This window comes from Rhinichthys klamathensis, unplaced genomic scaffold (assembly GCF_029890125.1).
Source record: "Rhinichthys klamathensis goyatoka isolate OS25496 unplaced genomic scaffold, OSU_Roscu_1.1 h1tg000110l_1, whole genome shotgun sequence".
Lineage (NCBI taxonomy): Eukaryota > Metazoa > Chordata > Actinopteri > Cypriniformes > Leuciscidae > Rhinichthys > Rhinichthys klamathensis.
Window position 1 is genome coordinate 2,421,930 of NW_026606648.1, and position 288,358 is coordinate 2,710,287.

The window sequence follows — 288,358 nt, forward strand, 5'->3', positions numbered from 1 at the left end:
AACTTTTTACTGCTGAAATATCAGGTATTTCTGAGTAAAACAGAATATAAAAAAAAAAGTGGGGCAACGGTTAAAAAAATAAGGGGACCTGGTGATGTCAACCAAAAAATGAAAGTCGTTTCAGAAGCAGAGCAAGTTATTACATTTTGATGAAAGAAGACATCCTTTTTTCTTTAGAATAAAATGAATCCCTCATAATACGACCAAGAATGTGTCTTAATAATGTAAATAGATAAATTATGAAAGAAAGAAAGAAAAGTCACAACCACCTATACCTGAGAAAAAGATGCTAAATCAACTGTAAAAGGTTTCATATGTTTAATAGTGGACATATTGATGTCACCTGATATCAAAGTCATTCTTTGAACTGGACTTTTGAACTGTTCTATTGAGCAAACCCTCAAAACTCTTGCCAAATCTGGGCCTTTTGATTTGTGGATTTGGCTGTGTTTAGGTTTGGCTTGGGCACCGTCTCCATTCTCAGATTCATGAAGATAGAGGAGGACACTGTCTACTCTCTGTGAGTGAACTTACTGGAGTATATCATTACCATTAACCTGACTGGGTCGCATTCCTTCCCAGTGCACAGAAACCTCATGTCACTGGGGTTTGTGGTCATTTTATGGATCACAAAAGCCAAATATCTACACTAAAGAGGCACATGAATACTTCTCATCATTTCACAGGTCCTCATTCGAATTCAAATCTTTATAACGATTATCACTTTATCAAGTATTTAAAGATATAGGCATTAAGTTTTAAACTACTTGTAAGACGAGAAACAGGGCTATACAATAGCTCTGAACTGTAGTCAGGCTGATTTGGAGTGAGTTAAAAGGAGCTGAACTGAAATGATAATGTGCTTGTGGGAAGGTCTACGGCAGCCTTTTATTAAAGGACTCTTTGTTTACTGTTTGTTCCGGGTCATTTTGATTGACTAAAGCCAGGACTCGCTGAAAAAAACAAAAAACAAAACAAGTCATTGAGAGTGCTTGAGCAGCTTGATCACTTTGGATTACAGCAAATGTCTGAAACACTTTTCATGTCTTCAGACAGACATGTGGCTAAGTAAATCAATCATTTCATTGTTAGTAATAATAATAATAATAATAAACAACCCTCTAGAAATCATTAGCATTTTAAACAAATAATAATTGAATCAATTTAATGATTAATAATATTAATAGTAATAAAACCCTCTATACATCTTACAATTAAGCAAATAATAAAGAAATTAATATATTGCTTAATAATAATAAATAACCCTCTATAGATCATTACCGTTTTAAACAAACAGATAATGTAATCATTTATTGATTAATAATAATAATAAACAACTCTATCATTACTATTTAAAAATATATAAATAATAGAATTTATTTCTTGAATAATAATAATAATGAAACAACCCTCTATAAATCATTACCATTTTAAACAAATAAATGATGTAATTCATTTGTTGACTAATAATAACAATAAACAACTCTCTATAAATCATTACCATTAAAAGAAATAACAAAAATTGCATTATTTATTTATTGAATAATAATAAGAAGAATGAATCAACCCTCTATAAATCATTACCATTTTACACTAATAATTTAAACAATTAATTAATAATAAACAACCCTCTACAAATCATTACCATTTTAAACAAATAAATATTGTAATTAATTTACTGAATAATAATAATAATAATAATAATAATAATCAACCCTCTAAAAATCATTACAATTTAAACAAATTATTTATTTATTTATTCATAATAATAATAATAATAATAATCAACCCTCTGGAAATCATTACCATTAAAAATGTATTTATTGATTAATAATAATAATAATGATGATGCTTCTCATTGCAGGTATAATAATAATAATCAATCCTCTAAAAATCATTACAATTTAAACAAATAATTTATTTATTTATTCATAATATAATCAACCCTCTGGAAATCATTACCATTCAAATTGTATACAATTACATTTATTGATTGATTAATAATAATGATAATGATCTGCTTCTCATTGCAGGTGGCTCCTGTAATAAAGTCTTGAAGCCAAAAGACATTATCTCTCTTCTCTCTGCCCAGAATGTGCCAACCTAGTCTTGAACCGAATCAACCTGGCCCTTTTCCTTCTGACAAAAGACACTCTCACGCTCTCTAAGACACAGCCTGCACCTGCATTCAACTACATGTACTGCTGCATCTGTAATGAACACTGTTATCAGCTAACACATACAGCAGCCAACTGTCTGGTATATAAGACTATCGAAAATATGAATCAAAAATATGATTTACAGTTTCAGAATGTTTAATAGTGCAGTTCCAAGAGCCACTAATAAAATTACTTTTTGAAGATGTTGAAGCAACTTGCTTCTTTGACAAATAAATGTTTGTTGGATATGATCATAATTACACTTAAAAAGTTCAAGTGATTACTCAAGGCAGTACACACAACACATTTTTTCCATAAGTGCAACATGACATAGACAACATATAAGGGCTGTAGTTTAAGGCAATGTTAAGGCAGTTATTCTTGGCGAATACAAAATACACTTTCAAGTGAATTTGATTTTAAAATTCAACAATCCCTGATAGTTTTACACCAAAAATGTAATGGGTCTCTACAAACACCATTTTAATTTTATAATTACAGTGGATATAAAAAGTCTACACACCCCTATTTAATCAGCTGTGATGTAAAAATTGAAACAAAGATAAATCATAGCCCAGGCAGATGGAGAATACAGTTGTAACATGGAGGGAGTAACCAGTACTTGCCAGAAGACTCTTTTAATGTTGCCTCTTGACAGCCTCTCTGACAAGTTTTCTCTTTGTCCTCTCATCAATTTTGGAGGGACACACTGTTCTTGATAATGTTGTGCCATACTTTCTGTACTTCTTGATGACTGTCTTCACTGTATTCCATGGTATATCTAATCCCTTGGAAATGTTTTTATAAGCCATTTGTTTAATCAGCCTGTTCTCACGTAAATGCGTCTCTATAGCAAGCATTGTGTATTATCGTGCAATTTATACGCGAAAATGAGTTTTTACGTGCATATGATACGCAGTTTTCGCGTGCATTTGATACGCAGTTCATTTGCGTGTAATACACACACACCCCACACCACTAATTCTACCCAAACGTATAATACACACGCACCCCACACCACTACTAAACCTACCCTAACCAACTCATGCGTATCCTATGGACGTAAAAACTCATTTTCGCGTATAAATTACACGATAAACACACTGCGTGCTATAGAGACGCATTTAGTGTGATCGGGTTGGTTTAATGCATGGCATACATTGTATAATTGTGTGCTGTCCCAGGCGAAAGATGACCAATCGTGTCAAATTCTGTGGCCGTGGCTCCTAAACGGTGATCCTACGTCGTACAGTGATAGAGGTTCAAAGATGGCCGTTGTCACAGTCGTGTGACCATAAATGGCCATGCCAAGCAGTATGTTTTAGCTGATAACAGTGTTCATTACAGATGCAGCAGTAGTTGAATGCAGGTGCAGGCTGTGTCTTTGTGCCAAGTTGGCATAACCACGTCCATATTCTCCTCTTTCGCTTCTTCCTCTGTTTGTGCATGTACTATTTGATGCTGCATCCGAATATGCCTACTTCCATACTATACAGTATGTTAGCCGAGTAGTATGTCCGAAAAAACAGTAGGAGAAAAGTCTTTGGGTGACATACTACTTCCGAACTGCACATTCGATGGACACTTTACTATCCCATGAGGTCACGGGAGAGGATTTGTCCATTTTGAACACAGCCACATACCCAGTTTTAAAAGGGTGTGCACACTTATGCAGTTACTGTAGGTTCTTTTAAGTTTTTAGATTAGTAATTTTTCTCTGAAATATGTCACTTTGGTTTTCAGTGGTATTGCATAGGTTGTCGTTTTTACATGCAAGGTGCAAAAGTTCTGGAATGATTTATCTTTGTTTCAATTTGTACATCACAAAAACCAGCTGTTTTAACAGGGGTGTGTAGACTTTTTACATTCATAGCTATAATAAAGTATTGTGATCAGTTATAATAAAGTGTCTGCACTCGGTACCTCTCAGTTTTTTTCCCCATGACTTTATTTGCTCAGTCTTTGGCACAGTTGTGATTTCAGGCGTCATGTGTTTCCTCTTTGGCTAATGAACTCCTATTAAGAGTCCTGCCTATTGATCTTTCTGAGTCTCTTCATTTTCTCCTGCCGGACTGTTTCTGCTTCCAGACAGGAAATCTCAGTGAGCCTCTGAACAAAAGACGCTGAGGCACCCAAGTGTGGATCAGGGTACGACTGGCCTGAAAAACAATTACCGGCCCACAGGCTGGTTAGACAAAAGCACAGTTTGCTTATTCAGGTTTACACAGGTAACACTCTCCTCACCTCATACAAAAGACTGGGGATTTCAATAATGGCCTAGTGTCTGGCAAGGAGGACGAGAGGTGTGTGTGTACTTGAGTGTTACTGTTAAGTAATGTTTGTGAGCTCATGAAAACACGTGCACATGTGATATTCATCAGTGAATCTGTAACAGGAGTGAAGCGAGAGATCTCACCTGAGAAAACATCTAAATAACACATACGATGTGCTAAGTTTACCAGCACCAACTGACATAAATAAACTTAAAACAATAGTCTACTTAGAAGTGTTATCTATGGAAACTTGTTTCCGCCACAGAATAAAAATAAAAACTTTTTATCTCACAATTCTGACTTTTTTTTCTTACTCAGAATTGTGAGTTGCAATTTGGACTACAAATTTATATCTATATGACTTTATGTTATTTTTTTTTTCAGAATTCAGACTTTATAACTTGCAACTGTGAGTTTATATCTCACAATTCTAACTTTTTTTCTCAATTGCAAGTTATAAAGTCAGAATTGTGAGAGATGAAAAGTTGCAATTACCTGTTTTATGTTTTATTCATGTTTTTATTCCATTGTGTTTTATTCCATAGTTATCACATGGTAAATTACAATAAATCAGTTAATCACTGCTAACTTGTTAAAGATGAAATGCTCACTTTTGTTGTTAGCACCAACAGGGAAGAGACTGCGGACTCTGTTTGTTACCCTTGGCCTGAAAAAAAAATGCAAGGAATAAGACAAGAGAGAGTGAAATATACAATAAACAGTACACATATGCATAGCCAGATACAAAGAATAAATGTTATTTACCTTATTATTAAATGGTATTACCTGTTTTTATAGTTTTGAGATAAACAGAGTCTTCCACTGACAGATGGAGTGGTGGCTGGTAACAGAACAGATGGAAATGAGGTCAGATAATCAGACCTGGAATTGATGCAAAGAATATTAGTAAATGAAGAAAATCATAATATGGCAGTATTTTAGCAGTCTTGAAGAACTCACCCGCAAATATGTGGTCTTGGGTCGCGCGGGGAAAGTTCTTTGCGGTGGGCAAATTTGGTTAAATTGTGAGAATGATAAACATGGAACTCCTGAGAAAGTGGACTTGTGGGGTTGTGGTTAATCAGAACTCTGTCTGCTTGGAAAAAGAAACATTTTGATGTTACAAACCTTTAAAGTTTCCTGAGAAAGTGGCAATTTAACCACTTTTATCTAAAATAATTGCAAAAGCATTTCCTGCCCAGATTTACTTAGATCTATAGAGACTGTTTTATGCCAATACAGACTAAAAATGTAACAGCTGCAAACAAAATATTAATGTGAATGTTGTGAGCGCCATCTACTGGTTACCCCACTGAAACTACCAATTACACATTTGTTCCATCTCATCAAATAATGATGTGACAGACAGTATCATCAATCTGAATAATACACATAGTAGGCTACTAAGACAGTTTCTCTTGACATTTTTCCAATTTGTACACTAACAATAATGATACATTAAGTGTCTCTTCAGCATGATTCATATATTATGAATGGAAAGAGCAAAGAGGGATACCTCTTATATCATTAGTGACGCACGTTCCATTTCTCCATCGTTTATCAAATAATAAATGACGTCCAGAAATATTACTTTCACGGTCTTTGGCTAACAATGGAAGAAGAGACCTAAAAAGAAAGTAGAATTTGGTTTAATTCATTCTGCCATTATTAAGTGTTTGGTTTGACCCCAAACCATCTCGATATTTGCATCTCTGGAAGTTTCATATGAGGTAAAAACCTGACAAAAAATGACAGAATGATTGCCATTTTAAAGAGATATGAAATACAATATGAAAATTCTGTCATCATTTACTCACCCTCAAGTTGTTCCAAACCGGTATGAGTTTCTTTCCTCTGATGAACACAAAATAATATATTTTGAAGAATGCTGGTAACCAAACATTGACTTCCATACATAGGGGGGAAAATACTATGAAAGTCAATGGCTACCGTCAACTGTCTGGTTACCGACATTCTTCAAAATAGGCCTTTTGTGTTCAACAGAAGAAAGAAACTCATACTGGTTCGGAACAACTTAAGAGTGAGTAAATGATGACAAAATTTTCATTTTTGGGTGACCTGTCCCTTTAATTTACGATGATTCAAAGAACGCACACAAAAACAATAACAACATTATCAGCATATCCTAAAATCATATGGTTTTGTTAGTGTAGCCTACTCACCCATCAGTAATAGAGCTGTGAGGCTCAAGATCCCTGGAATCTACAATTTCATATTAAACATTAAATGTACATGTTAATAAAACACCAGATACAGTTCATTATCTGCAGACTTTTCAGCATTAAACGTTATAAATACATCAAGAGAATATTACTGAATATTGTTGAAGAGCATCTCATCATGACTGCATTCAGACAGTAGCCTGTAAATGACTCACAGCTCGGACTGCATGGATATTTCTCCCTCGCCGAGAAAACATTCATCCTGGATTCCGCAGACGTGTAGCATCCAGAAACTGGAGGACTGGAGATGTAGTTGGAAGAACACCTGGGTCGCGCGTCTGTAATGTCCTTTATTATCAGACGAGATTCAGTTGGCAGTGATATCAGTTTGGGTCTAACGAGGCTAGGCTTCATCTCCACTTTTGGATGTCAGACAGACTATAACGTTATTTTAGTCAATTTAAGTAGGTTTACACTAATAATTACGGCCATTATTTCAATAATATGGGCCTATCGGTCAATGAAAGTAAAAAAGAAAAAAAAAAAGAAAAGGAAAAAGGAAACGGATAGTCCATTGCGTCGACGTTGCCACAGTTACTACTACCAAAACCACGTGACACAAGAATTTAGTGACAAGGTAAACTCAAAATGTTATTCGATTTTACAAATAATCGCACACGTGTATAAATAAACCACATGGTTGGTTTGAATTAGTTTGCATGTGTATGAACAATAGAACAAATAGCTTGGATTTATGTGTGAATGTAAAAATGCTGAAAACAGCATTTTATTTTATTTTATTTTATGAACTTATATTTATTACTGTATTGAAAATAAAACTAATGTTGTGAATGTTTAAAATTCGAATTTAACCAGCACTTCTATATCGAAACGCCTCCCCAAAATACATGTGTAATTACAGTGCCAGTCCAACAGGTGGCGGCTTTGTAAAGGCATTTTTGTTGAAATGCACCAGACAGTTCCCTTCATGTCTTGGAAGAAGGAACAGATGTGCTACGGTTCATTCATTAGCTATTCATATAACATGTGGCTGAAAACTAAGATATTAAAGGCATTAGCTAATAGCACACTAATAGATATGGCAAGTTTAAGGATGACTGATCCCATTAATTGGGAATTAAAACGTGCATAAAAAGATCAATTAGCCTAAAAGTAATCTGTTTATATTTGTAATCTTTTAAAGATAGCTGTCCAAAACTGAATCTGGAAATATAGAGTTTAATTATGGATGACACATCCATTTACACCTAAAAAGTACAGAGGGTTCCAATTACTTGCAAATAAGATTAATTTTGGTACACTGAAGTGCAAATGCTTCATTGATTAATTTACATTGTTCATGGGTTAAAACCTGTGTCAGCTGGTCGGCTGTTTGGGTGCATAATTCATTTGTCACAGATGCAATGATTATATAAAAAGTCACAGAGAAGCCTTTACATATAATAATAGGCTACTGTTCGTTCCCCTAGACTATGAGACTGATGAGTGTCCTCCCCCAGCAACACTTGTGTTTGTTCTCTTTCTGGTAGTTTTGAAAAATATGGAATGATTCAAGTGAGGTTGAAGCACTAGCACTTATGTGCCAAGAAAATAACTTCTCCCAGAACATTAGCAAGACCAAGAAGAAGATAGTGAACGAGGGACCACAGTGAGCACACATCCATTCACATCAATTGAACTGCTGTTGAGCAGTTGTAAGTTTCTGGATGTTTCTCTAGGCTGGTATCACCATGCATGTGGTCTAGACTCTAGAGAGCACATCAAACTATAGAAAGCCTTAGTTTGGCCTTACTCTGACTTAGGCTACACAAACTTACAGATGCGCCATTGAAAGTGTTCCTTCTGGCTGCTACAGAAACTGCTAATTCTGAATGCAAAGAACTGTAGAGGGCAGTGAAGACATGAGCTACCCACAGGGGCGGATCTAGAAAAATATTTATGGGGTGGCAAGAGGGGGGCAGGAATTTTTGAGGGGTGGCAACATGGCAGACGTATATGTACTTAATTTAATTTGTGAGTACAGGGCTGGACTGGGACAAAAAATCGGCCCGGGCATTTTGGCCCAGACTGGCCCACTACATATAATCATAAACACAACCGAATGTATACCAACTCCTATAAAAACCACTGAGTTAGAGTTAATAGATGAAATAACTACTAAGTTGAACTATACTCCACAGTGATGAATCCTAAAACAAGCTATAAGCTGCATTGGGATAGCAATACCGTTTTTTCCCATAGGATTTTGGTAAATCTGTGGTGAGTGCAGAGTGCACCTCTGTCCCTCTAGGGGGGTTCGGGGGCATGCTCCCCCGTAAGAAAATTTTGTGCTTTTTAATGTTAAATTCATCAATCTGGTGCACTTTGAGAGTTCAAAATAAAGAGCTCCAACCCATATGCAGTGTGCAAATTGAACAAAGAAAAACTCAAAACTCTTTTTAGTTGTGATAGTGTCTGTCTACATTACACTACTATATAATAATAGTTATAATATTATGGCCAGTCCAGCCCTGTGCTGTGTGAGTATAAAGGCAGGGGTGCGTTTAACTTTTGGAGCCAAGGTGTGCCGACCTTTTTCCCTTTTTTATATATAATTTATAGAATCAATTATATCATTTAAATACTTCTAAGATCCATATTACTATCACACGAGCCAATGGCAATTAAATGCACGGATGCATAACGTTAGTCAGATTAATGAATGAAAAACAACTGTTCACGAACAGAAGATTGTATTGGACTCATGCTGCATACATACGCAATGACAATTATGCCTACTGTAAATATAGAGTTACAACTACGATTAGAGTTGTTAAATAAAATACCCTGTGAACATTCACACGTTTTCTTTATGATAGGCTAAAATTTATCTCCATAAATATTAAATAATATTTTCTTAATTCTGCGCATGTATTTTTACTTACTTACATCAATTGCTCGATCAATATTATTATCACATATTTTACATTTATATTTTTAACTGTACACAAACAACTTAATATAGCTAAGTTTGTGTATATTTTACACGTAGTAAAATACTGTAGGCTACTGCTTATAAACACCAGACAGATAATGATATATGAAACTGATGTTCTTTACTCATCTCACTTGCACAAAATAAATGCAGTAATATAAAGCATAGAAACGCACAGGTGAAATACACTGAAAATGATATGCATTTAAAAATTTGGTCGGGTTGAAAACTTATCTCTCTGGTAATGGAACTCGGTCGCTGTTGTCTCTTGCTCTCGCTGTCTCCCGCTCTCGCGGTCAGATCACCGCGGACGTTTTCGCCGGAAGTATTTGCCCACACAATAAAGTACGAACGTCAACGGTCGTCATATTATGCACGGAGCGAATTCACTGCAGTCGGACATTGGAGATTCGCGTTCGTAAATTGTCAAATTGGCCATAACTTTTAATTCGTTGCTGCCAACTGGGGTGGCAGCAGGGGTGGCAAGGCTTTCTTTTAGGGTGGCATTTGCCACCCTATGCCACCCCGGTAGATCCGCCCCTGGCTACCCAGCATCTATAGATGTCTTAGAAAGTCCAGATCCATTCTTAAAGCCATCCAGTGACTGACTGTTTAAATAAATACTGAAACAAATGTATCACTCATTGTTAGCTAAAAAAGGATAGTTTACCCAAATATGTTGTCATCATTTGCCCTCATGTTGTTCCAAACCTGTTTTAAAGAATGTTGATAACCAGACAGTGATAACCAGTCATTTTTGGGTGAACTATCCCTTTAATGTTAGCTAATGCATTAACCAATGTTATATAATGGAAACTTATTGTAAAGTTGTGGCCTACTCTTTTAAGAACTATCTTTTCAGTGAAGGTGGGCTCATAACACATTTCATTGTCACAAATATACACCTGTTGCTGTATTTTTGCATATTTGATACATTTTACTTGTACTTGCTCCAAGTAAAAAACACACAAATCGCACAATATCCATTAATATGCATTAAATATATGAATTAAAACATCCGTCTATACGCATTGAAAATACAACCACCGTCAGACACTGTTATTACACATCCATTCTGTTTCCCAAACGTCGACAGCTGAGCTGACCTAAGTAGATGCAAATTTTAATCAGGCATCTGGGCCAATCACTCTGTGGGGTCCTGTGGAGAGGGGCTGGTTTAAATAGAGCGCGAGGAGCATCAGCGGTTCTGAACTGAAGAGATCAGCCTGGAGTCTGTCTCAGTTTCTCTCACTGGCAGCCGTCGCGCGCATCCGTGCCGGGATACGATAGCTTTCTTACGGGCATTCGCTGGCGGGAGACTCGGCTCTATTTATCCACACTTGAAGCTTTAAAATTGTGCTTTTATGTGTGATGCTTATATTCTGACGTTTTAATGCGTTATCTTATATTATTTTATATATGTATATTAGTAGTTGTTTGACAGTTGGGGTTAATTGGATGTTCACCCCGTTGCCTTTTTAAATAGGCGGATGGTTAAAGAATACATTAAGTGCTAATGGTAGCAGCACAACAGCAAAACTCAGGTTGTTTAGTCTTTTAGGTGTAATTACGTTAATTTTTATTTAAAACAAAGTCCTAACGGCATTAGACATGATGATGAACATTGTCGTGGAGTTTTTCGTGGTCATTCTGAAAGTTCTCTGGGCCATCGTGATGGCCGGACTCAAGTGGCTCATACGGCCGAAGGAGAAGAGCGTAGCGGGACAGGTGTGCTTGATCACCGGGGCGGGCGGCGAACTTGGGCGGCTCTTCGCGAAGGAGTTCGCCCGGCGCCGGGCTACACTGGTGCTGTGGGACATCAACAGCCACAGCAATGAGGAGACTGCGGAGATGGTGCGACAGATCTACAGAGAGGAAGACAACCCGATGTCCAAAGAGGGTAAATTGGAGGATTTAACATTTTATGTTTATCTAATTAGTATAAGTATCCCAGGCAGCCTGTAAGGTTTATGTCTTCGTATTGGCATAATAGCTAAAAAATCATCATATGACTACTACAAACATATGTAAGAATTTTCTATATTGAGTAACGTTATTCTAATATAAATTATATTTCATATTTATTATATATTAAAGTATAAAAATGTTTTCATTTATTTTTTTTATTATTGACATTAAAGGGATAGTTCACACAATTTTAATTATGTACTCACCCTCAAATTGTTCTAAACATGTATGAATTTCTTTCTTCTGCTGAACACAAAAGAAGATATTTTGAAGAATGTTGGTAACCAGACAGTCATTGACTTCTGTGGTAATTTTTTTTTCCTGCTATGGCAGTCAATGGCTACCGTCAACTGTTTAGTTACCAACACTCTTTAAAATATCTTCTTGTGTGTTCATCAGAAGAAAGAAACTCATACAGGTTTAGAGTAACTGGAGGGGGAGTAAACGATGACATAATTGTCATTTTTGGGTGAACTATTCCTTTAAGTTGTTGTATTCTGGGTTATCAATTTTTTAAAAACTTTTTTTTATTGTTAATATTAAAATGCTACATGAATGAATGGCTCTAAACGTTGTGTAATTATGCAAACAATCTAATCAAATAAGTTTGTTTAATGTTTACCTATGAACACCATTGTCTTCTGTTGAACACAGTGGTGCAATGGTGTTTTTGTGTGATATTCATTAGAGACCCACCAGTTGGTGCCTGATATTAAACAACCAGTTATCGGTCTATCTCTAAAAATTAGGCTGTAGTCTTACCCATCAATGCAATTATCTTGGTTAAATAATCATTAAAAATAGCTACTTGGTGAATATTGTCCCCCAAATGCTATCAGACTCTGAATCAATGAAATTGTTGCAATCAAATGAAGCTTGAGAAAGTTGCGGTTTTTTACATCTCTGATGATGATGATGATCTAATGCGTTTCTCCTAAGGAGCTGTCGATGGTGTGGAAGAGGTCCCTCCGTTTCAGCCGCAGGTGTATACGTACGTGGTTGATGTGGGCAAGAGGGAGAACGTGTACTCCACAGCAGAGAAAGTGCGCAGGGAGGTCGGTGAAGTGAACTTGTTGATCAACAACGCTGGTGTTGTGTCCGGCCACCACCTGCTGGAATGCCCCGATGAGCTGATCGAGAGGACCATGGTGGTGAACTGCCATGCACACTTCTGGGTGAGTCTAGTTTTACTTTGCCACTGCTCAACTGTATAGGCTACTGCAATATCCAATAGCTGATCTAACAGTGTAACCAGACATTTAAAAGTCAATGTGCATCAACCGTATAGCTCTTTTTAAGTGGGGAAAACAGAGGAATGTCCTCTTTTAGTGATATTGGTATATCACATGATGACACTGTTCATGCACCCATCTGTTCAGCACATACTCATTTCTCTGTTCTGGTATTTGAGCTTGAGCCAAGTTGGAAAGCAAACATCTTTTGCTTGCATCATGCACGTTCATAATAAGTTTGAAATTTTGACTTGTATGCTAAAAAAGCACTGTTTATTCTTTCAAAATCAGTTACATCAACCACTTAGAAGCTCAGTCGTTTAATCCGTCTGGTGTTGAGTGCAAACAAATGTCTGTCATCTGAGATGGGCCACCCCCCTTAAAACACTCCAATAATTTTAGCATATTCCTCATGTAATCACCCCTGTCCTGTCTGGCCCTTTCTCTTTTAGGCCCCGTCCACACTACTGCGTTTTCGTTTAAAAACGGAGACCTTTTGCTACGTTTGCACCTCCCGTCCACACTAAAACGGCAAAAACGGAGAGCCAAAACGGAGAAGTTTAGAAACGCTGCCGATCCGTTTTTCGTTTTGAATCTCCGGAGGGCGTTTTAGTGTAGACGGGTCAAAACGGAGGACTTTAGAAACGTTGACATATAAGAGGCTCACGCTCGGCTCTATGATTGGGTGTCATCAGTCATGCCGTATATCTTTGCTAGCAGCTGTTGTACAAGTAAATTCTGCATTTTACAACGCTATAACTGCCGACATGCGCCGGAGTCAAGCTATTATTCCAGCGATCTGTGACAATTCCCGTGTGCAGCGGCGCCGTTGACCGTACATGAGCGTCGGTTTGGGGTTAACCCAGAGCATGGTGGGATAATTTTATCAATGAAGTTGTGTTTACACCGGCACGCGCATGCCCAGTGTTGGTGAATGGTCACGTGATCCGCGTTTTCAGTCGTTTTAATGTGGACGGAGATCAATTCAAATACGCAGCTAAAACGCTGGTGTGGACGGAGATCGTATTCGTTTTAATTCTCCGTTTCTAAACTAAAACGCAGTAGTGTGGATGGGGCCTTAGTCTGTCATCCATTTGTTTCCATTCATTCCTTTGTTTGTGGCAGCCAATATTAATATTTACGGCTCAGTCTGGATGTACTGCTAAAGTAGACATCCACAGGCTGTGAGATTATGTGGATCTGGCACGCGTTCAGGAAGAATATCAGTATGGGAGCTGATCTAGGATCAGATTACCCTCCCTGACTTCATCAATTTCAGTCCCTGTGAGTTATAACATCAGAACTGATCTTAAAACCATACTTCCACTCGGAGAGGTTTTATTAACATGCCCCCTGTCGTTTGAACATTGTCCCCTCCAAAGCTCCCTGATCTGTGGATATAAACAAGCTCTGAGCAAGACAACTCCAGCAGGGGGTTTTAGTAAGATCACCAGGAACAATCTGCTCTCCCTTGGTTTGTTAATTTAAAGCCCATTGAAGAGCACATCCTGCCTGGGGAAGTACCATTTGGACGAGTCCATTCTCACTTGGCCTCGCTAATTAACCTCTTGCCAGTAAATGCGTAAAAGGCCTGTCTGTAGTTTGCATTGTTTTATTGAGACCACCTTGTGGGGCGAGCTGTAGTAGGGCAGTTTGTTTTAAATCATGCTGCTAAAGTCACATTGTGGAGAATTGTGAATTTTTTTTATTTTTTTTTTATTTTTTTTTGCATGTGACTGTTGGGGAAATTAATATTTTAATGATAAGCACGGCAGGGCGGTTAAAGGGATAGTTCACCCAAAAATAAAAATGATAATTTACTCACCCTCAAGCTGAACATAAAAGAAGATATTTTGAAGAATATGGGTAACCAAACAGTTGATGGACCCCATTGACTTCCATAGTATGGAAAAACTGTTTGGTTACCCATATTCTTCAAAACAGCTGCTTTTGTGTTCAGTCGAATAAGGAAATTCATACAGATTTGAAAGAACTTGATGGTGAGTAAATTTTGAAAAAAATGATAATAATTTGGGTGAACTATCCCTTTATTTATTTTTTTAGAGAAGTGAGGGTTTACATCACCCCAGACCCCCTGGAAAACAAATATATTAATAAATATTGATGGGCTTTTTACACTGACTAAATGTTTTTTGATGGCCTTGGGGTGTTAAGATGTCACATTACAATATCACGCTTCGTTTTAGAAGGGAAGAATTTTCTTAAATTGGCAAATGTGAATGAGCACATCCTAAACACTGATGTCCTTTAATGAAGCATGAAAATGCCTGGACACAAACTGAGCTTAAGTGTAACAGCATGTTGTTTGCCATCTATATTTTTCTATTCTTTTCTCTTTTTTTTACTTGGAAGTTGTTCAGTGTAAGCCGCAGTGGTGCTGTAGCATATGCACTTGTTAGTGGTAGAGTTGGGATTCTCATTAAGGTTTTTGGTTGTTTGCTTAAGCTTTATGCAATGCATGGTTTCTTGTGGGGGTTTAAGATGAAAGCAGAGCTTAATCATTAAGGACAGCCAAGGAATACCAAGTGGAGGATGTGGTCATTAAAGCCACAAGCCAGCTGAATAGAAATGCACCAACACTGCTTTTCCTCTTTCTCTTTCACACAAACATGTTCTCTTAATTGGTTGCTGCTTGCATGTGGTTTGTAACATTGCAAGACTTTTTTTCCCCCTTCTCTTTTGTCTCCCTATTTTCAATTCATTTTGTGTTGCCATTTTTTGTACAGAAAGGAGGATGTTTTAAATATGTATGCTTAATGTGATACCTAGCGCTGACACTTAAATTTATACGTCTGGGATAAACCGTTTTTACATTTCAGTAGTTACGTTATACTTTCTCATTGTCCGTAACTTTGACGGACAGGGTCCCACTGTTTTTTCCCCACAGTGACAGTGGAGGCCACTAAAACACCACCTTTGTGCTGGCAAATATGAACAATGCAATATTACAAAATACAATTACTATTAAAATATGAACAAAACATTACATTACAAATGAACTGAACTAAACTCAATCAACTTTTTGTATCTGCCTGAACTCAAACCTTCCTCCCGGTCCACATGGACTTGAGGGGATAGTTCACCCAAAAATGAAAATTGTCATTTACTTAGATACTCACCCTCAAGTTATTCCAAACCTGTATGAATTTATTTCTTCTGTTGAACACAAAATAATATATTTTGAAGAATGTCAGTAACCAAACCATTGATGGTTTCATTGACTTCCATAGTATGTAAAAAAAAATACTATGGAAGTCAATTGAGCTACCGTCGACTGTTTGACTAACCATATTCTTCAAAATATCATCTTTTGTGTTCAGCAGACGAAATAAATTCATACAAGTTTGGAACAACTTGAGGGTGAGATGAAAGAATTTCCATTTTTGGGTGAACTATCCATTTGTGGTCGCCTGAAAAAATGATAAATGTTGTCTGTTTGTCCTTCATCCTCCACCGCATCAGTCCCTCTTTTGTCACCTCTTTTATTAACGACATCATAACTATTTGGCCGTGTGAAGAAACTTTTCACACTCTGCTGCCGTGACATCTTTGCAATTGTATGCACGCTCGTCACCAACAAGACATGGGTGGGAATATCACCATCAGTGTAATCTGTCAAAATGACAGACAGCATTCAGATTTTTCCATCACTGCTAAAAAAAAAAGTAAATGATGGAAAATAACTAACTTTAATATTGAAATTTTCATAATTAAAATATAATCTTTCTCCCCAGTAACACCTAATTGATATGTCCAGCCCAATGTATTTTAATCGGAAATGCGTCAACATGGACAAGAAAACTCTGGTCAAGCCATTTCATGGGGTCTTTAAGCTGTCCATAATGTGCTAATATGGCTTCCAGGTGTGTCCATTTCTTTGTCCATACTGGACAGAGAATAAATCGCAAACGCTGTTGCATTTGTTTAGTTTTTTTGCTTGAATGCATTTCAGATATTTGTTTGATCCGTTAAGCATTTTTCAGAGAGTTGTAGCCACTGCCTTCCATATCTTTTTACTTTTATATAAATCCTTTCTTCTGGTCATAGTGAAGTTAAGCCTGTCTTCACAACAGGTCCATGTCATCCTCTTAAAGAGTCTTAAACATGACTTGGCAGTCGGTTCAGCGCCTTCATTTCAACGGTCTGCTGTGTTTCGAAACTCTTCAGGCGGGAAGGGCAAACTCCAGATGGACATCATCTTTATTTTGTTGGATAGCATGGTGGGAATGTAACAAAACTGGTGGAGCCAACAGGAAGTGTGGCCATTATCTCTTCCAGGCTGTCTGTGGGCCCTTCACTCTTTCCGTACTTACAGCTGTGTTTGAGTCCCAGGACCAGTGAGTTCTCTTCAGACCGACTTGAGAATAGCCGGTAGGAGTGGCACTGTGGCAGACTGACTGGTACTTGGCGAAGTAAAAGTTTAAGTGATGCAAATGATCAGATTTAGTGTCTAGTCAGATTTGGAGAGCTGATCGGAGGAAGCTTCTCTTTTTCCTCTCTGACGTTGACCCAATAATAGGCGATATGTGAGCAGTGCATTCCACACCTGGGCGCAATGGTGTCCGTGAAAGCCTCCTAGTTGCTAAGTGAGCGTGGTTGAAGCAAAAGACTCAGGGCTGTCCCTAGAGAAAAGCATCAAGGGATAGAGAGTCTTGTACACAAGCTTGCTGGTAATGGGGAGCTGCTGCCTGACCCACTTATATGACAATTGCTTTCTTGTCTAGGGATCAGCTTGACAAGATGCCAACCGACAGGAGCCAAGTTCTCCAGCCTGCATTCCTGCTAGACCAGGAGAAAGGGTGCAGCCAGGCAGAAGGGTCTTACTTGAGTAGTTTTAGATGGTCTTGCTCAAGATCAATGCACCTGTACCTGTTATTTGATTTGGGGCTGCTTATATTTAAAGAGCTCCCAGCCAACAAGATTCACCTATGGCTTTATTTGGCTTATTTAAATAAGGTTAAACCGCTCCATATTGTGGTTTTCAAACTGATTCCATAGATCCGGACCCCCCATTTTAATGAGACATTAGCGATACAGTAGCAGCGTATGAGTTAGCCCCCGCTTCATTTTCTGAGGGCTATACATCAATCTGGCCAATGCTATGCTACATTTCTCTGGTCGGTCCACTTTCTTCTAATTAACGGCCATCTGGGCTATTATGTGTGACAATATTTGTGCATATTCCTATTGGTCAAACATAAGCACTAATCCAGGCTGACACGGCAGCTGTGAAGAGCTTTGTGATGAGCGATGCACTTGCGCTTGTATCAATTAGAGAGCACAACAGGCATAGAACCACTGCAAGGGCCAAGGAAGCTCTCTGCTGTTGGAAGTTAATTTAGCGTAAACTCAGGCGCTGAGAAGCAATTACGGAAGCTATGAATTAAGACATGAACTTCTGTTCGGTTTCACACATTTTGTGTCTGAGAGGTCAGCAAGGCCATGCCCACATCAGTGCCGGCCCCCTCATTCCATAGCGGATTGAGTTTTTACAAAGACTCTAAGCCATTTTTGCTCATTTGTGCAAGTTCAGGGGTTATGGGGTGATGGACTAATGGTCAAGGGGGTGAGCTGGTAATGTTCGGTTTGATTTGGCCAAGCCTAGCTATTTGATCAAATCATTGGGTTGATTACAATACCAACCCAGTTGTTTGACCAAATCAAACCCAACATTACCAGCCTAGTTTCTTAGCCAATCAAACTCAAAATTACCAGCACAGTTACTTTGCCAGTCCAGTTCCTTGACTAATGTTGAGTTTGGTAACATTGGGTTGATTTACCAGCCTATTTACTTGACCAAAATCAAACCCAACATTACCAGCCCAGCTACATGTAACATTGAGTTTGATTGATCAATGAGGTTGTAATGTTGCTGGTTTGGTAGATTCCACCCTTGAACTGCCTAATTGTTGGGATCCAAGGTGGTCCATCTACAGTAAGTTTTTGATCAAGTGTTTAATAAGACAAAATAAATGTAGATTGAATTAACTTATATGTTGTCCTTATCCAACGACTCCATGAAACGCTCTCCCATGTTAATGAACGTTTGTCTCTCTTTCTCCACATCACATTTCCAAACATAGCTTTTATTCCAGTGTGCAAGTTGTAATGGCTTCAAGTTCTGCAGCAAGAGTAATTTAATGTATTTCCCCATTAGATGCAAGAGAGACTTTCGATTGCCTGAATCTTGACTTTCTGTCTCGTATCATGCTTGTCTAATCTGTCTTATTGGCAGCAGAACATGGTCCAAATCACATTTTAATACTGTAGATTGCAGCGTTTGGAGGATGTTGGCATTTGTGCTCTACAGGCCCAATTTATCCTAATGTTTCATTTGCACGCATACTTACCATCAGTTTGGCATGCAAGGCACAAGTACAGATTCAAACCGGTCCAAGTCTGCTCCCTTGAAGGAACCCCCAACACAATGAGATGAATATTAAGAGCAATTTTACATTTAATGCACTGGAAAAATACACTGTTTACTCTTAACGTCAGGGATTAAATGCGTAGCATGTGGACCGCAGCGCTCCATTGCACGAGTGGATTGCCTCATGAGAGTGAAGTCAGTGGAAGTAAATTTGAGAGATTCCAGTTCCATATTTCAACAACACGTCAAGATGAGGTGTTGAGACGGCTGGCAGAGGTGTGAAATGCCCACAGAGCCGTGCAAGATAGTACCATTCTCAAGCGTGGCCAAGGTCCTTTTCTACTGGGCATGTTTATAAATGGTGATATCATTGAAGGCCTCTGGAAAGGGCTCTGTTGTTCTTGGCACTCACACGTTTTTCTTTTTCATAGCATGCTTCGTGTTCCATTGAGGATTGACTATAAAGCCACAGGCGGTTCTGTGAGGCTTGTACGGCAAATCCTTTCTAAGAGAGCAGTAAATGGATGACGCCGGTCATGTTTTTCATCATTATTGTGTCCACCCCCTCACTTCCTCTGGGTCTGAAGAGAATGGAAGATGAGGCACGATTGTGTGTGTGTGTGGTTTTATTTTATTCACTCTGTCTTTTGTCCAGCCGGGATCGGCGAAAGTGGAAGATGACATTGATTCATTGCATGAAAGAAACTGTCAATAACAGCCAGGCAAGATGTCAGAGAAGCTGAAAAACAGTAACAAATCTAGTCCAGAAGTATTCAGTTAGTACAAGCTAACTTTTTCTACATTTTAAACCAAGCTTAAAAAACAAGAAATTTACTTTTTATGGATTAATTGTTGTTTTGAGTAGGATCTTTTCAGTATGGTTTACAAAACCTAAAAGATTACAGTTCAACTCCTTGACTCTGTGATTGTGACAGTGGTTAAAAAACTTTTAAATTTTTATCGGGTGGACTTCCTTTAATCGTTCCAATGCTAATGCGTAATCCAGGCTAAAAGGTGGTGTTTGTTTCCCATCTTTGTTGACCTACAGCGGTGGTGTTGTGGTCTTGAGCCGTATTGTGGTGACAGTGGTGAGTGAGTACGCCGCTCTGGCTTTGTGCTCTTGATACTGAGATGCCACTCTTGGGACCAACTCGTTGTGAGAAAAGGAAACCACAGACAAACCACTTGTTGTGAACTTGCAAGTGGTCTTTTCACCTTTTTAATAAGCCATTTCAGACCAATACGAAACCAGACCAAAGTCTGGTGCAATACTTCATCCATTAAAGTAGTTTGCTTCCCATCCAAGTTAAACCTCCATGTCGGAAATGAAAACTTTCTCAAAAACTAGTACTACCAAAACAAATTGAGCTGTACATAAATTAATCTCTTAAGTGCATGTGGAAAGCAAGCTCCCTGTAAATGGCCTTTAAGACTGTAATGGAATTGTGTTTCTAAACTCCCCCAGCAGGATGAGGGAGATGAGTGTTTAGTCTCAGTGAATTATTAGTCAGGGAGGAGGAAAAAAAAAACGGATCAAAGGGCTTTGGCAGAGACGAACAGCAACAGCAAAATAACTGTCTTTGTCTCTCCCTCCCCCCTCCTCTCTTCTCTCTCTCTTCCTCTTCCAGACCACCAAGGCATTTCTTCCCAAGATGCTAGAGATGAACCATGGCCACATTGTGACAGTTGCCAGTTCACTGGGCCTTTTCAGCACAGCTGGTGTGGAGGTTAGTACATTGGATCCATCACATAAATCTATTGGCAGACAGAAATAAAAAGAGAGCGTGTTTGGAGAGTCTCAGCACGTTGGCTCGCCGTGGCATGGAAATTCAACGCGGCGCACAGCACGCCTAGCACTCCGCGCCAATTAAGGAGCATGCTAACGCTGAGAGATTCTCAGAGGTTTCTCTGGGCCTTACCTGCTGCAGAGACTAAATTCACATGATCCACTGGGGGTTCACACACACTGTGAATATTGTGCACTTACTCCATTAACTCCAGTAGGTACGGAGATGTCTGTACTTTTTAAAATGTGTTTTTGAAGTAATAGTCAATTGATATTATGTATTTTATGTAGCTTTGAGCCCAAGACAAATTTCCTGAAAAAAAGTACAAAGTTTACAAACAAACAATATATCAGCCCCTGAATTACAGATGTCAGTTAAAATATTTAATATGTGCGTGTATATATTTAATTCACACTGCACCGTCACTAGACATTCCAAGACCCAACAAATGTCGACTGAACATGTTCAATCGGCGAAAACAAGCATAGACCGAAGGCAATAGTGGTAATGCACTGATCCGACAAAAAAGTCGCCATCTATTGGTTCAGTGTGAGCTCTTTACATGTTGCTAGACAGTATTGCTAAACACTTTTCCAAAATGATATCTCTCATTGGTGCTGGTGTGGCATTAGAGTCACTTTTAATCTGTTAAACCAGCCTGTGTATAAGAGGGATCTCTTAGAGTTCGGAGTCTAGCACATGTACAATCCTCTTCTTTCACTGCTGTCCAAACTGGTGTCATTTTTCCCAGCAGCCTTTTGGGGAAACATTACTTTTTTCTTTTTTTTTTGTTAGCTGTACGTGCACTCCTATTTTACAAGCCCTCATATTTACTCTCACTTCAAAGGGTCCCAGAAGCCCAATCACACTGTCTGACCTATTATGTTTCCTTGAATGTGACTTTTTATGGTTTGCATTATTGGAGTGACTCAATCCGCTGTGAGCCCCTTTATTCCAGAGTGTTTATCTACACGCATCTGTGTTTGCCCACTCTGTTCTGAAGATCCCGTCCACCGCGAACCACATCAAAACCCTCCCATGCGGCTCTACCTATACTCCATACACAACAAAAGAATGCTAATGAAACCGTAGATCCCAGCGCTCCCATGCTATTACAGGGAAAACTGCCTCGGGAAGCTTGATAATGTTCACCGAACTCTGTTTCCTCTTGGTTTCAGGATTACTGCGCTAGCAAGTTTGGTGCCATCGGCTTCCACGAGTCCCTGAGCCACGAAATCAAGGCTTCGGAGAAGGACGGTATCAAGATGACGTTGGTGTGTCCTTACCTGGTGGACACGGGCATGTTCAGAGGATGCAGAATAAGGTAAAAGAAAGGAGCCGTCCAAATGTTAAGATTGGGTTTCGGATGGACACTAAAGGAGCGAACGACACAATGCGTATCTAGTTCGAGTAGACATTGCTTAACAACAGTCAGGGTAGCTTTGCTTGTGGCCTCTCATGTCACTGTCAGCTTGGGTTTTCATGCGCACAATAGGGGCTTCCACTTGAATAAGGTGCATGCTGGATCTGTTTCCACTCAATAATGACTTGCTCTGACTGGCTAAGCACTTTGGGCTGACTTTATTAAACAAAGACGACTCTTAATCATCATGTTTGCTTTCTTTTTTTCCGCCTGGGTTGGTCAGGAAAGAGATCGAGCCATTTCTCCCTCCATTGAGACCAGAGTTCTGTGTGACACAGTCCATGAGGGCCATCCTGACAGACCAGCCCATGATCTGCACGCCTCGCATTGTATACATGGTCAACTTTATGAAAAGGTGGGTACGGGTGGTCTCAAAACTGGAGTTTGAAATTCTTCCAGATTGTCGGCACAGTCAGTAGTAACACATTCCCATTTGTTTTTGTGTTTTTCATAGCATTTTGCCCTTCGAAGCAATCGTGTGCATGTACCGGTTCCTGGGTGCAGATAAGTGCATGTACCCCTTCCTTGCTCAGAGGAAAGAGGCGATGAACAACAACGAGGCAAAGAATGGGATCTAGAGGGCGCCGTTTCCAACCCACAAGGGTTCTAACCCGCATGAGGATAAGACCACTGAGAGGGCAGAAGGAAGTGAAAAGACTGCGTTTAGACTGGTGCACTTGCATTTGGCAGATGCAAAGGTTTACCATATTGTTCCTCTGGAACAAAGAAAGCTGTGTACTACACTAAGGATTTATTTGTTGATTTATGTGTTGTCTTTTTTAAAAGTTTGTTCCATCTATATACTGTGTCAATAGTTTTGAAATCATACATGAGCTATTCAGTAATTAACTATTTACGTAATGTAGTCACCAGCATTATCTAGCGTCTTTGTGAAACTATACAGTATGTTACTGTACGAACAGTAAATTCTTGTCACTTTTTTTTGTTTTGTTTGTGTGTAGACATGCACTGTATTTACTTTCCTCTACACTGCCAACATTATCTACACCGTTCAATGTGGCACCACGCCACTGTTCCCCCTATTCAATACATTTAAAGGCAGCAGCAGGAGATCATGTGTCCGATAGGGCCCAGTTATGAACCATGTGATGTTATAGATAAAATATTTTGCATTCCCCCTCCCTCATTTCTTTTTGTTGACATCATGAGAAGTGGGTAAAACGCTGGATCCAGCTGTGGTGGGAAGGAAGTGTATTTTTTTACTCTTTAATCTACAGAGGCATATGGTATTTTGTATATGTAAATGTCAATCTAAAGGGATGGCCTGATTTTCTTGTCATTGAATATCATATTTAGTACGTTGCCCATTTTGAACTTGTGCATCAACTGAAAAATACTGTTTTGGTTACATACCTTTAATTTGTTTAAATAATTGATTCATTATGCAATTTCTAAAATGAATTTGAGATGGGATTGAGTAACCTGAGGATGTTGTCATCATCTGAATATGATGCATTTTCACATTTGTTAATTTAATGCTTTTCCTTTTTGTTTATGCAAACCTGAACCATTGAGTTTCCACAGATATTTTGTATGTTTAGGCAAAAAAAATGACAAAACACATGAGTTTAAACTACATTCCAATAGGCATGTGATGAGCCTAAAATCTCTACCTCTTCATTTTTGCCATTTGTTAACAGTATGACATAAATACTCTTTGTAACTTTCCTAAAGAGTGCTCTATATAGGAGCGCACAACATGGTTCCAATGTTTAGTGTCTCTACCTAACTTAAATTAATAAAATGATTTAGATTATTTGTTGTTGGTTTTTGTGTATTAGTCAAAACCGCCATGTCTTTTCATAAGCTTGACTCTCAGCAACCGCAAAATATCAGCAAATGCCAGAAATTCCTAAGGAACTTGGCACAGAAAGCGAAGGTTTTAGTGGTTGCAAGTAAATTCCTGAGTGCATCCCTATAATAACTTCTACAGGCGCAAGAAACATGACATACTGCAAATAAAAGCTCACAGAAGGAAACTACACTTTTAGGCAGCAGCAATATTGTCCATCATACAGCATATCTATGGGTGGGACTTTGGGGTTCAATTGTTTGACTCAGATGTTCCATTTAAGTCAAAATGCCTGTTATTCTTAGATGTGAAAGGGATTACGAAATGAATTTGCCTCAAGAGAAAATGCATCACAGGAAGTAAGGAGATCTTTCCTCTTTTGCTAAGCTTGTGAATGACCATGCTTCATATTTACACTTCTACTACTACTTCAGTGTTTCATAAGTGATGAATCCGTGTCACAAAAAAAGTGAATTGCATATACAAGGAGTTATTTTAAAATATGACAGATCTATTGCATGTTGAGTGGGTGTGGTGAATCAGAAAACAAGTCATAGTAAATGCTAGTTAAGGATTTGGACATTGACTGATGTTATTTTATATTTTAATGACTTTAATTAGGCGCGTTTACAAGCCCATTCATCTGCGCACAATTTCAAGATAATTTGCGATTTATAGGCCTGGTTTCACAGACAGGGTTTAGATTAAGCCAGGATTAGGCCTTAGTTTAATTGAGACATTTCAGTAGCTTTTATAAAAGTGCCTTAGAATAAACATTACTGGTGTGCATCTTGAGACAAAACTATGGATCTGACATATTTTAAGATGTGTCAGTGCAAGTTGCTTTCAGATAAAACAGATCAAACGTGAATTTTAGTCTGGGACTATTTTAAGCCTTGTCTGTGTAATCGGGAGATAGATTTGACATCTTTAAGCGAGGCAAAAAAAAAACATGCGTATGTTCGTTCTGTGAATCACACATACGCACATTTGAAAAAGAATCGTTAGATCAAATGTAGGATGGTTTTTAAGCAAAATTTTATAAATGAGGCTCCAGGTCTAAGAATTTTTGTACTATTCATTGGGTCTATTCAAACAATGCGTTTTGGGGAGTTTTGTGCGTAAACCTGATAGACTGACGTTTATGCGTTGCGTTTTGTGCAAGAGCATTGTGTTTTTAAAACGCTGTAAAGTTAAGGCTTATTAATATTTGAACATCGATAATAATTGATAATTGAGCACCAGCATATCAGAATGATTTCTGAAGGATCATGTGACAATGAAGACTGGAGTAATGATGCTGAAAATTCAGCTTTGCCATCACAGGAATAAAGCATTTCAAAATACATTAACATGTAATCATATTCCAGTTTTTACTGTATTTTTGATCAAATCAATTCAGCCTTGGTGACGATAAGAGACTTCTTTCAAAAACACAAAAATTTGAATGATTTTTTACTGGTAATACCTATACTCTAAATTACTAAATACTAAATAAACTACTAAATAATTCAAACGATGCAGTTAAAGATTCTAGTTCCTTGTGTGAATATCATTAGCATGCTTCCATATCAGACATTTTTTTCAAGCTAATGGGCGAGGGTAACCAGACGTCCCCTTTTTCAGTTTTTTTTTGGTGTATCGTCTCTGGAAATGTCCACGTTTTACTTAAAAAAAACACCCTGCAAATGCATGCCCTCTGAAAGCACAAACTAAATACCATTGGAAAAATTTAGTTATTACTGTATAAAGTATATTCAGAAAATGGTAGGGGTGTAACGATACCCTCATCATGTCACGATTTGATACATAACACGACACTGAACTCATGATACGATATTATTGTGATACTCCAAGACATATGGTAAAAGTTTAACAAAAAATGTACTGTTGATTAAAATGCTAAATTGGATACATTGTGTGTTACATTGTGGGTGTCAATGAATAGGCTTGGACTTGGTGCTGGAAACCCAATGCACAGGACAATAGTGACACCAGAATAAAAATATTCATTATTCTGAAGCTGTTATGCTTGCACGAATATGCTTGCACTCTGTCACTGACTAGATAAATTTAAAATAATGTAGGCCACTTTTTACACAAATATTCCCCCATTGCATTATTATACATAATATTCAACATAATATATAGTAGTTTAATGTAGTACTGACACTAAAACTCTGAAAACTTGAATTCTACCTCTCACAGTATTTTTTATTTTGGATGAACTCTCCACGATACATAATTTTGTTGCAATTTGTATTGAGATATATTGTCACACAATATATTGTTACACCCCTAGAAAATGGTCAAATATTTGTCAAATAGTTTTATTTATATGTTCTTTTAGTTACACTTTACTTCGATAGTCCACTTTAGACATTCTACTAACTATAAGTAACTTTCCAACTACATGTCAACTAACTCTCATTAAAGTATTAGTAGGCTCAGCTGTATAGACTGTTAGGTTAGGGTTAGGTGTTAGGGTTCGGGTTAGGAGAATAAGTTGACTTGTAGTTGCAATGTTACTCATAGTCAGTAGAATATCTGTTGGGGGACCAACAAAATAAAGTGTTAGAAGATATTAAGCAGACAGTCTGCTAATCTCTAATGAGACTTAGTTGACATGTAGCTGCAAAGTTACTTATAGTTAGTAGAATGTCTAAAGTGGACTATCGAAATAAAGTGTTACCTTATTTTGCAATGTGATTTTGTTAATTTTATTGCAATTTAATACTGTGTGGACAGTGAATTGTATTAAAACAGTCCGGGTCATTTTGACCCGCAAATATCATACTAACCATTAATTATGGAACCCACAATTAAAAAGCAAAAACAGGATGCATTATCCCCATTTTCATAGATAATACCAAGTGAGATTTCAATTACATACTGACCTAGGAAATGTTTCCATTTAAGAGTAAGTCTAGTAAGTAAATTGCAAGAAATCTGGTCACCTTATAATGGGTCACATTCATTCACAAACGCATAGCAACGGGCCTTGCAGACATCTCGTTCTTTGGGCAGCCAATGGTCTTCAAGTGTTGAAAAGCACTGATCTTAAGGCAACAGACGTCAGTAGCCTGCAGCGGAGGCGTTTGAGTCGGGTAATTGGCCTGACTGATGGTCCGTACTAAGAGATTACTGTTAATACAAAGACAGAGAAATATTGGCACATCAAAACTCCCACAGCTGCAGTAATTGTCAGATAGGATCAGTCTACTGATGCAGCTCCCCACTAAGAAAATAATTAAGCTTTACCGTGCCAGAAATTCAAATCACAAGATGAGATGCTTCCCTAGCACATACTGAGGGATTTCTTTTTCCTTTCACTCAGTAGAGTAACATAAGCACTAATTAAGCTTTAAAAGGGTCGATAACACTTAATTCTGGTGGAAAAATCAATAAACTTTGTTTCCCCATAGCAAAAAAAAAGCCAGTTAACAGCTTTATATGGGTCAAACTGGACAGATCAATTCTCATTGGCGATGATTGTTATAGCTTTCCACAGCATAACATTTGAATGACGACATTTTTAATTTCAATGGCAGTTATTCATAAAGATACAAAATGATCTTGCTGCATATGAGGCATATCGGGGATATTGGTACATAAAACTACAAGCAACATGCTAAATGAACAAGCAAACTACAAGCAACATGCTAAATCCATATCAGTACGTTAAGAGATAACATTAAAGATAAAGAGGTCATTTAAAGGAAACTACAATCAATCCATCAGCCTTCGTTTTGAGTTTCTTCTTCCCAAACTGAATGTGGTTGTTAAAGATTAGCTTCCACATTAATGGAGCTACTGTAATTGATAAAGACCCGCTCATTTCTGTACGAGACAGTGAGATTGATCCGTTTCTTCATTGCCCAGAGGACACATACAGTCTCTCATCACAGGAACCAGCCAATGTAATGAAAACAAAGACATTTTTTTTATTCAAAGCAAAACTCACTACCACAATGCTAGTGTTGTGGGTGTTACCAAGGCGTTGCAATACATTTGCTAAGGTGTTCTGAGTGGTTTTTAGCACATCATTATTGTTTTGCTATGGTGTTCTTAGTGTTTTTAACACATTGCTATAGTGTTACTAGTTTAGCATATTGCTATGCATTTGCTAAGGTGTTCTGAGGTGTTTTAGGGGGTTGATAAACATTTGCTAGGTGCTCAGAGTTTTTTTAGCATGTTGCTATATTTGATAAGTGCTAAGGTGTTCTGAGTGTTTTTAGTACCTTACTATATATTCGCTATGTCCTGGGTGTTTTTAACACCTTGCTATAAATTTGCTGAGATATTCTGAGTGTTTTTAATGCATTGCTAATGTTGTTTTTTAACATGTTGCTATTCTTTTGCCAAGGTGTTCTGAGTGTTTTGAGGGAATTGCTAAACATTTGCTAAGAATCTGAGTGGAATGTTGCTATACATGTATGGTGCTCAGAATGTTTTTAGCGTGTTGCTATATTTGATAAGTGCTAAGGTGTTCTGAATGTTTTTAGCATGTTGCTATATTTGATAAGTGCTAAGGTGTTATGAGTGTTTTTAGCATGTTGCTATATTTGATAAGTGCTAAGGTGTTCTGAGTGTTTTTAGCATGTTGCTATATTTGATAAGTGCTAAGGTGTTATGAGTGTTTTTAGCATGTTGCTATATTTGATAAGTGCTAAGTTGTTCTGAATGTTTTTAGCATGTTGCTATATTTGATAAGTGCTAAGGTGTTCTGAATGTTTTTAGCATGTTGCTATATTTGATAAGTGCTAAGGTGTTCTGAGTGTTTTTAGCATGTTGCTATATTTGATAAGTGCTAAGGTGTTCTGAGTGTTTTTAGCATGTTGCTATATTTGATAAGTGCTAAGGTGTTCTGAGTGTTTTTAGCATGTTGCTATATTTGACAAGTGCTAAGGTGTTCTGAGTGTTTTTAGCATGTTGCTATATTTGATAAGTGCTAAGGTGTTCTGAGTGTTTTTAGCATGTTGCTATATTTGATAAGTGCTAAGGTGTTCTGAGTGTTTTTAGCATGTTGCTATATATTTGATAAGTGAATGTTGCTATACATGTATAAAGGTGCTCAGAATGTTTTTAGTGTGTTGCTATATTTGATAAGTGCTAAGGTGTTCTGAATGTTTTTAGCATGTTGCTATATTTGACAAGTGCTAAGGTGTTCTGAGTGTTTTTAGCATGTTGCTATATTTGACAAGTGCTAAGGTGTTCTGAGTGTTTTTAGCATGTTGCTATATTTGATAAGTGCTAAGGCGAAAGATTTCCCCATTCAGATTTCGCAATGGGTTCAAGTTGGTCACGGATTTGCCACATTTGGTTTGATGATATCTGTGTGAGTGGTACTTCATACATCACTACACTATTAATTAACAATAGAGCATTTGTTGCCTGAAAAATGGCACTGAAATGTCAATAATATGACCACACATTTGCTAATAGATTTGGTATTCCATCTGCTGAAGAATATGAGCTTGGACTTATATGGCTATGATATAGAGAAGGAATCCTCCTCTAGCTATGAATGAATGACTGTTTCCTTGGTGATACTGAATGGACTTATAGTATGGATTTATTTTTAGGCCGCTGTCGCAATGCCTGAAACACTCATGGATGACCGTTCATGTGTTACTGAGCCTTAAAGTCCCTTTAGGTATGATGACACAGCACTATGCCATATGCTTGAGCAAATCGCCTGTGGTTTTTAATTCACACCCATGTGTTGGCTGGAAAATATGAATCCGGTTGTGTAGCTACAAAGAATATGATCATTCGGAACTTACCAAGATGTGTTAAGATACGAATTTTTTGGGGTTCATAAAGTCTTTTGGACATAAAATCTGGGATAAAATCTGGGATTTTCTTTTACCATTTAAACCTGGAAATATATAGAAACTATTTGAAACATGGCATAAAATGTAAAATCGATTGGAAAAGAAGACAACAGACAACAATGGTTTCAACATGAACTGATGTGATTTTACTGCATTTTAAGTAACTGACAAGTCTGTTATGAAACTGTATATCTTCAGGGAGAGAAAAACACTCTTCCAGTGAGTTACCAGTTTCAGATAATTCTATGACTCTTTCGTTTGGAAAAGACAGCCTGTCTATAGCCTCTCTTTTCTCCAGAATGCAGTCCTTAAAAGCACTCAGTTGATGTATCGAGTCAATACAACACACAACATAGGTGTAGATGTGCTGGACAAAACCGAAGGAAGAAGAGAACAATCATCAAACAGGACTTTGCTAAAGAGGCACGGATCACTATGCAGGGCCTCTTGTGTTTCTGTCAAGAATCTTGAATGAAATTCTAATTTCAAGGAACTTTATAGAAGGCAAGAGGCAAGTTTGTTCAACTGGATGCCGTGATCCTGTGCTGTTCACCTCTAGCATCAGCTTTATCCATTGGTTTACACTCGTAGTATATGTTTTTCTTTTCCTCTGCGTATGATTTTCTACAAGTCATATACATCCATATAGATAGATGAATGCTTTATGTCAGCATACACGGTAAGCTGGGTGACTATATATGAAGACAACAACTACGACTTCACAGCACTGGCATTGGTTAATACTTAAATACTCAAGCATTATTATTCATAGATTAAAGAGAAAAGGAAAATAATATAACCCCCCCAACTAAGATACACAACTTTGTTTTCCCCAATAATGTTTTGTTTATACTAATGGCATGACATAAGCCTGTTTAAATCCATATCACTTCGAGGCAAGGTGAAAATAATATTCAAACATCTATCAAATGGGGAAATTTCCCTTGATTTTCAAACATTACCATGCATTACATTTTTATCAATTTTTTTTTAAGTTCACTTGCTTGCTCTTTTTAGTTAACTCGAGAGTAAATAAATGTTGTGTTAAGATAGTGTTGTCTTCACATAGACTCAAAGAATGCATTTTTTTTTTGTCATTTCGTATTCATGGGACACATCCACCATATTGCATGTTGACACGTGTAGAAGGATGCAGCGGCGGTCGTGGGGGCTTTCGGGGCAGAAGGGTGGGATCAGCTCCTAGACGACGGCCTTTGAATCCTTGCTGTCCTGAGCAGTGGTGCCTGAGTTAGTCGGTTTGTTGTCTGTCCTCTCGGCCAGACGTTTCGCTTGGCTGCAAATGAAGATTATGATTAACCACCAATGCTGTTAGATGATAACAATAATAATAACAAAGTGCTGTCAAATCGATTAATCGCATTTAACATAAAAGTTTGTAAATATATATTATGTGTGTACATAACATATATTTACAAACTTTTATTTTAAATGCGATTAATCGATTTGACAGCACTATTATTATGCTGTTAGATGATAATAATAGTGCTGTCAAATCGAATAATCAATTTAACATAATTTATCGCATCTAACATAAAAGTTTGTAAATATATATTATGTGTGTATGTATATATATATATATATATATATACACACACACACACACATATTTACAAACTTTTATGTTACACATCTAACATAAAAGTTTGTAAATATATATTATGTGTGTATGTATGTATATATATATGTATATATATATATATATATATATATATATATATATATATATATATATATATATATATATATATATATATATATATATATATATATATATATATACAGTACCGTTCAAAAGTTTGGGGTCAGTGAGAATTTTATTTTTATTTTTTGGAGGAAAGAAATCAATACTTTTATTTATCAAGGAATAATTCATTTGATCGAAAGTGACAGTAAAGACATTTATAATGTTACAAAAGTCTTTTGAACTTCCTATTCATCAAAGAATCCTAAAAAAAAAAAAAAACTGTACAACTGACAGACCAACAACTGTTTCAACATTGATAATAATAATAAATGTTTCTTGAGCATCAAATCCTCATATTATACTGATTTGTGAAGGATCATTTGACACTGAAGACACTGACACTGGTGATGCTGAAAATTCAGCTTTGATCACAGGAATAAATTACACTTTACTATATATTCACACAGAAAACAGCTGATTTACACTGGAATAATATTTAATACTATAACCGATTTTTGTTGTATTTTTAATCAAATAAGCGCAGCCATGGTTAGCAGAAGAGAATTCTTTTAAAAGTATTTAAAATCGTACCGACCCCAAACTTTTGAACGGTAGTGTATATACACACACATATTTACAAACTTTTATGTTAGATGCGATTAATCATGATTAATTGATTTGACAGCACTAATAATAATACAATACAATAATATAAATACATAATACAATAATACAAAACCTAAAAACAGTAAAAAAATAAATACAATTAATGTAAAATATACAAAATACAGAATTATATATAAAATCTGTAATAAATATAAAGGCAAATGATTAAACAATTAAGTAGTATAAAATAAATACTAAACATTATGAATTCATACTTCATATTGCGCACTACCATTCAAAAGTATGGTCCAATTTTAATTCATCAAGCACACATTAAATTGATCAAAAGTGACTAAAGGCTTTTTTAATGTTGAAAAAGATATATTTTAGAATGCATCACAGTTTCCACAAAAATATTACACCACACCAAATCAGTTACTTTGGAAGCAAATCAGCATATTAGAATGATTTCTGAAGGATCATGTGACACTGAAGACTGGAATGATGATGCTGAAAATTCAGCTGTCACCACAGGAATAAATTACATTTGACATACATTCAAATAGAAAACCATTATTTTGTAATGTAATAATACTTCACATATTTTTTGATCAAATAAATTGTCAAAAATCTTAAACACTTTTTGAACGGTAGTGTTGAATGCAGTGAGGAGCAGCAGAATGGATCTTAATGATTCTTACTGAAGCATTTCCCTCCCATCAGCCCCTCTCATTGTGACCTATATGGGCTGCTGAACTGGGTAATTTTTCCTCTTTGTTCTGTTCTAGCTCACGGCTGCACTGAGAAGCTGAAGCCACTGTAAATAAACATTTCTTTAACCTTTTCCTAGGCACACCTACTATGAAAATATTCTTGAACGGGTTGGTGTGATTTCCGTTCTGGTGTGTCTATCATTTCCATTCTCATATTTCATTCTCCAGCGCCCTGTTCATCACGGATATGACAAAGATTCATTTTTCCCACAGCAATCCCTCTGATTACAGGAGGATAAAGATCATGCAAAGACACGAAGTTGAAGGGTGTGAGGGTTTCCACAGCAGCTGGACAGATTGGGGAAGTGGGCAACACCACAGAAGGAAAATGCATATTGTGTGCGTGACCATCAAGCACTCTGTGAATGTGATAAGCTCAGCCAGTGTACAGTATGTGTGTGTGTGTATGCGTGTCTATAATCCTTTTAGTGATTAAGTGAAATGAGCTCCCAGGTTTCAGACGTTGACATTTAAAGGACAAATCATGTCCGTCTCTGCAGCTCAAAATCAGAAAGGAGCTCCACCTGCCACTGATATTTACTATACTGTGTGTGTACTAACTAAATACCACATAAAATGGGTTGACGAGTAGTTCTCTTTCCTGCGCTGACATGTTTCCTACTGAAACAGGAAGTTTAAGGACTCCTTCCGATAGCCAAAATCTTATAATCACAATATGAGTAATTTTATTTCACGATAATGATATATATCATGATATACCGTAGTTATTTTTGCTTTAAAAAAGATATTTATGATTTTTGATACCATTGAAATTTCAGAATTCTTGTCACCAATTTCAATAATCACAAAAAAACTAATACTAACCTAAGAAGAAAAAAAAAGAGACAAGTAAACAGTGATAATAGAACAACAAATGAAATAAACCTACCTGAAAAACAAGTGCTTGAAATAATAATACTACATAAATTGTATAAAGTAATCAAACATATAAAAGTCACTGCATAGTTTTCACTGTGTAAATTAAATATAGGCTTACATTTACTCTAATTAAAGTTACAAAAGTGAATCAGTAAAGAGCATTGAGAGATATTTTCTTTTTTGTTGTTTGATTATCATTAATGACACAACGGCAGCAGGTATATTAGGCTGCTGTCACTTTAAGACCGAATACACAGATCCAATATACTTAATCAACGGCGTTTTTTCTCTCAACCCTTTACATTCACTCAAGACATAAATGACTGTGTTTACAAGGATACTTGCAAAAAGGGAAGTTCTGTTCTCACGAGCTTTATGAGCAGCGGCTTATGTGCGTTCGTCTCTCAGACAGGACACGCATATACCGGAATGAGTTCTCTTTCGCTGCTTATTGCGCTTCAACGGTTTAAAATCACTTGTTTTTAAACCGCAATGCTAACAAAACACATGCGAATGAAAAGCTTTCGTAACAGCGCTGCACAGCAACGTCATGTGAGCGTAGCCACAATAGAGACTTTAGTCCAAAATCTCTACGGGTTGAGTATATCGCCCGCCCCTACTTGCTACTTTTTCTTTGCTAATCAAAGGTGGAGGGATGCTTTCATTCTAAAGAGAATATTATATTAGAATAATATAATAATCATATTATGATTGTCCAAAAATATGGATAGACCTCTCGTGCAAGATGAGTCAGCACTATTTTTGGTTTGTTTTCCTGGCAGTGAAATGCAGTACATTTTTATCTAAGTTAATTTTGTCAGGTGAAAAGCGACCATTATAACCGGAGCGCCATATCTGTATAGATTCTCCTCCACTTTTTGGGGTAGGAAATCATATTTTGAGAATTTTGTTTTGCTTGACCGAAGAACAGAGAAAAAACACTGCAGCCGGTTACATAAAACAACTAATTAATGAAACAGACGCATAAGATCTTCCATTATGCAAATCAATTAGGACTGTCAAATCGCAAAATTAATATTCAAGAGCAAAGATGATGCATTTTATTTTGTGTCCCCACCCTTATTACACAACTTATAATTAATCATTCAAACAGTGCTGTATACTTACACTGTGACAGTTGTGACAATAAATAAACTTATATTTACTTATGAAATAAACTGTTCTTACATCATGAATTTCAGAACAGCATTCAAAACTCTCAAAACACTGATTTGATTAAATTAAGCTAACTCTGCTTGGAACAACACATGGGAAGCATTTCAAGGCTGCTAACATGAAGATCTGTAAATATTTAAAAAGGAAAAAGGTATAAATCATGTCCGTTTCGTTAAATCATCTCAAGAATCTCCTAACAGTTTATATAAAAAGCAATGGCTACCCAGACTGCCTCTGAGCACTTTTGTCATTTATATAACGTCATCGAGACTGTTTTGGAGTCATTTACATATGTGATCCTTGCTGAAATGGAGGTGTTGGTGGAGGTGCGGGTGAAGAGGCGTACTTACGGCTCTGTGTGTACGTACATGTCACATGATCCATTTTCCACCTCGATTGGTCCATCCACTGGGTCCAGTCCTTGTTCTGACAGCTGTTTCAAGGCACTAAGAGCAGCCTGTGTGAGGTAAGGAAACAGATGGCTTTGAGTAAGACAACATAACACACATCAGCTGCTTTTTAAATAACACTTACTATCAGAAACCTGAGACTGACAGGACGCTTTCTGCTCCCTCTGTTTTGTTTGGCTCTTTCCAGATCTCTGTTTATCTAACGTTTATCTAATGTTATTAGGTCAACGTTTTCTGGCTTGCATGTCCTCCAGCCAATGAGAGGGATTCACGTTGCCGATCAGCCACGCTGTGGGCCGATATGCAAAAAATTAGCAATAAATCAAGTGTGCAGACAAAGTGTGCTGAAATAATAACATCTGATAACACAGGTGTAACTAATATCCTGTTTTGCTCCAGAAAGTCAATGCGTCCAAAGCCAGTTTGTCCATAAGTTTAAAACTGGTAAAGTAACATAAAAGGACTTAACTGAAGTAGAATAAAAATGGATTGAAATATATTTGTTGTGAAATTGCACTTACAGACATTTGTATTTCATATATGAAGAACAATACATTTTCCAGAACTCTAAAAAAACTGAAATCTGATGTCAATATTTATTTTTTAAAATGTATAATATTAAAACGTTAATTATAATGTGGTTGAAATTGTGTGCTGATATATGGCTAAATTAAAATACATTTGAATTTTAATGGCTGTATTAGATATATATTTTTTTATATATATTTATATTTTGCCTTCATTTATATTTAAGTTTTAGTTTTTGTAATTGAAGTACTTCAATTTATTTATTTCAGTTAGTTGCCTAGGAAGATTTTCTAAGTTTAAGTTTTTCATCTAATATTTCTTTTATTTCAGCTTTATTTAGTTAACAATAAAAACCCTGGAAATCTAATAAGTTAAAAAGGAACCATAAAAAGCACCAATCTGTGTAATTTTAGTTAATATTATTAATGTAATTTCCCAATGTCCTAAAACTTGTTAGACTAATGAAATTCTTTTGTTGTGACATAGTGTTTGTATTGCAATTCAACAAATTCCTCTTCCTGTCACTTCCATTCAACATGTATATCTGTATGAGGTGGAAAACTGAATCCAAGTTCCAAAATAAATGTTTGGTTTTACCAAGCCCTATCAAATGCACATAGGCCATAATAGCCTTAAATGCATCATTTATAAAAAGGAAGTGTATCCCTGCGGGACTGAATGCGAGTTGGCCATCAGAGATTACAGGCAGATGCTTCTCTTCTCAAGTGGACGTTCAGAAATCTTACAGAACATGATAGTCGGCATGTCTGTCACAATCCCTAAAGCCTCGTTCAGCAGGTCAAAATAAAATGAGTGTGACTGAGAATCATGGCTCAAGAGGGACAGAGTGCGAGAAAAGCGTGCAGTTGCTGAGGGGAGACCCTCGCAGTGACAGAAGCGGGTTGAGAATTGGCAGATCCACCTGGTTGTCGGGGCTGATGCTCTCTCCAGCATCCTGCCAATGAGCACCAGATGTGCTGTTTGGGACGCAACAACCATGACATATTTCTCACAGCTGACAGCCTATTCCCTCTGAACCCAAACCCCCCCCCCCCCAGCACCCCAACCCACTCATGAGGCGTGGACACCACACACGCACAGATGTGTGTGCATTCCTCACCCTGATTAATCAGGATTTGGCCGGATCAAATAATGGCGGCTAATTGTGTCAGGCACCCTGTTGCATCTATATGTGTGTGTCTATATCAGATAGAACAGACTTTGATGAGAATTATGTATCATATATCACATGATCTTAGATCAATCGTATTTATACTATGAAGGATCTAGTACAAAGTGGTCCGAAAAAGTATTTAGATGTTTCATTTACACTTAAACATGTCTAAAATGCTATTGATTTAGATGTAAAACATCAAGCCAAATGGCATCTGCAAACAACCCACTAACGTTTGCTAACCGAGAAGTGTCCAATTTTTTGTCTTTAAAAACACATAGATATAAATAAAAATTATACAAAACTTAGTTTGGGGTCGATAATAATTTTTTAATGTTTCTTATAAACCCCAATGCCAATTATTTAATCAAAAATACTGTTAAAAAACTTAAAATACATAAAATAACTGTTTTCTATTTCAATATATTTTAATGTAGAATTTATTCCTGAGATGACAAAGCTGAATTTTCAACATTACTCCAGTCTTCAGTGTCACATGATCCCTCAGAAATCATTATAATATGCTGATTTTCTGCTCAAGAAACATTTCTCATTATTATTAATGTTGAAAACAGTTTTGCTGCTTAATATTTTTGTGGAAAACCCTCATTTCTTTTCTCAGGATTTTATTTTGATGAATATAAAGTTTAAAAGAATGTCATTTATTAAAAATCTCTTGTATTATACACATCTTTTGACCAGTTTAATGCATCTTCAAACTTTATACAGTAGTGTGTATATATATATAAATCAAATATGTTTTTTTGCAAAATGATTTGTTTGAAAAGTGTGCTTTTCTGCAGTGATGTTCATATATTTTTAAGCGTGGCTTAAATGGTTGCTTTTCAAGGCCAGTTCTAACAGTCGGAAAGCCTCACAGTCAACAAATAGGACAGGCCTGAAACAAATCCAATCCTACTTACAGAATCTTGACAAAAGCCCAGACTCTGACTTAACATCTCAAAGAATGGTTCATCATGTGCTAATGTGAAAATTTGAGTTGAGCTGGCCGAAGCACAGGAAATGAGTGCAGTCCATGACAATGAGCCACATTAGTGAGTTTATGCCATCACATCTGCAGGGACGACAGTCAAATCACTGTGAACGCTGAAAAGTCATTCTATCACGGCACATATATTTATCCATTTAAGGAGCCCTTTTGGGGGGGGTTTATGTGTGGAATGTCTTATCAAGTTGTGAAATCTTTGGAAAACGAGCCCTTATCTATAATGGGACATATTGTACGGCTGCAGTCTGTTACCTAGTGCATGCATGTAAATTCCCAGCGGCGTTTGGACCAGTAATAAATCAGGTTTAAATGAAATTTGTTCTGGTGATTGATGACAAGTGTGTAGAAGGCTCAATAAGGAGGACATTTTTCAGCCAGGAAATTGTTCAATATTCCGGACGATAATTTAAAGGCATTCTGAGCTTTCCCGGTAAATGAACAGTTCTCAGGACTGCTATGAAAGCGAGAGCACCAAATTGACTGCCTGAATGCTGTATAAATCATCTGTAGGCCAACTTCATACTCTGCTGTTTGACTTCAATATGCATTTCATTTACTTCAGGGAACATATGCACGATATGGAAACATGGAGAGGGAATGAAAACAACACCATTCCAAGACATCAATTCAATTTGCCTGATAAATAATTACAAAAAAGTTTCTAAATTCAGTCAAAACCTCCTTTGACTCTGACATCTAAGGTATGTTTAAACAGCCTTGCGTCCTAAGCCATGCATGCTGGCTAAAAATTAGGCTTGAGACGTGAGTGTAAGCTTAGCCTTTTGATGGATTCAGATGCAGATTCCTCTACGGTACAAAGCGTATAACTCATCCTCTCCTGTGGCCAATAAATTGCAATCAAAAGGGTAATTACCGGTGTGTGGGTGTGTGTGTGTGTGTGTGTGTGTGTGCCATTAGAGTCTCTGAGTAAATAAGCAGCATCTGCTTTTGCACTGCCAGACAAAGACCATGAATCAAGCGGCAGAAGACAGGCTTGTGATAAAGGCCCGGCAGCCCATCACCAAACAGCGGGCTCAAAGATAAATATCCGACTATCTATTGTAACAACAGTCAATTACATCATTATTTTTCTAATGAGATAGAGTGAGCTGGCCGAATCACTGATGGGCTGAAACATGTTTAGTCTAGCCCTCCAAACCTGGAAGTGGTCAATCTCTGTCGTTGAGAACATCAGATCAGAAGTAGCGCTGTCCCGGGACCCCAGGTGACACCCCCACATCTCCCCCCCTGCTTTAGATAACACACCACCACTCAGCGAAGGCATTAGTGAGCTCAATCGATAAATCTTGACGTGCGCTACTTTGCGGGACGCATTCATCAGCTCACCGTTGGATTCAAACGAAGGGAAAAAAGGCGGAATGTGGAATGTGTCAAAGCTAAATATCTCGGTGCGGACTAAAAGGCGGGTGGAGGAAGACGAAAGGAGGACTTTGTCAAAGGACAGTGAGGAGTCATTTTTCTAAGCCGCTTTAATGGTTTCACTGATTGCATTTTCATTTCCTTCACTGCCTTGGCTAAACAGTGGCGCTTTCCCCAAGAGATGAGCTCTATGCCTTTGAGGCCAATTTACGGACAGGGAGGGAGGTGATGGATCGACAGGGCCAAGCACCTCTATCGACCTGGCTCTCACAGGGGGGGCATCCAACAAGGATAACATGGAAGCCTTCAAGCTGAAGTGGAGAGAATCTGACAGCCTATCAGTCACGGACATGGAGCGTAGAAAGCAAGCATTAACTACATTCACTTGGTCCCTGTAGTAAAGACATCGCGGGAGGGATTCACTAAAAATGAATTGCGCCAACTTATACCGTTGTTTATTTGCATGCACTGTTGTTTTAGCACCCAATTCACTTAAGGATTCTTAGTTGATTCACTAAAGAGTTTATTATTATCAGTTGTTTGGTAACACTTTACAATAAGGTTCATTAGTTAACATTAGTTAACTACCTTAGTTAACATGAACATTAACATGAGCATTTATTAATCTTAGTTAATATTAATTTCAACATTTACTAATACATTATTAAAATCAAAGGTTGTATTTGTTAACATTAGGTAATGCACTGTGAACTAACATGGACATACAATGAACAGCTATATTTGTATTCCCTAATATTCACAAATTAATAAATACTGTAACAAATCTATTGCCCATTGTTAGTTCATGTTAGTTAATATATTGACTAATGTTAACTAATGAACCTTACTGTAAAGTGTTACCAGTGGTTTTATAATAAAATGCTGGTTATCATTATTTGTGCATCTGATAAATGACTAAATATAGGTTTATTTTTAATAAAATGTCATCTTATCTCTGTAAAGCCTGACAAATAAAATAAAAAAATCGATTTTTTTGAAAACAGAACAGGTTCAGTTCAACGAATCTTTAGACAAAACATTTCAAAATATACTAAAAAAGGCTTCTTTTTTTTTAGTATCATATTTGATACATCAGGCTTTTATGAGCCATCTAGTATGATATAGTGAGAATATGCAGCTCATATACGAGGAAGAAAACATGCAATTTAGTGCAGTTGCTGACATTTATATGGCCAAAGAGTAAGATGAAATTCAGATAAACATACAAAACCTCAAATGCAATACAATCATGATTGAAAGATGTACAAATAAACGGCCATTCCTCCATACAGAATCCCTCGCATGTTCAGATTCAGAGGTCCATGCATGTGGACTCTTTTCTTCAGCTCATCCCACAGGTTTTTTATGATGGCAAAACCTTCATTCTGTGGTCAGTGAACTATTCTGTTGTTTATTTTGAGATGAGCTTTAGATCATTGTCGTGTTGGAAGATCCAAACCACAGCCCAGTTTAAGCCTCCTGGCAGGGTCAGTCATGTGTTGATTTATTATCCGTGTTTCCTAACAAGTTGTTCAGGGTCTTTGGAAGAAAATTAGCCCCACAGCATTAAAGATCCACCAGCATACTTCACAATGGGAATGAGGTCATTTTCTACATGGCTATGTTTCTGTTTGTGCCAAATCCACCTCTGGTGTTTTTCTAAAAACCTTTATTTTGGTCTAATCTGACCATAAAACCCAGTCCCACTGAAAGCTCCAGTAACGCCTCTAGGTGCAGAGTGCTGTTAGATGTCACCAAAGGCTTCCCAAACCAGATGTGGTTATATAGGTACGGTCTGATCATAATTTTGGAAACTTTCTGATCCCAAGACCCAACTAGCAGCAATTCTCCAACTTTGATCCTTACAGTTTGGTGACTCGAACCATCCTCCTCATGGTGTGTAGGGCCAATATAGACACACGTCCTCTTCCAGGAAGATTGTTACCATCTCCAGATGATTTAAACTTCTTAATTATTGCCCAGATAGTGGAAGAAGAGTATTCCAACAATTAAACTATTATCTTATAGCCATTTTATGATTTGTAAATCTCAACAAACTTTTGTCACACATCATTACTGTATGTTCAGGTCTTGATGGATGACTATAGGAATTTGGCCTGTATGTCACATCATATTTAGAGCCCAGTGAAATGGGAAGTCTTAAGACTTATCACTTAAGTGTTCCTGATCACTAAGGCGAACTTTGGAATTTGTAGGTTAGATTTTTGTGAATATTTTGAATGAAAGACTAAGAGGAGGAATTTTTACAGTCGGTTTTGCTCATATTTACCAAGAGTGCTGATATTTGTGGAGCCCACTGTATGAATGTCTGGTTAAGTTGGACTGCATGTTAAGTTGTAAGCATGAAATATTGCACAATATTGGTACAAATCACTGGTGAATTAGCCCCAGAGAGCCTTTTTATCTTTTTTTATTGCTAGAAGAGGACAGGATTCAGGACAGGATAGCATTTCCCACATAAGCACCAAGGCTCAATCTATCTTTGCTTAATCTAAGGGGGGGGGGGGGGGGGGGGGTGGTTGTAGACTAAGGGATAGTGTACAGTCAGCAGATTGTTATGCAAAATAAACATTTTCAGGGTGATACAAGACCCTACTGCGAAATTATCAGCTACCTGCCACATAAGTCAATTATTGAACACAAAATATTAATTTGACATTTTATCAGTTGCAGTGGTTGTTGTTGTGGAATAACAGACCACTATATGGCACGATTGAAGAATCAGGATTGACTATTGCAGGGAGCTGTGCAAAAATATAAATGAATGATGCAAGATTCTGCACTAAGTATATGGACAAGTTTGTGAATGGACTGCGAGTGCCAGGGAAATGTAAAGCAGACGATGAATCTACTTCAAACATCACAACTACCAATACACTAGACGTGAGCTGTGATGACAAAAGCAAATAGAACCCATTATAATAAGTGATGCTGTCTACATCGGAGGCGGTGCAACAACAATTTCCCGACAGTAAACTGATTCCCATTCTATATCTGACTTGAGTACGGATCGGGCCGCATTTTTCTGTCCGAGCCCGGCCCGCGTCCGACAGGGCAGTAACCGAACCCGACAGGCATTAAGATATTTATGTCCGAGCCCGACACAGTTAAAAATCTCATTTTTTTTCTCATACTAATGACACGTACGTTTGTTTGTGTAGAAAGCCCGCTTTTATTTAGCAACTGGAAGGCATTCGGCAGCGTACGCCGCACATGGCCAACATAGCGCATGTTAACACAGGCGCGCACAAGAGGCCCAAACAAATAGCCAATTGAAATTAAATGAACAAAGCTAGGTCTACCAAAAATTGCCAAAGCTAACAGAACAAAACATTAACGTAACACAAATGCAGCTTATTGAAATGGAAATCACTCTTACCATTTTTCTCGAAAACTGTGTGGCTAATAAAACTGTAACATGGGATCTATTCACATAATCCATCCATCAATGTTTAGGCTGGTTTTAAAATCTCCTGAGGCCAACTTCTTTTTAACGTCTTCCATCGTTGCGCTGCCAGCCACATGTAGCCAAATATGCAATATTATGCACGCACGTGTTGCGCGTTGTCACAGCAACATAAACAAATTTCCACACACATGAAGTTGGATGTTAGGGTGATATTTTAAATTTATTTTAATCACAAAAACAAACATTTGCATCCAGTTAAACATTATAATAAGCTGTTTTAAATTTCAAATGTGCAATGCCTTATTGCGCCGACGTGACCGAGCCCGACCCGAACCCGAACGTCATTTTAAAATATGTGTCCGAACCCGAACCCGAACCCGGCCCCGGCCCGTCGGGCTCGGTTCGGGTATCCATCCTCTATATCTGACGGACGTCAAGCACTCACGCAACTTCTTACACAAAGAACAATTGGATTTGCAATGTCCGCTTGGACGCGTCCAGCGCGGACACCATCAAGTGAGGCATATCTCTCCCTCGGATTCACCAGTACAATGGTAGGTAATGAAGAGAGGCCACAGGGTGTTGTGTAAAAAAGTTGTAGTACTGAATTAATTACAAATTCAAATAAATCCTATAGGGTTTTGAAAAGCAAGGTCATGGCTGAGAGTGGAGGGGGGTGCTTGAAAATCTACAAAAGGGGGGCTGGAAGAAAAAAGTTTGGGAACCACTGCACTAGGCCATGGCTCCAATGAGCATAAGTGTCTTTGATTCTGAGAACATTCAGTCCAACTTCTTTGTATAGACTAGAGGGAACATTTGCAAGATGGGCGTAGTAGTGTATGTTATTAGACCTGATCATCTCCTGTTTTTACTGGGGAGAGATGAAGCCCAGGCTTTAGCTCTCATCTGGTGGACCGGTGGGTTTTTCCCATGGTCCGGCACAGCTTCCCACCAAAGCTCATCCACGGCCCACTCCAAGAGCATCAGTCCTGGTCCCCTGCTGGCCTTTGATCGGCATTTCATCATTTGTTTTCTCTGCCACCTCATCTCTATGAGACATGCTGCTGAAGACACAGCCCATTTAGTCCTCCATTAACCACTGACGACGAGGAACCGCTCGCTGCGTCTTTGGCAGCACTATAAACAGGCCCACAATCTGAAACGCAATCAAACACTCTGCAGGTGTACACACAGACACAATCTCTTTTGCTCGGGCTCACCCTCCAACACCGGTGGGCTTTTTCTCCACTGTCCAACAGATGGGTTTCTGAGCCGTCCAAAGCTCGCGTGAGTGAATGGAAACACAAATCCTGCTCTTTGTTTTATTTATTACACAACTTTACAGGCTGTTGACATCAAAAGAGTCAGAGCTGCTTTCTCGTCAAATCGCTAATGCCAAAGGATCAGAGTTAAATGGAAGAATTACAATTTATGGATGACTCACAGCGGTGAAGTTGTGACATATCTCATCCTAGACTAAACAATTATTACAGCCGCTAAGGAGGGAAGACGAAAGAAAATCTCTTTACTGTGGTTTAAAGGGGCCGTTCACCAAAATATGAAAATTCTGTCATGATTAAACACCAAGAACTATTACTTTAAAGATAACTATAACGAGAACTACATTGGTGCCCACACCAACACATGAAAACTTTCTGTGCACTGCCACTTGAAATGATCAAGCGTTTTAAAGTTGGATAGATTCTTATTGGCTGTCAGTGTTTTTATCGTTCATCGGCAATTAAAAAAGAAAATCGCTCTGTAAGTTATTTAACAATATCGTTACTTCAAAATTGCTGTGGTGTGGACTTAACTATTCTCACAGAAGACTGATTATTAAAACTTTATAGTTTTCATTATAGTCGTCTTTGGTGTGAACAGGTCTTTACTCACTGGATACTACACAATAAATCTGCATGACTTAAAATCTCAATGAATAAAATCCGTTACTTTCTTTCTTTTGTGGGAAACAAATAAAAAATGTAAGAATGTGGTGGTCGTTCTTTTCCATGCAATTACAATGAAGATTCAAAATGAACCCAAAAGCACCAAAAACGTGTCATAAAAGTAGACTATATTATGTTTTAATTATGAAACTTTATTGCGCTATTGACTGAAAATCTACCTTAGCTCTTCTTCTGAGACGTAGCAATGTTGAATTCATATATGAATCATTCTTTAGAGTGAAATGAATCATTTGATTCTGAATGATTTGCTATTACTTTCCTTTGGACTGTTTTATGGACCACTTTTGTGTTGCTTTCCTGACATAAAGGTTTCTCACAAAAAAAAAAAGTGTATGGTTTGTAACAACATGAATGTGAGTAAATGATGACAGAATCATCATTTTTGTGTGTACTATCCCTTTTGCTAAATCACTTTATGAATGATCAGCTGCATGTGCAGGTTATTGTACAGTGGGAAAAAAAAACAGTTGTTCCCATTTTTAAAAGGGGCATATAAATCCATTCTGCCAGCGGCCCTCCGGAGCGCAGCAGTAATGTGAGAGGCCGATGGAAAGAAGATCCCACAGAAAGCCCACCGTTCTCCAGACATCAAAGCTCTGGAGACAACTCACAGTAACATTCCTGCCTCTCGTTTGGAAACTTGCCGCCCTGCGCCCAAAGCGGGAGGAGAGGCTCCCCATCCTACACCACCTATATTTCACATCCATAAAGTCTGGAACAGGCCGGATATCAGACGAGGAGCAGATGAGCACCATTCCGAATGAGCCACTCTGGAAGCAGGACATACCAGAGCCCTCGGCTCAATGGGCTGTGAAATCACACATAAAGAAGAAACCAATAGGAGGGAGATGTGGAATTTCAGCCGCTTATCAAATCCAGCTTCCAGACTATTTCGACACTTCTGTAGGAGCATCAGAGAGACGAGTACACAACCCCTCTTCAGACAAGAACAAAGAGACCCTCTTTCTGTCTGTTGTTGAAGCGATAATGGTGAAAATGGCGAGTGATAAATGCTCCGCACATTCGCACGTAATTTATTGCCGCTCATCAACACGTTCTAAACTCGCGTCTGCTGGGCTCCTAGCTAATTGTAAAAATGTCAGTTGCACTCCGCACAGGGTGGAAGCGTTACATTTTTTTCAGTGCTTGAAGAGATAAAACCCGCTCCCTGTTATGCGAACAAGGTTAAAATAAAAAGCCCCCCTGCCCCCTAAGCGTTTCACATTGTCTTTCACATGAACACATGCTCTGAACACCAATCTAATCAGACAGGTGAGAAAAGAACACGAGGGTTAGGCGTGAAGAACCGTTAGGAACAAGTGTTACTGTTAACAAGAACTACATTTATTTTATTTATTTTTAAAGTAAAATTAATATAAAAAAAAAATGGAAAATGAAACCAAAATGTGGTTTCATGAACTAAAACAACATTCATTTTGAACTAAAATGAGGTGAAACTTAACTAAATTACACCTAATAAAATAAAAACTAAATTATACAGATACCTACTTTTTTGAGAATAAATCTTGAATGTTTTTAAAAAATGATACTACACCTACGAATCTAGAATATCACATTAATTTGCATGAGCAAGTGGACATTAAACAATGCAGAATGTGGATTACACATGCTGAACAAACAGCACAAAACAATAATAAATAAAAAAAAAGATTTTTTTTTTTTAAATCTGTCATCCGTCATAGTAATTTGGAATAAAATAAATAAATTGGCTGATCATTTGGAAAATATTCTGAGAAATATGATACCTGAAGTGAGATTCATGTAGAGCTCTAAAATCAATGTCCAAAATGGAAGTGGTCCAAGCTGCTCCATTACAGTTAAAGTGCATGAATTCTTTTGTAGCATGTGTAAACAATCCCTAAAAGTTGTTCTTTATTGATAAAATCTATCTAAATTATGTTTCACAACATACAGGCCTATGCTACAAATTACACAACATCAAAATGAACCGTTTCCAGATTGGAGATTCGAATGCATTTCTTCTTAGAAAAAGAAATAATACGCTTTTAAACACCTGCCCGTCATTGGACGTAAGTGAACTGTGTTTAAAACAAGTCTGAGACATCTGCATTCACACAGGCCCGGAGAACCGTAATCAAAATTCCAGATTCTGCCTTCTCATGGAACGTGTCCAGAATGCAGGGTCAATAATTGCCTGAACCTCCCTGGAGGGAAGGGCTCTGCTGACATAGGAAGCCATAAATTAGGACCCAAAAAGCAGCAGCATGTCATGCGTCATTAGGGCCGGAGAGGGCTGCTTTATCTGTTCGTCGTTCGGACACCGTGGATGGCACCTCCCATGTCAAAACACAAACCACATGGGAGAGGTGCAGGGTACCGCATACCTCAATATCTTGAAACAGTCACTCCCTGTATTTAATACATACATTCATACTATTAATCAGAGAATGCTTACACTAACCTGCTCCGCCATAAATCAGAGAGTATTAAAACATGAAATAAAAAAAAATCATCAATCTAGTGTATGTCTTCAATATGGCATCATATAAATAAGTTAGGCTTATAGTGACTTAGAGAAAATGTTTCAGTAAAACAAAAGTTTGTTTCTTGCTTCTGGGAAAATACATCAAATTTTGAAAATGTTGTAGTTTTCAAATCTTATTTGCACTTTTGCATTTTGCAAACTATAAAGAAACATGCATGAAAACCAATGCTGTTTGGCAGAAAGGAAATCAAACTTTGCAAAATTCATCTTTTATATAAGTGGAACCGGATTTTCAAATAACATCAAATTTTCTCAAAATTAAATAACAGGATTTACTTTTTGTTTGAACTCTTACTTTACATTTTTCATGCTAAAAGAAAGAAAGAAAATGAACAAGAGATCCAAGAATCAGATAAGCAAGGTACCAAAGCACCTTCAAATTTAAACGTCAAAGATAAAAATAAAAATAAATAAAAAAACTATATATTTAACGAGAATTTAATTAAATCAATGAAGAATTAAATCAATGTTGTGCCCACATCTAAACTGACCACTTTGTCAGTCATCTTGAGAACAGTAAACTCTGATCCTCAAATGATTCACAGTGGGAAATGATGCAGTTTTAACAAATGAATCATGAAACTATAGTCTTCCACTGACATCATACAGTTAAACTTTCTATGATACAGGGATGCCACCATGGAAATAGGATTCCCTTCCTCTCTGCCCGGAGCATCTTTTATCACCTCTCTCCCTCATATTATAATCCGGTCCGCACAGGTTGCCTAAAGCAAAATGGAAAACTGTGGGCGGACACGAGGACCCGGCCTATCAGACACCTGTATATGGTGGGCTTCCCTCCACAACCATTTCTTTTCCTTACCATCTATAGATTTCATCATAGCACATATATGCAGACCGGAAAAAAAGCATAACAAATGCAAATGGAGGTTTGCTTATCAGCAGGCAGCTGTCATGTCACTGCATACCTAGTGGAAAAGACCTTTATTTCATAAGCTCAACGGTGAGGAAACCGTGGTTTGGTGTGGGCGTGTAATCACTTCCTGTCATTTGCATAAATAATAAACTGACCACTGAGATTGCAGCCCCCATGTCCACTGTAGGCCATTCATTGTTTGCTTGGGGTATATTAGCACCAAAACCAAGTGAGCTGCTTTACCTTAATAAGGCTAATTTGACTACTCAAAAAAAATCTATAAAAGGTGCGAACTCCACCTGCCACATAAACAGCGCTCCTCCCGTGAGGCATACAAGAGACTAGGCTTCCATTAGAATTTGACATTATCTAACAACACTGTCATTGCCAAAGAGAAGAACTCTTTGGAGCTTGATGTAAGCATGTTACAAAGATAACAACGTAATGCTCAGAGCGCAACAGTGCCCGCCCACTTTGTCAGCAGCCTTGGTTATGAAAGTATTTTTCCCATTGGGATTTTTTTTAAAAAGAAGTAATTTTTAGATGTGCAAAAAAAAGCATGAATCAAAACAACCAGCTACGAGATACATCACAACATTACAAACTTTTATTTGAAGCTATAAAAAGTGGAAAAACAACAAAGACTGTGTACTTAACGGCTTGAGGGGAAAAAAACTACAACCTAAAGAAGCATTGCGAATGACAATCAAATTAAAAACAATGGAGAAATATACAAATTTGAGAGCGAAGGGAGACTGATTACGCCATTTTCAGTGCTTAAATAGTTCTTTTGGCATGATTTCCTTGTTTCAATTCCATTATCGGTGGAATTTTCTGGTAAACACCTTTGTACTACCATTGGTCCATTAAATAATAGGTTTGTGTGCGGAGGCTCCGCCTTCTTTCACGTGAAAATCTTTCCCAGACAGTTAATTTCTCCTGTTCAGTCCGTCGAGGTCAGACATCCGTGAGTGAAAACATGAACAACACTGAAGAGCTGCTTTATAGTAGAAAATTAAGTTGTACTTCTGATAAAATGAGACACTGACACTGTTTTCCATGTTTAATACGGCAAAGCTGCTTGATTTGAAGCAATCTATTGTATTAAGAGCTATGTAACTGACACAGAAGTCAGTTTTATATTTCATGTTTATTTAATTATTTTATAAATATTTAGTTAAGGACTTTTAATTTGAAACTGCTTCGTAAAGCGCTTTTGTGAGTGGAGACTTTTATTATGAAAAGCACAGAGTGACTCGAGGAAGAAAGTTGTCTACACCGCATGGCAAGCTGAAGCTATATTCCACATTTCTAAAGTGTACTAAAGTTAATTTACTCATCTGAAGTAACAGAAGATATTACAAGATGCAAGATTAAGTTCTCCTTTGGTAATAAGCAGCCAATGAATTCTCACTATAGCTCCCCCCCAGTAATTTCACGAGCACAAGGATTCTCTGATGACAGGCATCTTGAGTTGGATGGTTATCCTCATCAATCAATAAATCGCCTGTCATCAGAGAATCCTTGTGCTCGTGAAATTACTGGGGGGAGCTATAAGCTATATAAATAAATGTGACCGAATTGCAGAGCTTATGCAAACATAAACATATCCACGTTTTACACGTGTTTGGCACTCCCTATTGTTGCGGGTGTATTATTGACATGTAAAAGTATAGACCCTGAACATAAGAACAATACGGTATATTTATAGAGGTGAAATGATACCCTCATGTCACGATTCGATACATATCACGATACTGAACTCACGATACAATATTATTGCGATACTCCATGACATATGATAAAAGATTAACAAGAAAATGTACTGTTGATTAAAATGCTAAATTTGGTACATTGGGGGTGTCAATGAATAGGCTTGGACTTGGTGCTGGAAACCCAATGCACAGGACAATGCTGACGCCAGAATAAAAATATTCATGATTCTGAAGCTGAAGCTAAACAAATATGCTTGCACTCTGTCACCGACTCGATATATTTAAAATAATTTAGGCCATTTTTTACTGGTAACATAAGACATTTGGCATTAAACGACCCACAAATATTCCCCCATTGCATTATTATACATTATATTCAACTTTATATAGTTTAATGTAGTACTGACACAAAACTTGAAATCTTTCACGGCAGTAATTTTAATTTTGGGTGAGCTATGCACAATACGGATTGTCACTATCCACGATACATATCCACGATATATTGTTAGACCCCTATATATTTTCTCACATTGACAGACAGTCTGGACAGGATCAAAGGTGTGCATATGTGTGTGTATGATTGTAACCAAAACCTGTAACTAGAGAGTGTCTGCAGTCAGACAGCGTTTTACACCCCTCGGTCCCGATCCGCAATTCCACACCCCCCATAGCGGCCTCAGAGGAAGGACTAGCCACTCCATATCCAAACGGGACGCACCAATAAAACGCTCGAATGCACGGTGTAATGAGCAGGGCCCATCCCTGATGGCGTGCAAGATTCCCCATTACTCAAACATGCAGAGTACGGACGCCCCTCTCCATCTGCGTTTCCCACCAAACATGCCACTCGATGCTGATTACAAAAACCTCCCTCTCCACCCCCAAAACACTGGCCAATTTGTAGGGGAAAAACTTGACCTTGTTGCCAGGAGAACGTGCGGCACAATCAGTGGACGTTTCATCATCATTGAGATGTGTTTACAAAAAAACAATACATTGTGGATTGCTTGTATCAAAGAGGCTGGCCACTCGAGGGATCTGACGTATAGTTGGAATCCTGGCACTTTTGGACCCATGTGCCTTGGACTTGATGAATGTATAACATGTGCCTGATTGGACTATTAGTTTAAGTGACGCGTATGTATTTCAGAGCATTCGCATGTTGTTCGAGGAAACCGAGTCGTGTTTTCGTAATGGTGATGTCAGAGGCTCTGATTACATAAGAGGAGGTGTGCAAATAATGGAGTTTCATAGGAAATCCTTAAATGCGGCATGCTGAGTTAATTACAGAAATGTCAGTGTGTTTCCCTGGGAAACAAAGAGAAAGTATGTCTGTGAGAGACTGTCCTATATCTGGAATAAAATAGGACTCATTTTGAAGTTAATTTTGTTTAATAAATTAATGTTCGGGAAAATTCAGTAAGGCATTAAGTTGATCAAAAGTGAAAGCAAAGTCATTTATAATGTTACAACGGATTTTCATTAAAAATAAATGCTGTTCGTTAATAAATAAACATTTTATTCATCAAAGAATCATTGGGGGGGAGTGGGGAAATCACAGTTTCCACAAAAATGTAAAGCAGCTGTTGATGTTTTCAACAATGATAATAATAAATAAATAATAATAATTTGAGCACCAAATCAGCATATAAGAATGATTTCTGAAGGATCATGTGACACTGAAAGACTGGAGTCATATTGCCGTTTTAAACTTTTTAATAAAAAAACGGTAACGCTTTACAATACAGTCCATTAGTTCACATTAGTTAACTACCTTAGCTATTAACTAAGAAGGAACAATACTTCTACAGCATTTATTAATCTTAGGTAATATTAATTTCAACATTTACTAATACATTGTTAAAATCAAAGGTTGTATTTGTTAACATTAGTTAATGCACTGTGAACTAATAACATGAACAAACAATGAACAACTGTATTTTTATTAACTAACATTAACAAAGATTAATGAATACTGTAACAAATGTATTGCTCATTGTTAGTTAATTCATTAACTATTATCAAATGAATCTTATTATAAAGTGTTACCTCAAAAAATATTACAGACCCCAATCTTTCATTCGTTCGCAGATAAAGTTTGCAGTATATATTTTTTTTTCAATCCGGTTACCAAACTTTTGTAACTGGGTTGCATGTCAAATACAGTTTATACTGTAGGAAGTTAGCAGTGGACAAACACATATTTCCTATAATTTATTTGTTTTTTTATTATAAAGTAACAAGGTTGATCTAGCAAATGCAGATACTAAAAAATTGAAAGAGAATGGAATAAGATTATTTAATAAATACATCAAAATAATGTTGCTTCTTGGGTGTCACATATTATTGAATTGTTACATTTTTTCTAACATGGGAAAAATCATGTTGAAACCAGACTGGGTGATTTTTTTTTTATAAATTACATTTTTGGTAATCATATTATTGTTTTTGGGTAATTAAAAGATTATCTAAAAATGGTCCAATTGTATGATTTTACTTTCTGGCTACAGTCCAATAAAATCATTGCACTGACAGTAAAAAAAAAAAAAAAAAATGAAGCAGATAATAAATTCCCAGAATTCTCTGTGCAGGACATGATTCTTTAAATACCACGCTCTGCAGGTTACATGTCTTCCTGAAGCCCCGCGACTCCCGTACCAGAAGCTCTTTAAAAGGAGGGGAAAGTCATCAAATTCATTGCGATCTGAGTTTACAGGCACCCTCACACGTTTTTACAACCTAGCAAACAGACAGTAAACACCAGGTAATGCAATTTAACACATGATTAGGACGGAGCTAATTAGATCGTAGACAGTAAAACTAAGAGGGGAGTCGTAAAAGAGTGGAGCGCAAGACGAACAAAGCGCCTCAAACAAAAGAGCCGAAGATTCCTGCAGCTGAGCCCATCATGCAACAGAGCAGACAAGGTCTTCTCTCCCTATCCTCTTTCGCCTGTCGTTCTTTCTTCTTTTCTCCTATCAGAGGTCAGGGGATTAATGGAGGACCTTGTGGCCTTCTGCAGCCTCTGAAAACATTTTCTTGCCCACTGGCTTCTTATAAATCAATGCACTTGTCTTTTCATCCCGCAAATCTCATTTCAAAGTCACATCCCGTTATCCTCGCAAGGCTACACGTCTAGACTCTTAAGTTATGGGGACTGCATGAAAAAGAGGGAGTTTCAAGATCTTTGAGAAGAATATTTTTACAATGCGCCCACTTTGAATAGGAAACCTTGACGTTATGCAGAGCTGTTTCATTCAAGGTTGGCATCCTGGTTCCAGGCATTGAGTACTTGTCGTTATGGAGATTGTCTGGATAATGCTGCAGCATTATCAGACGCAGTGCAAAAATTGCAATGACACATGATTTAGTTAAATTAATACAACTTCATGCATTTCTAAATATCATCTACTTGTGTTGATTGCGGCTCTTTTCTCGATGAATGGAGACTAGGGCCGTTGGTCCATACAATTTATGCACGATATTCCAAGACCTCTGAAGCCATTGCGACAGCTTTGTGTGATGATCAGTCACAAATTTAATTAAAATGTAAAGTAAATAAAATTAAAATGTCAAATATAATTACATCTTGTAATGTGTAGCCAAATGTGGCTCTTATAATGAGCCAAATGTGGCTCTTATAATATAGTTCAAGTTTTACAGACAATGTTTATGATTTTTTTTTTTGTTGCTTTACTTTACTTTACTTTATTGTTTATTTTTACAGGGACAATGCACAATTAAAAGTAATTGCACCAGAGTTAGCTAAAAGCTCATTTACATCTGTTGTCCCTTTATTTGTCATTTGAGACTAAACAAAATTGTGACAGCCTAGATGCTGATAAACTTTTATTATGTGGCTAGTACATGAATCATCATTCTTGAATGACTAGGAATGTCAAAAGAACCGCATTTATCTGAAATAAAATTTTTGGTCACACTTTAGTTTAGGGTCCAATTCTCACTAGTATTAACTAGTTGCTTATTAGCATGCATGCATATTACTAGGATATTGGCTGTTTATTAGTACTTATAAAGCACATATTAATGCCTTATTCTGCATGACCATATTCAACATCCCTTACCCAATACCTAAACTTAACAACTGACTTGCTAACTATAATAAGCAGTAATTAGGAGTTTATTGAAGCAAAAGTCATAGTTAATAGTTAGTTAATAGTGAGAATTGGACCCTAAAAAGTGTGGCCAAAATGTTTTGTTTACAAGTGTTCCTGTCACTTTTAATCAATTTAAAGCATCCTCCCTGAATGAAGGTATAAATTTCTTTAAAAAAAAAAACGTACCCCAAACTTTTGAAGGGTAGTGCATTACAATTTTTAACACACTAACAGATCAAATGTCACTATCTACCAGCAATCTGTGTTTATCACACAACTGCACATAATCAACCTTCACTTTCAGTTTCTAAACCTGAAAAACAAATGTCATATTATGACATTAACAGTGCCATCGTCAATTTTGCTATATGATTTGTCCGTGTGTTCCTTCTGTCTAATCTATGCACATGAGAGTAGAGGAAGATGTGATAGGACCACGCAGGCAGAGTTTCCTTTTCCAATCAGAAAATGCAAAGGGTATATTAATCTGACATATAGAACCTGTCATGCATTTCTGAACACTTCCTCTGGCACGTACATCTCCGAAATACCAGCGACAAAAGGCAGCCCACATCTGTAATAATAATAATCTCTCTGAAAAAAAAGAAATACTGAAATAAAAGGAAAGCGTTGTCTTAATAACTATATGGATCCTGACAACATTGGGGCAACTCATCAAGCTCCTTGTCCTAAGACATACCAGACACACACACACACACACACACAAAAAAGCCTGTTGTTTGCTTTAGCAGCAGGAGTGTGTGACACCTCGGTCGTAATCCGCATTAACCCCTGGTGCACTCGTTGTTCACGGGAATTTCATGATGTCTGAAAGATGAGAGGGGGTTCCAGACAGACAGAAAAACACTCTCAAATTGCTCCTCTCATTTCCATTAGATAAGTCTGATTAAGGTGCTTATAATTGATTGGGCAACTAATGAACCCCTGCTAAGAAATCCACAATCCTCATCGTGAGGTCTGCAGGACAAAAGAACATGTTCGCTCACTCGTCCGTCAGTGGCTCGCTAAAAGCAAACGTATCCTCTCGTTCTGAGGCTTTAAACAAGACTGTCACTTAAGACACTGAGCGTAAGTAATAGTCCATAATTTGGGCAAAGACATCCCTTAATTACAGGTTGTCAAAAAAGATTTTTTTAAATGAATAAATCAACACATCTCGGGATAGTGTTTCCTACTACTCGCGGTTAATTGCGCAACAATGAGTTTCATTGTCTAGTATATGCTTACAATTCCCCTCTGAAAGTTTGTTCTCAGGAGAAGCGCTCTGCGATGATTAATGTAGAACAGCTCTTAACCGCAAGACGCGTGTCACATATCAAGTTAAGGGAGGATCTCAGTCCCTGGGTTTTGCACTAAAGCGTAACTAAGAAAGCAGACAAAGGATAGGGTTTGTTTCAGGGAAGGAATCTCTAAATGTCAGTGGTAGTTTGCTTCTGACTCAGTCTTTCAGTGCCGCTGTGACAGCGATCGAGAAAACTGGAATCAAGAGACTATTTCAGGTCTGCAGATTGGGTTGTGCGTGAAACCCAGTCGTTCCCATGCGCTTGTAAATGTAGTTTTATAAAGCTCTCCTTCCTTTCACCTTGAGAATACAGAAGAGCGATGACTACTGCGGTTATACAAGGAACCCTGAGAAAAGGATTCATAAAGGAAAAATATGTACAAAAGACGTGTGGGCGTAAGTCACAAAACATGTCCTGTTGTAGTTATATATATTTTTGTTTTGTAACAGTATTTTAGTGCTAATTAAGCACACTTTATCCATACATTCACTATTGAGCATTGTTAATACCATTACTCTTAATATTCTTTTTCGCTCATAAAATATAGATTTTTTTTCAAATAAAAGGCTGTACAGCAAATACTTTTACATATTCTTTACACTACGGTAATAAGGATGTTTTATTTATTTACATTTTTTATTTTATTCTGCAAGGATGCATTAAATTGATCAAAACTGACAGTCAAGACATTTACAAAGTTACAAAAGAGTTCCGCATCAAATACTGTATAAGCTGTTCTATTTATCAAAGAATCCTAAAACAAATGTTTAGGTTTCCACAAAAATATTAAGCGGCACAACTGTTTTCAAAACTGATAATAGAAAGAAATATTTCTTGATCACCAAATCAGCATATAAGAATGATTTTTGAAGGATCATGTGACACTGAAGAGTAATGGAGTAATGATGCTGAAAATTCAGATTTGCCATCATAGGAATAAATTGCTTATTTAAAAAGAAATATTGTACTGTTATTTTGACCATATAAATGTAGCATTGGAGAGCATAAGAGACTTTCAAAAACAGAAAAAAATACCCCAAAATTTCAAACGCACCTGTATATTTATACAAACATATATTTATATATTGGATATTATTGCAAATATATTCAATAATGTACACTTCATTTTCTTCCAAAATATCATCTCTTATTTTTTCCTTTTAATTTTGCGGTAAAATCTCACATCGGCATGTTCTTAATAGGTTTCATGAGATTCACTCGTCTATTCATTTCAAAGGGACCAAACAGAATGAATTGATGAACTGATAATCACAGCCCACTTTGCAGTTTGGGCAAACAATAAATTCACACACACCTCCCCAAATAACACTAATCAATAGCCATTGGCAAAACACTGTGCTCTGTTGGCACCAAGGTGCTAATGAATGTAGCACTTAGCAAGGGTGCGAAAAAACAGCAGCTTCGTGTCAGAAGAACTCAATAGAGGTGTTGTGGTCTGAAATAATCATTTTACCACTAACACCCACATATGCAATGAACTTGCAGATAAGGCAAGCATATGTTCTCACTCTGCTACTAAGCCTTTGTTTTGTTTTGCTCCTTGAAGAATAAACAAAAGCTTTTTAACAAAGATTAACAAACGGAAAACGAAAACCAGTTTTGACGTGAGCTGACAAAATCCACCAAGCTCAAGTCAACAAACATTCCTCACAACTTTGGTCTATGGGTATGACGAACAGATTTTTTTATAGGCTAACTCAACAAATAGATTAGATAAAATGGGTTAATTCAATAAAAACGTCTTTTTTTTTTTTTTTTTTAAAGGAGCCCTTCAGTATTTGGTGCGTGGGATCGCTTGGAATCAAGGCTGCATAAATGTTTAAAATGAGCTCTATTTAAATGGTAATACTTGTAAAACATGACACAAATATGGTCATTTCATCTTGGTGAATCAGAGCCAAACCGACTGAATTATACTCATTGCACAACTCAACACCAGAGCAAACTTGTGTGCGAAAGAAATCTCAGAGGGATTAAAATCTTGTGGCTTTGAAAAATCGAGTGGGAAGCACGACTCTGGCACCGTAGTTAACTCCAATGAGTCTGGCACTTAAGAGTCCATCAAGGTGCTAATGCCCTATTATCAAACCCTTTGTGTTTGGAGAGGCCTCTTTAGGTATCAACAAGTTGCCCTTAATGTGCAAGTTCATGTTTAGATTAGTGGCCCGACAATCGTATCCTCTGGCAGGCCGATTCAAAGCTTGTTGAGGGATGGGCATTTGAGGGGGGTCAGCGAGGGGAAAAGAAAAGACGTTTCCCTCCCCTTCACCCTATCATCTCTTGACGCTTCGTTTGAGGTCCCCCGCATTCTAATACGCCCAACTTTGAAAGTCGTTTCCTAAGAAAAACAGATGACAGACACGCAAGGGTGAGTGATGGTGCAATGGAAGGGCTTTGTTTTCTCACCAAAGCCCGCGGCTGCTGGTGCGACGGGCCGTCAGGGGGGTCTCGATGGGACGGTTTGAGACAGCGACGTTCAAAGACAGGCTAATGGGGTCTCGCCGCAGTGTGGGACCGCTTGACAAATGGGTGCTGATCAACCCGCTACCTCCTGCTGAAAGCAGGGGCTGCAAAAAAGGGTAAAAGTCGCCTCTAGGATGGTGGGCTTTGGGGGATGTAGAGAGAAAAGGGACTGGTATCACTAAACCGCGACCCCACGTTATCATTATTCGTTTTCACCCCGACACGTTGCAAGCAGTGATGATAAGAGCTGACATTCGACCCGGACGACTTATGAATGTCCAAAAGCAGAAGAGATGAATGAGCAACGTTTAATGACCCTAAAAATCTTAAACTCTTCATTAAAAGGAGGGATTGACTATAATAAAAGTGGAGAAACCCATTGAAGTCCTATTTGATTCACTACTCAGTGGATTAACCTATAGAAAATTGAGTCATTTATCTCAAAAATGCACCCGTCCCAATATAACAACCTCATGTGATTCCACACACAAGTCTTTCAGTGTGACCAGTCTAAGGTCAGTGAAAATCCAGCTGCTTCTATTAGGCAAGAAACTGCAGGAAACGTTCTGGGGGAAACCACATGACAGGCTCCAACACAATACCAACTTTAAGAACTTTTTGTGTGTGTGTGTGTGTGTACATATGTAGATGCCCATTTAAAAATATCTGCATAAATAGACAGAACAGCTCTTATTATTAGACATGTATGCACTTTCTTGTTATTCTTATCATTAACATGTATGGAATAGTTAGCTCTTTTTAGTGTTTAAACTTCAAAAGTTAGATTTTTTAAATAAATTATTTTATTCAGCATGGATGCATTACATTGATAAAAGACATTTATAATGTTACAAAAGATTTCTATTAAAAAAAACTTTTGATTCACCAAAGAACCCTGAAAACATAAATGTATCAAGGTTTCCACAAAATATTAAGCGGCACACCTGTTTTCATAAGCACAAAATATTTCTTAAGCACAAAATCATCATATTAGAATGATTTCTGAAGGATCATGTGACACTGAAGACTGGAGTAATGACGCTGAGAATTCAACTTACCCATTGCAAGAATAAATCACATTTTAAACTATATGAAAATAGAAAGCAGTTTTTAAAAATATTATAATATTGTACAATATTACTGTTTTACCGTATTTCTGATCAAATAAATGCACCCTTAAAACAATAAAACATCCTTCTGACCACAAACATTTGAATGGTAGTGTATAATTTTAGAAAGCCACAGCTTCAGTTGATTTGTGCTAAAGAAATCTTAAAGATAAAAATATTATTAATTTGTTGTAGTGTAGCGCAATAGCGGAGCAAAAATTCCACAATACGTCTATATTAGAATGTGTTGGATAACCCTTCCCAAACCATGTCTGTTATAATTTAGAATTGAATTTTCCCAAAGCCTTTATAATATTGAACGGGTTGAGCCCATTTTTAACATACCCAAAGATCAGCTAAAAACATCATACTATTTTACTACTATATTTTGTCAATTATTTTTCAAACCTATAAATGAACTTCTCTCATCATGCCATTCATTTAACAGGCTTATGCTTGGTGGAAAAAATAATCCTCTTCAAAAAAATAATCCTCCTCCAAACAATGAAGATTAGGCAAGGCCCTTTTGGTTGTGTTTTTACGTAAACGGATTTCCTACAGGTGCCGTTGTAGGAGACACAGACATTATGCAAGGCTTAGTCCGTGTCAAAGGGAGAAGTCGAGAACAGCTGCCGAGTTGAGTAACATGCCGAGACCCCTGACAGAGGCGGCCTGCTGTACTAACGTCTCCAGCCCTGGGCCGGAGAAGACTTCAAACGGCCCAGCACCCGGCGGGAGATCTTCTGAAGATGTACACAGCAGCCTCTCGCCCATGAATCAGGCCTGTCAATAGCTGCCCATCCTCTCAACAGGTGTCCGAATTGTCGCACAATCACTTTCTCCTCGCCTGACATAATGAAAGAGCCGTTTTCCAACAAGAGGAAAGCGTTCTCACCATGAACGAGTTTTCTGTTGCAAACAAACAAGCACATAATGAAAGATACAAGATCCAAGGGCTACAATTAATTGCTCGAGAACAATGTCTCAGCTCTGTTAGGAAGTGAAGATGCCAGGAGAAATGTCTCAGAGTCTTTCCAGTTATGTGGGGGGGAAAAGCAACAACAACTAGCCTTTAAGAACTTTACATGGTTTTTATGCTTCCCCGCAGACTGAACTGAAACGATCTGGCTGAAGCTTTAAATGGAGAGTTCACCCAAAAATTAAAACTTGAAAAACTCTGTGCAACACAAAAGATAGAAAAAAAATATTTGTCCATACAATAAAAATGTTTTGGACATCACTGACTTTCATTGTATGGACAAAAAACAGTATCTTTGGGTTTAGAACGACATGAGAGTGAGTAAATGATGACGAAAATGTCATTTTGGGAGAACTAACCCTTTCATCTAAGCCAACTCTAGTGCTCTTGCTCTAGTCTAAATGTTAGGGTGTTCAGGCAATTTTTAGTTTTATAACCTTTTGTCAGAATGCGTCTTTTCTAAATGTCTTTGAAATAAATGTCACTTTGTTTGTTTGATATTTTGTTAAAAAGACCAACAAGTATAAAAATAGACGATCGATAGATAGATAGATAGATAGATAGATAGATAGATAGATAGATAGATAGATAGATAGATAGATAGATAGATAGATAGATAGATAGATAGATAGATAGATAGATAGATAGATAGATAGATAGATAGATAGATAGATAGATAGATAGATAGATAGATAGATAGATAGATAGATAGATAGATAGATAGGATCTTCTGGTCTCGGACAGTCAGCCCTTAGTCTTCATTTTAGAGCTTCAGAATCTGCCAACTTCAGATCTCCTCTGATGTATGAGGTTGCACTATTCCCAGGACTCAGCTTGAAGGCTGGATGCAAAGGCTCTTGGGAAAAGAGCAGCCAGCTGAGCACAGCGTGCACACGCAGCAGCAGCCAAATTCGCCCTGTCACATTCGATTTCAGGGCCTCCATGTTGTATAAGCAACACCTCGTGCAGGGGCTCTGTGAGCTCCCCGCTTTGACATGTTTGTTGCCGCTGTGGGCTGACACTTATGTTACTTCAGCTCTGTAGAACATGGACAATTTAAAGGCCTTAACAAGCCAAAAATGGACACGGTGTTCCTGGAATCAAACACTCTGGGATCAACATGCTGGACCAGTTCAAGCAACTTTTCAAGTACTATTGGCACTAATGGCAACATTAAAATCGACTCGCAGAATCAAAACCTACAAAAAAAGACATTCAGAGCCAAGAGAGATGTGCATCTTAGTATGTATTTTGGGCTCCAGTGAGTTCGGAGTGAATGCTAACATATGTTGGGCAGATGGCATTACGTGGCTGGCACAGGGTCGGCGGGGGCGCTCAGCTGTATATCTAAGACGCCCAGGCCCTCCAGGAATGCACATGGATGGCCAAGGATCAAGGCAGGAGGGGTGTCAGGCTATAGGGGCTCGAGGCCTTCTCTGGCAGTGAGAAAGAGCAGGGCCCTGGGCCCTGTGAACTGACAGGCTCTGCAGGAGCTAGGAAAGTGCAGGAGCAACTCTACACGCTTCTCCGCAGGACTCTGTCAATTCTACCAATGAGTTAGTGTCAAAAAGTGACTATGGGGAAACATCAAGTAGATTACAGCCACTCTATGTTCAACATCCTAATGCTGTCTGTGAAATATATGATACAAAACAAAGTGTGGTTGGTTTAAAGGGGTCATATAATGCCATTTTTGTACAAGCTAATATGATTCTTTAGGGTCTAAATTAAAAGTTTGTAATATACTTTAATTAAAAATTCTCATTAGTGTTGAAAGAAAACAGTTATTTTACCTGGTCAAAAACAGCTCTGTTTTCAGCACGCCGTTTCAGTGTATATGACTTTAAATGATCATGAGCTTTGCTCACCCTGCCCCTCTGTTCTGTGCGTACACCGTTTGTAACACAATAACACAATAACCATAACGCGTTGTTCATTATAAAGTGGGATTATGAATTATATTGAGAACGTCGTACATAGAAAACATGCCGTAATGTACCCTGAGTGTAAACCTTAGACTCATTCATCGTGAAGCGTGCAAGCGATTTGCAAAGATATAAATATTAATATAACTATTAATATAAAGGTTAATAAAACGTTACACTCACTTCAGTTGTTCTAGAGGTTCAGCAGGAACACGAATAGCTGGTACCGATTCTGATTCAGGAGTAGCTTCTTAGCAAAACCAGCTTTATACTGATCCTCGTTTATAAAGCAGTCTGCTGAGAAATGATTCGCGCAAACATGAGACCATTGACGTTGCTCGTGGGGAATATTCCCTTCGAAAACAAAACTCAGCCACTGCGTCTTCAGCGGTTCGGATTTGGGAACATTAAAATGACTGCTGTGTTCGTTATTACACCCAAGAACAGAACACCACAATCGCTTAGACACCATTCTGCTCATAGACAGTGCTCCAGCATATCAACAATGACCGCGCCGGTCCGCGCAGACTATGATTGACAGCTCGCTCACGAGCGAGGGCGGGTCTGTGTTGAAACCCGGCTGTCAATCAACAATCGCGGGAGGGGCGTGCAACCGTGTGACGTCACACGGTCGAACGGCTCGATTTGAGGCAGGGGAAAACATATAAGGAGATTAAAACAAAAACACTGGATGGATTTTTATCATTATATGATGGTTGTGTACAGACACTGCCAACACACATTTCAGTACAATCAACTTGAGAAAGTGCATGTACCATTATATGACCCCTTTAAGAAGCTAAATCAAGAAGACAAATCAATTATGATGGATTAATAAAATGTAACGCACTGATAGACTCTTCTCTTGTGCACTGATAATCTTATACTGTAATCTCCAGGAAAGAGTTATCAATGGACCCCATGACATTCCCACTGGCTACATACAGTAGGCTAGTTAGTGAGATAAGAGAGTCCATCTGAACAACCCCCAGCACACGTGCCTCAACCCACATGCATCACAAACCCCATCCGTATACATGTGAGGTTGATTTCTCAACCTTGATCACGCATATCCGTTCATATTGAAGTTATAACTGACAGCACTGAACTTTCCCTGAAATAATTTAAGGTAAACCGGGGCTAGTTGTCACATCTCAGTTGCTATAAGGTTTAAAAGTCAAAATTACACAAATGTGTTTTCTACAGCAGTGATTTAGCATGTTGGTTAGAAATCTCTAGTTTAAAACCCTCTAAAATCAGAAAAACTTTTGTTGTGAATTGTCCTGCAAACAAAAATGTAATATAATTATTAAAAAACATAATAATAATAATAATAAATCAAAATAGCATTCATTATTATTATTATTATTATTTAGTAGTAGTATATACATTTTCTACAATTGGCAAATGCAAATATACTAGTTATATTTCAATTATATATTATAATTCTATACATTTATTATTATTATATAATATAATTAGTGCTGTTAAATCAATAATCGCGATTAAGCGCATCTAACATAAAAGTTTGTGTGTGTACTGTGTATATATGTATATACGAGTGTGTGTATAAAATATATTATACATGATGATGATGATTATTATTAAGTAATAGTAGTAGTATAGATATACATTATCCATTAATACACAAATTATATTTTATACAATTGTATACATTTATATTATTTGTAGGGCGAAATTCGGCGAACCAATCCTGAACTATGGAAGAAAAGCATAACTATTCCAACAGTAAATGAAATGAAAAAGAAGACTTCAAAGACTTTAAACTGGTTTTTGATTGATTTGATACACATTTTCAAAATCTCAGCATAGTTGAGACCAACTCGTCTGTTACAAATAAAGATCAGTGTGTAAGTCCATTGTAATTTCGGTCGGAAGTCCATTTAGACAAAATTACTATGTTTTGCTGGTTTAGTACTTTGAACATTACAAATTCCCCCATTACAAGTGACAACACCTCCCGCTATTGGGGCATGTTGTCACAGAAAGTCACCATTTGTTTCCTATAAAGAAATCTTTCAAAAAATAACCCTGAGAAATATTCAATGCAGTAAAAATTGTTAAAACTAAACCCACTCTACCACAAACTCCACAGTGACAATGAAAGAGCCCTGTTCTTATTCTAGCTGAAGTGGACTATCGTTAGAAGCAATGACTGCAAACTGTGGGGCAGTGGAGCAACTTGGGCCAAAAAGTGTCACAATCCAGAACCACCCTGGGTTCATTGTTCTGACTCCTTTTGTGGCTGGACGCCACTGTACTAAGGAATCTGGAAAAGAAAGACTCCCTAACAGTCGGTCATGCACCAGTGCTTTTGGCAACAACAAGTCCATGGCCTATATTGCCTTCATTTTGCTCTGGCGGCTGTGTCCCCACAACAGAAATCCCTATTACTGGTTATAGAACGGGCTTTATTAGAGAGTGGAGCTTTGAAGGGCAGAACAAAAGAGTGTCCTATGTTTAGATTAGATAATGTAAGCAACCGCTTTTCTGCATGGATGACACTACACAATAAGCCACCTCATGAATACTAGCCAGTCCAGATCCTGGGGCTCTTTTTGTTTCATAATTACAGCAAGAAAAATGAAATAAGAAAACCTAATCAAATGCGGTCTGGTCTGTCACTAAATCACGCTTATCATTAACAATGGGAATAATGGCTGTGCGAGTTCTGATTGCCTGATCGTTGGCGGTGATAAAATCTTGAAGAGTGAGATTGCGCTGGTAAGTAACTGGCTGCGTATAGTAGGATATATCCAAGGAAACTCTGCAAACAAACAATGCAATAAAATATCTGTGCACAACATGTTCTCCCCAATGAATCTTCATAATGAACACCTCTTATTGACAGCACACTCCGTGATGCTTTCAGACCTGTCAGCACAAGGCTGACAATCGGTTTGCCATTTTCCCAATATTAGTTTTAATTTAATTAATTTTGTATTCCAACGCAATCAATGAATCGGCATGGAATACAGTCAACTGGCTAGAAAACCTGTGGGAAAATACCAGGCTGTTTAATAAATAGTTTCTCTAAAATCCTCTGTATCTGAAACTCATTTAACATTAATTTAGTTCACACGGACCATGTCTCAATGTCACTGTATCAGACCTAAAATATCAGTGGCATCTGCAAACAAAATGCTGCTAAAGTTTTTCAGAACATGCTTTCGCAATTTTTTTTATGACTTTCCTCCAAATGGCGTTAAAGTTGTCAAGAAATCAAAATGGACACTATTTAATTAGAGCAAATTATTAGTCTTGTGGTGAACCTAATCTTTAATCAAAATCTGAAACTTTGCTTCCGCTCTGGAATGGCGTTCCTTCTCTAATGATGTCAGTTTGATGGCTTGTGTAGATTATCCTAAACCACTCCCGTTCAAAATTCTGTTTAACTTGGAATTACGTAACAACACTGAAGTAAAGTCGGTTGCAACTTCTGGTTCACGGAGACTTTAAGGTGATTAGTGTAAACTTTTTTTAGTGGTCTGTGTCAGTCAGTCAATCAGACGAAGTCAGTCAGTCAGTCAGTCAGTCAGTCAGTCAGTCAGTCAGTCAGTCGACTGTATTCATCAGTCAGTCAACGAATACAGTCAGTCAGAGGAGATCCACACAGAAGGGGTCGAGCGCGGCAATGCAACGTCATTTGCTAACCGCCACAACAGGAAAAAGAGCAGCGCATGTGCGAATAACTTGAGCGCTTGAAAACAAAGTCCAGTGGACGCTGGATGTCTTTCTGTGCTCCTGGACAAAGGAGTATACTTTGAAAGGGTGTGCATGAAACTGAGGGGAATGTGGAATATTAAGTATAGGAGGGTTGGGCTTAAGCTTTGAAAGTTCAAATATAGTTTAAGTGGAGCAAATTGTAACACTACTAACGCGCAAGTTTTATTTTTCATTATTCTATTTATTTTGTACTTTTATAACACAAGATGCTTTTCAGTGCTGTAGCTGATTGTGACCGAAATACCTTTTGTTTTTTATCAGCCCTGCAAAAAAATATGACCTATGCAAGAGTGCATTCTGTTTACTGCTTAATACACTAAAGGAGGCTGTACTGTACCAACTACCTCAGTGGAGACTAAACGCTATTTGGAACAAACTGTAATTTGCACTACTGTCTGTACAAATTAAATGAAAAGAAACCCAGCTTTGGGCATCTGTTGCTTTTTCCATTAACACTTCAGTGTATGGTCCAATTCTCACGATTAACTAGTTGCTTATTAGCATGCAGTTTGCATTGCTGTTTATTAGTATGTATAAAGCACATATTAATGGCTTATTCTGCTTGAACATAGCCTGGGAAAACCCAGACAACTTCCGGCAAATTTAGATTTGCTCTGAAAGTTAGTCTGGCAAAGAGCTCATTCAAGCCCATTTCCAATCCGTCTAAATCGAGGCACTAAACAGAAACGTTGGGGTGGGCTTTACACGATGACGACAGCGCTGGGATTTTGAAGCAGATTTTGTAGCTTACATTACAAAGATGGATGCCGCCGTCGAACATCACTCGTTTGAATCAGCTATCGCGTCTGTTTTAAGCGATTTGAACGTTTCCTTTTTGTTAAAAACCGAGCAAAGAACAACACTCTGAGATGTTTCTCCGCCGCTCTGCATACGTCATCTCCTTCATCGCTCTGATTGGTTTTAGGGGTGTATTTACACCTGCCTTGTTTGGTTCGATTGAATCGAACTCTAGTTCGTTTCCCCCCTTGGTGCGGACCTTTTAGGCAGGTGTGAATACAGCAATCGAACTCGGGTGCGGACCAAACAACCGAACCGAGACCCAGCTGAAGAGGTGGTCTCGGTACGGTTCCAAACGAACTCTAGTACGGTTCGTTTACGGTGTGAACATGAACCGACCCAATTGCAAGAAAGCACTGCGCCTTTGAGTTAACAGGCTTCCGTAGTTGGAGATTTTGGCATAATGGTTTGTGTTATTGTTGTTCAAGTGCGAAAAAGAATTCCATTCCGGCGCGCTGTCTGGCCACACGATACTGTTGCGCGTCTTTCTGCGCGTCGTATGTGCATCATTGGAATGGAATGAATGAATGAGTGTGTGCATCAGGACATTCACATACAGAGCGTTCTCTTTAGTCTAATCGCGCATAGATGCAAAAAAAAGCTTATGCAGTTCATATAATGTAACGATAGTTACAATACAAGGATGATGCTGCGTTAAACTGGACAAACTTAATCGCAAGCGTTAACACTGACAGCACTTGTTAGCAGTATATACAATAAGAATCTCATTATTTGAATGTGTGAACATAGCCCCTCTCTATGAATGAAAACTTTATACCTTATCCGTCTTCTGCGCAGTTTCTTCATATTGCGTTTGTACAGAATAACACAAAATTAGTAAAATAACAAATATTGCAGTACGAAATATCTCCATGCTGAGCCTTTTTTGCACTTCCTGATTTCCCTACTTGAGAATCCTTGTCCAATGAATGGACGACCTTAGCACACGTGTGGTTTTGTTTACAAATTTTGGTTCACTTGCAAAAAGAGCAGTGTGAAAGCGAACCGTACCAAAAAAAAAATAGAAAAAAAATATTTGGTCCGGACCAAAGCAAGTGAACTATCGGACTTTCCTGGTGTGAATACACTGTAGGTCTATCCGCGACGTCCGTTGGTGACGCCCCTCTGGAAATGATTGGTCTATGACGCTTTGCCAGACCATAACTCAGTTACAACTGAGAATGGTCTGGTTTTAACCAGGCTAGCTTGAACATATTCTACATCCCTAAATCCTACCCAATACCTAAACTTAACAACTACCTTACTAGCTATTAATAAGCAGTAATTAGGTGACAGAAGTCATAGTAATAGTTAATAGAGAGAATTGGACCTTAATCTAAAGTGTGACCATTTTTAGAACAAACAATTAAACGACAGACAGACATTGCAGTTATATTACCTGGTCATGGCTAGCTGGAATGGAGCTCCCAATGCCGTGGAAAGTCATCTGCACAGGTGAGAGGGTCAGGTAGGTCATGAACTCTTTGTCAGTTTGCCGATCTGAGTATTGCACCTGCATGACACAAGAGAAGGCAAGGGAGTATTAAATATTACATGATGCAATTTACAGCATGTAATGCACTGCGGTTCTGACCTTGGAAAACATTTTGTGGGAAAAGTATGAACTGGATCCTCGGTCTTGGCTGTTGGTTTGTGCTCAGTTTTACTCAATAACCGCAGTGGTTTTAGATTTTAATCTTCATCCTTGTGAATGGCTCGCAATCTAGCTTTCTCAAGTGCGCTGATGGCAAGCGATATAGTGATTTAGAGCCGAGCTCTGGCCCCGTTTGGGGTTTCTGAGAACACCTCTGCATGTCAAACTCCACTCAGCAACACCCAAAGGATTTGTGTGTGTGTGTGTGTGTGTGTGTGTGTGTGTGTGTGTGTGTGTGTGTGTGTGTGTGTGTATGTAAGGATTTTGGACACTATACTGGGCCACTTTGATCATGTTATGCCTGACCTATATACATATCCAGGCCATTCTAAAGACTTTTTTACATGCAGAACGCACTGAACTAAAAAATAAATGGCTTTTTCAAGTTATTACTTGGATTTGGTAGATGCCTCAATGCCTCAATTTTGTTTTTGGGTGAACTATTGCTAAAAAAGCAATCTTATGTGGTCTTATTGTACAGGTTTTTTAAAAGTTTCAGTCGCTCTATGGGAAAACTGCATATGGCTGTCTGGATGACTGGATACAATGTGTGACTGACTGCTTCTGGAGAGCTCCTTAGCACAAGAAATATCTTGGACTAATTCTCATACATTTAAAGAAAAAAACCACAGAACATCTCGTCTGTCCTATCCTGTCCTGTTTAGAGTGATCTACTTTTAAATTATACACATGCAAATCTCCTCTGATGCATAGTTACAGACAAAAACAAACACAGTTGACAGTTGCAAAGCCCAAATGATGATCAGGCTAGTTGGTTTTTAACAGAGAACAGAGATACAAGTAGGGGAGAGTTGCTGTCATGTAGCCATATATTTAAACAGCACCCACTACATACTACTGAATACAAGGTCAATGCATAAAACTGAGAATCCTCAGGAGAAGAAAAACAGATCAATGACTGCAATTGCAGACTGAAGGAATCTCTCACTCCATGAACATGTGTTTATGTTTAGTCTTCAAGTGGTTTGATGGGCCAGATCCACGGGGCATTCCGCTGTGAAGTGTGTTTTAAAGACAATGTTAACAACACGGTTTGCAAAAAGCACAATGTGTGATTGGCGTTCACAGCTCCGGGAAACAGGAACTCCTGACATATACAAACATCTCGTGTCTGCTGAAGAGAAGAAACGATTGGCCACAGTGAGTTGGTTAATATTTCTGTTGTATTCTACACGAACAGATCGTTCTCGTCATCTTATTAGGGCTGTCATTTTAAAACAGCAATTTATTATTACGATTTTTCAAATCATGTTTCTCAGAAAATAATGTTAAATGCACAACATTGTAATTTAGTTGATTAATTAATCATCACATAATTAGTAACTGATTTGATTAAAATGTTTAACCAATAAACAACAATATTTTATTATATACTGTTTTATTATATAAAAATATAATCCTAATTATAACCATATTAATCTAATACAATATAGTGACACTATCAATTGTTTAATATAAGAATATAGATCTTTAAATATATATTTAAAATATTTGTATAAATTACCAAAACTTTGAACTTTGGAGAGCAAAATATATAGTTATATATATATATATATATTATATATGAACCATTTCGGAGAGCTAATATAGCTATTTCTTTATATATTTTACATCACCATTATGGAGCACAACACAACACCTGGACCAAATGAAATCCATTTCAACTTAATCTAATATGTTTGAGCTATAGAGCAAACATACACTGACTGTGTATCCGTTAGTGGTGCTGGGTTTGATTTAAAACTTTTCCAAATGCACTTAATTTTGGTGGAGTATCGTCACTTTGAGCAAATAACTGCGGGCCACCATCAAGCTCAAGACACCAAGATCAGTGCCAGCTTCCTGTCAGCCCCAAGATTCATCTCCCTGACAAACTGTGTTTTCAAAGATCGCTCCTCGCTCAAATACGCCACAGTCATACAGCTGGGCCCCATCAGAACGAAGCAAAAATAAGACCATAAGGGATTAGCACGTCTAGCATGTGTTTGCTAATGAAAATCCCAGCATAAGCACCAGCTCCAGGAACAGGGAAAGGGCAAGAGGGACAGAAACAAACCGTCCCGCACTTTGATGCTTGGACAGGAGATGCGTTTGATGTCGACTGTGTATAAGACGGAGACGTGCAGTGGAATAGGAGCCAAGCCAAGCGTAGGACGCTGCCAGTGCTATGTGAAGTGCTTTTCACACACACACAACAGAGCAGAGTATGGGGGGTAAGAAAAACAAAAAAGAAGAAACCGCGTCACAAGGCGGATCTTTTGGCGCAGATGTTCAAAACATACATCATCCCATAGTTTTTATTTTCATTAAAGTGGGATTTGCTACATAGCGAGGAAGAGAAAATTAAAACAAAATGGAGCAACATCTTGCCTTTGACTTAAGCGCATGGACCAGTGATCTTTATCAGGATGATATTGCTGGTGGATTTAACACATGAGTACGTCTGATAACATCATTGCAGTTACACATACGCTAAACCAGCAGTTCAAGTCATAACAAGACTCTGTTTATGATACGTCTAGCTTCAGCATATTTAATGCTCTCTTGGAAAACTGGAGTGAACATTTCTATATGGAAAAGGAGGGAAAAGTTTAAAAAAAATTAACTGGACAAATAATTTGCTAACAATGACCAATATTTAAACAGCATTTATTAATTTGGGATAATATTAATTAATATATATATATAAAACACATTTCAAGTAAACACAATAAATTAACATTAGATATGAACGAACATGATTGAGCAATTTAAAAATTTGTCTTATTAAATATGCATATATAGGCATAAATATAAATTAATAAATGCAGGAAAATTTTAAAAATTTTAACAGGTTAATTTTCCATTAACCAAAGTTATCTAATTTAATTTGACTGAAAATAATTACCAAAAAATGTATATACATGTTGAAGTAAAAGACTGATATAGTATTTTCGTGTGAAATGTAGACCAATAATCTTTGTTTCATTTTATTATTTTTATAGTCCATATCATCTGAAGTGGGTTAGATAAAGCTTCACTTTTCCTTACCAAATATGGCTCCTTTTACCACTAAAGCAAACACTGCACATCAACAAATTTGATACATGCCGGATTTTACAGTTATAACATAAATATATCTTTAATTGCCTCATAATTCATCCAAAAAACAATTATTCACCTATTATTGGATCAAATAGGAGGCATACCAGTGCCAAAAACATCTTGTGAATCATATACAGTACTTCGCCATAAATGGAGCGAGTCACCTTCAAAAGCCCACATCAATCCACTTCTATAATTGAAATTATGAACCTGAAGCTACTGCTGAGTTATACAACTCCAGATGTTCTCGGATCAAATTAAATCACTTTCATATCATCAGTCAGTGCTTTGCCATTAAGGGCAGGACGGTGGGTTACAGGTTATAAAGATTCTGCAGGTGGTCAGCACGGAAATTAAAGTGTGATTAAAACTTATGAATGGTCGGTCATTACATTGACTTGAAGGCCGGTTTTCATGTTTGGGCTTAGCTTTGTAATTAATGAAAAAGTATTAGGGATTCACTGATAATACAATTCGCCCTCTTAGTTACTGTTGCTACGTCAGACAAACAAACTTCATCTGGGCTCTGGTATCAACATGGCTAGTGACAACAGACAGTATAAGAAGTGGACAGAGCCATCTCATTGGAACTCAGTTGAGACAGTTGAAGCCCATTTTTAGCGATTTTTGAGCACTTCCGTTCCTGACGCGCAGACTCAAACCGACTCAAACTAAGCTTGATGACGTGAGCAACCTGTCTGACAGACGTAAATCTTCTAGTAGCTGTGCGTGAAAATTGCCAACGTTAATCTTGCAGAGACGGGGAACTTGCAAAGAGTTCTTTGGCGTGAGTGAGCAGGAGTAAGTATTCAGTTGCTTTTATGGACTCATTATCTATGGGCTTCTCCCTTGACGGGACGTCCCCCCGATTGCCTGCGAGCTTCTCCTCCTGTCTGTACGGTAATTTCTGTACAGCGTGACAGAGAGTCGAGTGGTTATGACGCAATCGTTAGCCTATTTTTACAAAAACTGTTTCTACGGGGCCATAATGTAACATAGAAGGTAATGGAGCCCTTTATACATTGTCGTGTTTCTTTAGAAATAAATAATGGACAAATGGAGTCTTTAAACGCCTCAGATGTAAAGTTACTCGCTGTCAAAGTGACCCAAAAATGAATGGGAGTCAATGGAAATGCTAACGCAAGTGAAGTTCTGCTACAAGATGGCGGCACCCGGCCGGCTTCAACTTCCGGTCGATGGATTACCCCCTTGTGTGACAGCTCTTCCTGCTGAAATTTTATCAAACTTTTATAAAGCAGCAAATAAAGTGTCCGATAGAAGTAGGCAAAAGGGGCTGCAATATACGTTCGAAGGCTATATTCACGACATACAGGTGAAACGCAAGGAACAACAAGGCATCCAAATAGAGGCAAAAGCATACCGGTCACAGTCAAAAAATGACCCACCGCATATCCTACTAATCGAGACGGAGGCTGGGACTAACCATATCAAGGAGCAACACTGTTCATGCAAAGCTGGGTAGGTCTCTATTCACTTCTATAATCGTTATTACAAAGCAAATGTACTACGGGAGTATAACGTTGTATTTTTTTAGCAGCGTGTGCTAGACGACACTTGTCAGGATTTGACTTCGGTTTGGGAAGGGAAAAAAAGCGGACACCCCCCTCCAACCTCTCTGGGAAATGCGTATCTGTGTTACAAAAGCCCCAGACACAACGTTTAACCATATTTTTGATAAAACTATGACGGTAATAGCCGGCAGAGACCAAAAATATGAGACGCCTGTGTTAAAGTCAATGGAGCGCTGTAAAAAAGTGTCGGACCACTGTGGGAGCTCGTTCTTGGCTGCGCTGTGATTGGTCAATCTACATTCTAGGGTGTGGCTTAGCCAAAGGCGAATTCTGTCTGATAACGTCACCATGTTATGGCAGATAACTGATATGCCGATAATACAATTACTGTACTATTTTGTTTAAATAAATAAAAAATAGAACTGTACAAATGGGGAAATTAGCATGCACAATTAAATATCCAATATCTGACAATATATATTGAATTGGCAGGTATTCATAAATGATATATCTTTTTTATTTATTATTATTTTAATATTCTGCTCAAGTCACTAGAGCTTTATCATAATCCCCATGCAGACTTTCAGTTGGAAGCAAGGTCCCGCACTGATATAAAAGATCAAACGGTTGCATCACAGACGCTTCCACCAGCTGAATATGAAGTGATTTATGAAGTGATTAATAGCATGACTACACGGCAGTTGGCATATAGATGCTGAACGCTGACGCCCGCGATCAAAGCCGCCAGCACCTCACAGAGATGCATGTGTTCCCAGAGCTGGCAGGATGAGAAATATAAGCACGGGTTCTTCTATCAGCTCGTCTCCATTCATCTCAAAACGAAGCCGCGATTCACTAGAAGGTCAGAAAACATCAATGGGCGCTATTTGAAAAAATAACTGAAGAGCCTTTGCTCTGAATCTAGGTATGCTGGTATTTCTAGCCAAGGTTAGAAACTTTGTGAGAAACAGACAAACAGAAAGAGAAACAGACGGGTAGTGAGCAGAGGGACTCAGAGGGTGGGAGGGAACAGAAAGAGCGAGATTAAAAAAGGGAGAGGGAAAGCTGAAATGAGCGGGGGGGGGGGGGCGATAAGGTGAGATTCTATAAGTTTACAGTCTGAAACTTTAATTTTTGTTTCAAAGTACAAAAAAAGTTTCCTTTTTGCTTGGTTCGAACAAATGATCTGTGAAAAGAGATGCTTAACTTCTAGAAAAGTTTGATCGTCAACTACGTTACATGATAAGTGATATTTTCTATTCATTATCTCATAAAAAATAGAAATAAAAAATAAATAGTGCAGTCAAAATTAACGCATTAACGCATGCGATTAATTTTTTCAGTATAACGCGTTTAAAATAATTTAACGCAATTAACGCAGTATTTTTTTCCCCGTCATCCTTTGACTAGCGTTACATTATATGATGACACTAATTCATGCAAATGCTTTTAAACCATTCAAGTGCGATAAGACACAAAAGAGAACGCAGTGCAGTACTGGGGCACACTGTCTTTGAATCTCTCGTCTGTGACACACACAAGACTCGTGCGCACAGAAAGCCGCTTCAGACAGGACAAAAACACAAAATTATGCCAAAATGCCCAATATGAGTATCCTCGCAAGCACAGTCTTAAATGAGTTAAATGAAATGTAAAGAGTGATAAAATGGGATGTGTGTTAGATCCGCGTCATGTGCGGAAGGTCTTAAAGTGACAGAAGCATAATAAACCTTCTGTCATTAAGGATAATCAAAGAACAAAAGAAAAAGAGAAAATCACTCACTGCTCTTGACTGAATAACATTTTTAGCTTTAATAAGGATTCATCTATATTTAATTTATAATTTATGCAGTGAAGACTGTGAAATGTTTGAAAACTTAATTCAATTTCTGTATATATCCTACCTGTTAGACCTACCTGAAAATCTTAAAGCACTGTTTACATGGGTCAAAAACAACGAAAACAATAACTTTTTGCGCATTTTGACAGGGTAGGTAAAAATATGAACCAGTCAGACTGAGCCAATATAAAAAAATTAGCCCTGATATATTGAAGATCACAGGTAAATGTGACATTTATTATACTGGGGTTGTGTGAAGATTGTTTTGAGTTCACTTAAATTATTAATAACAGAAAAATGTGCGTTTTTTTTAAATGGATTGACAGTTCTAAAAATAACACATATCAACATTTAATGCAACTGCATTCTTAAAAAGTGTGATCCTACTGGTTTAATTAAGTTTTTTTTTTTTTTTTAATGCTTTGTTTTTAATTTAATAAAACATTTTTTTTTTTTTTATGTGGCCTAAATTAAGTTCTCTCTCATTTAGTTTGGGAACAAATGTCGGTTTGAAGATACTGAAAAACATATTAAATATATTATACTTTTGGTAATGAAGAGCACAGCAATATTTGTAAAAATCGAGGAGAAAAAAGATAAGAGATTATTTACTACAAAAAAGGTCATAACATCTGAAGATGCTTTTGATGCTGGGTTAATTTTGTGTTAGTTTATCAAACATCTCAAAAAGATGTGAGACACCAAAATATACCGCATTGATGGAAGTGCCAAACTATACTGTAGAGTGCAGGACTGTGGAACAGTATGTTTCACGCAGCCTCATTTGGCGTGATAAGATGAATGGGGTTCATAAAATGGAGGTTCATAAAAGGCGTTGGGACTCATCCCTAACATGAGCTCTACCTACTGCTCTCCGCTCTCCCAGACTGCTTTGCAGCTCACAGGCTCAGCACAAAAGGCCCTTTATGATGTGCACCTGACATGCGGCGAAGAGCAGCGTTCCCACAGAGATTGGCTTCACTGCTCCACCTCTCCTCTCGCTTTCGTCCTCTCCGAATCTCTGTGTCCCCAGTCTGGGGAATGAGCGTTAGCTGGCAGGGCTCCGGTTGCTCGACCAAAGGGAGATTTGGGGAAAGATCCATCTCTAGGTCTGTCTAAAGCTGGTGCTACTTGCACCAAAAAAGTCACCCAGTTCACCAAAAGAGGCTCAAGAGTTTAACCAGACCACTGAAGGTTACTAAATAATCGGAAGCATGTCAGATTAGTCAAGGGGACTTGATACAGAAAAAATATGTTTTGTGCTTTAGCTGTGCACTCTATAAAAGCAAAGCCTCAGTTCACCCAAAAAGTTATGACATACGTACCCTCACATCATTACAAACACATATGCTTTTCTTTCTTATGTGGAACATAAAAGGAGAAATTCTGACTGGTCGCTCTTTTCAATGCTACTACAATGAAAGGTGACTGATGTTTCAAGCTTCAAATGAATGTGAACAAATCATTCTTTCGAGGTGGATGTTTTCAATTAATTGATCCAGTTCACAAAAGTGGTAAGAATGATTTGTTCTCAAAATAGACTAATCTGGATCTCAATGATCCAGAAATCAAAATGGGTAATAGGGTTGTAACGGTTGACTAAATTAAAGTTCTCATTTAGTTAGTTTGGGACCAAATGTTGATTTTTATATATCCCTCCGAAACATTGAATCGTCGAATGAATCAATTGTTCTTTTGAGGATCTTTTCAATGAATCAATTGATCCGGTTCACAAAAGTGCTAGTTCTGTTCCTCATACAAGCCATGACTGGCAGTTTCTATGCAACAATTGGAAGTTTGGGTACAAATATTTTTACTGGGTTAAATGTAATAAGCCCTTTACATGTTGGTTAAATGGCCTCTTCCTGTCTAAATTAGTGATTCTTGACCAGAATAAGCTGGACCAGACTTTATGCCAATAAATATTTGGTAAGATCCCAATGTGAAGGTTAGCTAGAGCGTGGGCACAAACTCAGATGTGAAGCTCATCAACAGAACAATAACATAGATATACAACAGAGATAAAGAGAACGAAAAAGAAAGAGAGAGCACATGTTGTGCATTACTCAAACGACTCCATTATTTCTGCCCTACTTCCATAACATGTGGCCTGAGACAACAGGGAAATTAACAGCAAAGGAGTTTTCTCCAACTCTCTCCGCACCAGCATTGCTTCCAAAAAGCCAATATGCTGATGCCCCTATCTAATTTTCAACCTCTGGCTAAATTCCATCAATCAAATCTCTTTACTCTATGAGGCCCCATGTGTCTAACAAGAGCGAAAGACCTGAATGAACCAATCTCAACTGAAAGTAAATTCCAAGAACGCCAAAGACAGCCTGTGCTAGGTCCTTATTTTTACAAGGCACGGCCGTATTTGTCAATTAACTTCTCCGTTAAGAGTTTTCGAGATCAGAATCTGGCTTTAGAGGAAACAGACGCACAAATAACCGCACGGCAATGAGTACCACATCTGTGTAGCACAACTGCTTTAGGAAACTGATTGAACATCGGTTCTCGTTGTGGCTTTTCCAAACTGTTGCAGGTGTTTCTGTTGCTCCAATGCCAACAAAAAGGGCCTCATAGGGGCTTCCATAACAGCTCTGTCAAGACCAAATTGAATCACTGAGCGGACAGACCTGGTCTGATTTAAACATGTCCTTTGGCACTGTGGATAGCATGTCTGCAGCTCTGATTAGAAACAGTTAGCCAATAAGCGCACACTATTTTGCACATGAGCATCTGCCAACAAACATATAAAAGTCTGGAATCTGCCTCTCAGCGCTAAAGTTGCAGCTCGCCGGTTTTGTTTTGCTTTTGGTACGTTCAGGTTTTCATTGCCAACCCACATCGCTCGGTGTATCGTCTCAACGAAACAAAAATTTCCTGCTTTCCTCTATTACACACTCAAACCCCTCCTGATAGAAGACACCAAGGAATGGGGGGATAAAGCGTTCTGGGTATTGGAGGGGGGAAAGGGTTTAAACATGGAGTGATTCACACAGGCAGGTCGGCTCATCCCTCGCAGCTGGCCCTTTAAATGAAACCTGCTGTTTCCCCCCCCGTGTTTATGTTTGGCTGCCTCACTCTTCTTCATCGGGTTTCAGACTACAGGAAAGCTCTGAGCAAAAACAAAGGCTTTTTCAAAGGTAACCTCAGCAGGTTAAGATAAAATGTTTTTACTGTCCAATATGAAAAGCACCTGCTGCTAAATTAAGAGGGCCGGCTCAGGTACTGGAGGCCACTTTACAGTCACAAAAAGCTGTGGAAGAGATTGAGGACATAATGTACACATGGGGGACCGAGAAGGGTACAATTAATCGGATAATCGAGATTACAAATATTAAAAGTGCTGATTAAAGCAGTCCATTTAGATCTACTTCTGTTTCTCTTTACAACACATTTCAACAGTGATTAAAAAGAGTCACACAAAATTGTCTAAATTTAGGATTATTCTATTATTGCCACATCTAAATAACATTTTTGTTTTTCATGCTATAAGAGAACCATTAAAGTATATTTTATTTGATTTAATTAACTAATTAATCACACATTTCTGTAATTAATCGCGATTAATCGCATATTAATATAATAGTTTTATATTGTAATGTCACATTGAATCCCCAAATTAATGTAGAAACAAAGATGGTATGTTTAATGGCATCTTTTACTAAGCTCTACAAATAAAACCCAGTATCACTGATACCCAGTGGTTAAATTGGGCCGGGGCTCTCCGGGGCTCAGCCCCGGCACATAAGCCTGCTCGTTTGCAGTCAGTTGCCTACTGGAAATTATGTCACATACAATTTGATGAAAGTGATGCTTTTGAAAACATATTTCTGACAATAAATGAAAGATTTTTGAAATGGCATGTCTATTTTGTCTCGGCGGAGCTGAGATGAGAACAATCGGAACACGGCCGTATTTTTGTTCAGCTGCTTAATCTCGTTGTCAGTCGACCATGATCGCGCACCGCTCGCGCATGCGCATCTGACACGGATAAATGTACGCAGCAATAATGAATGTTCCTGGAAGACCGTGGTTGCGCGGGATGTGGATGTTCCAGAAATGTCAAAAAAGTGCCCTGGCCTTGAATGACAAGTTAGGAAAATAAGACTAAATCAAAATTAAATAACCAGGACTAGGTTGACCATGTGATTTTTCTCAGGAGATGTTTTGAGCATTTTACTTCAGACACCGGATTATCAGCAAACTGCCAAGAGAACTGCTAATTTAACGTTAGCTGGCTACTTAAAATAAACTAGCAATCTATTCAGTCAGCATATTTGTATTTGCAATTGCAGTTATTCGCGGAATTATCAACTTTACGTGGGTTGTGTAATGAGGCAACCACTGGAGCCAGAAATCAAAACTTTGCCTTTTTATGTGTGTGTGTGTGTGTGTTGTCGTAGTAAAGAGAGAGAATGGGAGAAGGAAGTTTGTATGAGGTGGACCTGGTCACCACAGACCCAAATCTTCTCAGTTGTTGCTACTGTCATATGCTGCACTGTCTCTCCATGTGGCACATTATGTTTGGCACATTGTATGGGTCACTATATCATAACAAGGTAATACAACGTGTAATCAAGTGATGACTGATTAACAGTAATGTAAATGCTAAATGTCCTAATACCTGTTGCAAAGTAAATGCTCTTAACCTTGCAGTTTTTCACATATCATGTAATACTCAATTTCTCCATTTCTTTGCACAAAACTCTCCAGAAAGTGCTATTTAATGGTTTATTTTTCAAAAAAAAATTCCCGGGGGTGCATGCCCCCGGACCCCCCTAGGGAGAGCACCCCCACATAATAAATGACAATTTAACCCCTGCTGATACCAATTCGGAAGTCGGAAAAAATTTGATTTTAGCCATTAAATATAGCCATTCAACATTACAGTACAATTGAAAATTTTAACATTCAATGGGTTTTACAAAAATAAAAACTTTTAATTCAAGTGAACTTAAAACAATCTTCACATAAACTAAATTGTACACGCATAAACTATACATTTAATATACAAGTTATATACATGTTTCTTAAGCAAGTTTCTATCTAGAGGATAATGTGACACTGAAGACTGGAATAATGGCTGCTAATTTAGCTTTCCCATCACAGGAATAAATTACATTTTATATTAATGTATTACAAATATATTAAAGTAGAAAACAGTTATCATAAATTGTAATAATATTTCACAATTATTTTGATCAAATAATTGCAGCCTTGGTGATTTCTTTCAAAAACATTTAAAAAAAATTACTGACCACAAACTTTTGAACAGTAGTACGTATAAAAAGTTTCCAAAGAATAATACAAAATAATTAACGTACATAATTAAAAAAATAATAAGATATGGTGTGGGCCATCCTTTTTGTTGAGCCCTGTGTAGCCTGCATATCGAATATAAAGTGCAGCTGCTCCACGCAAAGTAACCATTTTAATGTAAACTCGATAGATTAAAAAATATATATTCACCAACAATAAAGTGTCATAATTATGCAGCCCTAGGACAAACGGAGCAGTGGAAGACGAATCAGCTAAAGACAGGTTGTTATCCTTTGCCTGCAACGGAAAAGGGAAATGTAACTATGAGAAATGACTTCCCTGGCCTGTAGGAACATCAATGACAGAAGCAGGCACTTCCACATTTCCACAGTTTCATCCAGATGGATGAACAGTGCAAGCCAAGCAGATCGAGTTTAGGCTCCGCAAGAGATGTTATGAAATTTGAAGTCTGGTTCTCTGGGTAGAGCTAGCAGTGGAGAGCGAGAAAGAGAGATAAACAAATCTGCAAAATCACTTCATTTATTCCATACCTGGAAGCCTTGAATATGGGCTAAATACTCCAGCTGCTGGGAAGGCTGGATGGAGCCACAGGCCAAAGCAGGTGCTTTCCCCTTCAGGACCAGGGCCTCAGCGGTGGGTGACGTCCCGCTCAGCAGCAGCTCTCTCGCAATGGCTGCGGTGTTGCCCACCGATGGGGTGTAGAATGGCCCCGCGGAACCTTGGCCAATGTCTTTGGGTGTCAGATAGTTTCCAGGGGAACCAGGGACTCCCTTATTCCTGCTTGCTTCCATTTCTTGATACACATCCGGGGAGAGGTGAAGAATTCCTTTTTGTGCTATATAGGGATGGAGTAAGACACATTGTTAAAAGTGTCATAAATATGTATACATTTTCATAATACATTTTTAAAGAAACTAATACTTTTATTCAGCAAGGAAATATTAAATTGACAGTAAATACTTTGAACAAACACTGTTCTTTTGATCTTTACAAGCATCAGAGAGTCCAGAATTTTATTTTACCACGGTTTCCACCAAAATATTAAACGGCACAACATACAGACATATTTCTTGAGCAGCAAATCAGCATATTACAATGATTCCTGAAGGATCATGTGACTGAAGGCATTATTTTAATATAACAAAAAAATATAATAAAAAAATATTTTAAACCTTTAAATTATATCTATATATATATATATATATATATATATATGTATATAGTGTACACACACACACACATATGTATGTGTGTGTGTGTGTGTGTATATATGCATATATACACTGTATAAATACACACACACACACACATACATATATATATACAGTATATGTCTATATATATATATATATATACTGTATATGTTTAAAAAAAAAAAAAAGAAATTGTGTCCTTAACACCATTTCTGTGTTTCAGACATGAAGGATATCTCAAATCATAAGGCTTTTTCAGGTGTGCTGTACTATTACTTTTGATCTGACTCATGATTTTCACTTATATATGATAACAGGGGCTTCTTTCCCCAAACGGGTCAATTTTAAACATCTGTTAAAAATTACGTTTTGTCATCTTTTATGAGAACACTACAGCATATAAATAACCTCAAATCTGACAGACAAGGACTAAAAGCCACAAAACTCTAATTTTGGGGTTCTTACAGAAGCCAGTACAGAGTGAAAAGGAAAAAAGATGAGAGAAACAGAGCAGCTGCAGCAAATGTTCTCATCTGTGCACAGATTCTGCTTCCTGTTTGCGCTTTCTGTCCCGAACGAAGTCTCTAAAAGCAGCCGGCTGGTCTCCACAATTTCTGACAACTCAGAACAAGCAACAACTGATTTAACTAGTGTTCGGACCATAAAACTGGTAAATATTATCCCAGAAAATTGTGAGAAATGTAAATAGGCAGTTTCTCCAAACGCTGCAATTCATGGAGTGAGAATGCAAATGAAAACCAGCAGTTTGGAGTTCCCGTCGGCCATTTCAACAAGGCTGATTGGCAAAGAGGCAACTGACATTGAATACTTAAAATGTCACACAACAACATGCATTTAGTATTACACAAATCAGCATCCCAAGCCCGCATGAGAAAAATGCATACTTAAAATGGTATAAAACAATAGATGTGAGCCAGAATGACATCAATTGGGAATTGCGACAAAAAGCACATAAACGCTGAGAAAAAACAATACCACCACCCCATCGGCACCATCATTTCTCTTTCTTTTTTCATTCTCTCTCTCTTTCCCCCGTTCCAACAGGTTCCACCCAGTATAATGGGCTGAATTTGAGAATGGTGGGCTGGAGATTGGCCAGCTCATGGCCCAAGCTGTGATTTAAAACAGATAACACACAAGGCCCAACTGTAAATCAACACAATGAAGCAATGCTCCAAGACACTAAACACCAACACACTGACATATTCACACACACACACACACACACACACACACACACACACACACACACACACACACACACACACACACACACACACACACACACACACACACACACACACACACACACGCGCATATCATAGTGCTGTCTTACTCATACATTCAGTTTTCGTGGAATCCTGCTCTACTTTTTTCCCTTTATACACACAAACAGACACTTTCTCACACGCACACTCCAGCAACCAGAAACATACACCAGGAAATAAATTATGGCCACTTTGCAGACCAAAAGCTGCTGAAATGCTAGATTGGGGTTCTCATCTTATTGATTTTTTTGGCTTCTCATAGCTGTGGATGATTGTATAGGAAAAAAAAAATTCAATTAAGAAGATGTGTTCTGGGACACAACGCAACACTAAGACCTCCCATGCGTCCCTTAATCCGTCCCTCCCACTCCATTTCCTTCATCCGCTCATTACGCCACACACAAAAATATAACACATTTGCCATGCATTTCTGTGGGTTTGAACAATTCAAAAGAATGCATCACGGGATTAAAGCTCAAACCTTCAAGTGCAGGATACCAGTGCAGGAAGTTTATTAATAATGCCTGACACACTGTCTTGTTGTTTTAAATACACCATGTTCCACAAGTCCTAAGACCATATGGCTGTGGCGGCCGTGACTCAATGTGCAATTTTGACAAAATTCCTTTTTTGTTTCATAGTCTTCCCTCATCTTGTACCATTACACACATACGAGAGTGAGATCCAAATGTGGGCATTTAGCTCATTTGTCACATTAGCTATGTTCCCATGACTTTGCGAGATGGGACGACATAACCTAACCAGCAGACTGATCTTTTTGCACAGCATCTGAAAGGCAGTTTTAGTTGTTCTGAAATGCCAGGGCAAAGTCTGTCATCAAAGTGGTTTGGTATAATTACCTTCCAAAACGGTCTTACACGACTGCGTTCCCAAACAGCAGGCATACGCTTCCGAACGCAAGATAACACGGTTATTGTGTTTCGTCTGTGCGCTCTGAGACGCAAGTCATTTATTATATACGAAAATTATTATATACAGTGGCTTCTCCTACTTTTCTTAGTGATATTTAACACCAGTGACGAAGTTTGTTCTCTTCGACTCACTAGATGGAAACGCGGCTTTATTCGCAAATGTTTTATGCGATATTCCAATTTTGTGCAGAAGTTAAATTCACTAATTTGGATGGAAACATAACTATTAAAGACATTTGGGTGACGTTGGTTTGGACCCCATTGACATCAATTGTAAAAATAACCATTACATAAAAAATGGTAATATAAACAGAGTGAAATAAACCCTGTTAATAGGTATTATGTGAAAATTATCATCAATTTGTATGTTGTGTAATTTTCATTAAAACCAACAAGTTTGATTCTAAGTCAGTTATCAAACAGTGTACTTGTTTGTCAAAGAGACAACAGTGTTAGTAAAGAGCTTGAGATGAAAAATGAAGAAAAGAATGACAAATCAAGGAAAACTAGTAAGGAGAATATTACTATTGTGCATTATTTCCGTGCTGTAACTTTGTCAAATGATGCAAAAAGCGTGAAACTATTATTTATTATTATTATTATTTAATTGTATTTAGGATACATAAAATGCTAGCTAAGAAATGAATGGCTGGTCTTATTTAAAGGTTCTCTAAGCGATCCTGGGTGACGTCACTTCTTGTTGACGTTCGAACTATTGTCAAACAAAACGGAGGCTAGCTAGACCCTCCCTCCTCCTCATCCGCACACTAACCCCCCAAACCACACCCCCAAACCCTTCTTGTCGGTCATTGGCTGGAACAGTTTGTTATGTTTTGGGGAGCGGGTCGCTGCAGTTTGTTTTTGGTGCTGTTTGTGAAGCATGGGCTGTCTACAGAGATCGCGTTTCTTTACAGTGTGTTCAGGGGACAGGCAGCCAGCGGATAGTGAGGAGATGTTTGCTGTATGTGACAAAAAATGTTTTGGCCTAAAAAACACATGACATCGCTTAGAGCACCTTTAAATAAATAAAAAATTAAATGTCATATCCACCAACATTATTTCCACTAAAGAATGCCATTAAACCCATACTTTGATGTGGTGGAAATGACACTGTAGAGGAAATAATTATAGAAAAAAATTACAGAATTGACAGAATTATCCTGTGATACAATGTTGGACAACTAGTGAGAGTGTGAAAACTGTTTTCGGAGAGTCCACAGGGCCAAAAAATGTGCATAGTTGAAGAAACACCCAAGAATGCAGAGCTAAGGATCAAAATCATTGCTCTTGCATAATCAAAATGCAGATAAATCTGCACATTTAGCAGCGATGGACAAGGTGCCATAAATCTGAACCTGGTTCTGTGTTCACAAGGGTGGAAAGGAAAAACTCAGTTCGCAGGTCACTGACACGTACATCTGCTCTGAATTGAGTTTACGCCCCTTAGAGACGTTGATTCTCTCCCTGGCAGATCTCAGGAACCGTAAATTAACTAGCATTATTCTGACATTAAAGACTCTACGGTTGAGAAAGTCTGTGAAGTCAATTAGGAGATAGATGGAGTCTAACAACATCAGTGTGACAAAGTCAAGCTGGAGAATGGATCCTCTCCAAAACAGAGCAAAGGCCAAAAGATAAAAAGAGAGATGAAGAAATTTTTTTGGGGATACATGCAGCTTCAGATGCAGAACTTGTGTAATCTGTAAAGACCAATTTAATACTGAAACAGAAGTCAACAAAAATAGAAGCTTACAAGAATATTCTGGATTTTAAACAAGAAGAACAATTAACATTTGTGGCATATGCTGATTAGCACAAAAAAATATTTCAACCTTTCCCTCGTTTTCTTTACAAAAAGCAAATATCAAGGTTATGGTGAGGTTTACAATGGAAGTGAAGAGGGACAATTTTTGGGGGATTCAAAAGCAAAAATGAAAAGCTTGTAATTTTACATACCGCACAAATTCTCATGTTAAAAGTGAAATATTAGGGCTACATACGGGCGAATTATTTGGGCTGAACAGCTGTTTAAATAAAAAAATGTTTTTAAGTTGTTTAATGGTGTTATGTGTTGTAAAATTAGATAAAAATGAGAAAAAGTTAGTAAGGATACATCTTTTGGCTATACTATACTATAGAGTTCACCCAAAAATTAATATTTTGTCATCATTGCCTCAAGTTGTTCCAAACTTGTATGAGTTTCATTCTTCTGTTGAACACAAAAGAAGATCTTTTAAAGAATGTCGGTAACCAGACAGTTGACAATAGCCGTTGACTTTCATAGAATTTTTTTTTTCCATACCATGGATGTCAATGGCTATCGTCAACTGTCTGGTTACCGACATTCTTTAAAATATCTTTGTGTTCAGCGGGAGAAATGCAAATGATGAAAGTCAAGAGGAGATTTTCTTTCTTTATTTAACCTTACATTTCTTAAAAACGTTTAAGGATAATAAAGATGAAAAACAGGCAGCACACCTAAAGCTGAAGTTTGAATGCAGCATGTTAAGCAGTTCAAGCTAAATGAACTGTATAAAATTGCGGGGAAGAAAACGAAATGCTTGCCGCAAGCACTATAATAAAGGTTTTCCCATTAGCCAAGAGCTTTCGTCAGCATGTGTGCAAGTTCCAGGAATGCCACTACATAGTTGGGTCAAATATGCTCCAACATTAGACCACGAGTGACCTGATTTAGAGAAGCTGTTGTTTTCATCGATTCATCCAAAACAGTTGTCAAACACTGCTTCAAATCAAGTAAGCAACAAAAATGCAGGCTTAATTACACAATGCACTCATTTCCGATTCACCAAAGAAGGGTTGTATATACAAAGATGTTGTTCATATCGCTCTGCATTAACGTTCCTGCAACCTGCATTTCTCCGACGCCTGCTGTTAAGGAGGTTTTCAAATTTGACAATGATTTTTACTAAAGAAAATTGTTTGTTATCATGCAATTTCATTTCATTTTCAACTCAAGTGTTATCTAGTGCCAGATAGAAAAAAAAGTAGAAAAAAAAAAAGACAGTTCTGGCCAGGAAATATTGAACCAGGAAACAATAACGGCAGAGGCCAGGGGTGCAATAATGTCCGCAAGTTCAAAACAACAAAACAAAACTAGATCCCTGCCATTATAATCATGAAACTGTTTACAGAGATGTTCAAACTGACAGACACTCTGTGTGTATATCCTAATTCTGTTTGTTTCTCCATCTGTCAAAATTGATTTTATTTATAAATATCATACGTGTGAAATGACTGCTATGATTTTTACTCATTACACTTCTAACCGCATCAAAAGCAGCTTGTGATTACATGAGACAGTGATTGGAATTACTTTGGATGATAAAATGTATTCTTAATGCTCATAAACAAAGACAGTGATGTGCTATGTTTGTTTGTTGGCAGGTTATAGTAACATAGTCAGTTACGTCATTACTCGTCTCTCAAAGTCAGTGGAAACGTGGGCTCCCAGCCCAGCACAGCTCAAAAACCAGCACCATTTTGTTGGAAAATGGATGTGTGTGTGTGTGTGTGTGTGAACCCATCTGGAAGACCACGGTTGTACCCTGAAAAACTGTTTGGGTGGTTGATGTGTGTGTGAGTGTTTAATACAGTGGTCTCACAGACCCCCTGGGAAAGCACATAAGTCTACGTGAAAAGGAAGAATTCACAGGCTCTCCATAGAAGCGAGTTTGTGATTGAGCCGACTGGGTTCCTTATTAATCAGTCAGATAGATTAAACGGCCTGGCATCACCTACACTGAGGAACACAGACGGAGAGAAAAACACTTACTGTTGGTTGTTGTTTCAGGAAAAGCAGCCCTTTGTCCATTCCAGCCTTTGTTGTCCATCTGTAGCCAATGTTAAGATAATAGAGGAGCGGAAAGATATTGGAAAGAGAGAGAGAGAGAGGGCCGGTTTAGCAAACCCTTTTTCATGCATGTCAGACAAGTCGCTTTCCCTTGTTTCCATTAGAAAGGGAGAATCCCTACCAAAATGAGACATCACGGCATAAGTGTCACTAACTTGCAAAGACTAAGTAGATGGAAGTTTTAAAGATTAGGGTTGTGCGCACTGAAACAAGAAGCAACGTGATGAAACAAACGTATACATCCTCTCTCACTGATGCCTCCGCCATGCTGTTTATGCTGAATGTAGCAACCAAATGGGATAATTAACTAAATGAGAGAGACATCTAATAGAATTGTTACCTTAATGTAAAACACTGATTAAAAGCTGATGTGCTACAAAAGGACCGTATACATTTTTTTTACTGAAAAAAAGTAAAAAATGTTTGCCCCCCCCCCCCCCCCCAGGTGGTTCATCTGCAACAGCCAGTTCAAAAATGACAAATTAATTTAATTTCTATCATTATTGTCATCCCAATAAATAATTTTACGAAAGGTAAAATTAATAATTAAATATAAATATTTAATTTAACAATTAGAATTTTATTTATTCATTTTATTATATATTTATTAAATAATTTATTTACTTCATTTGGGACAACAAATGAGAGACATCTAACAGAATTGTTAGATAAAAAAAAACTGAATTAAAAGTTGATGTGCTGCAATTATTAATGACACCGTAAACATTTTTTTGGATGGTTCGTTTCAAAGATTCAGTTAAAAAACAAAAAAATAATTGCCGTCATCAGCGTCATCACAATAATATTCACTTTTTAGTAGTGAAATAAGTAATTAAACATAAATATTTGAGTAATGATGTTTTTTATTTATTATATAATTGATTTACTTTTGAAAAGTTGTTTTGTTTTATTATTGGATTTTAGTGTGAAATGTCTTTCAAAATTATGAACACTTGATTAATATCATGTTTTTGAGATAAATACTGCTTTTATTTTGAAAGTATGTGAAAAATAGCCTAAAAGTAGGTTGTATGTTAATAGCTACTAGCTGTAAACGTTTCAAAGTATCTTCCCAAGCACTGATTGAAACTGACCTTTTCCGGTGTGTTCTGTAATGGTGTAGAAGCCTTGTAGCCCAGTTGAAGAAGCATGGCCTCCGCTGCATTACGCTTGGCCACTTTCTTATTGGGTCCAGTTCCTGTAGTGACCTCGGTACCTACTTTCACCTGCCAACAAACAGTGGTAGATGTTTATTGCTGTCTGGATGTCCGCCACTACTGTAAAATTGTCGTTAAAAAAGTCGTTAAAAATTAGTAGTGCTGATGACTAAACGGCAGTTGGATTAGGCTACGTTAAATGGAACTTTTTGCTCTTCATACAGATACAAAATCAGGATTGATAAAAAACAAAAACAATAATACATCAAATGCGGTCTGAAGAGTTGAAAAAATGCTATATTGCCTTTATTAATAATGAAAAAAGAGACGAGCAAATTATAAGTAGACCAGAATCTGATGGAAAACACAACCAACAACCAATCGGTATAGTACTATATTCTCTAATAGTTATAAAAGATAAATCCATTTTGTTGTCAATCTGTCTCTAAACCCAGACAACCATCTTTTCATATTTATAAGGAGCAAAGCAGCAGGAGGGGAGAGATGGTGTGGCCCTGAAAACAGACACGTATTGATGCCCACAGACCAGAGGGGGAACAATGTGGAAATTTTAGAAGCGACTGGGCAACACAAAAGAAACACACACAAGCAGAGTCTAATGCGACAGTGAAAGGAGCATGGAGAATCAGTTAGAGGCTGCGTTACCACACGCTCAGAGATGCACGGAGTGCTTTAAAGCGAGGGATTATCGGACAGGAGACAGGGAAGATAAACTTCTCCAACTTGGATGTTGCTTGATACTTGTTTACGTGTGGTAGTGCTGGATGAGACTGACAGATCATTCAGAATGACACTCAACATGATGTTGTTTCATTAACTGTAGTGTTCATTGTACCACTTCTGCTTCTGAAATACCACAGCTTCCCTCCCTGCGGGAAAGTAAGTTTTTTCTGTACTCAACTCTACTTCATTCTATTTCACTCCACCACACTGACCTATGTAATTTATTCTGCACTACTTTACTCCACGATATGCAAAATTACTCAGCTCTGCAATATCCTTTCTGATCTACTTCAAACTATCCTATCTAGTCTAATACGGAGTTGAATGGAGCAGAGTTGTGTACTCTATGCCATAGTATTCTATTAACTCTGAGCCTATTTTACCCTACCCTATCTGCTCCACCCTAACTACAATACCCTTCAACTCTACACTCTATATTACCTACTCTACTCCAATCCATCCTATCCTAACCTGTCGTCATTTCCATTCAACAACATACTACTTTACGCCATACTATTCTATTTAACTCTGACCTGCTCCCATCTACCCTATCTACCAAACACTGTAAAATTCTACCCTACTCTATACAACAACCCTATTTTATACAACTCTACCCAAATTTACTCAATACAACTTTTACAATGCTCTATACAAATCTACGCTATCTAGTCTACACTACTCCATTTAACAACTCTTCCCTAGTCTATGCAACTCTACTCCATACAACTCATACACTACTCTATACAAATGCACTCAATCCAATCTACTCTACTCCAATCCATCGTATCTTGTGTACACAACTCCATTCAACAACTCTACCCTACCCCATCCTCCCCTACTCCATACGACTCTGCCCTACTCCATACGACTCTGCCCTACTCCATACGACTCTGCCCTACTCCATACGACTCTGCCCTACTCCATACGACTCTGCCCTACTCCATACGACTCTGCCCTACTCCATACGACTCTGCCCTACTCCATACGACTCTGCCCTACTCCATACGACTCTGCCCTTGCCCTTACTCCATACGACTCTGCCCTTCCCCTTACCCCATACGACTCTGCCCTTGCCCCATACGACTCTGCCCTTCCCCTTACTCCATACGACTCTGCCCTTGCCCCATACGACTCTGCCCTTCCCCTTACTCCATACGACTCTGCCCTTCCCCTTACTCCATACGACTCTGCCCTTGCCCCATACGACTCTGCCCTTCCCCTTACTCCATACGACTCTGCCCTTGCCCCATACGACTCTGCCCTTGCCCCATACGACTCTGCCCTTACAGTAGAGTCGTATTCCCCTTACTCCATAAAGCTGCTTTTTTCTTGATCACCGCAGCGGAGGAAGAGTTTACGTGAGCTTTATTTAAAGGCGCAATGTGTAAAAAATTTGAGTATCTATTAACAGAAATGCAATATGACATCCATAACTATGTTTTCAGTGGTGTATAAAGAACTTACTTAATAAACCGTAATGTGTTTATTACCTTAGAATGAGACATTTATATCTACATAACCGCGGGCACCCCCTTCTAAGTCGATCTATCGCGGTCGACAAGTCGATCTTGGAAGCATTTTAAAGTCGATCGGAAAGAGTTTTCAAAATCAGAGAAAAAAAGCCTATTGTGTGAAGTAAATGGTGTCTAGGGGATGCGGAGGCGCGCGCGCTGTTACAATCATGTCATTTTTGCCGCACGCACCTTTGGGCTCATGCGGACGCGTCGAGTATAAACAAGGCTTTACGCTTTAACCAGCTCAGCCACAGTAACTGCTCATATTTAGCCAGCTAAACTTTTACTACCCTGTTAGAAAAAATATATAGTTGCATAGTTTCATGTGGTTCTTCTCCCTCGCTGTATTATGGGTTTGCTATGTGGGGAGAAATGTGATGGTTACGTTTGTGAGACAATCAGCTGATTACTATTATTATTATATTATATATTAAGACCCTTGATCCTCACCTGACTATGGCTTTGTAAACTTTATCCGTGATGTGGTTTATAATGGACTGTGGTACAGAAACAGTGACAATGTTACACACTCTTGGCTTACTCTGGCTATTCTCTGCTGTCTCAAGCCTTGTGTATACTCGACGCGTCTGCACGAGCGCGAGTCTCTGCTGACTGCGTGCGCGCCTCCCCAAACGGACGAGGCGTTTATATTTGACGCGCTCGCTGTTGTGCTATTCTATGAAACGACAGGGGGCGACTCGGAGTGATTCTCCTCTAAACACCAGGAATCCGCAGTGAAGAAGTAGTCTTCCGGAACAACAGTAGCGAAAACATGGGTCACCGCTTCTTCCATGGACTTTTTTCTTAGCTTTGACAAACCTGTCTCTAAGTTTTTTCCATACTTTTCGACCAAAATACGTCTTCCCCAACGTCTTCGCAATTTCTCTCCAGGAATTCTGTGTCATCTGACTGTCTCTATGGGCCCGCATGGAAGGATCATAAACATGCTGGTACAGACGTACCAGCTCGGACAAAGTCGCCTCGAAGTCGTTCATCTTCGGATGCGGCGCCGCGCGCGATGTTACAAAAAGTGCCGTGCACAGCGCCAGGCGAAATGGGGTCTTGCGGACCCTACGCGCACGACCGCCCACACCGCAATGACGTCATTTTTGCCGCGCGCACCTTCGTGCTCGTGCGGACGCGTCGAGTATACACAAGGCTTCAGACGACGATATGTTTGTCCCGTTTTAGCCACCGTAGCTTCTTCGAAAGGGAGGGGTGAGCAGTGGGCTGAGCCCTTAGTGCAACTCGCAACCGAACCGCTAGATGTCGCTAAAAATCACACACTGCACCTTTAATGTAATGGCATAAAAAAATATTTGTCTGTTTCTTTCACATTAAGCTACTGAATGGCTTCGGAAGACTCAAAATATTTAGTGCACAAAAACTTTTAAGGTCCTTTATAATGTGTTTTTTGCCTTTTGTGGAGCTTAGCAATAACAACCGTGAGTATGCACAGTATCGGATGTCTGACAGGACAGAATCTGGCAAAAGTCGCAGTATCGAGGCCGATCCTGAATATTGGATCGGTACATCCCTACTTTACACAAATCTACTCTATCCTATCTACTCTACCGTTTCAGCTCCACACCATTATATACTATTCGGTCGTATTTACTCAACACTACTAAATCCAATGTTCTCTATAATACTCTACACTACTATACAATGTTACCCTATCTTATCCTATTCTACTCCATACAACTGTATACAAATCTTCTCTTTTAACACTAATCGATATTACTCTACTTGAATCCAATGTATACTGTTCTATTCAACTCTAATCTACAGCACTCTACCACTCCACTCTATTCTGCTCTAATCTACTGTGCTCCATATACTATACTACAAAATGCTCAATGAACAAGTGCAGATATCTCAGTACAAATTAGCTAAGCTGTACCAGTTCTGATAGGTCATCTTGAGCCCAGGGTTAAGAATCTTTCATGATTTAAGAGTCCAAAAGCACATCCAAGGCATTTCAAAACATATGTGGAAATCTGAGGTGATTTTAAGCCAGTTCTGCTAGTATTAGTGCGTCTTTGTTCACAGGGACTAAACACTGCTGTTATGGCTACAGGGGGCTTCATTTTTACTGTATGAGGTAAAGTAATTTTTTTCGCTGGGCAGCGAGCAGTACAGTTATTGTTGTTTTAATAGCCTGTAATAAACCAGCGGCTAAGTGCATGTGTGATGCAGTGAGCAATCAGAAAAAGATTAAATACAAGCCAACTGTCAATTATTATGCCTGCCTGGGATTTGCATATACCTTCATGCAAGAGGTCAAAGGCATAAATGCACATATTTGTTGAGCTGGGCAGAAGCTTTTGCACAGGGTTCTCAAGTCTCACGCATTGGCCGTGAGACACACGCAATTCAACCAGTTCACACGCTCACACGCCACACAGTGTATTTCTCACGCTGAAAAGGCAATGCCAACCAAGTTGTCCTGCAAGCTTAATACATAACGTTGTATACGAGGCGCAGGCACACAAAGTGAAGTTTCCTGTCGCCAGCGCGCCCGTATCTCGGCCAGATTGCGTTCGTTACTATGGCAACATAGATGCATGAAGTCCGCGAACACACGGAAGTTGACGGACATATTCTCGGCCACCGCGACATCGCGCGAACACACGTCGTCATGGAGAATGTAAGTTGGAAGAAAGCTCGCCTAACATTTTTAGGCTAGAAGTAGAACATTTAATAGCCCCTCGTATACATTATTGATGCAGTCAAAAACTCTACAACTACTTTGCAACCAGGCCAGAAGCTTTGACTCAGTTTGGCTAGTTATCTGAAACTAAGGGAAATGTTATGGGAAGGAATTAAGATGTATTTCTTAATTTTATTTTAAATTATATATTATACTGTATTTATAGTCTTTCTAGTTACATTAAGGCTACGTGTATTAAAGCAGAGTGCCCTGGGTAATATTTTATATCCTGTCAAAACATACTAATCATAGCCTAATCATAGCTATTGCATTTGTATTTTTCAAAGATGTCAGGGAAAAATGCAAAAAGATTTGTTTTTCCAAACTGTTTGAAACAATTTGTTATTTGTAATTTTGAAATATAACATTAAAGAGTAGGCCTATATTTGATGTGATGAATTGCTCTTTCATTTATCAGATTTACCAACTGCTATAATTTCAATTTGTGCTGGTTATTATGAACAATGGGTAAAATTGGGGGCGGGGATGGGAGGGGGCGGGGCTCCATTAAGGCTCCTCCCCTAACCGCATGTGATCTCACTCCAAGCTTTTGATCAAACTTGAGAACCCTGCTTTTGCACAAAGCACTTCAAAATGAAAATTTCGTCATCATTTACTCACCATCAAGTTGTTTCAAACCTGTATGAATTTCTTTCTTCTGCTGAACACAGAAGAAGATATTTTGAAGAATGTCGGTAACCAGACAGTTGATGTTCCCCATTGACTTACATTTTTTTTTTTTTTCTACTATGGAAGTCAATGGGGAACATCAACTGTCTGGTTACCGACATTCTTCAAAATATCTTCTTCTGTATTCAGCAGAAGAAAGAAATTCATACAGGTTTGAAACAACTTAAGGGTGAATAAACTAGGACAGAATTTTCATTTTGAAGTGAACTATTCCTTTAAGCTTTGAAATTTGCTTGAACCTACAGTACACAAGGGCTAGTTATTGCCATCACCTAAATGATCTAAATCAAGACTAATTATCCATTAACGACTGCAGTGAGATAATATTTCCAAGAGTAAATGAGCAACTGTGTGTGTGTGTGTGTGTGTGTGTGTGTGTGTGTGTGTGTGTGTGTAAAAAGAGTCTCTGCCTGACTTTGACAGAGCTGAAGGTCAGTGGTAATCAGAGCCAGAGGAGGTGACAGTCTTTCTGATTAAGACAGATTGCACAGTGGGAGGTTATCAGTGTTTGTGCAGGACTCCTCTGTCCTTCACTCCCCCCCCCCCCCCCCTCGGCCAAGTTTTTCTTTTACTTTATACCTCCTGAATCCCTCTCTTATTAAATGTACCTGCATGATGAATTCTCTACGGCGGGGCATTCCTCTCTCTGAAAGCAGCATATATTCGGGCTCCTTCTCCTTTTTGGCCTGTTGAATCTGAGCCAGTCTGCTAATAGGGTTCATGCCCTGTCCGTATTCTGGTCCTGTCTGAGAGAGAAATTGAGAATGAAAAAGAAAATGAGAATGAGGATGAGAGACACAGATAAAGCAGCAAAGGGACAGATGGATGGCTGGTTAATGTTCACGTCAGTAACCCTGTCAGGGGAATGACTAAAGAGTGAATGAGCGTGTGTGAATGAGTGACTGACTGAGTGAGCGGGCGAATGAGTGAGGCAATGAACATCTGTATGAATTAAAAGGCTCCAAAAATGTCTAGAATTTCAAAAGAGAACAGCCTGAATGAACAAAGAATTGTTCACCCAAAAAGGATTATTCTGTCATGATTTACTCTTCCTCATGTTGTTCAAAAACGGGTTTTCTGTGCAACACAAAAGCGAATTTCTGAACAACTTCCATTTCCATTAAAAAAAATTCAATGAATATGATGTTAATTTCACTGTTTGTCACAAAAAACTATCAAATGGTTTCAGAAGTTTCAGAATGTAGTATTATCATGTGGACCATTTTTATGACTTTTTGAGTTGACTCAATACTCATTTATTTTAATTATATAAAAGAGCAAACATTGTTTATCATATTTGAGTAAACTATTATTCCTTCAGGTTCTGTGTGTTGGTTGATCATCAGGCCTAACTTGAACCAAGGGATTAAATTCTACACTTGAGCAGCAGTTTTTTTTTAAATGTACTCTACCGTTCCAAAGTTTGTGGTCAGTACGATTAAGAAATTAATACTTTTATTCAGCAAGAATGCATTAACTTGATCAAAAGTGACAGTAAAGACATTTATAATGTTACAAAAGATTTCTATATCAAATAAATGCTGTTGTTTAGAACTTTATACTCATCAAATAATTCAGAAAAAAACAACTGTTTTCAACACATTAGAAATGTCTCTTAAGCACCAAATCATCATATTAAAATGATTTCTGAAGGATCATGTGACACTGAAGACTGGAGTAATGGCTGCTGAAAATCCAACTTGGTCATCACAGGAATAAATAAAACAGTTATTTTAAATTGTAATAATATTTCACAATATTACAGTTTTTTTACTGTATTTTTTAACACAAATCTCCATAAAGACAATTTAATATTGATAACAGAGTTTGTGCTTTATTCATTGATAGGGTTGTTGGTACAGTAGGTGTTTAATTTGTACGAAGGTACACATCTCATAATAAATTCATACAAGTCGAGTGAATTAAAAAGTCAATGTAATATTCCAGTTACATCGACCACTCAGGAATTAGTTCTGCTCCTAAATCTACCCACCTTTAATATGGTCTTGGGCCGCTTCTTGTAATGCACTTTGGGTTTCTCTACCACAGGAAGGACTGGCAGTGTCTTCAGTTCCTGTAAGATGGAAAGGGCTGCTCTCTTTTTGGAGAGTTTCTTACTATTCCCCTCACCCTCGGCCGAGAACTCCCCCACCGTCACACGTGTGAGGAAACTCTTCATGTGTGGGGGTCCACTCTCCTTCAGCACCTGAGGGCCACGTAAAGAACACGTTACCCAAGAGAACACACATGCATGCAGAAGTGGGAACAGCGGTTATTCAAGTCATGCTCTCTTTCTCTCTGCCCCTTAGGCCATGTCTCCTGCACGCTCTCTTCTTTCTGCCCTTTCTTTTCCTTTTCTTTTTCTCAGCAAAGGGGAATACTGCTAATTAGACTCACTGCATTCGAGCTGTCTGCTTTAACACCCGTATCAATAACTCATATGGGGAGAGAGACCACTGGAACTTAAGAGACTGCACCTGGTTCTTAAACACACACACACACAAAGCATGAATATATGAATATGAATGAATATGCATATGGAAGAATACAAATCAGAAGCACACACATTAATGCAGACTTAATGACATTTTAGGCTTATGAACAAGAATCTAGCTGATTTATTTTTTTGCAAGACAAAAATGTTATATCTTATTTAAAATGCATATTTTATTATTGTTTCTTTAATACATAAAATGTTTTGTTATACATGTTTAATATTAAAACTTTATATTTTTACTTAAAAAAAATATCAGTGTTGTTATTGTTAACTACAACTATTAAACTACAACTATTACTATTATTTTCATTAAATGAAATACAGATGAATTAATTAATTTCAATATTAGAAGAAAAACTAAAATTGAAAACTGAATAAAATAATTAGGACAAAAATTACTAAACCTGACATAAAAATAAGTTAACCCTAAATATAGAAATATTTAAAAAAACAAAAACAAAAAAAAACAAGACTAATAAAAATGACAAATGCACTTAACAAAATTACTCAAATTTAAAAAAAATTTTAAAACTGACCATTTTAAAATGAACACCAATTCAAAATAATAATAAATACTATAATAGTATATAAATACTAAAAAATATATATATATTAGCAATTGTTTTATGGCAGATCAGAGTTGATTTTATTTCCAACCAATCAAACTGCATTTCTGCGTTTTCCAATTTTGTGCTGACTGTTCAAACTCTGTTCTGCAACTACTATTCATTTCTCACGAATGCATGTCGTGAGAAACCCAAATTTAATGTAATGCACATGTAATCGTATTTACTTCCTGTGACATCATCAAGATGGTCAACAGAACAGGTGAGCTGCTCTGAGCTCTTTAAGAGCAACACTGGGGGGATTGAGTTTCACACAGCTGAGGGTGGGCCTCTATGTGCTCAGTCAGAACTGAAAGTTATCCGTCTCCAGAGACTCCCTCCTCACATCCTCTCTTCACACACATGACCATTTTGGCATCCATACAAACATGTGACTCTGCAGTGAAACAGGCTCAGCTGAGAGCCTATTCAAATACAGTGGCAAACTTCAATAAGCTTCATGACGCTTGGATGCCCGTGCCATTTCAAACCACGCACAATGCCTTAAAGGGATAGTTCATCGAAAAAATTGTTCATCCATGGACATTGTCATTATTAATCACCATCAATTTTGTACACTGTTAATTTTTTCCATGCAAAACAAAAGGAGACATTTTATGAATGTTCCGCAGCTTGAAAAAAGTACCACAAAGTAGGTCCATATCACTCAAACTAGTCTTCTGAAGCCATATGATGATATGGACAGACAGAAATTTTACTGGAAATTTAAAACAAATCAATCAAAATAATCAAAAAGTAAGTCATTTTTAAAAATTAGAGCCAAAAAAATAAAATAATAAATAAATAAATATAAACAAAAATAAAATAAACAAATTATTTTTGTTTTTGTTTATATTTATTTATTCATTTTAATAAATAAATTATTTACATTAATTTGGAGAGTAATGTTTTTAATCGTGATTGTGACAGCACTATATATATAGAGAGTGATGAGAATATATAGAGAATACATATAGAGTGATGTCACTAATCACTATACCGATTAAAAACATTGGAGTTTTTAATATTTTTATATTGAAATAATTTCACAGTTAATCTCCAAATTAATGTAGAAACAACTTAAAGACAGTACATTTTAATTATTTATTAATGAAAGCCAGAATCAAACGATCCTAATACTGAAATTGATTCTTATTATTTTTTTTACATTATTGATAGACATTCAACATCACATTACAGTATAAATGAAAGCTAGCAATTTCAACATTTATTAAGCTTTAAAAAAATAAAAACTTTTCATTTAAGTGAACTTAAAACAATCTTCACATAAACCCGTTATAATACATTTCCTATTTACCTGTGGCCTTCCTACCTTTCTAACAGGTAGGAAATATACAGAAATTGAATAAAGTTATCAAATACTTTACAGTCTTAAATTCTAAATTATATTAAAGTAGTAGTATGCGCACATCCAGAAAACTTTAGGAAGGTGCGCAATCAAATGAAGCACTTCAGAGTATCGGCACACTGCCACTGCTGCTTGCAAAGGATTCATTTATTGAACAACGTTTCGACCTAAAGGTTGGAGGCCTGACGTAGACATTGGTGTTGTACAGACGTTATGTAAGTCCTTTAAGACTGCTCAAAATGGGCATTTTGGCATAATTGTGTGTGTTATGTAATGTTACATATTCATAGTACAATGGTATAAAATGGAGAAACTATAAGTGAATGAAGAAAACTATAAATATGGGCTGTGTTGATGGTACTTTTATGGTGCTTTTTGATCTCTACCGCCTCAGTTCCCATTCACTGTCATCCTTAGTGTTCCACAGAGGAAAGAAAATCATCCGGGTTTCAAACAACATGAGGGTGAGTAAATGATGAAAGAAATGTCATTTCTGGGAGAACTCTATCTTTAAAGCTCAAGACAGTTATTATGAATGATTGGAAGTATAGACAAACATCATTAATCTTCATCTGTACGCTTCTAGTCCTCAACAATCTGGGCTTTCATCTGAAGATGGCCAGGAACTGAGAAACACAAGAGAGCACTGTGCATTTCCCGCACACTTGACAGAGCGGCATAACCCAATATTTACTAGGCCTTGATGTGGAATGCATTTGATCATCACACTTAGATGTTACATAAGTATTGAGAATTCCTCCGGGTGAGCATCACTCTATAACGAAATGACGAAATTCTGCTATACTTCCCTCTTGGAAATATCATGATATCGTTTTAAGCTCTCTTGCGAGGATGAGGTGTGGGGAGGAAGGAAAAGGGCTTAAAGCTGCAAGTTCGTCACTGAGGGAACTCCCACATGGTCTAGTCCATGGGCTGAGAGTGGAGATTTATCTAGGACGGCACTAAGTTACGTAGATCAAAACTATACTCACAGTCTCTGATTATACAACTAACTCAATTCAGCTAGAAAAGGGACAAAAGTTTTTTGAAAATGAGACCAAAACTCCAATGAGATGTGACCTTCTCTGAGATTCTCCTTGATAAAAATTTTTCTGAAATAACACAAATAACTTAAATGCAGATAACTGCTTGAGTACCAAAATAAGGCATAAAGCTATTTATGTCATTTCAATGTAATGGAACTACCTATTGTGTAAAACAATGGAAGACTTGGAAACTTATATTATTTTTACACTTATTATTTTTTGCAAATTCTGTTACAAATTACACAATCAAAAGCACAATCTCCGGGTGAAAAAATAGGCAAGAATGTCACATAAAGGGGACAGTTCATGCAAAAATGAAATTTCTGTCATCATTTCTTCACTCTCATATCTTTCCAAACCTTTTCTTTCTTTCTGTGTGACACAAAAAAAGATATTTTGAAATACGTCTCAGTGCTTTTTTGTTTGTACAATGCAAGCCAATGGGGACCCCATTGACTTCCATTATATGGACAAAAACAGTTGAAACATTCTTCAAAATATCTCGTTTCCACAGAGAGAAAGTCATGCAGGTTTAGAATGAGTGTGAGTAAATGACAACAATTACATTTTTTGGATGAACTGTCCTTTTATATCTTATTTTGCACTCGTTTTATTAGATGGGTTTAACAAAAATCAGTTGTTAGTGAGCACAAGCGGAGGTAACTAACTACACCAAGAAGTCCAAACAGGCCTTGCAACTCTCAAGTTGGCCTCCTGACACAGTTTCCAAAGCAGCTATATAACACTAAGGTAGGTGGGCGGCAGTTTCATCCGGTGAATAAGCCTCATCGGGTGAACGAGGACTGTGAGGAGGTCTTGGCACTGGAGCCCGACTCTCTTCATGGCGGCAGACGATGTTGTGTTGTCTACAACAGATGATATGGCATCCTCAGGCAGCGATGGGGTTTCAGCAAGTGTTTGATTCTTGTGTCTGATGGTGGCCAGTTCCTCTGTCTGCGCTCCAGTCTCGCATGGCTGGCAACGGAGATCAAGTTGTAGGAAGGAATCGCTGTAACATGAGGTTGATCATTCTTCATCCCCTCCATGGATGCCAGGGGAGATATGGTATTAGTGAGATCGCCGTGTCCTCAGCCTGGTGAAAAGGCAGGATACCAGGCCAGGGTGGGACAATGACAAGGACTGATATAATGAAGAAAAGCTCTTTTGTGTGGATTGTTGATGTGTGTTCCCTGAGGGAAAATACTTATGTACTCGATGGGTGGTTCTTGGCACGGGTTTCCACTCTTGTAAGGCGTCGTCCATGACAGAAACTGTGATTAATGCATTTGCCTTTTGAAGTTGGCATCTGTTTGATATCGCTTGACACTGACAAGGTGAAGGTGTGTAGATTACCGAGTGGTCCTTCATAAGGGGACCGATGAGGCACTGTTCTGGTTGACCTAAGTCCATTCCAAACCTGTATGACTTTTTTTCTTCTGTTTCTGTTAGGACTGCACAATTACTCAAAATAAAATCAAAATCACAATATGCCTTCGTGTGATTAAGTATATATTAAGTATATGCGCTGCACATTTCAGAGTGAAGCGTGGCACTGTGGTAATTTACACATGAGCAGCTCATGATCCAGTGTTTTCAGTGCCTCAGAGTGGCTCAGTATGCAGTAAATGCTCTACCAAAATGTAAATTGATGGTTTAACATTTGAAAATTAATAATTAAGACAACCATAAATAATAGTAATTTTACAGTTGTACTGGAAGGAAGGAAGGAAGGAAGGAAGGAAGGAAGGAAGGAAGGAAGGAAGGAAGGAAGGAAGGAAGGAAGGAAGGAAGGAAGGAAGGAAGGAAGGAAGGAAGGAAGGAAGGAAGGAAGGAAGGAAGGAAGGAAGGAAGGAAGGAAGGAAGGAAGGAAGGAAGGAAGGACAAAAATATCTTCTATGATGTTCCTCAGAAAGAAAGTCACACAGTTTTAGAACAACATTAGGGTGAGAAAACGATGAACGACTTTTATTTTTTGGGTTATTTAAAAGCTTTCATGTAGATGTGTCTCACATCTTTGAACAACAAATGATTGTCTTCATGATTTCTTTCTCGCACAGTAACACTGTAATATTCCGTGTTTGTATGCTAATTGAATCAGGATCAAAAACATTTCCATTCCTACAAATAGCGAGGGAGAAAATTCCTGAAATGATCTAACAAGGTTGAAACCAGTCCAGGCTCTCACAGATGACTTAGTCAAAACTTTAAAGAAAGAAAGAAAAAGAAAAAGCTACAGTGTGTCCAAATGCAGTTAGATTGGGGTCCCCAGATGAAACAAATTGCATGCAAGTACAAGGGATTCTTGGAGAATATACGTCAGGAAGATTCTAGTTAACCAAAGCCAAGCATATGATTGCAGATTATGAAGTTGGAGACAGCCATGGAAAATCATTTAAGAGAAACATGGATGCAGTAGTATTGAGGCTATAGAGCTCCTCAGACTTCTTCCAGTGTTGAATGTAGAGGTGTGTGTTGATTTGAAGTGTCATTGATGCAGCTCTTTAATGAAATGCTGATTTTGAATGTTGTCCAAATCGATCTCCTTCCCACAATAAATGCTTTTAAGTGTTAAAGCAATTGCAATTACTGGATTTAACTGATGCTGACAGAGCTTGACCAAGAATAGCCTTTTAATATAATCACTTTCCCACTTTATCCTCTTTACTTGAAGCTAGTAATTTTCAATTTATCGATTGAATGGATATCCAAGTATATTCTGATGGATGAATTTGATTAAATTGGAATAAACACTTGAAGGGCAAGGAAAAAAAACCATTGAGACGACTTTCTATTTTAAGCCATTATAGGCATTCTCCCAACACAAAGCCTGCTCCAAAAGTTTCAAGGTACCTTCTTTTAGATGTCTAAGGCAGCATTGCATACATCATACAGTGAGCAATCCCAGAAGGACAGTCTATGGCGTATGCTCCATGGATACGGGATTCCACAACAGATCATTCTTCTTATCAAGTGTTTCCACACTAACTACACATGCAAACTAGGAAGCAGCAATCACAGTTTCGAAGAAATGTCAGCAATGCTCTTCAACATGACCATTGACTAGGTGATGCAACAGACAACCAAAGACCAACCAAGAGGCATCAGATGGACTCTCTTCTCAACACTGGAAGATCTTACAGTGTTCCAAATGTTTTGTTACTCCTCTTTTAAGGTTGCCCTTAGCTTTGCTGCTCTTATTTCTGTTTTATGTGTTATGCAAGCGTTATTTTTCTTTATATGGCTGTTCTGTAAAGCGCTTTGGTCAGCCTAGTGGCTGTTTTAAATGTGCTATATAAATAAAGAGAACTTGAAGATCTTGACTTGGCGCTGCTTTCACATACACAACCAGCACATGCAGGAGAAAACTTAGCACATAGTCTTAGCACCTTAGCATATAGGCTTGAAGATCAGCAAGAAGAAAACAGAGGTGATGACAATGAACACCCCCCAACCCCTCACCAGTCCAAGTAGAACCACAACTTAAAAGTATATTTACCTGGGCAGCACCATTCGACACGACAGAGGAGGCAGTGACATCAAGAACAGTCTCAGCAAAGCCAGAAACACCTTTAGTATGTTAAACAAGGTCCACACAATATAGCATCCACAATAAAATGAGACAGTACCAGAGGTGCGTCCTTTCCAACCTACTTTGAGGCTAGGAAAGTTAGAGAATGACAAAGAACAACCTTACTAAATTGTCCACACAAAGAACTTCCGGAGAATTCTGCAAATCTTTTGGCCCAAAACCATCTCTAAACAACAACTATTTGCCCGGTGCAAGCTAAAAAATATAGACACATTTATCATGAGAAGGCGAAGGAGATGGATTGGACAAGTCATACGGAGGGAACAATAGCCTGGATTGCCCTCTTCTGGACACCAAAGGGGAAACGAAAGAGAGGAAGAACCCAAGAACACCTGGCGTCAAACAGTGGAAGCAGAACTGAAGGCCCTGGACCACACCTGGGGTACCATCCAGAAGCTGGCCCAAAACAGACAGAAGTGGCAAACCTTTGTTGCTGCCCTACATGCCATTGGGCATAAAGGGCCCTGAAGACTGTGGTCACATGGACTATTTTAACGATGTCTTCACTACCTTTCTGACCATTAAAAATGGCTAGAAAGCTCTCGGATTTCACCAAAAATACAGGATTGGAACGACATGAGGGTAAGTAATTAATCACAGAAATGTAATTTTTGGGTGAACTAACCCTTTAATGCCAGGAATGCTAATACGTTTGAAGTTGCTGCATATGAAGAATGTTTCAAATCAGGTTAAATTGCAATAAGGATGTTTTCTTAGAGGTCAGCTACCCATGTAGGAAGCTAACTATCTTTTGGAATTACTTTCAGCTTAACTGGCTTTGATTCCAAAGAACTAGCAATAACATATGACACTTAGGTTATATTCAGCTGTCTGGCTGAGAAAAAGGGTAAGTGTCAAAAGCGTACAACTGTTTTAGAGTACAAAGAATAAGAAAAAGGTTAATGGGCTGAATAGGGTCATTAGAGCTGGGAATAACCTTGCTATGAAAATTATAGTTGAAATTTCCTGATGAGTGTTACATTTCTTTATATTCTCAATTAAATTAGCTTAGTTTACCTCAAAACTAACAGGAAGGTTCCTCTTCAGGGCGATCTCATAGACCAGACTGATCTCGGATTTACTTGCATCGCTGTTTTCCTCCGTTTCTTTCTTCTCCTCTGAACACTGAAAGGGTGAAACACAAAACAGACCAACTAGATGAATGCGGTTACATTTTATTCAGTATATCCACTTTCATTTTAACATAAAAGCAGTTGCAGCCATTCGTAACTTAAATTTGCAAGGCTTACTTTATTATCCGCTTAGTTATTTTAGCAGAACAAAAACAGTGAATTATGCTGCTTGATATTGCTACCTGGTATTTGTTATCATAATTGTAAAAATTTATTAAAACATTTATTAGCATAATTTATTATTATTGATAACTTATTGTAAATCATTAACGTGTTGATTTGTAATGCAAATAGTTTTACAGTTTACAGCACACTATTATTCTTCTAGTAATGTACCTATAGAGACTAATACATCAGAGACTAAATAAGTCTCACACATTCACAGAAAACAGCTTACTTCCGAGTTAGGGTCACGGATAATTGTATATTACTTTGATTTGACAGAAAAACACGTTAGACCAACACAATTCCCCCTATTGGTCTAGTAACAGAGGTGTCTGAACTATTCTTATTCAACAATGTTGCGGATTTGCTAGCACAAATAAATTATGCATTTAGGTTTACCGTTTTTCTGTTGGCTGGCTTTATTTAATCACAAGTTTGTTTGAAAATCTTTTTACCTAATGTTTGATTAAAAAGGAAGTACATTTATAATATTTGTATGTAAAACTTAAATTAATTTTTTATTTAATTTTTAATAAGAACAAAACAATTTACATACAAGAGTACATATTACCATACATGTCAGGGGTAAAGAAGAAAAAAAAGAAAGAGAAAAGAAAGGGATTTTACAGAAAAAAAGTTGTACCTGTCAAACAGCTGTGTAGGTTTCCTAGCTTTTAGGTTTTTACTTTTGGATATAGTTTCTAAATATATTTTAACATAAATTTTTAAATGTTCAAAATTTGGTATTTTTTCATTCCATTTGACTTTATGAATGTAGTAACGGGCAATTATAACAATTCAATCAAATATAAACAAAAGATTTTTATCACCCTCAAATGAAAAACATTTTAACATAACATCAATTTCAAAGTTAACAAGAGTCATAACTTTTCTTTGCAAGTAATTACGGAGTTCTTTCCAAAACATTTGGGCCAAACTTGGTATGTATCTTGGTATTTGGGCCAAATGTATATGCATATTTGTATGAAATAATTTGTTGAACAAGAAATCTGTACTAGTCTGTAGTAGAAATCTGCCTTCACAATAATTTAGCTAAAGGCGCAGCTAACATCACACATTTTGATTTATTCACTTCCATTCATATGCATTTGAATGCTCGAGACCGGAAACTCAAGTTCATGTGAGGAAGGTTTACATTTTGCTGCATTACAAAGTTTAAGTTTGGTGAACTCTAACCTGTGGATTCATGAATATGTGACCAATAGAAGATCGATATGTCACAGCGTGACATCTTGGCTGAATTAAAAGAACACAAACTTTAAAGCTGAAAGTTTGCAGAGCTGCAGGAAAGTGGAGTAGATTGTACATTCCTGCATTCTGGATTTTTAAGTATTTGTTATATGCTGAATTTATGTGTTTTTTTAATAAGACACCGCAGAGCAATTTTTCATGCTCTAAGTCTAGTGTGACCACATTTTGCATTAGTGAATACAAAAATAGCTTAAAGCAGCATTACAACATTTAACAATTATTATTATTACATTTTGAGAGAACTCACAAATCTCAATGCATTACATCGCCTTGATTTGATTATCTTTTCTCAACAATCCCTTTATTACGGTACACCGATTTCTGTCACTGACCTCAATTCAGCCTCAAACCTACAGTACATTGCACCCTCTAACAGAATGAAGACCTGCCAGGTAGACCTTAAGAACAGGCTGTATGATCTCAGACCTGATGGTGAGTCTGCTTCAACGCATGACTGCAGTTTCTCATGTAACTGCTGAAAATAGATGCTTCTGGTTTTGTTAAACAGTTGAGATTATGGAGGTTTTTGTGAGAAGAAAAAGCTTTCAAACTGATCCAAAAGCAGTTCCCCTTAGTTCCGATTTATATCTTATCAACTATAAAAGGAGCTGCAATAGTACGCTCACAAAAGTTCCAAAGAGTGACTTTTAATATGATCCCTGCCGCATATTATCTTGGTCACCTCCATTACAGTACTGACATTTCTTTTCAGAATCAAGAGTGTGTTCTCATGTAATCCATGAACAGGAGTGTGTGATCTAAGAGCGCTCGATCAAGTTGTGCTTTTTCGTAGACATTTAATACTGTGTTCTCACTGTCGTCCTTATAGCGATCACACGGCATGATGTCATTGTTCGTTTCCTTCAAACGCCTGTTAATGGTGTCTGGGATGAAGAGACATCAGGTGGTCTGGAGAGTGTGAGACTTTGTATTACAGACTGTGAAGGTTTGTTTGTGTGCCCTTCAACTGATCTGACAGGGCACAAGCTACATTTGATGTGTTATATCAATGCGCTGTGTGTTATAATGGTCCAACAGCAGAGAGATTTGCTAAAATATCAGTTTACAAACTCAAAGTCATGGTACTTTTTATAAGATTTGGAGTTACATATTTAAAGGTCTGTATCAAACACAAAAGTAGTAAAAGATTTGCACAACAAAGTAGTAGTAGTAGAAAAGTAGTAGAAAAATGTCGAGTATAACAATTTCCATAAATTCTACCAAACATTAAGATTTTATTTTCATTTGAATTATTTGCCATGATTCTTCTAGGCCTTTCGACATTCTCCAGGATCGTGGGAAGAACCCAGTAAAAAAAAACTGTCACAATTTATGCATAGCGTCAGATTAACACAAATAAAAATGTATGCTTGTGTGTAATAAATAAACAATAATAACAATTTTCTATTATTATTATTAGCTAATAATGGCTATTAAATTAGGACCATAGATGTAGAAATATTTAAAAATATTACTTTTTGAGAACCTCTCACAGCTATAAGGTCCTAATAAAAGTTGGGCAATGAAGACTACAAAAAGTTGCATATAGTGTCAAGCAAACACTACAAGTAAAATAAATAAATCTGTAACATTAGTATTATAATTATTATCATCAGTTTAGGATATATACTGTAATACATCAGGATCACAGATGCAGAAATATTTTTAAAAAGATAACTTTTTGAGATCCTCTCACAGCTTATAAATGTCCTTATAAAAGTCAGTTGTTGGAGCTATTTTACGACATAGAATAGCAAAAAAAAAAAAAAAGCAAGAAAAAAAGTAGCCCCAACACGAACCCTTTAGGTGCGCAAATTATTCTCATATTTTTGATTTAACACACAGATTTGTTCATTTTGGATGCACACATGTCGTATATTTTTTTAAATACATTTGAACCAATAAAGCTGAGCCTCATTTCTTTTTTTACTAAAATAACAAACCATTAGTGTTTGATTTAAAACAAATGTCTTCCAAACATCATTTAGGCTCTTCTGCTAAATAGGGCAAATTGAAAATCAACATCTCTGATGGATTAATCATCCGCTTCTCTTTGAAAACCCTTCAAATCCACATTTCTGTCAGCATCTCTTCATCGGAGAGATTTCCTGCTTACAGTGAGTGTGCGGTCACTGTTCCCATGATAACCACTGGACGAAAACCTTCAATCAGACTTGAACGAAACTAAGGAGCTTCCCAATGTCTGTTTACTAACTATTCAGAGCTGTGCTGACTGTAGTGTGGTGGTGTTTATTCCCTCGACAACTCTGGCATGAGCTCAGTTGCCTGTTAGCACATGGTAAACAATTGGCTTTACGAGTTCAAGAGCATGTTAAGAGGAAGGAAAACATGGTGTAGACAATAAAAATCAGCTGAGCCACAAATAACACTGACTGAAACTGACTAATAATAGCATAAGGGTTCTTTATTTAAGGGTCCGTTTACCCAGCAACAATGTGCTAAAACGGAAAAGTTTTTCACGTACAGACAACAATGTAGTCAAAACGATCCGAATCTGCAAGGATGACTAAAAACGCTGTATTTCATGCCAGGCTTAGCAGTTGGCGATGTCCCTTTGTAAAGCAACACTACACGTCTATAGACTGAACATGTAACACGGATGCACATGACTACGGTTGGGAATCGAAAATCAATTCCAATTCTGGAATCGGATACGTAAGATCGGGAATTGGATACTTGTTATAAAATGTAAATTTAAATTCCTCTTATCGATTCCCTTGTGTGCATGTTATTATGACTTTAAACCATTCAAGTGCAAGAAGACCCACACACATCCAAAGCGCATGTACAGAACAAATTATTTTAATGAGATTTTAAACCAATCAAGCGCAAGATGACTCGAGTGCCGTTTTCTGTGCACACACAGAAAGACGTCTCTCATACTGTATAGTGTGCGATACTGAACAGAGTTTTCTTCCACAAATAAACGCAGAAATATATCAGAATATTATCGTAAACGTAAACAGTTGACAAAGAAAACGCATAACAGTATATTGAGTCCATGCAGCTGTTGAAGTGACAGCAGCCTAATATTCCTGCTGCCGTCTCTATACAATCAAACAACAGATTGTGAAGTTGTTGTTTTTTTATCTTATTGGAATCGAAATTAGGAATTGATAAGAATTGGAATTGATAAGCAGTTAAGTCAAACGATTCAAACTATACCCAACTCTACACATGACATCAATGCTTTCACAAATTTGCATTTTTGTAGTTTACAAGGAGACTGATATAACGGTATTGTGGTATTGTTTTCAAAAACGTGGACAAAAATATTACTGCATAGTTGCAGCGTGTCAGTAAATAAATAAAAAATGTATAATTCGTATATTAATAATCATAATAATCATAATATCAGTTTACAACAAATAATTAGTCAGGACCACAGATGTAGAAATATTTTTAAAATAATACTTATTGAGAAGCTGTATAATCTATATAAGAATCTGTTGATAAAACTATATTACACTGATTCTCATTGACCGATAACTGTGTAAGTGTCAGAAAAGATTGGAAATATGCGCGTACACATACATATGCTCTTATTCTTGTTCTAATGTCAATAAATCTGGATTATTCTAAATGAGGGAGCATGTACACACATTTACTGATTTAAAAAAGTAAAGATAGTAAAGATGTGCGCACAAATACGTGTGAATTGTGTGTGTTTGTTTGTGTGAGCATGATACTCATCCTCGAGGTTTGAGATCTGGTACAGGAGTGAGGAGACATGCAGACGAACACAGTTTTGCCCTGAGGTGTGCACAGGTATGGTGTGTATCAATTTGTAAAGCAATGCACGGAAAAGGTGTCTGACAAAGCCCTCATTATGGAGACAGAAGGGGGACAAGACCAAACAAGAGAGGCGCCACTACGGTTTAAATAACCTTGGTCGATGCCAGGCATTTGGGGCACAATGTGATATGATTTCCGGTGGGAGAAATTTGTATTTTGAAGGATAGCCTGAAGCTAAAGTTCAGAGGAGATGTTGTGAACATTGACGGATGATGAGGAAACAGGACAGTCGTGTCATCTTGAATTTCATCAGCCTGAATATCACTTTTACCTAACAAGAGTTTATGATTATTCAAAGCATGATAGCCTTTCAAGTGCACAGACTGAAACACAGGAAACTGGAAACCACATAAAATGTCTGAGACCATTAGTTAAAATGCATCAAAGTGTACACTTTTAAAAATGAATGTTCAAATATAATAATAAAAAAAAGAAAATCCCCAAGTGAGATAGTACATTTACTATCTCACCAAGGCTGCATTTATTTAATAAAAAATACATAGTAAAAACAATGTTACCACAATGAACATGTTATCACAATTTAAAATCAGTGATTCAAATTTTCTTCAGTCACATGAAATCTTCAAATTTGCTGACTTGGTGCTCATGAAATATTTCTTATTACCATCAATGTTGAAAACAGTTGTGCTGATTTATATTTTTGTGGAATACATTTTATTTCAGGATTCTGGTAAATAGAAAGTTCAAAAGAATTGCATTTATTATTTTAACATAAAAAAAAATTACTGTCATTTTTGATTAATTGTATGCATTATTTCTAAATTAAAGCATTACTTTCTTCAAAAAAAATTAATTTCCTTTAAAAACGCTTGAATTGTAGTGTCTGTAAGATTTCTTTAAGATGCTATGTGAAATTAACAAGAGGTTTGATTGCAAGGCTGTGTCGTGTGTGATCTGTTTGGTGGGACAGGTTACCTGAGTTGGTCTTTCTGGAATGGGTTCGTTCTTCAGGGCCTGAAGGGCTTTCATGGCCGCATTGTGTCGGGCAGCTTGGCGTGTCCGCCCCTCTCCGATAAACTCGTTGCTCCCCACTGTCAGCTGCACATAAAATACCTTAGGCACTGGGTAATGGTACCTAGGTTTGGGAGAGGGCCAAGAGACAGAGAAGGAAAGGTTGAGTGAAAGAGAAAAAGGCAGGTAAAAGGGGAAAAAAGCCCTTTGATTTATAAGAGGATTATCTTATCGAAACTTGGCAGTTTTATGACTGTGCAAGCTCTATAATGGAAATGATAAAAGAGCAACCAGGATGGAATTGAATTAAACATGCCAGTTGCTAATTGGGAGGAATGACGGGAAAAACACGACTTGTGACGGAAAGGAAGAAGCTAAATAAATATAAGGATTTCTTTTCCTGGTCATGCTATCAAGGTAAATATCAAGGGTGCAGCACTATTAAAATTCCAGCCGATGAGATAATATAATTCCTGTCATGGCCATTGATCAATAAATGGCATATATACAATCTATCATTAAAATTCCATACGATTTTGTCTAAATAAATTAAAGGCATGACGACAGTATAACACTTGTAAAACTTATCCTACTTTGAATGTTTATTTAATAAAAAATATAAATAAATATTACTTTTTTTTAAATAAAAATGTGTTACAAATTAGACATTTGTATTAGAAAGAGAAAAAATGAAATATTTATAAACACAATATTTCTTAGTTTTAAATTATTCGAAATCCTAATCCTCGCACTGTATGGATAAACATACCAAAAACAATTAGTAAAAATAGATAACGGACCTTAATAAGTTTGCAGTAGAGCTGCACGATCCTGGATAAATTGAGAATCGTGATTGGTTTTGCTTAAAATAGAAATTCTGAATAGACAACTAAACAAAATAACATGTAATTTACTGTTCTGACAAAATGTTAATTGCTGCAGACTATTTTAAAAATATGAAGTTGAATTATTTTAAAAGGTACACTATGTAACTTTTGGCGCTGTAGCAGTTAATAAACAAAACTGCATGCGGAAGAACATTGTAGCCGGATCTACTTCTCTGTTTATGTAAATGACGAGTCACACAGGAACTGGGCTACTCGTTGTCTCAGTCGAAATAGTCAGAATATAAACACTTATTATAGGCGTACCGTAATGATTCAGGATAAGACAAAATCATGGTTTGGAAGATGGATTCATGATGTACTCGCTCATTATATAAATGTTGTAAATTGAGCAAAAAAAAAGTGACTTTGTTTAACTTGTCGCCACCTACTGTCCCAGTACTTCTGTGATCAAAACACTGATTCAGCGGCAGCGCCAACGCAGATTTGAATCTTCCACTGTAATCGTACTTGTCAAAGGCTTAATCGTTGACAAATCGTTGCCACTTAGGAATAAGATCGTGTGGATGTTTGAATTGAGATTTCGATCTTTTAAAGTCCCCCTGTAGTCAATAATTGTATCCCTTGAAACTCATCTTTGATCACCAAAATTACACATTTAAAAGTTTTTTCCCTGTAAAAGTGGATATTCAGTATGAAAAATGTACATTTATTTTGAGATTTGCTAAAGATCACATTTGTCCATGTAATTCAATCATTTGTTTACTTTAGGTGAGCGCAGATGACGGCAAAGGTAATATAAATGTAAAAATAGGGGAAGAATTCACAATTAAATAAATAAAATTGGCCGATACATTTCCAGTATTAAAAAAAACAGCATGAGGCAACAGTCGAGGACATCCTTCTGAATGTGTACAACGGTGCACAACTGAGGTCTAGTTGAGCATCGTGACCCATTCTTGCTATGCATGCAGTCATATCGTACGTTATTATGTACCCGCTTCAATCCGCTGTCACGGAGCTCCAATGAAGTAAGTGTCTAAAGACACAAAGGCTGATGGGAGTGGTGTACAAAGCTTTAAAACAACTAGAGAAAAGGCAGATTTATTTCTGAGGTGGAACCCGAACAATATTGGTAGAGTAATAAATGGTGAAATTAAAGGGCCCTTCTTCCATGGGGTCAATGACATAACAATGAGTTGGTGAAATAATGACTCCCATTGGCTCCAAGCGAAGGAGCACAGAACAAAAGCAGCTTCACATATATCCAGCTTTCTTTATCTTAACTTTGGCTCACCCATGCAGGGCTGTCAGGCCGCTGTTCAGTGGGCAGATTTAAGGGTCTGTTTGCACTTTAAGGCCTTTATGAGGAACGGTACCGACTGACCTAGCGTCAGCTCTCCCCCTTCCCTCGCTGGGGAGAACCCATTCACACTCCTCTGTAGCGTCTGGGGACTAAATTGTGCTAAAAAGTAGCTGCTGCTTTCCAAAATCATCACGCTCTCACGGTTTTAGCTCTTATCAGCATTTGGGGAATTAAAAATGCATCAACAACAGTCATGAACAAGGTCAACATGTGTTGGATACATCAGATCATGGAAGTAAATGGTACATCTTGCTAAAGTCAACTCAACCCCTTTTGCTTTTACCATAATCTGATGCATTTCTGAGTGAAAGAATTATCAGAATCACACGGTAAGATATTTACACCAAGGCTGCATTTATTTGGTCAAAAATACAATAACATCGTGAAATACACTCACCGTATTTCACTTTATTAGGTAGGCTACACCTGTTCAACTACTAATTAATGCAAATATCTAATCAGCCAATCACAACTCAGTAGCAACTCAGAGCATTTAGACATGGTCTGTCTCTCAATTCCAAGAACGCAAAGTACGGACTTGCATTCATGATGAGACCGGTCTTGCAAGGCGACCTTGAAAGAACGAACTCAGAAGGATGCGAGGAAACAGAACGCATCTTTGTGAGAATTGAGATGTGCGGCGATCTTGCTGCTTAACTGAGCATAAGCAAATAGCGATTAAAGACCAAAGCACAATAAATACAACATAACATCACAAACAAATGTCACAACCTATTAAACATTTCTTTCATATTATTATAGACATTATTTTCATATAAGTTTATATCTTTTTTATTTTACCATTATGAGTACCATATGTGTTACCTATGCTGTCAATGTTAAGATTCTTTTTAATATGCCAATATAAATACTGCCGCTTTCTTAAGGTCTTTATCCCTTTATTAAAATTAAGCAAAAGAGACGGAGAAACGTTTACTTTCACGAGCTGTCACGTATTTCGAGCTTGCAGCGGGAATATCTTAAAGGGGATGTCTAATGCTATTTCATGCATTCTTACTTATTTACACGGTTAAAGAGTTGGATTCTCATGCTAAACACTGCCAAAGTTTTTAAAAAAAACAAGTTGGATGTATGATGGAGTATTTCTGTGCCAAATACACTCCTTCAAGATTCGCATAAGTAAAGTCAGAACGTTTTTTCGAGTATTGCCCTGAATGACGGCAGCGCAGCCTCTAGGAGCAGGGCTGTTTTCAGAAAGACTCTGTACAGCATATCTGTCTTTTATAAATCTGATAAAAACTAAAGACTCTTCGGAGATATGAAGAATGCAATCCTACTCTATATCAAGATTAACATGAGATTGCCAGAAACCAATCGTGTGTTATGTCCCCTTTAAGTGAAAGTTTCAGGCTTTTGTACTTCGACCGCCCGCAGCGTCTTCTGTGATTTTTAACGGTTCGATTCTCTCTGAAGTCTGCATTCGATGCATCTTCGATATCAAGAATACATCGGGGCACTTTCACGCGTCCTCTGTACTTGCGTTCTTGAGTATAGGAATTGAACTTCGATGGTTGATGATGACGTAGTACAAAAACACAAGGACGCAAGATCGCTAAAGAACGCATATTGAGAAACAGCCATGGTCAAGATTATCTGCTAAAGTTCAAAATCTGTGTGTGTTGCAACAAGGCAGCTTTCTGCTTCTTGCAAGCATAACCTTTTGAGGAGACGGCGGATTGCGAGCCATTCATTTGCCCCTCAGATTGCACTCTTGCATGATTACACTGCACGCTCACTCTAGTTCGTACCCCTACTTGTTTTGTTGAAGTCATCATCGGCTAAAACACATGCGCATGTTATTTTACTTCCTAAACAAGTGCGCGCACCAGTCCAAGTTGCTTTCACATTCATGCGAATCACACCACAGTTCCAGTTTATCCAAACTCAGACCACCTCCTACATGTAGTCTTGTAGTCTGTTTCGAACTAAACTGGCAGTGTGAAAGCACCCTGAACGTGGCTTGGTTGTTGGTGCCAGGCGTGCTGGTCTGAGTATTTCAGAAAAACTACTGGGATTTTCACGCACAACCACCTCGAAGTTTTACAGAGAATGGCCTGAAAAAGAGAAAATATCCAGTGAGCGGCAGTTCTGTGGGCGAAAATGCCTTGTTGATGCCAGAGGTCAGAGGAAAATGGCAAGACTGGTTTGAGCTGATAGAAAGGCAACAGTAACTCAAATAACCACTCTTTACAGCCGAGCATCTCTAAACTCACAACACATTGAACCATGAAGCAGATGGTCTACAGCAGAAGAAGACACATCGGTGCCACTCCTGTCAGCTAAGAACAGGAAACTGAGGCTACAATTCACAGAGGCGTAACAACAATTGGACAATAGAAGATTGGAAAAATGTTGCCTGGTTTGATGAGTCTTGATTTCGGCTGTGACCGAAAGATGGTAGGGTCAAAATTGGTTTGACAGACAATTTTTCAATGGTTCAGGCTGGTGCTGGTGTAATGGTATGGGGCATATTTTCTTGGCAGACTTTGGGTCCCTTAGTTCCAATTGAACATCATTTAAATGCCACAACCAACCAGAGTGTTGTTGCCGACAATGTCCACCCCCACAATTTACCCATCTTCTGATGGCTACTTCCAGCAGGATAACGTGCCGTGTCAAGCTCAAATCATCTCAAACTAATTTCTTGAACATAACAATGAGTTCACTATACTCAAATGCCCTCCACAGTCACCAGATCTCAATCCAATAGAGCACCTTTGGGATGTGGTGGAACTGGAGATTAGCATCATGGATGTGTAGCCAACGAATCTGCAGCAACTGTGTGATGCAATCGTGTCAATATAGACCAAAATCTCAGGAATGTTTCCAGCACAGTTTAATCTATGCAACAAAGAATTAAGGCAGTCCTGAAGGCAAAAGGTTTAACCCTACTAGCAAGGTGTGTCTAATAAAGTAAAAGTGAGAGTAATATTACAACTTAAAACCACTGTTTCTTCACTGTAACTTATTGCTGTGATTGCAAAGCTTAATTTTCAGCATCATTACTCTTCAGTGTTACATGATCCTTCAGAAATCAATCTAATATACTGATTTGGTGCTCAAGAAATATTTTGTTTAATCAATGTTGAAAACTGTTGTGCTGCTTAATATTTTTATACCGGGATACATTTTTTTCAGGATTCTTTGATGAATATAATTTATTTGAAATAGTAAGGGCATTTAAAAATGTAACAAAAGATTGAATGTCACTTTTGATAAATTTAATGCATCTTTTCTGAATATATATATATATATATATAAATAAAAGAAATCCTTAAAACTGACCACTAACTGACCACAAACCTTTGAACAGTACTGTACTTCTGTATAATAATGTAAAATGGGTTTTGAACAGATGACTTTAACATAAATGTTTATAATGTGAGATACAGTTGATGCGTGGTGAAACCTTGCAGGCAGAAAACAGCATCATTGGCCACTGTTAAGAGTCCCATGGTTAAAGGTTTTAACTTGTTTAAACTTGAAAAGAGGAAAAAAGTCTAAAACTGAAACAGACATGTGCAGTGTTCTGAATCATACTAAACTAAGGGTCATTTGATCTACATATACTTATCCGTAAATGTTCCGGTTATTTAGTTTCAGCTAATAGAGAACTTCCATTTCATTGTAGGGCTTGTGATATTAGATTTGATACCAATTGAAGCCATCTGGGAGATGTTGAAATCAAAGGGCATGCCAAAGCCACCAGGAAAGAAGAAAAGATAGTGTTACATGCATGATAATGAAACGCAGAACTATATCCCTGCCCAATAAAATTATATCATAATAATTCCACAATGGCTGAGTAACTAGTACAACCATATAAATCATGAATGTGGGTCTCTAAGACATTAAATATATCTGTATTTAATTCTGGAAATAATAAGCTCAGCACAAACCTTTATTTTAAACATGTTCTGTAAAAATCCAGTAAATAAAAGCATATGTTGAACATAAAATAATTGTATAATTTATTATAATAATAAATAATAATTTTATATGAACAAAATTGTAACTAATTTTAAACTTAAATTATATTTTAACCTGTTAACTATGACCCCCTTTTTTGAGCATAGATCTGACTTAAATGGTTGCAATTCAGGAATGCTTTGGAAAACAGTCCTAAAGTCAGCAGATTATTGCAGAAGTGAAAGCACTCATTCATTAATAACATATAATTTATGATGATAATAAACATATGTGATAGGGGGGAAAAGACTATAAAGACTACAAAGGTACGTAAAGTGTCCCACTACCAGAACACACACAGTTAACAGGCTAAAATAGGTTAAATGATCATTTAGCATGTGCTTGTGTTGCTGATGTTTCAGTTCTGCATCATATGTGTCTACCAGGCTTCTTATAACTTGTACGGTAATAAAAAGCATTAGATAACCAAGAGGTTGATTTTACAAATATTATTTTAGCATTGGTATTACTTTAGTTATATTTAGTATTATTAATTTTAGTTTAAATTTTAGTGAATTTGTTATGTCATTTGTATTAGTTTTTGCTTTTTAATTATTTCTGTTTAGCTTAAATGCATTTTTATTTTAGTTTTCGTACTTTAACTTAAACTTATGTTATTTCAGTTAGTTGCCAAGGCAATTTTTTCATTTAAGTTGTATTTATCTAATACGGAATAAAATTAAATGTGTTAAATTATGATAATTTAGCATGCGTTTGTGTTGTTGTTGTTGTTGTCAGTTCTGCATCATAAATGTGTCAACCGGTATTTTATGGTAATTCCTTCCTTGATTCCTCAAACTGAGTGGGAGGTTTTGTCTATGGTTTTTTTAATGGGTGTACAATCATTCCAGCACATGTGCGTTCGGAGCCACATCTTTGCGCCAGCATCCTGCATGTCCCCTGTCTGCTCCAACAGTGATTCAGCATTTCTCTCCCAGAATTCCAAGGGGTTCTGCGCTCGGCTGACCACAGCCCCTCTGAGGGAGGCGGAGCCTGCCCTTGCATGTCAAGCGTGGTCCCAGACGCTTGGAGGAAATGCCAAGTGCAACATGCGGCCCAGCCAGGATGTTGGGGCGGTCGATTTTCTGGTTACAGGTGCAGGGAGAGTGGCTGCGGCCCCGGCTCGTAGGAGGCCCCTTTGTGCAACGTGGGAAAGTCGTTGCTGACACACTCTGAGCCACATTAGACCCAATAATCTATCAGCACACACACCAGCCAGGCCTGTCTGGTCTGCATTAGAAAGGAACACAAGCCAAAGCGGGAACACCTAGTGAGAGGACAGGGAGAGAAACCCACTGGAAGGCAATCATTAGTGTTGTCTTTTATTTATGCGTGTGAATGTGACCGCCTGAAGACAGGATGAGAGAACAGAGCAAGAAGGAATGATGAAAAGAGATGGGGAATGACTCAATAAAATGATAACTCACAACAAATGACTATGAAAAAGACTTTGAAGATGTGGTTTCAGGAACAGCTAATCTGCGAAACGAGTGAGCGAGCGATGACTGAAACCTATTGAGCCACAATCAGAAAGACACTGTTGTGGCATTTAAAAGGGATAGTTAAGTCATCTTCATTTATATAGCGCTTTTAACAATGGATTGTTTCAAAGCAGCTTTACAGAGATAAACATAATTTAAGGTAACAGATTGTTTTGGCGTTATAGCGGTTCTTGAATAATGTTACTCAGTAAACTCAGTTCACCCAAAAAATGAAAATTCTGTCATTATTTACTCACCCTCATGCTGTTCCAAACCTATAGTACTTTCTTCCTTTTGTGGAACACAAAAAAATAAGAAATTAAGAAATTGTAAAATTACAGTTGTAAAAAAAATGATCATAATTAGATTTTTTCCACACAAAAATTTTTTTATTTTTTATAGTAATACTTCCATGAGCCATTTTTATAAAACTTTTTTGTCCAAATTGTGCATTTCCAACAAAGAAACACAATAAAAATACGCTAAAAATACAATTAGAAAAATACATACAATGTCCATACAATGAGTGACAGTGGGGACCAAAACACTGACATATCTTCTTCAGGTTTGGCACGGCATGAGGTTGAGTAAATGATGACCATTTATTTTTATTTTTGGGTTAACTCTCCCTTTATGACTTAATGAGTCATTAAAGTATTACTTTCCAAAGAACACGACATACACTCACCGGCCACTTTATTAGGTACACCTGTCCAACTGCTCGTTAACACTTAATTTCTAAGCAGCCAATCACATGGCGGCAACTCAGTGCATTTAGGCATGTAGACATGGTCAAGACAATCTCCTGCAGTTCAAACCGAGCATCAGTATGGGGAAGAAAGTTGATTTGAGTGACTTTGAACGTGGCATGATTGTTGGTGCCAGAAGGGCTGGTCTGAGTATTTCAGAAACTGCTAATCTACTGGGATTTTCACGCACAACCATCTCTAGGGTTTACAGAGAATGGTCCGAAAAAGAAAAAACATCCAGTGAGCGGCAGTTCTGTGGGCGGAAATGCCTTGTTGATGCCAGAGGTCAGAGGAGAATGGCCAGACTGGTTCGAGCTGATAGAAGGGCAACAGTGACTGAAATAACCACTCGTTACAACCGAGGTATGCAGCAAAGCATTTGTGAAGCCACAACACGCACAACCTTGAGGCGGATGGGCTACAACAGCAGAAGACCCCACCGGGTACCACTCATCTCCACTACAAATAGGAAAAAGAGGCTACAATTTGCAAGAGCTCACCAAAATTGAACAGTTGAAGACTGGAAAAATGTTGCCTGGTCTGATGAGTCTCGATTTCTGTTGAGACATTCAGATGTTAGAGTCAGAATTTGGCGTAAACAGAATGAGAACATGGAACCATCATGCCTTGTTACCACTGTGCAGGCTGGTGGTGGTGGTGTAAAGGTGTGGGGGATGTTTTCCTGGCACACTTTAGGCCCCTTAGTGCCAATTGGGCATCGTTTAAATGCCACGGCCTACCTGAGCATTGTTTCTGACCATGTCCATCCCTTTATGGCCACCATGTACCCATCCTCTGATGGCTACTTCCACCATGTCACAAAGCTCTAATCATTTCAAATTGGTTTCTTGAACATGACAATGAGTTCACTGTACTAAAATGGCCTCCACAGTCACCAGATCTCAACCCAATAGAGCATCTTTGGGATGTGGTGGAACGGGAGATTCGCATCATGGATGTGCAGCCGACAAATCTGCGGCAACTGTGTGATGCCATCATGTCAATATGGACCAAACTCCCTGAGGAATGCTTCCAGCACCTTGTTGAATCTATGCCACGAAGAATTGAGGCAGTTCTGAAGGCAAAAGGGGGTCCAACCCGTTACTAGCATGGGGTACCTAATAAAGTGGCCGGTGAGTGTATATCAGGATACAGCAACCCGATACTAGCTCAGCATTTAGATGACATTTCCAAGTTTTTTTAATAGACTGTATTTGTGATTCCAGAATACACTTCTCAGCAAGACATCTTAATTGATCCTAGATTTCAAAGAAAACATCAGATAGGAGAGCCATCATTTAGATTTCCACTCCAAAGAGCTGCATTGTAGTTTGTCAATTCAAAGGAAAGAGCTACACATTCGTGTGAGGTCATCAAAACCAATCAACGTCACATCTGCCACATTTTTAGGGAAGAAAGCATTTACACATTACGAATTGATAGATGTTATTGGTGTGTTAAAACTCTTTCTAATTTGGAACAGTCAACAAATGACATGATTTTTGAGTGTGACTAGTGATCCTGATCAACATGCAATACTACTCCCTCAAGTTTCATTCGCACATGGATCATCACAAACACACTTTTTTTTTATTAACAAAAGCTCATGTATCCTTTCAAAAACAAGGCAAGACTCCCTTCCTGTAGTTATTAAAGCATAAAACCACCTCAACTCCCCCGGGAGTAGGCTCACGCCCAAATCTCGAGCGGAGTTCCTTAACCCAGATGTAGGATTGCATTTCAGCATTGGCCAGGATGTACTGGCGATCTTCTCTACAGTTTTAGATGTTGTGAAAAATGTCATTGGGTATGGTTTTGATGAATGAATCATTTAGCGATTGCATGTACGGCTGGGCGATAAAACAATAACGATAAATATCAATAAATGTTCGATATAATGTTTATGCGCCAAAAGCAGAACGAAACAGCACTACTTACTCTATTTGAACCACGCAACACAAACCATTTTTCCTCTCGGCTCAAATAGCAGCGCATTGCTAGCTTACAGGAAATGCGTTAGGCGAAACAGCGCTGACAAACAGGAGAAACACTGTGTGCAACGATATAACCTGAAGGCTTTTCAATCTACAAATCACCATCATTTACCATGGATTTAATGTAGTATCACTAACAGCACCATGGCATTGTGGCAAAAATGTGGGATATTCATATCGAATTTTATTATATATTAATGTAAATATGTATTAAATGTATTAAAGGAATAATGGAATAGAATTACAGTATTTTCTGTGATTAAGCTATTGTATTTGTTTATTTATACTAAATGTATTTAGGCTACTGTTTTTCATACAAATACCATAGAAACCATATAGTTACATTTTACCATGGTATTGAGGAGCTAAACGGGTGGTAGCTGTGGTTATGATCTAAATGTACGCTACTATGGAGGATCAATGGTTAATTTTAATAAAACTCAAGAGTCTGAAATATTTAAAAATTTACCATAAAAAAAAATAGCTTGTCATCTTCTGACAATAAAAAGTAGTTTAAAACCACACTTAACGGTCTGGTTTCTATAACTCTCACTTAGGAGCAAAAATCTTTGATTCAAAATCAATCAATCTGTGATTGAATGAGTCAAAGTATTATGTATCAGGATACAGCAACATCCTCAACATGGTATACTGCAGGGCTCGAATTTCAGCGCGGGATTGCGGGTATTGCGCATAATTCTAATCATTCCCGCAGGTCTCCCATTTATAATGCGGGAAATTCCCGCAATCGTAATCCACACAGATAATCAAATCAAATAATTATTTTAACAACTATCTTCCAGACGCTATTTCACAAACAGCGTGAGTGTTGTTCAGCGGTGCCGCGCGCGTCTTCTATCTCTTCTCTCATAATGTGTTGTGCAAGGCAGGCATCAAGCGCTTCGGCGATAATACACACTCGCGTTTTGGAGTCAGGACCATAGTAGACTGTAAGGTCGGGACATGACGGAATATTCACTTGCACAATCGGGCCAGCAGTGCATCGTGACTGAAGTCTTTAAGTCTTACCAGTTTAAACATTCAAGCGATTTTAAACTAATCAGTGCTCGCGCGCTCTCTGAGAGATTATTTTCTATGCGCACATTCATAGAAAATCCGCCTCAAAAACAGCTGGCCAGTAACTATTTTTCGCGGATTATATTGCTTTAACAAGCAAAATTTTCAATTTCGGTCTTTGCGATTAGGCTATACTCTAAACATAGTCGTTTTGTCTTTAATAGGCCTAAGCATAAAACGCATGCCAGTATAATGAAAACAGGATCCGTGCACTAGCTCTTAAAGTGACGGCAGCCATATCTGTCATTAATTTTGTTGTCAAAACAACAAAAGATAGCTTTAAGTTAAAGGAATCAGGATTAATAGCCTATGTATTTAATTTATTCAGGACTAAAATACTACCCAGTGCTATTTTCCATTTGATTACTTTATTCAGTTTCTGTATATGAATACTAGTGTTAGACCCATTGAAAAACTTTTCTCTTTAATTATCTTTATTTGTATCTTTATTCTATTGTATTTATTTGTGCTACTTTTTTCAATTAAATTTAACAATTTAAATCAAGCTTCCTTGTGATGTGTAAATTCTTAACAACAATATTACCCCATTGTAAAAATGCAATGAGCGCAAACATTTAGGCAAGATAAATGTAATAATTTTGTTTGGAAAAAATGCCCCACTTTTCTCCCCCTCAAACAAAAAAAATCCCCCCCATGAGAATCATCTAAGGGGGGATTTCCCCCCCATTTTCCAAAACGAAATTCAGGCCCTGTACTGTATGCAAGTAGCCCAGTTTTTCCAACCCTCATATTCTGCATGCTCAGCTCGCACATGCGCTTTCAATTTTTTTCAAATTACTTAGTCTGTCCCTGGACTGCGCCATTGTTCCGGAATATTAGATGCCTATGTTGAGGAGTACTTGTGTGAAGGGGAAAGTAGTTCAAAAGACTTCGAAGACATTTTATCGCTCATAACCTCTGGAGAGAAACAGCACAAAAGACGAAACGTCCAAATGTGCATGGTGTCAAGCACCTGTGTTTTTCGCACACTATCACGCGGAGTATACTTTGAAACTCTATACGTTTGGCTGTTTGCATACTTAACATTCATGTCAAAACTTACACTAAGTATACTTTGGGCTTAGTGAAGTAATTGTCTGGAGCTGTTTTCAAGATGGCCGCCAAGTCAACTGGCTTGCAGTGCAATGACTTTGGGTAAACACAGAAGCAATAGATAGATTGGGTCTTGACTACTGATCAGTCACCTGGACAAGCTTTTTAACAGCCTCTCTCTCTCATCATTGATTGATCATCCGTGTTACTAACATAACGTAAGAGCTAGCAGCACATGCTGGGCCTCTGATGACTTCAATCTATCTCTTGCCATTTTAACTGCTAACAGGAGGCCTCCACCGCAGTTTTGTTCTCCTTTACATAGACATATATAAACATCACTTGTGAATTTTCAGTGTAGAGGACTGAAAATCCTGTGAGGATTAAAGAAAGAGATTATCAACATGCTAACAGGTGTTATAGATTCTCCAGCTGCATAATAAAACTGACTAACCCAAAGATGGGTCTCTCCAGTCAGATGCCTAAATAAAACTACTGGAAAGTAAATTGCAAGCCTCTGTCTAAAGGTGCAGTAACATTTACCTTTGCTCTGAGAATTTTCATATGCAAAGTCCAGTGCATGAATCCGTGAATCCGTGCATTTGGGAATTTTGCGTGAGGGTGAAAATCTGCATTTCCCCATGTAGATTTTACTTGTGTTAATCATGCAATTTTTTGACCAACAGAAAGCTGCATGGGTTGAAAGTGACTTCTTTGTGAACTCTGCTTCATGCATCACTACATTATTGATAATAGACAATGGACCTTTTTTTCCCAGTGACATTTCATCAAATTTTGCTAATGTAACTGTACCTTAAAAGTGATATGGAATATGTAAGTGCTGAAACTGAAACAAATACAATTTCATTTTGACATTTTCCGAAAAAGAAAAGGCAAGATGTGCTTGCCTGTATAAAATAGATGTTTGACGCACAGATTCTTAAAATTCTACATTATTTTGTCTAAATAAATAAGAAATGAAACAAACTCTAAATAAATCATTTTAAATGCTACAAGTGAATTTAGCCATCACCATATCAGTCATTTTAGCATTAATTATATACTATTATAGTATTTAGTGTCTAATATTTTGGCCAATAACCAATTTGGTACTGTCAAACTGTGACACAATCAATGTCTGGGAAGCCACACAACCATAGTCATATAGCTCAGGCCTTCAGAAAGTGAAAAACACCCTCTACCTACAAGGGGGGAAAATCACAATCAAATGGGTCAACAGGACAATGGCACTTTATTGACCAGTCCCTGGATCATGGTCATGTCCACGTGGCACAGATTTACTTCAAAACCTCTGCAGAAGAACAACGTACCCCTGAGAAAGAAGGGAAAAAATGGATACTTCTTCCTGTTATCCCCTCCATGTGTCAATTTCTTTAACATTGCTGGAGCTTTTTCCACAAATGTGAGTAAAGGAAAATGACAAAATGATACCACAAAGTGTCCCACTTGAGCACAAAAGGTTTGTCATCAGGGGGTGAAGACCTCCTACATGAGACTCGTCACAGGAGGGGATATGGAAAGGCAACAGGCATGGAGCAAACCAAACCCCCCATGAAGAAAGGAAAATGTGTGATGCCTTCAAAAACACCACCCACTGACATACAACAGAACAGGCAGGGGCACCATGGGGCTTTTTCACCAGAATTACTGTATGAACCAACATAATACAGGAAACAAATACTTGGCTGGTATTAAAGTAGTACAAAAGACTTATTTTGGTAACATGCCACTTTCAAAAGCGTTGTAATAAATCGGCAGGTGGTGTTGAATCCAATCCACATTGGACTCGAAACCTGTATAAAATCACGGCTAAGTATTCATGGTCCGGCATTAATTGGGCTGTAGCAGAGGTTGATGGCCCTTAACAATAGAGAGTACAGCCAGAATGGCAAAATAAGCCACATACCCCTTTAAAAAGCTCCTGGTCTGCCTTTCGGATGACATAGTACTGAACTTCAGTGTTTATAATGTTAATTAAAGGTCAACTAAACCCAAATTCCTCTGCAGTGTGTGTTATGGTTCCTCTTGCAAACATGAGATTACAAAGCTTTCTGCTGTTTAATCAGTAGGTTTCCCCAGTTTTATCACTTCAAAAATGCAGCAGCGAGTCAAATTCCGACCCTCCTCGGTTCGTTAGGGTTGATTTAAAATGACACTGGCTTATTAAGATTGTATTTGCACATATTGAGTTTTAATTGGACTTCAGGTCATTCTCATTTGCAGGAAGAGGCGTTGGCTGATATAACTCGTCTCAGATTGGACCAGGAGCACTTAGTGTCAGTCCATTTACTGCTAATGAACGACTTTGGCACTATGGTTTTAAGCTGGACTGATGTCAGCACAGCTGCTTCTGTCCTCATTAACAGCATTAGTTTAAATTCTAGTAGCTGATTGTTTTAATTAAGACAGTATAGCAACTGCTGTGATCACAACATTCACAACTCTCAGATGGAATTTATTAAAAGAGGTGTATCTGCGATTGTAGTGCCACTTACATTACGTAACAGATTTGAACAATAAAAAAAAAAAAAAAACATTAGTGGCGCATGCCTGTTGAAAGTCGCTGCCATGATGCAGGTGTTATGGGTGGTTGTTAGGACATGTTAAGGTGTTCTGAGTCGTTGTAGAATGTTGTTATGCGGTTGCTGTGGTGTTCTGGTTAGTTTCTAGGCCATAGGGATTTTATTGTTCACCAAAATTCTATAGAAAAAAACTTTAAAAAATCATTTTTTTGTACATGCTATTTGTTAACTATCCTAATAAATAGTATAATTTACATAATATCAACAAACATGTCATTCTACTGCAAATAAATAAACAAATGATTCAATCGCAAAAAGCCTGATTAACAAACAAACTAATCAATCTTTCTAATGAGTCAATTAAAACACGTGAAATATCCTCATTGGTGAACAAATGACTCTTATGAACCAGTTCTTTTTACTGAATTATCCAAAAAGATTCACAATATTCTGATGTTAGGCCATGTCCCAAATGGCACACTTAATGAGCACATGCAGTATTTTAGACATTGGCCTCTGTGCCACGTGTCTGTCAACAAGACCATAGGATGTCCCGTTTGTCATTTTTTAGTTTTCAGAAAGGTGCTCGCAAACTCTCCCTTTCTGGTTGATATGAGCCCTCGATGCACACTTTTTCCAAGCCCGCACTGAAGTGAGCTCTGCAGCAGACATTACCCGACAGTCAAAGTGGCATTACGTCACCAAAATGTGGAATTGGAGGAAGATCCCAAGGGCTTAGGGTTCCATTTGGGAGAAGGCCAAAAAACAAATTACTCTTATGACCGGTTTCATTTGAATGAGTCAGTCAAAAAGTTTCACAAAATCCTGATGTACAAGATTCATGAAACAGCTGGTGATCTGAATCAGACTCAGTTCATTAATCGTTCAGAGGTGTTACAGACTCCGACAGTCAACTAAATAAATAAAAACAAACTAAAATATAGCCACAAGCAGCGATTATCGGGGTCCAAGCATCATTGGCTCATGTAGACGATACATGTAGTCAGGGCTTGTAATCAACCTTTTTGCTCACCAGCCACTGTGGCTAGTGGTTTTCCAAAGTTACTAGCCACTCAGATTTTCACTGGCCACAATTTTGACATCGATACCATGGGGAAAAACTGCCATATACATATATTTTATATTTACAGCAGGTATATTAGGCTGCTATCAGTTTAAGACCTGATGCATGTGATTTCTTTCTCAACTGTTTATGTTCACTTAAAACATGACTGTGTTTACGTGAATACTCGCCAAGACCAGCATATTTAGTGTGTATTTGACTGTTTAAGTGCAATAAGCAGCTAAAAAAGAACTCAATTGAGAACTGAGAGGCAGCTTTGTGTGTGCACACTTTGGATGTGAGCACAAAATCTGCGGTAATGAGTAAAATTATGCGCAATGGCAAAATTCAAGCCCTGTAACACCAACAATATTAATACGGAGCAAATGAAACGAGTGAGTGAGTGGAGACGAGTTTGTGTGTCAATTCGCTGTCGGGGAGATGAGACGAGTGAAAAAGCAAAGCTGGTATCGTGTATCTGCGGAAAATTAGCATTTGGAAGCGTTTCAGGTATTTCAGTATTATAATATATATCGAAAAATCTATATTTTTGACAACACTACATTGCACTTAGTTTATTATTCCAGATGCCTTTTTAAAACACTACAGTTGAAAAATGTATACATTTATATAAAATTCAACCCGCCAAAGTTGGCGGCTTTTAATGTCAAGCCCTGCATGTAGTAATGGCTGTGTTATGGCAAAGACATCTCAGGTAGTCTGACGGCAGATTAAAATAAACCGTGAATAAATTAATTTAGTTAAGTGTTTCGTTACAAAAGTGTGCATTAAAGCAGCACTAAGTAGGAATTCCGTTTTTGTCAAACAGCGATCCCTAGAGTCGCTGTGGAGTACTTGTACTGTCGTGAATAGCACTCACGCAGAGATGGCTCGCACTCACGGCAGGATCCCCTCCCCCTGTACACCGGTACCTGTTCAGTAGGATGGACGCTGTAACGAGTGGAAATAAGGTATGGCCCCTTTAAGAGCTGCGTTTAATTAACCCTGTTTAACTGTCGGCAGTCTGTATTGTATGTGCGCCTCGAACACCACATGTATACGACGCCAGGTTATTTCTGTTTGATGCTCATTTTATCAGAATTTTATCAGATCTGTTTTTTGCCGTAAAGCAATTCGTTACATCGCGAGACCTGATATCACGCGACACTTCCTGATGCTGCGGCCGGCGGCTCAAAGTTGCAAGTGTGATTTTTCCGCTCACATGCGATAGGGGGTTCGAAACGACCACCATTCAACCCGGAAAGAGTAATATAACCATTCCAATGACTCCGAAGCTGATCGGTTGAGGTAAAAAACCTGCATAGTTCACCTTTAAATATGCTAAACACGGATCTTGAACGTGTGTGATGCGCTAGAACAGACCTCATTGGATCTCGCGTGTTTCACACACATTCAAGCTTCTTCTTTTCCTTTTAATGGCGGTTGACAAACCCACTTAAAGGTGCTTACCACCACCTACTGCACAACACCCGCGTGACAGCTAGTGTAAAATAAAGGATCGGCCTTAGGATAGCCGGGATAGCATTAAAAAAATGCTTAAATGGTCCCAATACCGTTCCTTGAGATCAGCTCGGGACATCCCCAGTTATTATATTTGCTTTATTGTTGGATGGTTGCCATGAGAGATCAAACCATAAAGAAGGACAGAAACCAAAACAGACCCCTTGTGAGACACCTGTGTGGCTCTGTAAGCACCGAGCACCTGGAGCCAAACACAGAAGAGAAACAAACTGTATGACTTAAAGACAAGCAGCTGTCCTCCAACTGCAAGCCACAAACGCATTAATGACTCGCCCAAGCAAAACAATGCCACCATCAAAAAAAGCATTTTCATAGCAACTCCTCCTCTGTGTGAAGGGAGGCACATGACTTGTGCAACAACAGGGAGGGCCGCCGCTGAGTACTCCAAAACACACATTTCCAAAAAAACACCCCTCACCTCATCATTTACAGCAAGTCATGTGTTCTGACGCCCCTCGGAAAGGAACAAGATAAGAGCGGAAAAGGAACCACCGAATCTATGGAGGAGTTGCTGGTCCAGCCTTTTAATATAAATGTGAGTTTTGGAGTGATTCATGCTAACAAAGCACAAGTATGAGGCTGGACCACAACAGCTGGGCTGAGCATGAGACCTCCAGAACAATGAGCTAGCCTCACACTGCTCCAGCTCACACAAAAAGACCTCATTTGACCTGGGAGATCCATTACGTGGAGCAGCTCTGCAGCTGGGTTGTATGTTGACTGCAAACATGCCAAGAAAAAGAGATTCAAAAGCCACAAGGATGCACAATATATAGGTACAGGCAGCTTAAAAACATTTTTTGGGGAGTAAAATACTAACGTGCCCAAGACTTTTGCACACCACCACTATGCTTGAAGAAACCTACCTGCAGATGATAAAATGGGCAAAATCCCAGATTTGCATTTAAAATCATACCTGGAGACCAAAATATCATAAAGGCTCATTTGACTCGGGCCAGTAAGCACTCAGAATACCCTAGCAACCACCTGGAACACCATAGCAACCACATGGCAATGCAAAAAAAAAAAAAAAAAACTAACAAAAAAATACTCTCTGACTCTTATCAACCACAAACATTTCAGTGGCGAAATTCAGACTTTCTTCATAAGTTAAAATCAACCTAAAAAAATAGAATAGTGATCCACAAGGTCATTTTAAACACAATCAATTAAATGAAGTCCGTTTTTTAAAGTTCCAGAATCGTGCACTATTCCACCGTAACCCAAGAGCTGCACATAAACCTTTGCTTTATGAGTTTCTGGCAATTTGGTCTGACGACACAATTTTCTGCCTGAAGCCCTCAAACAGAAGCAGGGCCGGGGGCATTTCTGCATTTGATACTGATATTGGGTAAATAAGTGATTATTTTGGCAGCTGCTTATGCGAGAAGCACAGAACCCTAATAACAGCACTTTTATTCAATCGTTTATGAACTGTGGATTCTGGCAGCCTCCTGGATGTACGTCTGGACGCAGACATCATATTGCTGGAATGCTTAATGGATTCTCCAAAGTGCTGTTTGGTGGGCCTTCATAAGATTACAGTCCTGGCCACTGGTTAATGAATACTTATGAGTGAAATAACTTGATTATTAGTGAGACATCATACAGAAGTTAATTGGAAGTTTGCTGCTGTTGCTGGCCTAGTTTTCAGCTCTGTGTTCCTTGTAAATTCAATGGCTGGGTTGTTGCACTCCAGGTAGAGATAATGTTTCTTCTCGGGGAGTATTATCAAGTAGATGTTTCATTAGGTTGTTTTTTTTGGACGTGAAGTAGATTATTAAATGCGTAAATAGCACCATTTAAAAGTTTGGCTCGGTAAGATTTTTCTTTTAAAGCAGCAATAGTGCTGCTTCATATTTTTTTGTAGAAACCGTGATACAATTTTTCAGGATTATTTAATGAATAGAAAGTTCAAAAGGACAACATTCATTTGAAATTGAAATTTTTTGCAACATTATAAATGTCTTTACTGTCAATTTAATCCATCCTTGCTAAATAAACATTCATTTCTTTAAAAAAAAAATTCGTACTGCCCCCAAACTTTTAAAAGGTAGTGTATATATTTTTTTCTTTTCTTTAAAGTTATCGATTTGTACTCTAATTAACATCATGCTTCTTTTATAGATTAATATATTTGGAAGTCATGAAATTTAAATAATTAAATTAATTAAATTAATCCTTTTCAGAATTCCCTGAAAGAACAACAAATGTCTTGTGACTTAAAAACAGAATGTTATTAATAATTATTATTAATTTAAAAACAGCCCTTTTAAATTCAGCAATGCAATTTGTTGCCATTTTTTCTGAACAGCGAATAAGTGAAAAAAATAGAGGGTTAACGGCAAGTGTCTGGCTTGGCAGCTAAAGTGCCAAACTAAAAAAAAGTGTTAAATGGAGATATGCAGACAGTAATTCTGTAAAACACAGTACTCTAGTAAAGAGTGTTTGAGTGTTAGTAAATGAATTCCTGTGAGGTCTGAAGATTTCTCCTACAATTTTCATTATGCAAATAACATTTCATCCCTTGCCTGTAACCAGCCAGTGTTATTTTAGTAACTGAGATACTAATATTTTTTATTGATATTTTGAATCGGTTTTTATATTTATATTTTCCATATTCATACTAGTTCATTTTTTAGTAAACAACTACTGTTGTGTGTTTTTGGCAGTTTTAATCGTTTTGTTAAATATGTCTATATTTGTGTGTATATATATATATATATATATATTATATTTATATTTTCTAAAACTAAATCTTATACTGAAATAGATATATGTACACACAATTTAAGCTTTATTTTAATACATCTAGTTAAACAAAATGAAAATGAGAAATGCTGCATTGGCAAATATTTGCAATAAAATATGTTTATTTTAATTCAAGTAGCTTTTTTTTCTTTTTTTAAAATGTTTTTAGTTTCAGTTTTAGTTGACTATGATATCCCTGTAAACAGCTGACTTGTCTTCCTCTGTTTTGAGCAAAAGAGTCCATTTAAGTCCTATCTTAACGCCAGTCATGGTCACCGGCTTTATCTTTGGAATGTTTGACGGTGACCACCATGATTCCTAAATATGACTCAGATGTAACGGGAAAGATAAATCACTTCCACTGAACAAAGATTTCCCCTTCACCAAAATGAATTTGGATGAGAAACACTAAAATACTGAAATCAGGAATGATAGTGTATTGACTAAACAATGCATTTCTTTGTAAGCCAGTGTGTTTTGCTCAGGTTTGAGGGAGTAGTTGTTGAGTGTTGTGATGGATTTTTTAATGAATAAAATAGTCAACTGTATATCAAACTAATCAGAACTCTAACATCTAACCTTGCTTCCCCTTTCAGGTCTAACATTCTAACACTTGTTAGAACAAAATGTACCAAAGCGTTCTGTTCTTTTTTCCATTTGTGTTATGGAAAATTCTGAAGTGCTGACCATGACAAAATCAAAAATATACTGTCTCTATTATGTCATGATATATTGAGTAATCAACTGAACCCTAAACAATGTTTTGTCATTTTGCTTATGCCAGTAACAGAGGGGAAAAAGGTGGGGGCTTGCTTTACCAATTGAACCAATCATATTGATAGAAGGTGACATGTAAGTCACGATGATCTTATTTTGTTGAGTCCGTCTCTCTCCTAAAACCTGATGTATTCTTTTTGGGTGGGATTCTCTCTGAAATTTGTCTGAGATCCTCCGGCCAGTGATGTATTCTTCTTTTTGGGGGAGATTCTCCGGAGAACTGCTCTGAGAACTCTCCCGGCAGTGATTAAAGCATTTAGAGGACATTCGCTAAAGTCTGTCTGTTTATTATTGCTGCGCAGGAAGTTAGGTAGTGGAACTATCCTTAATAAATTCAATCAATCAAAACAGTTATTTAGCGAAACACTAGAGACCTTATTCCCAAGTGATAGTGTTCGATAGGGGGCGAGATGTCGTTCGACTCTTTGTGAGACTCTTGGCCTGTTCACACCGGGACGAATTTCGCGCGCGATATTCGCCGACGTTTAAAGAGCAACGTGCAGGTTGAATTTATAACTGAATTAATACTTGATATTGTCTGAAGAGGTCTTTTAAAAACACATATGTAGAAATTACTAATGAAATCTCATTTGATGTAGAGATTTTGATGAAAATGTGCTAGGCTCTGGAATACGCCTTTCCCGCTAGCAACGCCGCGTCATATGACGTAGGCCGAGGCAAACAAGAGCTCGCGTTCAGCTGTAGTTAGAGCGGCAGTGAGAGACAGAGAAAGCTTTAGATCGAGTTTTAGACATGCCATAATGGTAAATTGTTGTGTTTGTGCTGGTTGTACGCATTCAGGACATCGTGTCCATCATTTTCCTTCTAGGCAAAACAAGGCTTTTCGTTCTTGGGTGCGTTTTGTGCAGGTGAACAGAGCAGACTTCACTGCCGCGTCTGTCACCACACACCCGGTCGTTTGTAACGCACATTTCACTCCGGAGAATTATAGACCTGGAGATTTTTTGCATCACAGACAGATGGTTTAATTAATACGGATTTGCAAACATTGCATTTTGCTGTCTTGCTCTGCGGTGTTTCCAGTGTGAAGTATTTACACACAGCTCAATGCTGTCCTGCTTGCTGGCTCCAAACTGCGGAATGGATTACCTGAGGGGGGTCTCTGTGTCTCATTGAGCCGCGCCTCCGTTCAGGAAATCCATTCCACAGCTTGCAGACAGCTAGCAGACTGGCCGGCGGGAATCACTTTTGGAGTCATTTCAGCAGGATATCGGATATCTCCGCAGGTTGGATCGGGAAAATCCGTTACATGAATTACACTGGTATGTGGTATCTGTCCCGATACCGACACTGGATCGGATCGGCCCCATCCCTACCTTTGGGCCATCCGATCAACATCATTCACAACTTTCTTCATTCACATCCATTGTAACCATTGTAATCCATCATTCACAGCTTGAACTTGACCAGACTCCCTCGCCTATCGTCACTTCCGGTTAGTGCTTTATAGACTCGGAAGTTATTTTATCACAATTTATCTCAAAATATCGTTAATGGCTAAATATATATTACTCCAGTTCAGAAAATCTAGTTGTTTTATCATCAACATACACTATGCTATATAGGGGTGTCCAACCTGCATGTTGCTCTTTAAAGCCTCGTGACTAAACAAAGGGCACCAATGTGAGTGTGCACACCGACGCGAAAAACGCCACGCGTGAAAGCGTAATTTAAAAAAAAAAAACGGGTTCGTTTTTTTTTTTTTTGACGCACCGCGTCAAAAACTATCCGACCAATGAGATTGCCGCTTTTGCTCACGTGTCTGGAGCTTCTGAAGTTACAATAAAACACAACTTGGGGGCGCTCAAACACAAAACGGTCTTGCCGAGCACACATACGTAACGGCGAAGAAGATATACGCCAAGTAGCGTCTACACTGCCGGGAAGTAATAAGACCAGGAAGATGCAAGGCAAGATGAATGTAGAGCTCCTGGTCTCGTTGGTGTCGGAACATAAAGAACTATATGACAAATGCGACAGCGACTACAAAAATCTTGATAAAAGATAACTGTTATGGAGTGGTATTGCAGAGCAAATGGGCACCATCTAATGTCAGGGAATGAAATTGCAAGTTCACTCTGCTCATCGTCAGCGAAAATCGCTTGGGTGTGAACACAAAAAACGCGTTGAAAAACGCTGGCAAATAACGCACGCCGATATTCGTCCCGGTGTGTACGGCCCAGGCTGGGTTAACTTGCGGCTTACTGAGTATAATATTTTCAAGTGTCAAGGACACCCGGTACAACCTAAGTCAGGTGCGTAGGGGAAAAATCTACCACAGTGTAAAGCACCGTCCTTTTACTATCTTATCTTGCTAACAGTAATGCCACAAACATAACATAAATCCTCCTTTTATTTTCCAGTATATTCAGAGGATCTAAAACAGGTGCCAAAGAGATAACGAAAGCAACCTACTAAAAACGAAACAACTGTCGGTCATGAAGGACAGATTTCATTCTGAAAGTCACATCTACAAGAGCAATAAACTGGTTTCTATACTTATCTCTTAATCTCTGCTCTTCCGTGCAGGTTTGTGTGGTACACAGTAGGAAAAATAGAACATTTTAAAGTTCAGAAAATATCAAACCCTGTCAAAAATGTGATATGCCAGTATGTCATATTAAAGTGTCAAAACCACATTTATTCTTGAAATTTCTTGATAAAATTGACAGAATGTAAAAGAAACATGCACAGAGCTTATTGTGATTGTTGGAAGGTACGTAGGTGTGCCACAAATGTTTAGACAAGTTTTTGCTCACACATCGACTGAATACAGCATTGCTAAAAAAAATTGGTTCATCAAAAATGAAGATTAGAAATAATAACAAATCAATATTGTCAACCCATCCCTAGTAATTAGTGACACTAATTTAGGCAAACGGAAATATTTGCCTACATTTTGGTGCATCACTAATTACCAATAATTAAGTAATAATAATAAATTGTTTATAATGCATTTCTCACACCCAAAGCGCTACAGTAAAAACAGACAAAGGGAAAATAATAAGCAAAAAGGATAAAAGAGATAAAAGAAAACAGTAAGTTAGTTAAAAAGAACCTTAGATAAATGTGATTTCACTTTTTTTTTAATGTTCCAGAGGAGCATTCCTGATAGTGAAGTGAAGAGCATTCCATAACTTTGTAAGAAAGCCTTTATAGGAAAAGGCTCTTTCCCCCATGATCGTTTTACAATGAAATTCACATGAAGGCTGATGAAAAGAAAGTGTTAGCAGAACAGAGAGACCATGGTGGAGTATATGAATTAATGAGATCACAAAGAAACACCATCCCATGTAATGTTTTCTTAATGTTAAAACGAGAACTTTAAAATAAATTCTAGCGAGATTGGAAAGCCAGTGCAACAGAGCACCAGTGTAATTTGTTCGTGTGGAGAAGTATGGGTGAGCACACAAGCAGCAGAGTTTTTAATATACTGATGCCTATTTAAAGATTTAGCCAGAAAGCCAGAGAACAGAGCATTATTACAATAGTCAAATCTGGACGTAATAAAGACATGTATGAGCCTTTCTGCATCAGAGAAAAGTTCAAAAACGGACAATATTTTTGAAATATGGTTTGTATGCTCATTAAATGTTAGGTGAGGATAAAAAAAAAATGACACCCAAATTCCATACCTGTGAAGTGGGAAGTATATTGGAATCGACAACCAAACTAATATAATCAACATTCCAAGAAGCCGCCATCGTACAAATCACCATAAGCCCAGTTTTGGAGCAATTCAGTCTCAGGAAATTATGCTGCATTCAAATTCTGATTTTAAGTAACTCCCTCAAAACAGCTAACGTGCAGCTGACATCAGGGCTAGTGGTGATGCAAATTTGAGTATCATAAGCATAGCAAGTGATACCCAAGGCCATACTTCCTATTAATATGCCAAAGTGGAAGCATATATGCGAAACAGAGTTGGGCCCAACACTGAACCTTGAGGAACTCCCTGTCGAGCACGCACAGTAATGGTGTCATTATTCATATTCAAGTGTTTTCCATTTCAGCAAGTAAGGTAATGTTCAACATTTTCTTGCTCGATTTTTATATTCTGGAATATATGTAGAAAATTCCAATTTGGAAATTCAATGTGAAAATATGCTGAGATGCACACCTTGTGATAATATTTTTCTAGATAAATATTATACACTATTAATGGATAGTTGTTCATCCTTTGACCTTACCTGATTAAAATACGGTATATTCCAATTAGCCTATGAGTAAACATTCCACTTAAATGACATGCAAATCTATCACCCATATTTAGTGGCCTATACCTACCATTTGTTTTGCATGGAGGAATGTATGGATGATGGGGTACCAGAATAAAGGCAAAATATGGAATTGACCCAACCCTACCTCAGAGCCATTTTATCTTTATTGCAATCAAAACAAACCAAGGTGCTGATTTGGCCTAGACAGTGACGCATTTCCACCTCCACTATGCCGGCTCGGCTAACAAGCTCTCTTCCACTGAGCTTCCAGTATTTGCAGCCACAGCTCAATATCAGACCAGGAAATATCACTGGAGAGGCTCAGCAGTAATTATCCTCATTGATGTAACAGTTAAGCACAGACACAAAGTTACTGTCATGCCCAAATAAGAGAAGGTGAGGTCGTCCCGGAAAAAAAACATCCAAATTTCGACTCTGAAAGAATGCAGGCGCTCCCGAAGGCAGATGAATACTGAATGTTGTTAGGAACACAAAGGCTGATGTTAGTCAGAGAAAAGGCCTGTATAAATGAGGTAACTGTGTGATGCTACCTGGCTGCAGCTTAATTCCTACTCAGATCCACACATAAGCTGAGCCAGGGTGAGAGTGTAGATTTGGTCTGAGTCTAACTAAGCTGGGAATAATGAGGAATTTACGGCTCCACTTTAAACTCTTGGGTACATGATTTGTTTCTCAGAAAAGATGCTTTTGTTAATCTGCACCACTGCAGTCTCTATGGACTGAGAGAGGATATGACGAGTGAGTTAATACAGCTCAGACTCAGTTACCAGGACTGTAATGAGTGGATATCAGTAAATACAAGCAAAGGTATAACCGAGCTGAATCTTTCTTTCCGAGTATAGACTACCATTTAAAAGATGGTAGTAACAAAATATTTCTATTTCACATAAATGCTTTTATTTTGAACTTTCAATTCATCAAAGAATCATAAAAAATGTATCATGGTTTCCACAAAAATTTTAAGCGATTGATAAGAAATGTTTCATAAGAACCAAACCAGTATATCAGAATGGTTTCTGAAGGATCATGTGACAATGCAGTTTTGCAAGAAATAAAATTTCATTTGAAAATATACTAAATTAGAAATATTTCACAATTATGAGTGTTTTTACTGTATTTTTAATCAAATAAATTCAGCCTTGGTAACCATAAGAGACTTCTTTCAAAAACATTTAAAAAAAAATCTTACATACCCCAAACTTGATCAATGTCGTATACATGTCAGATTACTAAAATCAAATCATTAAAGTACATGCACTTACTGAATTGGAAAAAGCTGATTTTAATGCATTTTTAAAGTATTTCATTAATACTTAAAAATTCGATCAGTGGTCCATTTATAATGTTAGTAAAATGTGTTTTATTTAAATTAAGCCAAGAAAAATCAGTCACTTGTTTCTAACACTGGGATCTTTCAGAAGGATATGCAGAGCTGTAGGTGCTACACTAAACTAAGATTTTCCGATGATAACATCCCACTTCTTCCTTATTAATTTATTCAGCTCTCTAACAAAGTTTCAGAAGCACAAAACAAACTTACTCTGATTTACAGAAGTCAGACTATGTTATTATATATCTCAAAAGAATCCTCATGATATGACCCCTTTAACCAATTCATAAATCAAAATACATTTTTGCTAATCAATATCTTTCCTGATATTCATACGTATTCATATATCTGCCAATTCTCTCAGTCTCACAATCCCTCAAATCACTACAGCCACACAATTACTCTTCTCCATAATGACCAGTACAGACACAACATCAATATTATAATAAAGCCTATCAATTAGAGAGCTGTGAATAAGTGAATCTGTGTTTAAATTATACAAGGCTTGTAACACCTCTGAGAGAATCTGTGTTGATTGAGGAGAGGGAAGAAAACTCAAGGGAAGAATACATTTGCAACACCGTTAATATCTACAACAGTCCCTCACGGTGGTCTCCGGCCAGGCTCCGCACCAAAATGATGTAATCACACGGAGGATCCGATTTACTTTGGCTCCTTGTTGTATTACTATTTCAAAGACTACATCACAGAAATTCTAGATGTGCAGCGAAGAAACGTATATGCATTTCTTTCCATAAAATCACTACACGCAGGCCCTTTAACGCTTTTTGATATCAGGTTGAGATCTTAGCATTACAAGACTCGGGTTTCTCACCTCGTCTTTGTTCTCACAGTGTCCATAGAGCTTCAATCGAAAGAAAATGTCTAAATAAAAGCTTCAAGTGACAACAGGATTAAGGTGTAATGTGCTCCTTGTAATGTGTAGTTTTCCGATTAGCGTCAACGTTGCTTCTCGCTGTTCATGCCTTTTAGCGAATGAATACGTCAGCGTCGGCGTGTTTCTTTTCATTCTTGCCAGTTCAGCTGGAATAAACCGTGCCAAAAAATAGCGACTCAAAGTTTGCAAAAACATAAATTAGATGTATATGCAAAATTGCGGAGCTAAATGTTCACTCAAGCTCTAAGCATATACAAAAGTATAGTGAATCTTCCAAAAATATCCCTAGAAATAGAATTAAATATCACTTAAGTATCTAATTAGATAGTTTGCAGCACAAATCAAATAGGGCAGATGTCGACATGGGCAGGTTGTGAGACAAGCCCTCATCCTCAAAAACAATGAACGAAAGGAAAGGTACAAGAAAATATGACCCAGACTACATTAAATATGAGTTCACTTGCAATTCATGCCAACCACAATGTGTGTATGTTGTAAATTATTGTCTGTCAAGAGCATGAAGCCATCACGATTCAAAAGATATTTAGAAACCAAACATTCAAAACAGACATGAAGACTACGAAAGTAAGTTTTTCCAACACATCATCATCATCATCCAAACATATGGCAATATTAATACATTTCACAGTTTGATTTTAAGGTCAGTTGTGTTTACTTTTATATTTCTGTTAGTGTGTTGGGTTTCCTCTTGATGTCTTATGTAAAATATGGGTGCAGTCAAAGTCCTCTTACACAAGAAAAAAAGGGCAATACTGCCACCTAATGGTAATGAGCAAAATTTCTATCACATTGCCAAAAGTTGTTCTCTTGACCAACAGTGAAAGCTTAGTACAAAATCACACCAGGCATCTTAATCTTTAAAATGTTGAATACAGTGGTCAATCTCTAAAATCAAACCCTAGTTAACCCTATTTGGCCAGCCAATCTGAGTTTACTGTGTACTTTATGTTTGACCTAACACAAGTATGACACCACTGGATGGCAGTAATGACAATAATAATGCATCTACCAAAAACTGAAACTCCTAGAATCTAGCGTTCATGATGATAACAGTTCTGCTTCAGAGACTCAAAAAATCCTCAGGCTGAAGCACATACCTCTGGTTGAACATTCCTCTAAAGTTGTAATTGGCTCTGTAGTTGGGAATGGGTTTGGGGTCCAGGGGTCTGTAGATAGCTGGCTCCCCTCGCTTCATGGCCAAGCCATTCAACTCCACTGTAGGAGTGATGCTGCCTGCAAAAAGGAAAAAGATGGATCAGTGACCCCCTGTTTAATAATGTACAAAATAGAAAAATATAATAATTATAATTCAAATAAATAAATTATTTAATAATTAATAATAATTTAAAAAATGTATTGTACTTTATCATATTTTATAATTGTATTTTTATTATCCCACATGTGGCTAAATCATTTATAGTGGTAAAAAACCTTCGATTTTAAATGATTAGTTTTATATTTCTCCATGTATTGCCTAATGGGATTGTAGTTCTCTCCCTCACTAAAGCCATCAAGTACACAGTCTTGTACCTATGTCCGATTTTGAAATTCTTGCTTCAAATCAGTGTGTGTAGTGTTATGATTCACCTCGTAGCTGGTTGCTTTGGTTCATGGCTTATAACTCTTTAACAAAGACCTTTTTTAAATCCCCATTGGAATGAATGGAAAAAATACTTCCAGAACCAATGCCTCTGAAAAAAAGTGGACGGGTACTGTTGCACTCAACACAACCTTTTTTTTTTTGTTATTGTATTTTTATTATCTCACAGTTGGCTAAATATTTATAGTTTTTAAACAATTAAAATGAAACACTTTCAATTGATTTACCTACCACCCTGACCCCCACTGAAGAATGCTGCTCTACTTTACAGCTTACTACACCAAATTAGTCCCTGATTTCTTTTTCTTTCTTTTTTTTTATTATCCCGCATTTGGCTAAACATTTATAGTGGTTAAACTCTTTCTGCAGGTTAACCTAAAATAATAAAAACCCACCCTGGACCCCCACTGAAGAACACTCCACTACTTTACAGCCTATTACTTAGCGCCAGCAGCCATATCACCCTGTAGCCCAAAACTGGTTGCCCAGTGAAGCTAAGCAGGGTTGAGCATGGTCAGTACCTGGATGGGAAACCTTCTGAGAAAACCAGGTTGCTGCTGGAAGAGGTGTTATTGAGGCCAGCAGGGGGTGCTCACCATGTGGTCTGTGTGGGTCCTAACGCCCCAGTATAGTGAAGGGGACACTATACTTTCAAAAGACACTGTCCTCCGGATAAGACGCTAAAATAAGGTCCAGACTCTCTGTGGTCATTAAAAATCCCAGGATGTCCTTCAAAAAATAGTAGGAGTGTAACCCCAGCCTCCTCGCCAAATTGGCCCATTGGCCTCTGTCCATCATCATAGCTTCCTAATTATCCCCATACTTTTTGGCTTCTCCACTAATAATCTGGTGTTTGGTGGGCGTTCTGGCACAATATGGCTGCCGTCACATCGTCCAGGTGGACGCTGCACATTGGTGGTGGTTGAGGAGATTCCCTACTTCCATTTAAGTACAGAGAAAAAGCGCTATATAAATGTAATAAATTATTATGATTTGTGCTTAGTTGTAGTGTGTCCCTGAGGTTTTTTTATTTTTTATTATCCCACATTTGGCTAAATATTTATAGCAGATAAACACTTTCAAATCCTTTACCTACAATCCCACCCTGGACACCCGTGAAGAACGCATCTCTGCAGCGTAATATAATGTCCCTGAGAGATGCGTGTACCTGGGTTGCTGTTGCTGTCGGCTTTAGGGGAGCGGGGAGGAGGTCGGGGGAGACTGCTCTCTGTCAGGGCCATGGTAGCTGTGGAGTGCTGGGCCTTTTTGATGCTGCTGCCTTCTGACTCCCAAACCTGGTTCCCCAAGCACAGCTGCACCGTGAAGATCTGCACACACAATCCAGCAGGAGAGCTAGGCTGATTGTTTTCTGTTATAGTGGAATATTTTCTAAGTGAAAGTTTTTATCTAATATTGACATTGTCTACAAGTAACAAAATAACTTCAAATCAATAGTTCACATCCGGGTATTTATTTATTTAGCTAAGTAGCCATGTAATAAGTAGGATAATGTACCGTCAGCAAGTCATTTTCGCAAAATAAAAGCTTTCAAGATTATGCAAGATCCTGATTGCCATGTCAGGTTTTATTTTGTATTAATGACTGCACATTATCCCATACTTGCTAAGCATTTTTTACAGATTTGGGCTCTTGGCTGCAATACACCAAACTTTTGCAAGATGATCTAAAAGCATCACCTGAGGGACTGTCTTGAGTGACATGATTTGAGTTCTTGCAAGACAACTATTATTCAGGTTAAATATTTGTATTAAGTTGAATAAATTACATTAATGCACTACTCAAATTAATATGTATTAAATTTATTGGTAACACTTTACAATAAGGTTTCATTTGTTAAAGGCAGGGTAGGTGATTTGTTCTTGTTTTTTTGGTTTTTTTTGTTATGCTGGTTGAAAGTCTCTTCACATCCTGATAGCAATCACAAAGTTAAGTGGTCTAAATGTATTTATATGTATATATATACAGTATATTTTCTGTGGAAGGTGTAGGACCATAAAATGTTCATTCAGCCATTGAATTCAGTCTGAATGTGCAATGATACGATGTCCTACCTGCCGGTCAACGTATGTATTTCCATACTTCCGCGCACCTACTCACGCAGACATCTCACGTCATCAGCGTGTTTCATGTTAGGCGGAGTTAAGCCCTATTCGGACGGGACTAGTTTTCTAAACGACAATTTACTATCACTTGACGTCTGTGATTTCATAAACCAATTCGGACGGGACTTACATCTCCGTGTTTTTTACAAAGGTGTGAGTGTGTGTTTTCTAGACGTGGGCGATACAGAAGGTCATGTGCAGAGCTTGCTAGACAAGCATCTTACTCTTACTTGACACTGATATTAAATTATTGGGGTTTTTTTGTGATTTGGCTAATTTTATAATTTCATCGGATACCATCCATATTGAAATTAAATGAAAGCATGCTGAAGACTGGTGTCCAAACGGTAGCTCAGGTAAGTCAAAAAACACACGAGGAGGAAGCATTAGGATAATACAACATCAGCAATCACATTCAAGACATTCGCATTCGGACTGGACTGGCATTACCTGAGGTCATTTTTCCAGACCTTTTTACAAAAGGTAAAAGTCACCGTAATCTTAACTGGCATTGTCCGTAATGATTACTGAGATGGCACATTCGGACGGGACTAAATTCATGGAGAAGCTCTGTTAATAATAACTTTACCCCACCTCTCCATGTAAAACTAATCCCATCCGAATAGGTGCTTTAGACAGACCTCAGTCACCGAGCACCGAAAAAGCCTGATACAAAACAACGATCTTATGCTGCATTCACGCCATAACTACTGTAATTTGGAATAGATGGAAACCCGTGACGTTATACTCGAAGCGTTTAGTGACTAATTTATGTGTTTTAATGGCAACACTATCGACGCCGAAATGAATCACCAGTAGTCAGGTGGTACAGCTCAGTGCTCTTTAAAGTTGTCTTTTTTCATTGTTATTCTAATGTTATGTGCTTTGAGACATGAGGTAATTTAACACTGTCTCTCGTCTCGTGACGCTTTTGTTTGCTCCCTGCTCTAAGTGTTCATGTGTTTTGAAGAAGGCATGGCTTTGGAGATGCTCTGAAGGGAGGGTGAGATCTCTTGCTTTCAAAGCTAACTTGCTATCGCTAGCGGCTATGAACATTGCCTACCCTAAGTTTAACATTAGCTAACATGAACTAACAATGAGCAATCTTTTTTAAAGCATTTATTAATCTTTGTTAATGCTAGCTAGAAAAAAAAAAAAAATTTGTTTATTGTTTGTTCATGCTAGTTCACAGTGCATTAACTAAAGTTAACAAATACAACTTTGGCTTTTAATGTGATTAGCTAATGTTAACAGATAAAACCTTATTTTAAAGTGTTACCAATTTATTATATTCAGCTTATGTATGTTTAAGATTAAAATCTCCCACAGTCTTGCATTTATAAATTGTTCACCATTCAGAATGCAGTAAAAGCAATGATGACATCATTTGCATACTGAATTGTGATTGGACATATCCTTCTTGCATTTATTTAACCCTTTTTGGCCTTTATATAACACTTTATATTTACCCTGTACAGACTATATGCTGATTATTGTGTGCTCAGTCAAAAAACACGTTAACATATGACGTTATTAATAGAACATATTTTCAGTATTCAAGTCAACTAATTTTTCATTAGTTTAAGTCAATGCATATTTAATCATCAAAATGTATGTCGTCACACCTCAGATTTGAAAAAGACTCAAGAAACAGCCGTGTAAAGCTGTGGAAAAAAATGGGAGTGTAGAGGGTGGGAAGAGGGGAGTCAACAACACAGACCTACAACAAACTCATTATACAGACAAATGAATATTAAAATATGAGCAGAGAAAAAATATGAGTTGAGGTCATCCATGTATTTTAGAAATATACCGTAACTCTATGACAACGAACTCACAAAAATCTTGTAAAAGACTACTAACAACTATTAATAATAACAAATCAAATACATTATGATCAATTATTCTTCGAAATATCAACAATTCAGAATTATAAATTTGCAGAGCTATTGGTCTATATGAAAAATTAGGAAGGAAGTCTATAATAATATTTTAATTACATTTACGAGCACTACAATCTCTGAACAAATGACACACACAGAAAGAATAAAGGCATAGTTACTTTTTTGTTCATTCTTCTTTGAATTTCCAGTCTACATTTTCTTCTGTGTATCAGAATAATTCGCATTTATGATCAGACGTACCACTGTATCAGTGTCCTTATTTGCACATATACAGGTCCTTCTCAAAAAATTAGCAAATTGTGATAAAGTTCATTATTTTCCATAATGTAATGATAAAAATTAAACTTTCATATATTTTAGATTCATTGCACACCAACTGAAATATTTCAGGTCTTTTATTGTTTTAATACTGATGATTTTGGCATACAGCTCATGAAAACCCAAAATTCCTGTCTCAAAAAATTAGCATATCATGAAAAGGGTCTCTAAACGAGCTATTAACCTAATCATCTGAATCAACTAATTAACTCTAAACACCTGCAAAAGATTCCTGAGGCTTTTAAAAACTCCCAGCCTGTTTCATTAACCAAAAACCTCAATCATGGGTAAGACTGCCGACCTGACAGCTGTCCAGAAGGCCATCATTGACACCCTCAAGCAAGAGGGTAAGACAGAAAGAAATTTCTGAACAAATAGGCTGTTCCCAGAGTGCTGTATCAAGGCACCTCAGTGGGAAGTCTGTGGGAAGGAAAAAGTGTGGCAAAAAAATGCTGCACAACGAGAAGAGGTGACCGGACCCTGAGGAAGATTGTGGAGAAGGACCGATTCCAGACCTTGGGGGACTTGCGGAAGCAGTGGACTGAGTCTGGAGTAGCAACATCCAGAGCCACCGTGCACAGGCGTGTGCAGGAAATGGGCTACAGGTGCCGCATTCCCCAGGTCAAGCCACTTTTGAACCAGAAACAGCGGCAGAAGCGCCTGACCTGGGCTACAGAGAAGCAGCACTGGACTGTTGCTCAGTTTTGCATGTCATTCGGAAATCAAGGTGCCAGAGTCTGGAGGAAGACTGGGGAGAAGGAAATGCCAAAATGCCTGAAGTCCAGTGTCAAGTACACACAGTCAGTGATGGTCTGGGGTGCCATGTCAGCTGCTGGTGTTGGTGCACTGTGTTTTATCAAGGGCAGGGTCAATGCAGCTAGCTATCAGGAGATTTTGGAGCACTTCATGCTTCCATCTGCTGAAAAGCTTTATGGAGATGAAGATTTCATTTTTCAGCACAACCTGGCACCTGCTCACAGTGCCAAAACCACTGGTAAATGGTTTACTGACCATGGTATTACTGTGCTCAATTGGCCTGCCAACTCTCCTGACCTGAACCCCATAGAGAATCTGTGGGATATTGTGAAGAGAAAGTTGAGAGACGCAAGACCCAACACTCTGGATGAGCTTAAGGCCGCTATCGAAGCATCCTGGGCCTCCATAACACCTCAGCAGTGCCACAGGCTGATTGCCTCCATGCCACGCCGCATTGAAGCAGTCATTTCTGCAAAAGGATTCCCGACCAAGTATTGACTATTGAGTGCATAACTGAACATAATTATTTGAAGGTTGACTTTTTTTTTTTTGTATTCAAAACAGTTATTTTATTGGTCGGATGAAATATGCTATTTTTTTTAGACAGGAATTTTGGGTTTTCATGAGCTGTATGCCAAAATCATCAGTATTAAAACAATAAAAGACCTGAAATATTTCAGTTGGTGTGCAATGAATCTAAAATATATGAAAGTTTAATTTTTATCATTACATTATGGAAAATAATGAACTTTATCACAATATGCTAATTTTTTGAGAAGGATCTGTATATATTTCATTTGAAGAAGACATGATGAAATATGTGATTCATGTTTGGAGCACTAGAGTATATGAAATATGTCCATTAAAAACGGTCCGAATATATACTGTGATGTCCGTGTTGCGAGTTATATTAAACTCATCGTGGCATTCCGTGCAGAAACCGCTCTCATGTGCGTGTTAAATATGAAATATTGTTAGTCATATTTTCCATGTGTTGGCAGTCAAGCTGCAGCTCTGACCGCATCATGAGGAAAATGCAAACAACACTTTTGTTCAACTGTATACTTACAGTCTCCATACATACAGTATACTCTACTTTGTATACTTAAAACATGTGTCCAAATGCAAATATATACAGGCAGGTGAACGAACAGCGCTGAAACTGTCTTTTGTGACATTTGATTTCTCCGCTGTAAGGCAATCTCATGCTTAATACAGGGCAGTGATTGGATTAAAAGAGTTCATTCTTATGAATAATGCAGAGAAATGCTCAAAAACTGATCCAGCCACGGCAGCCAATCACCACACGCATAAAACTCACTTTTCGTGGCACTTTCACTTTGCCTTTTAACCGGATACACGAAATAGCCACTTTTCCCTCAATAATAAACATGAATGCTATTGATGTTTTCATTGATGTGCATCCTGTACAAAAAAAAATTGCTTTAGGGTTTCATGACCCTTTAACAGTACCTTAGCATGTGCAGGCCCTTTCTCATTCAGCAGCTTGTATTGAGGTTGAATTCTGTTGAAACGGGCTAACTCATTCACCAAACACATGGGAGTTTTCTCTTTAGGGTTTGCCATGTTTTCTTGAGGAGGGCCTGTCAGAAAGAATGAACAAATGCATGTCAAGTTTTTCCACAGTATTTTACAGGTATTTGACAGGAATCTATAATGTTACAAATAAAAATGAGCGTTAGAAACAAAACTTTATGAGAGATTTGTCAGATTTCATAGGTGATTTTATACATAAAATTTTATCATAAGCTTGGTGAACAAACAGCTTTTGAAAATCAGATGTTTCCCCATTCAAAGAGATAGTTGTAGTACTTGCATGACAGAAATAGTGCCCGAGAGGCGTTTCAAAGATGGCCGCCGAGTGAAATGACTTGCCTTAAAGGATTTGTTCACTTCAGAATTAAAATGTCTTGATAGTTTACTCACCCCCACATCATCCAAGATCTTCATGTCTTTCTTTCTTCAGTCGAAAAGAAATTAAGGTGTTTGAGGAAAACATTCCAGGATTTTTCTCCATATAGTGGACTTCAATGGGAACCAATGAGTTGAAGGTCCAAATTGCAGTTTCAATGCAGCTTCAAAGGGCTCTACACGATCCCAGCCGAGGAATAAGTGACTTATCTAGCGAAACGATCTGTCATTTTCTAAAAAAAATGTATATACTTTTTGTATATATAAAATACGTCTTGCACTAGCTGTGATGCGCCACAACACATTGAAAGGTCACGCGTGACGTAGGCGGAAGTACCGACCTAGTGTTTACAAAGCGAATGTGCAAAGACTAAAGCCCTATTCGCACGGGATAAGTATTACCTGGTGACCTCTAGTCATTTGTAATAATTGCGGAGGTTGTCTGTGATCTTAAACCCGCGCGAATCGGCCATGTCTAATTTGTAAAGTAAAAATTCCCCCGCAAATGACCTACCATATTTCGCCGAACACCGAGGTCCTGTGATAATATTAGTCCCGTGCGAATCGGCATCTCTGTGATTTGGCGGGGTCGTTTATAATTTTTTCAAGGTTTTTGTTTCCTGTGTGCTTTTTTATCCATCTTTCGCGAAGAATAGAGGCTGCGTTGGAGTGTTTTGATAGTATTTTGGGTACTGGGTCATATCGCTATACACCTAGTCTCGCGTAGCCAGACCTTCAGACTGATGGCTGAAGGTCTGTAATTCATAGCAGCTTTCTTTGGCCAAGGCCCGCCCATAAGGGCGTTTGACCGACATGTAAAACAACCAATTACAGTTCGTTTCGTTCAGCGTCACGTTTCGGGGCGTGGAAATGTCCCCACAACAACAGACCGGCGTGCAACAAGTCAGTCAGCATAGAAAATCCAAGAAGGAGAAGAAAACTTCAAGAGTCTATGCCGTGAACCTCGCATACTTTTGAGAATCCTACGTTTAGCTGATTTTGATAAATGCTCATTGTCACTCATGTAAACACAACAGTTTTTCTTCCGCAATCACACGTCTGCGCTTTGTTTCCCGGCGGACCGAAAATAAACGCGACACTCGCGCCCCCCGGAAATCCAATAAAATTCAACCAATCAGATGACGACTTCGACATTCCTGAAGTGTTTCCAGTTAAGTGTACCATATGCATCAGACGTTTAGCCAATGTTCTGTGGGCATGACGTCTGAGGCTGAGACTACTATACACCATACAACTATACAGTTTGCAGAACGAGAAAGCTGAAAGTCAGTAAATTCTAGTAAAATCACAGGCTTCGCTTATCCCGTACGAATGCGCCACACGAAATTCAGATGTGGGGGGGTAATTTCAAATTCACACGAGGTCCCCAGATAATACTAATCCCGTGCGAATAGGGCTTAAGTCAATCGCCCTTCAAAACAACAAAAAAGGTAAAACAATGAAGTCGGACAATTTTGAAATTGGAGAAGGAAATGAGAGGGAGTTTTTTTAACCCTACTCTACATTTTCCACCTACGTCAGGTTATGTAATGCGTGAAGTCGTGGACGTGCAAGAAGAGCATTTATGGTTAAAAAGTGTATTTTTTATTTATTTATTTTTATTGAAACTGACGGATCGTTTCGCTAGATAAGACCCTTATTCCTCGGCTGGGATCGTGTAAAGCCTTTTGAAGCTGCACTGAAACTGCAAATTTGGACCTTCAACCTGTTGGTTCCCATTGAAGTCCACTATATGGAGAAAAATCCTGGAATGTTTTCCTCAAAAACCTTCATTTATTTTCGACTGAAGAAAGAAAGACATGAACATCTTGGATGACATGATGGGGGTAAGTAAATTATGAGGAAATTTGAATTATGAAGTGAGCTAACCCTTTAAAGGCCCCGATATTCTTCAAGCAGAATTGAAGAACGAACTGATATGACGTAATTTCGAACAAAATCAGGCCAAAGCTAACTTTCCGGAAAAGTTCACTCTGGCTGGTAAACACCTTCAAACTCCCATTGGTCCGAGGCAAATTACGTAATAGGTAGGTGTGCTGAGGCTCTGCCTTCTTTCACAAGGAAATCTTCTCTGGTTTATTTGTTCTGTTGAGTCCATAGAGATCAGACATCCACGGGTACAAACACGAACACACTGGAGAGTCGCTTTATAGTAGAAAGTAGAGTTGTACTTCTGATTAAATGAGACACTAACACTGTTTTTCATGTTACTACAGTAAAGCTTTGTGCTTTTAAGCAATCTATTGTATTAAGTGCTATATAAATAAACGTGAAGTGACTTTACTGGAGTGCCGAATTGCAGAGCGCGTGCAAACATATCCACGGTGATATGATCAGAAGCTTTTCCTATGCTTTCTTTTTTTTAAAGTGCTTGCCATTTTCTAATTTTGTGTGTTTATTTTGTTATTGAGAGGAAAGCACAAAGGCATCTCATATTTACATATTAATCTAAAAGTCGTTCACAGCAGTGTGGGCGGCGTCGGGATATTCGCTTACAGTGTATCGCTGCCCACGTATTTCATATTTCGTTGTACCCCTAAGCTAAGAATGAAAAAGAACTTTGCCGTGAGTATATCGAGGCGTTTAAAGGTACTTTGACTAAACAGGCAAAACACATCAGATTTGTTTGCACTCAGCATCCTGGTACCTGTTGGGCTGGATGGTACAGTGGAGTCCACAAAGCCAGAGGCAGGGCTGGGGCAGGTGGGCGTTGTGGCTGGCACTGTGCCATTGATGGTGGGCTGCAGACCCAGAGCTCCTGGGCTGGGCATGGCCACAGCGGGCACCACGGCGGTCAGGCCAGGTCCAGACAAGGGGGCTGAGGTCTGCACTTTCACTTGAGCCATGCTCTATCGCTGTTAAAACAACATGATTTAACATGAAACAATCTTTTTCTACATCAACTATGTCAACTGTAGTATTGTAGGTTGCAAGTCAAAAGCCCTTTCCAGTCCATTATAGGACAGACGTGGTCAAGGCCATGAAATCATTTCAAACTGGATAAGCCAAGCACACTATTTTTAAAAACAAACAAGGCTGTCTCTTCTTTAACTGAAAGTTAACTCCGTCAGACAATAACTCATGTATTGGCGGCTGTCAGATCAGTATTATGTCTAAGTAGATGTCAAACAAAGGGACTGCAGTGACAATCACTGCTCTGGTGAAGAAAAGTGGCTCAGAAACTTTCAGCATGACTTCATAGGGGTGTATTCAAACTGAACAACTACTAAAATGGATACGATCATTGTAAAATATGACTTTCAGTGTTATTGTTAACTAAAACTAAGACTACAACTATTAAAAAGCATTTTTGTCATTGACAAAGCAGAAATTAACTATAAATATAACATGAACATTTTTTATAAATTAAAGCTAAATAGAAAAATGATTAAAGTTACATAAAATTACTAAGCCTTGTAGGGTTAGTAGTTCATCCAAAAATGTAAATTCTGTCATTAATTACTCACCCTCATGTTGTTCCAAACCCGTAGGACTTTCGTTCATCTTCGGAACACAAATGAAGATCTTTTTGATGAAATCTGAGAGCTTTCTGTCCCTCCATTGACAGTAGATAGCTACGCAACTGACACTTTGACACTTCAAAAAGTTCATAAAGAGATCGTAAAACTAATCCATATAAATCGAGCGGTTTAGTCCTACATTTTATAAAAAGACACGATCGCTTGAACAGACTGAACTTAGGCTTTTATTCACATATAAACATTCGTCAACTCACTCATCAGATATGGTAAACGGAAGCTCAAGCAGGTTCACTTGACATGTGAGAACCAATGAGGTTCATTCACGTGTTACGCAGCACGTTTGAGCTTCAGCAAGAACCAATGAGGTTCATTCACGTGTTACGCAGCACGTTTGAGCTTCAGCAAGAACCAATGAGGTTCATTCTCGTGTTACGCAGCACATGTGAGCTTCCGCAAGAACCAATGAGGTTCATTCTCGTGTTACGCAGCACATGTGTGTGCTTCCTCAAGAACCAATGAGGTTCATTCACGTGTTACGCAGCAAGTTTGAGCTTCAGCAAGAACCAATGAGGTTCATTCTCGTGTTACGCAGCACATGTGTGAGCTTCAGCAAGAACCAATGAGGTTCATTCTCGTGTTACGCAGCACATGTGTGAGCTTCAGCAAGAACCAATGAGGTTCATTCTCGTGTTACGCAGCACATGTGTGAGCTTCCTCAAGAACCAATGAGGTTCATTCTCAAGTTACGCAGCACATGTGAGCTTCCGCAAGAACCAATGAGGTTCATTCTCAAGTTACGCAACACATGTGAGCTTCCGCAAGAACCAATGAGGTTCATTCTCAAGTTATGCAGCACATGTGAGCTTCCGCAAGAACCAATGAGGTTCATTCTCAAGTTACGCAGCACATGTGAGCTTCCGCAAGAACCAATGAGGTTCATTCTTGTGTTACGCAGCACATGTGAGCTTCCGCAAGAACCAATGAGGTTCATTCTCAAGTTACGCAGCACGTTTGAGCTTCCGCAAGAACCAATGAGGTTCATTCACGTGTTACGCAGCACATGTGTGAGCTTCAGCAAGAACCAATGAGGTTCATTCTCAAGTTACGCAGCACATGTGAGCTTCCGCAAGAACCAATGAGGTTCATTCTCAAGTTACGCAGCACGTTTGAGCTTCCGCAAGAACCAATGAGGTTCATTCACGTGTTACGCAGCACATGTGTGAGCTTCAGCAAGAACCAATGAGGTTCATTCTCAAGTTACGCAGCACATGTGAGCTTCCGCAAGAACCAATGAGGTTCATTCACGTGTTACGCAGCACGTTTGAGCTTCAGCAAGAACCAATGAGGTTCATTCTCAAGTTACGCAGCACATGTGAGCTTCAGCAAGAACCAATGAGGTTCATTCTCAAGTTACGCAGCACACGTGAGCTTCCGCAAGAACCAATGAGGTTCATTCTCGAATTACGCAGCACATGTGAGCTTCCGCAAGAACCAATGAGGTTCATTCTCGTGTTACGCAGCACATGTGAGCTTCAGCAAGAACCAATGATGTTCATTCTCGTGTTACGCAGCACATGTGAGCTTCCGCAAGAACCAATGAGGTTCATTCTCGTGTTATGCACCACATGTGAGCTTCCTCAAGAACCAATGAGGTTCATTCTCGTGTTATGCACCACATGTGAGCTTCCTCAAGAACCAATGAGGTTCATTCACGTGTTACGCAGCACGTGAGCTTCAGCAAGAACCAATGAGGTCCATTCTTGTGTTACGCAACACGTTTGAGCTTCCGCAAGAACCAATGAGGTTCATTCTCGAGTTACACAGCACATCTGAGCTTCCGCAAGAACCAATGAGGTTCATTCTTGTGTTACGCAGCACATGTGAGCTTCCGCAAGAACCAATGAGGTTCATTCTTGTGTTACGCAGTGAGCTTCAGCAAGAACCAATGAGGCACATTCTCGTGTTACGCAGCACATGTGAGCTTCCGCAAGAACCAATGAGGTTCATTCTCATGTTACGCAGCACATGTGAGCTTCAGCAAGAACCAATGAGGCACATTCTCGTGTAACACTTCTGCAAGGGGTTTGTTCTCACGCATCAAACAGGTTCAGAGCTTCTGTTTTTTTTTTTTTTGCTGATTTTAAAGTTTAACCTAAATTAAATCTGTTCATCATATAAAGCAATCGAGTCTCTTCAGTAAATTTGAACTAAACCATATAATTCATATGGATTAGTTTTACAATCTCTTTATGAACTATTTGAAGTGTCAAAGTGTCAGTTGTGTAGCTGTAAATAGAGGGACAGAAGCTCTCAGATTTCATCAAAAAGATCTTCATTTGTGTTCAGCAGAAGAAAGAAATGCATAGGCTACATGTTTGGAACAACTTGGAGCAAATGATGACATAATTTTCATTTTTGGGTGACCTAACTAACATTACAATGCTAACTGAAAATATATAGCATAAGTAATAAATAAAGGATAATAAAAAAAATATTAATAAATACTAATAAATATAAATTATATAATATAAATGTATATTTTTATTTTAGCATATAAATAATACTAAAATAACACTTCTGTATAAGATAAATGTGGTGGATATACTATCAGCTCCAGAAACAATTATGAATGAAAATGCTAATAATGAAAATGAAAGAAAAAGACCAAATTCTAGGCATTTTAAAGGTGTGCTAGGAAAACATATTTTTACTAAATAAATATCAGTGACTTTCACAATAATCTTTACTATTTTTATCACTTCCATGGGCTTTGGAAATCACCCTTTAAAAAGCCCCGTATATTTCCATAATGTACTGTACATCTTCACACTACAATAACATCAAATGCTATTACTGCATGACATCCATCCTTAAACAAACAAACAAACCCAGTGTGACAAATGACGGACTGGAAGCAAGTCAGCATCAAGACAGTGGAGTGACATTTGACCACTAGGATCCATCCTGATCCTGGACATTATTAGAGCAGAGAATGAGAAGACAGCTTTCTTTGTAAACCTGACTCTCAAAAGTGAGGTCACTCTCTTCCCAGTTGTTTCCGACTATGCACTCACTGAGGTTGTCATTTTCTAAGGTCTGTTATAATTAACAAGACACGATGCTAGGATGTGTTATATTTTCTTAAACAGTAACATAAACTAGGCTAGGGCTGTCTCAAACCCTAATCTGGGTTTTGAAACACAACCTTCCTTTCCAGCACACAGGCCACCGGTCTGAACTCAGCTGGGAATGTGCAGACATCATGGCTGAACGACTAACGTTAAATACCCCTCACATCTCATCGATGCACACTGCCTGAGCTGCCGCTAAACAACCAAACGACAGAGCGCAGTTTCAAGTGCAATTCTGAATTCATCGCTTCTTCAAACCATAACGCATTCAATAATAATAGTTTACCTTCGTCCAGGGCCAGACCCCAGTTACACCTCCAACATTGGCAAACACTAAAGAGAACTGATGGTACCAGGACCGAACCAACATATTAACAAGACGTTTTTTCCCAGAAATAGCCAAATATGACGACGGCACAGCACTACTTTGTGATTTGTACGTGTTTAAGCTTATAATAAGCACAGTTTTGGCCAATTTTGTATTTAGTTCTTTGAGGACAGCGAAAAGAGTGCACCCCTCCCCTATCGCACAGATGGTACAGTCCGGCTTCCTGATACCGACTAGGGATGAATTCATGCTCTGTACATTTAAATACCACACTACATGACTTTTTAAAACGTGTTTAATACGGTGTGTGTGTGAGAGAGAGAGAGAGAGAGAGAGAGAGAGAGAGAGAGAGAGAGAGAGAGAGAGAGAGAGAGAGAGAGAGAGAGAGAGAGAGAGAGAGAGAGAGAGAGAGAGAGAGAGAGAGAGAGAGAGAGTGTGTGTGTGTGTGTGTGCTTGATTTCAATTGATCAAAAGTGACAGTGAAAACATGTACAAAAGATTTCTTGATGATTTAAAAAAAGAATCCATTTAGTAGCCTTTATTCATCAGCTGTTTTCCTTACGTCCCCCAAAACAGCCTATGAATCATACTAAATGGTGTTTTGTTGTTGTTGTTTTTTTAATAATAATAATTATTATTATTATAGCCTAATTATATATTCATAATCATTAAATATTTACATTTAATAATTTAACATACGCTTTTATCCAAAGCGACTTACAAATGAAGAGAGTAATAGAAGCAGTCAAATCAACAATATAGGGCAACAATATGCAAATGTCATGACCAGTCTCAGCTAAACCAGCACAGCACACGTAGCAATGATTTTAAAATAAATATAGAATAATAAATGTTAGTATTATTGAGTCAAATGTTGGCAAAAGAGATGCGTCTTTAGAAGAATCTTGAAGATGGCTAAAGACTCAGCAGCTCGGGTTGAGTTAGGCAGGTCTTCCAGCTTGGAACAGTCCAGGTAAAGGTCTGTGAAAGAGATTTTGTGTCTCTTTGGGATGATACCACATCCGCTTGCAAAACGCAAGCTTCTGGATGGCACGTTGGTCTGAAGTAATGAGTTAAGATAAAGGGGTGCAGAGCCAGTGGTTGTTCTGTTCTGCAAACATAAATAGGCCACCTTGAATTTGATGCGAACGGCAATTGCAACCAGTGCAATTTTATGAGGAGAGGTGTGATGTGTGTTAAAGACCACTCCTGCAGCAGCATTCTGGATCAGTTTCAGAGGTTTGACGGTTGATGCTGGAAGGACTAAGAGAGCATTTACAATAGTCCAGTCTGGATAGAACAAGAGCTTGGACAAGGAGTTGTGTAGCATGCTCCGAATAGGAAGGGACTGCCTGATCCTCCTAATGTTGTATAAGGGAAATCTGCAGGACGGGGCAATTCTAGCAATGTGGTCTGTGAAGTTTAACTGATCGTCAATCACAACTCCAAGGCTCCTGACTGTCCTAGATGAAGTTATGGTTGATGAACCCAGCTGAAGTTGTGATGAAGTGGATACATACATACACATACAGTACCCTATACTCCACACACATACAAGTACATCTATAAATAGAAACATGCATTATATATACAGGTCCTTCTCAAAAAATTTGCATATTGTGATAAAGTTCATTATTTTCCATAATGTAATGATAAAAATTAAACTTTCATATATTTTAGATTCATTGCACACCAACTGAAATATTTCAGGTCTTTTATTGTTTTAATACTGATGATTTTGGCATACAGCTCATGAAAACCCAAAATTCCTATCTCAAAAAATTAGCATATCATGAAAAGGGTCTCTAAACGAGCTATTAACCTAATCATCTGAATCAACTAATTAACTCAAAACACCTGCAAAAGATTCCTGAGGCTTTTAAAAACTCCCAGCCTGTTTCATTACTCAAAACCGCAATCATGGGTAAGACTGCCGACCTGACTGCTGTCCAGAAGGCCATCATTGACACCCTCAAGCAAGAGGGTAAGACAGAAAGAAATTTCTGAACAAATAGGCTGTTTCCAGAGTGCTGTATCAAGGCACCTCAGTGGGAAGTCTGTGGGAAGGAAAAAGTGTGGCAAAAAACGCTGCACAACGAGAAGAGGTGACCGGACCCTGAGGAAGATTGTTGGAGAAGGACCGATTCCAGACCTTGGGGGACCTGCGGAAGCAGTGGACTGAGTCTGGAGTAGAAACATCCAGAGCCACCGTGCACAGGCGTGTGTAGGAAATGGGCTACAGGTGCCGCATTCGCCAGGTCAAGCCACTTTTGAACCAGAAACAGCGGCAGAAGCACCTGACCTGGGCTGATTCAGCTGCATGCCAAAATCATCAGTATTAAAACAATAAAAGACCTGAAATATTTCAGTTGGTGTGCAATGAATCTGAAATATATGAAAGTTTAATTTTTATCATTACATTATGGAAAATAATTAACTTTATCACAACATGCTAATTTTTTTAGAAGCACATGTTTATGCACATGAACTTTAATAATCCGGATTAATATGGAGTTGGCCCACCCTTTGCAGCTATAGCGTCAGCTCTTCTGGGAAGGCTTTCCACAAGGTTTAGGAGTGTGTTTATGGGAATTGTTGACCATTATTCTAGAAGCGCATTTGTGAGGTCAGGCACTGATGTTGGACGAGAAGGCCTGGCTCGCAGTCTCCGCTCTAATTCACCCCAAAGGTGTTCAATCTGGACTCTGTGCAGGCCAGTCAAGTTCCACCAAACTCGCTCATCAATGTCTCTATGGACCTTGCTTTGTACACTGGTGCGCAGTCATGTTGGAACAGGAAGGGGCCATCCCCAAACTGGTCCCACAAAGTTGGGAGCATTGAGAATGCTGAAGCATTAAGAGTTCCTTTCACTGTAACTAAGGGGACAAGCCCAACCCCTGAAAAACAACCCCACACCACAACCCCCCCTCCACCAAACTTTAAATTTGGCACAATGCAGTCAGGCACCGTTATGTATATATACACTCACCGGCCACTTTATTAGGTACCCCATGCTAGGAACGGGTTGGACCCCCTTTTGCTTTCAGAACTGCCTCAATTCTTCGTGGCATAGATTCAACAAGGTGCTGGAAGCATTCCTCAGGGAGTTTGGTCCATATTGACATGATGGCATCACACAGTTGCCGCAGATTTGTCGGCTGCACATCCATGATGCGAATCTCCCGTTCCACCACATCCCAAAGATGCTCTATTGGGTTGAGATCTGGTGACTGTGGAGGCCATTTTAGTACAGTGAACTCATTGTCATGTTCAAGAAACCAATTTGAAATGATTAGAGCTTTGTGACATGGTGGAAGTAGCCATCAGAGGATGGGTACATGGTGGCCATAAAGGGATGGACATGGTCAGAAACAATGCTCAGGTAGGCCGTGGCATTTAAACGATGCCCAATTGGCACTAAGGGGCCTAAAGTGTGCCAGGAAAACATCCCCCACACCATTACACCACCACCACCAGCCTGCACAGTGGTAACAAGGCATGATGGTTCCATGTTCTCATTCTGTTTACGCCAAATTCTGACTCTAACATCTGAATGTCTCAACAGAAATCGAGACTCATCAGACCAGGCAACATTTTTCCAGTCTTCAACTGTTCAATTTTGGTGAGCTCTTGCAAATTGTAGCCTCTTTTTCCTATTTGGAGTGGAGATGAGTGGTACCCGGTGGAGTCTTCTGCTGTTGTAGCCCATCCGCCTCAAGGTTGTGCGTGTTGTGGCTTCACAAATGCTTTGCTGCATACCTCGGTTGTAACGAGTGGTTATTTCAGTCACTGTTGCCCTTCTATCAGCTCGAACCAGTCTGGCCATTCTCCTCTGACCTCTGGCATCAACAAGGCATTTCCGCCCACAGAACTGCCGCTCACTGGATGTTTTTTCTTTTTCGGACCATTCTCTGTAAACCCTAGAGATGGTTGTGCGTGAAAATCCCAGTAGATTAGCAGTTTCTGAAATACTCAGACCAGCCCTTCTGGCACCAACAATCATGCCACGTTCAAAGTCACTCAAATCACCTTTCTTCCCCATACTGATGCTCGGTTTGAACTGCAGGAGATTGTCTTGACCATGTCTACATGCCTAAATGCACTGAGTTGCCGCCATGTGATTGGCTGCTTAGAAATTAAGTGTTAACGAGCAGTTGGACAGGTGTACCTAATAAAGTGGCCGGTGAGTGTATATGAAGACTTCAGATGCAAAAGCCTCTAAATGCCATCTAAATTTTTCTTCTAGAATGATCATTTTTATCAAGCTTGTATGTTTATGTTCAGTTATTTCACTTTAATGGCAATGGCAATTACCTATTAATTGTCATTAGAGTGAAATTACTGTACTTAAATATACCTGATAAAAATGCTAATTTTAGAAGAAAGTTTCAGATGGGACTTAGAGGCTTTTGCATCTGAAGAATTTGCATCTGAAAACAACTGTGATTATGCAGAGAGTAAATGATAAAGACTCACTCAAAACCTGTATTTTTATTTTTAAATTAAAAGGGACAACTTACATAATTTGTACATACCAAAAAAGAATAAGAAAAACTCCTATTACATCCTGTAACTTGCAACCCAAAATTTTATTAGAACCCTTCATTAACAAACAAAAAAAAAGTTTAGATACCCAAGTCTACTTAACCGTGTACACTTATTGGCTTCCTTTCAAATGTTGACAGGTGTCCAATATAATACCAATATAATTCTCAACCACCAATCACACATTCAAGTTTAGCCCTGTTGTCACACATTTTCTTTCAGTAGTAAGGACAATTACATGTGTAACACAAAATAAAGTATCCTGATATTGTGTGCAGAGGGAAGAATCATGGCCATCTGCATTTTTTTTCTACTCCAACACATTCACTTGGAAGTATCACCGACAATGGAAAAGAAGACAAGCCAACCAGGTTTGGAATATTCAAGTATTTCTGAATACATGGCTAAAAAATACATCTTTGGAGTGTATGAAGTTAATCAATAGTGTAAAATAAAACATTAACATCAAACATATATAACTGTTAGGGACAGAATATTTTCTTTATTATTATTATTATTATTATTCCAGATGACAAATGGCAAACTACTGATAATCTTTGACCCCAGTAACACTAATTTTTGGAGAAATAATTTGTGGGAAAAGTGCAGGATCCAAACATGATCAAATATGTGCTCTGCATTTATATGATTTGTCTATCTGTAGACCATGCTGCCAGTTTAGTTAATATCACTTTTAAGAGTAATATTATGCATACATTTTTATTAAACTATGTAACAGTCCTTTAAGGGAAAATATAATCGAATGGAAAATATTTAGGAATATTTGTGATTTTTCTTTTTCTTGAAAAAAAATGACCTGAGCCAGACAAGTATGACCAGGATAATCAACATCTTGAGAATATACAAACCACAATAACTTCCAAACCATCTGAGGTTACAGAGAATAAAGTACCCAGAATTAAATAAGACATACACTCCCAAACATACTGCCATTCTTTAACTCTTGCACAAAAAAGTAAAAGCATGACCAAAAATGTGTGGAAGAAAACAAGGAAGAAACCTTTAAAGATGGAATAGTTTAAAGAGATTTGAGCTTACATCTCAATACAAAACATTTTATACAAATAAGAATACAGAACTTTCTTGCCAACATTCAATATATTGGGTTACCTAGCTTAGCTTTAATGCCAAAACTACACAGAACACTGGTTCCATCCCATATGACTTGGTAGAGGTAAATATAAGTTCATGGATGGTCAGGGTTGGTTCTAATGCTCATGCAGACCAAATATAGTCCCAACAAGCATAAGTGACAATGAAACCGCCATTTGCAATGATGTCAGAACTGGAGATGAATGAGATAGAACTGTACCATTCTTAAATTAAACTATTTTCAGTGGAGCATCCAAATTCTCCCTGCTGGAATGGCTCGCCATCATTAGAACTGCATGTCTGCATTGTTTCACAGTGCATATCATTTCCGTAGGAATAAATGGAAAGAGAAAATCAAAGGGACATTACATTCTTTTCCAGTTTTGTTTTGAATTTCTACAATATGATTTGGATTTCTCATTATTGGCCCTGCTATGCACCCGTTCTTGTTATTGCACGTGACACATGGACCTTAAAATATACCAATGACAAAACAGAACAGGAACATGTGTGATCCAAAACAACAATAATCTCACTATGAAAAAAATTCATTCTTCCTGGATAAATTTTAATTTCTCCACACCAAACAAACGATGGGTCCGTTTCCATTTCCTCTCTAAAAATGTATTTCCATTCTTCATCGTTTTTTTCCCCCTAAACATGCATCCAACTGGTTACCGGTAACACAGCTGACATCATCTCCCATGTTTGTGGTCTGAGTCCATGCTTGAGTTTGAGTCCAAGGTTAAAGTTCAGAGACCATATGATTTAAAAAAAGTGCTTTTATAGGTCAGTAGGACTTCTTCCCTCCGGGAGTTCTAGAAAGTTCATATTAACAGGTATCATCTGTGGGAAAAAAAGGCATATTTTAAATACATTTAAAATGCATTTCCACTAGAAATGTTTTAGCAATTTTCATATTAAACGAGTTCTTACCATGATACCACCATTTTGTCTTCTTTGGATTTTTATTACATGTCCGTACATAAAAGGAGTTATCAGGTGGCCGCCTCTGTAAAGAAAAAAGCATAAATAAATAAAAATAATTATAATAAATATATTTTTATATAAACTACCGTTCAAGTTTGAGGACGGCATGCTTTTTTAATGTTTTTGAAAGTAGTCTCTTATGCTCACTAAAGCTGCATATATTTGATCAAAAATACAGTAAAACAGTAATATTTTGATATATTTTTGGTTTAATATATCTTTTTACATTTGAATGCATTTTAAAATGTGATTTACTCCCTAAAGCTGAATTTTCAGCATTATTACTTCAGTCTTTAGTGTCCCGTGATCCTTCAGAAATCATTATAATATGCTGATTTGATTTTCAAGAAACATTTCTGATTATTATCAATGTTGAAAACAGTTGTGCTGCTTAATAATTTTGTGGAAACTGTGCTACATTTTTCTCATGATTCTTTAATGAATAAAAAAAGAACAGCATTTATTTAAAATAAAAAACTTTCAACTTTATAAATGTCTTTACTGTCACTTTTAATTAATTTAATGCATCCTTGCAGTATAAATGTATTTATTTCTTAAAAAAAAATATATATATATATATATCCTTTTGAACGGTAGTGTATATACTACATACGTGAAACTAGTTTACGGAGACAATGTTTGCAAAAATCAATGCAAATGTATGAAACTTAAGCATTTTGGAGTTTCTTTTACATTTTGTCAAGAAAAATGTTTGAATAAGTGGGTGAATTGAACCGATTACAAATGCCTAAGGTTCGACTGTTTTCCTCTGTCACTAAGGTCGTATAAACTGTCAAAAAGTCAGCGTTAAGACACATTTATAATAAGTAAGCCATTGATTCAGAAAGGCACCAAATATAGCTGTGTGATGCGGTTAATGTCTTACTATTGTAACTAATGAACAAACATATATGTCCCATATTAGTGTGCTATCTTTACACATTCATCTGCACTGTAACTTTAGAATCCAAAGAGATACAATAACCCAAAGCTAAAAGATCGCAATCTCGATGTTAACACCCACATGATCTTATTCCTAAATGACAACGATTCGGCTTTGTCTATTAAACATTTGACAAGTACGATCACAGCGAACATTCAAATCTCTGTTGGCACTTCCGCTGATCCAGAGACAGCATTTGTATAGGTATGAAACAGCGTCACAAACAGGCTTTTGAACCAGACAGTATCATTATTTCTGTGTTACAATAACTTAAATGATCACAGAAGTACTGGGATAAAGGCTTATAGTTCGGATATAAACACTGATATCTACGTTAGTGATCAAAATAGAGGAAACCACCTTTTGAAAGTAATTTGATGCTTCAAATAAAGATTGTATCAATTATATTACACCTGTAGATGGTGACAAGTTAAAAACATGTATTTGTCATTGAAACATTCATTCAAGAGATTCGTTCAAAAACGCTCGCTGCGTCTGAATATGCTTCCATACTATATGGTAGGCAAAAAAACAGTATGTGAACCGAGTAGTAGAAATATTTCCGAATTCGTAGTATTAATAAAAAAACAGTAGGTGAAGAGTCCCTGGATGACCTACTACTTCCGGCAAGATTCTGAAGAGTACATTCGATGGACACTTTACTATCCCATGAGGCCACGGGAGAGGACTTGTGAAAAAAGGTGAAGCATCACAACTGTAGCCGTAAGTCACATGACAGTGACAACATGACGGGTGTAGTATGTCCGAATTTCATTTATACTACACACATTCATACCATATAGAACATACATTTTTAACTGTAGCAATTAACAGTTTGCCAGAATACTGGGAGAACCGTGATCTCTATTTTAAACTGTGATTCTCAAATTATCAAGAATTGTGCAGCTCTGGTACACATCAAGAAAACTATTGCATTGTGACGCGAGACACTTACCTTCTCTTTGCAGCTAGACAGCATGCTAATAATGCTAAGACAAACAGACTGCACCGAAAGAGCTGGTGACCAATCCTCCGTTAAGATGGACAGGCAGATGTGGCCATTGCTATAAACATGGGGATGGACAGGTATATTGTCTCCTGTGAACATTACCTGTCAAAACACAACATAAAAAATCTTTCAATATGGTACACTATGACCATGTGTGGTTGCCTTGCTCCAAGCTGCTCTTTTCAATACAATGACAATAAATGGTGACCATTTGATAGACACTTGAAGAAACCTTGAACGACGATGACACCACAGTTTTCTGCAGAGCTGCCTTGTATCCGTACTCAACTTTTTTTCACAACTGACAAATTTTGCAACATCGACGAGTTATTGAACAAAATTGAATTAACATTGAACTGACTCAAAGTGAATAACAACACTATAGTCTTCTAATTTCATAATGAACTTTACACAGTCATTGAACTGAACTGAGAAAGTTCAGACTTCAGCTGAATAATGACACTATTGTCTTCTGTACCGATGCTTTAAAGCATAATTTAAAATGTCTCATATTTGATGAAGTTTGCATCTTTGATTGTTATTTTTCGGTTCATCGATGCTTTGAAACAATCTGTATTGTATAAAGCGCTATATAAATAAAGGTGATTTGACTTTACTATGGTGGTTAAGCAATATTTTCCATGAACAAAAACTTCAAGTTTGACCTGTTCCTCCCACAAAGCTATTATACAGGTCCTTCTCAAAAAATTAGCATATTGTGATAAAGTTCATTATTTTCCATAATGTAATGATAAAAATTAAACTTTCATATATTTTAGATTCATTGCACACCAACTGAAATATTTCAGGTCTTTTATTGTTTTAATAATGATGATTTTGGCATACAGCTCATGAAAACCCAAAATTCCTGTCTCAAAAAATTAGCATATCATGAAAAGGGTCTCTAAACGAGCTATTAACCTAATCATCTGAATCAACTAATTAAAGGTGCTCTAAGCGACGTCACGCGTTTTTTAGGCCAAAACATTTTTTGTCACATACAGCAAGCATCTCCTCACTATCCGCTAGCTGCCTGTCCCCTGAACACACTGTAAAGAAACGCGATCTCTGCAGACACCCCAGGCTCCACAAACAGCAACAAAAGCAAACTGCGGCGACCCGCTGCCCGAAACATAACAAACTGTTCCAGCCAATGACCGATAAGAAGGGTTTGGGGGTGTGGTTTGGGGGGTTAGTGTGCGGATGAGGAGGAGGGAGGGTCTAGCTAGCCTCCGTTTTGTTTGACAATAGTTCGAACGTCAACAAGAAGTGACGTCACCCAGGATCGCTTAGAGAACCTTTAACTCTAAACACCTGCAAAAGATTCCTGAGGCTTTTAAAAACTCCCAGCCTGTTTCATTACTCAAAACCGCAATCATGGGTAAGACTGCCGACCTGACTGCTGTCCAGAAGGCCATCATTGGCACCCTCAAGCAAGAGGGTAAGACAGAAAGAAATTTCTGAACAAATAGGCTGTTCCCAGAGTGCTGTATCAAGGCACCTCAGTGGGAAGTCTGTGGGAAGGAAAAAGTGTGGCAAAAAACGCTGCACAACGAGAAGAGGTGACCGGACCCTGAGGAAGATTGTGGAGAAGGACCGATTCCAGACCTTGGGGGACCTGCGGAAGCAGTGGACTGAGTCTGGAGTAGAAACATCCAGAGCCACCGTGCACAGGCGTGTGCAGGAAATGGGCTACAGGTGCCGCATTCCCCAGGTCAAGCCACTTTTGAACCAGAAACAGCGGCAGAAGCGCCTGACCTGGGCTACAGAGAAGCAGCACTGGACTGTTGCTCAGTTTTGCATGTCATTCGGAAATCAAGGTGCCAGAGTCTGGAGGAAGACTGGGGAGAAGGAAATGCCAAAATGCCTGAAGTCCAGTGTCAAGTACCCACAGTCAGAGATGGTCTGGGGTGCCATGTCAGCTGCTGGTGTTGGTGCACTGTGTTTTATCAAGGGCAGGGTCAATGCAGCTAGCTATCAGGAGATTTTGGAGCACTTCATGCTTCCATCTGCTGAAAAGCTTTATGGAGTTGAAGATTTCATTTTTCAGCACGACCTGGCACCTGCTCACAGTGCCAAAACCACTGGTAAATGGTTTACTGACCATTTTATTACTGTGCTCAATTGGCCTGCCAGCTCTCCTGACCTGAACCCCATAGAGAATCTGTGGGATATTGTGAAGAGAACAGTTGAGAGACGCAAGACCCAACACTCTGGATGAGCTTAAGGCCGCTATCGAAGCATCCTGGGCCTCCATAACACCTCAGCATCAGTGCCACAGGCTGATTGTCTCCATGCCACGCCGCATTGAAGCAGTCATTTCTGCAAAAGGATTCCCGACCAAGTATTGACTATTGAGTGCATAACTGAACATAATTATTTGAAGGTTGACTTTTTTTTTGTATTAAAAACACTTATTTTATTGGTCGGATGAAATATGCTAATTTTTTGAGACAGGAATTTTGGGTTTTCATGAGCTGTATGCCAAAATCATCAGTATTAAAACAATAAAAGACCTGAAATATTTCAGTTGGTGTGCAATGAATCTAAAATATATGAAAGTTTAATTTTTATCATTACATTATGGAAAATAATGAACTTTATCACAATATGGTAATTTTTTTAGAAGGACCTGTATAAATTCAGAGGACTTGAAATTTAGTCCATTTAGTATAGACTATAATTTTATGATGCTTTTATGGTGATTTTGATCCTTTTCAGAGCTTGAGAGCTTCAGTCCACATTCACTTCATGGAAAAGAGCAGCATGGACATTCTTCAAAACTTCTCCTTTTGTGTTCCACATAACAAAGAAAGTCATTTGGATTTGGAACAACACAAGGACGAGCAAATGATGACAGAATGTTAATTTTGGGGTGAACTATCCCTTTAAATCATAAGCCAGTGCTTAGTCCTCACAATTGGCATGAGGCCGCTAGATTAGGAGGTGGAGACAGAGACAGCCGGCTGAATGAGAAGCCGGCGCCAGATCCGGACTTACATACGGAAAAGCATAGAGCGCTCGCGATCATAATACAGCCAGTGTCTCACTTCCGATTAAATGCACTTAATGCACACAAACTCTGCTAGGGCCACTTCAGCAACAAAAAGGTTGTTCATCAGTCACTTTTAATCTTAAGTGCTTCCTTCCTTTATCACATGTAAAAGTCATTTGACCAAGAATATACACTAAGGCATACACTTACCTTAGCTCCATTTAGACTTTGTATCAGCTCTAAACCATCAACAGTATTTCTGTCACTTGTTCTAATGCATTTTTTCGACTATAACAGTCCCTGCCTCCATAGAGTCATGCAGTTCTTAACTCTAAAGTGGCGTGTGAGCTTGTTTATCTAATTTGGTCTATACCGGTGGTCTGTTATTTATAGTGGGACTGATATGTAAAATAAGATCAGAGCTAATCCCCTCAAATGTGGCCTTTAAATCCGCAGTCTACAAGTTCAATCTTGTGCAGATTGATCCTATTATTTTACTGTTGTAGGTGCAAAACAGACTTTAGTTGACCCTATAATGTATACTCAGCTACTACAAATGAATATTAAAGTGAGTATAGCAATGCACAAAGTTTGATTTTATGCAAATGTGCAGGTACATGTGATCCGCCTACTGTGAGTGATTGTAGTTGAGTGTAAGCAAATGGAGGAGAAGTTAATGTTGCCATGAGCGATCGCACTTGTGTATATGATTTGTCTCTGCCTACATACAGAAATATAAAAAAATGGTAGATGGAAAACCAGTGTTACTGTTGTCTAAAACTAAAATTATTAAAAGTATTTTTGTTAACTGAAAGCTTAAATGAAATAAAATATAAATATTAGATGAAAAACAAACTAAATGAATTTTTAGATGAAATGAGTTTAGGTTAAAATATTAAACCGACCACTAAAACTAAAATTTAAATAAACCATTTACAAATATTTAAAAAAAAAAAAAAAATGATACATAAGCACTACTAAATAAAAACTGAAAATATAAAAATAAAAGCTAATTCAAAATGTTAATAAAAAACTATATAAAGTAAAATAACACTGACCAGAAAAAAATTAATTCAAATAAAGAATAATTCCTATTAATTTTGCAATTAAAAATATATTCTAAAAATATACATTTAGACTACGGTATATTAAATACACTTTATTTAGAATTAAATAAAGTTAATAAAAAATATTTAGAATTACCTGAGGCGAGTCAAAGGGATAACGACCACTAAATTTAAATAGAAGCTGAAATTTCTCCCCTTCATAAAGAGTACCAGACGCTCCTTCCATATCCACAATCCATCTGTAAAGAGAAGCAGAAAGACATTAGTTTTTTTATTCGCTTTGGTACTTTAGGTGTACATTTTCAACTCTTAGTACAAAAATCCAAACAGATTACACTTGTAACACAGCTAGTCATTCTTTCAAAACTTGATCCCATGCTTTCATAACAGTTACACACATTTCAGTCCACATAACTATTGTTTCAAACACAAGATTATTGCAATATGTAATGAGAACATTTGGTTTAATCACCAAAACACAACAGTATGATCTTCTTTCAATCTAGTACTTTTAACAATCAGTTAATTTAATAGCAAACAAAGCAAAATACATATCACACTTGTTGCTGAAATAATTACAGTAATACATTAGAAAATACCATTACCTAACTTACGTAACATAAAATCCATAATGTTTGTAATAGTATCTATTCAGTGTGTTATCAAAAGGTGTGATGAAGTTATGAAACTGTCATGAGGTTTTGTGCTAGAATAGAGTTTGCTGGCAATACAGTAAATGTTCTCACTGTGCCATATACAGTAATGTGGAAGTCTCTACCATGGTAATCTGTTTACAGTATCACATGGCATACATACTGTGATGTAAAATGCTGTATTTGTTTATTTTGTTTATTTTTAGGATCCCATTAGCTGAAAGTCTGTGCAATCAGCTAGTCTTCCTGGGGTCCATACTAAAAAAAAAATGTCATTACAACAAAAACAAAAACATTTCAGTCATCACAGTTAACACATATACACATTTCATACATGTACATACATACACAAACACATACATACAATCTAGTTTCAATTCATAATAAGACTAAATATAAATACCAACTTATAATATAAAATTACCTTAATCAAAACATATACATCAACACATAACACCTTAAACTTCTTTTAAATGACAGCTTATAACAAAGCTGACGAACTTCAACGGGAATGTTATTCCAGACGACTATAGCTCTATACAGGACGGTTTTCTTCATAAAATTAGTTTTTGGATAGGGGGTCGTAATGACCATTATTTGCCTTTCTGGTGTTATGATTATGCACAGAATTACAATACACTATTTGATTAAACAGAGAAATAGGCATTTTCATTGTCTATGTGTTATATATCATAGTGCTTAAAGTAACTGTTATTCTTTGGTTTAAAGTGAGCCATGAAAGAGTAGAATACATCTGATCTCTACTTGTTTTAATTGAGCATCCCATGACAAGTCTTGCTGCTTTATTTTGCGCAACCTGAATTTTTGACAAGTCCTTTTTAGTTGCAGAAGACCACACCTCAGTGCAGTATGACAAGTGACATAATATTAATGACACTGTTACTATTTTACTGTTACAGACAGAACATGATTAAGTTTGTCACATGAGTCTGAAACATGTGAATGCATTGACTGTTTCCTCTCCCTTGTACTCTATATCCTGCTCTATGTTCACAAATTGAAAATCCCTCCGTCACTCACACACACACTTTGATAAATCACTTATAATGCAAAACGAATTCATTACATTTGGTTATCCGTATCGGAAATTGCAAACAAAGTAGAAACTATTGAGAGAGAAAAAATATATATGACTGTTTAACTTCAGCCATAAAAAGAGAGAGACAGGAAGTAGCAAAATAATGAGCAATGAAAGACAAGACAACCATTAAATATCCAGACCTGAACAATAAGGGAAGCGCCACTATGTCAGCGGTCAAACAGATGATGGCTCTTTACTGGCAGAAAATCCTTGACCCAAGTTGCTCTGGGATATTCAAGTCAATTTTCAGTCATTTTGGCTATCATAAACTTATAGAGAGCAATTTGACACGCCTTCCTTTCCTAGTGACAAAGGTATTTAAGTGAGAGTGAAAATGGACAGAGAACTAAAGAGGGAGGTGATTTTCCTGACTCGACACATGGGACTCACTGGGATATAATATCACTGTGTGCTCACAGCTCACATGTGTGTCCTTCACTAATGCTAAAGCATTTCACACTGAGATTACTAGCATACAAGGCCTGATATCACTGGAGGAAACATCTGGCACAGAGGGCCATATAAATTTGGTTAAATTAATGAACTTCAGTTTTTGGGAACAGAAATGCAGATAATTTCTCATGTTGACACGTTAGCCTAAAATGTAACAAATAAATATATATATGCATTTAAAAATATATTATTGACAGATTTAACCATATTTAATTAATGAATCACAAGTTAATTTAGTAGAAGCACACCCCTAATACAAGCATACATTTAGGCTCAATCCCAATTCACCCCTTGCCCCTACCCCTAGACGTGAACGCGCAAAACAGAGGGGTAGGGGCAAGGGGTGAATTGGGATTGAGCCTAAATGTATGCTTGTATTAGGGGTGTCCCGATTCTTGTTGAGATCGAGGGGTAGGGCGAAGGGGTAGGGCTACATAGCCCCCGAAACGGAGATTTTTCAGAGGCACAATCCAAACGGAGGGCTACGAGAAAGTTCACAGAATGCATCGCAAATCACCGGCGAGATGGCTTCGCAAACGGTTAAACGTTTAAATTTAGCGCCAGATGACACCACCATGCACTTTATTTACTCTTATAATAATAATATAGTCATTAAAATTAAGAAATTGTATAATAAATTACCTTTCCGAATCAGAAAAGACCTACATTTTGAGGAAGGAATGTTATAATTATCATGTTTCCTCAAAGTTAAGAGCAGCTGCGCTGATTGTCAGTCGTTGTCATGGAGAAATCCTGTAAAAACTCCGTAACGGCAGAGCCATTGCCGAGGACTGATGACGTATCGGGTTCATGAAGGGTTGTTCCATTTTGTAGGGGAATATTTCAACCCCTTGGCCCTTGTAACTCTGTTTTAAGGGCCAAGGGGTACACTCGAAAACAAGGGGTAGGGGCCCTAGGGGTGAATTGGGATTGAGCCTTAAATTTGCAATCTCAATGCCAGAACAACTGGAAACCGACAATTCTTGTAAAAGTAACCCCAGCGTCAGATAAAGTGACATCCACAAGGCCATTTTCCTGCCACAGCATTATCATTTCAACAGCAGCAGTTTGTTTTCCGAAGAGTGAGAACATTCCGGAGGCAAAGTGAAAATATTCCTGGACCATCAGTGCTGCGTCGGCACAGGAGCTCACATTTCTGCCTTAGTTGAATGGAACATTACTTCACATGAGAGAAGATGCTTTTAAAGATGGTAGGGGTGTGATTGTACCGAAAATGATCGGTGCAGGACTTTCCATTCAGTACACATATGTAGCGAACTTCTCTGTGTGTGGAACGTAATTTCAAAGTTTTCCCCTAGGATCGGACAATATCGTTTATATCGATGTACATTGATGCTGCATGTTGTCTTAAACATGAGAGGTGCTTTACATAAAGCGCTTCAAACTAATGCTGCCTTCATATCGGAATTACACACACTTTAATATTGTAATGAGATATTCCATTGCTTGAAAAGTAATAATATATCTCATATGACTTTTCAATTTTAATTTAAAGAGCTATTTCTGGCTGATATATCATAGCATATTCTTTAGATTAAGGGGTTTTAATGCCAAGGAAATATTTCCTAGTCGGAAATTGGACATGAACCCCCCTCTCAAGTTGTATTTAATAATGGGAAACTATGAAATATTTTGTATACCAGAGTTGGCAGTGCCATAATATACATCACCAAGCGTGGAAGGACCACTTAAATGTATATAAGGTAGAGATTGCATCCGTTAGGTCCCAATATTTTTCGCTGATAATTGTTAATAATCAAAGTAATCCCAGACAGTTGTTTCAAGTCATTAACAGACTGCTTAAAGGTAACAGATCTTCCAAAAAAAAAAAAACCGTTGCTAATCTCTGTGATGATTTTCTCAAAGAAATGAACATCTCCACACTTGATTTGAGCTCTCTGGCCAAAGAAGTTTCACAAACGAAGGCTGCCACCTCAATAGTTGATCCTGTAACAACTTGTTTTTAAAGCACGTTTTGCCTCTGTTAGCTCTGTTGTTCTGAGTATTTTAAACGACTCTACGCTCTGGTGTGGTGCCAGCAGCTTTTAAAATGACTGCCGTTACACCTGTACCAAAAAAGACTAATGTCGATTTGGACAATTTCAGTAATTATCGTCCCATTTCTAATCTCCACTTCTCAGGCAAAATTCGAGTGAACTGTGCCATCCCAATTGTATACTCATCTTACACTAAATAATTAGTTTGAGCCCCTTCAATCTGGGTTTTGCAAATATCATAGCACTGAAACAGCATAAGTGAAGGTTACCATTTAGGGCTGCCTGTTAATTCTGATTCTTCTTGACATCAGTGCGGCTTTTGACACTGTCGATTATTCCAGATTACTCACTCGTATGGAATCTGTGTTTGGCACCTCTGAGACTGCATTAAACTGGTTTTAGTCTTACCTTTCAGGCAGCAGGCAGTTTGTTGCCATGGGTGGACACAAAATTAGTCAATTTAGTCAAATTTGGTGTTCCCCATGGGTCGACTCTGAGTCCATTACTTTTAAACATGTATATTTTTCCTCTTGGTCAGCTCCTTAGATCTCTTGGACTTAAGATTCACTTGCATGCAGATGACACCCAGATTTACATTCACTCAAAACCGGGTGATCACGTGGCTGTTGTTTTTCTGGAACACTGCATTTCTGAGATAAAAAATTTGGATGAATCAAAATTTTCTTTGCCTTAACAGAGATAAAACAGAGGTTATGATCATTGGTTCAACCCACCAGTTACGTAAAGCCAGGTCTTTAATGCTTAATGTTGATAGCCTCGTGAGACCATCCTGATCTCGCGAGCTTTCAAGGTTTCACTCGCAGATCAGTCTGGATACTTTCCGTTAAAGAAAATTTGGGAGCAGTTCACCAAACGAACGTCCAATCAGCGTTGGCTTTGAGGCGGGTTGAGGTGTGACGCAACGAGAAGCGCGTCAGTTCAGTCTAAAGAACATGTCGGCTTCAGCGGATGAAACTAGCATCAGCGTGGCTATCGAGCAAGTTTTATCGGAATTACAGAGTATTTCTTCACTGAAAGAAGAGCAAAACACTGCTCTGGAGGCTTTTCTCAGAGGAAAAGATACGCTCTGTTAGTACGTCATATGCTTCGTTGATCTGATTGGTTGATTTGGCCCGTCTATCACCAACATAGGCCAATCAGCTAACCAGTATTTTCGCCCCTTACCAAAACTACTTCAACGGAAGGTTTCCAGATGGATATGCGGAGCAAATCCATCTGGCGGAGTCAGGTTATAATGTTGATGGCTCTGTCTCAGAGTTTCAAAAAAAAAAAACTGTTAAAACGTAATTTTTTCATCTCAGAAATATTGCAAGGTTGCGCCCCATGTAATCCTTTACTGTGGCAGAAAAATGTATCAATACGTTTGTTTTCTCCCCTATTGATTATTGAAATGCTTTGCTAAATAAACTGCAATATGTCCAAAAATCAGCTGCTAGAATCTTGACAGGGACCAGGACTAGTTGTTCCCTCAACTCGCTTGCAACTCAATCAACTAAATTTTTTGACATGCTAAGTTCACAAACTCGTTTCACTGAAAAACAATGCTATAGCCAGTTATTTTACTCTGAAATGTGCATTCTGTGTCAGAATGTCAGAATGCCAATTTATCCAATAGTATCTCGACACCCCGGGTTGCCAGTAGGCGAAAAACACAGCGTATTGCTGTTATGGAAGCAAGCAAACGAACTGGCTCAAAAAATAAATCTATGAATATTTATTTGCATTTATTTGTATTATAGAATAATGCATTATAGAATGCTTCATTTAATATGAAGCATATTAAAACGTGGATAAATGACCTCATCAGTTTACAGTGTGGAAGTCTCCTCACCTTCCATTGTCAATTGTACTCACTCCTGTTGTGTGTCCTCAATCTGGCAACCCGCGTCGAGTCTAAGGAGGAGGGAGCGGGGAAAAAAACTCCCCAATATTTTAATTTGGATTGCAGTACCCATTTCAATCACTAGCCAAGCTGTCAATATTACATACTGCACCTTTAAACATAGCAGAGGGGAGAACCATTGCTGTTGTGACTGGTATTATTTATTAGTTTTTTCCATTTTATGCTTATACACATAGAAAATAGCATGTATTTGACCTAAATTAAAATCTAGATAGTGCGGTAAATGTTTGCTTGTCAAAGAATGTGACGCTACATTTTATTCAAATTAAATGTCTACAATAAATGTTGGCTTTAACAAGATTTCCCCAAGAAATAGGCAAGAATAAACCTGTCCAATATAATTCCTGTTCTTTTCGACAAACCTTCTATTGCGTTTCATTATATTTATTGAGTTGGCTCGTGCGTTTTTGATTTGACGCTTCAGAAATGTGAGTGACGTAATTTCCGGTAAGGGAACATAGTGAGCATTGATGCTCCCTGGTTTTTAAGATGCATTGTGGGATTTTTTAGGGAATGTTCCAATGCACTGGAAGGATTTTGCGATTGAGACAGCCCTTTAATGGCCGACGCCCTAATTAGTGCCCTGACTACTGAACTAGGGAGATGATCGAGATGCATACACCCATAGAAAGTGATTATCGGCCGATCGATCGGAGCATCCCTCCAACATGTGATTGAAATTTAAACAGCACAATTATTGGAGTTATCTCAAATATTTGCAATTATATTGTATAACCATGATGAGACGTGTTATCAAATCGCTACAGGTAATACTGTTCAAATGCATCTTAAAACAAGGTTGGATTTGGTTGGGCTTGTTTCAACCCACCACAACTGCACTCATATCAAATCTACATCACAGAGAATATCCTCCAAAAAACTTGAAGGACAACAATAAACAATTACACCAATTAGACAGGACAAACACGTTCGGCAAGCTGCTAAACTTATAGCTCATACCTGACATTTCTTTGACAAGACACGAACCAAGACAAGGCTGAATAAAAATTCTAGGCTGACCGAAATTACATTATGTTCCCATAATACCGACCAGAGCTACGTAAAAGAACACCTTGGCTGTCAAAACCTTATAACCCTTGGCTGTCAAAGTTTAGCTTTCTGAAACCGAGTAATTATGTCAATCATTTATTCTCATTACTGCAGCACAGAAAGATATAAACACATACTGTATGTGAAGTCAGCTCGTTTCCAAATAGATGCACCACTGAGCACAAGACTGGTTATATTGAGATTCAGATAAGTAATCCTTTCTGGAACAATGTGATGCACCTTTTTTGTCTTGTGACAGTTTTTCTCAAAAGACTGCTATATATATTCCTAGACACGGATACGACCATGCACAAGCCAAAAAGAGGTCAATAAGGTTTGTTACAGCAATACTACCCTCACGAGCTTTAATTTTTGATTAGTCAGAGCAGACATCATTATACATCGGGCACAGCAGCCTTACAAATGACACCACATGGGAAATGTTTTGTTTAAAATTTAGAACATATGCCCACAATGGGTGAGAGTTTTCCAGGCCTGACAAAACAACAATAGCGTAATGCAAAGAGTCATATTTCACTTTTAAATATGACAATCCCTGATCCAGGGCGGCTTGAGAAATCTAGCCTGTTAATAAGTACACCGTGATCACACACATGGGTATAAGATTAAACAAAGGGTCGGGAAGTGTTGGCCTTACTGTGTGATGGTGTTCTGTACACTCTTCTCATTTAGGGTCATTCCAGGGGGTGGATCATTCTGCAAGGCTAGCAGTTCTTTCTGTAACCTTTTCTGTTGAGAAATAGAGAGAAAGAAAGTATTGAACAAAGAAAGGAAAGAAAACCAGGGGTAATTAATTAAATAAAACCCCGTAATCTAAAGAATATGCCAGGAATATATCAGTCCAAAATAGCTCTTCAAATTAAACATTAAGTCATAAGAATATATTATTACATATAAGATTAATCACATCCATCATAAAAGGTTTTTGTTTATATAATATATATATATATATATATATATATAATAATAATAATAATATGTAACCACACAAATATTACATAAACAAAAACTATATTAGATGCGATTAATTGATTTAACAGCACTAATTCGAGCATTGCAACATCACAGTATAATATATTTTTTAAAACTATTATAATTCACAGTTTCAAAACATTAATTTGAATGTAGATATTATATTGGTGCTGTCGAATTGATTAATCGCATCAAACGAAAGGTTGTAAATATATAGTCTGTGTGTTTGAGTGTGTATATATATATATATATATATATATATATTTGTGTGTGTGTGTGTATATATATATATATATATATATATACACACACACACACACAAATATCGACGAAACTTAAAAGTTTATTTATATATATATATATATATATATATATATATATATAAATAAACTTTTAAGTTTCGTCGATTTGACAGCAGTAATAACCACTGAGAACTGTGGCAACAAACATAGCCTATTTTTTGCAATATTCTATTTAACATAAAACAGTGATACTGAATAATATTAAATCAAGTTGAATGAAAATATAACGTCATGTCTGCACAGTCACAAATAACCTTGCAAGGCTGGAAAAAAATAAGTAGACATTGATATCATGATTTCAAGCAATTTCAAGCAATAGCAAACACATGAAAGTTCTAGTAAGAACGCGTTAATTTTAACGTTACTCATTGCATTCACTGTGTTTGTGGTAAATCAGTAGTTTATGCTCGCCAGCTGTTGCTTTTAAAGCACCGACAATTCTCACCCTGACAGCTCAGAAACAGCGAGGAGGACAAGTTATGATTTCAGAAATAACACAGCAATATTCGATCCCCTTATTAGGCGTATCCAAAAAACACCATTTACACTATCAGAGACGACACACTCGACACCTGATCAAGAAGTGGTTGATATATTAAACAGGGTTAGATGTCAGCTGTGGTCTTACCTGCATCGACGCCATGATGGATCCCCCTGCATCAGTGGCGCACAGTAACGCAAAGCGACTGACGTCACCGTCACGTGACACACGAGAGCTTCTGTGTTCCGAGAACACGCTCTGAAGGTATGCTAGTCCAAAATTATTCTAATAAATGAATACTAGTTGTATGTTAATTAATCATAGCGATAATAAATACCTATTATTTCATTATTCAAAAGAAAGTCACATGGGTTTCGACCCTGCAGTCTATGGTTTCGACAGACTTTCAATATAGGCAACAGTTTTATTTTCGGTTTAAGTATTCTTTTTAATCAATAAGTTAATAATGTATTTATTCATTATGAATAGTTGTAATTTATAAATATATGTTATTTTTAATAAATATAAATGTATATTACTTTTTTATTATTCTGTCACAGAAGAAAGTCATATTTGGAACGACTTGCTTTCAATAAACAGATTTTTTTACTCTTTTTAATTATCAATTAATTAATAATTGTTTATTATAATGAATAGTTATAATTAATAAACATCTATTATTTTTTGATAAATATAAATGTACATTATTTCATTATTCTGTAAAAAAAATTGTCAGAGCAAAGAAGGCCACATTTTTGAACAACTTTCAAAATACAGATTTATTTTTCAGGCTAAGTATTCTTTAATTATTAATATTTATTTATTTTGAATAGTTATAATTAATAAATATCTATTCCGTTTTAATAAATATTAGTGTCTATTAATTCATTAGTTACAGAAAAAAACTTTTAAGATTTTGTTATTTCTGGTGAAGTATCTTTTTAATTGTTCATTAAATATTAATTCATATTAATATTATTATCTATTAATACATATTAAGTCTACTAATTAATTATTCAGTGAATGAAGAAAGTCAGTAACCTGGGTTTGGAGCGACTTTTTAAACATTTATCTTTTATTTTTGGGTGACATTTTTTTTTTTATCAACATCCTTTTAATGTTGCCATAATCATGCCATAATTTGAAGTATATATATAAATATAAAAAGATATTTCCTTTACCCTGTGTTCACTTATGCACGCCATTTTTTTTTTTTTTTTGCTGTAAAACAGAAAGACACAGCCAAAACAAAAAGAGGTGTGACAGTGATACATTTGCTTCATCCACATTTATTCCTTGCGCGAGACTAGGACAACTGCAAACGACTTGCAAATACAAAATGAATGTAAGACATTTAAAAACTCTGCATACAAAACAAACTATCTAGTCATTTCAAAGTACAACATAACAATAACAAAAAACTAAATTGATCAATAAAGCAAAACATTTATAAATATAAACTCAAAAATCATTGAAACATTATGGCAACCAAATGGCATGAATGTCGGTCACAACATAACGCATACTCCTATACCATCTAACAGTCCAGGAAGTTCGCAGCCATGAGCAGTTCCAAGGCAATCTCAGGAGCAATGGGGAATTCTGGGATTTCTGTTGAGCTGTTTGTGTAACGCACTTTATAGGTAAAATACATGCAAACTTTGGAGAGAACATGAGACGGGATCTCCCGGAAGTTCACTTCATTGGTTTCATTTTCAGCAAACTGACCTTGAAGTAAACATGCAAAATGTTAGAACTTCCTCCTCCTAATCAAATATCACAAAAAAAAAAAAATGGAGTGATGGAAGAATTCCACAATAAACAAATGCTGTTTCTTCACAGCAGGACTTTGAACATGTTCCATACTCACCAGGTCCACTCAGCATAGCCTTGATTGTGCCAGAGGTTAACGCGTGCTCTCGCTTCACAATAAACTCTTGCCCGTCTGAAGAGATCAGCTTTACATACATGGCATCTGGGCCCTCACAACCACCGAAAGTCCTTTCTTCAATATCTGCTGGAAAATGTTATTTGAACACTTTAGGGGTAAATGGAAGCTAAACCGACTCATGCATATGAGCAAATTTACCAGAACAGATCATTTTGACAAGAATGAATGGATTAATAATGAATTGATGAGGATCCAACCATTAAAAGCATCTGCAAATAGCACACAAGCTTATCGAGATATTACAGTTTCCTATTTGCAAATAAATAACAGTCCAATACAAACCCATTGTTTCACAGGCACTGTGTTATTCCTGCAAACAACAGAACAAAACATTAGGATTATGGATTATTGCATAGGTTAAGGGATCAATTATTATTATTAGTCAGCATATGAGAAGGAGAGAGAAACAGAAAGTAGTGAATTTCAAACAAAATTGTGAGATATTATATGACAACGAGGCTGAATCCTTATTAGGTTTTTTGGTAACACTTTACAATAAGGTTTCATTAGTTCATATTAATTAACTACATTACCTAACATGCATTAATAATGAACTGCACTTCTTCAGCATTTATTAATCTTTGTTAATTTTAACATTTACTAATGCATTATTCAAATCAAAAGTTAAACATTAATTAATGCACTGTGAAGTAACATGAACAACAAACGATGACCAACAGCACGATTTTTATTAACTAACTTTAACAAAGATTAACAGATACTGTAACAAATGTATTACGCATGGTTAGTTCGTAACATTAACATATACATTAACTAATGTTAAAAAATGAAACCTCACGGTTTTTTACTTATTAACGTGTGAACCGTAATCAAAAAAAAACTAAGTCTTCCCAAAACATTGGCTAGTTTATGTAATTATTCTCTTTTGCTGTACTTGGTCATTTCATATGTGTTCTTATTCTTTAAACAGGCTCATAAGAGAACATTGTCACGGTCACAACAGTAAATAGCAGGGGGGTTTTAACAAATAATTTTGAAAACGATAAATCGCAATATCATATCGTTTCTTCTCTGAGTGGATCAATTAATACAAATCTATATTGTGAATAAAAAAATGTACAACTGTCACACTTACCACGAATTTAAAACAAGTTGAGAAACACAGGCGCTGAATACAACTGAACACTTCCGGTTCAAAAATGTGCCTCATAAATAAAAGTCCCCCTATGTGTAATTGAACCTTGGTGTGTGAAATTCAAAAATGAGATTACATTTTGCATAATCTTCGGAAACATTAGAAATTAATTAAAATAACTTGAAATAATGATGTAATGCTAATATATTGATACAAGTAATTCTAACAAAGGTAAGCTCAGAAAAGTCCAAACACACACTGCAGATTTAGTTAGTTAGTTAATAGGTAGGTAGGTACCTTGAGGAAAACACAAACCTGTATTGAATATTCCTAAACCTTTACGTAAAAAATACCATCCAAATAAAAACAGATATATTACAATACAGGTCAATGAAACATTCTACATCTAAATAGCAAAAAAAAAAAAGGCCAGCAGCAGGTGCAAATTGTACCTATACTAGAAACAAAACTAACATCCAGTTAGTTAACACCCAGGGTTCAGTGAATTTCAGTGAATATTTTGGAGAATAAGTAAATAGGTGTAAATGTTCCACACAAAAACTATTTTTATTTATTTATTGCTCAAGGGATAGTTTTTTTGGGGATTTTTTTAACAAGTAAAATTTCCCCTGTAGATTCTCTGTTGTGGACTGCTTTGAACTTAAAAGTTTATCTAGCGTTAACAGGACAGTGTGGGAATGTATATTTCCCTCTGTTTCTGGTTGTATCAACAATACTATCAGCCAAAAGACTCACGACTGATGGCATCTGATGGTGTCAGTCTGATGCCAACCCAGGTTGCTCAGTATTTGCAAAGCAATTCCCCATAATGGTGACTGATGATTTAAGTCTTGCTGAGAAGTGGTTGTGTTGTCATTCATCTTCATCCTGGTCTTTTTCTTTCAAAACAGGAAATGGCATTTTGAGATGGATCTTTTGACTTTTGCTACTAAGTCCTTAATAATTATGTGTTGGGCCCACATGATACGTAGGCCTACTTGTTTGCCCAAAAGCTCTAAAAAAATAGTGTGTGGGGAGGTTGCACCGTAAATGGCTTGGGTTAGATGTTTTTCACCAGCAGGACTGTAGACTGAATGGGTGTTTTTTTTCTGGCCCCATTATCCATGCTATAGGGCAAAAAAAAAAAAGGCAGATGCCAATCCATGTTTCTGGACTGCTTATAGCAGTTGTGAAAAAACTATTCCGAATCAATGCATCTCGATCTTTTTTTGGTAATTAGGCTGTTTAAGGTATGACAGCTAAAACTTATTTCTGTTCTATGTTGTTTTTCCCGAATTGACACTTTATCTGTTTTAGTTATTTTTCTATAGAACATACAGAAGGCTATATTTAATGTTTTTAGGCCAATTTATTAAAGCTACAATACATGGTAGTTTAAGAAAGTTAGCCATTTTTTGTCAACTATAGCTTAGTGTAGTGTAGCTAGTTTCTCTAAAAATAGTTTAGCAGTTGACATTTTAGTAGGACACTGAATAGCACATTTGGATTCTTTGGGAGCTCAAGGCTATGACAAAGCAACAAAAAAAAGGCTATTTCTGCCTATTTGTAGTATAGTGCTAAATGTTTTTGGCTGGAAAATAAATATTTAAAAAATACACGGCTTCACTGTCAATGACCCACATTCACTTATGTCAATGTACTGTTTCTATTATTTTTGTGTGTGCTCTGACTCTGAGTGTGTCATGTGACCAGAGGAAGGCGATTCTCGAGACCGTAAACAACATGGCGCGTTACGAACCAGGAGAATCTTGAAAACAACTCAGGGAAATAGAAGCCCTCAGGGTACTGAACTCCCACGTTTACAAGCTTCATTTTTGACAACACTATTTTGTGGTTATTTATCGAGGTTTTGCAGGAAGAAAACAAAGGAGTAAAAGAGCTGTCAAAGCGCTGTTATCAAATAAATTGGTAGGTGTCTCTCTTTTGTAAGTCGCTTACAGTGTGCTAGCGTGAGCGCTAACTTATAAACAAAAGGTTGTTTTGGATGGATATTTACTGTAATTAGGATGCTTTTACGTATTTTGATTTTTTAAACTCTTAGTTTGTAAATATGCACTATATGAAGTGTTCGCCCCATGTCAATTGCTGTTTTCAATTCTAGCCTGTCATTTTAGCATAGCCGGCTGTCAGTTCTATCACAGACTTTTGTCAGCTGCATGTCAGCATTTGTTTACCTAATTTAAATCGTCTGTTTCGTGTTAAAATTTCTGTTAAAAGACTAAAGTACTGACGCACCCCCACAATAAATGCGCTACATCAGTGTTTTTGTCGTGATGTATTTATGCATTGTGGCATGTTAATCACAACGTTTTGGACAGACAGGTATATCTTGGGTGTATGTCCTCTTATTTGCAGTGTTACTAAAATATGATGTTCAATATCTTAATAATCCTAGCATTATTTATAATATATCTTGCTTCTTATTTTTTCTTCTTTAAATTTTCTATGCTTAGTATTTTTCAAATCCACATCTCAGACATGTTAAAATGCACAAACAACCTTTCTAAAGTCCTGTAGTGTACATCTTTCTATCTTTTTTGGCACTAATTTAAAGTACACTATTGTCCAGTAAGAATTTTGTTTAGAAAGATATTAACATGTTTATTCAGCAAGGAAGCATTAAATTGATCAAAAGTGACAGTAAAGACATTTATGATGTTGCAAAAGATTTTTGCTTCAAAACAAATGCTGTTCTATTGAACTTTCTATTCATCAAAGAATCCTGAAAAATGTTAAGCAACACAACCATTTTCAACATTGATAATAATAAGAAATGTTTCTTAATCAGCAAATCAGCATATTAAAATGATTTCTGAAGGATCATGTGACACTGAAGAATAATGATGCTGAAAATATTTTATTGTTTGAGCGTATGTCATATTATTCACTGTATTACTGGTGTTCAATGTCTTTAAGGAAATTCTAGCCTTGTATCTTGCTTTTTTATAATGTCATGAATGTGAATTTCTGTATTGCTTATGGCTGAATAAATAATTTTTCCAGACAATCAGTCTATGGGCTCTCAGTCCAGTTCTGGGATGTCCGGTCGGGGCTCTGGTAACAACCCAGACCAGTCAGAACCCGAACCCAACCAGAACTCTAATCAGACGGGTCACACACAGGCAGAGAGACAGGCAGAATCTGAAGAGGACGTTGACTTAGCTCAAGTTCTGGCGTACCTACTGCGGAGGTAAATATATACATAACCCACATGACATTTATTTGGAGATACCTTTGCCTCGGCTGCATTTTATACATGTTTTGCAACACTACCACTTCCTCTTTTTTTATTCAAATTGATATTTCAAATTGTTCCTTTTTTCTCTACTATAGGGGCCAGGTGCGCCTGGTCCATGGAAGTGGAGCGACAGGCCTGCAGCTTGTGCAGTCATATTCAGACTCTGATGAGGACAGCGATGGGGCCTGGGATGGGCGTTTAGGACATCGATATGACCCTCCAGGTGAGTATAATTCACTCTATGCACAATTACCAACGCATTTAGCCCTTAGTTGCTACTAGCTCAGTGTATGGAAACTGTGAGAAAATTAAGCAATAAATTAAATCTTGAGGAAGTGTCCCACAGCAGGACAAAGCAACCCATGCTTACGCTAAAGGTATTTAAAGCTTCTGGGACTCATTATTAACACTTTGTTTTAATATAATAAAATGTTATGTTTACTATAGTTAATTATATATATATGTTTTAATCATTACAACTCTTGGAATAGTTTAAGCATATTATTGAATATGGATACCAATAGATACACAGACACGCTGCTGTGAGCATGTAAAGCCCTATTCGGACGGGACTAGTTTGACATGGAGAGGTGGGGTAAAGTAATAATTTCCAGAGCTTAATTATTAGACGCTAAAAATTCTAGAACGCATCGTTCTAGACGCTGGGACAAGTCTGTGGCAAAACTCAAGTGTTTTCCACACACCATTCAGATCAGAAAGAAGATCGAAAGAACTTGTTAGACGCACAAAACATCTTTTAGCGTTATGTAAGTGCCTATTACCAACACAATCCAATCTGAAGTTAATTAATACATCGTTCGACCGGACATAACTGTTTTATATAAATATAGGTTCTATGTGTTTGCACACGTGATATCAGGAAGCAACGTAATACGCACATGACAACAGGAGGATGACGGCGATGCGCAAATCGAGTTACCCCTCCCACTTCTGCTAGTTTTACTGAGATATCTTATCCTGTGCGAATTGGCCATTAATATTTCAGACGTCATGTGGTAAAATTACATTACTCCATCTACCCTTGTAAAGTTAATCCTGTCCGAATAGGGCTTCTGATATGCTGTTGCTGATACATAAAGGGACATAAATAAACCCCGTAGCAGATCTTGGCAGGTGGAGCTAGGGGAGGTGGAGGTGGAGTTCCTACTGTGTAGAAACTTTCAGCAATCTTACAGCAAGCAATGAATCAGACTATTTAAATGTTGAGCAATCAATCTCGGTGTGCACAGACTCCATTCCAGCCTTCGTTGTTATTTAGAAAAGTGAGGATCGTTTGCAAGGATATATTCAACCATTAATATAAAGAATCTAAAATAATCAAGTAAAAGAAAAAAAAGATTCTAAAAGAATCAACAGCCTCTTTGGCCTAATTTTCAGTCTATAAAAGTCAGAAATGGTGCCATGAATACCATTGAATACACACTTCTGTGGTAATTTACTATGCCTTATTTATTCTCACTCAGTGGATGCCCAACCAGACACACAGGAAGTGGATCGCAGTGAGATCCGCACTCAGATCATGCTTGCCACTGCTTCCTCAGGCTTAAAGGGCAGATACAGTTTCACACATATGCTGGCAGAGGTAAGATGTGTTTATACTTGTGTATCTTTCATTTACAGGATATTTCTACTAACAATACAATGAGTCTGAGTTATTTGAGTTATCAGCTATTTTATTTCTTATTACAGATTTGTGATTTTTCTGATAACGAATTCAGAAAATGTATATTTCCACATGTGGCTGCAGCCAAATTATCAAAAAATATGCATAGTTGAGTTCAGAAGTGCACAATTTCCTATAATCTAACTGTGTATTTCTTTCTAAAGCGGGAACAGGGACGTTGTCGTGGGTCAAGTTTTTCTCATGGAGAGTGCAGCCGTATCCGCACACAGTAAGTGTAATATAAATGCTATGCTACAACAATAATAGACAGTGCATATTTTATTATTCAATAGTGTCAGTGGAGTCAATAATATTGTTGATTATTAAGTGCAACACCCTTAAGTGTATGGGAAACCTAAGGGTGATCTTAAGGGGAAATTACACTTAAGGTGCTTTATGCAACCGAGATACACTGGCACAGATGTTTTTACATCTCAAATTCTTTCTCCTTCTAAAACGTATCAGTCTGTGCATACATGTAGTAATCCTTATTTGTTTCTTCATAGTTTCTTGCCCAATCATGTGGTATACAAGGACACGTATCAGCAGAAAGTTTTTTGTGGAGTCTACAGTGATGAGGGAAACATGTTCCTGTCTGCATGCCAAGGTGAAACGGCAATTCAAGACTTTGTTATTAGTGTTTATTTGCTATGCTTAGTATTTTCCAAATGCACATCTCAGACATGTTCAAGTGCATAACAAAGCTCTACTAAAGTCCTGTAGTGTAAATGTTTCTGTCTTTAATTTGAGTTTATTTACACTACCATTCAAAAGTTTGGGGTCAGTATTCAAAAAGGATGCATTAAATTGATATTAACATAAATTGTTATAAATTGATGACAATAAAGACATTTATAATGTTACAAAAGATGTCTATTTCATATAAACGTTATACTTATCAAATAATCCTGAACAATCCTCCAAAATATTAAGCAATACAACTGTTTTCAACTTATGTAATAATAAGAAATAGTGATGATGCTGAAAATTTAGCTTTGCAGGAATAAATGACATTTTACAATATAAAATTGAAAACAGTTATTTTAAATAGTAATAATATTTCACAATACTGCTGTGAACACAGGCGATCGACACATGCACTCTAGAAAGTTTAATCTTTGTCCAGTGTGTGCTATTTTTCTCCAGAAGTAATGACTGATAAAATGTCTTTGTATTCTTTTAAACTAAAATTGCGGCTATACACAAGCACTTTTCAATGTCTTTTTATGTTGCAGACTCCGGTATTTTGTTGTTGTTGTTCAGTCTCTTTGGTTTAGTTTTCTATTGTGAAACGATGGCCTAGGCTAAGACACCTCTTTCAAAAACATTTAATAAGTCTTACTGACTCCAAACTTTTGAATGATAGTGCATGACTTATAACCTCTTTTTTCTGTCTCTGTTTTTATAGACCAGAATATCAGGTTATATGATACTAGTCGGGGTCGTTTTGCTCTAAAGAAGACCGTGAAGGCCAGAGACGTGGGCTGGAGCATTCTGGATGTGTGTTTTACACCTGATGCACGTTGTGTGCTTTACTCCAGTTGGTCTGACTACAGTAAGAAAGGGACAGGTCACTTAAGCTGTTTTGTTGCCACTGCTGTCATTGACTGTTCTAATGCACATGCGTCTGTGCTCTCTCTCTCTTTAGTTCATGTGTGCAGTGTAGATGGGGACAATGAAACACACACCGCTCTGGACCTCAAGTTAGTGTTTCCTCATAGTACATTATAGCATTAAAATTCAGGTAATCACCGGTACGCTTCCTCTTCATGTGGATGACAGACAGTAGAACAGATTTCCATAACCGTTCATTACAACAACATCACATGACTGTGAGCTAACCAAAATTGAACACGCTGGCAAAGTGAAATCTGAAGTGTTGCAGAAATAACACACTTCAGGATAATAAAAGTATAGCACTAAGAACTGATATTTGTTGATTCTCGATATGTAAGAACAGCAACCCTCCTATATTTAAATTGTAATTAAAGTGTCATAACACCACTCAGATATGCTAATAATGCCAATAGATGACTTTTCCAGCGTGTCTTTTTGCCTCTCCCATTAAACTCACATAACCATTTTGACGTCTTCTCTGCATTGCATGCTGTGATAATGCTGTCATAATTGTAATATTATGCTTTTAGAGGTTTGGTCTTGCTCTGTTCATCCCCAAGTAAGGTAGAGCTGTGTGAATGGAAATACGTTCTTATGTTCAAAGATTTATATTTGTTTGTATTTGTTTCAAGATAGCCTATCAGGTATATTTAACTGCCATGGAAATGACTGTAGTTGTTCATGTTCAATGTTGCTGATGCTGACAGGAGTCTTTTCTTCTTTTCTTTTCTTTCAGTCCTGATGAAAGGAGGTTCTGTGTTTTCTCACTGACAGCGTCCACAGATGGAAAAGAGATTTTAGGCGGGTCAGTATCTTATAGTATGGCCTTCATACTTGTCCTTTAATAACTCAACGTATCTATCTATCTATCTATCTATCTGTCTGTCTGTCTGTCTGTCTGTCTGTCTGTCTGTCTGTCTATCTATCTATCTATCTATCTATCTATCTATCTATCTATCTATCTATCTATCTATCTATCTGTCTGTCTGTCTGTCTGTCTGTCTGTCTGTCTGTCTGTCTGTCTGTCTGTCTGTCTGTCTGTCTGTCTGTCTGTCTGTCTATCTATCTATCTATCTATCTATCTATCTATCTATCTATCTATCTATCTATCTATCTATCTATCTATCTATCTATCTATCTATCTATCTATCTATCTATCTATCTATCTATCTATCTATCTATCTATCTGTCTGTCTGTCTGTCTGTCTGTCTGTCTGTCTGTCTGTCTGTCTGTCTGTCTGTCTGTCTGTCTGTCTGTCTGTCTGTCTGTCTGTCTGTCTGTCTGTCTGTCTGTCTGTCTGTCTGTCTGTCTGTCTGTCTGTCTGTCTGTCTGTCTGTCTGTCTGTCTGTCTGTCTGTCTGTCTGTCTGTCTGTCAACAGGCATAATAATTACCTACCTTACCTGGAAAAATAAAGTGTATGTCTAAAATACTCTTTTACTCTTCCTGAAATACCTTTATCTCTATCAAACAGTGCAAACGATGGCTGCCTGTATGTGTTTGATCGCGAACAAAACAAGAGAACTCTAAAGGTATGGTTCACATGTTCTGAAGTCGTAGAAGAAGAAAAACCTGCACTACAGATAAAATTTGTATTTAGAATATTAAAAAGTGACAAGAACCCTATCATCAGTAAATGAAAACCCAAAAAAGGTTTTGTCACCTTTCACCTGCTGCACTTTTTCTCTTCCATTGGCATCTGAATTAATATCTTTGTGGGCATTTTTTTCCTTGGATTAATGTGCAAGATTTTTACCTTCTAATTATTTCTTTATCAAAATAAGTTAGCTCTACTGTGAATCTGTTATAAATCTCAGCCATCCTGTGATCTTATTCCTTGCATAATCTTTACAGCTTCCCGGTCTCAGTGCATCAAAGCAAAGGTCTTTCGCTCTAAACTGAATGTGATCATTGATAAGCATGATAGATTTAGTGAGAACATTATCCAGACATTGGCCTCTGTAGAATGACTCATATGTATTTCTTTATTTTTTTTATCGATTCGTCTTTCAGATTGACGCTCATGAGGATGATGTGAATGCTGTAGCATTTGCAGACAGTTCATCGCAGCTGCTGTTCTCAGGCAGTGATGATGCTCTTTGTAAGGTATGGGACAGACGTACACTCAGAGAAGACAGACCACAGCCTGTGGGTCAACTGGCTGGACACAGGGATGGAATCACCTTCATACACAGCAAGGTATAATAGCAATCCATACTGTCATTGTCAAGACGCTGTGATTTACAATACAGTTATTACATCAACACACTGCACAATTCTTTTACAGGTGTGAATATAAGCTAAATTATTGTTATAAATCACCACAGTGCAATATGCTCTACAGTTCTAGTTTAATGTAAAAATAAGTAAACAAACCACTTTTCAAATTGACATTCATGTTTAAAATAATGAAACTAATTTAAATTACTTTTAAATAGTATTTAAAAAACAACTAATTAATACATTTTAACTAAATTTTAAAACATTAATATTATTACTAATGTAATTATTAATAATATAACAATATTTGTTTATTTATTTATTTAAAAAGTAAATAATTTCTTTTACTTAGAAAAGTGATTATTTACATTTTCTTTTTTTGAATGAATGCACTGATTGATTGATTTCTGTATTGTATTATTAAGTGGTCCTGGTCCTCCATAAACGTACACTCAAGATATCAGAGAAGCCTTTTGTGTAGCTACCTGATATGAAGTATTTATTTAAACTACATGCCAAAAATATGTGGACACACACTTCTAATTAATGGCTTTGACTATTCCAGCTGCACCCAGGTGCTTAAAAACAAACAGTGGGTGTCCAGATACTTTTGGCCATATAGTATATGTCACAGCGAACAAGATGAAGGTAATTAAACAGTTAAAGAGCAGACCTGTTATCAAAAAGCTTCAAATCCTTTTGTACAGTTCCAGAACATCCCTTATTGCCCTCTAAATATAATTGCAATACATTACTTGCTTCCCTTCAAGCTCTTTTTAAGCAGCGTTTATATGTTGTCCTGAAGGGCGACGCTCGATACTTGATCAGCAACTCCAAAGATCAGAGCATTAAGCTGTGGGACGTGAGGAAGTTTTCACCCAAAGAAGGACTCGCGGCCTCACGACTCGCTGTCACACAGCAAAACTGGGACTACCGCTGGCAGCAGGTTCCTCAGAGAGGTGTGTTAGCATGCTTGAGGAACTTTAATAGACCTGCTAGACAAACTGGTTTATTTACAAGCTTAATTGTACACATAAACAACAAGCTCCTGTTTTCACTCGTTATTTTGTTGCCCTGCAGCACTAAAGAGGCATAAGCTGAGCGGTGACACCTCTGTGATGACCTACAGGGGTCACGGGGTTTTGCACACGCTCATTCGGAGCCGCTTTTCCCCTGAATTCACTACTGGACAGAAGTTTATTTACACAGGCTGTTCAACAGGCAAAATCGTCAGTAAGTTGACAACAAAATGCATAACAAAGTGTGAAATAATTCAAATCTGCTTAATTTCACTTCCTTTCATCTTTTTGATAGTCTACGATGTGTTGACGGGAGCCGTCGTGTGCAAATTGTCCAATCATGACGCATGTGTGAGGGACGTCAGCTGGCACCCGTATCACAACAACATGGTCAGCAGCTCTGTAAGTAAAACCACTGTTTAATACTATTAGGCCTGTTACGACATGTGGACATAATTGATGAAGTCGATTGCAAAAATATGTCGATTTGCTTGGAATGCAAATAGTTGTATGCCACGTCAAATAGTTGTCTGTCAAGTTCATATAATGTAAGAGACACACTGAACTGTCTAATCATGAGGGGTAAATTACTCACGGAGACCAAGAAATGATCCGAAGATTCACCGGAGCTGCCACGAGGCGTGTGGCTCAGACGTACTCTTTGCACTCGGTTACAAAGCGTTTAAAGTTGCTGTTGGTTGTTTAAAATATCTGACAGATGAAGTAACGCTTTAAGACTAATTTATTTAATAAATAATCCTCCTGGTGATATGGACATCACCATCTTTGATACGGTGATATTTTAGGATTAATTGACTATCAGAAAATCATCAATAGATTAATCGCAAAAATAATTATTAGATTAATCCACTAAATAACCATTAGTTGCAGCCCTTAATACAAAAAAAATGTAAGTGCATCAACACTGTACTCATTGGCGCTCTTTTCTCTCATGTTCGCTCAGTGGGATGGCGCCATACGTTTGTGGGAACACACGCAGAATCACCCTCTGGACAAAGACAGAGAGAGGATGAACGTGGATGTGGTGGAGATGAAAACAAAAGGCTATTGATGACATCAGAGGTAGATGGTGCCGTCACAGCGGGAATGAGATGATGGAGGAATAAAGAGAAACGGGGGAAATAAATCACAAAAGACAACTAATTTTGTGCAGAGAATTTAGTAAAATCACATTGATAGTGTCAGGCAGGATCTTCAAGTGTTGTTTGTTTGATTCCACATTGCTCCCCCTACCGGCACAAAAAGATGATACAGATGTGCTTAAGCTAAAAGAATCATTGACATTTAATTAATGGACAGGGCGTTTTGTGATTTCTCTTTTACGCCGACTGTTACACCTCTTTTTCAGCTCGGAGGTGACCTTTTAACTGCAGGTTTAAGCTTTAGTGAAAGACTTTGAGTGAATTTCACCGATATAAAGGACGCATGATTTCAGACAGGCACAAAACAACTGCTTTGCTTGAAAAATTACTGTACGGTAATATAGCAAAATAATTTAGACATAATGGACATGTTTCTAAAAGTGCAAAGAATTCTGGGAATAATTCTACATATTGTAAGATATTTTATTGCTATTAATGTCCAGGATTTGATTTTGTAGTACAATGTAAAAAAAAAAAAAATCTTTGTCAAAACTGAATGTGTGTGTGTGTGGAGATGTAGTCGTGGGTTTATGGGTGCGGGAGTGTGTTTCTTTATGCGTGGGAGCGTGTGTGCAAATATGTTTCTGTTGACACAAAGGTTTGATTTGTGTATGATTCAAGTGCATTTAGAATTCATTGAAACACTCAGAATTGTTTTACAAGAATAATTAAACTTATGCGCACAACTTTGTTTGTTTGGACTATAAATCATATCTCAAATATTTTCTGCCAGCTGCAAGCAATACAGTTGGGTTGCATTTCAAGCCAATTTCTCATGTCCTACATGCAATGAAAATAATTTTTCAAACAATTTATGGGAAGGTCAGTGTCTCACATAGTCTGTTCAAGAGTTTGCTTTATTGTAATGATATTGGGTAAAGCTAAAGAGAACATGCTCTTTTCTAAACTTGATCTGTGAACATATACAATACCGTTCAAACATTTGGAGTCCGTAAAATTGATCAAAAGTTACAGAAAATACATGTACATTTTAAAAAATATTAATGTAGAAAATTGTAATAACATTTTACAGTATTTCTGTTTCAAATAAATGCAGCATTGGTGAGCATAAGAGACTTCTTTTAAAAACACTAAAGGGGTCATGACATAAGAAATCAAATTTGCCTTGGTCTTTTGACATATAAGAGGTGGGTTACACTTTAGATTAGGGTCCAATTCTAACTATTACCTACGACTTTTGCCTCAATAAACTCCTAAATACTGCTTATTAATAGTTAGTAAGGTAGTTGATAAATGTAGGTATTTGGTAGGAATAGGATTAAGGGATGTAAAAAATGTGTCATGCTGAATAAGGCATTGATATGTGCTTTGTAAGTACTAATAAACAACCAATATCCTAGTAATATGCATGCTTATAACCTACCATTCTTGTGAATAGTGAGAACTGGACCCTAAACTATAGAGTTACCAAGAGGTCTTTGTACCATTAAAACATCCTGCAAGTTTCATAATTTAAAACAGCCTCCTCATTATAAACAAAGTATTTATTTAATCAAGCTCCAAAAACAGGCCGTATGGATATTGCAGAATCTGTGACATCACACAGACAACTACATTTGCATATGACTGCCTCCAGAGCAAGATGTCCACGAATAGTTACACATCATCGCACTATAGGCCCCGCCCATTTGACGTTCAGTCGCTTAAAGACTGACTCTCCTACACTGGATGCAAGCATCACATTGTCAAAAGCGAATAGAACCCTTTATAATCACTGCCGCTGTCTGCACTGGATACAGTATACAGATGTGCGTTCAGTTGCTGACATGAGTCTGTCGACAGGACAAATGGAAGAGTGAAAGGATGTTCGGTTTGACTCGTCCAGTTTAAAAAGCTTGTTTGTGTCTCTGTACAGACTTCAGAAGGATCCCAGCATCAGAAACGAGTGAATGGCTTATTTTAATGGCGTCCCGGATCGCGTCAGAGGATATGTTTGTTCGAAACATTTTGTTTTGTAAACGAGGCACAGTGTAATGGAGATTTCGCAAAGAAACTCTTGTTGAAAGATTATAAGCAGTCAGCTGTATTATTGGATCTGACAGCAGCTTCAAGTTTTATATGGATAATGTTTTCAAAACACTTACTAGCATGCAATAGCGAGTTGAGTTGACGTTGATAGAGTTTCTTATGCAATAACGTTAGCCAATCATAACAGTGGCCGTTTACTGGCAAGCCTTAAATGAGCCTCCCCATGAAATCAAAATGTAAGTTTTTTAGCTTTTAGTATGAATATGGTAGGCTTAAGGTTATGAATAAGCTGGTGTGCTCCAAACCATTGACAAAATTCACATTTAGGAGATATTAGCATTCAAAACTTACAGTCCCACACTTCCGCTAAAATGGATCACGGATTTTTATGACGTCACTGCGGACTTCAGCTTCTCGTCACATCTTCTGTCCAATCAAATGCTCTTTAGAATGTAAAGCGTCCCGCCCCCTATGCTATAAAAATCACCTGGCCAAAGCGACCATCGTTGACATGTCGTGGAGGAATATGGGTTTCTGCCAGGGTCGATATTGTCGCCCACCACTTTTTGAAACAACTCGTGGCACGAATGTACCTAATACAAATAAAATAAAACATCTCCAGTTAAAGGGTTAGTTCACCCCAAAATAAAAAAATTCTGTCAGTAATTACTCACCCTCATGTTGTTCCAACCCCGTAAGACTATCGTTCATCTTCGGAACACAAATTAAGATATTTTTGATTAAATCTGAGAGCTGGATCACTCCGCCATAGGCTTCTTAAGAGATAGAAACTGGCCGGCCCAAAAGTTATTAAAGACATCGTTAAAATAGTCCAAGTGACTATAGTGGCTCAATATTAAGTTTATCAAGTGACGAGAATACCTTTTGTGCGCAAAAAACAAACAAAAATAACGACTTTATTCAACTATTCTTTTTTTTCTCTGTGGGCCTCGAGATTTCACGTAGTGAAACTGCGCAACGCTTCTGGGTTGTACGTCACACGCATCACACACATGACCAGCGTCGGCCAATAGTGAGCCTACGTGTGACGTACAACCCAGAAGGGGAATCGCAACAAATGGGCATCTAGTCTAATATAGGCGCTGACCAATTGGACATACTCACAAATACTAGACCTGGCATCGGATGCCTCTGCCACATCTGACTGCCGAGGATGCTGGAGGAACCAGGGTTCACCGGATGGGGAACTCACTTGAGGAGCAGAATAGGCGCTCATAAACCGTTCTTAGAGGGGAAGGGCGCTGCAAGCGAGACACCAAGCCATCTTCCCACCTATTACCTGTTTGTACCCAACACTAGGGAAGAAATCGGCTCAACTCAGAGATTGTAGAATCTTGTGAATGTCAGACAGCCTTTCCCTTCTGCTGGCCTCCATAGCTTCTAGTTCTGCGTGCGGTCCACGTACATGTCCTCAAAAAATTAGCATATTGTGATAAAGTTCATTATTTTCCATGATGTAATGATAAAAATTAAACTTTCATATATTTAAGATTCATTGCACACCAACTGAAATATTTCAGGTCTTTTATTGTTTTAATACTGATGATTTTGGCATACAGCTCATGAAAACCCAAAATTCCTGTCTAAAAAAATTAGCATATTTCATCCGACCAATAAAAGAAGTGTTTTTAATACAAAAAAAAAAAGTCAACCTTCAAATAATTATGTTCAGTTATGCACTCAATAGTCAATACTTGGTCGGGAATCCTTTTGCAGAAATGACTGCTTCAATGCGGCGTGGCATGGAGGCAATCAGCCTGTGGCACTGCTGAGCTGTTATGGAGGCCCAGGATGCTTCGATAGCGGCCTTAAGCTCATCCAGAGTGTTGGGTCTTGCGTCTCTCAACTTTCTCTTCACAATATCCCACAGATTATCTATGGGGTTCAGGTCAGGAGAGTTGGCAGGCCAATTGAGCACAGTAATACCATGGTCAGTAAACCATTTACCAGTGGTTTTGGCACTGTGAGCAGGTGCCAGGTCGTGCTGAAAAATGAAATCTTCATCTCCATAAAGCTTTTCAGCAGATGGAAGCATGAAGTGCTCCAAAATCTCCTGATAGCTAGCTGCATTGACCCTGCCCTTGATAAAACACAGTGCACCAACACCAGCAGCTGACATGGCACCCCAGACCATCACTGACTGTGGGTACTTGACACTGGACTTCAGGCATTTTGGCATTTCCTTCTCCCCAGTCTTCCTCCAGACTCTGGCACCTTGATTTCCGAATGACATGCAAAACTGAGCAACAATCCAGTGCTGCTTCTCTGTAGCCCAGGTCAGGCGCTTCTGCCGCTGTTTCTGGTTCAAAAGTGGCTTGACCTGGGGAATGCGGCACCTGTAGCCCATTTCCTGCACACGCCTGTGCACGGTGGCTCTGGATGTTTCTACTCCAGACTCAGTCCACTGCTTCCGCAGGTCCCCCAAGGTCTGGAATCGGTCCTTCTCCACAATCTTTCTCAGGGTCTGGTCACCTCTTCTCGTTGTGCAGCGTTTTTTGCCACACTTTTTCCTTCCCACAGACTTCCCACTGAGGTGCCTTGATACAGCACTCTGGGAACAGCCTATTTGTTTAGAAATTTCTTTCTGTCTTACCCTCTTGCTTGAGGGTGTCAATGATGGCCTTCTGGACAGCAGTCAGGTCGGCAGTCTTACCCATGATTGCGGTTTTGAGTAATGAAACAGGCTGGGAGTTTTTAAAAGCCTCAGGAATCTTTTGCAGGTGTTTAGAGTTAATTAGTTGATTCAGATGATTAGGTTAATAGCTCGTTTAGAGACCCTTTTCATGATATGGTAATTTTTTGAGATAGGAATTTTGGGTTTTCATGAGCTGTATGCCAAAATCATCAGTATTAAAACAATAAAAGACCTGAAATATTTCAGTTGGTGTGCAATGAATCTAAAATATATGAAATTTTAATTTTTATCATTACATTATGGAAAATAATTAACTTTATCACAATATGCTAATTTTTTTAGAAGGACCTGTATATTCGCAGAGTGCGAACGGGACACAGCAGAGCAAGGGCAGGGTCTGGCTCCTCTGGGGGCAGCCCTTGCAAGTTCACTAGCTGGTCCCTGAAAGAAGTGGTGGGAACATTAAACAACATACACTTTTAAGGTGGAGGGGGACAGCCTTCGCTCCAACCCATCTTGTATGAAGGAAAGCACGATATTGATCTGGCATTTGGGTCTTCTCTGTGGGAAGAGCACCAATCAACAAAGAGAATCCATTTCCAAGAGTAAGCGCTCCTTATACAGGGGGCTCTTAACTTAAGTAATGTTGTCTACTACCACTTAAGTGCTCCAAGTCCCATCCAGAGACCACACGTGGAGGTTCCAGAGGTCTTGACGGAGGTACCATATGGTGCCCCATCCCTGAGAAAGCAGGTCCTACCTCAGGGTAATCCTCCAGCGTCAGGTCCGAAAACCAGGTCCGGATGAGCCAGTAAAGCGCAACCATCAAGACCTACTCCTCGTCTTCCCTGACCTTGCACAGCGTCTAAATGACGCTCCCCAATCCCGTGCCCCCCCCCCCCCCCCCCCCCCCCCCTTTCAATGAAAACCCAGGCTCTCAGAAGGCCGTGCTTGCATACAAAGGGAGTCAGACAGTTTTTCTTCAATCCAGAAACTGCAACCTTACCAACGGAAAAGGGGGGCACAACGACTTCTCCTAAGACAGAAGAAGTCCGTCGCAACTCACACCCTTTTCTCTGCGTGTCCTCCGACCAGGGCATGGCAGGCCACGGTTTGCACTCCAGCCATGAGAACAGAGTCAAACCAATCATGCAAGTTCATCATATCTTCTTCATCCATCGAAGAAGTAAAATGATTGAGACTTCAACATCTGACACTCGCAGAATCATCAACAACTTCAATTTTCGACAACTTTGATAATAGTGTACGCTACCCAGGCATGCAAGTATACTTTTGATTTGATGCTTTGAAAATGAAATGCTGATGTTCTTCTCATATTTACATGGAACTTCTCAATAGTTCCGTTTTTGGTTTCCTTCTATCACTCACCTATTTATGTATTCATGTGTGTATGTTGTTTAGTTTAATTATATTCATATAAATACCTATTTTTAGTTAATAAACTTGTACACAATATGTATTTGGTTCTGTCTTGTTTGCAATACAAAGTCACTTTAACGGTCACGGTTTTTGCTACTTGCTCAAAGTGCTGTACATGCTAAGAAATAATTATTCTTCTGGGGCCATGGAAGATACCCTTTTCTTAGAATAAATTAATAATCAAAAGAGTTCGTTGGACGAACTGATTAATTGATTGTAATATTAATTCAGCCACATCAAGTTCATCCAATTATCTGACCCAAATATTCATAGTTAATAATAACAAGTTATTATTGATTATTAATATTTCCAAAAGCTGAGTTCCTTACAGCAGCAACGGTAGAAACCAGCGCAGGGCCATGTGTACTGCTAGCAACTCGAGGCAATTGATATACCAATACAAGCAAGGTCCTGTCCAGGAGCCCGCAGCTGCACATCCGTCACATACAGCGCCCCAGTCCGTGAGATGAGAACAACATGCCTGGACACTTATTCTAGGGGAAGACCTGCCCGTAGAAAAGTAAGGTCCGACCACAGGCTGAAACTGAAGTGACAAATCGGTGGGATTACTATAGATTAAAGAAAAATAGGTTTTCATTTTGAAAGAAAACCTGTTATTGAATCACAGACACATAATTGGATTATGCATAAGAAAGAGCCCACTTACCAATGCTAAGGGAATGCACAAAGGGAATGCTGCTGTACTGCTTTATATCACACACACATGTGAGGGCTACAACAAGCTGATAAGATGGGAATGTTCGGAGCTGTTAGGGATGTTGTTAGGGACTCAGTGAGTGGGGGTAAAGGATGAGAAGTGTGACATAAACCAGCAGGTTGAACTCAGCTGTGAAAACAAAAGGGAAGCTTATAACACTTCTGACAGATGGTAGAACAATCTCATTTGTCTTTCTCTCAATTCGTGCTGTTATGGGATTTGTTGGACATGCACTGGAAGTACTGCCCTGAGCAAACCAAGATGGATCATTGTGGACTAAAGGAGATACTTTATAAGATCCATAACTCTGCCAACAAGCTTCTGCACTCAGCTCTGGTGCTGTTTACTGATCTCACAGCTGGAATACTTGGTCATTTGTTATTCAGACAGCATTTTCACTGCCTCATCTCTGTGCTGGTGCTGTTTGGACCTGTTCTGAGTCTCTGGGTATCCAAGTACAGCATATTTGGCAACAAGAACCACTACCTGTAGGCAAGATCTCAGTTAACTGGAAAATTCCTTAATTATAAAACCTTATTGCAGATTTTGTTAAGTGTGAAATTTATCTTTTAATTTCCATCAACTCTTTATCTTATAAAAAATATATTAGTTCTTCTATAATAAAAGAAATACATGTTTTTGTTGTAAATAGTAACACTTAACAATAAGATTAAATTATGATTGTGCGAGGACCCTATTAAATTGATCTGTTTATTAACATCAATTATGCTTCATGAGTAAAGAATATTTTTTTAGCATTCATTTTGGTTAATGTTAATTTTTATAAATGTACTGTTCATTGTTTATTCATAATACATCACATATTGACTTATACGACTTGAAATGAATAAATATGTAGAAATTAAAAAGCTTTCATATTTTTCTCTGTTAGTTAATGCATAATGTAAATAAATTGAACCTATAATTGTTAACGTATTTTTTTATTTAAATAATATGTATTATATTTAATATTATGAAGCTATTAATTATTTTAAATGGTAAAATATCAAAGCCGCAATGCAAACGTTTATTTTCTTAATCAGTATTTTCACAATCGGTAAATCACAAATTTAATTTGTGAAATTTATTTAAGAATCATTTATTTAAGAAAATGTGTGACAGAACAAGGTTGTGTTGCATGGATCATTGTCCTGCGGGAAAATCCAATCCTTTGAGTCTTTGTGAAGGATGCATGACTCAAGCTATTATCCTGGAAGAAAACCTGCTTCCTTCTGCTCTGACAATGTTCATCAACTATATATTTTTATTTGAAATGTGGAAGAAATGTTGTCAGTAGTTTTTAATTCATAATGCTTATTTTACTCAAACACATACAGAGACACTGCAAATTTTGTAGTGGTCTCTTAAATTTACAGTATATAATGTATAAACACACACACACACACAAATTATTGATAAAATATTTAATTCAGCTAATTATTTTTGGGGAAATTTGGGAAGATGATTACTGATTTCATCAGTCTCTTTTCATACATTCCATACCCCTTTATTATAGTGCAAATTTGACTATTTATCACAAGTTTACTATAGTTTATGAACCATTTTTTATTTCCTTTGTAATGTTTGTATTCTGAGATGTCTCATTGATTCTGGTTGTGATCTCATAGGGTATTCCTGCATTCATGCTGGGGCTGGACCTGCATATTATGTGGCTCTTTCGTCTTTCTTCTGTCATACTGCATCAGTAACTCTCTCGTTCACTCAGTCCGTCACCTCTCTCGGCTCGCTGTGACCGGGACGCTGTGGACACTGTTCCGTCGTCTTCTCTCCTTCCTAGTGGACGCCTCAGGAAGCTGTTTTGAGCCACTACAAAGCAGCACAGACGTTTGCAGGAACCCCGGGGAGCTCCTGGACTCTGATACGGGCCCCTTATTACTACTGAGAGAGGAGAAGGGTAAAGCAGCCTGCCTTAGGGCCGGGCTACAATGGCAGGGATGTGAGGTGTCTGATGAAATCCTGATTCTAAGTTTATGTTGTTTGATTCTTGTTGAGGAAATAGCCGTTTTTGGGCCCTGCATGGCTCTAGGAAAGCCTCCGGGAGCGCCACTGAGGATTCTCTTCATGCTGTGTGTGTTGTTGATGAGTCTCTGGATCTTCCTGATTCTCTGCTTGCTAGCACACTTCCCACAGTTCCCTTCCCAGCTGGTTGGAGGAGCTCTTGGGTATTTGGGGTGGAAGGGACTTTATAAGAGCTGGTATGTTTTAAAGCCTGGCTGGTGCTGTCTTGGAAGACCAAGAGGTTTGCATTCGGACATTACGAGTAAAACTGCAGTAAATGCATGTAAAGGAAATAAGAAATAAATAATATATATGTAGTCAAACCAAAATGTATTCAGACACCTTCAACATTTCTCACATTATCACAGTTTCTTCACTATAGTTTAAAAAATGGTAATATCATAGTTGATATTTCACTGGTTTTGGTCATCCTTCTGTTGTCTCACAAATGAATTAGGTTGAATAGCTGTCAGCTGTTAAATTTAAGTACGCAATTAGATAATACCAATTTAGGTTAATTATGCTTAATTTTGTTCAGTCTGTGGTGTAAAAAGGTCGCATTAGAAATTAAAGAAAAACCACTTAAGCAAACCATGGTCAGGTCAAAGTGTCTGAATAATGTTTGGTCTCATATTTTTATATATTTTACTGGAAGTCCACTGTATGAAGAATTTTTGGATTAAATGTGTCATAGTTTACTTTATTTTGCTATCCTTACACAAATTAATTATAGTGTCCTGCACCCACTAGTAAAAAAATCTAAAAAATTATATCTGGTGTCTGAATAATTTTTGGTTTGACTGTGTGTTTGTGTGTGTGTTTATTTCAAAATTAACTAATACATTTTTAAAATCAAAAGTTGTATCTGTTAATTTTATTTAGTGGTCCAGCAAACATGAATAAACAATGAACAGTTGTATTTTGATTAACTAATGTTAACTGATTAATTAATACTGTAACAAATGTGTTGCTCATTGTTAGTTAATGTTGGTTATTGCATTAACTAACGTAATTAATAATACCTTATTGTAAATTGTTACCAAAGTTTTTAATGTAAAATGTTTTTAAAAACTCTTTAAAAAAGTCTGCATTTATTTGATCAAAAATACAGTAAAAAGAGTGAAATATTATTAAAATTGAAAAAAAACCCTGCTTTCTATTTGAATATATTTTAAAATGTACTTTATTCCTGTGATGCAAAGCTGAATTTTCAGCATTATTACTCCAGTCTTCAAAGTCACATGATCCTTCAGAAATCAAAAACATTTATTATTATTAATGTGTTCTGCGTAATATTTTTGTGTAAACCGTGATACACTTCTTTCAGGATCTTTGATGAATGGAAAGTTTAAAAGAACAGCATTTATTGGAAACAGAAATCTTTAAAAACTTTATAAATGTCTTTGCTGTCAATTTTGATTAATTTATTGCAACCTTACTGAATAAAAATATTAATTTCTTTAACTTAAATAAAACAATTATTGATAGTTATTTTCCTGTTTTGTCAAACTGTAAAGTTAATACATCTAAATAATGTTTTATTTGACATTATGAATGAAAACATGAGTGATGCCACATTTAGCAGAACTCTTTATTGAGTAAAAACTCCTACAGTTGATGTAACTGAAGCTCAAGCCAATGCAGTGTGACTGTGTGATGTGAAACTCAATACAACATGTTTTACTTTTCAGCAAATGTGTGTGTTTGTGTGTCGGCAGCAGTTCTCAGTAGATAAGCGCTTTTGAAGATAAGTCTCCTCTGGGCTTCTTAATCTTGTCAAAGTTCTTGATGATGACATCATACAGCATGGCCTAGATTTGAACAGAATGGATCAGTCACACGAAAGCACCAACTTACATTAAAACTGAGATGTTTCGTTCAGGGCAAGCTGAGACTGAACTTACGTAAGTGTTGCGAATCTCCAGTGCTACGATGCGAAACTCACAGTACTGGTGCTGATCCAGTTCATGGACAAGCTGCCTGAAATCTCCCTGTTTCCAAGCAACAAAACAATCAAATTATCAGAAGCTCAAAGATTTTTGAAAACATGTCTAAATCGAACACAAAATAAACTGACCACATGTGGCTGTTTGGAAGCCTTGGCTACAGCATCTCCCCTCTCGCTGTAGTACCTGAGTAAACACACACACAGTGAGAAATATGACACATTGAATGAAAATGCATTTATATAATAGAGACACCGTGAGGTTAGTGTTTGACTGTGGTTGAGATGCTGTCTGGTCTCTTACTTGGAAATCTGTGTCTGGAATCCCTCGATCTTGGTGCGGGTGTTGGTAAGCAGTTCAAAAACCTTTTCCTGTGGGAACATTTTTGCATTTTTTTACATTTAACACAACATGCTATAATTAAATGAGTACAACCTTTCTATCTTATGTACCACAGCCTCATCAATATGTTCAAGTACAATATGTTTAAGTTCCTGTGATGCAAAGCTGGATTTTCAGCATCATTACTCCAGTCTTCAGTGTCACATGATTCTTCTGTACTTTTGTAGTGTACTTTGTACTGCCTTATTTGATCAATGTAGTGCGTCCTTGCTTTAAAAAAAAATCTTACTGACCCCAAACGTTTGATTGGTAATGTAATGTTTAACACTATAATTCATATTTAAAATGGGATATTAAATAATTAAAATTTAAAATTAATATGTCAAAATAAAATAAAAACTCCATAGGTGAAAAATTCACAAAGTGCATGAGTCATTTATATTCTGTTAGTGTCATCCACACAAATTTATAAAACTTTATTACACATTATTTTGGTATATAAAATAATTTACATTAAATATATATTATTAATTTGTCAATTGATATTATTTTTGGAGTACCCCTCTTAAATGACATATTTTATGATTGCAAACATACATGCATATTGTAATAGCTTGTGATAATAAAAATTTTATGTTGACACAGATATCAGAGAATAGACTGGACACATTTTCTGAAGAGACACTTTATATGATGAACGCTTTATATGATGAACAGATTGAATTTAGGCTTTTTTTCACATTTAAACATTCATCAACTCACACATCAGTTGTGGTAAACGGAAGTTCAAGCAGGTTCGCTTGACGTGTGAGAACCAATGAGGTTCATTCTTGTGTTGCGCAGCATGCTTGAGCTTCATCAAGAACCAATGAGGTTCATTCTTGTGTTGCGCAGCATGCTTGAGCTTCATCAAGAACCAATGAGGTTCATTCTTGTGTTGCGCAGCATGCTTGAGCTTCATCAAGAACCAATGAGGTTCATTCTCGTGTTACGCAGCATGCTTGAGCTTCATCAAGAACCAATGAGGTTCATTCTCGTGTTGCGCAGCATGCTTGAGCTTCATCAAGAACCAATGAGGTTCATTCTTGTGTTGCGCAGCATGCTTGAGCTTCATCAAGAACCAATGAGGTTCATTCTTGTGTTGCGCAGCATGCTTGAGCTTCATCAAGAACCAATGAGGTTCATTCTTGTGTTGCGCAGCATGCTTGAGCTTCATCAAGAACCAATGAGGTTCATTCTTGTGTTGCGCAGCATGCTTGAGCTTCAGCAAGAACCAATGAGGTTCATTCTTGTGTTGCGCAGCATGCTTGAGCTTCAGCAAGAACCAATGAGGTTCATTCTCGTGTTACGCAGCATGCTTGAGCTTCATCAAGAACCAATGAGGTTCATTCTCGTGTTACGCAGCACATGTGAGCTTCCGCAAGAGGTTTGTTCTCACGCGTCAATAAGGTTCGGTTGAGCTTCTGTTTAGTTCTCTGATCAATGTTTATATGTCAATAAAAGCCTAAATTCAAACTGTTAATGATATAAAGCGATCGTGTCTCTTCAGAAAATTTGGACTAAATCGCTCAACTCATATGGATTGTTCTATGGGCTGGATTTCCCGATAACGTTGTCTCTTAGAACAAATTCAGCAAATTCATGCTATGAATTTATAGCATGAACACTATGAAGCGCTATGAAGACTCTAAAGGTATAACTTAACTAAAGGTATATCATTTCTAGGTGTGTTCCCCGAACTATACCTTAGGAGGCTGCTTAAGATATACCTTCTTACGTGTGACGTTACCAGGTGTTGTCTGTGGCGGTGGTGTTGAATTTGTTGATATCGATGTCTCGAGAATCAATTACTGTAGGGGCTGCTTCACTGTGTTATGCGAGAAAGCGGTGTTCTTTATAAAAAAAGCACTTCAGAAATAGTTGAAATTGCATTTATTAAGACTCATGGGATATTATGAAAAAATAATTCAAACTATAATAGCCTATAATAACCTAGCCTACATATTTTTAAATTGTATCATATATTGCCGCCACAATAACGGCCCATTTCAAACGTTTACGTGCTTTCTTCTCTTTGTTTGCTGAGGTGGAGCTGTGATGAAATATTGTTCTTGTAAATCCTTTCCAGCATTTTAGTAATAAAAGTGTACATCGTATGTACGGTGATCTCCTCTTGTGAACTTAGAGATGTGGATTCGGATGGGAATTAAATCACCACACGACCTTGGTGTTTGTCAAAAAAACAGTAGGTAATTCGGCCGGGGATTTTTACGCGGGTGGTGGGAGAAAAACACTGACATTGTGGATTCGGACGGCAATAAAATCACAGACCAACCCCTGTAAATGTTGAAAATACCTTACGACCCGTCCGAATAGAGCTTAACTGGCAGCTTAACGTCTTTGATTTAGCACAACAATTTATCGCTGCCATAGTTTGACCAAACTCCCCACCACAATCATTCCCTTTAAATAGACTCCAAGCTTTACTGCATGCTTAATGGTTTGCCAGATGATGTACCTTTGGATAATATAATTAAAAACCTAACGACAATCAGTGTAATGACAATTTTATTCTTTGCATGAAAATATTTGAATTAGCCTAATTGAACACTGGGTGTATTACACCTTCAAAATTATATTAATATGAGATGTAGGCTAAAGAAGCTTTTTGCAGAAGTGGCCACTAGCGGAGTGAACTGTCAACAGTGATAAGGTAAAGCTAAAGGTGATGATACACAGGGCAACTTTTTGAGCAATTTTGCTAGGCAATCTTGCCGAGTGATTGTTGCTTGGGCACTTTCCCATTGAAAATGGGCAATACATTTCTATCTGGATATTTTAGATCGGCCGTGGGCCCTGTGTCTCATCTGGTTGCCCGTTGCCCAGCAACGTTGCCCTGTGTATCATCACCTTAAGAGTAGTCCAGACCAACGGTATACTTAAACAAGAACGTTTCGGGAAACACATATTAACGATAAGGTACAGCTTAAGGTATAACTTAAGACCGACGTAGCGTTAAGAAGTTTTCGGGAAATCCAGCCATGATCTTTTTGAAGCGTCAAAGTGTCAGTTGCATAGACTGTCAATGGAGGGACAGAAAGCTCTCAGATTTCATCAAAAAGATCAGAATTTTCATTTTTGGATGAACTAACCTTTTAAAATAAGTTATTAAGAGCAATACGCTCTTGAACACTTCTTCTTGAATGAAAAGAACTCAATGCTGTACTTGCGCGCACAGAAAGCCGTCTCTCTGAGAGCACGCAATCCTGAATACAGTTCACTTTTGCTTCGCTTATATGACCAAAAATACACAAAATTGAGTCTAAATGCCCGTCTTGGCTAACATTCAGATAAACACAATCGGTTATGGCTTAAGTGAACGTAAACAGTTGAGGGAAAGAAATGTGTGTAACAGTATATTGGATCCGTGCAGCTCTTAAAGTGACAGCAGCCTAATAAACCCGCTGCTGTCTGTGATAATATGAATGATAATCAAACAAAAAACGACAAAGAGAAAATCACTCACTGCTTAACAATCAGTGTGTATTTAATTCATGCAGCATTTGTTTATTCAATTTCTCTTTTATTTCTTACTTGAATGTTACTGTTAAATAAACCTCGTAGTCCGACCTGAAAAATTTAAAGCTCTGTTTATATAATTTGTATCTTTGTTTGATTGTGTTTGTAATTTACATCTTTGTTTTTGTTCTTAACAGTATAATAAGAAAAATAATTGTCCACCCAAGTTTGAGATGTTTACCTGGATGTTCTTGATGTTAAGTTTTCAGGTTGCCATAACTATATATTATAAAAGAGATGGTGGTATTTGAATTGTATTTTTGTTTGTTTGTTTGCATTGACGTTAAAATGACACTGACTTTTTATGTAGTGCTACAGTAAAACACTGCTGTTCGCTTTCAGAACTTTTCAGTTCGTAATTGTATTTAAATATAACTTAAATAGATTTTACACACTTAAAGCATTATCATATCGCATTTAGCATTATTTAACGAGTTATCACATTGTTCTTCAATATCGTACAGCTCTTATACATATGCAGACATTCAAATCTAAACTTACAAATGTTGTTTCATTTTGTCACAATATAGGGTTAACTGACCTGTACAGAAACTCCAAAATTGTTCCCATCTTCAATTCTGGGGACCTGTAGCTGTATCCACATTGATACCTGCACAAAGGTGTCACTATGTTAGAAAATGTACAACAATTTACCAAAATGCTTTATTAAATGTCTCGATGCCAGCAGAGTCTACATGCAGTATAAAATTAACTATAAATTAAAGTATTAGAAGTATTAGAAGTAGTAAATTATAGAACCAGTTGAGTATTACATATGTCAAAAAAGTCAAATCATCAAAAAAAGTTTTTTTTTTTTTTGGATGGGTTTTTTGACAAATGTAACTGTTCAGATCTGCATAGCTACCACATGATATCACTTCCTCACCGTGTTAAGACACTCCTTTAGAATCTGAATCTCAGGCTTGATGAGCTTGAAGAGTTTCTCTACTGTCTCATTGCAGGCGATGGGACCACAGGGAGGACCTTTCAGTTCACAAATAATATCATTAGTTAAAGTTGTGCTCTCCAAATCACCACTTCAGTTTGTAAGGATAGAGATGGATGGAAGACTTTGGCTCCATCCGAAATCGCATACTTCCCTACTACGTAGCAGGCGAAAAAACAGTATGTGACAAAAGGAGTATTTCCAAATTCACAGTACTCATAAAACAGAAGACGAAAAGTATCCGGATGACCTACTACTTCTGACAACATTCTGAAGTGTGCATACGATAGACATCCCACTATCCCACAAGGCCACGGGAGAGGATTTATGAATGGCGGTGACGTTGTAGGTCACATGATAATGACAACATGGCGAATGGAGAGCGTCCGGATTATATTCACAAGCGGTTGTGAAGTAATTACTTATTCAAAATATGTATTTACTCAAGAGAGTATACATATCTCAAAATTCTGCACAGTTTCTATGACATTAACAGTCCGACAGTGCCAGCCTGTGTTCATGCTGTGAATTACACATTGTCATTTTGCATTTGGGGGAATTCAGATCCAGGGAAAATGGAACCGAACAATTAACATTTTCAGTTTCGTTTTCGAAATTCTATCAATACATTTACCTTCATCCTCCTCTTCTCCTTTCTCTCCACCCTTCTTTCCATCTTTGGCCTCTTTCTGTGTGAATAAGATGTCATTAAAGTCTAATAGGTTACTTAAACTAAACCACAAACTGGCTTGAAGGTGCAATACAGTGATTAAATTGATTTAAAAAGTCATTAATGTGGATAATCAGTGTCATTTTTGGTAAAACTGAACTGAACAATAGTGTCACTGAGGGTGATTTATGGAAAGTGAATGTCATTCATTTTTATGATGCCTTCATCTAAATGTATGCTATTTTCATGTATATTATGTACAGTTTGTAAATATAGAAAATGTCTATTATAAATAATGTGTTTTAATGACCTCCTCTTTCTTCTTCTTCTTAAGCTCCTCTTTGGCCGGGTCTGGGATTGGGATGTCCAGAGGAGCCCTGACGACAGACAGATCCTTCAGACTACAGGAACCCTAAAAAAATAAAACATATTCTCAATGATTCAATGAGTCCGATTGTTTAAGATGCACCTGCTGGATGACTTCATACCTGTAATATTTTATCCATCTCTGCAATTTTCTCAGGGAAGACGTTTGAGATCAACTGTTCAGCCTGTTTAAAAGAAACATTGACAAACTTTCATTATATTACTAGTGTAAAATCATAATATATTAATATTGGGTCTCCTTCAAACTGCTTCATGAATCTTTCTATCATGTTGGTTCATTTCTTTTCACAATTATAATAGTGTATAATACAATTTTCTATAATAACTGGTATTTTAGCATAAACTAAAATGACTGTGGTACATTTGTAAAGGCGATGAAAGAGATTGACTAAATGTATTTATAATTACCTCCTTGGTGATTTTTAGGGAGAATCCATCTACCTGCAAAGTACATAGGAAGTGTTTGTCAAACTTACACTAACACGCGTTCATTATATATGCTGATGTTTATATGCAGGTTAAACTCAAATTCCCTCATTTTTTCGCTCAATAAACAGTCATAAATGACTTTTAATTAGGTTTCGGGCCTATAATAGGCGGCTTACCTGTTTCTTAGATGCGGGGCTCATGTCTAAGGAAGTCATTATAGCAAATAGTCGTTTCGATTTGTCCTATATTGCAAAACTTTATTGAACCTGTTTGCACACAAACGCGTTTAATTTCTTATCCCACAGGGTAACGTGGGGTTTAGTTTGAAAAGAGAAGATCAAATGCACTTGTTCTCGACGAAACGACGAGAAGTCGCAGTTAGTCAGCACAAAGAATGAAAATGAAAGTGAATTAAGCATTTAATGAATCATTCCTGATGTCACCGAAAGGGGGCAACAACAATCAAAAAAACTTTCAGCGAGTTACGGAAACAGGCTTTGCTTTGCCAAATAGAATAAAAGTCCTGTTGTTTTGTACTCTTGCAGCTTTTGTTCTGTCACTCATAATATTTATATTTATAATATATAAACACTGGACTGATCAATAGTGTAAATGAGGAATGCAAGAGAATTTTATTTATTTTTAAGATGCCTTCATCTTCATATGCCATTTTTTCATATATATTATGTATTTTAAAAATATAGAAAACGTTCAGAATATTAATAATATATATATATATATATATATATATATATATATTCAAATAAATGAGAAAAACTAAATTGAAATAAATAAATAAATAAAATACATTGAATATATATATTTTTAAAGTATAGAAAAAGGTTAAAAATACTGCTAAGATATTTAAAATAAACGAGGAAAAAACTAAATATATAAAAATAAATAAATAAATAAATACATACATACATAACGGTAAAGGACAAAAGATAAATGTATATGGCATATATATATATATATATATATATATATATATATATATATATATATATATATATATATATATTATTTCAGTTATTTATTTATCCTGATATATATTTTATTTTTTTGAAAATATATTGAAAAATACATTGTATACCCTTTTTATTTATTCAAAGTATAGAAAAAATATTTAAAATATTGCTACTATATTTAAAATAAATGAGAAAAAGTATAATGTAACATATATGTATATGTAATATATTGTAAAATATATGTAAAATATGTTTTTTTTACTGTATATGTATTTTACAAACAAAGTTTTTTATTTGGGATAGCCTTTCAGTAATTTGTTCTGATATTTGAATGAAAATCTATATTCAACTTATTTACATTTCACTTATTCGTTTGGCAGACACTATATCAACCTGTACATCCAAGTCTGTGAGTTCCATGGGAATTGAACCCAAAACTTTAACGCGTTGCTTATTTCATTGCCCATGAATTACATTTGGTAATATATTTAAAAAATGAAAGTTTAAACAAAACTTGGAAAATATATTTTAAATTTACACTATATGAGTAAAAAAAAAATGCCATAGGCACCCAACAGCATTATTATTCCTGATCGTAAGCCACAACTCACATTGAACATTGTCATATGCTGCAAAAACAAAACATGTATATCAATTTCTGATCAGGAAAAGTCGTTCAAAGGTATAGGAGACATCAGCACCATTGCATTTGTAACTGACAAAGAAAAAAACAGTCTGTGCAAGACTTTTTTACACTCTTTAAAAATCAGTTTCCAAAAGGTGTTTTCATAGTAATGCCATAGTTAGAAGAACCATTCGGAGTTCCCCAAAGAACCTTTCAGTGAGCAGTTTTCAAAAGAACCATTGTTTTAGTGTGAAGAACATTTTAATAATCTAATAATCTTTTTACACTAAGTAACGTTTTGTGCACTGGAAAGGCCAACAAAGAACCTTGTATGTAAGAGACTCCCTAAGTTGCTTTTGATATCAAAGGACAGAGACAACACTGCAAGAGATAGAGTATACACTGCATGCGGTTTCTCGAAAATAAAAACACAAGTAGACTGCAGTTATGTGCAGGCCACTAGATTTAATCATCAAAACACTGTTTATTCCTTGACTTTCCGCTCATCCACTGAAAAGTACTCTCTTCCATCACAGATATCCACTGATTAAACAGAAAACCACTGTTTACATGGGTTGTTTGCATATCAAAGCACTGAACACATCTCCTTAATCTTGTCAAACTGAATTGAGTAATATATATTCAATGTTACTTTTGTTTGGGTTAAAACAATTTGCAAGTTGTATAGTAGTTCATAGGATCATTATTGCTTAAAATGCATGCAATGCATGTTTTTGTTTTTGCACATGCAGTCCAAAGGGCAAAGTTCTCTTTTCTCATAAAATGTAGTATGTGTGTGTGTGTGTGTGTGTGTGTGTGTGTGTGTGTGTGTGTGTGTGTGTGTGTGTGTGTGTGTGTGTGTGTGTTGGGGGGTGAATGGGTGTAAGAATGGTCCTTGCTATCACAAGCACAGCCATTTAACAAATTCATTACCATAATGTTTATTTCAAATGTACCCATACCCTAAAAGTGTGTTATAATGATTCCCCACCATTTGAGCCCAAACTGTACAAGATCTCTGGACATGTGAGCCGCTTTTGCAAGAAATGTGTTGCCAGAATGCATATGACAGAGAATGATTTTAATTAATTCATCTTCAATCTGGATATGTTTAATGAGAACTGTGGTATTGGGCTTCAGTGGATCTGTTACTTTACACAGATTAAAGTCTAACCACAATGGCTTTTCAGCTTATCTTTATCCACTATCCTCTAATCTACCTCTCTCTCACACACACACACACACACACACACACACAAACACTGTGATCTTTAGCCTGTTCTGTTCCTGTCCCCTCTCACGTTCTCACTCTGTCTCAATGATCAAAGTCATTGAACTGAAGACTTCGCAAGCAATTAACCATGCAGTACATACAGTAGCTGTGTTTCGTGCGTGTGCACTAAGTGACTCGCATGGCTTCAAAACTTATTTGGACACTTGTCGAAAATGTCAAAATTTTATTGTTGTATAACGAAATATAAAACCAAAAGGCAATCTGTAAACAAGTGATAGGTAGTGTTTGGGAGAGGTAGGGATCTTGGTTGTTTAGTTTTGTCGGTGTGGGGTGGGGTGGGGTTGGTTTTAGGAAAGGGGAAAAATTGAGCATATGATAGTTTTAATTGTAAATTAATTTTATGGTTGTAAAATTGTATAATTTAATGTTTTGTATTCTACTTTGTCAAGGGACTACGGGCGGAATATAGCACTTGTGCTACAACCTGGCACAATGCATCTCTCTTTGTTTTTAAACAAGGTTAATGTTAACTTGTGCATTGTCCCTATTTAAATAAAATGAATCTGAATCTGATGCATGCTTTTCTCTGAACAACTTTAGTTTTCTGAACTATTTTTTGCTATCGCTGTCTCAAGGTCATTTTTGTGTAAACTGTAAAGTTTTCAAACTTGTGTCCCTTTTTTACATTCTCATTAGTGTTCATCTGATTTGTGCACTAAAAAAAGTCAAGACGTCATGAACATTTCCACCACATCTCAGAAAATGTATTGTGTCTGCCAGCAGTCTGTAGTGGTACTGACATTGGATTGCTAAAAAATTGGATTGTCTCACAAAGACTAATTATAATTACCATAGCTAGCATTTTATGTATTCTAAATAGGCCTACACACAATTAAAAGTATATTATTATTGTTTTTTTTACAATTTCAAAAATAGTATTGAACAAAGAAATATTTAATATTGTATATTGAAATACTGAAATAAAATGATATTGAACATTGAAATGATTTATAAGTGAGCTATAATGAGTCCATAACCAAATTAAAAGTTTAAATCTTCTCGTGTGAATAAAAACCAAGAGTTAGTAACAGTGCTGTCAAATTGATTAATAGCGATTAATCACATCTAACAGAAAGGTTTTTGTTCATATAATAATGTATGTATGTATATACTGTATGTATATGCTATATATATACTGTATGTATATGCTATATATATATATGTGTGTGTGTGTGTGTGCACAAGGCAAGGCAAGTTTATTTATATCGCACATTTCATACACAAAAAAGTGCTTTACAAAGTAAGGGAATTAAAATAATCATAAAATAATATAATCACAACATATGCATAAGAAATAAACATAACAACTACACACACACACACACAAATATAAATAAACACATATAAACACACAATTATTTTATAACAAAAACTTTTATGTTAGATTGATCGATTTGACAGTTAGTAAACAGAATGCAAAAAAAAAAAGAATCAGACACATTTTTATATCCATATTATTTCAAGTAATTACCAGCTTACTCTACATGATCATTGAAATGTGTTTTTTAATGGAATCACAGTTATTGTATTTAAAGATTTACAAATAGGGGGTACATTAGGATAAACAGAAAAGATAAATAAGTAAAATCAAAATACTTAATACATTTTAAAAAAATCATTTAAATGTTTATAGCTTCCTTGTTTTCATTAAATGTAATGTTGTTGTTTTTAGGTATTATTAACTAAAAACAAACGCTGTCCCCATATTTACATTTACATCTTGCATTTAAATGCAATTAAATGTCTCGAGCCCCACATAAACACAGATGTGATGATGAATGAAGAAGCGACGTCACAAGGAGCCAATAAGCTTCCGCCTCACAATGTTCACTGAACGTGAACAACACTCAACTTATTATCAACATCTGCTGACGTGACACGCAGCAAATTCCGACGACGCTCACGTGACTTCAGAACTCGGTAAAAAAAGCTTTAAAAAATAAGATTCACTTCTACACAACTTTGTAGCCGGGATAACTTTGTTTGCAGCCGGGTTTGAGCAGAGAAGCCGGGCGGAGCACAGCGAGTCTTCGCGGAGTCGATACAGGAACCAGTGCGCGCTTGCGTCAGCCTCGGGATTCACTGTATTTGAATGACTTAAACCTCTTCAATGACTCAGAAGCATCAATCTAGAGCTTTTTGACTGAAATGCAACAGCTAGTTTTTCCACTTTGCCGTGTTTTATTGGAAGCGCACGCTTTTTATAGTAACATATTAAACTTATAAAATATTTTAATCGACTTGGAAGTTTGTCAGCAAAAAGCTTTATTTATTATTGAAACATCCCAGGCTGGTTAGTAGGGAGAAGAGCGTCATTATTAGTTCAGGATCTGAGCTGAGGGTGGGATCAGCTGATGATAAGTTACACGTGTTACAGTGCAAGGGTCTTACTTTACTCTCCTCTACCTCAAGAGCTGGATTATAACTATCTCTCCAGTCTGATATGAGAGGTGCACAGGACTGAAGAGGAACAAGTCACCCCTCTCATTTCGTTTTATTTTTATTTTATTCTTTACTCCACCAATTTCTCTTACACGAATATGTCCTGCCTGTTCCTTGGAGTACTAAGGAGGTGAGTCTCTTTTAGTCATTAATAATCTCTTTAAAACAAGGTAATAATATTGTTATAATAATATATAATTGTATATAATAATATTACTGTATATAGGGGTAATATTGCCTATTACCTTGTTTATATAGTAGGCTAGTTTATCAGAAAGCTACAAAATAATTAAAGGCGTGGGTATACTTTTAATGGTTTTCTGCAGTCTCAAAATATTCAGTATACTGTATCACACCCTTCTCTTTCCTGGGTAAACATCCTTGTTTTATAGTTTCTTTTGAGGGTAGATTTGAGGGTCATTGATAGAGATATGTAGAAATACAGAGTAAATTATAATAATCCAAAGTCCTGGAGTCTGTTATTGCCAAATACTGACATTTGCCACATATTACATCTCACTATGTAATAGTGTACTATACTAGAGTGATTGAGTGTGTCACGTACAGGAATGCTGAAACATAGCTTAAGTCACGTATAACTGGCTTTTTTCTTTTGAGTTTAGAGACTCAATGTGTATAAGTCTAAAAAACAGGTTATGAATAAACAAGTAAACCACCTTTGTCCAAAGTCACAGCAAATATTTGTGAGTCATATGTACCACTGTAATGTGGAATATTTAGAGGTCAACCATATCTCTTTTAAAGCCAAAATAATAATGTTGAACAAAAGTTTTCTAAATCCCATTTTATTGCATCCGTATCTACTCTGCCAATCTCTCAACAGAATGAGTGATTACATCAGCACAGGACTTCAAGTAAATATGCTCAGTGTGAAAGTCTATATAGCCAAACTTTACCCTGCAGATGCATGATACCGGGAACTGATTGTTAATGACGTATGTGTGTGTGTTTTGAGTGAAAAATTCTCCTAACTTGTTTAACAGGTTATTTTGCATTGAAACGCACTTGAGGTATAGCCGTGATGTATGCATATGGTTTAGAAAGAAAGCACCATTTTGGCCCAATTGCACACATCTGATATTGTTACGTGTGTTATGTGTTCTTGCATGAACATGGTGTGCTTGTATAGTGGCCTTACCCTGTTTAACCAGACTCTGAGGGGAGGGGAAGGGAGTGAATGCCAAGGAGGCCGTCTGATTGGTCGGTTCACATGGGGGTGTGTGTAACTGCCTATGATAATTGATGGTGTAAAGTTGAGTGGTTATTGATGAAAGTGAGGAAACATGGGGGTCAAAACTGTGATAGACTTAGAGACTTTGTTCTTGTGAAGTTTGTATGCATTTTACGGCTTTGGAAAACAATAGAAGAGAATTATAGGGTTGAAAGTGTTGCAATTGGGGGTGTTGGGCTGAACAGAATGAAAGGGTAAAAGAAAAGGATTCCATCTCTTGGTATTGTTCAGATATCCTCTTAAGTGTAGAAACCAGGCCTTGCAGTCACGTGCCGTCTTTTTAGTTGAATGATCAGTTTGGTAACACTGTTAAAGAATGACAGGCTGGTTTTTGACACCTATGTAAGTTCGGATGATTGAATGGAAAAGAAAAAATGCAGCCCTCCTCTGGCATGAAACCTTTTTTTTGTCCTTTTTTTTCTGAACTTGTGTATTTTTCTCTCTCATTAACTCCCTTTTTTATGGAAGCTTGTTGCGCCGCAGAATAAAAAAATGAAAGGTAATTGGAACTTTTAATAGCTTGTTTTCATATGACGTCACGCCACTGCGTTGCCATGGCGCGAAATGCAAATGGAGGGCAGGAAGTGATTTGCTGTATTTAGAAAGCACTATAACAAACTCAAAATGCCTATGTTTTGCATCGTTTATGGTTACTTAAATCGATCAAACCACGAGGAGTTTTTATCGTGTACCAAAAGTTGTTGTTCATAAGGGGGGAAAATTAAAGAAATTGACTGAAAAACTCCGTGAAAACGGCTTGCAAACTTACGTCTGCGGTCGGGAGGAGCCGGATGGGAAAATGCCCGTGTGTGCAGTGATCACTTCGTCAAAGGTGAGTTAATACAACTTAAGTGGCTATGTTTGTGTAACGTGTAACGTTTCCGAACTTTGTAAAGTCAAAGTATGTCTGTAAGACAATGTAGTTGCTGATATCTACCGCCTCGATGTCAGGAAAATCTTTCAATTCAGTTGAAAAATCGCTCCTCTTCATAACGCAAGGATCACGTCCAACATATGTTTGATTTTTTGTTTATATCTTTCTCTTGTAATAGCGTGTAAAGTAGTACAGTACGGACTTTCCTCCATCTCGTCCATTGCGCTCTTCACTCCCTGCCCTCCATCTGAATTTCGCGCGTCATCATAATCACGTGACTGAAACCCAGCTATTAGACTATTTCTCACAATTGCTAGATTATATCTTACAATTCAGACTTTTTTCTCCAAATTGCGAGTTTATATCTCACACTTCTGAGATAAAAAGTGGTCTCACTTTACTTGAGGTATTTTTAATTACCATGTACTCGCGTCAATAAAAATTTGGTAGTTACAATGAACTCATTGTGCTCATTTTGTTCTGCAAAAGACCATTGAGGTTTGATTCGGGTAAGGTTATGACAGGTTTTGTGGTATGAGTAGGTTTAAGGTTGGGTTAAGGGGTAAAGGAATTGTCAACTGTAATTATAATGTTATTTCAGAAATTAATTACAGATGTAATTACATGCAGGCCTTTTTGAAATATAGCCTTAAAGGGATACTCCACCCAAAAAGAACAGAGAAAGAGATATAGATAAGAAAAATATATACATTACCATTCAAAAGTTTGGGGGAAGTAAGCTTTTTTTTTACCCTCAGTTTCACAGACAAGGCTTAAAGGGATACTCCACCCAAAAATGAAAATTCTTTCATCATTTACTCACCCTCAAGTTGTTGCAAACCTGTATGAGTTTCTTTCACACGTTTCTTTCTTCTGCTGAGCACAAAGGAAGATATTTTGAAGAACGATTGGAACTTTGGCACCATTGACTTCCATAGTATTTTTTTTTCTACTATGGAAGTCAATGGTGCCAAACAACTGTTTGGTTCCAATCGTTCTTCAAAATATCTTCCTTTGTGTTCAGCAAAAGAAAGAAACTCATACAGGTTTGGAACAACTTGAGGGTGAGTAAATGATGACAGAATTTTCATTTTTGGTTGGAGTATCCCTTTAAGTACTATGCAAGGTATGTATGTACACAATAAGTGCATTGTATCAAATGGTTAGTTTAAAGGTTAGTAGTATAGTAGTTAAAGACACTTCATATAAAGTGGGTCCAAAAAAGTCAAAATTGCAAGTTATAAAGACTGAATTGTGAAATATAAACACGCAATTGAAAGATTGAAAGAGAATATGATGCCCCATTTTCTGCTTCTTGTCTGTTTCTTTTCATTTTATCCAATTTACATTTATGCATTTGGTAGATGCATTGACATTCAAGGTATGCTTTTTATCAGTTTGTGTGTTCCTTGGGAACCAAAGCCATTAACTTAATATTGTAAATTAAAAGCATAGTAAATGATTTGCTGTAAATGCTTTATTTAATTTTTTTTTATTTTAGACAGTGATAAAACATATTTTTTCCCAAAAAGGACAAATTAAAATCTGAACTGGACTGGGTCAGCAGAAATAGTCATAATAATTAAATAAATAAACGGTTGAGCCTTGCAAACTTTTGACTAGTTGTGCACATGTAGTGTATTTCATTCCAAAGGACACCACTAATTAGTCTTGCAGCTTCTAAATCACTTATCTTTCAGTTTCGGTCAAAGATCTGTGTTAAAGTACATCCAGCAGTTATGATGCAATATTCATATTGCTGACATACTGTCAGCTCAAATGAATGTTCAGTCATTAATTTAACATGTCATGGATCACATATATCCATCTATTTTATACATTATCTACAGTCAGTCTTTAACTTAGACTTTACATTGAGTTGGGTTTAGAAATTTTCCACCTGAATCTGGAGTATAGGCTTTTTAAAATTAGCCACCTTATTTTTAGCATAAGAGCACTCACCTTTTTGACTTGAAAATGCAAGTCTTCCAGTGTCATTAGCCTCCAGTTATTTCTGCTGTACAAAAACAGTCCATTATGCTGCTTCAAATTGCATAGTAATCATAAACACAGAGGTTTGTCGCATATATAGTTATTATTGAAAAGGATCTTCTTGCGTTTGAACGGACAAATTCACACAAAATTATATAAAAATGCCCATCTTGGTGAGTATGCTAGTAAACATAGTTGGTTATGTCTTAAGTGAATGTAATCAGTCGAGAAAGACAATGCATTGTACAGTATCAGTATAATGGATCTGTGCATTCGTCTCAAAGTGACACTAGCCTAATATTCCTGCTGCTGTCTGTGTTTGTTATGTTAATCAATTAACCAAAGACAAAGAAAAAAATCAATCACTGTTCTTGACTGAATAACTTTTTAACTTTAAGTATTAATCTATATTTCATTGATACAGCGAAAACTATGCAGTGTTATTTTACATTTGATATATTGTAAAATTAGTGCAGTGATGTTGGGAATAGTGAATGGACAATTTCAGATACAGCCTGTCATTAATGTTTTGAACAAAACAGTTGAGTGATTGATTCAAATGACTCACAAAAGACCGTCACTTGTCGCCACCCACTGGCATATTGATATAACTTACAGAAATTGCTTAATAATTCCCACCACTAATGCACAAACTGACAGTCCTTCTGGTACATGCAAACACAGACAAGCGGTGGGATACAAACAATGATAAGTCATTGTTGTTGGATTGTATATCAACACTCTTAACTGGTCATAATATAATTATAATTTTCAGTTTTGTATGGTGTGTGTGCTTATAAAATGTGTAAAACTAACCAAGAATGAAGTGTTTTGCAGGTTGATCCATGCTTATGCCATTAATCTTTAATTTGATGTACTAATGTTTGCATGTGTCCATGTAGGCGAAATGCCATCAGTACAGCTTCCGTGGGAGCGCGGTCTCTCGCCTCCATCCCCTCTCTGCCCTCGTCTGTGGCTGAGTTTGTATCTGGAGCAGTGGCTGAGTGTAAACCTGCTAAAGTGCACGTGGTCACAGGCACACCAGATGAGACAGCAGACATCCTGGCCAACCTTGAGAAAGAGGGCATTGTAAAAAAACTCAGCAAATATGAAAACTGGTAAGTTGTTTTTTGCTGATCATATTGTAAGTATTTTAAAGTGTACCTATTATGTTTTTTCAGATATTACATGTGGTTTCAATAACCAGATGCAGTTACACTTGTCCAGTTTCGTGTGAGTGATCGGATTTAAATCCATCTTGAAAGCGTTTCGGAGGGCATTTACACCTGGGTCTTTTCACGTTCGGATAGATATCCAATCAGAGAAAATGCATGAAGTGACCAGGTGTAAACAGGCTTGCATTGATACTGTAAATCCGATGTAAAAAAAAAGTGCTGAGGAAGCCTCCTGAGCTGAAATTCAGATATGATAATGGCCATTTTGTTTCTGACACGTGCTGTAAGCAGTAGACCAATCACAACTGACTGGGCTGTCTGACCAATCAGAGGAGAGTAGGCTCTCAGAAAGGAGAGGTTTAGAGAGACCTGATCCTTTATTTAACTGTTTCAGGCACTGTGAGAAAAGAGGTAATGATGCAATGTATATTATGAGAACATTAAAAAGTGTTTTTTTTTTACCTTGAATGCATGTAAACCTATTGTTGGACATCTCCAAAACAAAATGAAGAACCTTTATATTAGCATAATAGGGGCACTTTAGGGGATATAGGGGATAATATGAATGGTCTGACATAATCCTGATTTAAATTTCCACTGATTCATAATCATTTCTGTATGCAGCTGGCTGGCACGTACTGACCCTAAAGATGTGGCTCGCGTGGAGAGTAAGACAGTGATTGTCACGAAAGTCCAAAGGGACACTATCCCCATCCCCACCGGAGGTGCCAAGTCCCAACTGGGCAGCTGGATGAGTGAGGGAGACTTCCAGAAGGCCAGAGAGGACCGTTTTCCTGGCTGCATGGCAGGTGCGTGTTACTCAAATCACTGATCAATCGCTGAAACCTGTCAAATAGTTAATCCAGCCACTAGAAAAAATAAAAGTTGTGGAAAATATGTTTTAAAAAAGAAAAAAAAGTATTTTATTGACTTTGAATATATAATTATAAATAAATAATATTATAAAATGTATTGCTAAGTTATTGAATATGACAAAGACAAGAATCAATGAAAACATGCAATAATAATGACACCACTGTGATCCAGGCATCTGAATCAGCTCTTTAAAATACTAAAAGTGCACTTTTCTATATTGTGTGCCTGGATATATGCCCGGTTATAATGCTCTTCTCCATTATTTGATCATCACATGATGAATTACTGCTGCCATGATCAATGGTAAATGTACACAAACCAGAGCTCTCTTAAATCAAATTGTGTTTTTGTTGCGGCACCTGCTCTCCATGGACAGCAATAGTACAGTGTAAATTGCATCAAGCTAAAATAAATATTATATATAATAATCTTGACTAGTATAGAAAGGAGGCATGTTTGCGGTTTAAATTCAAATGCTGAAGGAACCCCTTCAGTAGAGCTTCATTCGTATTTAACCTGGAATGTTCCTTTAAAATCCAAATAATACACATGATCATGTAGGATAGGCTGGGAGGAAACTGTAATGCCTAAAAAGTCTGAATATTTCTTACTTTCTATCCCTCTGTAGGACGCACTATGTATGTGATCCCCTTCAGTATGGGCCCTGTGAACTCTTCTCTTGCTAAGTTTGGTGTTCAGGTGACAGATTCTCCATATGTGGTGGCTAGCATGGGCATCATGACACGCATGGGGACGCCTGTGCTGGAGAAACTAGCAGAGGGGGCGGAGTTTGTGCGCTGCCAGCACTCTGTGGGCCGACCTTTACCACTCAAAGGTACCTTAACTGCTTTCATTTAATGTCAGATTAAATGTAAATGTGATTCAATCCATCAAATGAAACTCTAAAGGTCCCCCTTTTTTTTTCAAATGACCCATTTTGTCTTTTTTTTTTCTGAACAAAACCAATATTATTATCAATTTAATGTGTCCTTGTGGATTAAAAGTATTAGGCCTGGTTTCACAGACAGGGTTAAGATTAAGCCAGGATTAGGCCTTAGTTCAATTATGACATTTAAGTAGCTTTTATAATTGTTCTTTAGAAAAAAGCATTACAAAAAAAGCATTGTATTGCATCTTGAGACAATACAATGACATATTTTAAGGTATGTCAGTGCAAGTTGCTTTCAGTTAAAACAGCTCAAACATGCATTTTAGTCTGGGACTAGCTTAAAGGGATACTCCACTCAAAAATGAAAATTCTGTCATCATTTACTCACCCTCAAGTAAATGAGGTGAGAAATCGTTCTTCAAAATATCTCCCTTTGTGTTCAGCAGAAGAAAGAAACTCATACAGGTTTGCAACAACTTGAGGGTGAGTAAATGATGACAGAATTTTCATTTTTGGGTGGAGTATCCCTTTAAGCCTTGTCTGTGAAACTGGGGGTAAAAAAAGCTTACTTCCCCCAAACTTTTGAATGGTAATGTATAGAATTTTCTTATCTATATCTCTTTCTCTGTTCTTCCCGCACAGCTCCTTTAGTAAACAGCTGGCCTTGTAACCCAGAGAAGGTGTTGATCTCACATCTCCCAGACACCAGGCAGATCTTATCCTTCGGCAGCGGTTACGGTGGAAACTCGCTCCTTGGAAAGAAGTGCTTTGCTCTTCGTATCGCCTCACGCATCGCCAAAGACGAAGGCTGGTTGGCTGAACACATGCTGGTATGGGACATCAGACAAAATCCTGGCTCTTGCTTGCGAGTTTACAACAATTTCATTTTATTTCATTTCATTATTTATTTATAAAGCACATTTAAAAACAACCCACGGTTGACCAAATTGCTGAACAAAACAATATAGTCAAAGACAGAAGTTACAATCTATAAAATTAGACACAAAGATAAATAATACATTAAATACATTACGATTCGAAATTGAATAATACATTAAAGATCCACATTAAAGCTGCAGTCCGTAACTTTTTTGGGTTAAAAATTATCCAAAATACATTTTTGTGCAAGTATATAATCAGCCAGTGTTCAAAACTATCTGCTTGCCTTAGCTCGATTCAAAACGGTAAGCTTGTAATAATATTTTTAAAATTCAAGCATGTCTTTGCGTCATTACGTCACATCTGTACACATAAAGAAGGAGTCTCGGCTAGTAGGCTATATTGCGCGTGAGGATGTTGGAGGTGGAGATTTATAGCCTTTTCTCACAGCAGTTTGATATAATTAAACTTATCAATTTGATGGCGGATCCATAAAGGTTCAAACGACAATCACCAATGACAACTAGAGACTCACCCGTTGTAAAATGCAAAAGACTTTGGACTGAGATTTTGGAAAAAGAGACTGCAACCGGGCCCATGCGAAAACAAGGATAATATCTGAAGGGCTTTAAATGTAGTCACGCAATGCTGATGTTGTTAACATTAACAATTTGAGAACAAAGTATAATTTGCACGGTTTGACGTGATATGAACGATCTTTAGATTTAATCAGCGCGATTTACTGCAATGCTTTTTTTCAGTTGGTTGTTCAGAAGAACAAAAGTGGATGTTACCTACTTGTTCAGAAGACATTTTAGGGTGAAAATTCTTATATTGGTCATACTTCCAAAAAGTAGAATCTGTGATTCCGAATGCCAGGATCTACACCGCGCGGTGAATGACAGCTGCACATTCTCCTCAAAACATTGGATTCATCCGCTCTGTGCCGTGCCTACCGAGGTACAACTCACGTAAAGTTGATAATTCTGCGAATGACTGCAATTTCAGATTTTGAACAGAGATGGCGACAAAGAGGAAAAACTGCGGACTGAAGCTTTAAGAATATGTGTTTTAAGCTTCGATTTAAAATTGGCAAGTGATGACACCATTCGGATCGATACTGGTAGGCTATTCCAGAGTTATTCCTAAGTGACCTGGAAGGGTTGTGAGAATGTATTAAATCAGATCAATACCCTTATGCTAGGCCGTATAATGATTTAAAAACAAAAACTAAAATTTTGAACTCAATTCTCAGTTTGACCGGTATCCAGTGTAGTGAAGTTAAGATGGGAGTAATGTGATCGAAATTTTCGACTACCAGTCAACAGCCTGGCAGCAGCATTTTGAACCATTTGAAGACGCCCAATTGGTGATTGGTTAACTCCATAATAAAGTGCATTGCAATAATCAAGGGGTGTGGTGTTGAATGCGTGGATAACTATTTCAAAGTTCTTTAGAGAGAGAAAAGATTTAACTTTTGCAAGACTTTGTAAATGAAAGAAACATGATTTTACGACGGAATTAATTTGTTTATCAAACTTGAGGCCTGAATCAAACAGAACACCGAGGTTTTTCACAAATGTGGTAACATGAGAATTTAAGTTGCCAAGGTCCGGATTACCAGAGTCATAGAAATGACTTGGACCAAACAGTATTACTTAAGTTTTATTCTCATTTAAAGCCAAAAAATGTGTGTAAGCCATAGTATCACTTCCTGAAAACATGCAAGCAGGATTTCTAAAGAACTTGAATTTTTTTTTTTAAATGGGAGGTACTGCAGTGCATCTTACTGTTGTACTACTCTCTTAGCTGGAGTATTCATTTATAAAACATGATGTTGATACTCGTCCCTGTTTCTCTTCCCTCCAGATTCTGGGTATCACAAATCCTCAGGGTGTGAAACGGTACATTGCAGCTGCGTTCCCGAGCGCTTGTGGGAAAACTAACCTGGCCATGATGAAACCATCACTGCCAGGCTGGAAGGTGGAGTGTGTGGGCGATGACATCGCCTGGATGAAATTTGACAGTCAGGGTGAGAAATATGACTTGTCCTAGACAACAGAAGCAACTATTGACACAAGTGTGGGTTTATGGACAGCCAGAAAATGATGCCATATCTCTTATTTTAGCATGTTTATTGGGCAGCAAAGAGTTAACTAATTAAAATAGAAATAATTGCATGGCTCAGCTAACACTTAATTAACAGTTGCTCAGAAACAGGTTTGCAGTATAGTGTATTCATGTATGACGTGAGGAATCTTTTGAGGGGAATACTGTTGTTTATGATTATAAATAGATGTTTTCAATACAAACGGTGGTGCATTTTGACTCTCTTCACCAGGTAAACTCAGAGCTATTAATCCAGAGAATGGTTTCTTTGGAGTTGCCCCCGGGACGTCCCTAAAGACCAACCCTCATGCCATGTCAACCATCTCCAGTAACACAGTGTTCACTAACGTAGGAGAGACCAGCGATGGGGGAGTTTGGTGGGAGGGTCTGGATCCGCCTGCACCTGGAATCAAACTCACAGACTGGCATGGAAAATCATGGAAATATGGTAAAATCATTGATTAGTAAAGTCATTTTGACAAAATATCTATAGACATGAAAATGCGCTATCCAAACTTAAATTGTTTAATGCTTTGAATGCTTTAAAATGCCTTGGAAAAGACCTAAGGTTGGTCTCTTTTTAAAGAAGACTCATCAGATTATATAGTACTTCAAAAAATGAAAAAAGTAAAAAGGTTATAGAAGTTTAAATTTAATATAAAACAAATGTACTGTACTAAACATTTTTTATTTTATACAAAATATATATATTACAAAGCAATTTATGCTATGAAATCAAAGCCACGTATCTAACCAGGTTGTGTTCCAAATTTGAAGTTGATATAATAAAAATTGAAGTTACCATGAGATTTCGTTTAGGCTCTGTACCAAAAATAACCTCCGTGTGTCAAGTACTGTTTCCAAAAAGAATGCAATGTCTGATTTCAAAATGGTTTTCACAGGATGAGGGTGTAAGCTTTCGAGTGATACCTGATTTGTGACCCTGGATCACAAAACCAGTCACAAGTCGCACGGTATATTTGTGGCAATAGCCGACAATACATGGGTTAAAATTCTCTTTTTTTTTTATGCCAAAAATCATTAGGATATTAAGTAAAGATCATGTTCCATGAAATATTTTGTAAATTTCCTATCGTAATTATATAAAACATTTATTTTTGTGAGTGAATGCCGCAAAATCGCGAACATAAATGGACAACTTTAAAGGTGATTTTCTCAATGTTTAGATTTTTTTGCACCCCCAGATTCCAGATTTTCAATAGTTGTATCTCGGCCAAATATTGCCCTATCCTAACAAACCATACATGAATTAAAAGCTAATTTATTCAGCTTTCAGATGACCAATAAATCTCAATTTAAAAAAATTGACTCATGTGACTGGTTTTGTGGTCAAGGGTCACATTTATGATGATTAATAAAATATGTGATAGGGAAAAAAGGCAATAATAAAAAAAAGAGTGCCAATCGTCCCACTGACAGTTAAGGGAAACATTCATTAATACATCAATCTAATTTATAAATAAAATTATTGATTTAAAAAAAACAACGTATATATGATTATTATATAAATACAACTTTTAATTTTTGTAACTCTTTTTCTGTTTCTCAGGTGATTCTACACTGTGTGCTCACCCGAACTCCAGGTTTTGTGCCCCTGCTGGCCAGTGCCCAATCATAGACCCACGCTGGGAGAGTGATGAGGGCGTCCCTATTGATGCCATTGTATTTGGTGGCAGAAGACCAGAAGGTGGGTGTCACTGAATCAAAACTTTTATACCAAGATATTGTTATACTACATACAACTACGTACGTATATATAAGATATACATTATATCTCAAAATGTACCTGTCTATTTTCCCAGGTGTGCCTTTGGTGTACGAGTCCTTTAACTGGCGTCATGGTGTGTTTGTGGGTGCAGCCATGAGATCTGAATCCACAGCTGCTGCTGAACATAAAGGTACAGACTTTCATTTCTCCATATGATAAATAGTTGGTAACACAAACGTGTACACTACAGTCTAAGCACTTTGTGACAAACTGAACAAAAACCTAATACTGTTATTTTTCATAAATGACAATATATATGGCTAATTTTCCTCAGGGAAAGTAATCATGCATGACCCCTTCGCAATGCGTCCTTTCTTCGGCTACAACTTCGGTGACTATCTGACCCACTGGTTGAGTATGGAGACGCGCAAGGGCCCGACCCAGCTCCCTAAGATCTTCCACGTCAACTGGTTCCGGAAAGATCAGAAGACCGGCTCTTTCCTGTGGCCAGGGTTTGGAGAGAACGCCCGTGTCCTCGAGTGGATCTTCAAACGTTGCAGCCGTACCAGTGAAGACGAGGCTGCCACCAAGAGCATTGTGGGATGGATTCCACAAAGCGGTGCCATAAACACAGAAGGCCTGGGTGGGAATATTGATATGGGTGCCCTCTTTGACCTGCCCAAACCCTTCTGGCAGAAGGAAACTCAGGAGCTTCGGACCTACTTCACCCAGCAGGTTGGCGCTGATCTACCGGCACAAGTGGAAGGAGAGCTGAAGGCGCTGGAAGAGAGAGTGAGGGATTGAACAGACACTACATTACATTGATGTTGAGTAGATGTGAGGAATAGGATGGGTTGAGGTGGAGGTAACTGTTTTAATGTGACTGACTGTTGCACTGCAGTGAACACTGCATCTGAGAAAGCCAAAACCAAAAAGTTCACTAGATGCCAAAAAGTTCACTGGATGGCACCAATAACTAGGTGCCTTATTTTATCTTACCGTAGAAGCTAAAAACTCTATTTACTGTTTACATGCTAACTACCAAAATGCCATTTTAGATTATCTTCGGTACAAACAAGGTGACATGATGAATTTAAACCACAGCATCAAGTTTATGAGTACACTACCTATTATCTAGTCATTTTAAGCAGAAAGCAGACATGTCTTTAAGGAAAGCACCAATATCATCATTGGTTACCTAATGAAAACCGAATTTTTTTTCCCAAAGAATTTTACTTTTATTCGTGTAATATGATTGATGTGATTCAGGATGTGCTGGGGTTGAAGGATCTGGACCAAAGAGTACCAACGTGTCTCAGTCTTTGAATGTGTGTTTTTACCTGAGCTGACTGAATAAATACAACTCTAAAACAAACTTCATGTGCGTCAGTCGGTTTTCTTATATCATAAAATGTTGCAATAAAATCTTTCATTAACTATAAACAAAGATGGAATGATATCGTGTGTCAATTATAGGTGTTATATACTTCACACAATATGCCATAAATCTCACTTCTGTTTTGAACAGGACATTGTCACATAAGATTAATTGGGAATGTGAATTTTACCAAATGAAATGAACAAATACTCTTCAGTGATAAAACACTGAATTTGGTTCTTAGTTAACTCTGTCTGACATAAGTCATAAAAAAATTAGTTAATGGGACAGTTGAACCTTAAAAAAGGTTTGCTTGTGTGTTTTATGATTCCTAACATATTTGATACATCAGGCTTTTATGGCCCATAAATTATGATGTAGTGAGAATATGGAACTCAAGGTTATTTATATGGCCAAAAAGTAAGATGAAATTCTGATAGCTGGTTGTGTAAATCAATGAGATTTTATAACAGTATAACAGGCTACTTAAGATTACAACAGACTAAAATGCATATAAATACATAAATAATCTCCCAATAATATGTTTGAGAAAGAAGATATTTAAATGCTTAAATTTATGATCATAGATATGTAGTTTTTCTTGTGTTTATTTTTTAATATCACATTTGATATTCAGGATTGATTTTTCTAAAAAATGATGTATAGATGATCAAGTAAACCTAAGCTTCAGTCCAGTTTATGAAAGTAATTAAAAATTTCACAGCGAAAAAACATGTGTTCCACGACTTGAAGGGGACATTTTTACAATTATACCAAAAGGCCTATCAAGGGGAGAAACTATCAAGGGCAGAAGGCATGTAAAAACTGTACAAAAGGTTTTTCAGCAAAATTTTGAACATATTGGAAAAATGGGTCACACTTTATAGATTAGGGTCCAATTCTCACTATTTACTAATTATAAAGTATGACTTTTGCCTCAATAAACTCCTAACTAATGCTTATTAATAGTTAGCAAGGTAGTTATTAAGTTTAGGTATTGGGTAAGGGATGTAGGATATGTTCATGCAGAATGAGGCATTAATATGTGCTTTATAAGTACTAATAAACAGCCAATAATATCCTATTAATATGCATGCTAATAAGCTAATAAACTAGTTAATAGTGAGAATTGTACCCTAAACTAAAGTGTTACCTAAAAATGTTGATCAAATTGATAAAAATACATATGAGCTGTGAGCATAGAAATGATGGAAAACCAAACAAATTATGTAATTTTTGCTATTAATGAGTGTATTCTACAAAATTGAATAGCACTCAACCATGCACTAACACAGAGACGTCTGTGCTTATTTTACTGTAGCAAGTGTGCTGCAAACCCCCCAGACCTACACTATGATACAATTAAAGCTAAGCTAAATTTACCTAATACTAAAGGAGAAGCACAAACTCCTCCAACACAGCCATCATGGGTCCACCCTGCCCTGCTCTGAATACAAATAAATAGGCTACTACAAGAGTGAAATTGAATTTAAATGTGAAAGTGGTATTTCACATCATCAGATCATTGATTGTTAGTGGCCAAGAAGTGACCCATAGAAGTGACCTGCAGCACAAATATGACAATACAGGTCCGAATCAGCGACCATCACAAGATACATTTATAAAACGGTTACCACACAATACGAAAATTAAAAATATTAAAAGGCAAAAATATGTATTTACTTTTTAGAATAGAAATATACATGCCATCCTTCCCGTAGAAATAATAGTCCTTGACTGTAAGTGTAAACAGCAACAGAATGTTCCTGTAACATCCTGAAAAGACGCACCATATGAACCCTAAAGCATTTTTTTTAAATTATAAATCGATTAAAAAACAGTACCATACCTGAAACAGAAAACTTTCAAATAATAAAAGTTCGGTAACTGCCCGGCTTCCACAGGCTATCTAGCCTATAGTGTCTTAGCTGCCCATTTGTGAAAGACATAAAAACCAGCAGGGGTCACTCATACTTCATTAAATTATTAGGTAATTTTGCCGACCGAAATAAATCTGTCTACAGTTTTTGACAAACATACTTATGCAAAATAATACAATATTCTATAAAAAATATTTATGTTGCTAAGGGTGGTGCTGGAGGGATGCTGGAAAACTGTCAAGGAACAGAAGTATGCTGTGTATGTATACATCTTATCTTGTTGATTACTGAATGTGCTCCTCTTGTGTTAATTAGGTTAATTATCTGAATGTGCTCCTCCTGAAATTTGTTAATAAAACATCATATAGTAAACAAACACTGTTATTGACCAGTAAACATCAAATACTGGAATTATCCCGTTTATAAGATATATTTTTTTATACTAGCAAAACATACAGTGAAGGAGGTTATAAACAACAACAAAATGAACAACAGTAAAAACCTAGCTCACTCAGGCCCTGTTCAAGATGCGTTTTGGTTGATTGGATCAAGCTGACGAGGGAGACACATTCCCGTTTACACCTGGCCCAGATAGCACAAGTCTATTTGATGTTATATTTACATCTGGAAGACGTATTTTTAAGAGTGTTTGCTCATCTGCAAGACGTCTATAGGACGTTTCCTTTCAGGTGTCAAATAGACGTTTAGAAGATGTCTTTAAGATGTAATGATTTAGAATGCATGTTAAACTGACATCTTCTAAACGTCTATTTGACATCTGACAGGAAACGTCCTATAGACGTCTTGCAGATGAGCAAACACTCTTAAAAATACGTCTTCCAGATGTAAATATAATATCAAATAGACTTGTGCTATCTGGGGGTGTTTTAATTCGTCTCTTTTGTCCACTTTCGACCACTTCTGTCCTGATTTCTTTGAAGGGCAGGTAAATGTATGCTTTTTCAGATCGTTCGATCTAATGGACGAAATAGGCTTGTGCAATCTACATATGAACAGGCACTTTCTGCTCTGTCAGCCGCTATAGACCACGTGTTGCAAATCAGGAATGGTGAGAAAACATTGTGCTTGATGTGTTTTTCGTCTTCAGACAAAACTTGGGTGTTCAGCTGACAGAGTTTAAATCCTGTCTGGCTAGCGCGCTTCCCATAATGTTTATGCATTAGTTCAGTAGGTGGAGAAGTCTTTTGTGGCTGTTCGAACGCAAATGACAACGTGAGCATTTACTCTACAAAAGCAATCCAGTTGAATGCGTTTTCGACTACCTCTCTGGAAATGGTAGAAAGTGAGATGGTCCTCACTGCAGAACACGAAATCCAGGGGGAGGAGTTGGACCACCTTACATATACCCAAACCTACCCATCTCCGCCCCCTGATCCCTAACCCCACCCCTAATCCTACCCATCTCCACCCCCTGATCTCTAACCCCACCCCTAATCCTACCCATCTCCCTTCTGAAACTGCAATGAGGTGCTACTGTAGAAAGTGGACAAGCTCAAAAAGTTTTAGACCCCATTTACACCTGTATTTAGATCAACCAAAACACATCTTTATATAACAGGTGTAAACAGGGCCTCAGATTTATTGTGTGCACACCACTGATCTATATAATGATATATCATTCTATATAGATCAGTGGTGCACACTGATTTATTGTGTATACCTGGTCCTCAGACACCTCAGCTTCAGGGCTTTAGGTCAATTGGAAAAGAGCAAGCTGTTCCCAGTGCGGAGCATCTCTTTTCTCAGGATGGAGTTGGACTCGGCCACTACAGCACGTCTCATGAACGAGCGTGTCCAGTCGTTGCTGAAGACAGCGGTTCCACTGAAACAATTTCAGAGGCTTCTGAGGCATATGAGACCACTTCAGCATGGCTTCAGACTCGAGTGACATTTCATGTACTACAGGCACCCTGTTATACTCACAGTCACACCAGTAGTGACGTGTAATGTACGGTCACGCTGATGGAGTTCCTCATAGTGTCTTATTCAGACGCAGTATCTCGTTTCCCTTCTCAAGGAGGAACCATTGATATATTTGTAACCCGAAACGTCTCATGGGTATGGTTTTGTTAAACTTATGATCACTCAGAAGCACTTCATTTTTCTGAGCTCATGGGCAAATCAATGGACATTGCCTGGAACACATTTATTTGTTCTTTATTACTAACTATTCGCTGGTATTTTTTGCAGTATTTATTTTTAAATTAAAACATTGATTACAATTATATGAATTTGTGTCAAGAACAGTTGTCTGTTATTGTATATTGTGTTGTAATAAAACTTGCTGTATGATTTAAATGAGGTGACAAATCAGTTAGATTCTCCTCACACCATAAATCCACACAAACCTCACAGTACAGATTTTGTATGAACTTTAAATTAATTAGCTGTTAATTACATATACGAATATAGTGAATAGTGATAGAAAAATAGTGAGTGAGAAAGAAAAAAGTCAAATGTAGTCCCTTCAGAATCTAAGAAGAGTTTTAACTGAACTTAAAGCAGAAGTGTCCAAATATTTCCTCATCCTGCAACAACTTTTAGTTTGTAAAGGCTGAGATATGATCTAGCACTATCACCATCTCAATGACACAGTTGCTTGGATGAGATTTTTTAACATTGCATCAGGAGGATATTTATTATTGTGTTCTGATTTGAATGCAATTTAAATAAATTGACACTGAATGGGGGTAATCTGAAAAGAGTGTAGCCTTCCAAAATATGATTGATAAAACTTAATTTCTCAAACATTCTCAACCATTTATTAACTCAAATGGCCACAAAAAGTACACAGCATATACACATCCAAAAGCATATTTCATCAAATTCTGGTGCTATATATGTATGTGTGTGTGTGTGTGTGTGTGTGTGTGTGTGTGTGTGTGTGTGTGTGTGTGTGTGTGTGTGTGTGTGTGTGTGTGTGTATGAATGTGTGTATATACAACATTTCAAACAATCAATCAGATTTGAGGGACAAGTTCACAGTTGATGTCAAGTTTTGGCTTACAACCAGGGTTAGGTGCTTCTACATCAGTGTTATTCACCTGTCATTTCCCTCTGATTTTAGGGATAAGTTATGGGTAGGGTTACTTTTAAGGGTTAAGACTCAATTTTCAGACATTTTGTTCCAGGGTCAACAAAATATGATGATCCAGGAACATGGCAAAATTATTAATTTTTTTGAATTAACAAAGTAACCAGCAGACATATTATCATAGGTGCCCAATAAGAGCATTTAATATATACAAATTATATTCCTTTTAGATGCTGGGGTCTGTATTATTTCACTTAGGCAATGTTACATTTGTTTGTCCATTTGCTCAGCACTTTTGATTCTTGTTGTTTCTCCCTGTCACTTGAATCTCAGCATACTCTGTCTGTGGGCCATTGTTTGAGTGTTCCCTTGTCACGTCGCCCGTCTGGAGTTTGGAGAAGTCAATCTCTCCATAGTGGAGATCATCAGTTTCTTTCTTTTCACTTTTCTTGCTGATCGGAATGGAACTGTTAGCATAGATAGCCACCATGTCACTGTTTTTATCTGTAGCCTGAGGAAAATAAGTAATTTTAAAATGATTATTTTTGAAATCACTTTCATTCTGCTGCAAATTAAGTGTTGTTTGAGGAGATCCTATAATGAGTGAGTTTTTAGAAGATTAGAAGAAAACAATTTACTTTTAACAACATTCAGTGACTCTTTCTGGAGATTACATTGGTACAACAATAGGTGGCGACGAGGGACTGTCTTAATGAGTGAATCATTGATTCATTCACTCACTCAACTTAATCATTCATTTAGGCTGCATCCGAAAACTTAGGCAGCTGACATGTTGCCTCGCTGCCGTAATGGGCAATGACTCTGCAGACAGCGTTTGCGCACAGAGGTATACCTTCTGAAACTGATTTTGGAAATAAAGCGAGTGTTGGTGAGAACTAAACAAATATTTAATAATTACAGTAGTAATTTCTCGCTAGAAAGGACATCAGAAGTGGAAAACATTGGTCAAAAATGTACATTCACACACAAACTGACCAGCAACTGGAACTTTCAGACGCCATCTTTCTTTTTCTAGCTTAACTGTCACCAAATGGAACGCACAGGATTGTGGGATATCAAAGGCAGCAAAGGATACATCTACGCTGCCTTCAAAAATCGATCAGATGAAGGAATCTCAGGAGACAGGAAGTGAAGCTAACATTGGATTCGGACGTGCATTGATGCCTTCCTACCTTGGAATGCGTCCTCCGAAGGCAGCTTTTTTAAGTTTTCAGATGCCGCCCTAACTTGACAGCATCTGAAATATATATATATATATATATATATATATATATTTACTATATACTATATAGTAGGTGAAAAACCGACTATGTGACAACCCAGCCAACATTTGTATGTGGGGCCCATATGGGTTCGAAATGGGCTGAAAAATGGGCCCCATGTAGGATTGTCCGCGGGTTACATAATGGCCCCATTTTAATTGCCCAGATGAATTTTATGTAGGATTGCACTTGGTACTAGGTGGGACCCAAGTGGGCAACATGCACAAGAACCATCTCGGTCCCAGCTTTAACCCAGACGACATTTGTGTGTGGGGCTCATGTGGGTTTGAAATGGGCTGAAGAATTGTCACTGTATGGAATTGTCCGCAGGTTACATAATGACCCCATGTTAATTGCCCAGGTGGATTTCATGTAGGATTGCACTAGGTACTAGGTAGGACCCAAGTGGACAACATGCACAAGACCCATTTCGGTCCCAGCTGCCAATATTTCAGCCCGTTCTCATCCCAAGGCGTCATATACTGACGCTTTTGCCAAAGCGTCTATATCCAACGCACATGGCACCCTTTAGCGTCAATATGAGACGCAGATATATATGGCGCCTCCTAGTGGTCTAACCCTAACACTACCCCAGACCTAAACCTACCCATAACCGAAGCGTGTTATATTGACGCGAAAGGGTGCCATGTGCGTCGGATGTAGACGCTTTGGCAAAAGCGTCAGTATATGACGCCTTGGGATGAGAATGCGTTGAATATTTGTATGTGGGGCCCATGTGGGTTTAAAATGGGCTGAAAAATGGGCTCTGTATGGGATTGTCCGCAGGTTACATGGCCCCATGTTAATTGCCCAGATGGATTTCATGTAGGATTGCACTTGGTACTAGGTGGGACCCAAGTGGGCAACATGCACAAGACCCATCTCGGTCCCAGCTTAAGAAGTATGTCCGAATTCACAGTACTCATAACAGAGTAGGCAAAAAGTACCCGGATGACCTACTTCTTCCAGCGAGATTCTGAAGTGTGCATTCGATGGACACTTTACTATCCATGAGGCTATGGGAAAGGATTTATGAATGGCAGTGAAGCGGCACAACTGAGCTGGTAGGCCACATGATAATGACAACATACCGAATGTAGTATGCCCGGATAACATTCATACTAAACACATTTTTTATGCGATTGTGAAGTAAGTACTTATTCAAAAAATGTTGAATTGCGAATTGCAATTGCAATTGCAAAGGTAAATTCGGTGGTGATTTGTTTGGAACATTTTTGTTGTGGACAAAACAACTGACAATATTTTGGTTAAAATGTAAGTTACTTGATGCTAATGTCTTGTTTATTTAACTTCTTTTTCATGTCTTTTAGTAGGACTCTTATAAAAAAACCTACCTGATCTCTTCCTATGACATGGGCCTGACTTGATGTCTTTATTCTGTTGTAAAAAATAAACAAAATGATCAAGTAATTAAATAATTTAATTAATTAATTAATATACATATATATTTCTATTATTATACAATTACCTCATACAGTAAAAAAATACTGCAGACAACAGAACAAAAGCCAAAAGTCCTCCTGTACAACCATATATCACACGCTGAGAGAATGCACTCTCTTCTAAAATACAACAGAGTTAATCAGGATTGTGTTTTAAACAGTATTCATAAATCCAGTACATCTGAAGCCAATGCTTCATTTACCTTCAACTGTGAGCTGGATCTCTGCTGATGACTGTTTTCCATGATTATTCTGTGCAATACAGAAGTACGATCCTGTATTATTATGAGTTACGATGAAACTGATCTTCTTTGCCCAAGCTATAGCCATCTCCTGTCCACGTTTGTACCAGGTGTAGTTCATTTCTCTTGATGGACTGGCTTTGCTCTTGCAGGTCAAAGTCACATTAGTGTTAACAGAGACTGAAGCAGATGGATCGATGGTGATTCGAGTTTCTTTTGGAGGAACTTTGATGGAAACACAAGCAGAGTAAGTGAACTTAAAGTTAATAATATTATTCTCGATATTAAATGATAACATTGACCTAATCACATCAGGATTATGAGACAAAACTATTCCAAATCTCTTACACAGGACTCGTAGCATCACGGTGGTCTCCACAGTTGAGTCTTTAGATGATTTTCTTGGATATGTAGCAGTGCAGGAGATGTTCTTTCTGTGATCCATGTATGAAGCTTTGAAGGTCATGTGTGAAAACACTGACTGGGTTTTATCAGGTTTCTCCTGTAACTGAGGTGTAATGTGGGCAGATTCAGGGATGTAAGACCAGGATATTGTAGGAGGTTGTTTTGGGCAGGGGGCTTCAGCGGAGCAGCTCAGATTGACTGTTGTGTTCTCCATTACTGGTTTTAGATCAGTGGGTTTAAGTTCAGGAGGTTGTGGTGAATCTAGGGAAATGATTGTAGACATCATTAAGGAATACATGCAATGCATAGTCATGTTAGAGAGTGGGGTTTAGTACATTTGTGTTGTTGTGTTGTTGTTAATGGTGATTTAAAGGGAGCTATTTTAACGATTGTGGCAAGGGGGCGTGGTCTAGCGAAGTCTGTGACAGATACAACGATCTAAGCACATTTTCTAAACCGCCCAGCGCAAGTCCACTTAGGGTGTGTCCAAATCCACTTTTGCTAGTTTAATGATGGGAAAAATGGTCTAAAAGGGTTGTCCATATTCTCTTAATGGGTGTGTTTTGGGCGTAACGTGCAAAAAAACAATGAGGGCCCTCCCATCTCTTTATGTGACACTCCCACTTTCCCCTTGACCATCTTTGCATATGCATGACACGAAAAGCGCATTTTGCCATTTTCAGTTCCCGCGACAGGCAGTCTGCGCTCTCATCTCGGTGCGTCCCGTTCGTACATACCTCGCCATGGTTTTATGCGCACTTTGCGAAACAAATACGCCTGAAGTGAGCGCAAAAGCGTTAGTACATCTGGCCCTCAGAGTCCAATTTCCCATTCGCTTTAAAAGCCAGTTGCGCTCGCGCCATGGCAGATTCGCTATTTACTAGGGCCGGGACTCGGACAAAAAAAATTCATCTAATTAATTAGAGGCTTTGTAATTAATTAATCGAAATTAATCGCATTTTAATTGCACAAATATTTGACCTGAGAACAGGGAGAAGTAATTTTTTTACATGGATTTTTAGTATACCATTGAATAATGACTGAATACATAAGCTTAAGCAACAAAATATTGTTTATTTTTGTTCAACAAAGTCCAGCAGACCAGTGCAATTTTTGCCTAATAGCAATAGCGAATTATTCCTTGTTGCATAGCTTGCACACAACCATGCTCTTATCGATGCTTCCATCCGTTCGTTTTTTATAGCAAAATTTCCCATCCACAGGGCCAACCAAAGCGGTCTCGTCAGCTTCTTCGTTCATGTTCACTGTGGTTTGTTGTTGTCTGCATGGTTGTCTGAAGTCATCATGAACGATCATGAACGCTAGTTGGTGCTCCAGTATAATCGGTCCGCCGAAACTCATCCAGTGAGAAACGTTCCGCGGTGCAAAAATAAGTGTTTAACGTGTTATTTTTTGTGTAATTAATTAACGCGTTAAAGTCTGTAATTAATTAATCTTAATTAACGCGTTAAAGTCCCGGCCCTACTATTTACATGACGCAATTTGCAAATGGAAAGACTGAATGCTTCTCTATCGAGGAAACGGATCTGCTCGTGCACGAGGTTTAAGCGCGCAAGCAGACCATCTACGGGACAAGCCGGATTCCACCATATCTTTATGTACACAATAATAATCTTTTACATTGTAATCCTTTTATTTTTTAATATTGGGCATGTTTCTGTGCTGCCGCGCGTCTCTGTGTATGTAATAAGCAGAGTGTACGCGCGTTGTGCACCCGCCTATAGGAGCATATTACTAATGTGCCCTTTAAATAACAAAAAAATACTGCGCCAGTGACTACGTTTACATGCAGCCAATTTTTGGGTTATGGTCGGGTTAAGGTCACTATTCGGGTTTCTGAAACATTAGGAATAACCCGTTTACATGCGAGCAGAGAGAGTTTCTCCTGTATACATGGAATTGCAATATCCCGATGCGACGCACGGTTAGCGTGAAGACGTACGGACAACCTTAAGACGCAATATGCGTCATTTCCGATTCTTCTTCCTGTATCCAAAGACAACAACAACAGCAGCAGCACGCGGATAATGAATAGTTCGGGGCAGATGGCGATCGCCTTTGTTTGCGCTTAAGTGCTGGTACTGACCTCGCTCCAAAAGTATGCTGTGCTGCGTCTCGCCATGTTTACTTCCGGTATACTGCACGCAGGTTTTTGTATGCGCCGAGAAGTTCCTCTACTCAAAAGACCAAGATTCTTTGCGAATAGAACATGCGCAGAACACAAATCACTATGGGGATATGCCGATGCGCGTTTACATGACCAAAAATTCGGGTTAGAAAAGGGGTACCCCAGGTATCATATCCCGGTTTTTAAAATCCGGGATATAAGCATATTCGGGTTTTTGCAGGTTTTTACATGGCCGTGCCCGGGTTATTGCTAATATCCCAGTTTTGAACGGGTTATTGGCTGCATGTAAACGTAGTCAGTGACTTTAGACCAGGTTTTAGTTGGTCAATGGCACAGTCTATTTCAGTTACCTCAAAATAGCAATGTGCCTAAATACACCTCGTTTTCAGAGCAGCACGCCCATGGGTGCAGATGCATTTGCTATTTAAACAACGTGGTGTGGGACGTGAAAATGATAACGTGTCGGGCTGAAACTAACAAAAAACACTTGCGTCGCGCTTGGCGCTGCATGATAGGGCCCAGAGGGTTACTTGGCCCTATTCATGAAATAAGAGCAGAATGCATTATATCTAGACCTTCATGTCACAGTTTTTTGTACATATCGTAAAGTATAAACATGAATTTATTATCATTATATACCAGCTACCAATTATGTAATTAAACTAATATTTTCATGTCAGAAATAATGATTCTTCTCAAAGGTAAAAAAAATTCCACTTTGGTATGTAGATTTTCTGTTCAGTGGAGATGACATTTACCTTTGACAGTGATCCTCACAGTCTTACTTGAATCTTTAAATGTGGCTCTGAACACATTTGGCTCCATTTCCAGTCTGAAGAAGTATAAATCTGAATGATTCATCATGATGTTATAGAAGACAGTTGTGCAGTTCCTCTCACTGAGATTTCCAGTCATCTGTATGTCACTAAATCCTCTTATGGTTTTGCTGCTATTAAAAGCTATTAAACTGTCTTCATCAGCAAACTGGGATTTGTTTTTTAACCAGATTCCATTAATAGATTTGGCCTTGTTACGTTTGTCCTCAAAACTGGAGATGGTGAATGTACAAGGAATCTGCACACAAGAGCCTGTCAGAGCTGTTACTGTCTGAGGCATCACTGCAGAGTAGGTATTACCATCAGCTGAAACATAAAAACACATTAGTAAAGCTAGAGATGTGAAGGAATGAGCATTTGGATTTAAATTTCTATCAATGCACATTATAATTATATTCATCCTCACTCATAATGAGAACAACGATCTACCAACCTGAGCAAGTATGTATCAATACAGAGCTGATGAAAATGAAGGAAGTGATCTGGATTCCTGCCATCAGGGTTTGTGGCGAGGATGACATTGGACTCAACAATAGTGACAAATTAGTCCACAACACCATCACAGTACACTTCATCACACATACAACATACAACATAAAAAACATCATGAACATTTAACAACTTCACTGCTCTACTATATTTGTTAGATTGATGATATAGAACAACGAGTTGCTATATTTTCACTGCTAGACTCACACAGATACATGTATTCTGTTGTATTGATTGTTTATTTTATTCATCCACTGTAAACATTCGTGTTAAATAAGATGTCGTAACATCAAAATTTACAATTTATGACCATATATTTGTTCTGACTCCATCAGCCTGACTGTATTTGGTTACATGAGCAAAAGTGATACATTTGAGCTAAAGACAAACATGATTGATTTTCATTCACTTAACTTCATAAATACATAAGATTATACCAAATTATTTCCTCATTGTCCAATTATTATTATTATTTTAATATTAATTCCTGGAACAGAGTTACTTGATTCAGTAAAACTCACAGGAACTAACAGTCAGCTACTAAAAATTCTCACCACTAGCAACTCAGCTCTCGCTGTTTCGGTTATTTACAGATAATGTGTGAACTGTGAAATAATGAACATGTTGGTGATCAAGTTATAGCCCAGTAAGCCCACATAAGACATAAAAATGTATTGTGTGCGAAAGAAAGGTAAAAGATTCAAATCTGTAAAAATTCTTACCTCTCAAAAAAGTAGTTTTACTTATAAGAAGCAGAAGTGCCTAAAACTGTCCTCTTTGTGGCAACAGCCTTTTGACCTGTTTCATGACATGACATTGCAAAACACCCCAATGTAATGTCATCAAACAGGAAGTTTTTTCAAGGATAAATAGGGGGTCTGCCTTTGTAAAAGATTTTTGTAAAATGCACTTTTCGTGCACTTTTAGAGTAACGACGAGCTACATGCTCACGATGTTAGCTAGCTTGGAACATCTTTTACACTGTACAGGTCAGGCAGCCTCACACAAACGTACTGAATAACACATTTTTAATCATGATTAAAGTCTAAAGTAGTGAAAACTTACTCTCTCTGTTCACCACAAATTCACATAGCTTACATCTGTATGATTAGCTCCGGTTAGAGGAATTTCCTCTCTGTTTATTTTTAGCTAGCAGTCTTAAGCCACAGAAGTACCCTATATGTTAACCAATTGTACAATACATTATGCATTATTTTTTTGATCTTCTTTGACACTGAATTAACTATGATTAACTGACTGATTTAACTAGGACATTAACAGTTAAAAAGAACCAAAGCCCTCCTACATAACCTAGAAAGTATCATTTCTTTACAGAAATGCAACAACAGAACATATTATATGTGACTATAATATATAGTCCCCCACCCCCCAAAAAAACCCTTGACCTTGTGGCTACTCTTTTTCCATCATGAATCAGTCACTTTAATTCATATCACAAAAGACTGTTATAAGGTAATGACTCTCAAGTGTGCTGCAAAAATGTTTCTTGGTCCTCAAATCTCGTTCAATTCATTTTAGACATTTTTATTAGTTCAAATGTTGTATGTACATTTGTTTTTGCAACAAAGTAACAGAAAAATAGGCATACTGAGAAAAAGTTTATACATTTTTCAGTTACTTTTCATTATTAAAAACAAACAAAAAATACATACAAACAAACCAAACAAACAATGAAAATAGAGATAAATGCAGTCACTCATTGTTTTTAATGAAATACTTGTATTCATCAGAAAATATAAAGCTATAAGAGGAATATATTTGTTCACACGAGAAGACATAGCCTAGAAATATATAAGCATTCAGAAATAAAACATTTGTCTTTTTTTGCTTTGAGAAGTAAAAAATTATATTTTCACCTAAGCATAAATGTCCTCAGGCACAACACTGATGGCTTTTGTTTTTTTGTGTATCATGTGGACCTGAGAATATACTACATCTGAACCTTCTTCATGGTCGTCTTCTTCGGTTTGGTCTTTTCCTGTATCGTGGTCGGTCTTACGCTCACACACACTATAATCATCAGAGATCGTGTTGTCCTGGGTGGTTACGTTGTGGACATCATCATATGTGGAATTCCTGTAAATAGTTTTGTCCTGTGCCTAAAAATTAAAACAAATTTTTTTTGGTGTATATATATACCAGCATTTCAAACATGAAAACTCTAGGAATAGTTAATGGATGACTATGTTACTGCTAAGCACGCTGCTGCTACTGTAGAGTATGTACGGACTTGCTACTGCTAATAGATACATAGACATGCTATATATTAATACAAAAGTTACCGTTTACTGCACTTTGTTATTCTTGGCTATTTATGAATTAGAAGTCTTGCACATTCACAGAAAAAGCTTACTTCCACAAAGCAAAATAAGGTACCTATGGGAAGCAAGCTAGCAAGCTCATTGCCTGCAGAATCTGCAGAGGCCGATCAGTTTGAGCTACTGTTAAATGATGTGTTTGCTAGAAATTACATGTAAAGGACCCATCAGCCTGCACCATCCAGAGTTTCATGACTGAACTATGCGATTTAATTTGAAAATAAATAGAATTTAGTTATATTAGATGTGTATTAGAAAGTTATTATTAAGAGAGGCATGCAAAATGTGCAGGACCAGAATTGAGATCATCTGCTTTATAGCAATGACAATGATCTATAAAAATGTTTTTGTGGTTGTTTGTGCAGTGGTGTTTGAGGAAGTTCACAAACCTGATGCAAGGAATCTTTGTCTCCAACAATGTCTCCCCTGTTTGTCCTTGTCCTGGTCATGTGAGAGGAAATAAATAATTAAACTGAAAACTTGACTTGACTGTGCATGACTGAAGTGCTTTAATAGCTGATCTGATCCCTGTATTTAGTCAAACACTAGCAACTCTCAAAACAGTGAATGAGGCTTAAACTAACACAAGCACAATGCTGAATACATCTTAAAACTGGCCTTTTCAAAATGACATCAGCGATGATTAAGTAACTGAAACTGTTACTAAATTTACCTTGCACAAAACCCAAGAGCAGAGAGCGTGAGCACTGCCACAATTCCTCCCACACAACCAACAATCAGAGGCATAAAGTGTCCATCTTGTCCTATAGGATATGAAATGTTGTATTTCAACTGATCTTCATTGCTTTAGATCTGTAAATGTCCTTGTTTTTTACATTTAGACTGTAAACTCACCTTCAACTGTGAGCTGGATCTCTGCTGATGACTGTTTTCCGTGTTCATTCTGTGCAGTGCAGGAATACCATCCTGCATTATTTTGAGTTCCATTGAAGGTAATCTGCTTTCCCTGAGCTATAGCCATCTCCTGTCCACGTTTGTACCAGGTGTAGTTCATTTCTCTTGATGGACTGCCTTTGCTTTTGCAGGTCAAAGTCACACTAGTGTTAACAGAGACTGAAGCAGATGGATCGATGGTGATGCGAGTTTCTTTCGGAGAAACTTTGACAGAAACACAAGCACATAAATAGGGAAAACAGTAAAATACCTGTGCATTAGACATTTCTAGGAAGCTAAACACCAAATTCTGTTTAAGCAGCACTTTGTGCATTTAAGCACGCACAGGGCTATGTTAAAGGAAGTAAGCAGTCAAATCTCTTACACAGGACTCGTAGCATCACGGTGGTCTCCACAGTTGAGTCTTTAGATGATTTTCTTGGATATGTAGCAGTGCAGGAGATGTTCTTTTTGTGATCCATGTATGAAGCTTTGAAGGTCATGTGTGAAAACACTGACTGGGTTTTATCAGGTTTCTCCTGTAACTGTGTTGTAATGTGGGCAGATTCAGGGATGTAAGACCAGGATATTGTAGGAGGTTGTTTTGGGCAGGGGGCTTCAGCGGAGCAGCTCAGACTGACTGTTGTGTTCTCCATTACTGGTTTCAGATCAGTGGGTTTAAGTTCAGGAGGTTGTGGTGAATCTACAGATATAAATGAGCTCATCACACGTTCTTAGTGATGTTTGTTAATTATGTAAATAATATTTACATTTAAATGTATTTATCTATTAAATTTATCAAGTGAATTATAAGTGAAGGAAAGCATAAGAACCTGTATGTTAAAGACAGTGGAGATGACACTTACCTTTGACAGTGATCCTCACAGTCTTACTTGAATCGTTAAATGTTGCTCTGAACACATTTGGCTCCATTTCCAGTCTGAAGTAGTAAAAATCTGAATGATTCATCATGATGTTATAGAAGACAGTTGTGCAGTTCCTCTCACTGAGATTTCCAGTCATCTGTATGTCACTAAATCCTTTTATGATGTTTTTGCTGCTATTAAAAGCTATAAAACTGTCTTTATCAGCAAACTGGGGTTTCTTTTTTACCCAGATCCCATAAATAGATTTAGCCTGGTTACGTTTGTCCTCAAAACTGGAGATGTTGAATGTACAAGGAATCTGCACACAAGAGCCTGTCAGAGCTGTTACTGTCTGAGGCATCACTGCAGAGTAGGTATTACCATCAGCTGAAACATAAAAACACATTAGAGCATTTTAATTTAAACCTTAGAGAGGTAAAATATTTATATGTTCTTAAAATAAAGGTTTTAAAGATTTTTTTCATACTGCCCTGGATCACAACAAAAGAGTACAGTACACTGACATAGGAAAGTCAAGCTCCAAAAAGGACAAAACGGCACCATAAAAGTAATTATGACATATATGACTTGTGCCCTGTATTTAAAGTCTACTGTCATGATAGATTTAAGGGTCTTAATTTTCTTGTCCTTTGCCAATCACATGGCTGCACACTATTTTCCCTCTTGTATCAGTAGACGTTTTGCTGGTAAATGTGATTATTTAAAATAATAATAATAAACTGAGTGTAATATGGACCAACCTGAGTGAGTGTGTAGAAACACAGAGCTGATGATGATGATGATGATGAAGGACATGATCTGGAACACAGACATCACTGGAGCTCTGACACAAACAGGAAATGACCTAAATATACAACAAATTGTTTTTACTCTGTCCACAACTGTAATCAATGAATTGTACCTTCAGCTTATGTGTTACTGTGTTTAACTAAAGAGATTTAAGCACTGCAGACTCTTCCATGATTAATATCTTTATTAAATAAATAAGTCTTATTATGAAATTAATGTTTACAATATATTTCTTGTGATTTATAGTTTTAAAAATGTCAGTTTACAAGAGACAAGCCTTACCTCAGAACAGTGTAGTCAAAGAAAAGCAGAAGTTTATGAAGATGTCTTCCTTTATGCGAGATCTCTTAAACACTAATAGTGACGTGATGTACTCTTGACGATCTCCCAGCAGCACTACAGGACGAGATATTACCAATCAGCCTTTGTTCATTCTGTGCTTAAATGTTTGTCAGTCGTTTAAAGAAGATGGAAACCATAACACAAAATGATGCAGATAAACTCCAATACAGTAAAAATGTTTATTGGGTCATATCAAACAAGGAAAGACAATGCATGAATGTTTGTTTGATATTATTGATAAATGTTAGCATTTGCACACTCATTCATTGCTTATTGTGTCCTCTGTTTTTGCTAACTTATTTTTCGTGCTCATCAACAAAACTAACCATAACTATACTAACCAACCATGACACATCTATTGAATGCAGGGGAGCTTCTTCAGAGCTGCCAACTCTCACACATTGACCGCGAGACTCACACAATTGACCCTTTACACACGCGCTCCCGCCACACATCCTTTTTCTCACGCCTAGAAAAATCGCAAAGCAAAGAGGACACTGACACAGACAGACTAGACAGAGAAGATTACCTTTGATATGGAACAAATTACGGAGCCCCTAAAGGGACGTGGTGGTGGAAAAAATTTAGGATGGGAGAATTTTTTTTTTTTTTATCTTTTGCGTTCCCTCGCAAAAGTTTTGCGTTCCCTCGAGAAACTTTGCGTTCCCCCGAGAAACTTTGCGTTCCCTCGCAAATATATTTGCGTTCCCTCGCAAAGATATTTGCGTTCCCACGCAAAACTTTTGCGTTCCCTCGAGAAACTTTGCGTTCCCTCGCAAAAATATTTGCGTTCCCTCGCAAAGATATTTGCGTTCCCACGCAAAAGTTTCGCGTTCCCTCGCAAAGATATTTGCGTTCCCTCGTAAAGATACCTGTTGTGTTCTCTCGCGAGTGAGTGTGTTCTCGCGAGAGACTTCTGCGCGGCGGTTCGCGCTTGTATCACAGCATCACTTGAGTGATCTGGATGTACGCACTTTACAGATGTTATACTTTTATAGAAGAATAAGCCAAACTTCCATGATCACACTCAGCACAAAGCTGTAACAATTAACTGTTGTAGCTCTGCGTCTGCGATGGAGGACGATCTTCAGCAGTTTCTAAGGTCACGAGATGTTCCAGAAGAGGACATCATCCACATGAAAAGGGACAAGGTGAGTAATGTTTAATGGAAGGTCTATGGGCCTATTAGCTTATTTTTAAATGATAGCTATTTTAACGAGGCAACCAAAGGTGTTGACATGTATCCAAGTGTAAACATTTAATATTATCCTTAAAAACCAAAGCCGCATGTAGGCCTATATAGGCTATTTTTGAATTATTACTGCTAGCCAGGAGGCTGTCAGATTATCACCACAGACCAATTCATTTCACCTTCGTTGCTGAATCAAAATTGGTGTAGGCTACAGTAGGCTACCTTAAGGGCACTAGTAATAATAGTATCATATAGGACAGTTGTTTGCACTCCCCTGCAAAAATAAGAGGGATCATTACAATTGCAATGTTTTTTATAGGGCTGTCCTGATAAAGCTATTATGTAACATACTTGCATCTATTCCACCATAACTTAAATGAGACAAATAAGCATGTTAAAAAATGTGCATTCCTCTGGTTATGATGGCTGACTTCCTACATGATCAGTGACTGTATTTTTTGTGAGTTCATGAGGGCAGGAGAGTGCTTTTAGTGACAGTCCTAAAGGTCAATGTAAAAGCTTTAAATTTGATGCAAGCAGCTTCAGGTAGCCAGTGGACGGGTACAAGTAGGGGTGTGACACGTACAACTATTACAGAGCATACAAACAGTCATTGATCATCAACAAGCAACATATCAAAGTCACCAAGATGATGTGAACTTATGAACCCTTTCATTGGTATAATTCAGTTTATATTTTGTTCAAATTAATTAATTATTAGGCATTGTTATTATGTATGTGGAATAGATGTAAACATATGTCATGTAAAATAGCTTTATCAGGGCAGTACTAAATACAATTTTTGTGATCCCTCTTATTTTTTAAATACTAAATACGTTGTAGAGTCTGCAGGGGTGGGTACCAACATATTCACTCAACTGTAATCACCAGTAGCTACAAGTTAGTTAGATTAACTATACCCTGAATGTTAATATTGAGCCCCATTTTAGAACCAGGATGGCATGTAGATAAAGACATGTGACTTGCTGTAAAAAAAAAAAAAAAAAAAATCTAGACTGTGTTAACATATTATGAGTTCCTGAGTGCATTTATGTTTTTTCAAGAACCAATCTATAAAATTAGATCTTCTCTGCACTTTCAGATCGACAAGTCTGTGCTCTCTGTCATGACTGATGAGCAAATGGCAAAGTATATTAATTCATATGGTGACCGACTGGCTGTCCTCTCCTTCTGTCAACAAACAGCGGCCTGTTCGGATAAAGAATCTCTGTTACAGAATTTGAGAAATAAAATTGAAGCAAGGAAACTGGGATCAAAGTCAGCTAAAACTTTGAATGTTAAAGCATGTGTCTTCCCTAAGGAAAAAAATTTATTGGCAAGACACAAAAATGCATCTGCAGAAAAAACCTCCAGAAGAATTGAAATTGGATGGCTTCACTTCTGCCATAATGGATACCAACAAGTGAGGACCGGTAATGGTGGTGGCACTAGACATGTGACGGTTGAAAAAAAGACAACTGTCTTACAAATCATGGAAATGGGAAAGAACCTTTTTTTCCCAAATGGGCAGTCACCAAAAGGTCCAGAAACAGACTTCACTTTTCGTGTTTGTGATTTTAAAAGAAACCAAATTCCCATGGATAGCACTGTTGGACATCTGTATGAACAAACCAAACTGAAAATGTTGAGGTTTTACATTTGCACTAAACAGGAGGTGTGTCTCACAGACATAGAATCTTTATCTGATGGAGAAAAAGAGGAATATAATGAACACTCAACACTTGGATTAGACAGTGATACTGAGAGACCTGCTGCAAAACTGTTATCGCATGGATGTGACAGTGATTCTGAGGATTCAATCACACATTCATTGGATGACGGACTTTTATCTAAAAGAGACACCAAGAGGAAGGTTAGTAAAATCACACATTTTTAAATACAGTGTCAGAATTGTTGTAAATGTGGTTAATTTAGCTGAGTGGCTATTAATATCACTAATTTAGCTGAATTGCTGAGTTAATCATTTAATGTTATTGCATGTTCTTCAGAGAACTAGAGAAATGGAGGATGTTCCACAGAGTGGTTTGACTTTAGAGACCATGGGAGTAGAAACACCCAGCACTTCACACAGCTCCCTTTCATCACCAAATGTTACCAAAAGAACATGCACAATCCAAAGACTCACAAGCACCTCAAGTGACGAGGAGACTGATAAATTGTGGAATCAAAGTGTGCAGCAACCGAAGAGTCCACAGCATTCACATGAGCTCTGTGATGTACAACGAGGCTATGAATTCATTGACTTGACGGATCAGATTCCTCCACTACACAACAACATAATTGAAACCCTTGGAGATGATGATGATAAGGAAGACACAGTTGAGTGGAATGAAGGTGATGAACTTGGACAAACAGATGAAGACCAAGCAATTGTGATGACATGGAATCTGAACGAGAACATCATACTGGTAAATGTGGTCCTAATATACCAAATGTCTCAGTATAGATGTGAAAAAAGGAAATATTCAGACTAACAACATTAAATGGGAGTTATAAAATAACCTTAAAACTACAATGTATATCTCAATTATAATAGAAAATAAATCTAGGGGGCTTTTAAGGTCACAATACATACAATGTCCCCAGCTTTGTGCTTCTCACTCATCACTAGGCAACTGTTACATTATCTACAGTGACACTTTATGTTTTTGTAACAATGTGTCTCACTTTTATGTTTTGCATGTTTATTGATCCTCCAGAATGCAGAGCTGAATGAAGCTGAAACTGAGGCATCACCACTCTCAAGTAATCCTGTGCTGCTGGTAAGAGAGTCAAAATGTTGCATGTCATGTGGAAGCCCTTTACATAATAGATAATCAGTCCCAATATACCTGCACTGTCAATTCAAAATACACAGAATTGCATATTTTTGTAAGATTTTACTTTTGTTTGTTTCGATTTTTTGTGTGTATATTACACAATAAGGAACAAATAATATACAAAGACTCTATAGATCATATACACAAGAACAAACGGTAACACTTTACAATAAGTTTCATTAGTTAACATTAGTTAACTACCTTAGTTAACATGATCTAAGAATTAACAATAATTCTATAGCATTTAATCTTAGTTCATATTAATTTCAAAATTTACTAATACATTATTAAAATTAAAGGTTGTATTTGTTAACATTAGTTAAAGCACTGTGAAAAACATGAACAAACAATGAACAGCTGTATTTTTATGAACCAACATTAACAAAGATTAATAAATACTGTAAATGTATTGTTAATTGTTAGTTCATGATAGTAAATACATTAACTAATGTTAACTAGTGAATCTTATTGTAAAGTATTACTGAACAAACCATATAGGCATGTTTTACAGGAGCAGTTTTAAATGAAAATTCTGTTGTCATTCTATGCAATTACGAAGAATGAAGACTGGACTGTGTCAGGGAAATATATCTTAAGTCATTACTCAATTGTCAACTCCAGTGTCCCGTTGTTAACAGAAAGTACATGAAAATCTTTTATTATATACAGTACTGTAGAAAAAATCTTAGGCATGTTAGTATTTTCAGTAAAACAATGGTTTTAAGCCAGTTATTTATATCTTTTGCTGTAGTGTGTCAGTGCATGTTGACTCGGTCTGAGATGCTGAGATCCGATCATGCCGGCTGCTGTCAGACTCCTTATGCATACAAAAACCTCACTGGATTATTACAATTAATGTAAAAAGGAATGTTTGGAAATGTTAACTGATATTTCCTACTGACACACTACAGAAAAATATATAAATAACTGGCCTAAAGCACTTTTTTGTGGGTGGAAATACTAACATGCTGTTGCACAGTACATATATAGGCCTAGTAATGTAAAACATTTGGAAAACTTGAAACCAAACTAAAATGCTCCTAAACTAACTACAATAAATGATCAAAAGGTTATTTTACTGTTTTTCTCAATCGCTTTGGCTCAAATGGGACTTTTTTTCCTCACAACAAAAGGTTCAGATTTTTAAACAATTAGTTTCATGTTCATATCAGATTTGAATTTTTTATTGATTTAAGCAAATTGCATGTGTTTTAGCATGTGTGTAAATTAGCAATTTGCATAATAACTAAATGCACATGGCTTGTTGATCAAAACTGATGAGTTGATTCTCAATGAAACTCAAACTCAATGTCAAATGTCAAACTCTTCACAACTTCTAAACAATTTTACCTGAAAAATAAATGTTACATCTTGATTTATTCTGAATTATTTTTAAGTCATTATTTTATTAGATTATAGGAGGCTGGTGATGCTACCACAAATCTTAGTCAGGATAGGTCAAACTAAAGGCGCATATGAACGGAGCAGTAGGCACGTCATCGGAAGACCTTTTGATTTCTGTCACTGATTTAGCAAGTTGTACTGAAGTGGCTAAATAAACGACACTTTTTTGTACGAGTGAGCAGTAGGCAACCGACTTAAGAGGTATTAGCCAACCCTGCATCCACTGACTAAAGTCAGAACTGACAAGTTTGTGTCCGTAGGATCCACGATCAGGCCGACGTGATCTCGATGTGGCATTGGGTCCATAATGAATTAATAATTGAAAGTATTGGATACTCAGAATAATCAAAGATCTAAATTAAGTCATAAACAATATTTATGATTATTTTCTAATAAGGAACACAATCTAAATTTGATAATCATTTGAAATTGGAGTCAGTTTAAGCGTAGAGCTAAAGTAATATTGAAACTAAATTCTAATAAATTAAGTGAACTTCACTGGAGTTGGATTCCGGCGTGGCCTTTACAAAATTGACATTAATTATATAGTATATAAAGCAGTCAATGGCAATAAAAAAATAGATAGAAATATATATATATATATATTTATACTGTATATAATAAAATATTTATTTTCAGTTATTAATTTTTATAACAAATAAAAAAACATCTAAACATTTTGACCAGTGTGGCTCACATAATGATAAAAACACTTTTTACATTTTTAAAGTTTTTTTTAATTAATGCAAGGTTTGCGTTCTAGAGCCACCAGGCACTGTTGTTGTGAGCGGGCCGGGTTTTCTGTTATAACGGTGTCGTGTTAGCGCCCCCTAAGGTAATAACTAATGATCGTTGTGACGGAAGTGAATCAATCAATACTAACTTTAACTGGACAATAAATGTATTCTAGCTGCTGTAAATCCAAAACAATCTCTGTTACCTTAATTTCCTATTATCACTGTAAAGCTGCTTTGAACTCAGGTGATGCTGCACATTGGTGGTGGTTGAGGTGATTCCCCCCTTCCATGTATAGCGCTTTGAGCACCCAGAAAAGCGCTATATAAATGTAACGAATTATCAGTTTTGATGAACAAGCCAACTTATTGTTTTGTGGGGGAAAAAAGTCTAATTTGAGAATTGAGCCAAAGCGATTGAGAAAAACTGTAAATGTTTTGGGTAAGTAACAACATTTTGCAGACATGCAATATACTGTAGAGTTCTGATGGTCCAGCAAACAGTTATGACAATTGAAATGACAGTTTAGAGAATGTTAAGTCTGTTTTGTGCCAAAGCAATACCAAAGCGATTGAGAACAAGTGTAATTATAATTTTGATACAGAGTATATTTTAAAAGTTGATTACTTTGTAATTTGTCATAATTATATATAAATGTCTCACTTTACAGTGACACAAAAGAAAATCTTGTTCAGATTAACTGAAATAATTGTTTGAAAATTTTATAATATAAATATTAATTTATAAATAATAATTTAATAATACAAATAATAGTTCTAAATGATTTTTACCTTTTTCTAGATGGGTAGCGAAATGCCTTCAGCACCAGAAGATTTGCCATCACATTCAAGAAACCATCTTTCTCCTACAATTTCATCTGGAAACTCAGCAAATCCAAATCATGTGCATGCTTTAATACACAGGGTAAAGGTTGTAGAAGATCTTTTGGCTGTGTTCATGGATAGCAGCATAATTCAATCTACTCTGAAGATGAAATTTGTAAATGAGAATGCTGTAGATGATGCTGGAGTGTCCAGAGAAGTTTACACTGCATTCTGGGATCAGTTCCTTGAACAGTGTGAAGGGGAAGATGAACGTGTTCCTAGACTAAGACCAGATTTCTCTGAAGCTGAATGGGAGGCAGTTGGAAGGATTTGGGTAAAAGGATTACTTGACCTCGGTGTACTGCCAGTGAGGCTTTCTAGTGCTTTCATTTTAGCATGCATGCATGGAATTGACTCAGTCAGTGATGATGTCCTGATGTCATCTTTCCACTACTACCTCTCTTCGACTGAACGATCTGCTGTTGCAAAGGCTGGTCAAGGCACACTGGAGGAATGTGATGAAGAGGATTTGCTTGACCTCTTCACAAGAATGGGCTCTCATTGCATCCCTCCAACAAACACCATGAAAGTTGCCATACAAACAATGGCTCATAAAGCAATTCTTCAAGAGCCCAAATATATAATAGATTGCTTCTCCAAAACCATGCCATTTGCACTGCTGAATGTACCAGACCAGGAAAGTCTCCTGTCTCTCTATGACACAAAGAAGGCCACTGGCAAAAAAGTGGCACAGCTACTTCAAACATCACAGGTAATTCTCTCTCAGAAAGAACAGATCGTATTCAATCATCTGCAACGTTATGTCAGAAATGCTGACCAATGCAAAGCAGAAAAATTTCTACGCTTCTGTTCTGGTTCATCTGTCATATGTGTTGCTCAAATCAAGGTAAGCTTCAATGCAGAATCTGGCCTCAGTAGAAGACCAGTTGCTCATACTTGTGGAGCTACTCTTGATTTACCATATACTTACAGTTCTTACCCAGACCTCCGCACAGAGTTTGATAACATTCTGTCCAGTGAATACTTTGAAATGGACATCCTGTGAATTTGATGCTGGAATAGGTTTTAGTCATTGTAATCAAGTTCTTTTGGTAACTTGACAGCCTGTAGTTATTATAAACTTGCTGGTAACAATCTATGTGATTTTTTTTTTTTATGCGGAAAAGAACAGCATGCTACATTCAACAGCAGTCTTTGGATAACATTTAATTTAAATGGCCCCTATAGTATTAATATGTTTTACATTTGATTTTCATAGCATTCAATTTACTTTTCAAATAAATTTGGAGTTTTCCAATAAGTGGTCAGATTTTCTCATTTAAAGCTCATCACCAGAGCTGTTAATACAGTTTTATTGCTATTTGTTAGAGTGGTATTGTTGTTGCATGCATTTTGTTTACACACAAAAAAAAACACTTTAGTATAATATTTAGAAATGTACTCTACAGCTGCAAAGTGCTGAATTAAAACAGATGGCTGATCTTTTTTTAATCTTATGGAATATCACTTTTGTTATTAGTACAGTACAGAAAAATTACTCTGAACAACTTTTTCTGTTAATTACATAAAATTCAACCACAGACAAGTGGTCAGGTTTTTCTTTGAAAGTACATCACTGCAGCCATTAATACTGATAAATTGTTATTTGTTAGTGTAATGTTTTAATTGAAAATATACTGGAAATGTTAACAAATGGCTGTAATATTTTCCATTCTATGCAATAAAACTTTGGTTGTTGGTAAGGAAAGTTCTCTGAATCTTTAACCTCTTTGTTTATTCCATAGTTTAAATACAAAGTTTACATGGTGTTACAGGTTCAAATGTGTGTGAAATAAACAGCTTTCCCCAATAGCTTTTATGTACATTTATAAACTTTGTAAACAAACAATTTTACACATGTTGGTTTCATTTTTTATGACATTCATGTATTATGAAATTCATGTATTGTAATTCTTTATAAAAACTTTCTACAACATTTCAGGATGCCCCTGGGGACAGTATTGTCTACAATGTAAGCTTAATACAATACAATACAATGTAAGTCAGACTATAAACACGTTTCAGATAAAAAGGACCTTGTAGTTTTTACAGTAATGCCCTGATCACATCTCTTAAATGCATGTATAAGTTCACAGCTTGATATGGGTCACTTGGAAGGTTCAAATGAGAGTCAGAAATGATAATGTTGCACAGTTCATTTACATCTGGATCGCATGGTATGGGGCGTCGGAAAGTACACTCATTCTTGCAAATTTTAATACTTTCAGTGTCAGCTGAGGTGAGGAAGTCTCTGGTGAGATAAAGTTCAGGCAGTCCATACATCACACTGGGCCGACCACTGGGGTTGCTGATGTTCTTTGATGGCCTAATAGTGTGTGCATTCCAAACCTGTGCAGTGTCATCCAGCTCATCCTGTAAAACATTACAATAATAATGATCAAATAAATTTGAATTAATATAATTATTTACTTAAAAAATATATATTATGCCTTCATTTACCCAGTGTCTCATTGTTTCAAACATCCAGACATCTAAGGAAAACAAGATGGTGGATTCTGCACTGATTATCCACAAAAAACAAGTTTAGTCATACTGCGTTAATGTGTAACCTGTTTGGAACAATGTGACGCGAGTAATGACATAATTTTGCGCACGCTCTCTCTCTCTCTCTATCTCTCTCTCTCTCACACACACACACACACACACACACACACACATAGAAGCAAGCATCAAAACATAATTTCCATTGCACTCACTTGGATGAGTCCCATGCAGCAGAACTGGAGCAAACTTTTGTCCAAGAATTCTCCATTGAAGTATCCGTTGTCTCTGAGATGAGCAAACAGGGAAATCCAGAATTCCATGCATTCCTTGCGCAGAAACCCCCACCAGTACTCGATCCTTTGGTTGGCAGTACTTGCACCATCCAAATAGCTGTCAAGAGTTTCATCAGCGTGAGTGATGTGAAAGAAACGCTGAAAGTCTCTAACATGACCATTTTCGGTTCCAAGATCCCCCCTAACAACTCTTGGGCATCCTCCCAAACGCTCCACCGCATCAATATAGTAACTGCCTATTAGCTTTGGATCGCTGCTAGTTGTGTATGCATTAAGCCAGATAATCTTCCTAGAAAAGCCGTCAATGCAACCATTAATACAAATGCCATACGGTTTTAACTTATCGTATGAGTCCAAATGCCAAATAAAGTTGGGTCCCTTAGCAAAGTAGTTGCGCCGCCTGAGACGTCTGGCTCTCCTCACTGCAACTCCTCTAGGGTCCAGTTCCTTCAGCACCAAGCGCACATCCTCCTTTCTCACACGCAGACCCTTCTCTCTGCATTTGGCGTACATCCATCGGTACCCATGAAGTTGCCCAGAGAACTGCAGTTGATTACGGATGAAATCAACAAGGTCCGCTAAGCTTGAGTAATATTTTCGTCGAAACAATCCTCTTTCGCGTAATATCCTTTTCAGGTGTCTTTCACTTGTGACAAAACCGTGCCTCGAACTAAGCACTGACTGTATATCTTTGTATTTGAGTCCAAGTTCAAAATAAACCTCTATAAACCCCTCCATTGTGAGCATACGGAGCTTTCTGAACCACTGCCAACGTGTCTGTCCGAGCTTTTCTTTTGCGTGGGAACGCAAATATCTTTGCGAGGGAACGCAAAACTTTTGCGTGGGAACGCAAATATCTTTGCGAGGGAACGCAAAGTTTCTCGAGGGAACGCAAAAGTTTTGCGTGGGAACGCAAATATCTTTGCGAGGGAACGCAAATATATTTGCGAGGGAACGCAAAGTTTCTCGGGGGAACGCAAAAGTTTTGCGAGGGAACGCAAAAGATTAAAAAAAAAAAAAATTCTCCCATCCTAAATTTTTTCCACCACCGCGTCCCTTTAGGGGCTCCGTACTACTTCACAGCTCTCAGATTCTGTAAATTTTATTACGAAATTCAAACAATAAATACCGTTTTGGCGCTTTTAAATGTGACAGATCGCTGTAGCGCCTCAGGCCATATGGCACGTGAACCGACCATCTCTCTTCACAAGTTAATAGTAAATAAACACGACTGAGCAATAGGTGTGTGTTGAAAGATACAGTAACTTACCGAAATGTATATGCTTCATGAGACATACTGTAATATCGACCAATCAGTGTTTTTCAACCGCGGAAAGAGGTCAATAACCCTTTAAGGTACTACTCAACCATTTGGTAGACCACACTTAAAGTCACTCTATTTTATTGAAAAATGCATCAAGCTTAACTCAACCTGAATGAGCCATCTCTACCGTTTGGTGTAGTTGTGCAATGATAAAAAAATCCACTAGATGGCACTGTGTCTGTGAGCAGCATGCCATTTCAGTGTTCCTTCAAACAGCACATGACACAGCGAAAATTTGCTCCTCCTTTGATGACGCATATCGGCGGGACTTTTAAAGGTAAGACTATTTGGTTGACATATTATCGTTTCAGAGGAGTTGTTAAACAGAATTATGTAACTTAATTAAACAAAAATAAGTCTTATAAGGGTCAAATAATTTTTTTTAAACATGCTCTACCAAACGGTTGAGTTGTCCTTTTAAGGTAGTAAAAATTAGCTAATAAAATTAGCTAATGTTGGTAAAATTAGCTATTTACAATGAACAAAAGGGTTAGTGTTGTTAAAATGATTAATTTTAATATTATTCAATTACATATTTGATAAAAAATATTTGATCAATATCATTTTTTCAGCATTTCTGTACTGTATTATGGTAAATATCAAGAATACATTTGAAGAATTAATACCAATTCTGGTGTTACTATTAATTTCATAATTTAAAATTGACTATGTTTGTGTATTACTATATGACTAGCATTGTAAGAGCCATCAATAGCAGCCATCAGATTTTTTTATTGGTCAAGAAAATGCACTTATGACTTGTTCTTAATGTTGTTCTTTTATTATGAACAGACGTCTCAACCGTTTGGTAGAGGATTGTATCTAAAATACTGTAAGGTCTAATTAAATTTTTTTTTTTGATTGTTGTTATTGTTATCATAATTGAATAAAAAATGCAAAGAAATAATTTTTCCTTTGCTTTTTTCATGGTGCGTACCTTAAAGGGATAAAATAGCTGGAGTGACTACAATGTCACATAACGTTACATTTACCTCAGGAAAGCCATTTAATGACCATATAGCACGCAAGTTGGCTAGAAAAAAATAGTATTTTATAATATTTTTAGTATTAGTATAAATGAGTATTTTGCTAATGCACTATATTACATATTTATTATATTTTTTACTTTGAAATAAGTAAATAAGTAAAATATTATAAAGTTGTTGCAATAAAACCCACATTAGGCCTTTAATTTGAGGTGTTATTTTTAACCTTCAATAATACCAGCTGACAGGGCTCTCTGTAGTCTATGTTAACAGCATTAGGTGCGATTTTCTTTCTTGAGAAAAATTAGCATCTACTGTAGCCTATGTATAATATGTATCCAAATAGAATCAAGATCGGAATAAAACCACAATAATTAAATTGAAATTGTCAAATTTGTATCAAGCAATAATAAAAGCAGTAGCCTATACCAATTATTGCACCATGTCCAGTGGCGGATTTAGCAAATTGGGGGCCCAAGGCGAAGGTAGTATGGGGCCCCCCATCCGATCTTTAAAAAAGAACGAAAAAAAAAATTCAGATTTTTTTTTTTTTTTTAAATAAACTATTACATGGCACTTTCTGGAGAGTTTTGTGCAAAGAAATATAGAAAAAAAAGTAGGTCTAGCAAGTCTTATATTTCTGTAATTCACAGAGATCAAACACAAATATGCTGACTGAATAGATTGCTAGTTGAGAAACACTGCTTTAATTAATGTTTTTTATGATGACTTTGTGAAAGATTAACTAAACAGCATGAGCCGTCTTCCTGCTGGCCAATAAGTTATTTGGCAAATTTCATTCATACAGATCTGTATTATGCTATAGTTTTTGATAGTGTTATACATTTCTTACAGATAATCACGATGATCATTGCGTTTGTCTTACCGAATGTCGTAGCTTTATGCAATTACAGTTTGTCTATAAGCTTTTTTTTAATTAATGCCGACAGTAAAATGTTGCCAGATATTGCTACGAAAAACAAGAAAACAAAATAATAATAATCCGAAATAAGTTCAAAGCTTGTGTTTTGGAAATAAGATTAATATATCACTAACCCTAACATGCAACTTTCCACTTTAATTATTTCCTAAAGTGTCACATTAAATCAGAAAAACAGGTCCAGAAGACTACTTCCACCTTTTCATTAGGTGGATCTGGCAACACGGAGGCTGCACGCGCGCCCTCACTCACAACGCACTCTCAAGCAAGGGGGAAATCCATCGACCGGAAGTTGAAGCCGGCCGGGTGCCGCCATGTTGTAGCAGAACTTCACTTGCGTAAGCATTTCCATTGACTCCCATTCATTTTGGCGTCACTTTGACAGCGAATAACTTTACATCCGAGGCGTTTAAAGACTCCATTTGTCCATTATTTATTTCTAAAGAAACACGACAATGTATAAAGTGCTCCATTACCTTCTATGTTACATTATGGCCCCGTAGAAACAGTTTTAGTAAAAATAGGCTAACGATTGCGTCATAACCACTCGACTCTCTGTCGCGCTGTACAGAAATTACCGTACAGACAGGAGGAGAAGCTCGCAGGCAATCGGGGGGACGTCCCGTCAAGGGAGAAGCCCGTAGATAATGAGTCCATAAAAGCAGAGGAATACTTACTCCTGCTCACTCACGCCAAAGAACTCTTTGCTCAAGTTCCCCGTCTCTGCAAGATTAACGTTGGCAGTTTTCACGCACAGCTACTAGAAGAGTAACGTCTGTCAGACAGGTTGCTCACGTCATCAAGCTTAGTTTGAGTCGGTTTGAGTCTGCGCGTCAGGAACGGAAATGCTCAGAAATCGCTAAAAATGGGCTTCAACTGTCTCAACTGAGTTCCAATGAGATGGCTCTGTCCATTTCTTATACTGTCTATGCTCTCAAGCCCCGTTCACTGCGCTAGCTTCTCGCAGCAACATGCATTGCAAACACTCATATGAGGTGGTTTAAACGGCTAATTAATCATTCAGAGAGCTTGACATTTTATTTTTGAATGTAAAATATGACAGAGTTCCGGACCTCGGTCACCTCATAGCTGCTACGGCCATGGACTTGTAACATATCGTTAGCACGCACGGGCATCACAAAAAAGTTTGTTACCTTCTGCAATTTCGCTAAAAACGTTTTGCTTTCCTCCCGCTTCCTGCTTTTTCAGCACCGCTTGGGTAGCTTCTCTGTCTGTCACTCTGTAACCTACACTGTCTGTCAATAACTTATTTTTCTCCGTCAGTTTTTTTGCGCATTAGCCTTGTCACTTTCGCACGCAGAAAGTGAGATAATGGAATAGTCCAATGTAGTGAGGTGGGGGGCCCCCTCCTGTCTGCGACACTAATGATTTGATGCCTTTTTTCGCAAATGTTTTTTTAGAAATATATCATTTGCGAAAAGTAAAAAAAAAAAAAAAAAAACTTAAGCATAATTTAATGGGGCATTTTGGGGGCCCCTAGGTAGCTCGGGGCCCAAGGCAATTGCCGACCTTTGCCTAATGGTTAAGTCCGCCCCTGCCCATGTCACTAAACTTAATAAAAGTATGTGTAGTTAGGCTACCAAATGTTTTGACAACCACAATAGCATACACTTATAGTGATGCAAGTTTTTTTATTTTATTTTATTTTTTTTACATCGAGTCGAAGTTCGACATTGCATGAATTAATTTCGGTCACCCTTAGTAAGTACCGATCTTTTATACTACGAGTATTAGAATACGATTGGTTAGATGAAAAAGTAATAAGTGACGTAACAAGTCTTCCTGGCAGAACTTACGCTAAAGCTTCCATTTATTTTACTTGTGCGTTTAAATATGCGTTCCGTGTAGGTTTTTGTTTTGGTCTGTGTGATCCTGCCGACTGCCAATTTATCCAATAGTATCTGGACACCCCGGGTTGCCATTTGGAGGAAAACAAAGTGTACTGCTGCCATGGAAGTCAGCAAACAAACTGGGTCAGAGATTGCAGATTCTTCCCGACTTAAAAAGCTTCGGCATCCATTTAAAAATCTCTATGAATGGGAGCATATAAAAACCGAATAAATCAACTCATCAACTTACAAGTGTGTAAGTCTTCTCGCCTTCCGTTGTCAATTGCACTTGCTCCTGTTGTGTGTCCTCAATCTGGCAACCCGAGCCGAGTCTGAGGAGGAGTTAGCGGGGAAACAACTCTCTCCAATATTTTGAATTTGGATTGCAGTACCCATTTCAACCGCTAGCTGTCAATATTACATACTGCACCTTTAAGGGATAATTCACAGCTAGATGTGCATTACACAATTTTAGTGAATGACTGGGGAAGCGGTAAAAAGCTGTATTAACTGTCATATTGTGATAAAAAAATTAAAGTCCCCCTGTAATCAATAATTTTATCCCTTGAAACTTATCTTTGATCAACAAAATTACATAGCCTATTTAAACGTTTTTCCAGTGAAAAAAATTCATGCCTTAAAATAGCTTGAATGTAGCTCTACATCCTTGCATCATTTAGTATATTCATATCTAGTAGGGAGAAATATTTACTTTTTTTTGGTAAATTTGGGTAAATAACTGTTTTGGCTCTCTGAGCCCAAGATTCTGATCTTTGATGACTATTTTGAGTGTTTAGGTTTTTTTTTCCCTTTCACAAACAAATGTGCGTTTCAGTTTCTGGTGTGAAAAGATGGAATCTTCTAGAAAATGATCTAAAATGTTGTTCAAATATCTTACCATTTAAAAATAATTATAAACAAAAGATACTTAATTTATATAAAGATGAATGTGAAAACTAATAAAATTATTACAACAATTATGTTTTCGTTGTTATTTTGGTTGCTGGACCTGTAATTATTACATCTTTGTTGTTTTTGTTTGTTTAGTATTATGTAAGCAGAATTAGTATTAATAGATAATAATAATAACAATAATAATAATAAACAAAGAGAGAAAAAATGTGTTATAATTAAAAGTAGATTATATCTTGTCTGGGCTAATATCTGTATATGTATGTGTATATGTGTGTATAGGGGTGGATGAATGGGGACGAGAGTTTGATTTAATCTAACCTTAGTCTTTCGGGATACTGGTTAAAAAGGGTAATGGGTTTAGACATTTTATTGTTTTTTGGGTATAGTTTGAGTTTGTTTTTGTTTTTAGTATTGTTTATGGGAAATGGTAATGAGTAGAATGTAGTTTTACAGAGTCCCACATGGGTCTCTGTTTTGTGGGGGGAGTGATGTCACGCCCGGCTTTGCCGTGTTGGGTGTGCTCACTCCACCATGGATAGTATTATGTTTGGGCCGTTTCTCTCTTCTCTCCTCCCAGTCTGAAGGGGGAGCTGTTTGTTTTAGGTCCATCCGACAACAGCTGATTGGAGGGACTATTTAAAAACATCTCCTGTCGGTTGTTTGGTCTGCTCGTGCTCTGTGCTGCGCGGCTCGACATTGCTCGGGTCTCCATGCTGGTGGCAGCAGCATCATCATCATCCCACTTCTTTTTGCTTTGTTTGCATTACACATAGTCTACAATTTACTGATCTGCAACACACTTTTGATTAGTTTTATTTCGTTTCTCATTTACTGACTTTACATTTATTGATCTAAATTATGATTTCATCGTATAATTTAATGTTTAATAAATTATGTTTGCTTTGACTTAACAAACGGTGTGGTCTCCCCTATGTCATTGCTACTGTGAGCCAGGTAGTCGTGACAATAGATAATAATAATAACAATAATAATAATAAACAAAGAGAGAAAAAATTTGTTATAATTGAAAGTAGATTATATCTGGTCTGGGCTATAGTCTGTATATGTATGTGTATATGTGTGTATATATATTTCCTTTTCATTTCTTGGTGTTTGTCATTTTATGTCGGTGAGGTCATCTAATTTGTGAATCTTGTTTTTGTCGGAATGGGGTAGGAGTTTATAAGATTTTTTTCTTCATCCTACTCCTGTTCTTTTTGTCATGGAATGTACTTTTGTTGTGTTTGTTGGATTTGTTAGGTTGTTCTTGTGGTATTTTGTGTTGCATTACCATGAAAAGAGAATAGAAAAATAAATGAAATGAAATTTACGGCTGCCTCGATGAAAATGGAGCAATAACTGTTCCATAAAAGTATTGTCCGGACCTCCGCTGGGAAAGCAATATAGAGATTGGACCTCTTGGAACTTTAATTGAACACCCCTTAGACCATTTTAATGCACTTCGGGTGAGGGGTGGGGGTTTGCTTCCAAGTTCTACACTAAAATATGTATTGGATTTCAACATGTTTTAAAATAGCTTGAATGTAACTCTACACCCTTACATCTTTTAGTATAGGCTACGTGGTGGAGCATGATTATGCTAATGAGCCCGCCTCCACTCACACCACCAGCTGCAGAGATTCACTCGGTTGAACTTACTGAGGTCAACGCTGCAAATGTTATTGCTCTTTACAATGTCGGACACATAACAGTAATCCTGATTAGCCTTTTGCTTGACTATGTTATCAAATAGCTAATACGTTGCTATATGTTACACAAACCATGTTCCCTTTCGAGAGGTCTCTTGTATTGCGTAAGTAGCTTACACTATGGGAAAACTCCTTTTCTCGAGAATATTGAAGCCAAATTTTTAAAACGCAGTGCAGCTGCACAGCAGACATACAGCTGAGCTCCTTAGCTCGCTCATTGGCTGTGCTGCGGCAACTGCATGAACCTATGGCGAGTCGGCTAGGATGCGCAAACCAATCAGGACGCTTTGCGCCCATGCGCGTCAGAGCTCGCCAGAATAGGCCTGGCTTATAGCTATATAAGCCCCCATTTCGCCATATAATTCAGATTGAATCTTCTTCAGCAAGTTTTCACGTCGCTGACCTCCGGATGAGAAACCTCGGCGTTGTCGAAAAGCCTTCAGCGGAACAAGCAACCTGCTAAGCAGCTCTGAGGACACCGGCTCCCTGGTTTCAACTGGGCGCTGCCTTCAGCCCGCTGTTCTGCTGTGCCCCCCGGCGTGCTATATCCTTTAAAAGCTAGTGTGTTTGCTGTTGTGACTCACTTTCTAAAAGAGCAAATTCCCAGGCGTTGTTTCAAATGCCTCGGGTCACCTGCGCCTATTGCAGAGGCCCTCTCTTCTGCGGAGATCGTCACATCGTCTGCACTTCCTGTCTGGGCCGTGACCACGCGGAAGCTGCACTCTCTAAGGACGGCTGCCCGGAGTGTGATGAAATGGCGCTCTCCACCCTGCGGTCTCGTCTGGCCACCTTCGCCCACAACGACCCCGCGCCTCCCGCTCCACCTTTTCCTCTATGGGCGTGATTTCTAAGAGGAAAGTGATCTCGACAGATGCTTCCAACAGAGGTTGGGGGGCCCTGTACGAGGGCAGGACCATCTCCGGCCTTTGGTCGAGCCCGCAGAGGTGCCTACACATAAACTGTCTAGAGATGAGAGCGGTCGCTCTATCACTAATAGCTTTTCTCCCATACATATAAAGGTCATCACCACGTCTTGGTCCGGTCGGAAAACATGTCAGTGGTTTCCTATATAATTCGCCAAGGCGGTCTCAGGTCAAGCAACCTGCACACCATGGCCAAACACCTCTTGCTATGGGCTCAGATCAACCTGCACTCGCTAAGAGCTGCACACGTGCCAGGCATTCTGTACTTCAAAACGCAAAGCGGTGTAAAATAAAACTCACAAAATATTAAATAGAGGACAAGACTTACAATTTGTCAGTACATACCTCTTGCTCTGTTAACTGAAGATTGTCAAAGATGCTGTCACTCTCTACTAGTAAGGACGAGAAATCAGCATGCAACTTTGCCTTTGAATATAATTTAGAAAGTGGTTCTGGCAAATTCAGTTGAAGGGTCTTTGGTTTGTATCTGTGAGAGTGGTCCTCGATCACAGACAAGATAGCAGTTCCCTTAGTACTTTCTTCCTGAACATCACATTCATAAAGCTTTTGGTAGAACTCCATATACTCCTCTTCTGTAAGGACAGGAATGCTGGGTAGTGGTGAGTATGTTACTGTCTTCTTCATGAATGAGATGTTGCTAATTTCCTTGTACTGCACCTTGCCGGTTTTGCTCAGAAGAACCCAGGCACAGGGCGTCTCTGTACTGGACACTCCATCTTTTAGATTTACCGCTCTTAAGACAGCATGAGAGCAGCAGCATAGTCCTGCTTTGCGGGTGCAGTGGGCCACTAAAATTGTCCCATCATCATGGACCACGATCAATGGTTGTGTGGGGGTCATGTTGACGGCCTGAGAGTGGTTCACCTTAAGAGAAGACAGCAGACCAATTAGTCTAGTAAAATCAACTCATTTGTCAATCAATGCATTTAAAGCACAGTACCATGCTACAACTGATTTTTTTTTTTTACAGTGTACTACGGGAGTGGAGAGACAACAGATCATGAGATACTACTAAATGGATGTTGAAGAAGCCAACAGATTCATTAAAAACATCATGGCCATTGACTGTTAGTTTTGAAAGGTATATTTGTTAGGTTATTAAATAAATTATACCAGACCTACATATTATGTGCTAGTTGAATTTCAACAAAGGTCCAAAATAATTTATGTAAATATGACTTCGAGGACACAGTAGAAAAGAGAGAGAGAGAGCTCTTAAAAAGACCATACCTGTTATTTCCTCCCCAAAACATGAAAACATGACGCTTTTCATTTAGAAAAAGAGCATTTCTTCGCTATTTTTTATTGTTGTTGCAAAGTGTGCATTAGTTCTTGTAGTTTGTTTTGAAACCATGACCAGATGATTTAGCTACCCCTTGTGCTGACATATGCTAGAGAACAGCTAGAAGTTAGTCTAGATAGCCTTGAGTTGTTAGGCTAGCTGCTAGCTGCTGTTTACAAAGTTGGGTTAAAAGAACACTTACCTTTCCTTTCACGAGAAACATCTTGTGAAGATGCCATATTTTCGAGTCAAGGACCCAGCCTGCAACAAAGTACCGATATATATATCATTGAATGCCAGGATTGGTAGTTCGGTAGCAGCGGACAGAGGCTGGAGGTATCGCGTAGGGATCACACCCTAAAGATGATATTTTTTTTAAAGTAGCGTTTCTTTTCTTGCCAGTCGAGGTGCGAAATGTTGTCTTTCATAGCCATATACTGTATCCGTACGAAGCTGTAAATCGTAGCAAGCTAGCTAGCTAATGCTTGTCAATACCATAGACAGTACTCGGTAGGTACTCAAGATGGCAGCAGTCAACTGGAAAAAGAGTGGATGACTTAAGAGGTCACGTGACTGATATTCATGAATATTAGGACTTTACTCTTCTATGAGCCTCGGGCGCTTGGCCCGCCTAGGCTATAGTATGGGGCGAAGTTTTAAAGCATGCCGTGCATTTTGACAGTGGTTCCCATAGCGTAAGCTACTTACGCAATACGAGAGACCTCTCGAAAGGGAACCTCTCGGTTACTAACGTAACCTCGGTGCCCTGAGAGTATAGGGAACGAGTATTGCGTAACTTGCCGTGCTACTGTGTTTTGATCAGGGGATCGCATCGATTTAACCTGAATTCTATGGCGAATAGGGGGCTTATATAAGCTATAAGCCAAGTCCATTCTGGCAGGCTCTGACACGCGCGGGCGCGAAGCGTCCTGATTGGTTTGCGCATCCTAGCCGACTCGCCATAGGTTCGTGCAGTTGCCGCAGCACAGCCAATGAGCGAACTAAGGCGCTCAGCTGTATGTCTGCTGTGCAGCTGCACTGTGTTTTAAAAATTTGGCTTCAATATTCTTGAGAAAAGGAGTTTTCCCATAGCGTAAGCTACTTACGCAATACTCGTTCCCAACTCTCAGGGAACCGAGTCATCCAGTGACGTACCGCACATTTGTGAAGACAACTGGTTAATCAAAATATAGGCTATAATGAATATTTACAGTAGTACTGCATATATTTAGCAAAATTTTCTTTTCTAGGGTTAATTTTTTCTTGCTGAATATTGAGTTTATGGTCATTTGAAAGGCTTTTCTGAGGTAAATATGTTATTTGACATTACTGTTCTCCAGCTGTTTTATTGACGTTTTCCCGCGGTTGAAACAATGATTAATGGATTACATGAGACATGATTGATTTCAGTAAGTTCTGTATCTGTCAACATTCCTTCTGATGTTCATTCATATTTATTTGCTGCTGATTAAAAAAAAAAAGTATTTTCCCCCTCAGAATTGGAATTCATACCTCGCAATTTAGAGAAAAGAATTCAGAATTGAGAGATTAAAAAGTCGCAATTATCGAATCTGCGACGGGGCCCATCATAGGTATATTTTTCATACCACTATATCTGGATAACCTGGCTTCTCTTGAGACTCCACTGCTTTACGGCATAGTAATGAAATGCTAAAGCCCGCCGGCACGTTGACCTGATTGGTTACAAGGTTACAACTCCAACAATTGGTTTTGTTCACATATTTTTTTTAATAATGTCATAATTAAATGATCAAAAGTTAGTGATTTTTTACATTTGGTTCATTGAAATAAATAATTTGTTAGAAGAATTTTAGTTATATATTTGCAACTATATGTGGCATTATTGCAAATACAGACACTTCAAAACACTTCAAACAACAACAACAAAAAATTAATAATATTTTTGTTTGTTATCATATTTTTATTGTTTAAACATGACATATAATGACGAAGACAAACAATCAGCAATTACCCCAGTATGAAAAAAAGAGATACAAATAAAAAAATAAAAAAAATGAATAAATCAATAATTAAGATAATACAAATTTAAAATAAATATATATAGGGTACTATATCAGTGGGATAACAAAGATACTGAAAAATTATATATAATGAATAAATAAACAAACATACAGAATATACTTCAAGATATACACAAATATATATAAGTACTACAGATTATTAAAATTGTTAGAAAAAAAATCCATTTAAAAAAAACAAAAAACAAAACAAAAAAACAGTAGAATAGAGCTGAGAGAAATCTACGACAGTTGGAATATATGATTAATAATAAGGAAAAAATAAATTAACCAGATGAACAATAACAATAAAATAAGATAAAATGACCATAAAACCAGAGAGAGAAGGAGGGGGGTATTAATTCAACTCAGTAAACCCTTGAGTTTTTCCAATGTTTGGGCCCAGAGTCTAATGGTGTCCTCTCTTGCGCCATGAATGCGTGCAGTGGACAATTCGAGATACACCACATCTATAAATGTGAGAACCCAATACTGCTTATTAAGAGAATGTGGAGGTTTCCATCTCGTTGCTACTATTTTCTTAGCGGCTGTCAAACCAGCTAAAAACACTCGTTTCTGAGAAAATAATAATATTTATATAATATTATATAATATAAAATACAGATTTTAATGTATTTTATAATGTTTAAATATATATATTCACAACATATATCAAAAAAGTTGTGATAGGAGCAGAAAAATGAATGTTGAGTAATGTGGTTAAAAAAAAGTACCACAAATCCCCCAAAACACAGCACAAATGTATAGTTTAGAAGTAAACATAAAAAATGACATATAATTTGTATTAAAAAAAATAGCTTTGTAAATGTGTGGGCTGAGGGTTAAAAAAATTCTTAAGAGCTTCCTGGAAAAAGATCTGACTTTTTTTCTTTTTTCTTTTAGTTGGATTAATTTTTCAAACATGTAAAAAATCTGCTATTTTATCAGGGGTGTGTAGACATTTTATACCCACTGTATATGGGTCAACTCACACTGCACCAACAGACAGCATCCATCACGGACAATCACCAGATTACAGTACATCACGTCTCAAGACATTCCACTACTCACAAACATTGATTGAATGATTGAAAACAAGCGCCGAACAGTAACAGACGCCAACAGGGAAACTGCGTCTGTCGGTGAATTGCCTTTAAGTGAACCTACAAACCCTAAGGTACCCTGTACTCTATTTCTGTGTATTCATCATGCTTGAAGAGTGTCTCTGTGATGCAGAAGTTCTGTTGCTCTGAGATGTCAGTCTTTTCATAGTAGATGATCAGTGTTTCATCATCAGACATTTCATTGGTCGTGATGTAACTGGCAGTCTTGATATAATCCACGTCTGTGATTTTAACCTGTGCACAATGAAAACAGATTACAATCGTGTTTTATGTGCAAAATATTTTCATATGTAACATCTTTCACATAATTAGAAAAAATAATTATTGCATTTTTAATAAATGAATGGTCATAATAAATGCGAACAAGCTGGTGAATCAATAAACAAGAAATATATAGAAATTGAACTTTTATGAACCAGATTTCTACACAAAACTATACAAAAATAAACTACATTTACCTGACCAGAACGATTCTTTTCATTGGCACTGGGTTCGTTGAAAATCTTTCTCCTAGTAAAGAAATTTTTCGAAATGGTTATTTTTGCAGTGGCAAAAATTATATTCAAACGGATCAAGTGTAAATTGGCAATGACAACAGAAATATGTTGCAAAACAATGTGGGATTCTTAATACGTGTAAAAAAGGATCCCCTCTCGTTTCTAAAGAGCAGAAAAAAATGTGCTGGGAAAAAAACAGGATGTTTCAAAAAAGGCATAACAGGAATACAACTACTGTTTAATTCACAATGAAAGTTAATATTTTTTACCTTGCACAAAACCCAAGAGCAGAGAGCGTGAGCACTGCCACAATTCCTCCCACACAACCAACAATCAGAGGCATTAAGTGTCCATCTTGTTCTATAGGATGTGAAACACTTGTAATTGGACCATGAATGTTGTATTTCAATATAATCTTCATTGCCTTGAATCTGTAAATGACCTTGATATGATCTTTACATTTAGACTGTGTAAACTCACCTTCAACTGTGAGCTGGATCTCTGCTGATGACTGTTTTCCGTGTTCATTCTGTGCAGTGCAGGAATACCATCCTGCATTATTTTGAGTTCCATTGAAGGTAATCTGCTTTCCCTGAGCTATAGCCATCTCCTGTCCACGTTTGTACCAGGTGTAGTTCATTTCTCTTGATGGACTGCCTTTGCTTTTGCAGGTCAAAGTCACACTAGTGTTAACAGAGACTGAAGCCGATGGATCGATGGTGATGCGAGTTTCTTTTGGAGAAACTTTGACAGAAACACAAGCACATAAATAGGGAAAGCATGTAAAATACCTGTGCATTAGACATTTCTAGGAAGCTAAACACCAAATTCTGTTTAAGCAGCACTTTGTGCATTTAAGCACGCACAGGGCTATGTTAAAGGAAGTAAGCAGTCAAATCTCTTACACAGGACTCGTAGCATCACGGTGGTCTCCACAGTTGAGTCTTTAGATGATTTTCTTGGATATGTAGCAGTGCAGGAGATGTTCTTTCTGTTATCCATGTATGAAGCTTTGAAGGTCATGTGTGAAAACACTGACTGGGTTTTATCAGGTTTCTCCTGTAACTGTGTTGTAATGTGGGCAGATTCAGGGATGTAAGACCAGGATAATGTAGGAGGTTGTTTTGGGCAGGGGGCTTCAGCGGAGCAGCTCAGACTGACTGTTGTGGTCTCCATTACTGGTTTCAGATCAGTGGGTTTAAGTTCAGGAGGTTGTGGTGAATCTACAGATATAAATGAGCTCATCACACGTTCTTAGTGATGTTTGTTAATTATTTACATTTAAATGTATTTATCTATTCAATTTATCAAGTGAATTACAAGTGAAGGAAAGCATAAGAACCTGTATGTTAAAGACAGTGGAGATGATGTTTACCTTTGACAGTGATCCTCACAGTCTTACTTAAATCGTCTGTATTGGTGTGAAACGTTCCTCTGAACAGATTTGGCTCCATTTCCAGTCTGAAGTAGTAAAAATCTGAATGATTCATCATGATGTTATAGAAGACAGTTGTGCAGTTCCTCTCACTGAGATTTCCAGTCATCTGTATGTCACTAAATCCTCTTATGATGTTTTTGCTGCTATTAAAAGCTATAAAACCGTCTTCATCAGCAAACTGGGGTTTCTTTTTTACCCAGATCCCATAAATAGATTTTGCCTTGTTACGTTTGTCCTCCAAACTGGAGATGTTGAATGTACAAGGAATCTGCACACAAGAGCCTGTCAGAGCTGTTACTGTCTGAGGCATCACTGCAGAGTAGGTATTACCATCAGCTGAAACATAAAAACACATTAGAGCATTTTAATTTAAACCTTAGAGAGGTAAAATATTTATGTGTTCTTAAAATAAAGGTTTTAAAGATTTTTTTCATACTGCCCTGGCTCACAACAAAAGAGTACAGTACACTGACATAGGAAAGTCAAGCTCCAAAAAGGACAAAACAGCACCATAAAAGTAATTATGACATATGACTTGTGCCCTGTATTTAAAGTCTACTGTAGTCATATGATAGCTTTAAGGGTCTTTGCTCGATACATTTTCTTGTCCTTTGCCAATCACATGCCTGCACACTATTTTATCTCTTGTGTATCATAAGTTGTGGTTCTGCTGAATGTGATTGTTTAAAATAAAAATAAAATTTGAGTGTAATATGGACCAACCTGAGTGAGTGTGTAGAAACACAGAGCTGACGATGATGATGATGAAGGACATGATCTGGAACATGGGCATCACTGGAGCTCTGACACAAACAGGAAATAACCTAAATATACTTGTGTGCAAAAAAAAAAAAAAACCACAACAAATTGTTTTTACTCTATCCACAACTGTAATCAATGAATTGTACCTTCAGCTTGTGTGTTATTACTGTGTTTAACTAGCCTGGTAATACCAAACTCTGCTACTTCGCTTTGCTTCGTAGCGAACTGAAATAGAGCGGAAGTACGAAGTCTGACGACGCAGTCAGGCTAGTGTTTAACTAAAGAGATTTAAAGAGATTTTATCACTGCAGACTCTTCCATGATTAATATCTTTATTAAATAAATAAGTTTTGTCTTATTATGAACTTAATGTTTACAATATATTTCTTGTGATTTATAGAGACAAGCCTTACCTCAGAACAGTGCAGTCAAAGAAAAGCAGAAGTTTATGAAGATGACCTTCCTTTATGCGAGATCTCTTAAACACTTAGTGACGTGATGTAGGCTACTACTCTTGACGATATCTCAGCAACACGGACGAGATATTACCAATCAGCCTTTGTTCATTCTGTGCGTCGTTCAAAGAGGATGGAAACCATAACACAAAATTATGCTAACTAAATTTAAAGAGAGTTAACAGTCACTGCAGACTCTTCCATGACTAATATCTTAATAACGTTCAGTTATAAGTTACTTAGTTATTAGTTAATGATGAACTAATAATTTACAAAACATGAATAAACATTCATAAATTATTAATATGTGATATGCTAAAATGTATTGATTGTTTGTTAATTCAGTTATAAATAATTTAGAAATTATTAGTTAATGATGAACTTATCATTTCCAAAACATGACAATTCGTTCATAATTGAGTAATAAGCGGTGAGCTAATGTTATGAATGTTTTTTTTTTTTAATTCAGTTAAGTCATTTATAAATGATTAGTTAATGATGAGCAAATCATTTACAAAATGACTATGTTCATAAATTATTTATAAGTGTTATGTTATCGATTTACAAATGTGTCGTAAGTAATCTTAAAAGATTTTAAATGATTAAGTAAATCAAACAGATCATTAGTAGATAGTTATTAAGTCATTAGTTGATACTGTCACGGTCTGGGTTGATGAAAAGGAGCGAGGACTCAAATGCAGGAACAATGGATATTTTAATAAGAGGTAAAAACAAAACAAAACTACAAAAAACAAAACAAAACTCCCTGGGGCTAGCACATGGCACAAGGAAACACCTGATAATCTCAATAAACAATGGTTAATCATTAACAAATGATAAATGAACCATTAGTAATTGATTAGTATAATTTATTGATGTATCGTGAAAGTTGTAAGCTGGTCTGTGTTCATAAGACCAAACATGCAGGTATGCTAAAGCAGTATTTTGAAGAAGAGTAATTTATTTGTTTTGAAGCGGATAAACATTTATAAATGACGTGAGTTATGTTAAATCTTTTCACTCTGCGTGGAGTGTGTGGATCAAGTGATAATGTGAACCTCAGAACCGAATTTACCTTCAACTGATGCTCACATCATGTGCACAGTGGTTAAAGAGTCCATGTGTGTCAGAGAAGACAACTGTCTATACCCTCACCAGTCAACATTTACACTGCAGTACACACTACAAAGTGTTCAACACCTGTTATGTGTGAACGCATTAATAAATCATTTACAAAGCTTTCTGCATACCCTAATCTAAAGTGTAAATTATTCATCACTTGTAAATGTGTTACAGATCATTTGTAGATATTTCTGATCTGTTACAAATGATCTGTATATCTATACAAGTAATTTACAGCACTTTCTGCATCCCCTAATCTAAAGTGTAAAGTATTAATCACACGGAAACGTGTTATAGTCATGTTTTGTAAATAATTAGCTCATCATTAAATAATCATTTATAAATGACATAACTGAATTAAAATGTAATTTAAATAGAAGGTTAGCATATCACTTATTAATCAGTTATGAATGTATAATCATGTTTTGTAATTAATTAGTTATTCATTAAAGGGGTGGTTGATTATGATTTCACTTCTCTAACTTTAGTTAGTGTGAATGTTGCTGTTTGAGCATAAAAAACATCTGCAAAGTTACAACGCTCAAAGTTCAAAGCAAAGGGAGATATTTTATTTTAAAGAAATCATTTTTAAAGGACTACAACAAACGGCTGGTAGGAACTACACGAGCTTCCTCCCGGGTTAGTGACATCACTAACCCTAAAATTTACATAAACCCTGCCCCCGGGAACACAGTCCATGTTGAGAAGAGGAAGAGCTGTTGTAGTCACTCTGTGTGCATCTCACAACAGTATAAGCGATTTATAGATTATCCTGACAGAATATGCTAATTGAAGATAGTTAACTCCTCATCAGCAACATAAATTCATCAACTAACCATTCAGAGACGTCCTGTTGCATTCTACATGTTGTCACTTCTTCTTAGTCTCTCCATCTTTGTCTGACTCCGGTTTAAACATAAAAGGCAGAACAGTTTCTGACATTTTTGCTGTGTCTCTGCGAGGTAATCGGAGCTGCTAACACACACACTCTTGAAGCTCCGCCCACTGTGTCGGGAGCTGCAGCTCATTTGCATTTAAAGGGACAGACACAAACGGTGCGTTTTTGCTAACCCTCAAAAAGTGACAACTTTAACATGCTATATAAAAATATCTGTGGGGTATTTTGAGCTAAAACTGCACATACACACTCTGGGGACATCAGAGATTTATTTTACATCTTGTGAAAACACCCCTTTAACTTCTAACTTATAAGTGACTTATAACTGAACATTATTAAAAAGTGTTACCCTTTATCAAATAAATAAGTGTTGTCATGAACTTGATGTTTACCACATTTCTTATGATTTATATTGTTAAAATTTCACAAGAGACGAGTCTTACTTCAGAACAGTGCAGTCAAAGAAAAGCAGAAGTTTTTGAAAATGTCTTCCTTTATGCAAGATCTTTAAACACTTAGTGACAGGATGTACTCGATTTCCCATTTCCCACTCTTGACGATTTGTTTGTCATTCGTTCAAAGAGGATGGAAACCATAACACAAAAATATGCAGATAAACTCAAATACAATAATAATGTTTATAGGGTCATATCAAACAAGGAAAGGCAATGCATGATTGTTTGTTTTGATAGTATTGATAAATGTTAGCATTTGCACACTCATTCATTGCTTATTGTGTATTCTTGTGTACTTTTTGCTAACTTTTTTTCAGTGCTCATCAATAAAACTAACTATAACTATACTAATACTAACTGCAAAAGACTGCAACACTTAAACCCACAAAAAAAGTAAAACTAATAAAAAAAACGGAAACCCAAAGTTTCTAAAGGTGTCTCATTCTGCTAGTTTGATTAAAGCTGCAGTCCGGCATTTTCCCTCTTTGTCGCCATCTCTGTTTGAAATCTGTAATTGCAGTTATTCGCGGAATTATTAACTTTGCGTGAGTTGCACATCGGCATGAAACAGCGCGGATGAACACAATGTTTTGAGACTGCGAGTCTGTCAGTCACCGCGCCGATGTGGAAACTGGCATTCAGAATCACACATTCTACTTTTGGAAGTAGGCCTACAGTATGACCATGACAACATACGAATTTTCATCGGAAAATGTCATCTGAACAAGTAAGTAACATCCACGTCATCAACTAAGGGGGGAAAGCCTTGCAGTAAATCGTGCTGATTAAATATAACGATCGCGTCAAACCTTTCAAATTATACTTTGTTCTCAAATTATCAACATCAGCATTGTGACTACATTTAATGTGTATTATGATTACCCTGTAGTTCAGTTTCTATTTCTGTGCAGTCTAATTTCTAATTGTCATACCAATAAATTAATGTTTCTTTACTGGTTTTCTTTGAGAAAAAAAAAAAAAAAAAAAACACGTATCTGTAATCCGATGCATATTTAAAACTATATATAATTTCGGAGGAGGCCGGTTTGGTTTGCTTGGAGTAGAGGTGAATTGCTCCCTCTCATAGCTAGCACAAAATATTTACCATAATAGCTAAACGAATAAAGACAGGAAACTCCGTAACTGTGTGAATTAAGCGAACAAGTGCTACTGTTACACGATTGAACTATTGAAATGTCTTACCTGTCCTAAAAGAAAAAAAGCCGTCTCTGCGTCCGTTTTGAACCGATGTTTATCCTTGTTTTCGCGTGGGCCAGTTGCAGTCTCTTTTTTCTCTAACGTTACCCACTCCGAAGTCCGAATTATTTGGGGTTTTACAAGTGGTGAATGTCCAGTTGTCACTGGTGATTGTCGTTTGAACCTTTCTGGATCCGCCATAAGTTTAATTATTTAATGCTGTGAGAAAAGGCAAAAAATGTCCACCTCCAACATCCTCACGCAATATAGCCGACGCCTTCTTTATGTGTACAGATGTGACGTAATGACGCAAAGACATGCTCGAATTTCCCGCGGAAATCCACCAGTACCACTGGAATTAAAATCATTATTACAAGCTAACCGTTTTGAATCGGGCAAAAGCAAGCAGATATTTTTGAACACTGGCTGGTTATGTTTTTTTTAATTATTATTATTTTGGATAATTTTTAACCCAAAAAAGTTACGGACAGCAGCTTTAAATATAGTTTTAGTGATGTGATGTCATATACCTCTGACCACCCCCTGTAATACAGGAATACACACAGAGCATTTAAAGGGGTGGTTAATTATGATTTCACTTTTCTAACTTTAGTTAGTGTGTAATGTTGCTGTTTGAGCAAAAACAACATCTGCAAAGTTACAATGCTCAAAGTTCAAAACAAAGGAAAATATTTAAGGACTACAACAAACGGCTGGTATACACGAGATTCCTCCTGGGATAGTGACATCACTAACCCTCAAATTTTCACATGCAATACAGTACGTAACACAAATGCAATAGCATGTCACTCTGTAGGCATCTTACAAAAGTTCCCACACAAGCAATTTATAGATTATCATGACAGAATATGCTAATCAAATAGGCTACTTGAAGATAGTTAACACCACATCAGCAACATAAATTCACCAACTAATCATTAGGAAACGTCCTGTTGCATTCTACTTCTTCTTCTTGAGTCTCTCCATCATTGTCTGAACAGTCTGACATTTTAGTGCTTGTCTGTGAGCGGGTAGGGTGGTTGAGATGGGAAGTGTAGCTTGAAGGCCTGCCCACACTGGCACTGATTATTTGGATCAGGTGGCATAAGTGGCGCTTCCCTTTAAATGTGTTGTGAGATGTGGACGGGAGGACATTGTGGTGTAAGTTGAAGAGTGAGCCTCTTCGAGTATCAGCTGGGCAAACGGGAGAACGTGAGTCTTTTTGGAAGGTTAGGCCTACGTCTATTTGTCTTTAACGCTAAACTCATTTCCATTGAGTAGCGCCATAACACGGTCCATTGTTGTTTATTTTTGCAGTGTTCACTATAGTGTGAAGTGTGAAACGCCGTGTCAGTGTGTGCACGGCCTATTTGGTGTGAATTGTTTCTTGCAGTGTTGGAGGGTGTGTATGTGAACAGTATCTATTTATTCGACTTTATTCTCTATGTATTATGAGACACATCTACTATGAGACTTTATTCACTGTGACTTATTTATTGTAGAATTACGTCCACTGTTACCTACGGGGAACATTTGTTTGCTCTGATTGCCAACCAGTATATTATCTGTGTATAGTGTTTAATAAAGTTATGTTTGAGTAGCCTACATCAGTCCCATTTCTGTTCCTTCATTGGACATAACCTGCCTAGATAGCTTGAAGGGGAGCGCTGTTTGGTTTTTCTAGCTGAGTCTAGCTTAGGTATTCAAATTGTGCGCTTGAGTGCCCCCTGGGGGTCACATCTGCATGAGGTAATCAGAGCTGTTAACACTCACAAGCTCTTGAAGCTCCACCCTCCTTGTGTGTCCTCAATCAATCAACCCGCATCAAGTCTGAGGGGGAGGGGGCAGGGAAACAACTCTCAATTTTTTTGAATTTGGACTGCAGTACCCATTTCAATTGCTAGCTCTCAATATTATATACTGCACCTTTATGGGATAATTCACAGCTAGGCGTTCATTACACAATTTTAGTAAATGACTTGGAAGCAAAACTGCAGGGATGACATGTCGTTGAAGGAAAAAACCCTGAAACGAGTTCGTATCGTCCTGAAGTCAATCATTTTTTTAATGAGTTTTGGTTAAATGCTTGAAATAAGGTCTGTGGTGAAGCTCAAAGCACAGGCTCAAAATATGTTCACGCTTTCTTCTACAAAATAAAATACATCAGTAATACCCTCTTGTGATAAAAAAACAACAACTAAAAAACACTAAATTCACACCATCTCTAATACCGCTTCGGATCGGTCTTTGAGGCTAAGCGTATCCCGTTATTCATTCATTCAATTCAGGAATTTATGTGCCCAGATTTAATTTCACGGATCATGTCTAGGAAAACATTCCTAGACATCTAACTTAGGTTAAATTAGTTAAATCAGATAATAATTTGTTTGTAAAACATAAAGTGTTGCACATTTTATTGATGCAGAGATGGCGGCAGAGATTTATATGTCATTTGTAAAACGTCTGAAAATGAAGCACCACAATCATGCAGTGATTAAGTGTGTCCCATTGAGTAAACAAAAATCTTAAAACACTTGCGGTTCTCTTACGAGAGTATCTCTCGTACTGCGTAATAGCTTTACGCTAGGGGAAAAACTCTTTTCCACGAGATATTGAAGCCAAAAATTATCCTTAATTTTTTATTAATGTAAAACGCTTTGCAGCAGCAAGCAGACATAGGCGAAACAGCTCGCGCGCCTATTGGTTGCTCTTGCGGCAAATGCAGCAGCCTATCGAGAGAGACTCTGCGTGACGTAATGACCAATGGGGGCAATTCGCGCCCATATCGTCACGTCCCGCCAGAAAGGGCGTGGTCTCACCCTATAAATATGCTCGTTAGGCTGGTACAAGCTGATTTTTATCTCTTCAGCGACGCACACGCATCGCTGGATCCGGAGTGAGAAGCCGCGCCGTCGAAGCAAGCCTTTCAAGCGGGACGAGCTCTGGAGTCGCTGGCGTCGCCGCCTTCAACTGCCGTACCTGCTGCGCTTTCCGGCGTTCTATATCCTTTTATACTCTGTGTATCTTTACTCTGCTGAGAGTGTTTGCTCGCTTACTTGACGCGACTCACACTTCTCTTCACAAAAGAGCTGCGTCTTTTTAAAGATGCCATCCTGTGGCTCGTGCCGCGCCCCGCTCAGCGTCGGAGACCGGCACGTCATCTGTGTTTCCTGCCTGGGTGAGGATCACGCGGCTCTCGCGCTCGCTGACGGCGGATGCCCTCATTGCGAGCTTTTGCCTATGGTGACTCTGAGGACTCGCCTGGCATCATTCTCCGAGCCTTCACCACAGCCCGGCGTGGTGCCGCGCCGCAAGAAGCGCCGCGCCCAGCGCGCTCCCGAGCTTTCTCCAGCCCGCCAAAGCTCGCCGGTTCGCCCGCCAGCTTCGCCGGCTTCGCTCGAGTCGCTCACTGACGGACAACGGCCGCCGCCTGCCGCCGCGTCCGTCCACGAGTTCGACGAACCCACCGAGGCGTGTTCTCTTCTGGCATCCGATAGCGAGGATTGGGCGAGCTCCGTGGACCTCCCCTCCGCTAGCGTTTCCCGCCAGACCACTGGTAAGAGAACCGGCATTGAGACTGAGCTGATGCGTCTGCTCTCTCAGGCCGTGGAAAGCATCGGCCTCGATTGGGAAGCGCCCGCGCAACCGCCGCGCAACAGGCGAGCTCTGTGGACCTCCGCCTTCTGTCCGCGAGTCGTCAAGGAAACGGGCCAGCATCAAGACCGCAAGCCCTAAAACCGCGGCTAGCTTTCTTTACGTTATAAGAAATCTACCCCGCCCCCCATGGGCGTGCGTCACCGGCAAATGAGAAAAGAGTGTGTTTTAGTCCCGCCGAGGCCGGACTAATCTCCATTTCTCAAACATTTCTCAGCTCCTAGTTTGAGCGGCTGAAAATGTCATTATTGCAGCAATGAGCCTGTTGTATAACGCACACCTGCATACAAACGCCGACACACACAAAACTGTGATGACACTCTCTTATCTGCTTGCGCTAGTGTAGTTCTCCCTGTGGCCCAGTGGCGGAACCCGAAGCTTTCACGCGAGAGACCCGTGTTCGATCCCGGCTCTCGCAGTAGATAAAATTTTAGTCTCGCCGCGGCCAGACTTCCACCGAAACTTTTCGCTCGTTCAGTTCCAGAAAATGCGACTGTTCCAGTGTATTTTGCAGTAAACAAGCTGGTACCACGGCCCGCTTGCCTGCACATAAAGGCCGTTTCCACGGCGACCCAGAAAAATCATGTAACCATTGTATTTCTGGTTTTCCGGCCACAGCCGATGGTGTTATAAGTGTAATAAAATGCTCACAGCCCAGTGTTCATTTCTACACACAAACACAGCCCGCCACGGTACAGGGCTCGCACAAATGAAATCGACGCATGTCAATTGTGCATTAAATGTAGTGAATGTGCCCACAACCCAGTGCCCACAAACACTACCACGGTTTCTGTAAAACGAAACCAACACAAGTCTTCCTAGCCTCCTAGGAAATCGACGGTGTTTCAGTCTCGCCGTGGCCAGACTTCCACTGAAATTTTCGCTCGTTCAGTTCCAGAAAATGTGACTGTTCCAGTGTATTTTGCAGTAAGCAAGCCAGTACCATGCCCGCTTGCCTGCACACAAATGCTGTTCCCACGGCGACCCAGATAAATCACATAAATGGTGTATTTTCTGGTATTCCGGCCACAGCCGATGGTGTTATGAGTGTATTGAAAATGCCTACAACCCAGGGCTCATTTCTACACACAAACACAGCCCGCAAAAATGCAGGGCTCGCACAAACAAAATCGCCTCATGTCGATTGTGCACTAAATGTAGTGAATGTGCCTACGTCTCAGTGCCCACAAACACTACACACCACATGTCCCACGGGTTCTGTGAAAACGAAACCAACACGCATTCAGTCAGCTCAGGCCGACGGTGTTTTTCAGTGCAGTAAATGTGCCCGCTGTCATGCGCCCACATTCACTCACAGACATGTTAAGCCCCACGGGGCTCGCCCCGCTCTCTCTCCCTCAGCAAACTGCTATAAGGGTTTTGAGCGCGGCCAGGCTGCCCGCCGCGATCGGCGCGCCCCCCGCCTCACACACTGTAAACACAGTGTCTGTGTTACAGCACGCCGGAGCTCTCTTGCCGTCACTATGTCTCGGCCAGAGCCCAGATCTCATTCTACCCCTAGCTATTCACGCGAAAGTGTGGGCACAGCTTCCTGGGGTATCAGAATGGGTGCTGAACACTATAAAAAGAGGCTATTCGCTACAGTTCGCTCGACGTCCCCGCCGTTATACGGCGCGCGTCGAGACGACGGTGGAAAACGAAGTATCTCATCTACTTCAAGCCGAGATAGCGAAACTACTGAGCAAAGGTGCTATAGAACCTTTTATCTCAAGCTCAGAGCAAGGGGGCCTACACAGCAGATATTTTCTGGTACCGAAAAAAGATGGAGGTCTCAGACCCATTTTAGATCTGCGACAGCTGAACAGAGCGCTTGTGAAGCGCCAGTTCAGAATGCTTACGACCAGGAAAATCCTCGCGCAAGTGCGCCACGGGGACTGGTTTATGTCAATAGATCTGAAAGACGCCTATTTCCAAATACAAATAGCGTCCCATCACAGGCGATTCTTGAGATTCGCTTTCGAGGGCCAGGCATATCAATACACAGTCCTGCCGTTCGGCCTGTCCCTAGCACCTCGTACATTCACGAAGTGCATGGACGCGGCGCTCGCACCCCTGAGACTTCAGGGCATGCGAGTCCTGAACTACTTGGACGATTGGCTGATTCTAGCTCGATCACGATCGGAGCTCATAGAACACAGGGCCGCATTACTCGAGCACCTCGAGGAGCTGGGCCTCACAGTCAATTGGGCGAAGAGCTCACTGTCTCCCAGTCAGAAAATTTCCTTTCTGGGAACAGTGTTAGACTCGCTATCCATGACGGCACGCCTGTCACCAGAGCGCGGACTAAATATTCAGCGCGTCGCGAAATCCTTCCGCCACGGCTCGATAGTTCCGCTCAAAAGGTTTCAGAAAATGCTGGGGCTGATGGCCTCAGCGGCCTCTGTACTCCAGTGGGGCTTGCTTCGCATGCGCCCACTGCAGATGTGGCTGAAATCGCGGGTTCCACCCAGGGCATGGACAGCGGGTCTGTTTCGCCTCAGGGTCAACCTACAGTGTGTTTCAGCTCTGGAACCTTGGAAAATAACCGACTGGTATCAGTCAGGTGTGAGTCTGGGGACCGCTTCGAGTGTGAAGGTGGTGTCTACGGACGCCTCCACCTCGGGATGGGGAGCGCTGCTCGAGGGCAGACCGCTAGCTGGCCTGTGGTCAGAACGGGAAAAGCTCCTTCACATAAACTGCTTGGAGATGATAGCAGTCGACAAAGCGCTACGGCGTTTTTGTCCCCAGGTAACAGGCCACCACGTCTTGGTCCGGTCGGACAACATGTCAGTGGTGGCATACATAAATCGCCAGGGCGGCGTCAGGTCACGAAACCTTCACAGGCTGACGGAACGCCTCCTGGTCTGGGCTCAGCACAGCCTGCTCTCACTGAGAGCAGCGCACGTGCCTGGTCACCTGAATGTGGGACCAGACAGACTGTCCAGGAACAATGTTCCAGCAGGGGAATGGTCGCTGCACCCGCAGACGGTCCAGCTGCTGTGGAAAACGTTCGGCAGAGCACAGGTGGACCTATTCGCGTCCCACGAAAACGCTCATTGCCCGGAGTTTTTCTCGAAAAGCAAGGACGCGCTGGCTCATGTTTGGCCCCGCTGCCCCCTATATGCTTTTCCTCCTGTCTCGCTCCTGCCTCAGGTGTTGGAACGAATCAGGGAGAACGGATGCCCAGTGCTGCTCGTAGCTCCGCTCTGGACAAACCAGACGTGGTTCCCTGCCCTGATGCAGCTGACCAGCACTGCCCCATGGCCTGTACCATTGAGGAGAGACCTCCACTCTCAGGCGGAGGGCTCGATTTGGCACCCTCGCCCGGAGTTGTGGTCCCTGCACGCATGGGCCATCAACGGGTACCCGCTAGCCTCCCAGAAGGAGTGTTAAACACGATCGCGCAGGCTAGAGCTCCGTCTACCAGGCGGCTCTACTCCTCGAAATGGTCTGTTTTCTCTGCATGGTGTCAAGCCCAGAGCTTTTCACCTGTGGAATGCGGGGTTTCGGAAGTGCTTTCCTTCCTTCAAGAGCTACTGGATAAGGGCAGGACCCCATCCACGCTCAAAGTATATGTGGCGGCCATAGCAACGTTTGCAAAACCGGTGTCTGGCCAGTCGCTGGGGAAAAACGACTTAGTCGTGCGTTTCCTTAGGGGAGCTCGGAGGCTGAACCCCCTTCAGTCCCGACGTGGGACCTTTCCACGGTCCTGGAGGCCATGAAAGGCGCCCCGTTCGAGCCAATCCAGCTGGTGGACATGAAACACCTGTCGTTCAAAACAGTGTTTCTCATGGCTCTCGCTTCAGTGAAGCGCATAGGGGACTGGCAGGCGCTTTCAGTAAACGCGTCGTGTATGGAGTTTGGGCCTAATGACTCGAAGGTCATTCTCAAACCTAAGCACGGGTATGTCCCGAAATCCCTCAATACACCGTTTAGGCCCAGGTAATTTCCCTGTCCGCCCTTCCGGTTCTCAGTGAGGAGGAGGACGCGAGTCTCCTTTGCCCCGTCAGGGCATTGAAAGCTTATGTGTCACGCTCGTCTGTTTTCAGACAGACGGAGCAGCTTTTCGTTTTGTTTGGCGGGCGTTCCAAGGGACTCGCCGCCTCAAAACAGAGCCTATCCAGATGGATAGTGGATGCCATTGCGCTCGCTTACTCTGCAAAGGGCCTACAGTGCCCCTTGGGTGTCAGAGCGCACTCCACGAGAGGCGTGGCCTCTTCGTGGGCTTGGTCGAGCGGGGTTTCCCTGCAAGATATCTGTACGGCCGCGGGCTGGGCCTCGCTGTCTACATTTATAAAATACTATAACCTGGAGGTACCCGCCTTACAAGCTAAGCTTTTGGCGGTCTAAAATTCAGTGCTATCTGCCCCGCTGTGCGGCCCAGATGCTGAGTTTACTGCAGCCCCATGAGTGTTGACACACGTATGGCCACCCAGATCAGGCTGAAAGCTTTCACCCTGGCTGCGCGTTTTATTGTCATATGATAGCCCCGCTGGGTGCTTTTTTATAGGGAATGACGCTTCCAGCCTCTCTTCCCCCACTCTATGTGAGTTTATGGTGATTATGCACTACATGAGCCCTGGGCTTCGGCCCTTGGGACTTTGGTGTTGGATCCCTGTACGCACGGCGTGTTGCATTGTGTTCCCCTAGCGTAAAGCTATTACGCAGTACGAGAGATACTCTCGTAAGAGAACGTACTCGGTTACTAACGTAACCTCGATTCTCTCTAGAGAGGGAACGAGTACTGCGTATCTTGCCGTGCTTGGAATACGCTCTGGTTCGCTTCAGCGATAAAAACCAGCTTGTACCAGCCTAACGAGCATATTTATAGGGTGAGACCACGCCCTTTCTGGCGGGACGTGACGATATGGGCGCGAATTGCCCCCATTGGTCATTACGTCACGCAGAGTCTCTCTCGATAGGCTGCTGCATTTGCCGCAAGAGCAACCAATAGGCGCGCGAGCTGTTTCGCATATGTCTGCTTGCTGCTGCAAAGCGTTTTACATTAATAAAAAATTAAGGATAATTTTTGGCTTCAATATCTCGTGGAAAAGAGTTTTTCCCCTAGCGTAAAGCTATTACGCAGTACTCGTTCCCTCTCTAGAGAGAACCGAGGTTACGTTAGTAACCGAGTACGTTTTCACGCCCACTTGAACACTTTGGTCAAACTATGGAAATAATTCATGTAGTAGACTAGTGGTCAACTGCAAAAACCGTAAGGGTATTGGACTGGCTCATACTTAGGAACCATGACAACCAAGGAAACAGGAACTAAACACAGGAACTAATAACACGGGAACCATGGAACAAAAATCTAAATAAGAGTCCTTGAACAGAAATAAACAAAACATGATGTGAATAAAGTACTATAAAGTAAAAAAAATTTATAATTCTGTCTAATCAAAAACTGACAATTTTACTCAATATTTGTGTGAAATTGATTTTTATGCTTTTAAGAGTATTGTGTTCTTAGTTTAGCAACACAATAACAGCAAACGGTATTGAACCTGCCTCTGTTTATGAGTAATCTATTATTTTTAACCCTCCTAAATTCCATTTTCATCTACTGACATTTTTTTATCTGCATCTCTGTTATTGTTTTAATATTACTATAAAAATGTTGATCATGTGATTTAGATGATCATTGCTGTACATTTCTGTAAATCATCGTTCTTCCTTACATGACAAATTTGCTGTAACAAAGAGTCTTGAGTGAATTTTTGCTTTATTATCTTGCAATGTTCTCGACCCTGCTTGTGGCATAAGGTGGTATAGGCTACTTCAAAACATAAGGTTAGACCATTGTATGACCATTGAATGCATGAAGACATGAATTAAGAATAAATTGGGAAGAGACAAGAAAACTCACAATACCATAAGTGAACTTTGTCACAACCACATGGACTTGGGGGATCAGAGAATAGCACACCAGAATGAGAGTTATCACACAATTCTTTATTAAGGGTTAAAACACAGCACAATCTCATAAACCGGCACCGCCCTATATCAGCTTGTAGAATCACATGTAGTAGATGAGCTCACGTCAGCAATGAAGATACCCGTTGTCAGCAAGGCACTTGAAACACTCAGTCCATCAGCGGGGAAAATGCCCTTTGTCGAATAGTCAACTTAGTCCATCTCTCTGCTTGATTCCGGGGGTCTCCGGGCTCTTGCCACTTTTATTCGAGCCGATCAGGAGCTCCCTCAACAAGAGTTGTACCCCTTACTATCTAACACATTTACACAATTATTACTATCTAATATATTATTTTTTATTGAATATTTCAGAGTTTCTTATAATTGATGTATGCATTTCAATTATTGTTTTAAAAAAAAGCATGTGCCCTCATAATTTTTATTCAAAATAAAAGTCCCTCCCTCTTGCAGCGACATCTCTTCTCTTCTCTGATGACGTGTTTACTGGCGCGAGAACAGGACAACCTGTCACGCACATGACATCACAGCAATAGCAAACCACAACCATCCAATCAATTCTCCATTGACAAAATAAAATCCCACCCTACATTTTGTCTTGTTCAAGAAACCACAGTATTTAGATATCATCACTTTGGGGCAGAAACCACGTATCTCCAAAAACGCTACTTTTCAGGAAATGGAAAAACTGAATTTTTACTGTGTACTGTGTACAAGGTGTACTGTGAGCAACTCAAGGCAATTGATGTGCCAATGCAGTTGAGGGCCCCGTCCACAGACCTGAAACTGTATGCCCGTTGTACGTGGCCCCCCAGCCAGTGGCAGAGGCATCCGTGAAGACCACAGCATGCCTGGACACTTGTTCTAGGGGAACACCTGCCCGTAGAAACGAAGGGTCCGACCACGGGCTGAAGTTTTGGAGGCAGTGCAGGCCGGGGTGACGTGCACCCGGTACGTGCCGCTCTGCCACGCCCATCTCGGGACTCGGCCGTGAAGCCAGTGCTGAAGCGGTCTCATATGAAGCAATCCGAGCGGCGTTACTGCGGCTGCGGCTGCCATATGCCCCAGGAGCCTCTGAAAGAGTTTCAGTGTGACCGCTGTCCTGCTCTTAATAGGCTTTATGCACAGCTTCACTACTTCCTGAACTTCAGCCAGCCCTTTGTTTCCTGTCTGTCATTATTGGACAAACTGATTAATCCAGGTGTGCCTGATTATTGTTACTGAGGCCAGGCACACCTGGATTAATCAGTTTGTCCAATAATGGCAGACAGGAAACAAAGGGCTGGCTGAAGTTCAGGAAGTAGTGAAGCTGTGGCATAAAGCCAATTGTACTCAAGCAGTTCAACACTGACCGGACGCGCACCTCTGAGAGTCGCACTGTCTGGTTGACCGAGTCCAACTCTATACCGAGATAAGAGATCCCGTAACCCACCGCCTTTCTTGGGTACAATGAAGTAGGGGTTGTATAACCCTGTCTTCATATCGGCTGGAGGAACACAGCCACAGGTGTCGCTCCTGGACATGCCCGGGAGGGGAGGTGCGGATTTCCCCGCCAGGAGGTAGCGATCTTGGGACACAGCTGCATTGCCACAGACCGCTCCACTGGGGGGATCTCCACGTAACCCTTAGCTGCTCCGCCGTCGAGGGTAGTGAGGGAAGAAGAGGCACCAGAACGGTTTCGGGCAGAAAAAGGTGCCGTTCATGCTCTGGTAACCTCTTCATGCACTTCTGGAAAGAAAGGCACTGGGGCGGGGCGCTGAGAATACCCGAGATACCAATCGTCCAGCCGCGAAGGTTCGGGACACGGTGGAGGGTTCCACTCGAGCCTGACACTTGCGGCGGCCGGAGAAAGCATAGCCGTGAACTCTGGGTCTGACTCGGGCAACGCTGGCACACCTGAAGGAGGCAGCGCAGCCGAGTCGTCATCCCTACCATTTCAAAGTGCCTATAGCCCAAGCACGTGATACAACGCTCGTGTCTGTCAGCCGGAGTCGAACATTGGCCGCATCCAGAAACACACGATCTGAATGACATCTTGGAAAAGACGCAGACAGATCGTGTTAGCTCTTTCAGGTGCTGAGACGCACAGCGGAATAGCCGCGGATACACAAAGGAGAATAGTCCAATCCTGTGTGAGCACTCACTCTCAGTGTCACGCCCACCGAACCAACAAAGCTGTGAAAACAGCTGTTTTTGCTCTCAAACTGTTGACACGGAGAGATAGCGACCACCGCTGTTTGCGCCGTCACACCAACACCACGCAGTCTTCACAGAGACTCGATAATCACCGTGTAGAAATCTTGCAGGAGACAGGAAAAGCATTCACTGTCTGTCTCCGAAGCGAAAGACATGGATGCGAGGCATCTGGTGCTCATTATATGCTCGCACCCCGATGCACAGCAGCTGGTGCAATTATCGCATGCCAATGTGCATTGGCTCGTTTAGTTTCACTCGAAGTAGATAGGCTCTCGCAAACGATCCCCATTCGTCAATCTAGACCTACTCGTAGTGACTGACGAAGGGGAACTGTTTTCAAAGTTGATATTGTGGCTTTATATGGTCAGACACTTGCATGTGTCATTATATTATTAACATTTGATCAAAGTCAAGCTTAAATTAAGTGATGAGGTTTTTAACCAGAGAATTTCAGAGATGTTTGGACATGCGTGTTTTGTCCGTCATTAGAACAGCCGCATCTGAGACAGTAAGTACATCACATTACATTTTCATCAACTTACAGGTTATAAAGTTTACTGTAACTATGTGGGTGCTCAGTGTTTTCTGTCATTTGGCCAAAATTTCATGCCATTATGGCTATGCTAGACTAAGACACTCTTCTCTGTTCCTCAAATACCTTTATATATATAATATATATAGTGTTTTTTGATTAAAGAAAGCACACTATGTGTATTCAAACTAACAGTTCTTTATTTACCCTTGCACTGCAAAAAAAAAAAATTGCCTCCAAACTGCGTGTTTCACGATAGACGGGTGGAGTTATGAGGCTTTACCAAAAGATGGAGGATCCAATGGAGTTAGAGGTTTAGTCACAAGCTCTTTTTAATACTTTTCATTGGTCAGATATTTGCAAAATCCACAGACAGACGTACAGGGTGACCAACAGTAATGATTCAAATAAAAATTACGAAATATGGAAATACAAGGTTTCCGCTCAACAGCGACGATATACGCCACATAGAAAAGACTATCACAACTTGTGTTTCATGTTGACTTTAATAATACTAATCTGGCTCCATAAAGCCATATCCAGAAAAGCAATGTAAACATACAAACACCTTAAAATCAAAAACAAAAAACAAAACAAGATAAAATAATAAGATAAAAATTAAAAACAAGATAGTTTTGCAAAATGAGTGTAATACAGGGTACAAAAATTAAAGCTAAATTAATTTTCTTACAACCGGTCTAAAGCTTTCTGATGATTTTATTTTCAGTTAGACAGCACAAGGAACTCACCTATAGATACCAGGTAGTTCATCCGTTATGAACAGAAAAACCATGAACGGAATGATACATCTTGAGTGCTGCAGATACAAACACACACAAAGACACTATGAAGACAATTTACATGAGTCTCGCTCTTTTCTTTTTTTTAGAAAGACATTCCCAAATCTTTAAGCATTATATTTTCTGTATGTCTCCTCATTGGATTTTATTATGATTAGTATTTTCTCTTTAACATTTTATCTTAAACTAATATATAAATAATTCATTGTTTTGGTTACACTTTATTTTAAGGTCTCCGTGTTACATGTACAAATTATACATTTAAGTACTGAATAATACTAATTAACCACATGTACTTACTATAGGGTTAGGGTGTGGTTATAGTTGCCTGCAATTATGCACAATGTATAGTAATTACTATAACTACATGCACATGTAACAAGGACACTGTAAAATAAAGAGCTACCTTTTTTTAATAATTTTAAAAAATGTAATAATCTCAAAAATGTATATAACATCTTTACCTAAAGCAGTACAATCTGTAATTCAAGGAAAAACAGAAGTGAATAATGTTGTCGTCTTCACATACAATTATTATGCAGATATTTTCAGACATAGTTCCGCTGTTTTTACAGTTAGATGGTTTACCATGACCACATAAAAAACAAACACAACACTCTTATCCAAAAAGTTCCAAGCATGCTGTAATGCATACACTATACTTTAAATTTGTAAGCCAGACTCAATCGATCCAATGCCGGCATTCGATCAGCGGGAGAAGGTCTCTGCGTGTTACTGTCTTTCCGCGTGGCAAAGTAATTTGATTAAATGAAATAAATTTTCTCATGTATTAACTCGTTATTTCATCTGACTCCATAAATGAAAAGGTTTTAATGACATCTGTGCATCATTAAATGTGAGCCTGAAATACCCAAAGGAAATGCAGCAAGAGGTCAGTATAATCTAAACAATCCAATAGATTATATGCATCAATAAATCATGTAAGATCAATAGAAAAATGTAATCAAAAACTATGAAGAAATATATAATAATGACTGTGTTTGTTTAGGAATCTCCCAATGCTACCCACCTATGCAGATCTAAGAAGTGACTTGGTGTGTTGGTGTGCGTGTGTGTGTGTGATGCTGGCTAAGTCACAGTCGATGACAGGGTTAAATTGTAAATTTTGTAATTGATTGAAGCGCTCACACTTCAGATCTATCTGTTTTTTATGATGTCTCTGTTAGTATGTTGAGAAATCAGGGGCCCTCTGATTTTCCAACCACCCTAATAACAACGAGAAAGTTTAAACATTTTGAAATTTAATAGCAGTTCTGTCTGCTTTATAATGACTGTAGCCATTCATATGTATATTCAGCCCGTTCTCATCCTTTGGCGTCATACATGTGACGCTTTGTACATTTCGTCGAAATCTTACGCACATGGCATCCTTTAGCATCAATATGAGACGCAGAACCCAAGGCGTCATACAGGTGACGCTCGTCTAAATCCAACGCACATGGCATCGTTTAGCGTCAATATGAGACGCAGAACCCAAGGCGTCATACAGGTGACGCTCGTCTAAATCCAACGCACATGGCATCGTTTAGCGTCAATATGAGACGCAGAACCCAAGGCGTCATACAGGTGACGCTCGTCTAAATCCAACGCACATGGCATCGTTTAGCGTCAATATGAGACGCAGATCCCAAGGCGTCATAACCGTACCCTACCCCAGACCTAAACCTACCCATAACAGTGCGTGTTATATTGACGCTAAAGGATGCCATGTGTGTAAGATTTCGACGAAATGTCATATGGCGTCACCTATATGACGCCAAAGGATGAGAATGTGTTGGTATATTACAGTGTTTTTGGCAGAGTGTTGTGAATAGCGTATGCTTGCTATGTGTGTCAGACCAGGTCTGAATTATTGCTGTTGTTTCAGTGTAGACCCCAGTTTTTTTCTGGATTAATCAGAGTTTTTATCACTCATGGTGGCATGAGTTCCAATGAGTTGATGCCCATGGCTTTACTTCAAGTAGCTCTCATTACAGCCAGATCTGTGGGCAGAAATTAGTTCACCTGTATCGCTGTTGCCTGCTTAGCATTTGCTGTGTTGTGGTGTCTTTCACACATTGGTTAGTGCAGATCTCTTGTGACCTGCAAAAGGCTGTGGTACTTCTGCCTGATGTTTAGCATTTCACACCCTCCTTGTAAATTTACTTCCCTGATCAGATTCAATTTTAGTTGGTGCACCCCAATCAAGGATGATTTGGTTTGCTATTACCTGTGCCACACTTCTAGCCGTGTTTTTGTAAAGGCAAAAATAAAAGCACATCCCCTCCCCTTTTGGCACTGGGTAGCAGGCCAATGAAATCGAATTGTAAGGATTAATGTCACACTTCTCCAATTAATCCCCTGCTTGGCGATCATAACATAATGTATATTATAATTTGAGCTATAATACAAATTATATTTAAAAGAATATAAATTAAATAATATTATTTCTGGTCTCTGAAGAGTCTTTGTCAAAGTGTTCGTTTTGCAAAAGACGATTATTTTGATTTGGCCCTGCAGTCGCAGCTGTACTGGCCAGTGCATTGTATGTACAACAGCGGTCAGGCTGAAAGCCAATGAGGAACTCTGTTGTTGATAACACCTAATGAACCGCAAGCACATGCTAAATGCATGGTCAAATTCTCTGCTCCTTCTTATGCCAATACATTTCAATATGAAAAGGTTTTTTTTGGCTCAGGGCTGATGACATGCACATTCGCTGTTTCTCTTTTTTCTTTGTTAGATTTCAAATGCCTTTTCGTTTCATTTAGTCTCTTTAAATACTATTTGAAGGCAAAGTGGCCATTTTAGCTGATTTGCGGGATGTGGTAGATTTAATTTGTAAAGCATTTTCATGGTTAATGCATTTGTGAATCACATTGTAACCACATGGCAATTCTATGCTCCTGTACCTGGTTTTACTGGTTTTCCAACAAGGAGACAAACAAATTTAACATAGTCATACATGCAACTTGAAATTGCTATGCAATCAGTACAACAATTATTCCAGTTTACACAAGATACATGGCCTAGAATGCATAGCATCTACAACCTTTCAACCTAAGTGTTTCATACAGTAAAGCAATCATGTGCTTTAAAGAATAAACTTAATTAGCCTATGTGCACATGTAGTAGCACAAAC

The 288,358-nt window shown here is 37.9% G+C and overlaps 11 protein-coding genes across 15 annotated transcripts; 4 read left to right on the top strand and 7 right to left on the bottom strand.

The window, feature by feature from the left end:
* Positions 1-3,656: 3,656 nt before the first annotated feature.
* si:ch211-171b20.3 (uncharacterized) lies at positions 3,657-7,160 on the bottom strand. Of its 3 annotated transcripts, none has more exons than XM_056254139.1 (7): positions 6,831-7,160; positions 6,616-6,655; positions 5,949-6,058; positions 5,393-5,525; positions 5,219-5,314; positions 5,044-5,099; positions 3,657-4,318 (listed from the first exon to the last, which is right to left on the bottom strand). In XM_056254139.1, exons 1-7 carry the CDS (start codon positions 7,027-7,029, stop codon positions 4,179-4,181), a joined length of 774 nt encoding a protein of 257 aa, XP_056110114.1. In that variant the 5' UTR covers positions 7,030-7,160; the 3' UTR covers positions 3,657-4,178. The 3 variants fall into 3 exon arrangements, with proteins under 3 accessions (XP_056110114.1, XP_056110113.1, XP_056110116.1); XM_056254138.1 differs by having other exon boundaries at positions 5,393-5,528; XM_056254141.1 differs by having other exon boundaries at positions 4,184-4,344; positions 5,393-5,528.
* A 3,634-nt stretch (positions 7,161-10,794) lies between these two features.
* On the top strand, positions 10,795-23,549 carry rdh10a (retinol dehydrogenase 10a). Its single transcript, XM_056254136.1, has 6 exons — positions 10,795-11,510; positions 12,518-12,753; positions 20,830-20,928; positions 22,167-22,312; positions 22,635-22,766; positions 22,866-23,549. The coding sequence occupies exons 1-6, from the start codon at positions 11,222-11,224 to the stop codon at positions 22,987-22,989; spliced, it is 1,026 nt and encodes a 341-aa protein (XP_056110111.1). The 5' UTR covers positions 10,795-11,221; the 3' UTR covers positions 22,990-23,549.
* Positions 23,550-30,609: 7,060 nt separating this feature from the next.
* On the bottom strand, positions 30,610-154,114 carry stau2 (staufen double-stranded RNA binding protein 2). 2 transcript variants are annotated; one of them, XM_056254143.1, is made up of 15 exons: positions 153,964-154,114; positions 149,712-149,919; positions 146,585-146,715; positions 141,179-141,338; positions 139,508-139,643; positions 110,633-110,792; positions 104,328-104,435; positions 96,198-96,410; positions 94,813-94,950; positions 88,481-88,612; positions 87,309-87,366; positions 80,632-80,936; positions 68,081-68,194; positions 35,551-35,657; positions 30,610-31,355 (listed from the first exon to the last, which is right to left on the bottom strand). In XM_056254143.1, exons 2-15 carry the CDS (start codon positions 149,908-149,910, stop codon positions 31,262-31,264), a joined length of 2,055 nt encoding a protein of 684 aa, XP_056110118.1. In that variant the 5' UTR covers positions 149,911-149,919; positions 153,964-154,114; the 3' UTR covers positions 30,610-31,261. The 2 variants fall into 2 exon arrangements, with proteins under 2 accessions (XP_056110118.1, XP_056110117.1); XM_056254142.1 differs by lacking the exon at positions 153,964-154,114 and having other exon boundaries at positions 35,569-35,657.
* A 5,859-nt stretch (positions 154,115-159,973) lies between these two features.
* Positions 159,974-175,893, bottom strand: ube2wb (ubiquitin conjugating enzyme E2 Wb). Its single transcript, XM_056254144.1, has 6 exons — positions 175,791-175,893; positions 174,526-174,617; positions 166,804-166,906; positions 162,552-162,707; positions 160,600-160,675; positions 159,974-160,509 (listed from the first exon to the last, which is right to left on the bottom strand). The coding sequence occupies exons 1-6, from the start codon at positions 175,803-175,805 to the stop codon at positions 160,496-160,498; spliced, it is 456 nt and encodes a 151-aa protein (XP_056110119.1). The 5' UTR covers positions 175,806-175,893; the 3' UTR covers positions 159,974-160,495.
* A 1,023-nt stretch (positions 175,894-176,916) lies between these two features.
* Positions 176,917-178,778, bottom strand: eloca (elongin C paralog a). Of its 2 annotated transcripts, none has more exons than XM_056254032.1 (4): positions 178,691-178,778; positions 177,877-177,904; positions 177,514-177,660; positions 176,917-177,371 (listed from the first exon to the last, which is right to left on the bottom strand). In XM_056254032.1, the coding sequence occupies exons 2-4, from the start codon at positions 177,878-177,880 to the stop codon at positions 177,181-177,183; spliced, it is 342 nt and encodes a 113-aa protein (XP_056110007.1). In that variant the 5' UTR covers positions 177,881-177,904; positions 178,691-178,778; the 3' UTR covers positions 176,917-177,180. The 2 variants fall into 2 exon arrangements, with proteins under 2 accessions (XP_056110007.1, XP_056110008.1); XM_056254033.1 differs by having other exon boundaries at positions 177,514-177,657; positions 178,691-178,774.
* A 1,618-nt stretch (positions 178,779-180,396) lies between these two features.
* dcaf11 (ddb1 and cul4 associated factor 11) lies at positions 180,397-189,626 on the top strand. The gene is made up of 15 exons (XM_056254145.1): positions 180,397-180,619; positions 181,715-181,901; positions 182,045-182,172; positions 183,434-183,552; positions 183,798-183,862; positions 184,140-184,240; positions 185,042-185,188; positions 185,282-185,336; positions 185,987-186,055; positions 186,724-186,781; positions 187,263-187,448; positions 188,275-188,428; positions 188,550-188,702; positions 188,784-188,890; positions 189,453-189,626. The coding sequence occupies exons 2-15, from the start codon at positions 181,726-181,728 to the stop codon at positions 189,558-189,560; spliced, it is 1,626 nt and encodes a 541-aa protein (XP_056110120.1). The 5' UTR covers positions 180,397-180,619; positions 181,715-181,725; the 3' UTR covers positions 189,561-189,626.
* Positions 189,627-196,621: 6,995 nt separating this feature from the next.
* LOC130087633 (fat storage-inducing transmembrane protein 1) lies at positions 196,622-198,776 on the top strand. Its single transcript, XM_056254041.1, has 2 exons — positions 196,622-196,944; positions 198,079-198,776. The coding sequence occupies exons 1-2, from the start codon at positions 196,623-196,625 to the stop codon at positions 198,774-198,776; spliced, it is 1,020 nt and encodes a 339-aa protein (XP_056110016.1). The 5' UTR covers position 196,622.
* Positions 198,777-199,718: 942 nt separating this feature from the next.
* psme1 (proteasome activator subunit 1) lies at positions 199,719-207,187 on the bottom strand. Its single transcript, XM_056254146.1, has 11 exons — positions 206,949-207,187; positions 206,752-206,784; positions 206,445-206,507; positions 206,267-206,368; positions 205,921-205,975; positions 205,227-205,324; positions 204,882-204,950; positions 200,723-200,790; positions 200,551-200,605; positions 200,378-200,464; positions 199,719-200,284 (listed from the first exon to the last, which is right to left on the bottom strand). The coding sequence occupies exons 1-11, from the start codon at positions 206,985-206,987 to the stop codon at positions 200,198-200,200; spliced, it is 756 nt and encodes a 251-aa protein (XP_056110121.1). The 5' UTR covers positions 206,988-207,187; the 3' UTR covers positions 199,719-200,197.
* Positions 207,188-211,926: 4,739 nt separating this feature from the next.
* pck2 (phosphoenolpyruvate carboxykinase 2 (mitochondrial)) lies at positions 211,927-225,254 on the top strand. Its single transcript, XM_056254147.1, has 10 exons — positions 211,927-212,234; positions 217,125-217,340; positions 218,022-218,206; positions 218,902-219,108; positions 219,805-219,992; positions 221,911-222,073; positions 222,383-222,598; positions 223,721-223,858; positions 223,974-224,069; positions 224,214-225,254. The coding sequence occupies exons 1-10, from the start codon at positions 212,203-212,205 to the stop codon at positions 224,681-224,683; spliced, it is 1,911 nt and encodes a 636-aa protein (XP_056110122.1). The 5' UTR covers positions 211,927-212,202; the 3' UTR covers positions 224,684-225,254.
* A 5,202-nt stretch (positions 225,255-230,456) lies between these two features.
* LOC130087634 (B-cell receptor CD22-like) lies at positions 230,457-241,992 on the bottom strand. The gene is made up of 13 exons (XM_056254042.1): positions 241,920-241,992; positions 241,159-241,545; positions 240,678-240,995; positions 240,254-240,517; positions 240,072-240,162; positions 239,788-239,839; positions 239,023-239,179; positions 236,493-236,876; positions 233,529-233,915; positions 233,142-233,405; positions 232,965-233,058; positions 232,831-232,873; positions 230,457-230,703 (listed from the first exon to the last, which is right to left on the bottom strand). Exons 1-13 carry the CDS (start codon positions 241,990-241,992, stop codon positions 230,479-230,481), a joined length of 2,739 nt encoding a protein of 912 aa, XP_056110017.1. The 3' UTR covers positions 230,457-230,478.
* A 23,332-nt stretch (positions 241,993-265,324) lies between these two features.
* Positions 265,325-283,614, bottom strand: LOC130087635 (B-cell receptor CD22-like). Its single transcript, XM_056254044.1, has 8 exons — positions 283,121-283,614; positions 267,935-268,014; positions 267,149-267,547; positions 266,679-266,996; positions 266,254-266,517; positions 266,043-266,133; positions 265,735-265,786; positions 265,325-265,510 (listed from the first exon to the last, which is right to left on the bottom strand). The coding sequence occupies exons 1-8, from the start codon at positions 283,612-283,614 to the stop codon at positions 265,325-265,327; spliced, it is 1,884 nt and encodes a 627-aa protein (XP_056110019.1).
* Positions 283,615-288,358: the final 4,744 nt, after the last annotated feature.

Bases quoted from the DNA above. Each gene is read 5' to 3' on its own strand.
- pck2 (XM_056254147.1), top strand. From the start codon at position 212,203: ATGTCCTGCCTGTTCCTTGGAGTACTAAGGAG. The intron at 222,074-222,382 runs GTGAGAAATATG...TCTCTTCACCAG, and splicing joins GATGAAATTTGACAGTCAGG to GTAAACTCAGAGCTATTAAT. The intron at 222,599-223,720 runs GTAAAATCATTG...TCTGTTTCTCAG, and splicing joins TGGAAAATCATGGAAATATG to GTGATTCTACACTGTGTGCT.
- si:ch211-171b20.3 (XM_056254138.1), bottom strand. From the start codon at position 7,029: ATGAAGCCTAGCCTCGTTAGACCCAAACTGATATCACTGCCAACTGAA. The intron at 6,656-6,830 runs GTGAGTCATTTA...ATGAAATTGTAG, and splicing joins ATATCCATGCAGTCCGAGCT to ATTCCAGGGATCTTGAGCCT. The intron at 4,319-5,043 runs GTGAGCATTTCA...ATTGTTTTTCAG, and splicing joins TGTTGGTGCTAACAACAAAA to GCCAGTCGTACCCTGATCCA.
- stau2 (XM_056254143.1), bottom strand. From the start codon at position 149,910: ATGGCTCAAGTGAAAGTGCAGACCTCAGCCCCCTTGTCTGGACCTGGC. The intron at 87,367-88,480 runs GTCAGTTTCAAT...CATTGGCTACAG, and splicing joins TACAGAACACACCGGAAAAG to ATGGACAACAAAGGCTGGAA. The intron at 80,937-87,308 runs GTAAGTGTTTTT...ATCCCTATATAG, and splicing joins TCCTGAAACAACAACCAACA to CACAAAAAGGAATTCTTCAC.
- ube2wb (XM_056254144.1), bottom strand. The intron at 166,907-174,525 runs GTAAGGCCAACA...TTCTCTTTACAG, and splicing joins GTACAGAACACCATCACACA to ATGGATTGTGGATATGGAAG. The intron at 162,708-166,803 runs GTAATTCTAAAT...GTGTTTTGACAG, and splicing joins ATCCCTTTGACTCGCCTCAG to GTAATGTTCACAGGAGACAA.
- rdh10a (XM_056254136.1), top strand. From the start codon at position 11,222: ATGATGATGAACATTGTCGTGGAGTTTTTCGTGGTCATTCTGAAAGTT. The intron at 11,511-12,517 runs GTAAATTGGAGG...GTTTCTCCTAAG, and splicing joins CAACCCGATGTCCAAAGAGG to GAGCTGTCGATGGTGTGGAA. The intron at 12,754-20,829 runs GTGAGTCTAGTT...TTCCTCTTCCAG, and splicing joins ACTGCCATGCACACTTCTGG to ACCACCAAGGCATTTCTTCC.
- dcaf11 (XM_056254145.1), top strand. From the start codon at position 181,726: ATGGGCTCTCAGTCCAGTTCTGGGATGTCCGGTCGGGGCTCTGGTAAC. The intron at 182,173-183,433 runs GTGAGTATAATT...ATTCTCACTCAG, and splicing joins ACATCGATATGACCCTCCAG to TGGATGCCCAACCAGACACA. The intron at 188,429-188,549 runs GTGTGTTAGCAT...GTTGCCCTGCAG, and splicing joins GCAGCAGGTTCCTCAGAGAG to CACTAAAGAGGCATAAGCTG.
- LOC130087633 (XM_056254041.1), top strand. From the start codon at position 196,623: ATGGTAGAACAATCTCATTTGTCTTTCTCTCAATTCGTGCTGTTATGG. The intron at 196,945-198,078 runs AGGCAAGATCTC...GGTTGTGATCTC, and splicing joins CAACAAGAACCACTACCTGT to ATAGGGTATTCCTGCATTCA.
- LOC130087635 (XM_056254044.1), bottom strand. From the start codon at position 283,614: ATGACGACTCGGCTGCGCTGCCTCCTTCAGGTGTGCCAGCGTTGCCCG. The intron at 268,015-283,120 runs GTGGGTTACGGG...TGTTTGTGTCAG, and splicing joins CATTGTACCCAAGAAAGGCG to AGCTCCAGTGATGCCCATGT. The intron at 265,511-265,734 runs GTAAATGTAGTT...CATTGTGCACAG, and splicing joins AAAAGAATCGTTCTGGTCAG to GTTAAAATCACAGACGTGGA.
- psme1 (XM_056254146.1), bottom strand. From the start codon at position 206,987: ATGACTTCCTTAGACATGAGCCCCGCATCTAAGAAACAG. The intron at 200,606-200,722 runs GTAAGAGACCAG...GTGTTTACTCAG, and splicing joins TTCCAGACACAGATTTCCAA to GTACTACAGCGAGAGGGGAG. The intron at 200,465-200,550 runs GTCAGTTTATTT...GCTTGGAAACAG, and splicing joins CTTCCAAACAGCCACATGTG to GGAGATTTCAGGCAGCTTGT.
- eloca (XM_056254032.1), bottom strand. The intron at 177,372-177,513 runs GTGAGTATGGAA...GTTTACTTCAAG, and splicing joins GGCTATGCTGAGTGGACCTG to GTCAGTTTGCTGAAAATGAA.
- LOC130087634 (XM_056254042.1), bottom strand. From the start codon at position 241,992: ATGTCTGTGTTCCAGATCATGTCCTTCATCATCATCATCATCATCAGC. The intron at 240,996-241,158 runs GTAAGTGTCATC...TTATATCTGTAG, and splicing joins TGTGAGGATCACTGTCAAAG to ATTCACCACAACCTCCTGAA. The intron at 233,059-233,141 runs GTAAATGAAGCA...GTTGTATTTTAG, and splicing joins GATCCAGCTCACAGTTGAAG to AAGAGAGTGCATTCTCTCAG.